Source organism: Martes martes, assembly GCF_963455335.1.
Source record: "Martes martes genome assembly, chromosome: 12".
Classification (NCBI taxonomy): Eukaryota; Metazoa; Chordata; class Mammalia; order Carnivora; family Mustelidae; genus Martes; species Martes martes.
Genome location: NC_137900.1, coordinates 72,955,445 through 73,243,802, shown reverse-complemented (window position 1 = coordinate 73,243,802; position 288,358 = coordinate 72,955,445). Strand labels below are relative to the sequence as shown.

The window sequence follows — 288,358 nt, the reverse complement described above, 5'->3', positions numbered from 1 at the left end:
TGTTCTCTACCCCACACACTTTCCTGGCATAAATGAGGTAATTCTATGGCTGTTACCCTAGTCTCTCCTGAGCTATGCAGATCTTGGCTCTTCTGTCTGTCTCATAGGCCTGGCCCCTCCTGGACCCTGGCCAGCCTGACCACAGAGACAGGACACAAGCTGCCTCAGTGTCACTCCTGAATCAGACCCAGAATCAAACAGGCTACCCTAATAGGGTCCTTATAGTGTTGGGAAGAAGCCCAGGAGTCCAAAAACCTCAAGCAGTTGTCTTCATGAACAGCCTCTTCTCCAGCCACCACCATTTCATGTCATGCTTTCCAGACCCCAGTGGGCCAAGAGTCCTAACTCTTACCCAAAGTCTCATCAACCCTCTTTCTTCAGGAACCAGGACTTTCTCTTACGATTGGACTGCTACATTGGATCAGTATTACTGGATCTTATTACCAGCCTAAACCAAGGCCTAGTTTGCCCTGTAACTGAATGCTGGATATTTGACAACCAGATATCCAGTCCTTCAGCCAAACCAACTCTGCCAGGCTGACTCCCAACAACCTCACCCTTCTTCCCTTTTCCAGCATATCGCTATGATGCCAGAACCACCAATGGCCAAACCAAGGTCTACATTGGCCAACTGATTTTCTAGATGTACAATATGAGGCCACCTGTCTTATTCCCACGCCATTGGTTATGCCTGTCTTTCCAAACCATTTCTGTTTTTCAAAGGTAGAACAGATTTTGACAGGGCAATGTGAATTATTTTGGCTTTCTTGGCTGCCACTAAAAACATGTTCCTTTCCCCTTGCCCTGACTAAAGGCTTTACTCATGACCTAATTTTCTCCTTGGAGGGTGGAAGGGGTCTTTCCAAGTCCCTGTCAGCCTACAGTTGCCAGATTCAGCAGGTAAAATGCAGAATTCCTATTTAAATTTGAATTTCAGATGAACAACATAATTTTTAGTATAAGTATATCTCACACAATTTTGGGGACATACTTATACTAAAAAGTTATTTGTTGTTCATCTGAAATTCAAATGTAACTGGGCATCCTATATGTTACCTAGCAACCCCTATGCTAGTCTAATGAGTGGGATCCAGACAACAGATAGCCAAACTAACCTCATTGGGTCTTGGCATAGAATTTATATGTCCAGTGGGTACCAAATGGCTCACAGAAACCATGAGTTTCTGCTTCGCATGTTTTTGTTCCTCAATAATATTATAAACATAAGACATATTAATGTCTTCTTGGGAATGATGTGATTGACATAGAGGGGAGAGAACTCTGACAAGTGGAGTTATCACAATAAAAACCCTTCCTTTCCCTTTTTACACAAGTCTCACTCCTAAATTACATCATGGAACAATTTGGGCTTACTTAAAATCTTACTTGTGCCTTGGCTGACACAACAATTGCTCACATAGGAAAACACTCAGACAGTTCAGCGATTTCCCAGCTGCAGATGATAAAATGTTCTAGACATTCCAGTCAACCTGGCAGAAAAGTCCAGGCCTAGTGGCATCCGAAAAACACATAGAAATCACATGGGCACCATAGACGTGGTAATAAATAGAAAAAGAGTACATCTGCTTAACAAAGCCGGTTGAAATTGGCATTCTGGGGTGTATTATTCTAAGGCGCATTGGCAGACAAGTGACACAGTGACGTCCTGCTCGAGACACTTCTAACCTTCTGGGCAATGGAACAGAAGAAGTTGAAGAAGAGGTGCACTGTCCTCTAGGAGCTTACATTCCCCGCAGAGCACACCTCTGCTCTGGAGGGGACGGGAGGGCACTGTGACCCACTCTTCATGCGTCCATAGAGGAGAGAGGTCTCCCTCTAGTCTCTCCATGAACACGTAGCTTTGAAGGAATATTTCAAATCCCATCCCCTCCTCACTGCACGGGCTTCTCTGCCTGCCTGCTGAGGTTGAACGGGTCTGGCCTCTTGCTCTCTTTTAGACCTGCTAGAGCTCCATCGGGGCCTGGGCTCTGCTCCTAGCCCCTGTGATAACCATACCTGTATCAGGCCCCATAGTCCAGAAATGCCTCTTCTAAGCTAATATCCCCAAACTCTGAATTTTAGCATAACAAATTTAGTATTACATATTGTTTCTTATGTCTTTTCTCAACCACTGATTCAGAATGGAAGTGAGATTAGAACCCCCAACCCAACTCAATCTTCAACCTCATCAAAAGAAGCTTTCTAAACTCTATGACTCAGAGGTATGACTTAAGGTATGAGTAAAGGTAGAAGAGCTACAACCACGCTGAGGGTTTAAGTACCGCGGTGAGGTGAATTCTTTATCTGGAGATAGCATTAGGAGAGCCTTTCTGAAGGAGATACATTTTTAAACCAAACTAAAAGGGATATAACAGGCATGGGCTGATGAATGGGCATTTCTGAAGAAAACACAAGGCCCAGACAAAAGGCAGGGGCTGGGCTGGGTTACATTTAGAGAAACAGATGGAAAGCAGAGTACCTGCCAGGAAATGGAGGGCTGATGGATAGAAATAGAGTGAGTGAAGCTGTGGGCCTGGGATTGGAGCAGCCATGAGCTTGTTTTAAGGGGAAACTGCCCATTCCCACTTAGCCTCCTTCTCCTGGAACCAAACTTGGCCCTGTGGAGGGAGACATAATTGATAAGTCAACGCCAAGCCACTCGTGTTCTAAGCTGTCATTTTGCCTCCTTACCACCACTCACAGGAGTTTCCCTAAGTCCAAAGACTTCTTTCACTGGACCACAACTGTACATTTCCAAATCCTTTAATTCTTTGTATTCTTATCTGGAAAGCAGACCTATGTCATGAGGTTGATGTAAAGATTAGAACTCACATAAATAAAATATCCTATATAGAACCTGGAATCCAGAAGTTATTAAAAAAATGTCTGTTGCTTTTAATTCCCCCCCCCCTTTTAAAGAGTATACATTAGGGCACTTGGGTGGCTCAGTCAGTTAAGCATCTGCCTTTGGCTCAGGTCATGATCCCAGGGTCCTGGGATCAGAGTCCTGCAACAGGCTCCTTGCTCAAGAGAGAGCCTGCTTCCCCCTCTCCCTCTGCCTCCCACTCGTGTGCGCGCGCTCTCTCTCTCTCTCTCTAGTGCTCTCTCTTTCAAATGAATAAATACAATACTTTTTAAAAGAAGAAGAAGAAAAAGCACACATCAGGGCAACAGCACAGACTTAGAGTCCAGTTAACCTTGGATGCTGTCATAGACGCGTTTCCCCCTGAAGTGGATACCAGGATGGAGATTTGAATGCAGGAAGTTTGTTGAATGCTGTGCAGGAGAGCAAGAATCATAGGGCTGAGGAGAGGAGCTGAACTGCTGTGTAGTCGCCACACATGCAGCCAGTCTTTGGGGAGCTCTAATACTCCAATGGGCCTTTAGAAATGTCCTGCTTCAAGGCAAAGAGGTAGGGTGTTATACACTGTCACCCACCAGACGTTAGCTATGGGCTGCCCCTGGGAGGTGGTGTCTTCAGGTAAGAGCAATTCCTAGAGAGGGACTCATCTGAGAGCTTCCAGCTGCCAACACTCCCAGCACTGGGGGGGTTGGGGGGGGGCAGGAGCCTCCGCCTACCCATGCACCCCAGCATCTATTACAGGTATTCAGAAAATGCTCATAATTGTCCTTGTTAATTATCTTGGTTGGATCAGCTAGTGGCTGATCTTCCTTCAGCTCCCTGTCCTGACCTGGTGGACACATGCAAGATCTACATCTTTGATCATTCTACTCATTGGATGGTTGGGAATAGAGACTCACAAATTCTCAAGCAGAGGAAAATTAGGATGAAATTGACATCAGCACAGCATTTTAATGATGTTAGCGGGTGATCTTAGAATGTGGGAGAAATTAAAGATAAGAAGACCACCCAGGAGGCTCTCGGAGTAGCCCAGACATGGAGTGATGAGAGTTCCTACTCCATAGCAAGAGTGGTATAAATCAAATAGGCCTGAGATTCCAGGCAGAGTAAGAGGAGAGGGGGTGGGGGAATTAGCAGGCAGTCAGTAAATTGAATATAGTAAATTAAGGAATAATAAGAGCACAATACCCACTGAGATGAGCCTGAGGACCTGAGAGATTAGCAATTGGTGGTAATGGTAATATTTGGGGGGAAATGTGGCTAATTTGGCTTTTGACATGAAATATCCCCAGGCAAACAGAGATACGGTAGTGAATAAACAGAGTGGTAATTTGCCTAGCTAATGAAATTTTTTAATTAACAGACTTTCTTTTGAGCTCTTGTATGCTTTCAGAAAAATTGGGCAGAAAGCACAGTTTCCATGCACTCCCTCCTTCACCCATCCCCCAGTTTCCTCTACTAACATCTTGCATTAGTGTAGTGCATTTGTTACAACTGTTACAATTGATGAGCCAATATTGACATATTATTATCAACTAAAGTCCAGAGCTTAAGTTAGGATTCATTCTTCGTCTTACACATCCTATGGGTTTTAACAAATGTATAATGACCTGCACCTGTCATTGCAGCATCACACAGAATAGTTTCTGTCCCTGACAAATCGCCTGTGCTCCCAGGCGATTGTTATTGTCTTCCCCAGTTTTGCCTTTCCCAGCATATCAGAGAGTTGGAATCATACAGTATAGCCTTTTCCGATTGGCTAGCTAAGGAGATTTTGAACGGGATTTTGATTTATTTGGAAATTCATTTGATTTTAAAAATAATCAGACCTTTATATGGTGCTCAATTCACCTTTATTCTTAAATAAACGTATGTTTAAGGCAAACTTTCTATCACGATCAAAGAAAGGATAATAGTAGCACCTGTCATAGCAGAAGGAAACCGAAATATATCATTTAGACAGATTTCAATTTAAGCTGTAAAATGATTACCCATGTGCTATCTGAGAAGAATCCTTTCACCACCTATCAATGCCAACACTTCAGGAAACACTGATTTGAATATTTCCCAGCCCCCTCTTCCCCTCCCCAGCCCTTACTTTCAACTCCAACTCTTTGATCTGCAGTTTAGTGGCTGTGAAGAGAGAAGAGCAAAGGCAAACAGATGTGCTGCCTTCATGTGTCTAAAGAGCTGAGAAGTAGAAGGAAAGGGGGAACATTCAATAAACACCCATGATATGCTAGGCACTGTGATGAGTGGCTAAATATATTATTTGGTCCAAACCCCACCACAGCCCATGTGATTGGGATTCTGATCTTCATTGGAGGGATCAGGAAGCCAAGGTTCTGAGGGATTCTAAACTGCCCAGCTAGCTAAGCGATGAAGCAGGGTCAAATCCAATATCTCTATACATTTGTCCAGACCATGGAGTCCATTATGGAGAACGGGATTTACTCTTTGTTGCTTTAGGATGCAGAACTAGGACCAAAGGTTACATGAGCATATTTCAGCTCAACAGAAGAACTTTCCTTGTGCTATTATGGCCTAGTAGTAGAAATAGGCTCCTTTAGGAAGTGGGGAGCATCCCTCTACTAAAGTGTGCAGAGACCACAGCTGGAGACCACCTAGAGGCAAATCCACAGCAGGTATGTCTCACCATCGCCAAATGGAAGGTAGGCTCAGGAGCTCTAAGCATCTCTGGGGCAAACATTCCGTAACTCCAAGGCTCCTTGGAGTGGCTCCTTGTGCTAACACATAAACTTCCAAAGAAGGTGCTGATTTGTTTGAATGTTGGCAGAGCATTAAATACTACTATGGGACACCTCAGTCTTTCTGCAAGCCATATTCTTTCTGTAGCCTTTATTAGGGGTCACACGAAAGACATAAAGCATCAAAACAACTGTTTCCAGATGGACCTGACTAGCTGAATTATTTGAAAAAACATGTCACTGGAAAGCTGACAAGCTTCTGGAGACCAGGAGAACTTATTCCATTAAGTCTATCAATACCACCTTGGATGGAGATAAAACAGCCTCCCGTGATGAAGTATGCTGACTCGTGACTTGGGCATCAGCTTGCTGTTGAGCAAAAGGCTCTGAGATTAATCTTCTCTTTTGTCAGTAGATATTGGCACGGACTCTGGGACAACACATGGATAATGTTTTAGCTAATCCTTCAGCATCTTTATTTAACTACGCTTCAAGCAATGAATTTCTGCCTAAGAGTCCCTGGGAATGCTGAGGAGGGGCATAAAAACATAAGATATTCTTGTATTACCCCTGCTTCATTGGATGAACAAGTTCATGGTTCCAATGTACATGCATCTGTCACTTCAGAAGGCAGAACTGAGCCCTTTAGAGATGCTTTTTATGTGAATTGCTCACACGTGCAGGGACAGGCACATACCACAGGGAGAGCTCCGTAAATCCCACTCATTTGCAATGTCTTCATTCATAAATATACACACAAGGATAAGAAAAGCCATGATTTTGTTCTCTCTTGCTCTGAAAGAACTGGCAGACCCCAGCCGCGGGATTACCGAATGCCATCTCACTGAGGGCCCTCGCTCCTGTATGAGTCACAGGGGTTTTATAAACCACCCAAATCATCTTACTAATGCATATTAATGTTGTATTTCAACAAGCTCTTCCGTTCAGATTCAGAAAATATGAAATGTCCCTGTGCTTCAGAAGAGCAGACAGACTCCACTCGATAGAAAAGTGTCAATCCATTCTCCTCCAACCCAAGGCTAACATCCACCAAATTTCTTTCTTCCTTTATTTCTCTCTTTCTCCCTTTCTTTCTTTTCCTTCCTTCCTTCCCTTCCCTTCCCCCCTCCTTCCCTCCCTCCCTCTCTCTTTCTTTCTTTCTTTAATGAAAATGAAGTAATTCCTTTCTGCCTGACAAAGGCAACAACATCCAATCATGGTCCTACTGGAATGAAGAACCCTTTTCCCATTTGGACACTGACTGAGATCGAAATTGCTAAAATGCTTGTTAAATTGTTAAAATGCTTGTGTTCGGAGGCCCCTGGGTGACTCAGTTGATTAAATGTCCAACTCTTGATTTCAGCTCAGGTCATGTTCTCAAGGTCGTGGGACTGAGCCCCCGCACATCGGTCTCAGCACTCAGTGGGGAGTCTGCTGGAGATTCTCTTTTTCCCTCTGCCCCTCCCCCCTTGCTCGCTCATTCTCTCTCTCTCAAATAAATAAACAAAATTTTAAAAAATCCAATGCTTGTGTTCATCAAGGAGCTTGTCTTAAGTCAGCTTTGGGCACCCATAGCGTTACATACAAAATAAAGGCACAGAGTAGATTTCCCAAGGTGGCCATGTTGGGGAGACAGTATCTCTCAACCCTATTGGGGAGACAGTATCTCTCAACCCCAGTTCCTGTTTTCTCCCTTGTTTGTCCTCTCTAACAGCCCCAAGGAGCTAAAGGCGAATACCAATGACTGCTGTGTCAAGAGGCCCGCAATATTCCGGAGCTGAAGCAAAGCTGGAGCACAGATCCAAACCACCTTCTTATACCTGCCGTACTGATACATTACCCAGGGTGGGAAGATGAACAGAAATAAACATCCACTGAGAAAGGATGGGACACCAAGTCCTACACATTATCATCCAATCCTAACAGCCATTCAGCAAAAGCAGAGGAATAATAATTCCCAGCAAGTAGTCAATAAATGTCATTTCCCTCCCCATACGCATTTGCAGGTAAGGAAATGATGCTCAAAGTCCTATTGACTGCGACAGTGTTAGAATCCCAGACTTCCTATCTGCTTCCAGAATTCATTCTTTGACCACTGCCCTGTGTTGACTCCCTTTAATTCTTGTGGATTTGGGCTATGTTTTCTCAGTCTCCATCAGAGCGTTGGTGAACAGCTGCACAGTTTGTGTCTGTGCCATGCTCAAAGAAATCTGGCTGAGGGGCAGAAGGGGGCTCACGCCTGCCTGCATTCTGCCCAGGAAGCCACATCCCCTTCCTGGAGTTATGCCTTCATCTCCTAGGGCTGCTGCAACAAATTACTGCAAACCAACAGACTTAACAAGACAGAAATTTATTCTTTCATTGTTCTAGAGGCCAGAAGTCTGAAACCAGGGAATTGGCAGGGTTGGTTCCTTCTGAAGGCTCTAGGGGACAATCCCTCCATGCCTCTCTCCTGGCTGATAGTAGTTGCTGGCAATTCTTGGCATCCCTTGGCTTGTAGCTCTATAGAGACAATCTCTGCCTTTGTCATCTCCCTGTGTCACCCCCATGTTTCTCCTTTTCTTGTAAGGACACTTGTCATTGGAATTAGGGCCCACCTGGTTAATCTATAATGATTTCATTTCACAATCCTTGAGTTAATTATATCATCAAGATCCTCATTCCACATAAGGTCACATTCACAGGTATCCGGGGTTAGGACTTGCATGGATCTTTTTGGGGCCACTTCAATCCATTTCAGGGTGTATCCACTTGGAAGAAGAGCAGCTTTTCCTAATTGTTCCACCTCAAAAGGATGTGATTTTTCTATTTAACACAAAGACCTGTATGGGCTAATGGGTGTCCTGATTCCCTCAATGTGTTCCCTGATTCCTATTGTCCATCAGTCTAGGATTTTAACCCATTCTTTCTCTGCAAGGTTATCAATCTTTAACCCATGGCTGGGCCTCTGGCAGCCTACTCAGCTCATGCTCCCTCTCTGAGAAACAGAGCCTGGTGAAGTCAGCATGTGGTCAGGTCTGGAAGTAGGTCTGGCTACTGGACTTCCTGGTGGGAAGACAGGCCCTGAGGGCACAGGCTTTACCTGGCAAGGGGCTGTGAAGGATAGCATTAATGAAGTCTATGAGTTTAACAACAAGCAGTGGCCAGTGAGCAAGTAGCTTCCAAGAGAGTCACTCACTAGGCTCAATCTCATAGCAGCAAGAATGGAGTGATAGCCATTTTGAGAGAAGGGGCAACTGTCAGTCATCCAGATACTAGGCTGGGCCTTACAGTAGGATTTGGCCACATACTCTCACAGAGTATCACATTCAGGGTCCAAAGTGAGGGACAGACCCAGCCATAAAAAGGCCATGCTGGAGTGCCCCAAAATGTGGGCTGTAGACCCTTCAATCTGTCTTAGGTCAGGATCTGTTTAGGGCCCCAGTAGCCCCAGTGGAGGGAGAGGAGTAGTCTCAGACTAGAGCCAGGCTCAATGTCTACAACGTCCCTATCTCTCCTGACCAACCCTCCCCTGATGCCCTTGCTTTCCAGGTCCATCCTTGGCATGAGATCCTGTCTTCGGCATTCTCTTGCTCAGCCTCTTTGATTCACTTGGTTCATACCATCTGTGGTATTGTGGTGTATATTAAGGAATGCATATTTGGTCTTTGTCCTCATTTCTAGCACAGAGCTCCTAAAACCTTTGGAATTTCCTATGACAATAAAGGTGTCTTTGTTATGTTAATGAAGTGACTTTTGGAAAGCTGTTAGGTAACCTAAGGATGGGGTTGGTGCCAGAAGAACCAACGAAGTGATCAGAAGGCTGGACATTTCAGTCCCACCCAAACTGGGGAGAGGGGCTGGAATTCGAGATCAATTGGCAAGAGTCAATGATTTAAGTAAGCAACCATGCCCATGTAATAAAGCCTCCATAAAAACCCAAAAGGATAGGGTTCAGAGAGCTTCTGATCTGGTGAACACAGGGAGATTTGGGGAGAGTGGTGCACCTATAGAGGGCATGGAAGTTTCTATTCTTCTTCTGGATAGTCCTAAGTTAAATCCTTGTATAATAAATCAATAATCTAGTAAGTAAAAGCCTCTCTGACTTCTGTGAGCTGCTCTAGCAAGTTCATTGAGCCCAGGGAAGGGATCTTAGGAACTTCAGGATTATAGCCAGTCAATGAGAAGTACAGGTACCAACCTGAACTCACAAGGGGAATCTGACATACAAACAAGAGATTCTGGAACCTCCACTTGATACCTGGTTGACTGGAAGGCCAGGTCATAACCTGGGCTTGTGACTAGTGTCTGGCAGGAGGGACAGTCTTGTAGGACTGAGTCCTGAATCTATGGAACGTGACACATCTCAGGGTAGCTTGTGTCAGAATTGAGTTGAATTCTCAAAAACCTTGTTGGTGTCCAGTAGTTGCTTATTGGTGTGGACGAACCCCCACTACACACACACACACACACACACACACACATACATACACACGCTGGAATTGGGTATAGAACCCCAAATGCTATCCCAGACTTTGCCCCAAGTCTAGGCTTCCACTACCCAGTGCTGACTATGGGAGGCAAAGGAGATCTCAAAAAGTACATGAGTTTTCCCTGGAAGATTTCCAGTGCAACTAAAGCAGGAAGCAACAGAACCTCATGATGATTTTATTTTTGGACTTCTTGCCACCAGTATAAATGAGTAAGAATAGATGTTCAAAGACTTTCTAAGAATGCTCGTGTGTGAAAAGGCTTGACTGGATTGATTTCAGAAAGCAAACCTAAATTCCATTCCAGGAATTGTATAGCCTTGTAAGTCCTTGAGCTTCTAAATAAAAATCTCTGGGAATCTAATAATACAGTCCTGATGGTACACATGCCTTTACAGTATTTATATTTAGGGATCATTTTCCACTCCGACATGATTTCCTGCCAAGAACATCACATTCCAATAGATTTTGTCATATGATGTTTGGTGCTTATTTTATTGTTCCCCAAATCATCACTGCCATGGAATTTGGGGCTTATGATGGAGGAGTGAATTCAATATTTTGTCTTTAGTCTGTCTCCAGATTAAGGAGATTTATTGAGGGCCTACTGTCTGCAGTAAATTGAGCCAGACTAAGAAAAAATAGGGCCTGCATTTGTGGCATGTGATGGGCTTGTTTAGAATTACTGAGAGATATAACCAGAAAGGAAGGTGTCAGACGTCAGCGGTTAATGCCTTTCTGAGGTCTGAGCCTCAAGACAATAGGGAGGTATAGACTCTTGTACAGAAGAATCAACAATACTTTAATGAAGAACTTTGGCAATGATGCCCACAACAATTTAAATAAAGAAGAGATAGAGGGAGGAAGAGTAGCAGAGACTTTTGCCCACTAGATGGTGGGTGAGATGTAGCTACAGTGAAAATGGAGAAGTGGCCACAAAGATCTCAAGGAAGGGTCACTGGGCTTGCTCTGGGTTTAAATCCACAAGTTATTCATTCCAATGAGTTTGGTTCCTCATTTGTGCAAGGAAGGCTAATAGTATGTATGTCACGAAGTTATTACGAGGAATGCATGAGATAATGGATGGCACAAAGTAATCAATGAATAAATAAATGCCTACAGTTGAAAGGATGAATCCCAGAGACCCTGTAGGATGAAAATCATCCTGACTTATGAATTATATCAACAGGGTTCCTAGCTGCAAGCAGAGAAACTGATCATGGGAGGAAAAAGAACTGATTAGAAGGATATTAACCCACCCACACAATTGCTGAGAAGGTTGGAGGAACCAGACTTGGAAAACAGGCAGACCAGAAGATGAAGTAGCGTTTAGTCACAGCCAAAATCAAGCCAAAAATCCATCCAGTGAGATCACCCCCGTTGCTGAGCACAGTGACCAGAGTTTTCGTCGCTCCCACTGCCTGGCACGAGACACAGACACCATCCCTGGAAACATGGCTGGCTGTTGGCACTGCTCTCACCCCTATCCAAATGCACTTCCCACTGTCCCTGCTTCTTTGAATCTATCCCTAATGCTGAACTCCAAGTCTGGAGCAGGTTGGCCAAGCCTAGGTTGGATGCCTCCGACCTCTGGCAAGCACCTATCTATTGTTTTCCATTTCTATAATGAGAGATGGCTGATGCACCTGCCAAAACTCATAAACTTGGAAATGGATTTAAATGCTGGGACACCAGAAAAATGACAAACATCTGTTAGTATCACTGTCTGGTAAGTGAGGCCATGTGGAAAGAGAAGGTAAGGGTTGTTTATTGTAGAGTATGAAGCCCAAGGCAAGGGAAGTTGTGGTTCTATTTTCAACAGCTGGAGAAAATCAACTGATTTTTTTACAGCTTTATTAAGATATAATTTAGGAGCTCCAGTGGCGTAATTGGTTAGCGCACGGTACTTATATTGAGATACAATTTACATGTCACGAAGTTCACTCACTTGAAGTGTATAATTCAATGGTTTTTTTTTTTTATCATATATACAGAGTTGTGTAACCATCACCCTAATTTAAATTTAGAATACTTTCATCACTCCAAAAGGAAACCTCATACTCATTAACAGTCACTTCCTGCTATTAGCTCTAGGAAACCACTGCTTCCTGTCTCCCCAGCTCTATGTATTCTGGACAATTTACATAAGTCGGACAATTCAATATGTAGGCTTTTGTGACTTGCTTCTTTCACTTAGCAAAATGTTTTTGAGTTTCATCCTTGTGATAACATGTATCATCCATACACCGTTCTTCTTATGACTGAATAATATTCCATTGTATGGATATCACATTATGTTTACCCAGTCATCAGTTGACGGACATCTTTCTTCACTATTTATGAATAATGCTGCTATAAGCATTAGTGGACAAGTTTTGGTGTGGACATATATTTTCATTTCTCTTGGGTAGATCCTTAGGAGTAGGACTACTGAGTCAGATGGTAACTCCATGTGTAACATTTTGAGGAACTGCCAGGCTGTTTTCCCAAGTGGCTGTACCATTATACATTCCCATCAGTGTAAGTTCTTCACATCCTTGCCAATATTTGTTATTGTCTATATTTCTGATTATAGCCATCTTAATGGGTATTAAGCTTGAGAGTTTGCTATAGATATCCAAGAAAACCTATCGTGATGTTGTTAGCTATCATCATCAACATCACTGAGGAATCAAGTTGGAGGAGTGAAAATATGGAATCAGTTCAGTTTTTCTCGAAATCTGCAATAAACCTTTTCTTGATTATTAATTATATCTTGGACAGATGCCACTGCTTTCCAGACATTTTCTGAAAAGTTATTAAAATTTCAATCTACTCAAACATTTCATTCTTAAATGTGATTTAAATCTCATCTCCTCCCTTTCCTTGTCTCTTGTACCAGTTTGACCCCTCTCTGGAGAAGTCTTAAGTGCAGAGAGAAACATGGTTTGCCCCTTCATTCCTCCCCTTTTCCCCCATTGGGACTGGGAAGGAGGCAGAAACATTGGGGAATTATAAAGATACTGCCATCCTTCTTAATAATGGACTTAATCAGGGGGAACCTGGGAGGCTCAGTCAGTTAAGCGTCTGCCTTCGGCTCAGGTCATGATCCCAGGGTCCTGGAATGGAGCCCTGCATTGGGCTTCCTGCTCAGCGGGGAGTCTGCTTCTCTGCCTCCCTCTGCCTGCTGCTTTGGCTGCTTGTGCTCTCTCTCTCTCCCTAGCAAATAAAAAAATAATGGACTCAGCCCAATGGAGTAGGAGTAGGTACTATTATTACCCCTATTTTACAGATAGGAAACCAAACACACAGGGAGATTAAATATCTCAACTACAGGCATATGAAGTTTTTCAGTGGCAGAGCCAGGATTAAAATCTAAGTAGGCTGGCTCCAAAAACATCTTAGTGCTCTCAACCACTAGGCTATTTTCAGAAGTGGATAAGTATCACCTTAGTTAACTGGGCAGTTCTGCCTCTCCACAGTATGTCATGGGGACGTATCTGGCCCCAGCTGTTGTTGGCTCTTTTCAGAATGTGGGACATCTAGCAATGATTTGTTGCACTGGACATCCAGTGAAAGCTCTCAGAGTGAATGGGTACAAAAGAGAAGATGAAAATCTTAAGAACTGAACCATGAAATATGACACAGGAAGGAGAGAAGCCCAGCAACATGGTAGGAAATGGTGCAAGGCCATTCAAGGGAAGGCAGCATTTCAGGAAGTATGCTCAAGAGTAGCCAAGTTTGCCTGGAGCCCAAAGGAGGTTACAGAGAAGGTGGGGGTAATTATGAGGACAAAGAAACTGGGCCCTCAATAATGGCATCCAAAAATACAGGTCTGCTGGTACATTTTGGGAAAAGGTGATTAAATGGAAATACCGAATGATATGCAGAAAGGAATATCAAATAACTGAAGGAGAATATGCAGGGGGTGCTTCATTTTCCAGGGAAAGGAAGAAAAAGGGGGTTCACTCAGCTGAGGAGAGATTACTCACATTCACAGATGACATTCACAGAGCCCCATCCCAGATACTATCTTTTTAGGCTTACCAGTGTTCAGAGGTTAAGTTCTACTTAGTATCATCTTCGTTTTCCAGGTGCACTTAAGAAATGTGATGAAGGTCCTACAGCTGGTGAGTGCAGAGCTGTTGATGCCCACACCAACATATACAGTCACTCACTCTCAGCAGGTACAAGGAAGGAGGAGTTAAGGAAGAGAAGAATAGTTTAAAAGAGCCGTTTTGTCCTCAGTAAGTGGTTCTGGGGGAAATTGGAGTTAAGGAAGTTAAGGAAGAGAAGAATAGTTTAAAAGAGTCGTTTTGTCCTCCATAAGTGGTTCTGGGGGAAATTGGACTGCTACATATAGAATGAAACTGGACCACTCCCTTACACTATACACAAAGATAAACTCAAAAGGGATGAAAGAACTCAATGTACACAGGAATCCACCAAAATCCTGGAGGAGAACATAGGCAGTGACCTCTTTGACATCGGCCACAGTAACTTCTTTTAAGACATGTCTCCAAAGGCAAGTGAAACAAAAGCAAAAATGAACTTTTGGGACTTCATCAAGATCAAAAGCTTCTGCACAACAAAGGAAACAGTCAACAAAACCAAGAAGCAGCCCATGGAATGGAGAAGATATTTGCACATGACATTACAGATAAAGGGCTAATATCCAAGCTCTATAAAGAACTTTTGAAACTAAACACTCAAAAAAACTAATAACCCAGTCAAAAAATGGGCAGAGAACGTGAACAGACACTTCTCTAAAGAAAACATAAAAATGACTAACAGACACATGAAAAAATGCTCAACATCACTAGCCATCAAGGAAGTACAAATCAAAACCACAATGAGATACCACCTTACACCAGTTAGAATGACAAAAATTAACAAAACAAGAAACAACGATTGTTGGCGAGGATGTGGAGAAAGGGGGACCATCTTACACTGTTGGCGGGAATGCAAGCTGGTGCTGCCACTCTGGAAAACAGTATGGAGTTTCCTCAAGATGTTAAGAATAGAGCTACCCTATGACCCAGCAATTGCGCTACTAGATATTTACCCTGAAGATACAGATGTAGTGAAAAGAAGGGGCACATGCACCCCAATATTCATAACAGCAACGTCCACTATAGCTAAACTATGGAAGGAGCCAAGATGTCCTTCAATGGATGAATGGATAAAGAAGACAAGGTACATATATAAATGGAATATTATTCAGCCATTGGAAACCATGAATACCTACCATTTCCATCAACATGGATAGAACTGGAGGGGATTATGTTAAGTCAAGCAGATAAAGACAATTATCATATGGTTTTATTCACATGTAGATAATAAGCAATGGCACGGAGGGCCATAGGGGAAGGGAGGGAAATCAAAAGAGGGAGAACAGAGAGAGAGATGAACCATGAGAGACTATGGACCCCAGGAAACAATCTGAGGACTTCACTGGGGGAGGGGGTTGGGGGGAGGGGTACAGGGTGATGGATATTGAGGATGGCACATGCTGTGTTGAGCACTGGGTGATATACTTAACTGACGAATCGCTGAACACTACATCAAAAATTAATTATGTACTATACACTGGCTAACTGAACATTAAAAAAAAAAAAAGAGCCCTTTTGGAGACATGCCAAGGAGAAAGGAAGAAAAAACTTGTCAAGCACTGTTAAGAGCCAAGCCGATGTGAATGCCAGCTGATGGGGAGCCAGGTCCTCATGGTTATATGTTGTCTCAGATCCTCTGGGACAATCAGACATGAACGGGGAATATAGACAGTGGCAGAGATGGGTCTGGAGATTGTTACAAGTGTGCAAGGAGACTGTAGGTGAGAGGCCTGAGTGATGGAAAGGGCAGTCCTGAAACAGTGACACAGGTTACCCATTGAATCTGCATGCCTTTAAATTCTATGAGGGCAGAGACTTTTCCATCAGAATCCCCATTCTGCAGTATCCTCTCCTTGAATTTTCTTCTTCTTACATTGAGGTACCAAGAACTACACTTTGCTATCTCTCTCCATCCAATTGGAACACTTGAGTAATTTACACATTTATATGAGTGAAGTCACAGTTGTGGCTCATCTGATTTCAATCATTTACACATCATGCATATGGAGGTTATTCTGAGCCAGGCACTGGCTTAGCTATTGTTTCGTGGGCTAACAAATGGGGACATTTGGAAGAAGGATGGATCTGAGGGCTTCGTGGTCATGGTCTAGAACCTGCCACATCTGAGCACCAGCCCTCTTGTCCAAATAGTGATTCTCCCTGTTAGACTCTTCCCTCATAAGGACATCTGTTCTTCCTTTCAGTCCCTGGGCACTTCCTTCTTCTTCCCTATGCTCCATCTCAGGTTCCCAGAGCCAGGAAACCATCTATCTATTTTCTCAGAGATGGCCTCTCACCAGGATCTCAAGACTGAAGGGCTTCCCAAAGAGACATCCAAGACACAAGGGCGGACTAAGGAGCTTTTCAGAAGGGACCAGTGAGGACCAAAGATGAACAGGTCCTTCCCCAGTGGTCTGGACTACATAAGACCCCTGAATTTTTGTATGACCATCAGTCACGAGGAGTGAAGAGTGTTCACAAAACACACTAAGATTGACTTTCCCCCAGACACGGGTGTAGAGACTCAGAGCAGACTAATAAAATTTTAGGAAATAAAAGAATATGAGTGTTCTGGTATGCAAGCGTTGTGTAGTAAAATTAACACTCTCCATAGATTAATTAACTAAAATATTTTCAAGCTATCAGGTAAAGAATATTTTTAACTCTTCAGCTGCTGGAAAGATCTCTATTATATATCACTCTCTATCATTTATGAATATTAAATTTATGTATCTAGGGTTTCTGTTCCATGAAACACACTATACTGCCTAGCCTTTCAGTGGCATACTATCCTTTTGTTAAGATAATGTTTTGGTTCTTACTTGAATAAATAAGTAAATCATTCCCAGTGAGTCTTAACTAATCATAAAATTCCAAAGAGTACTCATCCAATTCCTACTTTTCTGATATAAAGATCTATTTTGAAATAAGTACCTACCTGTGAACTTTTCCAAAAAACTTCCACTACAAAATACCATTTTGAAGACTTTTAAAGGCCACAATAGAATTATCAGAAAAATATATCACCATGATATATTGGATATGCAATACAATTTTTTAAATAAATGAAATTATTCTATAATCTTATATATTGAAAACTTGGCTAATAAGAAAAATCCCTCTCTTTAGTCACAACACAAACACCCCCCAAAAGAAAACTGCTCCTGACAGATGAAGCCCGAAAAACAATTTTATGAAAAGTTATAGAACGCTGAATAATTTTTACTGGGGATACTGACCTGAATACCTGTAGCACTGCAAAAAGGAACTAAATATATTCATGTGAATTTCTATATTCTGCCAAATGAAAACATTTTATGAAATTATTTTAAAAGTGCCATTAGTGGGGCGCCTGGGTGGCTCAGTGGGTTAAGCCTCTGCCTTCGGCTCAGGTCATGATCTCAGGGTCCTGGGATCGAGCCCCGCATCGGGCTCTCTGCTTGGCGGGGAGCCTGCTTCCCCCTCTCTCTCTGCCTGTCTCTCTGTCTACTTGTGATCTGTCTCTCTCTGTCAAATAAATAAACAAAATCTTTAAAAAAAAAAAAAAAAGTGCCATTAGTACATCCAAGAATTTCTTTTATAGCCTTAAAATGTCAAAGGTTGTTCTTTTGTTTCCAACTATAATTTTTTATATCCAGTCTTATAGTATCTCATAAAATTTAATTTTTTAAGATTTTATGGTGTTAAACTGCATGATTTGAAAACATAAGATGGCAATGGGGAGCAAGAAGGAAATAGGGAAATAATACATCTGCTTTCCTAGATTTTCTTTCTTCTTTGCCTCTAAAGAACTCCAGGCATAATAGAGACATCCAGAAAAAGTGTTCAAATACATATTTGAGGAGGATGAGATATTATAGAATAAATTATCAGAAATAGCTCAGAGTTTTCAGTGAGACACAGGAAGTACAAGAGTGAATATGAAATTATATTCTAGAGGAATTTTGAGAGTTTATGAGACAGTTGTATGTCAAAGGACATTAGGAACTTTTAAAGGTTTGAACAGTCATTTATGAATTATGTATCTCAATAAAGTTGCTCAAAGGAAAAAAATATACACTTGACTATAAATATCTGGGCTGGGTGTTGAATGAGTTGGGTGGGATTCATATCTCTTCCTTCTCATTTGATACAATCTTTTAATATATGCAAAAAGTAACCCTTGTTCACAGTTGAAGTTGGAAAATACAAAGAAAAATTAAAATAGAAATAAGTTCACTCCTTATAGAAATAAGTCACTTACCTAGAGATAACTTACTCCTTTCTGTACGTACGTTACTAATTTATTAGAATTCTTACTGTGCTTTCCTGTTTTCTTCACTTAGTAATAGATCTGAAATATTTTCTCATATCTTTATTCTTTGAAAATATAAATTTTAATGGTGAGATAATATTCCTCCCTATAACCTCCTTAATAAATTTAAACATCTAATTTTGGAACAGATTATTTGCAATTTTTCATGATCACAAATTATGCTACAATAAACATCCTTGTACAAAAATCTTTATTTACATCTCTGATTATTCCCTCAAGATAAAATGCTGAAAAGTGATGTTATAGAGTCAAGTGGCATGAACTGGTTTCAGGTTCTTTATTTATACAATCTAACTGTCCAGTAGAGAGGTACCCAAAAGGAGACACCAATTTGCACCACCAATGGCTGTGTATGAGTCTTTCCAACCACATTCTTATCTCATGAGGTCCTACAACTACAACATTTTGCTAGTTTAGTAGGCAAAAATTATACCTGTTGATTTAATGAGATCATTTCTTGTGAACTGTCTGTTCATGTCTTTTGCCCATTTTTCTGTTGGGCTGTCTGTTTTCTATTATTGATTGTAAAGAACAACCCACCCTTTTTCTGTCTTGTATGCTACCATCAGGCTGTCATCTTCAGCCTTTCAATTTTGCTTGTGCTGTTCCTAGTGCACAGAACTATAAAATTTTATGGTAGTCATATAATACATATATATGTATATAGATAGATAGGTGCATATAGTGTTAAAATTCACACACACACACACACACATACATCTCCCTTTCCTCTGTGCACATTATGAGGACATTGCTTATTGTCTTATTTTCATTTGCTCACTGTATTGCCTCAAAATAAGTCTAAACTCCAGAGGCTAGGTACCATATCTACCACAGTGTGCCCAGACCTTTAGCACAAAATCTACCACATAGTAAGGATTTATGAAATGTTTATTAACATTTACTAACATAATGGAAGAACAAATGGCCACTAGATGCATTCATACCAGCCTTCCTGCCCTATGTCTCCTGTGCCATCGCTGAGTGGGTATGACAAATGTGGCAGAGGTGAGAGGTGGGGAGGGGAGATGATGGGGGGAAGCGTTTTGGAAGAGTACTCTGCCTGCCTCCAAAAGCAGCACCATGCTGTTGAAGAACAAAGGCCAGGTTTTTTATTGTTATACATCGTGGACTCAGGGATGTACAGGGAGAGAGGTATGATATATCTTTCATTCTATTTCAGTTTCAGAGATGCTTTTAATATAGCCATGACCTCTGTTTCATGAGGCAGAGACAACGTGCAGTCTCATATTTCAGGACTGTGCACTGACATTACTTCTTCTGTTTAAGCCCCAAGTCCAGCATGTTTGATCTTTAACATAATGGACAATTCACAGCAGATATGTGTGTATAATTTGTAACCAAAGGCCAAGTATAACTAATAATGGTATGATGTCTGTGTGGCCACAGACATAAAGGAGGCAGGAAATCTACCATAATTAATGCAGCAAAATGAATGGCAATTAAGTTCAAGTTCAGAAAAAGTACACTCATTTAAATGAAGATACTTGCCAATTTGTGACAATTTGGAAAGGGCCAGTTGGAAGTTGCCATGACACTACCTACAAGGAAAGTGTTTACTGTGTAAATTAAGAAAATTACAGAAAGAATCCTTAAGATGCAGATGATTAGATGATTTTTTAAGTGCTCTCCAAGGACTTAAAAAACATATGTTTCCATTTAGAGTACTGACATGCTGATTTTCTTAAATGTGATCTATTCCTGAGGGCAAGAGAAAAGACTTCTGATACCTACATTTTTTAATAGTACTAATGGTTTTTGCTTTAACATTGTTGATGGACTATAACTCAATAGGTAATTTATTTACATGGTGAGATATTAAAAAGGTAGGACAGTATATAGTACCAAGTGCACTCTTCTTACCTTCCATCTCACAGACCCCAGTTAGGCTCCCCTTGGCATCAAAGCAAACAGTATTATCCTTTCTTACTTATACTTACAAGGATATTCCATGCATACTCAAACATATTTGTTAATTGCCTATTCTAACATAAATGGTAGTATATTATACATATTCGCAGTTCGTTTTTTGCACTCTATTTTGGAGATCAGTCCATATCAGTCCATATCAGTCTATAGAGAGCTGTTGCCTCCCCTTTTTTTAATATCTAGGTAGTACTCCATTATATAGAATACTACACTTACTTAGCCAGTCCCCTGTTGATGGATCTCTTAGATCAGATTCTCCAAAAGCAAAGCCCAAGATGGAGATTCTTGCACAAGTTGATTTCTTGAGAAGTGATTTCAAGAGAAACCTATCCAAAAGCCAGGGACGAAAGATAGGGCTGGGGAGGAAGCTAAGGAAAGATGTGGCTTCAGTTGTGTCTAACATCAGCTTGATTCCATGGGGAGCTCTGGAGCGTGCATGGCACACTTTGTGCAGACAATGGCTTTGGCTGCACCCAGGGGTAACCTTTCAGCCATTTCCAAGCGGGAAGGATCCTTGTCAGTAGAGAATAAGTCTCTGGAGAAGGGTGTAACCACTGTAAACCACTGACAGCCAGCACCTATGTGGCTGGAGATAAATGTTCTAGCCCAGGAAAAGGGGTCCAGGCTGAGCACCTCAATGGACATTAGGTCCTTTCCAATTCTGCAGGTACCACCAATGCTTATATCCTTGCAGACACATGCCTCTGTTTACGCGTCAGCACCACTGAAGTAATCAATGCCTGGAAGTGAAATTACTGGGCCAAAAGCTATAAGCATTTAAAATTCTGGTAGAGGGGCATGTGGGTGGCTCAGTCGATAAGCGTCTGCCCTCAGTTCAGATTATAATCCCAGGATCCTGGGATCAAGCCCTGCATCAGGCTCCATGCTCAGTGGGAAACCTGTTTCTCCTTCTCCCACTCCCCCTGCTTGTGTTTCCTCGCTTGCTGTGTGTCTCTCTCTCTGTCAAATAAATAAATAAAACCTTTAAAAATAAACAAATAAAATTAAAAAAAATAAAATTCTGGTAGCTATTGCCAAGTTGCTCTTCAATTTACCCTCTCACCCAAAACATAATGAGACTTCGGTCTTCTTTCACCTTCACTGAAAAAGTTAGTAAATATTTTAGTCTTTGTTAATCTGGTCAGTAGAAAATGACATCTTGTTGCACTTTTAATTCACATTTCTTTTACTATGGGAATTTTTGATATCTTTTAATATGTTTCAAAGTTATTTTTATTTCTTTTTTAGTGAACTTAAAAAAAAAGACTTTATTTTTAAATAATCTCTTAAATCTACGTGGGGCTCTAATCCAACATGGGGCTCAAATCTACAACCTCAAGATCAAGAGTTACATGCTGTACCGACCAACCAGCCAGGCAACCCATTTTTTAATGAACTCTTTATGCCCTTTGCCCATTTTTCTATTTGGTTGTTGGTCTTTTTCTTATTGATTCATAAGTGCTATTTAAATTAATGACAGCAACCCTTTTCTGTGAATATATATATTCTCAACCATATATATATATATGGTTTTTTACTTTGCTTATGGTATATTTACAAGAAAATTTAAAATATTTTTTAAAAGAGTGTATCATTCTTTTTTTTTTTTTTTTAAAGATTTTATGTGTTTGACAGAGACAGAGAGATCACAAGTAGACAGAGAGGCAGGCAGAGAGGCAGGCAGAGAGAGAGGAGGAAGTGGGCTCCCCTCCAAGCAAAGAGCCCGATGCTGGGCTTGATCCCAGGACCCTGAGATCATGACCTGAGCTGAAGGCAGAGGCTTAACCCATTGAGCCACCCAGGCGCCCCAACTGTATCATTCTTTTTAATAACATTTCAATTTTGTATCATGCTTCCCAAGGTTCCAAAATTGTAAAATAATTCTCTGGTGATTTTTTTTTTTTTACTTATGTTTATGGGTTTTTTTTTTACATTTAAATATTTGATCCACCTGAAATTTGTCGTGGTGTAAGAAGTAGGGATCCAACCTTTTAAAATATTTTTTTCCTTTTTTGTGTAGTTTATTTAAATTCCAGTTAGTTAACATACAACGTAATTTTTGTCTCAGTTGTAGATTTAGTTGATTCAACACTTCCATACAATACCCGGTGCTCAGCATAAGTGCCCTCCTTGATCCCCATCACCTATTTAACCCCTCCCCCACCACCGCCCCTCCGGTAACCATCACCTTGTATTCTATAGTTAAGAGTCTGTTTCTCGGTTTGCCTCATTCCCCCCACCCCATATTTGTTTGTTTTGTTTCTTAAATTCCGCATATGAGTGAAGTCATATGGTATTTGTCTTTCTCTGACTTATTTCAATTAGCCTAATACTCTCTCTAGCTCCAACCCATGTTGCTGCAAATGGCAAGATTTCATTCTTTTTGATGGCTGAATAACATTCCATTGTATTAAAAAAATCTAAAAAATTTAGATGGCACCCCCCCTTACCTAAACACCACACACTAATTAATCATTTCCTCACTAAAATGAAATGGAGCCTTTATGACAGAATATGTTTCCACATGTATTACTGTGTCTCTAGACTCCTGTTTTACCTCACTCTTTCCATTGTCTGAGTTTGCCTCAGCACTATACACTTTTAATTAAAGTAGCTTTACAATATATTTTAATATGTAGAGAGCTAGCCACTGGCTATTGGTCTCCATTTTTCAGAATCTTCCTCTCTACTCTGGCAGATTTATTTTTCCTTATACACTTAAGAAATCTTCAGTGCTTCTCTTGGCATTCCTTCAAATTTATAGATTAATTTAGGGAGAGTGGGTGTCTAATAATATTGAGTATTCTTTTCGAAGAGCAGGCATTTATTCACTTCAACTTTTGCATCTCTTTTTTTTTTTTTAAGATTTTATTTATTTATTTGACAGACAAAGATCACAAGCAGGCAGAGAGGCAGGCAGAGAGAGGAAGGGAAGCAGGCTCCCCACTGAGCAGAGAGCCCGATGTGGGGCTCGATCCCAGGACCCTGAGATCATGACCTGAGCTGAAGGCAGAGGCCTAACCCACTGAGCCACCCAGGCGCCCCAACTTTTGCATCTCTTAATCATGTTTTGAAGTTTTCTTCACATATATCTTAAACATTTTTGTTAAGTATACTACTAGATATTTTATTTTTCATGTTGCTGTTGCAGATGGGATCTTTTCCCATTATATTTTCTATCTGGTTTTTGTCTGTGTTTCTCCTTTTTAATTCTATAAATAAAGTAGTTGGGCATTTTCCTGAATTCTGAATTTAAGAAGTATGTATGACTCATAAAAATAATTTAAAAGTAATTTAAGAAAAAATTGTGGATGACACATAAACACTATTTTTATTTGAGGTTAATTATTTTCCAGGAAAATATGTACATGATAGAAGTTTTTGCATTCTTTATTCTAACCAAAAATAAAATGTTTTAAAGTGTTCATCTGAGCACTATGGTCTAGCCTGTGTAAAACTTTTAGTATATAAATTATCTTGGTGTTCTGAAGAAAGTTACATGAAGTCATATATTTGTTTAATCATTCATTCAGCCAATAACTGAGTGCCTATTAAGTGTCGGGCACTGGGAATACTGGAATGAACAAAACAGTGCAACTCCTGCTTTCATGGAACACACATTCCAGGTGTGAGGGAGATAGGGAGAGTGTGCAACTAGAACATAAGTGAAGTAAACAAATCTACAATAAAATATCCTATAAATGTCTTGGAACAAATAAAGGAAGTTGTGACAAAAAAGCAAAATGGGATTGTAATGGAGGAAGGAAGAAGACAATGAAATTCCATCTTAAAGTACTTTAAAGAAAAAAATCAATCTAGAATCCTTTAATTTGAATATGTCTTTTAAATATGAAAGTCAAATGCTTTCCAGACAAACAAAAGCTAAGACCTATACTATAAGAAATGCTAACGGAAGTTCTTAGGATGGAAAGAATATATATTAGAAAGATATTTGGGGGGTACCTGGGTGGCTCAGTGGGTTAAAGCCTCTGCCTTCAGCTCAGGTCGTGATCTCAGGGTCCTGGGATAGAGCCCCACATCGGGCTCTCTGCTCAGCGGGGAGCCCGCTTCCCCTCTATCTCTCTGCCTGCTTCTCTGCCTACTTGTGATCTCTGTCAGTCAAATAAATAAATAAACTCTTAAAAAAAAAAAAAAGGAAGATATTTGGATCTATACACAGCAATGAAGAATGACAGAAATGGGAAATGTAGATAAATGTAATTTTTTCTCATTTTAATCATCTCTTTTAAAAAACAATTGCTTATTTAGAAAAAATAGTAACAATGTATTACGGCATCTAGACAACACACGTAAGTAAAATGAGTGACAGCAGGGCAAAGGTTGGGAAGGGGAAATGGTAATAGAATGTCTGAAGGCATTACATAGTTTGTATAATGTTACAATATTTGAAAGTGGTAAGTTAAAAATAAATACTGCAAACACTAGAGTAACCACACTAACAAAAATTAAAGCAAAACATATAGCCAACAGAAGATAAAATAGGATCATTAAAAATATTAGTTGATCCAAAAGAAAGCAGGAAAATAGGAAAAATGAAGGAAAACATACAGATCAACTAAAAAATAAATATCAAGACAATACACTGACACCAAACCATATAGATAATTACATTAAATGTTAACAACCTAAATACCCCAAGTAAAACATTGAAACTGTCCCATTATTGAAAAAAGGTAAGAACAATTTTGTGCTGTTTACTCAAGTAAAAAAAAGAACTAGTTTAGAGACACAGGTAAAAAAAAAAAAAAATGACAGAAAAGGTGTTACCTGAAAACATTAAGATAAAGGAAGTGGGAATGGCTAATTAATATCAAAGCAGACTTCACAACAGGAACTATAATTAGGGAGAAAAAGGTACATTTCACGGATAAAGGGGGCAAATTCAATGTAAGACATAACAATACCAAAGGAGTTTACACCAAATAATAGAGCTTCAAAGTACATGAACCCAAAACTTATAGAAATAAAAGGAGAAAGAGATGAATTCAAGTTATATTGGTGATTTCAATATTCCTCTCTAATTAATAGAATAACCAAAAAGGAATCAATAAAAATACAGAACAGCTGGATATACTATCAGTCATCTTGACCTAAAGAATATCTAAATTCATACCATTCAACAGTGACTGATATAAATTAAATGTATCCCCTCTCAAATTCATATGTTGAAATCCTAACCACCAAAGTAATGATATTAGGAGGTGGGTCCTTTGGGAGGGCAGAGCCCTTATAAATGAGATTAGGGACCTCTTAAAAGAGGTCTGAGCTCTCCCTTGCTCCTTCTACAATGTGAGAACACAGCAAGAAATCAGAAGTCTGCAACCTAGAAGAGAGCACTCACCAGAGCCTGACCATGCCAGAACCCCGATCTTGGACTTTCAGCCCCCAGAACTACGAGAAATAATTGTCTCTTGTTTATAAGCCACCCGGTGTTTTGTTATAACAACCTGAATGGATTCAGATTCACGTTGTTTTCAAATGCACATTAAACTTTCACCAGAACACTACATTTTGGCCCATAAAACATGACTCAATAAATTTAAGGACTGAAATTTGACCCTAATGGAATTAAATCAGAAATCAATTATTAGGAGAATGTTTTAAGAAGTCCCCAAATACTTAAAAATTGAGCAACACATTTCTAAATAGCCATGAGTCTAAAAAGTAATCACAAAGGAAATAAGAAAATATTTAAAACTGAATGAAAATGAGAGCATAACATATCAAAATTAGCAAAAGGTAGCTAAACCAGTGATCAGATGGATCTTCATGACTCAATGGAGTTCATTCCAGGAAGACAAAGTTTAACATTTTAAAATTAGTTAAGCAATGTAACTTATCATATTAACATATTCTAAGCAGAAAACCATATGTTAATCCTAATAGAGGAAGAAAAACCATTTGACAAAATTCACCACCCAGGGATGCCCGGGTGGCTCAGACGGTTAAGCTGTTGCCTTTGGCTCAGGTCATGATCCCAGGGTCCTGGGATCGAGTCCCGCGTGGGGCTCCTTGCTTGGCAGTGAGCCTGCATCCCACTCCCCCTCTGTCTGCTTCTCTGCCTACTTGTGATCTCTCTATCAAATAAATAAATAAAATCTTTAAAAAAAAATTCAACATCCATTCATTAAATGTTGAAGGAAACTCTACAATTTAATAAAGGGCGTCTATGAAAAACCTACAGCTGTATCAAACCTAATGATGAAAGAAGAATCCTTCCTTCTAAAACTAGGAACAAGTTAAGGATATCTACTCTCACCAATACTATCCACGAGTTTACTGGAAGTTTATTGCGAAGTAAAGAAATAAACAAGAGATAAGAAATGAAGAATTAAAACTGTCTTTTAAAAGATGCCATGATTGTTTATATAGAAAATCCAATACAATTAAAAAACTATTTGAACTAAAAATGAGTTTAGCAAGGTCTCAAGATACAAAATCAAAATACAAAAATCAACTGTATATCTATTATATATCTAGTTATATATAAAAATAATATAAAAATTGAACACTGAAATTTAAAATATCATTTAAGAACTATGAAATGGTGTTTTTTGTACAACTTAGTGAATCTACTAAAAGCCACCAAATTATACAGTTTAAAGGAGTAGATTTTGTGTGAATTATAATCTCAATCTTAAAATCCTATAAATTACCCAGAGACAAATTTAATACATCTGTGCAAAATGTGAGAAAATTATAAAGTATCACTGAGAGAAATTAAAGACTAACAACATAAATGGAGAGATACAACATTGTAAGGGCCTGGAAGACTTAATATTGTCAAGACATTACTTCTCCCTAAAAACGTCATTTCTTGAGATGAGAAAAACTTGGATGTAAGTTAGGAAAAAAAAGGTTTATTGTGATCTGAGAGTCTTCTTCCAACATCTGAAAGAGTGTCATAACAGGAAGGTAGGGAACTCAATTTATTCCCCTTGTTTCCAAAAGACTCAATGAAAATCAAAGGATGGATATTGCAGGGAGAGGAAGGTCAACTCAGATACAAGTGTTTTCTAATGGCTAGCATTGTCTGCAAAGAACATGAATCCCTCGTGCTTTCCGAGCTCTGCATCCCCAGGCCTCTTCAAGGAGAAGTAGGAAGACCAGAATCTGGAATGGTAGGGAGAAAATTCCAAAATTTGGCAGGAGATTGGACTAGATCCATTCTAAGTAAGGTTTCTTCCATCTCCCAGGGTCCATGAGGCTATATGGTGAATAAATAGAAATTATTCAAAGAGGGGAAAAAAATTAAGGGAAGATGGGGAGGAATTTCTTCTCCACTATTCAATCTCATTTTCCCCTCACTATCTCACCTTTCAGTCTGACAGATGACAGTTAACTGCAGAACATATGAAGCTGTGTGTGTGTGTGTGTGTGTGTGTGTGCATGTGTGTTTAAATTCAAAGAAATGCAGCATTCATGCCTCTGAAAGATCTGAGTGCTTTGGGGAACCTTTGTATATTTTATACTGCGGTCATATTTTAATCTCCTCTGATTTTATGCCAATAGCAAATTCTTCCACTACCCCTTCAACTTTCAAGATTTGCCAGGCCCTGCCTGAAGTCACTTAAAAGCCATTTTTACAGCTTTTGTTCAGAAAAATACACATTCATTCCTCATTCTGATTAGTGGTCAGTGTGCCCATGCTGAAATCAGGAGAAATCTCACAGACAGGCAGAACTCCCACTGCAGAACTTATAACATGGAAAACTCAGATCTTGTTTTATCTCACAGTTGTGTAGGACACGATCGTAATTTTGTAATCAGTTCCTGTGTGTTTTGCCTGCACTGGGAGGAAGAGAAGGAAGAGAATCTTCGTAATTTACAAACTTGTAAATTATATTTACTGAGCAAATACGTATTTAATTATTTAAAACATTGTATCCAGGGTCTCTGTACTCTGTGTTAATTTTATCTTTGAATTCGGTTGGGGGGGGGAATCCTAAATGTATATGTGAGAGCAATTTCACTGCATATCTGTTACAAATTGTGAGCATGATGTATTCTTCCTGATTATGCAGTATTAAGCTATAATGACTAAAGGAAAAGAGAAGACCATCTCAAAATTATGAAGGATTTTAAAGTCAACTGGATTCTTCTGAGACTGAGACACATAAATTTAGAGCAGAAATCAGATGGGCCTTTGGAAGAATATGTGAGAGAGAGAGAATTTCAAACCTCCTCTTTTAGCCACCATCCAGAAAAGATTTATTCTCCTAACTTCATAATTATCAAGATATAGTTTATCTACAGCTGTTTTCTTTTAAGATCTTTTGCCAAATACTACATATTTTTAAGCTCATATTTCTAGCTAAATTAAAGATAATATCTTGGACATAAGCCAAGGCAGAATGACATGCTGGTGAGCAGAGGCTGTTAGGTGTGGAGAACAGTCTCGCAAAGATGGGAATGGGAGGGTCCCATTCTCCCTCCAGGGGAAGGCCGCTCCGTGTTGGAGCACAGGCTTAGTAGGTTAAGAAAACAGAAAGCTACTCCCCATTCCTGATGCTCATGCCCATTGGGAAGAAGCTCTATTTCCACGACACTCCGGGCCTCATTTCACCTCTCACTCTCTCTCCTTGGGAATCGCTCAGTTGAGGAGAGCATCTGGTGGCTGGAATCCGACATGCAAAACCCTTCTTCTTTCTCTCTGAAGTGGGCCACTCTACAGGGAGACTGTGGATTTGCTCAGCAGCTCCAGAGACAGGCTTTGTACCCGTGACAGGGTCCAGTGTCGCCTGAAACTAGAAGGGTATGTCTGCCCCTTGTAGGGATTTAGCAGCCTCACGTGGGTCTCACGCTAGCTATGGACTCCATCTTCGCCTCTGCTAGTTGTCACCAAGATGACATTTCTGTGTTCCATTGACTGAGTCTTTTGTCTCATTTCTCAGTTTGTTCAGAACTCAGGCACTGGGGGTACTATTTAGTGTGTCCAATTCAAGAGACAGGTCACTGCCTATCTCATTTCATGACCTCAACAAGGCTTTCAGGAAGGTGTTATTTTTGTCCATTTTACAGATGAGAAATTGAGGATCAGAAGGAATAAGGGACCCAGAGTTATGCACTGAACTCGTTTAGTGTGTTTTATCCCCTCTAATGGGAATGCGATTCTGCAGGCCTTACAACAAGAGACATGAAGCCCTTTATTCACTGATGCTGGGGAAGTAACAGAAGAACTATGAGTCCTTCAGAGAGGATGATAACTCACATATCCAATTATTATGAAAGGATATGTTTGGTGCCACAAATGCTACAATGAAATTTTACTCTCCTTTGAGAGTTTCAACATTTTATCTTCCCTGCATCCCTAAATTCTTGGCAATTTGATGAACTGGGCTATTATGCATTTTTTTAGAAGTAAATATTTATTTGCTTTTCACTCCTTCCATAAAAATTTATTAGCATCTAATATGGTTCCCTTTGGAGATTCTGAGGGATGATCCATTCCATGTCTCTCTCCTGAATTCTGGGGGCTGCTGGCGATCCTTGGCATGCCCCTCATTCCTTGATTTGTATCTGCAGACCTCCATCCTCTGCCTCTGTCTTCACATGGCCTCCTCCCCTGCGTCTCTGCGTCTCAAATCTCCCTCTGCCCCTTCTCTTATAGTGACACCTGACATTGGACTGGGGGGCCCAGCCTAAATCCAGGATGATTCCGTCTTGGTATCCTTAACTTGATGACACCTGCAAAGAACTTTCTTTCCCCTCCCCCCCAAATAGGGTCACATTTATAGGTTCTGGGCTTAGAATATGGGTAAATCTTTTTGAAGGGTCACCATTCAAATGACTACAGGAAGAAAGTTCAGAAATAAAGTCAAGAAGTCAGAGAAAAGGGGAGGCTGCTTCACCAATGACAACACTTATCAATTCAGCATAAAATATCCAATGGTACTTGGTCAGGAGGGCCCAGAAAACTGGCAGAGAGAAAAAGTTCTCCTGCAGCATGAAGCACACCAAACAAATAAAGGATCAAGTGTCCTAAAAACTATTCAAGGTGGAAGCAAATGCACGGGCAGAGTCCTACCCGAGGTCTATTACATGGAACCAAATGATCTTAGGCAAGTCTTTTCTCTCTCCTCTCTCTCTCTTTCTTTCTCTCTCTCTGGGCCTGGAAGTCTTTATTTACAAAATAAGGTAATTGGACTAGAGCATTTTAAGCCTCTTCTATCCAATTATTCCATGATTCTGCACATTCAAAGGCCAAAGATGTTCTTAAACTGGTGATTATATGAGAAACATATTTTCAGTAGAAGATGCGACTGTTTGATTATCTAGTGAACTGTGTACAAAGCAATATTTTTCCTACAGTGAGCAAAGCAACGTGATCCAGAAACATTGAAACAACACACATTTTGAGAAATGGTTCCATTTGTACCATTCTGATAGCTAACGCTCTGGGCATTAGAGTTTACAAATTCTGTTTTGAGCTACATTAAACTGCCGGCTTTCATTATAAATCAGGATGCTTCTCATTTGGCTCAACAGAGGCATGGCATGGATGATGGCTCTCTAATCGCCTGGACTAGTCCAAGAAAATCAAATCAGATCAAATTACTATGTTATTAATCCTCTTAAATTTTTGGTTTGGGAAAACTACTATGAACCACAACAACAGTGTTTAACCAGAGTCTGAGAGCAGAGCGGTGCTTCCGATTAGCATTGTTAGGTTGGTGACAGATGGCATTTAGACGCTCTGTTCCTGTCAAAAAGCCAGGGTCACCTGAACTCTTTAGCAACGCCCTCACTGGGCATGAAGAGAGGGGTGTTGATTAAACCTAAGTGGAAAAACTCGAGATTTATTATGTGTTCTGAGAGGCCCCTCCATAATCATTACGAAACGGGGTGCAAGAGTCCGGAAGAAGACTGAGAACGGACATGCAATTTGAGGGCAGCAGTGGTATTTTTGAACTCTGTAGTCAGTAGACTCACCTCGCTCTGCAATTTAAATCTCGACCTACCTTTCCAGCCTTCGCTTCTGCTACTCCCTTTCCTTGTCTCCTGAAACTTTAGTTCCTCTGAAAAGTCCACCATTCCCAGGAAAAAACAAAACAAAACAAAACCCAAACAGTCCATCTTGTCCCTGGGCCTCCTGCCATGGCAGCCTCTCAGTCTGCTTCTGCTTACCTTGTCTCATGACCAGGCATACACATATCTACCCACCCTCCTGGACTATGAGATGTCTGCAGACAGGGACCATGTCTACATCCCCACTGTCCCACTGTTGCTGCAATGCTCGCCATGGCTTTCTGCATGGAAACGCCCAGCCATACTTGAACTGCATTGTCGAACATGAGTGAGGCACACCTGCGGCTTATTGTAAGCATTAAATGAAATTATATCACATTATATTATATCCTATTATGTTATAACATATCATATTGGGGTTTTTTTTTTTTAAGATTTTATTTCTTTATTTGACAGAGATTTCAAGTAGGCAGAGAGGCAGGCAGGGGTGGGGAAGCAGGCTTGCCGCTGAGCAGGGAGCCCGATGCAGGGCTCGATCCCAGGACCCTGGGATCACGATCGGAGCTGAAGGCAGAGGCTTTACCCCACTGAGCCACCCAGGCGCCCCATATCAGTTTTTTAATTCAACAAACTCAAAGTGTTCATATTGCACTGGTGAAAAAAGACTAATAGATGGACAAATGCAAAGTGATGATTTTGTTAATTTCAACAGATATTTATTGGGAGATGCTGGTATACAAAAAGCTGCACTAACCACCAAACTAAAACCTTTATTGTTAGCGGTTTCAAATGCAATTAACTTTCACGTCACTGCACTCATAAGGAAAGATTTCCATTTTCCCTATACTGATCTTTTCTGCTGTTTTCGTTATCATCTAAACCAAGGGTCCTTCACCTGCGATAGAATTCAGGAGATCCATAAATGGGTATAGGGAAAAAATGACACATGTATTTTCATGAAAGTCCAACTGAAATTCAGTATTTCTTTCCATTACAAGTATAGGTAACCAGCCCCAGTCACGTTAGGGTTTCTGTGACTTTGTCACCCGTAGAAATCATGGGTGTTTTCCCATTCTGTTCTAGCTGTCACAGGTATATTGGAATAACTGTTACAGTCATCATAACTTTGAAATTACTTATTTGATTTGCTCTCAGGCTTAGTATTTAATGTATGAATAAAAAGTATGTGCTGGGACACCTTGTTGGCTCAGTCAGTTAAGCGTCTGTCTTGGGCTGAGGTCATGATCCCAGGGTCCTGGGATCGAGTCCCGTATCGGGCTCCCTCCTCAGTAGGGAGCCTGCTTCTCCCTCTGCCTGCCGCTCCCTCTGCTTATGAGCTCTCTCTCTCTCTCTCTCTAATAAAATCTTTTTTTTTTAAAAAGTACATATATACATGTGTAATATGTATATATTATAAATATAGGTATATTTAATATCACACCACAAATTTGTTTTGGCAAAATATTTTAATGCTATTTCAATATAGTTTATTGGATTCTTTTGAGGACCCCACAGGCTTCACAAAACTGCCAAAGAGATCCACAGCATTCAAGAAAGTTGGAGGACTCTTGATGTATGCCCTGATAGTACTTATTCCTCACACATATCTGAGTTCTTTCTCTGAGGTGATGTCCAAAGCCAGAGCCGAGCTTTGAGGCTTAGTTGTGTGTGGACCATTCATTTGCAGTGGGACAGTGTTTCCAGCCACATGTTGGCAGCCGGGGAGAGAGGACGTGTGTATGTACTCCGAGGTGACTGTCTTGCTCCAATCACCCATGCATGAGTCTAGGCGTGTGTGTGTGTGTGTGTGTGCGCGCGCACGTGCACACGCGCCTGAGTTTCACTAACAGAGAAGGGAGTTTATTTCATTTTTTTAAAAAGACTAGTTATTGTTGTTTTAAGATTTCATTTATCTCTCAGAGAGCACAAGCTGTGTAAGCAGCAGGCAGAGGGAGAAGCAGGCTTCCTGCTGACCGAGGAGCCTGATGGGGGACGGGATCCCAGGACCCCAGGGTCAGGACCTGAGCCGAAGGCAGACACTTCACAGACTGAACCACCCAGGCGTCCCTGAGAAGGGAGTTTAAACAGAATCTGCCATTTGTTGAAAACCAAACTGTACACATCCCCGACAGGAGGAAAGAGACTCAGGTCCAGGTGTAGCCAGAAGCACCCGGGAATCTTGGTGGACCATAAGGCAAATGTGAGTCATCAATGAAGGCTAGTTCGTTCCCAGGGCAAGCATAATGAAATATAAAATAACAACAGCACATAAGAGTTGAAGAGGGGAAAAAGCCTCTTTTTTGGCATGAATTTAGAGAGATGAGATTATTATTCCGTTTTACAGATGATGAACGAATCAGAATAACCAAGGTGACTTTACCAAGTTGCACAGATAGTAAATGAAACCTGTCAAACAGAATTGGAAGATTGTATCCACAATATAGTCTTGCCACTTCAGTAACAATATTTCTTAGAACAAAGAGTATCTTGTTACCTAAGACTAAAGGGAACACTCACAATCAACTGAAGGAATTTCTTTACCCTCGGGGGAGGGGGTGCATTTTTTAAATGTAGGTCCAGTTATGATGGAGAACACTTACCTCTGAACTCACAGACTGGAGATGAGGCTAAGCCAGATCACCTTTGAGCTTTATAATTCTGGGCTTTGAGGTTTCTCTGCATCTCCCAGTGGGGTATGAAAAAGCCAAATATAACTCGTTTAGGTCATACTCAAATGGCACCTGAAGCCCAGAAGTTCAATTGCTTTCCAAAGATCTCATAATAAGTCAGAGTTTTCAGAGGCAAAACTCAATGACAGGGAACACGGGTTTCTTTCCCAAGAAATAAGCAGCAACTCACTTCTCCTCGGTGAAGGACAAGGTCTATATCCATGAAACAGAAGAGAACAGGTCATCTGGCTGATTAAGGAACTAGACCCCATCTCTTCATATGGCTTCTTATATATACATGGTTCCCATCCCCATACCATTAGCCTTTTACCGGAATATCTGTGCTCTTCTCTTTTCTGGACAGCTGTCTCCGAGACTACCTTCCCTCTGATTCTGGTATTGCTACAACATGAAAGCATTTTCTTTTAAGCTAGTGCTCTTGACAGGAAGCCCTCCACGGCCACAGCTCGGCAATATGTAATCTGGAACACTCAACAGAAAGCAGCAAGAGAGAGCCAATGTTGTCGCGGGCACACAGAGGCCTTGTTTCAGTAACAGAGACCCAGCACTTAGAGAGCATGGAGATTTCTAAATGATGCTTCAGAGGTGAAGAGGGGCTTCTGTAATCAGATCTCACAGGGCAGCTCTATCTAAGCCCTAAACTCAAATCTGCCTTTGCCATATTGCATTTCTCAGAGTCGACACCTCAAAAAGCTGTACGTGTTGAAGCTTACACTTAGATAAACTATTTCAAAGAAAGCATGTTATTACTCACTGAAAAAAAAAAAAGGGACTGATTCCCAGCCACCTATGACTTAGCATTTGCTATGCTTATCAAGCCAAACCATCAGCAGTATAATTAAATTTTGGCTCACCTCTAGCCAGAGGAAAAAAGCTCCTATAACATTTGGGCCAACAATGATTTCCTCTTCCTAGAACTTTAATTTCCTCTGTCTATACCTTGTCACTGCTGGATACTAGCAAGGCCCATAGATTATCTCTCCTAGATAAGTATGTGCCCTGAGAAATTGTGTCTATTTGAAAATCTTAATGATTATAAATGAAACCCAACGTTATCAGCTTCCAGTACCACTGCTTTGCTTCTCTTAGACTGAGTGCAAAGCACAGTAAACAATGGAAAAGGGAACGGAGACAGATAATTTTTCAGCCACTCTGAAATGAAATGTGGATCCCATTCATTTCAGAGGATTTAAGGGGAATGAAAATTCAGGGTGCCACACTGGACAGATGTGATCTGAGGAACTACTTCAGTGTAAGTAACAAGACCTATGAAAGTAGTCAGAATCTTTTAAATATTTAGTGCCTGTTAAATGCCCCTGAATAATGCTGCATGCTGTAAAAGTGACACACATAGTTGTTTTGTCCTCCACTTCCAGTGACGGGCATTGCAAGGAAATTCCTATGAAATCTTTTTGTGTATTTATCATGAGAATGGAGAGCATCCATGAGAGAAGCTAGGAAAAACTGTTTTCCCATTAATAAATTTTCTTTCATTTAGATGCTTTGAATCTTATAACTATTTTTTTCCCTTTTTGTTTTTAGACATTGGCAAGCTTAGAGCCAAATTTGCAGCCAATCTTCAGCAACTGATCAGAGCAATGTGATGTGCATTTGCTGTGTACTACTCTTGCTCAGCTTTATTCTGTATTTCCAAACCTAATCTCCCTTTGTCTTGATTTTTCACCCATTTCTTTTTATCCAATTATATTATTAAAATAACAAACAATAAATAAATAATATGTATTAAAATAGGCCATCTCAAAGACTTTTTATTTTCTTAAAGATTGAAAGAGCGAGTGCGCACGTGCACGCGCACCACACACACACACACACACACACACGTCATTGGGAGGAGGGGCAGAAGGAGAGAGAGGAAGGAGAAAAGCAGACCCTATGCTAAGCACAAAGCCCAGGCAGGGCTGGATCCCACAATCCTGAGATCATGACCTGAGCAGAAATTAAGAGTCAGATGTTCAACTGACTGAGCCACCCAGGTGCCCATCAAAGCCTTTTTAGAATGGGTTCCTATTAGGTTTTTCTGCTAATATTATTAATGTTAGTAATTGCATGCTATAGTTAGGGGGCTTCGGGTAGCAAAGACCTCTATGATCCCTACAGCAACATAATTTCACTTAAGAACTAAAAGATCCACAAGTCTCTAACTGGGATCCTGTGAAGCATACAGTAGGTGGTAAGCCAATACATTTCTCTGTTCCTTCATCCATTAGGAACTAGCTTATTCTCTCCCATATCTATCTCAGATCCTTCCTTAGGAATATAAATGTAGGGGCGCCTGGGTGGCTCAGTGGGTTAAAGCCTCTGCCTTCGGCTCAGGTCATGATCCCAGGGTCCTGGGATCAAGCCCCGCATCGGGCTCACTGCTCAGCAGGGAGCCTGCTTCCTCCTCTCTCTCTCTGCCTGCCTCTCTGCCTACTTGTGATCTCTGTCTGTCAAATAAATCAATAAAATCTTAAAAAAAAAAAGAATATAAATGTATTCAAGTCTTTCCCATGAACAAAAGAATCTTCCCTTGATCTTACATAGCCTTTTAGGTACAGCCTAATATTACTTTTTTTTTTTTTTAGATTTTATTTATTTGGTAGAGAGATCACAAGTAGGCAGAGAGGCAGGTAGAGAGAGGAGGAAGCAGGCTCCCCGCTGAGCAGAGAGCCCAATGTGGGGCTTGATCCCAGGACCCTGAGATCATGACCTGAGCCGAAGGCAGAGGCTTTAACCCACTGAGCCACCCGGGTGCCCCCTAATATTACTTTCAAAGTCAAATTTCTATAAGACTTTTCAAAAAGTTGTATCTATTTGAGCAATCTTGACACTCAACATGGGGCGCAAACTCATGACCCAGAGATCGAGAGTCTCACGCTCTTCCGACTGAGCCAGCCAGACACCGCTTTATAAGACTTCTGTAATCGTCACTTGTTCTGTCATTCACTCAACACATGTGAATCTCACTTTCATCCCATCACTCCTATGACATGTCTTTGTCAGTGATAACCAACGGATAACTGGTACCCAATTACAGCATCACTTCTCTGCATTCATTGTAATCTTACATAATACATACATTCAGCTTACATACTTACTTACTTACTTACCTAAATTGCAGCATTTGACACTGTGAACCATTCTCTTTCTTGAAGCACTCAACTCCCTTGGGTTCTGACACCAACCTCTCCTTGACATCTTTCCGTCTCTCCTTCTGTGTCTCCCAAACTTTGCTCATTCCTTTACCTTCGCCTGTACTTAGAATGCTGATGCCCCTTGAGGATTTATCTAGGGCTCTTTTCTCTTCTCGCATCCATATCCTGACTACAACTACTATGTTTTCTAAATCCATATCACTTCTGGTTTAAACTCTAGTCACATGGCCAAGTTCCTACCATTTATGTACCACTTATGTGGTAGTCTTAATGATTATAAATAAAAATCTGAAAGTACCTCAAACTTAATGATTACAATAAAACACCACAGGAGCCTCACACTCAGCATGCATACAACTAAACTCATTATCTTTCATCTAAGTCTGTTCTCCCCTCCTGTATCTCCTAGCTGAAGGAATATACCGACACCCATCCAATTATCATCTCCTTGTCCTGATGTAGATTTCTCATCAGCTACACTCCAAAATTAAGTGGACAAACAATAATTTCTCTCTTTTCTTGGCACAGTGGTCACAGAATATATGTTTTGAAATGAATAGGGAAAAGCTGCCTGATTTTCTAACTAGAACAGCTGATTATGCAAGATGGCGGCAGGTGGGCTCTCTCAACCTTCTTTTGGGTATGTGAGGCTACTACCTTACCAGAGGCCAAGCATGGATAGAAGACCCCTGTCCTTTTCTCAATTCCACTGACTTTAAAATTAATGGAAATTCTTTCCACAGGATAACCATAGGTCATTTGCCTCAATTTTGAGGGTTGAACATTTTTGTCTTTTTAGTCTCTTCTGGATATTTTAGTTAGAAATTTTGCATGGCAAGCTGCCTTAGGACTAATAAGTAGATACGATGATGTGTGAGTCTTTCATCATCATTTCAAAAATCTATAGGCATGGCAAATGTAAAGAGAATCATCTCAGAAAGACAAGACACAGGTAAGAGTGGAAAAGTACAAATGGAGAAGAGGCAGGCAAAACGCCAGATAAGACTTGTGTCCAGATAAGACTGAAAAGAAGGAAGCAAAGTCTCTGACTAAGCAAAGTCTGATGGCAAAATATTCTCATCAGGGAGGTGTGAAAAGCTTTGTTCCTATATTTTATAATTAGAACAATGATGATTGGAATGTGAAAGTTGAACTATCCCTGGGATGATTGAGATGGTTAAAAGCAAACAACTCTGGGGCTCTAATTATAGACAGAATTTGGCTAACAAAATGATGAGGTATTTTGTTAATATGTAGTAAAAAGGAAAAGAGATTTAAAAAATAATGACAAGCACATAAGCCAATATGGCCAAGCAAAGTATGGGAACTCTGCTTATTTAGAGCTTTTGCCAAGGTTAGATTGCTGGATGAGTCTTGAGCCTATCAACGCATAGTCATCAAAATTCATAATTAATTTGATGATGACTATTAGAAAGATATACACACATTTTTCAAAGAAAATCCAAGTATCTTGGTATCTTTTTTTCTCTTGGTGTTTTTAATAGATAATAAGCCTGAGACGTTTAGAAATATTACAAATGGAATATAAAGTACTCAAAAGCACATTGGGTTTACCTTCATCCACTAAATTTAAACATGTCAATTTTTCTATTTTGTGTAAAAGAAATTAGTTGACTTTTAAGATGCAGAAATTCAGCCAATTTTTCCTTTATTTGTATTTTCATAAATATTTCTTTAAAATAGAGGATTAAGACAAAGAAGCAAGCTAGTCTCAGAGCTGAGAAGAATGAGATTGTCAATCTGGCAAGATCTGCCCATAAAATACCCCCCTCAATCTATTGAAATATGTTTTCACCAATTGTCTATATAAAGAAATGTGTTAAAACATTGAACTTCCATTAAAACCCCAGGAGAGCCACATATTAGAAGGGCACCCTAAGCCTAAAGACAACACTGGACTAGAACTCCCTAATAAAACACAAAACTAAATCTCCACAAAGTTAAGGGAGCACATCAGTAATTAATTACCTGGTAGTATCACACTATTTTTTCCACTTTTTTTAAAATTATGTTCAGTTAGCCACTGTATCATCAGTTTTTGATGTAGTGTTCAATGAGTCACTAGTTGTGTATAACACCCAGTGTTCATCACAAAACGTGCCCTCCTTAGTGCCCATCACCCGGTGACCCCATCCCCCCAACCCCCTCTGAAACCTTCAGTTTGTTTCCCAGAGTCCAAGTCTCTCACGGTTCATCTCCCTCTCCAATTTCTCCCCCTTCAGTTTTCCATCCCTTTCAATATGGTTCTCTGCACTATTCCTTATAGTCCACATGTGAGTGAAACCATATGATAATTGACTTTCTCTGCTTGACTTATTTGACTTAGCATAATCCCCTCCAGTTCCACCCATGTCGATACAAATGGTAGGTATTCATTTTTTCTGATGGCTGAGGAATATTCCATTGTACATATGAATCACATCTTTTTTTATCCATTCATCTGTTGAAGGGCCTCTCAGCTCCTTCCACCGCTTGGCTATTGCATGTGCCCCTTCTTCCCACTACACCTGTATCTTAGGGGTAAATACCTAGTAATGCAATTGCTGGGTCATAGAGTAGCTCTCTTTTTAATGTCTTGAGTAACCTCCATCCTGTTTTCCGGAGTGGCTGTACCAGCTTGCATTCCCACCAACAGTGTAAGAGGGCTTCCCTTTCTCCACATCCTCGCCAACACTTGTTGTTTCCTGTCTTGTTAATTTTTGCAATTTTAACTGGTGTGAGGTGATATCTCATTGTGGTTTTGATTTGTATCTTGCCACATTGTTGAAAGGACAGCCTTTCAGTATCCAGGTTCTGGACCAGTATAACACTATTTAAAAGAGTATAACCAAAGAGTATAACCAAATCCAGAATCTCTACAATATATTATCCTTAATGTACATTATATATTTGCCAATTCCTAATATTTGCATATTAAAGGACAATGTGACCCACAGTCACAAAGAGAAAAATAGTTAATTGAAACAGACCCACAGTAGACCCAAATATTAGAATTAGCACATAAAGACTTTTAAAATAACAGTGGTAAGTATATATATATATATACTTTAAAAACCTACAGGAAAATATGGATATTACAAGTGAAAATATAAGAAAACTCACAGAGATAACAAAGAATCAAAATGAAAATAAAACATTTATCGGATAAGATTAATAGCAAACTGTACAATGCAGAAGCAAAATAAATAAATAAATAAATAAAAACCAAACATGGAACATAAAGATGGGTCAAGAGAAATTATTAAAATAGAAGCATGATACAAAGAAAAAAATTAGAAAAAATGAGCATGCCTCAGTGATTAGGGGACAATATCAAGCACTCTAATATATGAATAACTGGGATCCTACAAGGAGAAGATAAAGAATTGGGTGAAAAAAGTTTATATGCTGAGAGCCCAAAACCCTGCAGGAGAAATATGAAGAAAACTACTCTAGGTACATCATGGACAACCTGAGAGAGATCCTAGTGACAAAAGTAGAAACAGTTGAACAAAATAAATAACGTAGTATTGGAAATAATAACCTAAAGTATAAAATAAACATCCCTGAGTTCATGCTGATGTATATATGCACATATGAATTACTAAATAAATAAGTGGTGGAGAAAAATAAGTCTTCCTACAGAATAATTCCAAATAAATGATCCAGAGAGCCCCCTCTCAAGAAGGTAGAGCCTAGCTCCTCCTCCTCAGGAAAGGGAGAAAAGTAACTTCACAAAGTTGTATTTTCCTTTTTAAATACTTGGCTAATACGACCTTGGTCATGTGATCAAGGTTAACATCATCAGAAATAAATCATGTTGTGTTCCCTTGAAATGGTGTGATGAGACTAGCACTTCTTCTCTGCAGTTTCCTTCCAAAAAGCCATAACCCCACTTTAGCTACAAGAAAACATCAGACAAACCCAAATTAACCTTGACCAGCACTCCTCAAAACTGTTAAGGTAATAAAAAACATGGAAAGTCCAAGAAACTGTCACAGATCAGGTAAGGAAGCTAAGGAGGTATGATAATTAACTACACTGTAGTGTTCTAGATGGGATCTTGGAATAGAAAAAGGATATTAGGGAACAACTACTGAAATCTTTATCAAGTGTGGAATTTAGATAACAATATATCAGTGTTCATTCCCGAGTTGCAACAAATGTACACTAGTAATGTAAGATGCAAACAACATAAGAAACAAGGTATGGGGCATATATGAACTCTAACTTGCCTTTGCAACTTTTATATAAATCTAAAAACTATCTTAAATTTAAAAATTATTTAAATTTAAAAAGTACAAAAACATGAGCAGATTCTCAGTGACTTGTTGGATAGCATCAAGCACTCCACTATGTAAATAATTAGAGTTCCAAAAGGAAAGCATAAAGAATGGAGTGGGAAAAGTATTTGAAAAATACATGCTGAGAATCTTCCAGAACCCCAATAGGAAATATTACAAGAAAATTACATCTAGGCACATTATAGTTAAACTGCTGAAAACCAGAGAAAATCCTAAAAACAACCAAAGGAAAAAAGACATATTACATATAGAAGAACAATGATAAAAATTATGACTTACTTAGAAATATTGAAAGTGAAAAACAGAATGATATCTTTAAAGTGCTAAAAGAAAGTGGGGGGGGGAAGCCCTGCAAACGTACAATTCTATATTTAGCAAAAATCTTCTTCGAAAATGAAGGTAAAGTGTGCTTGGGTGGCTCAGTCATTAAGCATCTGCTTTTGGCTCAGATCATGATTCCGGGGTCCTGGGATTGAGCCCCACATCAGGCTCCCCGCTCAGCAGGAAGCCTGCTTCTCCCTCTCCCACAAGTCTGCTTGTGTCCCCTCTCTCGCTGTCTCTCTGTCTCTGTCAAATAAATAAATTAAATCTTCAAAAAAATGAAGGTAAAAATACATTCTCAGATAAACGAAAAGCAGGAGAATTTGTCACCATTATAAACATGTCACATAGAAACCAAGTGGAAAAAATTTCTTAGGGCTGAAGGAAAATGATACTAGATGGTATCTTATGAGTCAAAAAAGGAATTACATAGAAATTAGAAAATAATTGCAAACTAAATGATAATGAAAATACAACAGGGGTGCCTGGTTAGCTCTGTTGGTGGAATGTGACTCTTGATCTGGGGGTCATGAGTTTGAGCCCCACATTGGGCGCAGAGATCACTTAACAAAAAATGTTTTTAAAAGAAGGAAAATACAACAAATCAAAATATGTTGCAAGCAGCTAAAGTGCTTAGGTGGAAATTTATAACTTGAAATATTCATATTAGAAAAGGAGATATTTTTAATGATCTGAGTCCTTATTTGAAGATACTAGAAAAATAATGAAATAAATCTGAGATACTTAGAATACAAGAAATAAAAAGGAAAGGAATGGAAACCAATGAAGTGGAAAGCAAACAATAGAGAACACATTAAATCAAAAGTTGGTACTTTGAAAAGATTAACAAAATTGACAAATCTCTATTCAAACTAATCAAGGGGCACCTGGATGGTTCAGTCAGTTAAGCGTTGGAATCTTTGTTTTGGCTCAGGTCATGATCTCTGGGTCCTGGGATCAAGCCCTGCATCAGGTTCCCTGCTCTTTGGGGGGTCTGCCTGGAGATTCTCTCCCTCTGCCCCTCTCCCCACTTGTTATGTCTCTCAATTTCTCTAAAATAAATAATTTTTAAAAATTTAAAAGAAAACTAATCAAGAAAAAGAGAGAAAACACTAATAACAAATATCAGGAATGATATCAGGGATATCACTATAGATTCCTAGGATATTACAAAGATAACAGCAGAATACTGTGAAAGATTTTATCAATAGATAGAACTTAGACGATATGAACAAATTGCTTGGAAATGTGACTTACTGAAAATAACACACACAAAAAATTAAAATCTGTGTTCCTATATCTATTAAACATATGGAATTTGTCCTTAAAAATCTTTTAATCAAGAAAAATTTAGCCCAGTGAGTTTCACTGGTGAATTCTACCAAATATTTAAGGAAGAATTAATACTACTTCTACATATACTCATCCAGACAATAGGTAAGGAAGACCACCTTCCCAGAGTTTTGTGATGTTAGCATAACACTGATACCAAAGCTTGACAGGGGCATCACAATAAAAGAAAATTACAAGCAATATGTTTCACGAATATAGATGTAAAAACCTCCACAAAATATTAGCAAAGGGAATCCACAGGATTGCCTCATCAGATCTAAAAAAAAGTATCTGACAAATGAAACTGCTGTTCATTTAAAAAACAAACACATTCTCAGCACACCAGGGGAAGAAAGGAACATCCCAATTTTGGTAAAGAACATCTATTAAAAACCTGTAGCTAAGTTAATGGTGGAAAGGCCAAATCTTTCACCCTCCTCAAAAGCAGACCTATTTATAAGCTTATCGTCTAAGTGTAGGTGACTTTTCTTCATCAACTGCAAGCTTAAGCTTCCACTCCAGGAACAGGCAGATTGGAGGCAATGGTATTACCTCTGATCTCTCGTTTCTGCTTTTTCACCCTTCATGTCTCTCTTTTTCTATGAATCAAAATGGTGACAGCTAAAGCTTTGCGACTATCAAGATACTCACACCCCCAGCTGTGGTGCCCTCCTGGAACTCGCATCTTAGTATCACTTGGAAAGCAAAACTATAAGGATATGGCTTAAGACATGACGGAAGACAGGTAAACATATTGGAAGTGGAACACAGCTCCTATTAGGTTCCGGGTTGATGTTGCGAAGACAGTGGTATAGTCCATCCCAAATTCTGTAGGGGACACCCCCCAACAAAGATCAATAGTCAGACAGTTATCCATGAACAAAAATGGATCTGAGAGAGATCAGAAGTCTACTTAAGAAAGTAACACAGTGGAAGAAAAAACCACACAAATAGGGAAGGAAGAACGGCTTCATTTTACCTACAGCATCCTGCCCCCGAGGCTGGCACTGCTCAGTGCCAAGAGGAAACTCTCTAGCTAGAAAGAGTGCCCTTCACTGAGAAAGAGAGCAGGGTGAACGGCCAGCTTCCTTAGCCTTTCAGGACACTACATTCAGGACCCACTTGGGTTTTACCCCATCCAGAAACACGCAAGGCAGGGATGCATAGAGACAAGCTAGAAACAAGGAAGAAAAGCAGGAACTACCCATAACAGCCACGCAACGGGAATGACCACGGCTCCCAGTGACCTGCTGTGCAGAGGAAGCCAGCAGCTTTCCCCACGGAAGAAACCAATAGCCGCCAAGGATCCGATGCAGATTTCACCATTTTTTGCCCTGTAGGTTTTTTGCGTTGACGGCTGTCTGCATTCCTTCCTTCCTGCCCTCTGCCACCCTTTTCCACCCAAGCTCCTCAGTCCTCCACCACCAGCGCCCCCCAAGCCAGATCCCAGGATCTGCACCAGCCTCCAGCCCTGGCTTCTGTGGCTATGGAGGGCAAGATTCAACCCCAAGAGTTGACCAGTCTCCTGAAGCAGGCAAATTTCGGCAGCGGGTGACACGGGCCAAAGCTGTTCCGTCAATCAACCTGGGGATTCTGGTCTCAGGAACACTTTTAAAATTGCCAAGGTAAGGATGAATAGGAGGAAAGTGAAAGTATCGAAATAAAACACAGATATATTGGAAGGCTGGCATTTTAGAACGAAGTCTTGGGGGCGCCTGGGTGCCTCAGTCTGTTAAGCATCTCACTTTTGATATCACACGGTCATGATCTCGGTGTCCAGGGATCAAGCCCCACATGAGGCTCCCCACTGAGCAGGGAGTCTTCTGGTCTCCTTCCACTCCTCTCCCTGCTCGCTCGCTCGCGCTCTCTCTCTCTCTCTCTCACACACACACACACACTCTCTCTCTCTCAAATAAATAAATAAATAAATAACTCTTAAAAAAAAAAAGAGGTCTTAAAAAGTAGAACTTCATACACGCATACACACACACACACACACACACACACCCTAATCTCTGTTTCTCTGGAGCATGACAGTCCTACTCTTCTTGTACAAAAAGTCATACAGGCACCACCCTGATATTAAAAAAAATGTTCCCAATTTCAAGACCTGGGGTGAAACTAACAGGAAGGCACATTGTGTGGCTGACACAGGCTGAAGGAGGACGTATTGAGAGCCTTTAAGAACCGTGCTTTAATTCCCGAAAATGTAATCAGTTGTGGAGAGCCATCGTTTTATGAAGCAACCAAGAATCCTTAACAGAACGTTGCTCTGTACGGTTTAGTTTTCCGATATGGATTGTCCTTGTAATATTTAGTTCCCATAACAAGGAAAGAGTTTGGGAGATATTTCCCATCTCACGTAAATGGAAATATAACTTAGTAACCTATTTGTATTACCCTTCATGAAGTAGGTGGCTCTTTCCTGGCTTCCACTGATAAAGAACCCTAAGTGTGTCAGCCTCGCTCCGAAAATGTAATACCACAAGCAACTTGGTCCTAATAGATCATATTCATGCTCACATGAATATCATCTTTCTAGAATCCTAACTTGACATTTATACCAAGGTATTACTGATTTGCAGACTCCTGAGGCTCCAGATAAGCAGATTCACTATTTTTTTAAAGAAAAATATTAAGGAACTGGCCAAAGAAAAATATTTTTGGATTTTAAATTATTTAGGACCCCAAATATTTTCAAGTTCATATTTTAAAAGATAAGATTACATTTATTTACCTCATAAACACTTTTTTTTGCAACCCCCTCTCCTGTTCTGATTTTCCAGAAAATACCTAGCTATTCCAAGGAACTGCCAAGTTATGCCAACTAAAATGAAGGGCCTTGTTTGGCTCTGTAGATTGGCCTGTTTCACACGCAGACTGCTGAACTCCAGTTCTGTTTTGAGGGATGAAGTGTAAAAGAATGAGGCCCTTACCTCTTGCATTATGTACAGCCCTATGCTGTGTCTTTGCTCTGTGAACATTGCTACTCAAAGTGTGGTCCACAGACCAGCAGCTTGCTGGAAATGTAGACGATCTCCAATTCCTCCCCAAACTTAACAGAATTGGGATCTGCCTTTTAACACTATTTTCAGATGATTCCTGTGCACATTACAGCATGAGTCTCTGAGGAGATGGTATCATTACCTTCAAATCCTGGGTCCCTCCCTCTTGGAAGGTAAGAAGATAAGGAAAGCATTGGAAGGAAGGAGAATTCCCAGTAGTTTCTAGGTCAACTTCTTGAGTGCTTCCCTGGCTAATAGTTTGGCAGATCTTGATACCTTTCAAAACTTAGAGGCTTTTTGGGGTGGCCTGGGTGGATCAGTGGGTTAAAGCCTCTGCCTTCGGCTTGGGTCATGATCCTGGGGTCCTGGGATCAAGCCCCACGTTGGGCTCTCTGCTCAGCAGGGAGCTTGCTTCCCTTCCTCTCTCTCTGCCTGCCTGCCTCTCTACTTGTGATCTCTGTCAAATAAATAAATAAAATCTTTTTTAAAAAAAGAGGCTTTTTATATGATTTCGACAGAGGGCTAAAACAAATCAAGAACTGTGTCTAAAAAAATGTCTAGCAGTGACCTGCAATTCTTTAAAGTGTTTGTGTTTGTTTGTGTGTTCTGACTGCTCTTTGTCCTTTGTTTTGTCTTTATTAGCCATCCCACTTTGCTTCATCATCTGAAAAACTGAGTCTCTGATTCCTCAAGGGGGCAGGCATTCACCATGATACTGATAGCAACATGCTTGGTCCTGGAGGTAGCATTAGCCCAGGTTCATTAGAGCAAACAAAAACATCTGAAGACTGTCAATTATTCAAATAGTCTTAACATTGGACTTGGCTTGGCTAGTGTTTTAGAAAGTGACGTAAGGAGTTCTAAGATGACTAGTCCCAACATTAAAAACAAGGTGTTTTTATGCAAAATTAACCTCAGGGGCTAAGAATTAGGTTTAGATTTTGACCTCGTATAGAATGTTGGAGATTTTAAGATTCATTTAGGCTCCTGTCCTCTCACTATGTCATAGCTTCAGACAGTATCCCACCAAAACTTCTGCCAGCACCACATGTAGCACATTTTATTATAATAACTTGGTCAACTACGTTTGTCCTCATGTGATTGTGGCCTCCATGAAGGCAGGGAATGGCATATTCTTTTTTGTATCACAGGTACCTAGAGCACTGGCTAGCACATAGTAGGTACTTAATAATTATGAGTAAAATGAATAAATTAAATGAAAATAATTGACAGAGAAATGAAAGTACTTAAAGCAGGATAAGCAGTCTAAATAACTCACTTTTTTTCTAAGATTTTATTTATTTATTTGAGAGACAGTGCACACAGGGAGGGGCAGAGGGAAAGGGAGAAACTCAAGCAGACTCCGTGCTGACCATGGAGCCCAATGTGGGGCTTGATCTCATGACCCTGAGATCATGACCTGAGCCGCAATCAAGAGTCAGACACCTAACCAACTGAGCCACCCAGGCACCCCTGAAACTCACTTTCTAAGCATGAAATACTATATAAAAATAGACGGAGTAAAATATATCTAATTTAGATACATTTAGATATATTTACATTTATATAGATTTAGATTTAGATTTAGATTCAGAACTTGTAAAACACAGCTTTTGTCTAGACTCTATTTTATGCTTTTGTGCTATCTGTGAGGATTAAACAAAACAGACTTTATTGATTTGACAGCAACTTAAGAAGTGTCCGTTTAGATATTAATGATAAGTTAAATTACAACTTATACTTAAATAGTAGGTCAAATACTATGAAGTTCTACTCATGAAAACAATAGTTTTCCCTAGTTTTTTTAATAGTAAAGTTCTCTCCGATTACAAGAACACATAAAATTTCATTTCCTTAAATAAAATTCTAATTAAGCCACCTCAAGGCTGAGATTGGTTTTCCCTCTGAGGAATCAAATTTGGGGAATTTTTATTATAAGTTATAAGAAAAACGAAATTTTCAGTGGGAAGCAAGTAAACACTTGAGTAGCTCATAGCATTGGAGCTTCTCTTTCTTAAGTTCATGAGTAAACTCATAAGTTATCAAATAGCTTCTTCATATTTTGGGGCCTTGACCTCCAATGACCAAAATGTGTAAACAAATAAAGAGTTGCCAAGTTTCATCCTGGTAATGTGAAGTGCGTGGGGTTTTTTGTTGTTGTTTTTTTTTTTTAAACCTTCAAACACTTCTTTCCTTTGCACCCTCTGTGAGTTGGGAACCCCGCTGGAGAGAGATGGCATGCTTCACCTGGGTAATTGAAATGCGCTTAATAAAGGGACTACTTTACAAAACCACAGGCAGATTCAGGGAAACCAACAGGGATGGTGAAACACGCCAGGGGCAAACCAAGTGGGGAGATCAGCTGTAGCCTCCCCTGGACTTGAAGGAGCAAGGGGAGGGAATGGCTACCAGAACTAGGAGAGAACCAGAAGCAAAGTTGCAGGAAAGGGCTACAGGCAGAAGCTGTAGCCTTCAGCTGAGGAAAGCAGCCAGTGCCAATACCCTGTTCTACCAGGTGCTCCTAAAGGAAGGGAGACCATAGAGTAAATATGCTGACCTCAGTCTTCTTTCCACCTCTGGGTCTCCTGCTGGTGCCTTGCATTCATCCAACCCAACAGGAAACCAAAGGGCAAGAGAGCGAACTGATGCGGTCCACAGACGTCATCCTCATAGGGCAGTAAGCAGTGGGGGAAGCTAAAGGATGGATTTGAAGGGCAGGACAGAGAATACTGACTAGGCACACCTCCTTCAAAATTCCTGTACTGCAAAGTATTTATAAGATCACTCACAAACTTATTTTGTCATATGCATCGCTAAGAACCAATTGACAAAATGATCTATAATAACAACAAATTTTCCAATAACACCAACATTTGCTAATTTATATTTTCATGTGGATGCAAGATTCACTGATTGTTTCACTTGGAGATATGGTAAAGGCAAATTTCCTATCTCCCTGAAACCTGCTGAAATGAATGAAAAGTTGAAAAAAAAATTATCTACTATGAAACTAGCAGAGTTGAGATTCCCAAATCACAGACTAGAAGAATTATTGGCCCTAAAGAGTAAAAATTTTATTGAAACAGTGGACAACCCTAAAAGGTGATCCATACCTCTAGAGATTCCAATTCCTATTCAAAAATCTCTCTGTAAGTAAAGAGAGAGCTCACAGAGGCCCAATGCCAGAACAGTGAGGAGTGGCACCAACAGGTCATGAAAGACATGGGAAACATCTATGTGGAGGGGCTGGTTCCATACCAGCATGTTCGAACTGATGACACTTCTACCATGATGGCACAGAGAGTGACGCTGATGGTGTGAACTCTCTCCTCTTTATTATCAGTGGAAGCCTGAAGCTTAAAAACTTAATGAAGAGGTCTAGTCTGCATGCATAGAGGATAGTCATAATCTGTCAGTCTAGCCATAGTCTGGAGGTGAGAGAGACAACAGTAAAAAAGGAAAGTAACAAGGACCTTTGTTGATGACTTGCCCCCTCCATTCTGTTTGTAAATGCTAAACTAAGCCAACCACTTGGTGACAAATAAGCACCAAATAGCTATCTGTCCCCCCCACTGAGATATACACATACATGTGCGCGCGCGCGCACACACACACACACACACACAATGTTGTAGATAAGAGAACAAGTAGATTGTTTAATTGAAAGCCATAAAGAAAACGCCTTTACAAAAAAAAAAAAAAGGAAAATAAAAATCTTTAGATCAAAGGACCGTACCATTTTCCAGGAAAAAATTGACACAGTGACTTGCAGTGAGAAATATCACAGAGAAGTTATTAAACTTTCATGTTTAAAAATAATTCTATCAGCACCAAGGCCAAAAAAAAAGAAAGAAAGAAAGGAATTGCAAGAGTGGAAGGGCAAAGAGGTGGCAAGCCAGCTACAAAGAGGAAGTAATCAGGCCACCCTCACACTTTTCCAGAGCAACAGTCCATGCCAGAACACAATGGAACAATGTCTTGTAGAATTTTGAAGGGAGATATACATGAATTTAATTTTATAAGCAGTCAATTTGTTTGTTCATAGAAGAAACAGAAAGGCATTCAGAATATAACACTCTTGGGCCCTGTTTGAAAACAGTACCTCCTCACTAAACACTTTAAGTCATCACAAAATGCTGAAAGAAGATGCAAGTGAGGAAGGGCTGGTGGTGACCTTGACTCTATCCCAATTCAAGACTAACTCTAAGTCCATAAAGCATGGTCTTCCTTCCCCACGGCTCACTTCCCCACTTTGTTCAAGTCTCTCTTCAAACTTTCCCACTCAGAAACTTGTCTCCTGACTACCCTATCATCAATAACCCTTCCTCATCAGCTTCCAGTCTCCTAATGGGTTTTATTTTTAGTCTTGACATTTATCACTTCCTGATGTTAATGTACATACACATTGTATCTCTTCTATGAAATATAAGTTCTGTGAAGGAAGGACATTTTTCAGTTTGGTTCACTGCTCTACTCTCAGTGCTTCCAACAGTGCCCAGTGCATAAAGGGTACTCAGTTAATTGAACTGTGAGAATTTGGTTTACAATTCAAAATTGCTGATGTTAAAAACTTTGAAAATGTAACTAACAATCTAACTAACTAATCTAACTAACTAACAATATAACTGCAACAAATGGTAAATGGGGGACTAAGTGATATACTCTGATTTCCTTAATGATAGGAGTAAGAAATCATTCAATAAAGTCAAAATTTGACAACAAAGCCTACAAAAAATTACTTGATCGCTTCTTAAAGTTAACTAGGTATTTTAAGTTTTCCCTTTGTAAATAATTTTCACCCTCTTCCCGACTCAAGCTTGTTGTTCGTATTTTATGGCTCCCTAGTGCTCTCTGAAAAAAATGACAAGAAGTCCAGTGAGGCAAAAGCGCAGACGGTGACCACTGATAGAATGGTTACATCAAGTCAGATGAGTCAAATGTAAATGTGTTAGTCAGATATAAATATATAAGGTGGCTGGGGTTGTCAAGGATTTGAGGAAACAGGGACTTACACATTACTGGTGGCAATGTAAAGTGATAGAACATTTTGGGATACACTTTGACAATATATAGAAAAATTCATAATATGCATATTCACTCACTCAGCAATTCCATTTCTGGAAAACACTATACAGATTCATTTGCAGGATGCACAAAGATGTTCACTGCAACATTGCATTTAATAGCAAAAAAAAAAAAGCGGCAACAAACCCAAATCTTCATCAAAAGAGACTGATGAACTATATTCCAAAAGTAAATGCTAATCAGCTAATAAAAGCATACATGATAGGTATGTATATATTGATATATAAAAGTATGTGCAATATATTTAGAGGAAAAAGCAAGCTACAGAACAACATATGTGGTATGATTTCATTTATATAAAAGGAAGTATTTAAACTTCTATCAGTATGTGTTTCCAACTCTACTTGCTTTGCATGGAAAATATCTGGAAGGATATCTCCAAACTGTTCACAGTAATGTTCCAAGGACTAAGCCTTGGGGGAAAGAGTAAGGAAAAGGGAGGTTTATTTCATAAACTAAGCCCCCAAACATTTTAATTGTTGTAAAAAGCAAACATTACTTCCAACAACAACAAAAAAAATTTAAAAAGACTTATACATTTTTAAACACATTTTTTCAATGCCTACAAAGTGTTGAAAACATGAAATGACACACTTTGTGTAACAGGAGGGCAGACTTAGCCAAGGAAAATGATTCAAGGTCATAGAGCACCCATAGTCACATTTAGACTAAACAGGAAGTTCCTTGAAGACAGGATCAGGTCACCATTTACTCCCAGTACCTATCACAGTGCTTGGCACATAGAAAATATTTGATAAGGGGCGCCTGGGTGGCTCAGTGGGTTGAAGCTTCTGCCTTCGGCTCAGATCGTGGTCCCAGGGTCCTGGGATCTGGCCCCGCATGGGGCTCTCTGCTCCGCGGGGGGCCTGCTTCCATCCTCCCCCTCTGCCTGCCTCTCTGCCTACTTGTGATCTCTCTGTCTGTCAAATAAATAAAATATTTTTTTTAAAAAAAGAAAATATTCGATAAATGTTTGCTGGATAAATGGATGAATGCATGAGTGAAGACATATATTAAGAACCAGAAGTCAGCTGTGACTCAATATCCTTCCCACTCTTATCCCTTCATGAGCCTTGATTTGATTATGTGAAAGAAGAAACTTTCCTTGAGATACTTGGTGATCTCCTCTGCATGCTTTAAAGTTGTCCTGTGGTATGTCTGTGTGAAAGCAGGCACCTGACATGGGAAGGGAAATGTCATTTCTATACCCCATCAGATCAGTTCTGAGGCTGCCATCCACGTTGTCAGACCCCAAAGTTTGCAGATATGGCAACAATTTAAAGAGTTCCATGTAATATCCTCTGTGCCTTTTAGCTCCCATGCTGTTTGGAAGGCTGTGTTCTAGAGAAGTGTCCAGCAAAACCTATAGGTGTGGTATCAAATTAAATACTGCACATACTAAAGTTTGTCCCCATAGATAACACTGATCTCACACTCAACCCAACAAGGAGAGCAGCCAAGTATAATCAGTTAGGACCCTCTTCTTGCTATCTTTATTTTTCCTATTTCAACTGAGATGCTCTTGTTTTATTAAAACCAATAATGTTCATGAACAAATGACTATTTTGGGGGGGAGGGATAATTTTATTTTTTTAATTTAATTTAGTTTTTTATTTTTTCAGTGTTCCAAGATTCATTGTTTATTTTACTCCATTTCATTTAAAATTAGTGACTTTGGCTTATTCAGAACTATCAGGTACTGATAGTACCTGACAGTACAAACTGTCTGGCTTTCAAAACTGATAATCCCCTTCTCCTGTTGCAGATATCTGCAGTATACTGACGCTTGGCTATGACGCATATTTTCTCTCTTTTTTCCCTCCAAGTTTTTATTTAGTTAACATATAGTGTAGTATTGGCTTCAGAAGTAGAATTGTGATTCGTTACTTACATAAAACACCCTGCACTCATCACAAGTGCCATCCTTAATGTCCATCACTTCTTTCTTTCTTTCCCTCTTTCTTTCTTTCTTTCTTTATTTATGAGAGACAAAGAGAGAGAGGTAGAAGGAGAAGCAGTCTCCATGCAGGGCAGGGAGCCCGATGCAGTACTTGAACCCAGGACCCCGGGTTCACGACCTGAGCGGGAGGCAGACACCCAACCAGCAGAGCCATTCAGGTGTCCCATCACCGATTTATAACCCATCACCCATCCACCTCCCTCCATCAACCCTCAGTTTGTTCTCTATTGTTAATAGTCTCTTATGGTTTGCCTTCTGTGTTTTTATCTTATTTTTCCTTCCTTTCCCCTATTCATCTGTTTTGTTTCTTAAATTCCACATGAGTGAAATCATATGGTATTTGTCTTTCTCCAACTGACTTATTTCACTTAGCAATATATACTCTAGTTCCATCCATGTTATTGCAAATGGCAATATTTCATTCTTTTGATGGTTGAGTAATATTCCATTATATATATAATATTTCCATTAAGTCTATATATTCCATTATGTATATATATATACCATTATGTGTAGATATCCCATTATATATACTCCACTTCAGATACTACACAGACACACACACATACACACACCCCACATCTTTATCCATTCACCAGTCGATGGACATTTAGACATTCTCAATAATTTGGCTACTGTTGATAATGCTGCTATAAACATTGGGGTGCATGTGCACCCTTTGAACTAGTATTTTTGTATTCTTGGGATAAATACCTAGTAGTACAATTGCTGGGTCATAGGGTAGTTCTATTTTTAATGTTTTGAGGAACCTCCATACTGTTTTCCAGAGTGGTTACAACAGTTTGCATTCCCACCAACATTGTAGGAGGGTTCCCCTTTCTCCGCATCCTTGCCGGCATCTGTCATTTCCTGAGTTGTTAATTTTAGCCACTCTGACTGGTGTGAGGTGGTATCTCATTATGGTTTTGATTTGCATTTTCCTGATGGTGAGTGATGTTGCGCATTTTTTCATGTGTCTGTTGGCCATCTGTATGTCTTCTTCAGAAAAATGTCTATTCATGTCTTCTGTCCACTTCTTAACTGGATTATTTATTTTGGGGGTGTTGCGTTTGATAAGTTCTTTATAGATTTTTGATACTATCACTTTATCTTATATGGTGTGACATGTCTTCTATGCCATCCATTTTACATACCTTCAGTAGGAAAGGTAATTTTAGCTTTCTGAAGTTTTAAGCTTAAAAGTTTTAAAAGACAAGTGATTATCTTCATGTCCATTCATAAAGCTTGTTGATGGCTCTGCATTGCACTTAGCCACATCTCTAAACATCTTCCCCTCACTGCCAAAGCTCCAACCATACCATCCTTCTTTCAGTTCTTCCAACCTGCCAAGGATCTCTCCTGCCTCAGGGCCTTAACACATGCTCCTTTCTCAGCCTAGAGGGCTTCTTCCCTCTACTCCTCACCTAGTCAACTCCTACTCATCCTTTACATCTCACATTAGATATCAGCTCCTCAGAGAGGCTTTGTTGACACCTCAATCTAATCTATATCCCCTTCCTGTTATTTTCTCTGTGCATTTCCCTCCATAGCATTTATTATATTTTTGTATTTATATATTCATTTGTGTTTACTACTTTAACATCTACCTTTTCATTAGACTATGAACTTCAGATGGTGAGAATCCTGACTGCTTTGTTGACCAGGACTAATCTCAACAAATATTTGTTAGTTACATGAAAAAATAAAAGGGCGAAGTGAGTTTTATTCCCCCTTTTAATTGTTTCTCATAAACATAAGTTGAACACGGTAAGTAAGAATTGAGCCCCTATCTCACTGATATTTAAAGCAGCCTGTCCTACCTAAGATGAGATTCTGAGAGGGTTTAGATTGAGGGGAACAGGATTTGAGAAATTTTGTTAGACCCAAGACAGGAAGAGGTGGTATTCTGAAAGAAGAGAAAAAGAGTTTAAAAGTTAATTACATTAATGAAGCAAAGAAAGTGGGACAGAGAACAGATAGACAGTTGGAAATGCAGGAGGTTAACTGGAAGGTGAGGACGACTTTGGGATGTCACAAGGGAACAGGAAAACCAGGGCCAGGCTGATCAGGAGAGAAGCGGGCTGGTTGTGGTACCTATGTGGGTCCTGCGAAAGAAGAGGAAGAGTGTGGGAGACCAGCACACCCGGAACAAAAACTTAGCTGGAGGATGGAGAGGAAATGAGGGAGGGTCTGAGGAAGGAAACTTACAAATTCTTTAAGCTGTTTCACAGTTACTGAGCACTCCAGTTTTAATCTGGGAGATAGGCAATATATTAGCATACTAATGTGGGATGGTAGAGGTGAAAGTCACCGCCCTGGCGAACAACCAGGGTATCCCTTAACCGTCCATGGTGCGATGACTAGACCAACATTCGTTCTCTTATTAAGGACAGTCTCCCTGTCTAAACAAACAACGGCAATAAGAATAGAATATGTCAGGAGCACCTGGGTGGCTCAGTGGGTTAAAGCCTCTGCCTTTGACTTGGGTCATGATCCCAGGATCCTGGGATCGAGCCCCGCATTGGGCTCTCTGCTCAGCAGGGAAGCCTGCCTCCCTTCCTCTCTCTCTGCCTGCCTCTCTGCCTACTTGTGATCTCTGTCTGTCAAATAAATAAATAAAATCTTTAAAACAAACAAACAAAAGAATAGAATATTTCCGAGGCCAAGCTGTCCAGCTTCTGCTGTGTACCCAAGTCTGCAATGTCTTTTGGTCGCTTCTCCACACCTACAATGGCATCTTGAGAATTGTGTTACTCTTAGTTGCTCTTGGGGCATTCAGTTTCTTTATAAATTGTCGGGGGGGAGAAAAAAAAAACAAACAGCTTGGTGCCAACCTGAGGCCCCACAAAATGTTAAAGGAGAATGCTGGAGACCACAGTAATAATAGTAGACAATAGATAATATTTTTAGATAATAGAGGACATTTATTGAGATTTCTTTGTGCCAGGCTCTAAGACCATTATATGTATCAATTTGTTTAATCTTCACAAAAATTGCATGAAATAGTTATTATTCCTCTTTCCAGAAATGAGACCCAGAGAGACTGACGTCATTCAGCAAAGTGCACAGGGACTCAAGCCCGGCAAACTGATCGCAAAGACTTAATCATTAACTCCTTAAATCTGTATACACCTTACAATTTACAAAGCCCTTTAGAAGAGATAGAAAGCTTATCTGATCCTCTCAACAATGCTTAAAAAGTACATCAGGAGCATCTTTGTCTCCACTGAACACACGGGGAAACTGAGGCTCAGAGACAGAAGTTACTGGTATAGGAAATCAATAGCACTAATACCAGCCAAGGGGTATTTCAACCAGGGGCTGAAACCTACAACTCCTCACTCCTAAAATGCCACACTGTCTCTTACTTCTGCTTTAGCAGCCTTGTTGGTGAGGATTAAATTGCATCTACACAATCAGATACGCAGAAGGACAAAAGCTGCATCTAGGGTTTATTGGGTTTGACATGAAGGTCCTGCTACCTGAAAACCGGACATTATCCCCAGGCTGAAATATGATTTCATGAAGCCCCAACGTCAGGGAGTCTCCGTGGGAAAAGAAGGAGGCAGAGAAGCTGACCAAGTGAGCAGTATCTAATAGCTGACTCCAGAATTGACCCTTTCGTGGAACCTCTCGCCTGTCACAGTGGCCCTGCTGCAGCAGCAGCCTGGGAGAGGGACCAGCGCAGAGATGCAAAGACTGAGAAAGAAACCCCAGTTCGAACCCACAACTGAAGCCCTTTATTGTGTCTTTTCTGGTTAACGCCCCTCTTGCCTCCCTGCCCTCTCTTCCCCACCCCTCTCTTGCTGTGCCCGCTGTGCCCACAGTGCCAAACGTTGTAACTCAATCCCCAGCTGCTGCTCCTACCTTTTTGTCTCATTTCTCAATTACCCCAGGAACAAATCAATTATTTTGGGTCCTCGATGGTCTCTAGCAGCCAGGGCATTGCCGCTCTGGCTCATATTACCCACGAACTCATCATCCTTCCATGACACGCTTCACACTGAACCACATTTGCTTCCGATCCGCAGTGACCCCCCCCCTTTTTTTTTAACTGCAGTCCAATAATGCTGACATGGTTAGGAATCGGAAGTAATGGCTATTGCAGTCAACTCCCTGAGAAGCGGAAGCTTGGGGCAGGGATGGGAAAGCCTAGAACCTGTCTCCCTCCTTAGTAACACCGTCCCCTCCGGAGGCCCTGCTGGCCGAGAGGCAGCGGCACAAAACCACTCATCCCAGGGCTCCTACCCCTTGGCTCCAGCCCCTGCGGCTGCTGCTATAGAAACACCAGGCGTACACACTGGGCTGAAATTAAACACCCATCCCGGACTGGGACCCGAGCCGGGATCGGCCTGCTGCCGCGGTCGCCATGGCAACATGCCGAGAGCAGGGCAGCGAGCGGTGAGCGCGGCGCGGGGATACTCACTCCATCGCGGGGCTCCGGGCGGCCCGGCGGCGCGTTGCTGCGGGGCTCACCGGCGCTGCTCGCCTCTGCCGGAGCCGGGCGCTCTGGCCGCGCCGCGCGCGCGAGGTGGAGCCGCAAGCTTCACGAGCTTCTCTCCTCCCCGCCCGCACCCCCTCCTCCCCTTGAGGGTTGAAAGTGAACGCTCAGGCTCTCTCAGCTCCCAGCCTGCGAGTAAAACGGGAAGCAATTGGATAATGTTGTTCGCTGGGCGCTAGACAAGCCACTCCACTTAAATGTTTCGGGAGGGAGCGCGCTGGCAGCTGCGCGCCGGGCGGTGTGGCCACCAGCGCGCAGTGCCCCGGCGCCCGAGGCGCCAGGTGCGCCGGTGGCTCCCCTGGGACGGGCGGCGCGGCACTGAGGCGCGGGGCGGGGGGACCGGTGGGAGGAGAGAGGGGCGGCTGCGGCGGCGGCACAGTCCAGAGGGCTCAGGGAAACGATTGAGTCATCCGCAAGGTTGCAGCTCTCGAGGCTTGGAACTTGCGAAAGAAAGAAGCATCTAGCATCTAGCGGCTGCAAATAACAAGTACTGCCCCCAGCGGGCCAGGCAGGAGTTCGGAAACGCCATTGTGCCAGCCTGACGGGCATCGGTCTGAGTTTCCCAAGGAAAACTCCAGCTGCGTGGCGGCGCGTTACTGCGGTGTGTCATCTTCGGCAGTCCCACGCCCTTCCTATCACTCCATATTCTGCGTATTCCTGCCCAGTAGGAAGATACTGTCCAGCGTTACTTTTCCTAGTTCGCTGAGAACAATAGGTTCATTAAATATGTTTTCCCAAATTACCATGGCTCCACCCCAGAGTAATAAGCCTCCCTAGGGCATATATTCCCTCCTTATACTCCCCCGCCAACGATTCCCTACTCCTAACGGTTTCCCAAATGTAAACCTGGCTCCCATCCAGGTGCCCTGCACCTGCTGCAATGAAGACTAGACGGGATAAGCTTTAGACTTTCACCGTGTCTTGCTACCGGTCCCTCTGTGAGTGGGTGTCTGTCAGGCGCTAAGGATGCAGCCCTAACCATAGTCAGCATAGTCCCTGCCCTAGTGGAGCTCACCGGCTAAAGCAGAAAGACAAAGCACAGAGAAAGAGAAAAATAAACATCACCACAGACTGAAAATATTGCTCGAAAAATTAAGAAATAAAATATCAAGATGAATGTTTTAAAATTAAGCTGTGACGATGATGACACAAATTCGTGAGTATACTAAAAAGCCCTGAATTGTACATTCTGGGTGAATTTTTTAAGATATGAACTATATCTTAAAGCAGTTAAAAGAGAAATACTCCAGTGGAGAATAAAAGGGAAGTGGGCCTGCTAAGGTCAGGTGTTCAGGAAAGGACCCCTGAAAACACTGGCCTCAGAGGGGATGGCTCAAAGCAGCCCCAGCTTGCTGGGTGATTCTAGGTGGGAAAGAGCTCTGCACAATCAAGGGGCTGGAAGGAGATGGGTATAAAATGTTCTGGGGGAATGCATTGCTCTTTTCCCTCTGGAGAGTGAGCCACAAAGTCGATCTTAGTGAATATTCACAGGGCTGTTTTGTGGAAAGAGATTCTGGGGTATCACCAGGTCTCCATTCACAGAGAATCTGGTGTGAATTTGGAGATCATAAGACCCTCCCTCAACCCATGTTCCTCCCAGCTACCATCCTATCTTTACTCTTTCCCTTCATAGTCAAGGTTCTTAAAAACATTGCCTATACTCACCATCTCTCCACCCTCACCTCCTATTTGTTCCTGGTAGCTTATAGGATTAAACTCAACTGTGAGTAATTAAGAATCTCAATCAGGAAAGAGATTTGTCTGCCTCTTAAAAGTTCAGTGATAAGCAGTCCTGGACTGGTTTAATATCTCTCAAAGAGCTAAGAGACCCAAGCTTCTCCAAAATGTTGGTCTGTCATCTGTGGTCTCCCTTCCTCATAGTGAGAGCTGGCTGCTCCAGCTCCAGCCATCATGTCTGCATTCCAACCACCACAAAGGTGGAAGAAGCACAGAAGAAAGGGCTAAGGAAGCATGCCAGCTGCCTCTTATGGAAGGCTTCCAGAAACTGCCTCAGGACACTTTCACTTACATCTTTTGGCTAGAATTCAGTCACATGGCCATATTCAGTTTCCAGGGAGACTGGGCAAAACAGTCTTCATTCTACATAGTCATGAGCCTAACCAGAAATTCAGGGCTCCATTCCCATAAATGAAGGAGAAAATGGGTATTGGGGGCAAACCAGCATTATTTTCTTACTCCTTAACCCTTAACAATCTAGCTTCTGCCTTTCCCATACCAACACTGCTCCCGATAGAGTCGCTAATGCTAAATGCAATGGCCATGTCTTGGGCCTTTTCTACTCATGACTTATGAGCAGCATTTGACATTTTGACCACTCCTTTTGTATTTGCTTTTTTCCCCCCTCAAGTTGGTTTTATTGATGCATGATTTATATAAAGAATGCATTCTTTTCAGGTGTACAGGTCTAAGAATTTGGATACATTATACACTCATGTAATCACCACCATAATCAAGATAAGGAACATTACCATCACCCCAAACAGTTCCTCTGAGTCCCTGGATAGTCAGTTCCCTTCTCCCACCTCTAGCTCCTGGCAACCACTGACCTGATTTCTGTCTCTGTGGTTTTGCTTTCCAGAATGTCATATAAACAGTATGTAGCCTTTTATATTTGCCTTCTTTCACTTAGCAAATGCTTCTGGGAGTCAGTGTTGTGTGTAGAGGCAGTTTCTTTTCATTGTTGAGTACACTGTACAGATGGACTTCAATTTATTTACTCATTCATCAGTTGATGAATATTTAGATTGTTTCCAATTTGTGGCAATCACTAATAAACTCACTCAAGTACAGGACTTTGTGTGAACATGTGTTTTCATTTCTTTTGGGTAAATACCTCTGGTCACGCCTTCCATTCTGAAAAACTGTCCTAGATGACGCCACATTGCCATAGCTCTAGCACCTGTTCTCTGATTCTTGTCTTTTAGATGTTAGTGTTCTGCAAGATCTGGTCTTAACTCTCTTTCCTTCTGACCGTACATACCCTCCCTGAGCAATTTTATCTACTTCCGTGGGTTTAATTAGCTGCTTTTTTGATGTTCGTTTCTAAAAGTAAATCTCCAGCCCCCATCATTCTTCTAATCTTCAAAATGGAATAGCCAAAGTCCCTTGTAACATTTTCACAAACACTTCAAATCCAATATGTCCAAAAAGCACTTATCATTTTCACCTGTAAATCTCCTTCTAGTAACCTGTACACTATCCTAACAACAGAGAGGGAAATATCCACACAGAAACCTGGGCACCTTCTTTGATCTGTCTCCATCTTGACCTCCTATATCCAGTCAATCAGAAGTTTTCCAGGCTACCTCCTGAAAAGTCACAGAGCCCATTCATTCCTGTCTATCCCCACTGATGTTGATAAAACAGCCTCCCTTCTGACTTTTTTGTTTCTAGTTACATCTTAATGAGTTCCAACTCATCTAACTGTACAGCCAGAGCAATCTTCCAAAGACACAAGATCTAATCATATCATCCCCTTGCCTAACACCTTTCAACTAGCATCTCTCAACTTTAAGATAAAGGTCGGATTGCATTGTAGGTGCACCTTAAGTTGCTTGAAGTTAGTCTCTTCAGTAGTATAATTTTCAAATGCAGTAGAAAAATAAGAATTAATTCATTTTACAGGGCTGCCCCATATATTTTTAAAAGTCACAAATATATCATCTGCTACATTTAACAGCAGGAAAAAATAACAGACTTTAAAGCCAAACTTTAAACTTTAAGACTCTGGTTAAAATTCCAGCTTGCTCACTTATTAGTTTTGTGATTTGGGACATATTTCTTAATCTAATTCATAGGTTTCTTTATCTATAAGATGAGGACAATAATGCCTATCTTTAAAGGTTGGTTTGAAATTAGATACAGTGTATACAAAATGTCTAGCACAGTGCCTGGTATTTAGTAGCTACTCAATTAACAGTAGAATAATAAACTATTATCACAATTATTACTGTCACCATATCATTATTATTACATTGCATCTTTCCTCTGAAATCCCAAACATTGTGACAGCTATATCTTCACAACATCCCTTCACCCCTGAAGAAGTGAAACTAATACAGGTGTAGACACAGTGAAGATGAACTTGTTTATTCTTTTTGATGGAATGAGAATGTTACACTAGATGATATATTATTTATTCTTTAAAATGACATAGATATATCAATAATATAATATAGTAAAGTAGTATACGTAGCATAAAAAGGAGCAGGGTATGGCTATGTGGATACATCAATACACACATTCTTTGATGGTTTATTCATTTAGTTGAGCTCACCAGATACTATTAGTACACCAAATACACATTAACACCTCTCTGACTTGGAAAGTCAATACCTTAACAACTTTACCCATCTGAAATTTAGTCTAGAACCAGGAAATAAAAGAGTCATATCATAAAGTCCATGTTATAAATTATTATTCTTAACCTCCTTAGGGTTATAACCTCCTTGAGTATCTGGCAAAAACTACAGACCCCTCTCCCAAGAAAAACATAAGGTGGCACAAACTCACATTTTTCTCATAATATCAGGTGGTTTGTAGATGCCCTAAAGCCCACCCATTCTTCATGGACCTCAGGCTAAGTTCTACTTGCCTGGAGTTTGCCACTTGCTCCCATATACATTGTTTTCTATTTATCCTGTGATTGTCTTGTGGGACTTATTATCCCCATTTTGTAGGTGAAGAAACTGAAGCTTACAGTAGTTAAATACTTACTGGGTTCACATGTCAACAAGAGTCAAATTCACAAACAAAACCAAAGTCTTCAACCTCCTGGTCTAAAAAGAGAATACGCTGGCTGAGAGAAAACCCAATATGATTTCTATCTAGGCATAATGCATAAGCTTTAGAATTAGAATTCTTCAATTGGGGACCATGGCTGGGCTTTGGGGATCTGCCTCAAACTACAGGCAGAATTAGGGGCTAGGAGTGGTAGGTCAAGTAGAGAGAAAAGGTCTATGCCTCTCACCGTGTTACCTTAGTGTTCCCTGATTCAAAACAAACAAAATTCTGAATAGGACTACTTCGGATGTAATACTTAGTATATTTGGTTAACTGGTGTCTGGATCACTAGAATTAGAAATACACAATTTGAAGAGGTTGGAGAGGATCAGTAAAACTGTTACTTTGGGAAGTAAGAGCTAAAAAAATGAGGAAGAAACATATGAAAATGGACATAGGACAACAAAACAGAAACAGTGTGGAATCATTCAGTGTAGGAACTGACAGTTGTCTACATCAAAGTAGCTCCCGAGAACATCACAGAATAATCATGTTCAGCACCTGTGTTTAAGACTGAACAGGCTTTCAAATGTTCCCATTCATATTAGGTTGTTAATGTTTATCTTTCAGTGAGGCTAACATTTAGTTATTTGGAAAGTGCATCGGGGTTCATGTTCAGTCTCATTTCTCGTTAATGTTTGGTTAATGGAGATATTACTATAATTTTAAAGGTCTAATGGGGGAGGAAGGGAATAAAAATAGGCACAATCATTTTGCCAAGCTCAAAGCATCATTCAAATACATTAACAAACCCAAAGCAAATCATTAGATTGATCACTAAAATATAAAAACAGGCAGTTTTCTAATTTACCTGACATTACTGGATTTTAACTCTATTCCTAGAAGTAATATGACCTGTGGAGCTTTATGTAGCTTTTATATTTCATAACATACTGCTTTACCTTTTTACGTCCATTGTTACTATTTAGAGATATGTGGGAAAGGAACATCTCTAACAGAAACTGGGTATTTGCTCATCTAGAGCTATACATGTGGGGGGGTGGAGGAGTGTAATTAAATAATTTACTGAGTTTCACTGATCTGTAGATATTCCACTTGGTTTATAGAGCTGGCGTGAACATGGAGGAGGCACTATTAGACCCCATGTCTCACTCTTCTTCCACCATTAATAAGTCCTCTCTAAAAATAAGTCACCTCAAATGGCTTCTTGTAATTCTGATGCTCTATAAAATCAGCCCATAGACTGTGACAGGAAGGATATTGGCAAAATGCAAGGAGTTCTTTTCTTTGGTTAAACACAGGCAAAGGTTCTTCTTTCTTCATGGTCCTTCAATTGACTTCTCTATATATTTACAACTACGCTCAGACAACACACTAATAACACTGACTTCTGGCTCATGGATGGTTCTCAGAATCACAGTCTATTGACAATGGAAGGGATTCTGGGGGTTACCTAGTCCATCAGCCAACACAAACTTCTACAATTGACCTGGAATCATCCTTCTCACTGAAACACATTTGTTGTTTTCTTTTAAAGAGCTGAAAAGGCCTATTTGTTTTTTGTTTTTAGAATCCTCTCACCCACCCACAAAATGACGTATGTGTTCAGAACAGCCCATGATTATGTATGTACAGATGTAGCAAGAACATTTATTTCACCACTGCCAAGTCTGACCTATGATGGAAGATGAACAATGACCTCTCAGAGATAACGCCAGTGACACCATGGACTCATCGAGGGGACTTTGCCAAGGAAAAGCTGCCCCTTGACCACACATTGGAGAGAAACCAGTTCAGTGTCACTCAGCTACACTGCACATTGGGAAAGCTACAAGCCAGAAGACCTTGGTGATTTTTGATATAAGGCCATTAATACTTAATTGAGCAAAATCCTATTAGCCCTATCATTCATCATACTGAATGAAGCTGGAGAAATTATTTGGTTACTTGGTGGTATCTTTAAAGGTTGCTTATCTATACACTCAATGAATATTCTCATATCCTGATACAAATATTAAATGTCAATGTTAAAAGTTACACTACTTAAGAAGAAACTCAACATTTTTTTGGAACCTGTTTTGAGGAAGATCATTAGAAAGTTGAAAACCATTTTTCCCTTCTGAGAATTGGAAACTTGGATTTATTCTTGAGGTAAAATGTTCTTTTGCTCTAGGAAAAGGAAATGTAAGTAGAACATTTTACTTTTGCAAATGCAATCAAGTACCCATTAGAATGTAAGACCTATGGGGACAGAGATTTCTTCTTCTATTTTGTTCACTCATATGTCCCCTAAAGCAGTGCCTAGCACATAGCAGTCTCTGAATAAATATTTGTTAAATAATGAAAAAAATTATCTTATGTAAGACATCAAGAAATTGTACTTTCTTTGATATACCTTTTATAAAATCCAAGTCTTTCCCATAGAAATATTTCTTTCTCTAGGTACACATTGACTGCCCCGTATAATAGTGTTTGATCCTATCTCAGGGATCAGGGACATGACCCATTCACACAAGTACACACACACACACACACACACACACACAAGATAGGCAAGAAAGTGTGCAGATCTATTTCTCTTTGATGCTGGAGAACATTTTGAAAAGGAATGAGATAATGCTGAGGTAGTAAAACTTGGTCTAGATTCTCAGTGTTTCACCTACTGGTATCACTATTCATACTCAATTGGTATTGGCATTTGGTATTAATACTCAGTAAACCTAGACCTTTGGAATATGTGTGGGACCAAGAATTGTGTTTCATGCCATTCAGGGGGTAGGAAAAAAAAACATACTCCAGTAGGTAGGGTGGAGTTTTTCCAGTGAAGGAAGTATATAGTTCCATCCTCATCATCCAGGGAATGGGTCAGGCTTGGGATGGAAAATCTGAACTGTAGAGAGGAATGTTAGCAAGTGGTTAAAGGAAAGATGGTGTCAGGTACTGTGGTTAGAACTGGGACTATAATGGTGCTTGAGACATGGTGTCTGCTCCTAAGTATCTTAGGGTTCTATGGAGGAAAGATGTGTTTCCAATCAAAATTGAAATACAATACTGTGAGTGTGATCACAAAGGTGAGGATGAGTAGGGAAACAGGAAAAGCTTGCTGGAAGTCTGATGCCTGCACTGTGTCTTTAAGGATGAATAACATTTAACCAGAAGTGTGTGTGTGTGTGTGTGTGTGTGTGTGTGTGTGTGTGTGTATACATGTGCCTGTGTCTGTGTCTATGTGTCCAGGAAGATGGGAAAAAGAAAAGATTTTCCAGGAGAAACCAGAAAAATCAAAGTCAAATAAACAAGACTCAGCAGGGTGAGGTCTACATATTTCTGGCATTTACTGGAGTGTAAGGCAAAGGACCACAGTATCCCTCAACTTCAGAGGCACTATTTACATACAACCCAGTGTAACGATACCCGATACCCGGTGGGGTTGTGCAATGAAGGGGTCCTGAAGGAACTGGTTGAAGGTGAGACTAAAAAAGGTCACCAGAGGTAAGCAATTAAGCAGAAGCTTAACTAAGGGACAGGATGACACTGGCAAACGCAATACCTATCCTTACCTCCAAATCACAGAACACCGAGGCAAGAGGCATTTATGGTCTCTCTTAATTTATAATTCTACTTCCTCGAAATGTTCAGGATGCACACAGAACAAATAGAGTCAGTTTCATGATTGACGCAGCTGATTTCATCTGTAATCACAATTGATGTTCTCCATGTTTCAAATAGTTTAGGTTTCCTCCCCTCTGGGACATTGAGAAAGTATACCGTGATGTGGAGGAAGGTATTATCTGGAGGTTGGGCATGAGGACTTCTCCCACTCAGTCTTGTGTTATTGCTTCCGTGTCATGTTGGCAAGGCACTGGCTCTCCATGACCGCTTGGATGATATTTTAGGGTGGACAAGACTGAAGGCTGGAAAGCCAGTTCAAAAGCTGCTGCAATCGTTCAGACAGGAGATGATAAAGTCTTAAATTAGGGCAGCCTGAGTTGGCATGGAAAGGAAAGAGGGTCAAGACACAGGCCAGGGTGCAGAATGTGTGGACGAGAGAAAGGCATCACACCTGATTCTCACTGCTCAAATAACTCACTGACAGATGAGAAGATGAGAAGATGAGAAGATGAGACAGATGAGACAGATGAGAAGACCGAGTGAGCCAGAGCATTCAAGAGGAGTCTGCAGGTACCACCAGAGGATTCTGACCTCAACAAATGAGCAGCTTATCATTTCCCTCTGGACTAAGAACACCTCGTATTTTGTTGTACGGTCTATGAAATACATTGAGCTGCTCACAGCAGAGCTGTGCGGAGAAGTTAGGAGAGGGGAAGCAACATCTGAGAAGAACTGAATTGAATTTTCTACAATATACTGTTCCAGAGGTCTATGAAAGTATAGGGTCAGAGGGCTCAGGGAAAGTAGCTGAAGTAACTGAGTACTCAAAATTGTGCTATTTGGTTATGCGTTAGTCTAGAGAACTAGGTAAGTTACTCCCAATAAGAAATCATTTGATTTTCAGGTAGCAAACGTTCCATCAGTAGAAACACGAATAACTTAGGTCAGGTATCCACTGAAGCCAGTTCCCACTTCTCCCCACTAGACCTCCATTCTCAGATAAAACTTTTATTTTTTTAAGATTTTATTTATTTATTTGACAGAGAGAGACACAGCGAGAGAGGGAACACAAGCAGGGGGAGCAGGAGAGGGAGAAGAAGGCTTCCGGCTGAGCAGGGAGCCCGATGTGGGGCTCCATCCCAGGACCCTGGGATCATGACCTGAGCCGAAGGCAGATGCTTAATGAGCCCCCCTGGTGCCCCTCAGATAAAACTTTCAAATATCTTCCCTTGAACCAAGTAAACCATAACCAGCCATTCCCTCCCGTTACCTTTGCTAGGTACTCACATTCACTGACACTCCCAGAATTCCTCTGTAAGCCAGATACCATCCTCATATCACCAGCTTAAATGCTCGTGAATGTCTTGTGCAAATCCTTTCTTCACAGTTTCTTGACCTCGTCAACCCAGCAACTTAACTTCCATTCCACTCAAGCCACGGACACTCATCAGATTTCACAATGAAATGCCAAATATGAACATGACCTACTTTTAAAGGAAAGATAAGTCCTGTTTTACTTTCTCAAATTTCTAGAATCCATGTTTTTCCACATCCACTTTTCTTCCTTCTATTCCTACAAATTTAGTGCAACTTGAAAATAGCAGGGGGTGGGGAGGGTACTCCTGGGTTGAGGTCCAGATCTTGGGAAAGAGATGGTACAGCAGTGTCTCCACACTCTTCTCGATTCTCCTTCACAAGGGCATACATTTGGGAAACAGAAGCAGAGAGGAGGTATAGGGCAAGGGTATGTTCTCTCCTTGCTTCCCAGAGCTAATATTCTTGGTCCTGGAACCCTCAGAGGGAAAATGGAAGGATACCTTGGCCTCTTTCCAATATTCTTGGGAATATTCCTGCCCACATCCCCAATGTGTCCACTGAGGCTGACACAAATGCAGACCTGGACAGGAAACATCAGTCAGTGAGAAGGTCCAAGTCAGGATCAGGATAAGGTTGTATGGCCTGCAGAGAGTGAACGCTTGCCTCAACTTTTTGAAAGAGGATAATGTTGTTTGTAGAAATCCCTACTTCTTTCCTATTCTCTCTGCACCATTTTCTCTGAACTTATTCCCACAGGTAAAGATGATAGCCAAGGACAGTTTTAGGTGAGTTTTGCAAACTCAGCATACAGAGAACAGGCTCATATTTTAAGTGATAAGATGGGCTGGGTAAGTGATAATAGGGACCTGTGGGGACTGTGACCAATCAAATACATTCTAGAAGCAATAACCTCTACTCAGCCCCAGCCAACTACCACCATGTAGGAATACAAGTCTGGTATGTCCAGATCTTCTGAATTTTCTCAAGAAAAAAAAATTATTTGTGTAAAATCCCCCCCCCCCAAGAAAATGGTGTGTACCTACTAACAATTTGTAAATAACCCTGTGGATCTGAGGGCCATCTTTACAATCTTGGTTTTAAGGAATCAACAGTGATGGGTTTGAATTTCCCAAACCACATGGAAGTCGCATAGCTTCTTGCAGAGTCACATGGTTTACTGCATGGCTATTTAGGGATGGATTGGGGGTGGAAGGTGCTCTGGACTTCTTTAAAAGATGTTGGTTGTTAGGAATGGGGAGAGGTCAGGGCATATACAAGTTTTCTTAGGGGAGTTATAGGTTTCTAGACAAGTCAGAACAAGCTACTCAATGGGCCTGTAAGCAGAGGAGTGATAGGAGGGGAACAGGGGTATTTCTCACAGAACTCAGAGGTGGCAGCAGTCCCTCCAGCTTCTTCTCCTGGAGATCACCGGCTCAAAACCCAGTCAAAAAGATGTTGACTGTAGGGGCGCCTGGGTGGCTCAGAGGGTTAAGCCTCTGCCTTCGGCTCAGGTCATGATCTCAGGGTCTTTGGATCGAGCCCCACATCGGGCTCTCTGCTCAGCAGGGAGCCTTCTTCCCCCTCCCTCTCTGCCTACTTGTGATCTCTCTCTCTGTCAAATAAATAAATAAAATTAAAAAAAAAAAAAGATGTTGACTGTAGGGGTCACATACAAGATGGTGGCCTGAAGCACATATGTCCCATTGTCAGACAGTCTGCCAAGGATGGCCTTTCCGCTTCCCAAGCTGTCCTTGAAGCCTCCCAAACCTACTCCCCCACTCTCCAGGTCCCCTGCCTTCACCCATGGTTTTATTTAACACTACAGATAACTCTTCCCCAGGCACTCTTTTAAATTTGAGCGCTTAAGCAGCTTACCAAGATGAGCTTGACCTGTGTTTGTCTCCAACAATACAAATAACTGTCCCTTTAAATTTTTTCATATTCATAAGCATCATTTGTGCAGCCCTCCAAAACCAAAACATTAGAAAGTGTTTGAAAAGTTTAAACAAAAATAATGGGCAAGGAGAGGCTGGCTCTAAAAAGTGAAATTGATCTCAAGAACCCCAGAACCTCTCCCAGGCTTACAATCCTCCTGTGCTGGTTCAGATTTCCATGGAGGGCAATTAAGGACCAAACATATTTTCACTTTTTTCACATATTTTCTCTTTATCATCCAGTGAGTCTCTGATGTTCAGATTCAGACACTGTGACGGGTCTTGGGAAAAATATTTGGGTACTGGTTAGTCTTTGAAATAATACCAATTTTAAATGAATATTAAAGTTACAGTATAAAGTTGCAAATTGACCAGACTAAACATAACATTGTACAAATGATAGGATTCTCCCATCCAAATAAAATGCTAACAGTCAATGCTTTTTAGAATAGTTCTGACTTTCTTTGCTATAAGGCAAAAATGTTCTAGACTATGTTTTGCTTCTGTGCCATGTGACTATCAACTTCCTTGTGAAAATCGAAGAGGCCTTTGTGTGATTGGTTCTGGTCAATAACCAAAGCCAAGTCTATAGAGAGAAGGGAAGGACACCCGACCCAGGGACAATCTGAGGTCAGAACCGGGAACTCGGGGAAGGGAAAGGTGAGAATACCAAGAAACCCAAGAAATCTCACTAATGACTGAGTCAGTCATTACTTCTCCAAGAAGTAGAGTTTGTTAGATGAAGAGTCAAGCAGGTCTCGTGGGTCCTCCTGCAACCATTTCACAGGTAAGAGCACAGGAAGAGTTTTGGGTGTGGAGTTAGAAGTGCTAAATGCAAAGAGGAAGCTTTTCTGAAAGTTTGGACCATTTCGATTTTTTTTTAAAAGATTTTATTTGTTTGAGAGGGAGAGAGAGCACAAGCACGGGGAGCTGCAGAGGGAGAGGAGAAGCAGGCTCCTCCCAGGACCCTGAGATCATGACGCAAACTGAAAGCAGACACCTAACCGACTGAGTCACCCAGGCACCCCTGGACCATTTTGATTTTAACACACCACAGCTCATTCTACCTTCACAGAATCCTGGAACCAATATGCACCATGGTTACTTGTTAGCATATAGGTCATTTGGGTCATTTTCTTTGGTTTTAATCTTAATAGCTGAGATTTTCTTCACTTCTTGAAGTGCCTCTAAGAAGTCATTACTTTTTTACTTTTTTACACCATGTCAAAAATCACAGCCAATTCTGAAGACATATCCATTACTGGTAGAAATGTTAACTCTTAAACCTCTAGTAGAGTGACTAGCTGAAGAGAATAAGCTAGAGGTAACAATATACATATATACACATGATATATCATTTATATATCCTATATATGACATCATACATATATACACATTGTCGGACACTATCACTTCAGAATTATCATCAGAGTTGAATATCAGTCAAGTCAAAACAAGGATGGTAGCATGGACTGTAGACTGGGCAGGAAGAGCAAACAAATAAGTAAATGCAGAAGGGTAACACGAGCCAGGTTTCTGAGTATCTGAAAAAGGAGCAATAAATACACAAAGAGTGAATATCAGAATGAAACCTGGAATTAGAAACATTGGTGCTAATTCATGGTCTTTAATATACAGATAGGTAGATAAATTAATATAGACACAAATGTGTGCATAATTAATGTGTATATGAAATATAAGCATGCAAACGTATATTCTCTCTCGCTGTGTCCACAAAGAGAGGGCCTGGAACAATAACACCCCAATAAAAGTGATGTGAGGACACCAAATCCCCAGATGTAGGTTTCTGGATACTATTCTCCATTAAAGGCACCAAAGCCCCTTGGAGAAATGACTCATTTCAGAACTGGGACTAAAGAAGTACAAGATGAGCCTGAAACAACTTATGCCAGAAACCAAAGAAGTACTTGAAGAATGAAGAGCACATCAGAAGGACAGAAGAACCAACTTGCACTGATTTGGTCTCAGGGGAACAACTGGGGACAACAGAAATAATGATGGAAACAGACTATAAGCCATCAAATAAAAGAGAAATCCATGAGTCAATAGTAAGGAAGGGAGGGACAGAGGGAGGGAAAGAGAGAGAAAGAACACAGCTAAGTTGGATGACAAATGAGCTATTGCAAAGAGAACTTTGCAGTGGAGAAACCTAGAAGACACCATCTTAAACCAAGTGACTAAAGTGAACATCACCAGTAATGGGACCAAGTGACACACCGTACCACCTGATGGGATGCTGTGAGAAGAACAAGCATCAGTTCTGGGATATTTCTGCTGAAGATGCTTAACCTGTGTTAGTCATGACGAAACATCATACATATGCAAATTGAGGGACACTCTACAAAATAACTGACCTATAACCTTCAAAGATGTCAAGGTCATGAAAGTCAAAGCAAGAGTGAGGAAATGTTCCAGACTAAAGGACACAAAAGAGATGTGACAACTATTCTGAACTAGGTCCTTCTCCCATAAAGGATATTGTTAGAAAGTTTGAATGTGGTCTGAGGATTGTATAGCAATAACATATCGAGGTTAATTCCCCAATTCCAAAGGCTATATTGCAGTTTTAGAGAAAAATGGCTTTGTTCATAAGAAAAATTGTACACATTAGACAGAGTGATAAGGCATTGGGCTGGCAAATTGCTCTCAAATGGCTCAGGAAATAAAAGTTCTTTGCAGTATTTCCAGCTTTTCTATGCTTTGGTAATTGTTTCATCTGTGAAATGTATAAGACTGTATAAACGTATACATATAAATGTATACATATATTTTATACATATGTATAAAATATAAATATATATAAATATACACAATATATAAAGTTTGCCATCTTAATAAGCTGTAAAAATTCCCTTGATAAACAGCTAAAATATCCATTATCTTGTATACGCACATTTATTTTTTTAAAGATTTACTTCTTTGAGAGAGAGAGAGAAAATGGGAGGTGGGGGGCGCCGGGCAGTCTCAAGCAGACTCTGCATGGGCACGGGGCTCCAACCCATGATGCAGAGATCATGACCTGAGCCAAACCACGAGTTAGCCATTTAACCCACTCTGCCACCCAGGCACCCCTCATATTTTTTAATACGTTATACCGTATATCAGCTTTTTCTATTAATTACTACCTTTAACCAAAGCAGCAAACTTTTTTCTCCTGACACAGAAAACCTGAAGCAGAAAAGCAAGAACTAGCTATTTTTGTCTACAAGTAACACATCTCTTTCTATAAAGAAATTACCTTTTAAATTTTAATTTAGTTGAACACACGCTTTTGTAATTTTATCATCTTAAATAAAGATGTTAGTTTACGTAACCAGCTAAACGAGTATTAAGAACTTAGGAAATTCAAATTAATTAGGCTTTTATGAGAAAATATATCCAAGACTGGCATAGAGGAAAGAGATAATATTTTTAAATAAATTTATTAAATCAGTCTAATTTTCAGAGGCATTTTGGTTATAAATATTAAAAGAAGTTATTTTCTATACCTTTATATTACCATATGTTAAAGCATCCAACACGTTTAAAGGCAAATTTTTCCCATTTGATTTTCGAACCTAGTATCCAAGGCTGTTAATGAAACTTACAGTTAAATCTTTTTCTGAGTTACAACTTTAGCATGAAAAACTTCTTATACCGTCAACTTACTTAAATCATACTTAGAATTTTTAGTTTCTCTTACTTGACATTTATATAAGCACTTAATATTTTGAAATTGTAAAAGCTAACTGGAAAAGGCACTTGCCCCATTAGATTTTAAGAAACCTTATAATCTAATTTACAAACTATCTCTATAGGTAGACAAAATATATCCATTTATTTGCTCAGAAACTGATTCATATTTCTAAGCTGGGAACTTGTATCCATTCTTATGCAAGTTAGAGGAGCTAATTGTGATAAGGAGCAGAATTTAAAGTGGAAATGTAGATGCCATATTTGTTAAGGATACTGATCAGCTAAAGAATAGAGGCATGTAATTGATCATCATTTGTTCCTTTTGGGAAGCATCAGTGTTGATGTTGTGAAACGTTGTGATTTTCCTTCTAATTCTACCAAGGTAGCCTCTTTTCCTTTTTATCTAATGCCCCCCATTTTTTTTAAATAGTGACAAATCTTTCTTTGGCCTTATTTTATAAGTCCTGAAGACAGTAATTCTGGAATTATTCAATCATTAAAAGAAACGTAATCTGACCACTGAATGCTCATTTCCGAACTACAACTAAAAAAGTACAAGATGAGCGTGAAACAACTTATGCCAGAAAGCGAAGAGATCCAGTGTCCTTTTAATTCTGGTGCAGCAATTTTCACTTTGCAGATATTGGCACGATTGGGTCCAGAACAAATGCACATGAAAAATTACCAGCGGTTTGAAAGAAAGAAAAAAAGGATCTGATATTTGGAGTCAGAGGAACCCAAACGGACACAAACCAAAATGCATAAATAGAAAGAATGCGATCGATAGCAAGGAAACCCCAAGAACTTTTCAATCTTGCATTCTCTAGTACCAGGCACCATTAGAACCTCCAGGCAAACAACCTACGATGGTCATGGATACCAGATTGCAGATGCCCTTCAGCTACCACTTGAGAGAAGTGATGTCATGGGCAGGCCAGAAAGTAAAACCCAGACTCCACCATTGCTACCAGCAAGGTAGGTTCAATCAACCCTGCTCAAAGCAAAGCAGGAACCAGACGCAGAAATAGATGTGGCCAAGAATCAGAGTCAGCATGTAAGAGGCAGAGAGCACAACTGCCACACAAGATTTATTACAGGAGCCAAGAGATGAGCCAAGGACCCAGTGGGTCCAGGTACAGACAAGACACAGACCAGGTGCACTTTAATCTATCTGTTTCTGGAATGGGCTAGATCACAGCAGAATAATAGTCAAACAGTAACTCAGAGACTTACAGTAAAATTAACATGCTATTTGTACATAAGGAGAAATATTAATAGACTGATTTCCTCTAACGGAGGCAGAAGAAAACGATCAAACAGGACTTTAATATGAGAAAGAGAAGTCGAGGAGGAAAGCAAGTCATTCTGAGAACACAGACTTGGAGTTCCATACTGAAGAGTACAATGCTGATTGGCCGGCAGCCAGCAAAAAGGAAAGGCCAGGGAAGGGATGGGATTCTGTCCCTGGGCAACCAAATGGCTCATCAAAGGATGCCATTTCAGTTGTTTGTTTATTCTCCAGAAGACCTGACGAGGTCAGCTTGGACGCTTGCAAAACAGGCAGTCTCTACGTCCTGCATTAGGTCCTTCAGTGTTTCCTTCCTCTGTCAGTGATTCCAATTCAGTTTAGCTGGGTCTGCACCACGTCCTTATTTGAATTGCTGGGAATTGCTCACCGACCATCAAAAAAGGTAAATGAGAAGAAGCCAAGGCAATCCAGATTCCAAATGAAATTGCAAAAACCGAAAATGCATTTCCACGGTTAAAGGCACAAGAAGTCCTGATGGGGCTTGCTTTCCCACATCAAGACTACTTTTCCACCCACTCCCTCACCTTGTTCTCCAGAGTCTGCAAGCCTGCAATCCTGTTATCTTTCTTCTTCAAGAGGTGTCTTTGCTAGATACTGTTAAGGCAACCAACGTGCTCCTGCTTTCCTGAGGCTTTCCGGTTTAGGCACTTTCCACCTCCTAAGAAACCCCTCGGTCCCAGGCACAGTGGGACAGTTGGGGGCCCCCTGCAATTTCTCTCTGGATTGTAGTCATTAAGTCCACACTGCAAGGGTCATAAGATCCAGGAATGTTATACCTTGAAGAGGTTTCTGGAAGCATCTTGCATTTTCTGTCAAGTTTTCTCAGTAATTCTTTAAATGGTGGTAAAATAAATAACATAAAACGTACCATTTTAATCATTTTAAAGTGTATAGTCCTATGGCATTAAGAACATTCATATCATTGTGCAACCATACACCTCCAGAACTTTTCCATCTTCCCCACCTAACACTCCGTACCTATTAAACACTAACTCTCCACTCTCTCCTCCCCTGAGCCCTTGGCAACCACATTCCACTTTCTGTCTCTATGAATTTGACCGCTCCAAGTACTTCATGTAAGTGGAATCATATAATATTTGTCCTTTCCTGCTTTCAAGAAATTATTAAAGTATAAATTGAATTTTATTGGCTTACAGTTATAGTAGCTAAAATAACCAGCTGTTGACTGGGCACCACTAGCAGAATGAAATCAGTAACAACTTTTCCTTCTTTGGCCTTCCACGCACTTGTAAAAATTCATTCAGTGAATAAATGAATGGTACCCGACCTCTGTCTCAAAACTTGGACAGGCCCTGGGACTTTTGTTAGTAGCTCTTAAAGAGTTAACAGTTGGTCACTTTAATCTCTGTTCTGTTCCAAAATCAGGGCACGTTTGAAGTGTTATCAGAAATCCTGCCATCTTGGGATGCCTGGGTGGCTCAGTTGGTTAAGCGGTTGCCTTCGGCTCAGGTCATGATCCCAGGGTCTTGGGATCGAGTCCCACATTGGGCTTCTTGCTCAGCGGGGAGCCTGCTTCTCCCTCTGCCTGCCTCTCTGTCTGCCTGTGCTCACTCTCTCTGACAAATGAATAAATAAAATCTTAAAAAAAAAAAAAATCCTGCCATCTTATCATTCATTTTGGGGGTGATTTGTGTTCTCGGTGACAGTGAATACCCTCTGTAGCATGAGCCTATTGAGGAAAAAAGAAAGCAGGTGATTGGTCCTCACAAATCTTTAGCAAATCTGACTGACCTAACAAGACAGGGAGCAGAGGCATCTGATAGGAAGTCACTGAAAGGAAGCTACTTTATACCTGCGCTCTTCCTCTAATCTTAACACGCCTGGGACCTGGCACCCACAAGCCAGAATTTCCTTGCACCTAATACACACTGTAATAGTCCACCTTTTTTTTTTTTTTTGATACAAAAAAATATATAAAGGTTCGATGTTAACAAAAATACTAAGATATAAAAAATAAAAGTTAGGGGCGTCTGGGTGGCTCAGTGGGTTAAAGCCTCTGCCTTCAGCTCAGGTCATGATCTCAGGGTCCTGGGATCGAGCCCCATATCGGGCTCTCTGCTCAGCAGGGAGCCTGCTTCCTCCTCTCTCTCTCTGCCTGCTCTCTGCCTACTTGTGATCTCTTTGTGTCAAATAAATAAATAAAATCTTAAAAAAAAAATAAATAAAAGTTAATAATTTCCTACACCTATCTCATCTTCAGTCCCCCAAAGGGGGAAAGACACATTAATAGGATGGAGCTATCTTCTACCTCTTTTTGCCATAAAAATATTTCATGGCAAGATTTCATAAATATCATAAAAATTTTTCATCATAAAAAATACTACAGGGGTGCCTGGGTGGCTCAGTCATTAAGCGTCTGCCTTTGGCTCAGGTCATGATCCCGGGGTCCTGGGATCGAGCCCCACATTGGATTCCCTGCTCAGCGGGAGGCCTGCTTCTCCCTTTCCCACTCCACTGCTCATGTTCCCTCTCTCGTTGTTTTTCTCTGTCAAATAAATAAATAATTTTTAAAAATATATATTACAAATATATACAGATAGATGTTATGTCATAGTTGGTTACATTGTATCATTCATTATCTTATACCTCGCTCCCTTTAGCAAATCACAGCCTTCTCCCTTTGAGTCTGTAATTCCAAAACTTTGAGAACAAGAGAGAACAACAGTAGTGAGTACTCAGGGTGTGATTTAGAGACACAGATATAAAGGAGACATTGTCTGGTTGTCCAAAGCTGGCATTATTTGTCTAGCTGTGAAAGGCTGCTGACTTTCATTCATAAAGCATAGGTGACTATGTTCCTGAATGAAAGAAAAGAGGAAATGAATGAATGCCCTTTAAATAGAGGAGGTAAATGATCAAATTAAGCACTCGGTTAGCTTAATTTCAGCTTTTAGGTTTCCCTCAGCTAATAAACATTGCAATCATTCCCCCCTCTGGTCAAATATAAGAAGTAGATTGCATTGTGTTTGTGATTATACATCTGAAATCCATGAAGGGAAAAACAAATAGTAAATTCACTCCTCAGATTTTTTTTCTTACAGTTTTACATGTGATCTATTTTGCAAAGATCCCACTATTTTCTACATGATGCTTTGTAGACCTTTAGCATCATAATGGTGAAGAATGCTAGGTGCAAATGCAGATTCCTAGGCCATACCTAGACTTCCTCCACCCCAATCAAAATATCTGAGGAGACAAATAATTTGCATTAAAAAAAAAAACTTTCCCCAGGTGATTCTAATGTACACTAACCTGTTTGAGAACTACCTCAAGGCCATCTCACGGGCTCTGAAATTTACCATCCTACCTTTTAAAAGACTCTAACCATCTTTTTTCTAGCCTTCAGACTCCTGACATCTCTCTTATCTCCTCCCCCACTCCATCTGCTACCTCTAAGTAGGTCATGAAAGGAGAAACCTTACATATCCTTGGGTCTGACCCAGTGCAGGCAGGTCTCAATAGCACCTGAGTCCCCACAGAATATGCAGAAGAAGTTCAAGGACGATTGGACTAAACTTAAGTATTGCCCTTGACTCTGTGTTCAGACACAAGGAATATTAGTTCTGAGTCAGCTAGGACCCTAGGAGGCACAGAGATAATACTTTCTTTCTCTAAGAGAGGCCAGAACTGTGAATACTAAGAGGAAATGCCATCAAGAGTGAGGAGAGCAAGGACCAACAGGGGCATTTGTCACTCCCAACACCAGCAGCCATGACCATTCTCGAATGAATAAAGTTTACTCTGTGAATGAGCGATTGACTGAATTAGTATACTACATTTTGGTGACCAAAAAGAACAGCCGCCACAAGAATGTTCTAGTTCCTGAGATCGCTGCCCACTTGAAAAAGATATATAGACCCTTTGTATTTGTCCTTAAAAATGACAAACATAGAAGAAATCGCAGAATTATAAGTTGCAGAATGTCATCTGCAAATTTTAGCAAAGTCTATAAGGGAAATGGCTGGGAACAGATTCAATAGGTTTTAAGATTCTAGAGGATAAAGCATGGAATTCCCTAAAAATGCTTTGTCATGACGACTCCACTTGGAAAGGGCTCTGAAAATGTGTGGGTGTCTGATTCAGGGCCTCATAAACATGAAAGAGAAATAGTGAAACTGAGAAAAGCCAAGGTCAGAAGGATGCCCTGCAGACACAACACTGCCCACCAGCTAATTCTAGGCTATTCTGTCCAACCTCAAGGAATCTGAGCTCTTTCCTGGTTCTACTTTAAACAGACATTTCTTCCATTAGATTATGATGAAAGGGGGTATGAAAGAAAAGAGATTCTTTGGAGACAATGCAAGATAATGTTTTATGGGAAAGATGAGAAAATTAGCTGAAATACAGACATAAATTTGCCACTGGGATATCACAGTTTCTCCAAGGATATACTTTCTCTGCTGAACCTATCCACAAGAATTTCCAAAACTCTGGAACATGCCGCACATTCTTTATAAGAGAATAGCATTGTGATTCCCTCAAGCAGGGACTACATCCTTGTGGTGGGCTGATTCCAGGTGTTTCCCAATGATCCCTACCCCCTGGTATTCACATGTCCTGTGTAGTCCCCTTAGCTTGAGAATGGGGGGGGGGCATTCGAGTACAGGGGAGATGATGGGCTGTCACCTGTAGGATTATTATGATATCTGTCTTGCTAACAGATTCTCCTTGTTTTCTCGGCTTGCAAACTTTGATGAGTCAAGGGGCCATGTTGGAGAGGTCCACATGGCAAAGAACTCGGGGAAGTTTCCAGCCAACAGCCATGAGGAATATAAGGCACTTGATCCAATAGTCCTCTGGGAACTGAATTTTGCCAACAACCTGAAAAAGCTTAGAAGCGGCTCCTTCCCTATATGAGCTTTCACATAAGACCACAGCCCCAGCCGGCAACTGGATTGCAGCCTTGTGAGGAACCCTAAAACAGAGGAATCAGCTAAACTGCGCCCAGACTCTTGACACAGAAACTGAGTTAATAAATGTGCATCATTTTAAGCCACTAAATTTGAAGTAACTTGTTATACACCAACAGATAACTAATGTAATCCTGATCCAAGATGAGATACTGAGGGAAGAATGGCTGGTTTTCACAGTTCTAAACAAGCACTGCCCTTTCCTTTCCTTGAGTCTTTAAAAGAAGACCTACTCTTCCAAGATGGCTATGTCCAGCACATATATGACAACTTTATGGTCACAGGTCTCTGGGATATTGCCAAATGGGGAAGATCAAGCCCATGAAGATACTTACAGATTGGTTAAAATAACAACTGGTGTTGGTTTGTGTTCTAAAGAGCCCTTTAAATCTCAGAAAAGAGGATGATAATTGAGTGCCACATCCTCATTTTCAGTCAGAGGTTTTAGTCACAAATAATTCCATGAGCTGGAACCATTCGCTGTCTGCAAGGAGGCTGCCATATGAAATAAGACTCCAGTTTGCTCGAAGCCAGGACTTATTTTTTTCTTTAAAATGAGATCTATATCAACGCACACATGCATACTCACACACATGCAAACACACACACACACCAGGCTGTTTTTGTGGGAGGATGGATTCATTTTAACTCATTTTTCAATTACATCATCTTTCTAAAAATACAGTGATGAACAGATTCAATTAGATGGAAACCATACTTGTGGCTGGCATATCAAAAGTGTCCTCTTTTGGTCTCCTCTTGTGGCTCAGTGTGGGTTAAACCTCTGCCTTCGGCTCAGGTCATGATCCCAGGGTCATGGGATTGAGCCCCCCATTGGGCTCTCTGCTCAGCGGGGAGCCTGCTTCCCCCCACCCCCGCCTGCCTCTCCGCCTACTTGTGATCTCTGTCAAATGAATAAATAAAATCTTTTTTTTTTAAGTGCCCCTTTCTTCCCACAGATTTCATAATATGCAATGACTAAAGGCATCAACTGCCTTTCTTTGCTGTCTGTCCAGGTCACACCTGTATGCAGCTCTCCCCGAGACACCTGTTAGGGGACAGCAGCATTCTTTGTTCCTTTTTTACTCCTCAGGCCTCTCTGGACTCAGCCGACCAATGGAGTATAAGGCCTTGGTCAGCCAGGGCTTTTCCTTGTGAAGTTTGTACCCCTCCATTATAAAGTTCAGGGGTCCACAGAAGTATCTTCACCTCTGTCATCAGTGGTAAGTTAGAATTAGTTAGAGGTCCCTAAAGTTACAACTTTAAACACTGGAGCTGTTGAAACTTGTTGAGCAAGGACTTACCATGACCAAAACTGTACTTTAAAAGAATTGAACTCAGGGCACCTGGGTGGTTCAGTCCGTTGAGTCCGTTTCAGCTCAGATCTTGATCTCAGGGTTGGGAGATCAGGCCCTACATCAGGCTCTGCACTCAGTGTGAAGTATGCTGGAGATTCTTTCCCCCTCTGTTTCCCTTCCCTTCTGCCTCTCTTGAATGAATGAATGGATGGATGGATGGATGAATGAATGAATGAAATGTTTAAAAAAAAAAAAAAGGAACTGAACCCAGGCAGGATCAGCTTCATGGCTATGCCAACTACACAGTCACACAGGACCCCAAGCATAGAAGGGTCCCAAGTGTGGTATAATATACTGCTGCTGTGTTGAAAGTTCGAGTAATTTTGAATATGAGTCCATGCATTTTCATCTTGCCAGTGACCTTCACATGATATGGCTGGTCAGGACTTAGGATATGGGATTATGGATGATTAAATTGGGGGGGGGGAGAGTCAGAAGGCAAGGAGACCAGATAAGAAACCACAGTAACAGTTCAAGTGAGAACTAATGAGGAAAAGCAGTGGGGTAGCCTTTCTGATCTAAATACATACTGTAAGTATTTAGGGGTAATAAAGCCTTGGGTCACAGACCCAAGGGTATTCTTTGAGTGAGTCCCTCAACCCCAAACTACACAGAATGATTCTTCATTAAATACCGAAGTCAGGAGGAAATCAAAAGACCACGGGAAGACTTGAAAATGTTTAAGCAGAGATACTACATAAGATCATTCAATATTTATTGTACCCCCACTATCTGTCAAGAATAATGATGGAAATAAGAATCTACTGGCAGCAAAAGATTGACAATCTCTGCCATAAATGCTCCCATGGTTAGGAGATTTTTGAAAACAGCTATTAATCAGTTGTGGTCACTACTTTTGATCATTGTATAAAGTGGCAAACTGAAAAAATTTCATAGTTTGTGGGGGGAAGAGAGGAAATAGCATTCTGCTGTTATGAATGCTTTGAAGACCCATCAGTAAGCAACCGGGGTGGTAGGTGAGGATTTGGATCCAAGATGAATTTAAACCCCATGTCAAGCAATGTGCCAGTTCAAAATGCAGTGCTAGCTTCTGGGATTTTAAAATCAAATCAACAAATCTCTAAGAATACAGTAGTCTTTGTGTTATGGGTCAGCTGCAATTTTTTTTTTTTATTTTCTGCAGGCACAATGACAGAAAATGACCAGCTGGGACTGAGCTGGAAATATAATAGAGAATGATTTAGGATCATTCCAATATATACTGGAACTAAGCAAAAGAATAGAACCCTTGCTCACATAATAATTCTGTAGTCTTTCCGTACATTACTAAAAACAACTGCAAATTTTCTTTTTTAGGACCAAATGCTTTACCAATACATTCTTATTGGTTTTTTTCTTTGGCTCTTCTGACTACGTCGAGTCAGAGATCACAGCTGTTGGCTTATATAACGTGGGACAATCTAATGGAATCCATTAGGTTGTCATTGAAGGTAAGCTGGCTAAGTAAGCTCTTGAATTTATATCACCCACTCACGTCCTCTTACCGTGAAAATAGGAGGTTGGCCCGGAAGGCAATGAACAAGGCAAATACAGAGACATGGCTGCTCTCAGACTTTTCATCTCTGCCTCAGAAGGTAAAGTGAATAGACATGGCTATTTGTGCTGTTCGTCTGCTTTATTCCTTCCCATCCTCTTCCCTTACAGGAAGAAAGTCTTTTAGACTTTGATTATCATGCATCAAAATTAAGCCTTTGGGGAATGGGTATTGGCAAGAGAGAGGTGGATTAGTCTGGTAGGTGTCTCATTCTGAGGAATGCAGAGATCCATTGTTATCTTCCCCAAAATGCAGCAATCTTAGAACTAAGGGGCGCACAGTGTCCCAGACTTGCCCAAATGGGGTAGCAGCTGGATGGAACCAAAACCCTAGGGAGTAGAGGGAGAGGCCAGGAGAAGGCAGAGGAGCAGAGAAGGAGGAAGATGTGGGGGAAACCTGAGAAGTGTTCTCTGGGCTCCACCCCAGAGTGTAATGTATGCATTCATTATGTATGCATACATCTGGGATGATGATTGCTTCTGAGGGGGACAGTTCTCCCAGCACAGAGTTAGTCCTGCTTGCCTTCCTAGCTCTGCTAGGCCTCGTGACCCCCAGTGACACAAGTTTCATAATATGAAGTCTTCACAGCCTCTAGGTCTTTCCATATGCCGTCTCTCTCCCCTCAATTCAATTCTGTGTTGATAGCCATTTAAGACTTGATTTTCATTGTCTTCTTTTGGGAGATTTTCCTGACCTCTACAGACGGTTAGGTTCTCCTGTTCTAAGTTGTTTCTGGACATCTTAACATGTTTTAAGTAATCACCACTTGTATAATGGTCTCCTTCAACTCAATTAGGAACTACCCAAAGGCAGACCGGGTCTTATTAATTTTGCATCCATACTAGCTAGATCACTAGCCTAGTGCTTGATAACTTATAGGTGTTTAATTAGTGATTGGTGAATGAAAAAGCCAAGAACAAAGAACGAGCTTTTGTAAGCTACCCACTTGGAGTTGTGTGCCCACTGTAGGCTCTTGGAGGCCTAAAGAGATTACCTTCCATGGTAGCCTGTGAAATCTGGGGTAAATGGAAACTTGTTAACCTACATCTTGTTAACCTAGGTCCTGTTAACCTAAGAAGAGCACACACGCTAAATGCTGCCCTCTGGGGGGCCTCAAAGAACATCATCATGAACTTCCATGAAAAATGGGAATGACATGGAATGAATTCCTCAGACCGCCCATGAAATCTGATCCACTCACAATCTACGGTGTTAGGATTTTGTGTTGTCTTCTCTAATGATCACTCTTCTACCTGTCAACTTATAGAATGCCAGCAAAGGGCAGAAACAATCCTTCTCTATCTGAATAAAAATATTCCTACAAGTGTCTAAAGTCAAAGTGACCCAGGAGGTCAGACCCCCGTGAAAGTAACTATTTTTGCCATGGCCTCTTCTCCCGTGTGTTCTGCAATAACTTTTTGTTACGGTTGTTGTGCATTAATTTTGAATGGTTCTTGACATGTAGAATCACTTGCAGAAAGGGTGCCAGTCTTCAAAATAGGTGTATTTCCTCTTTTTTTTTTTTAAAGATTTTATTTATTTATTTGACAGAGATCACAAGTAGGCAGAGAGGCAGGCAGAGAGAGAGGAGGAAGCAAGCTCCCCGCTGAGCAGAGAGCCCGATGCGGGGCTCGATCCCAGGACCCTGGGATCATGACCTGAGCCGAAGGCAGAGGCTTTAACCCACAGAGCCACCCAGGCGCCCCTATTTCCTCTTAATCTAATGGGTATGAGTTGGAATTATCATTCTACCCAAAAGAGGCATATGGTAATAATAGGAACAATTTTTATCTATAAAGCTTTTTTCACATTTTGGAGTATTTTCATATATAGTATCTCACTGATAAACTCACCAACGATCTTACAAAGGCAGCCAGACCAGAGGCTATAACTACTACAATGTTAAGATAAAGGAATCTGGACTTAGAAGAAGAGAAAGTGACCTATCCAAAAGCACAAAGCCGTAAGTGTCAGATTTAGCCTCAGGATTCCAAAACCCTAATAAAACTTTACACTTACATTTAAAATATAAATGGTGAGGTTTCCAGATAAGATTCGAATACAGCACAGGGATCTTAGTGTTCCAACTATTTCAGGTTCCCTATACAGGCCCATGGTGGGTTTGCACTTCAGTGCCCCTTGAAGTGAGGTGTAACCAAGTGACTCGTTTTGAAAGGTTGAAATCTTTGGGTCTAGTGCAGAAGTTGTCACACTTCTTCCCTCTGCCATACCGACCAGCACCCCGTAGGTGGGGCTGCTCCATCAGCCTGGGTCCCAGAGTAAAGACAATGAGGAGCAGAGCCCCCAGATGACCCACAGTGAACCCAGGCAAGGAATAAACCTTTGTTTTATTGAGATATATTGTTATCACAGCACAACCTGACTTACCCTGCTTGATCCACAATGCCCATGGGCTTACACTGAAGGCCCCTCATTGAAATGATTAGAGAACCATAAAAACAGGGGGAGATGGCATCTCTCTAGGAGCTGAGGAAGAGTACTATCCATAAGCCATGAGGTTTGAGGGATTTCAACAAGATAAAATGAGTTTAAGGAAGGATAACAAATTAACAAATAAATAATATCTTAGAAAATTTAACTTCTTCATGCTAAATAGGGACGTGGTAAGGAGACTTCCTGACACACACACACACACACACACACACACACACACACACAACAATGCTCTCCAAGTTTATATTGGTTTTGGAGAAGGAAGTGCCTTAATAGTTGTTGGTGGGGCATGCTGTGACAAGCACTAGCATTGTTCTAGAACATACTGTTCTGCTCTCCCCACAATAATGCATGATATACGCATACATAAACAACAAATTAGAGCTCACCTCCCAGGTGGAGGTGGTGGTGTGTGGTGACCCGGAAACTGTGTGCTGAATCTGATGGGAGCTTTGAGTGATGGGCACGCTGACCCACCTGTTTCCCAACCAGCGTTCATATGGCCCCTCTATGGACGATTCCACCTCCTGAAGCCAAACTTTTGAAGCGTGAAAGCAGAAACATGTCTGGTGTATTTCTGTTGTCTTTTAAATCACAGAAAATAAAAATAGAAAGAGCATTACCTGAAATGTTATTCACATTTTGGGTAAAAACGAGGTCAGAGGGAAATGGAGCACATTCAGACTGACAGGGTGTGCCCACCACACGGGAAGTAGAGGAGGGACAGGTGGTGGGGAATATCGGGTCACGGAAAGGGCAAACAACCCAGAAGGCAACCCCTGCCTCCCCCATTTAGCAGCTGAGTTGTCTTAGCGAAGATTCTCGTTAAAGCTCAGACTCTTGATCAACGAGGATAAGTAACACCTACAATTGAGCATTGCTGTGAAGGCAAAACAAAATCATGTGTGCACGGAAGTGCTTTGTAAATTGTGAAGTTCTGGGGTAAGTGGTAATTGTCTGTCTTTGGGCAGTTCTGAGCACTGTAAACTCCTTTCTTAAATAGCTTAAAGCTGCCTCCTCTCTCTCTCTCTAAGTCTCCCAGCTCAGTTCCTGACAGTTAGTTGACGTATGTTGGAAGGAAGGAGGAAAGAATGAGGAAGAAAGGAAGGAAAGGAGAGAGGGAGGGATGAAGGAACCCTCATTTTGTCCATTTGGATCATACGGGATTTGTCTAATTCCTCTCCGGATAAACATTTGCTTAAAAATGTGTTCCCCACTTTCTTACAAGAAATGATAGAAGGGAGTTTAGAAGAGTGACTAAAACACAACACAAGGGCACAGATTTTGAATGGCGTAGAAGTAAGAACAATACAAGGAGAGGGACAGGAACGAGCGTGGGGGAGGAGAGGCCCTCAGCCTGGCTACCTAGGGAACTACCAACTGTTCTACGCTTTGCCTTCCACACAAGAAACATCATCATAGACTGGATTCCAACATCCATGAGGCAAAAAACAGACCCAACATTCAAAGGAAGTACAGATTTTTTTTTTTTTTTCAGTAGGGAAGATGAGAATCTTCCCAAGAGAACACTGTGGAAGGAAAGCAGGATATTCTCGGCATTGCTTTTCCACAGAATAAGAAGCTTGCCAGGGCTCAGTCCAGGGGATGCTAATATAGGCTGAAGACAGAAATCCAGAAGCAACTCACTAAACCAAATTGCATGCCACCAGGAGAGTGCCATCCACCTTCCTGGGTCTCTTTGAGCCAGTGTGACTTGAGGGTATGTGGCGGATTATCTGGAGGAAAAGATCATTAGCGCATCCTTTAAGCAGTTGTCCCCAAATGGCATTCAAGTCCCCACAAATGCTTAGCTCTGCCAAAGGGCATGAAAAACAAATCATGGTAAATGATCCCAAACACAATACTATGTGACCAGAACTCTTGGCACAACTCGAGGGGAGAGGATGAAATAGTGAAAACACATCTTGACTTGTTTATCAGAGATAAAATCAAACCTACACGATAGAGTTTCCGGTTGTATGAGAGGGACTGCCTAAGGAGTCCCTTGGAGGCTGATGAGGTTAAGGGCACCTAGTCCAACTTTAATTCTGCCTCAGAGTTTTAGCCACAGTATAGAGACAAAGATACACAGCCTAATATCAGGAATATGCCCAGATAAGTGTGCTGGCAGCAGATTATTTATAAGCATATGCCATGGTAAAATGTTTTCTCGGAAGAGGCGATTACGGGTTTCTTACCTTTTCAGAAGAGCAGTCACACAGGAGTGAACCCAACAGGACCGTGCACCCTGGTTTTTCATGATGTGGCTGGCATCCCACCCGGACAGGCTGGCCCTCTCTCGCACATGCTCCCTGCTTGTATCAAGGCAAGTGCTGTGGGCCAAGGACAGGCATTTCCATAATTTCCTGATCAGAGATAAACCTGAAGCTTGTAAAGATCAGGTCAGCGGTCACTAAATGGGGATCATGAGCGAGAGAGCAAAAGAGAAGCCTCAAGACACCTGGCTAGAGGGAGGAATGAGATCATGAAACTGGCAGGGGATGAACAGGGAGCACCATCTCTCAAAGAAGACACAGTGAGGGGAAGAGAGTAACAGTAAAAACAAAGACTAATAATTTACTGAGCACGTGTTCTACTGCAGACACTGAGCTAACCCCCCTTCTTGCGTGACTTCCATTATTGGCAAAGTTAACTCTAGAAGTAGATACTCTTTTTCTCTCCACTTTATCTAGGCTCTGGTGGCGGATGAGAGGTGTAAAAAATGCTTTCGACAGCTGGGTGAGGGGTGCGAGAAGGCAGATGGACTGGCAGGGTTGTGACGCCCCTTTAGGGAGCATGAAGGCCCCCAGCAGGAAGCGACAAGAAAGTCTCCAACAGAGGATTTGTATTTTCAGCTTTTCAGCTTTTCAGAGAGTTGACATTCCCTTCTCCAGGTAAACTACATTTAGGTTCTTGAGTGCTTTGAGGATCATTTATTCTCTAGTCTATGAATTCTTGATAAAGATGATATCATCCCTAGAGGGGCAAATCTGTGCTGGGTCAAATGGCATCCCCAAAATTCATGTCCACCTGGAACCTCAGAAAACGTCCTTGCCTGGAAAGAGGGTCTTTGCAGGTATAATTCAGGGAAGGCATGAGATCATGCTGGATGGGGTCACTCTCCAATGAGAGTGTCCCGGTATGAGGTAGAAAAAGATGGACAGAAACACAGAGAGGAGAAGGCCAAGTGTGAGGACAGTCGCTGCAGTTAGGCAGCCACAGGCCAAAGAATGGTTGGGGCCACTGGAACCAGAAGCCGTAGAGAAGGGTTCTAGAAGCGCTAGAACCTTCCGGAGGAGCACCACCCTGCCAACACTTTGATTTTGGACTTCGAGTCTTCAGATCCACAAGAGAATAAATTGGTGTTGTTTTAAGCCACCAAGTTTATGACAGTTTGTTATGGCAATCCTAGGAAATTATTATAGGGGGTGAAAATATCTTACTCTTTTCATGTATAAAACACAAATAAATCTACAGTAAGTACATAAACACATATGTGATATTAAACGTTCATGGGAGGAGGAGAGTAGGGAAAAAATGTCTGAAAAAGCTCCTTATTGGACCATAATAAATAAAGGGTGACAAACCTTGCTCTAGAATGTGAAGATCTTGAGGGTGGCTGGAGCGGGAAGGGACAGGGAGATTTGGTCAGAGGCTACTTTCTACAGCTGCTAATGTCATTCCTCTTCTTGGCATTTAAACTCACTATTCTCAATTGTTTCTTCTTCCATTCTGGCCCCGATGCAATTATTACAACTTCTAGAAAGTCTGTTCTGCTATTTGAAATAGGATTTGTCCCCAAATGAAGCAGAGCCATCCCCTGCAATGTCTCTAGGTGACATGTTCTCTTGTTGTCACAGCAGTTAGAAAGCTATGCTGATGTTCTGGACTATGCATTTTTTTTCCTCTGGAATTTCCAGCTTTATCTCACAACTTTGATGCTTTACAGAAAGATTAAAGGGAGTTGGTTATTTCTCCATTAGACTTGCTTTTTCCCTGATATTTCTAGTACGGCTAACAGGAAATTGTATATGGTTGTTTGTTATACTGACCTTCAATGAGAGCCATGGAATTAGATCACAGTCCTAGAAAGATTATTCAGTGAACTGCCTGTTCTGCCTGATATGGGTCTCAGAAAGAGAGAGAGAGAGTCTGGGATGGCCGGGGTAGCTCCAACTGTGCCCAGGGTGGTGACAGAACCACGTGGCCATCAATGCAAAATGGAGCTCTCTAGAGACTTCCCGAAAGATAAGTAACCTGAGTATTTGATGTGTTTAAGTTCCTAAATTCTTCAGAGTGAAACACAGGGAATGTGACCATGTTGGCCCAACAGATTCTGAGACCAGGCATTACCCGCCCACTTCTACTGCAGGAGAATCTTGAGGACTCCTTGTTTTGTTATGTTTTGTTATGTTTTGCACAGAACCGCCTCTGGGTGTGTACAGTGCGAGTTATAGGGTGTTAAGTAGGACTTCTCCTCTCGTTGAAGTTTCAGCTGAGGACAATAGGACAAGACTGGGGTTTCAGCTGAGGACAACTGGACACGTCACTCTCATAGGATGGGCTAGAAAATGGGAGGGAGGGTGTTCCGTCCTTCACTCTTCACATTGGGACAGACTTGAGGATCTGTCACAGACATCGGGACATTTTTTTTAGAAACAGACTTGGTGTGCTGTGGCATTTCTCCTCCCTTCCCCCTGGGAAAAAGAAAGGAAGTGTGAAGTTGTTTTCACCTTAAGCCACATAAGGCAACTGACCTGAGGTGACTTTCAGGTCTCAGAGAGCTTGATAGGTATACCCCAGTGACAGAGACTGGAGCAAGAGCCTGGAGTCCTGGAGTCTGGAGCTGTCCCACACCTGATGCTGTCAACGTATGAAACCAGCTGGCCAGAGGGACCACTGGTGATAAAGAGGGCTTCACTGAAATTGGCCTCCACTTGAAGTCTGTGGAGGGCCCAAAGATGCCTGTTTCTAACATGTGCTTCCCATGTTAGATCTGGATCCCTCAGAGGGAAAGAAGGCTCAGTCCTCTGGAGGAACAAAGGACAGGTCATCAGGAGGGACAGTCCCCCCTCCCACCCCAGAAAGGGTGTGGAAGGATCCACTAAGAGGGACTATCAAGGAAAGTGCCATGTCAAGAAACAGAAGGGCTCCCTCCAGGAAGGAGCCTCTAGAGAGCCTGTCATCTGTCTGCTGGCCCCACCCAGAGGGCACCGATGTGGATGACAGCTTGAGCCCTCAAGGCAGGCAATTTCTGCCTCTTCCCTGCCTCCCTTTCTGGCCCTAACCATGGAGAAGCCAGAGCAATGGAGACAAGGACAAAGAACACAAGGGTGAGGAATAGTAAAGATTTCAACCACACCCCCATGCCCCCCACTGCTAGTCTCCTGCCTGAGAGGCTTTAAACTGGATGAAAGACTGAAGTTGGCTATTCAACAGGACTGGAGTTAACTAAGGGCATGGCTGGAAAATTAGACAATGTGTTAACACCTGAGGATTATGGAAAAGCTGGGGAAACTGCCCAAAGTTTCATCCAGGACAGAGAAAGACAAGGCAACAGAAAGGTTTAGAGAAAAGCTAAAGCCCTTATTTCTTCAATAAGCAGGTCACCTGATGCCTTTGAGAACAAAACTGCTTCTAAAAGCTTTATCAGATGAAGTTAGCCCATAAAATGTATCCGCAAATACTGCATGAATTAACCTCCTTTTGTTATATAGGCAATACTATTCAGCTGCCTCAATAGTTCTAGGATGAAGGCAGAATTTTAGTAAATAAAAATGTTGTTTATATGTGACTTCATAATTGTGCCCATTACGGGGTAGACACTATAAATGACTCAGAAATCCTAAGCGAGGGCACCTGGGTGTCTCAGTGGGTTAAGCCGCTGCCTTTGGCTCAGGTCATGATCTCAAGGTCCTGGGATCGAGTCCTGCATCAGGCTCTTTGCTGAGCAGAGAGCTCTCTGCTTCCCTCTCTCTCTGCCTGCCTCTCTGCCTACTTGTGATCTCTCTCTGTCAAATAAATAAATAAAATCTTAAAAAAAAAAAAAAGAAATCCTAAGCAAACTCAGCATGCAAACACATTTAACATGCCCACAATTACTGATGCTTTATTTCTTAATCCCAGGAGGCATCGAGGCCTTTACATCTGATTTACACCTGTGTGCTGTTTCTTGGAGATACCCAAGAATATTTGGGAGGGGCCCCTATTTCCCTTTTATCCCTGAAATTATTTTCATAACCACACTCCTCCTCTGACCTGGGAGGATCTGCCATTCTCCTCCGGACATGACCACCTTCTGGGAAGCTCTGGTCCAGCTGGGGTTCTGATCTCCACCCTCCCGGCAACATCCTAGTCTTAGGAGCAGGTGAGTGCCGGGAACACTACAAAGGCACAGGGTACAATGGACAACAATAGGCAAACTTTTTGGCCTTTAGTGAACATCTCATTCTGCTACATACCCTTATGCCATCTTATTGTCCCCTGGTCAAAGAGTGCTTTCCATCCCGATTCCATCCTCAAGTAGCTCTTTTGGAATTACAGTTTTCCAAAACCCTGGTAGAGAATATCTGAGCCTTAAGAGTCCAAACACTCTGTGTTATAAATGAACTTAAGCTGCACTGGTCACCCAAGACTCTCAAATTCATTGTCTTATCCACATCAAAAGTTCTGTGTGTAGAGATGAACTGTTTCCCCATAACCTTGCTGCCAAGTTTTTATGAAAGCAGGTCTCAGACTAAATTCTGCCCCACATGTACAGACATGGATTAAACAACCTTTTATTAGTAGCAGGCATTAAAACATCATACAACCCCTTTTGGTTTATAGGTGCTCTGACCCCACCTTGCAAGAAACATTAACCAAAGGCAGACACCACTATGTTCCAGAGGCGGGATTCTGCTGTCCCTACTGTCCACAGAAAGCTACCAGAATCATCCCACTCTGGCTCAACACAGGACTACTTAGGGACCAAACCTCAAGGGCCATCCCCAAAAGGACAGGCTCTAGGACTTGCTAGGGTGGTAATTGTCTCTCAAATATTATAGCTAATTTCTGTATCTCAAGAATATTTAATTTTACTAAGAAAAGCTGATCTCTAACATCCGTTATGCAGATTAGCAAGACATAAAGTTCATCTAGGAAAACCCATTTCTGACATTCATTATTTTAACTAATAGAGCCTCTGGTGCTTATTGAAATAGAGCAGCTTAAATGCTATGGCAGCTGCCTTTGGGGTATGGACTTTCAGATTAAATGCTAGCTGACCAGCCCCAGAGTGGGAATTGTTGTTGAGGGCCACTGACAGCCCTTAGAAAGTAACTCAGATTCATTCTCTCTCTCTCTCTCTTTCTCTCCCACCCCCCACCAAACACATCCCTGCTGAAGTAATTTCAAGCAAATTATGGACATCATAACAACATACAAATAGAAATGATCATCTGCGCAAAGTAACTCTTTTGGTATTGCTATAATTGGCAATCCTAACATTAATCAGAAAAGTCCTTTTGATAATATAAAAGTAATGATATGTGTTGGTTTATTTATCCACCTTTTTATTTTTTAATTTGGGAACACAAAATCATGAATTCAGTTAAAATCAACCACAATCCTATATAGAATTTACATTAACATTTAGTCTTTTTCTACAGGCTCACACAACTTAGACACGATTTTTCTTTTATAAAATTGGGTAGTCCTGAAGATAATACTGGAGCATTTGAATTTGCCATTAAGTGTTTTTTCAAAAACTCAAATTCGGATGCTACATATGATTTTCTCTCATAGCTACACCATAATTGGATAAACTAATCCTCTATACTTGGTGATTATTTTAGGCTGTTGTTGATCTTTTATCACTTCAACAGCTGTCCTACCTCTTGGCAGGACACAGGTGGTACACTTGCATTGGGAAACTCAAGGAGAGTTTAACCAAGGTAATATTTACCCCCAGAAGAAGTACTATTTACAAAGTTAAGGGGAGGATTTAAAAAAAGCAACTGCAGATTGTGCACTGCTTGGTGGCTGGAAAGGCCAGGAAGCTGGTACCCTCCCCGGGCCTGATGGAGAATGAGAGCACACCGGAAACTGGAGAGAGCACGTGGAGAGAGAGTTACGTGTGTAGCCTGCATTAGGGGGAGACAACCAAGCCACCGTGACCCATCAGGGAACGAGTGGCAGGGATAAAATCAGGTCTCCAGCCTGTGCCTCCCATTGGCCAAACCCAGCCAGAAGCCAGAGGGCAAAAAAGCCCTCTGCCAGAGCACACGCGATCTGAGCAGGATAAGGGTTGGAGAGTGAATCAGGAAAGACAAATGTGCTACAACTGCGAGAAATACTTTTTGTTTTCCGGCACAAACTCCTCTAAAACTTACATACTTAAAGAAAGATAAGTATATGATAAATAACTTCAGTATTAAGACATACTATCGATGAGCACAGTGAGGGAGTGGGACGTTCTCTTCAAGGCAGGTTTAAAGGAGTCGGCGGCCTGACCCGCTGATGAAGAAAGCTACAAGGGAATTCTGCTGCAGGACTGAGTGAGCCCAGTCACCATGGGGCTGGCAGAGAGGGAGGGAGGACCTGAGCTGGGCAGGGACTCCTATGTGTCTGGATGGATCAATGAGGTGAAACTCTGTTTCGAGAGGCTTCTTCTAACAGTTGCCATTTTTCTAACCCAAACTTACCTGCCAGGCCCTGTGATAAGTGCCTTGCACACATTATCTCATTTAACGCCACAAGACTCAGAGTGAATATTATTTTCTCAAGTTTTTACAGAGGAGAAACTGAGGCTCAGAGATGTCTGGTGATGGGCTAAGGTCACAGGCCTACTAAGTAGCAGAACCGGGATTTGGAGCTCCATCTACCAGAGCCCAACGCCAGTCCACTTAGCCAGGCTGAAAGCTGCCGTCACCTACCACTATCTATCCCACCTGGAACTGCTTTAGGAAGGAATGAACAATGGAAACTTGGGGAGCAAAGACTGAACCTCTCCAGGGAACATCTTCCAAGAATGAAAGGAACAAGTAAACCATCTGAGGGTGTTGCCCGGGTTATGGGATCATTTAAAAATAATGACAATAGGGGCACCCGGGTAGCTCAGTTACGTGTCCAACTCTGGTCTCAGCTCAGGTCGTGATCTCAGGATGGTGAGATCCAGCCCCATGTCGGGCTCCACGCTCAGCGCAGAATCTGCTTGGGATTTTCTCTCCCTCTCTCTCTGTCCACCCCCTGCTCATGTTCTCTAAATAAATAAATAAAATCTAAAAAATAAATAATAATAATAATAATAATAATAATACACATGGGTCACTTTTGGAGGTTGCTAGTTGGTATCATTAGGATACCAACACACAAGAGGCAACTAGCCAAATCCAGAATAGAGGAATTTCTGCAGGAGAAATGACCATATTTCTTCCACAGATGAATAACATGGCTAAGGTGTGGGGTGAGGTGGGGGAGGGGTACAGGATTGCTATAGATCAAAAAATATTTAAGGGAGCAACTACTCCCAATTTTTCCAATGTATGGCCTTTTGTAACCATTACTTTCCCTACCAAAAAAAAAAAAATTCTCTTTTCCAAGGTGACCACCTTGAAGCAGGACTCAACATTTCGTCTCAGCCTGTGGCCCCCGGTATTTTCCACAATCAAGAATGAGCAACAAAAACAGATTTTATTGATGTGGTAGAGGGAGGATCTCACGCCCCAGGAATCCCCATCCAACACAAGCCTTCTCCCAAGCATCTTTCCCCCCGGCTGCCCTGTAATCCGTCTTCATCTTTCTCCTGGAATCCCAGAACACTAGTGGTTATTTTCCCAAGGATGACTTTGACTTCAGCAAACAGAACAGCATTCAACCACCACCATTCAGTGCGGAAATTATAAATAATGTTTTCCTTTTATAATTTTTCCCGTCGCACAAGCTCATGCCTCCCATTCCTTAGACTACAACACGAACAACATAGAGTCGTCCCCACTTACGTGTGAAGGTTACGTTCCAAGACCCCTGTTGGAAGCCTGAAACAGCAGACGGCACTCCACATGCTCATGTTTCTTCCTCTAGGTCCATGCCGTGATGTAAAGTAGGCACAGTGAAGATGAACAACAATTAACTAATAACAAAATAGAACAATTGTAACAATATACTGTAATAAAAGTTACATGAGTGTGTTCTCGCTCTCTCTCTCTCAAAATACTCTATTTTACTTTACTCACCCTCCTCGGATGATATGAGATGGCAAGATGCCCTCGTGGTGAGTGAGGCCAAGGAGTGGACGATGCAGGTGTTGTGACGTCATGGGACACGCTGCTGCTGTTGACCGCCTGATGATTTGCCAGAAGGAGGAGCCTTCTGGTTTCTTCCTCGCTGTGGTCGACAGGGTCGCGGAAACTGCTGAAAGCCAAACCACAGATAAGGGGAATACTCCTGTAATTTCAAGTTTTCTCACTTTCCTAGACAAACATTTGAAGGGACTCCAGTTTAGTTATATGTACCTTCGTGTGTCGAACATAAAATGACATGTCGATCATGGCCTGAGATTTTAAATATAGGAAAGGACCCTAATCTCTGTCATTCTGGTAATTTTACTTCTACAGATGTGTCTTTGGACACCAAAAACTTCTATAGGGATCACTTTTCACCTGTTACTTTTGCCGAGATGCCTGGCAATAGAAATTCTTTTTCACACATGCTTTCCCTCCAATCCCATTGTTTCCCTGTCCTTATACTCATGGCATTGTTTTCACACTGCAGGGCTGACATCTACAAGTTCTGCCAATTAAATATCATTTTAACAGATTAGTGTATCACTTTGATCTGTCAATTTTTTAGGCACCCCAATTCTATTACCCAGCAATTTTGACATTCCTAACTCCTTTTAATGTCATATCTGAAAATTTGAGGCCTGGGTCAGCTAGGAATTGCTAAGTAAGGCAGAACTGAGGGCAGAGCACGTCATTTGCCCCAGAAACCTCTCTGCAAGTTAACTTGTCCCCATTAATCAGAATTCTCGGTGAGTTCTATAAACCATCATATTATTTTCTGTTCCCAAGTAGGATAGTTGAATGCTCTTCAATTTTTCCAAGGATCATATCATGTTCCTGATCTATAATTTCTGTAATCCACCTTCTTCCTGTCCTGAAAATCAGGGACTGTGCAAGGGGTGCAGGTGATATATTACTTAGACAGAGAGACCCTATACTTGGTAGATATTGTAGATTTGAGTCTTGAATATTATCCAAATTGTTCTGGCAGAAGGCCACGAAGTGTCTTATTCTCTAAAAATTATATTACAATAGTTTTTCGACAGATGGAAGGAAAGTATGTTGAGAAAGAGGTGCCTTTTGCTACATTACACAAAGGCTTCATATGGGCCAGTGGTGGCTTTGCTGAATATTATATTAACTCACACTATAACTGAATGTTTTTGTCCCCCAAAATTCTATATTAAAAACTACTCCCCAGTGGGAGGGTGCTTGAAGGTGAGGCCTTTGGAGGTGCTTGGGTCATGAGGGTGGAGTCCTCATGAATGGGAATAGTGCCCTTGCAAAGGAGACCCCAGGGAGTGCCCATGCCCCTTCCGCCCCCGGAGGACAGAGGGAGAAGGCCATCTGTGAAGAAGGAAGCAGTTCCTCATCAGACATCAAATCTGCCAGCCCCTTAATCTTGGATTCCTTCTTCAGAACTGTGAGAAATAAGTGGTCTCTGTTTATAAGACACCCAGTCTATGGTATGTTGTTACAGTTACAAACAGCCTAAGACAACTCCCATCTGATCTCCTAGACAGCACCAATTTTCTACAATTTCTCATAGATGGCTGACAACAATTTTGTATGGTTCTAGCCCTTTGATCTCCAGAATATGCTTCATCTGGGCACATAGTTTCCACTATTTCCTTAACCATATTTGATTGCAGTTCCCTTTCACACCGCTCTACCCTTTTCAGGTTGAAGACCATACCCTTGAGAGGGAGAGAATGGAAGAAAAGATTGGAATCATTCTCCCTTCTTTGTCCACAGCCTGGGGCCAAGCTGTGACCAGGTCGCTCTCTCCATTATGCCCACTGGGATCCCTTCCTCCCAAGCTTCCTGTCCCCACCTTCCTCCCAAGTGTGCTCCATTGTCCAGGGCGTCCTCTCTGATCCCACTACACTGATAACTGCCATTGATTTCACTTCTGTTCTCCCACCTGTCTTCCTGCTACTTGTTCTTATCAACTTAATGTGATTATCAAGCTTCCTCCCTTCTTGAATCAAAGATCTCTTTTATTGGGTCCACTTTCCTTTCTCCACAACACCTAAGCATACATTTTTTCTGAGTCAGCTTTCTATTCTGAAAAACCTGCTGTTCCGTCCATCGGGTCTGGTCCCCAGTGGGCCTGCGACTTGCCTAGTGAAGCCACCTTCTTCCTGTCACTGTGAAAGCCTCCCCTGAGGCAAAGCTGTCATTACACCCCGCAGACAATGTGCCCTGAGGAACCCACAATTTCTCTCTTCTCAATCTAAAATTCTCATTGATTTTTCTCCAGAGAGACAATAAAGCAATTTCTACCATAAGATCATTAATGCCTTTTTTGTTGTTGTTGTTAAAGTTGCCTTCAATATGTCATTTTCTTGGAGAAATGTTTTCTCTTCAGGCTCCCTCTTTCTAGTTTTGCTGTTCATACTTTCCAGGCATCCCCTCTGTCAAGAACGCCTTTGTTTTTCATTAACACTCTGACCTTTGTGCATGCATGCTTTAATTCCACAGATACGTATCAAGGGTCTACTATATGGCAAACACTGAGACCACGAGTCCTATCTCAAATATAACTAGAGCTCCGTGTGACTCTATTTGGTGCATGGAATTGTAATCAAATAAACTATAGTTTGATAAACAAAGGTAATTAAAAACAATTTGAGTCATTACCAGTGGCAGGCAGAAGACCCTATTCTTAGTTCCCAGCAAAACACTGTAGCATTCCCTTTGCATATTTCTCCCATCCTCTGTCTTTCCAACTGCTGCCAGAACTCTCTGACACTCTGGGTCACCATGAAACATTGACCTGTCATAGAAGCATCTCCCCCTTCTCCCCACCTTAGCTACAACATGTAGAAATGCAAGAAAAAACACACAAGTCTCTCGGAATAAGAACTTTTTCAATACATATATGAATTAGAAAGCAAGAAAGAAAATCCACTGATGCAGGAAGGAGAGAGAGAAGCATAGCTCGACCCAGGGGCAAACCCCAAAGCCACGTGGTTCACAGAAAGATGATAATTGGACCTGACCTCTAGTGGTTCGGGAGGCTCAGGGACAAGTGGCAAAGCCACCTGTTCTTGCAAAACATAGAACGGAGGGGCGCCTGGGTGGCTCAGTGGGTTAAAGCCTCTGCCTTTGGCTCAGGTCATGATCCCAGGATCCTGGGATCGAGCCCCGCATCGGGCTCTCTGCTCAGTGGGGAGCCTGCTTCTCCCTCTCTCTCTACAGGCCCCTCTGTCTATTTGTGATCTCTGTTTGTCAAATACATAAATAAAATCTTAAAAAAAAAAAAAAACAACCATAGAATGGAGCCCATATACCATGCCCTAAGCTAGGAAGTGTTGCCTGGGGCATCAGATGGAGGCCAGAAAATGCTACACTCTGACCTGGAGAAAGGGTCTGTTCCACATCTCAGGCCACTCTCTTCCTGCCCGTCTATCTAGACTCGGACTTTCTCCGTCACATACTCTAAGCCACAAACACACCCTGAGGCCTCCAGACACATCCAGCTTCCCTTCCTGGGAAATCCCACATTCTCCCCTCTAGGTCTAGGCTCTGGACGGTGAACATCGCCCATGGTGTTTAAAAGAAAAATGAAATGAAAATGAAAACAAAAATAAGATGTGGTTTCTGTCTCCTGACAGGAACTTGACTGCTATGTATTAGCAGTGCCATTATAAGGAACCCCGAGCATCCCCTCTGAGTGAGGTCTTCTTGACAGTTGAATGAACAGCAAGTCCCACATTTCATGCAGCCTGGACTTCCTTGTAGACTGAGAAATCTACAGATCCGGACAATTTCTACATTCTTGGCTGAACTTTCCTCGTAACGGAACCATCAGGATTAGCTAAGTTAAGGGCCGGAAATGGTTTTTAACGCGGGAGGAGATCTCATTCAGAGTAGCTCTCTTGCTCCCAACACAGTGCATGAGCTCCTGTTGGCCAGATTCTTTAACTGTGATTTTTGGCTTTGCCAGTCTAACCCACTGCTTTTGCTAGGTTCGCTTCGAGATAGGCCCGTCTGTTCCGGGAGCTCCTTCTCAGCTCACAGGGGAAACACAGCGAAAGTTTTCACTGAGAACACAAGTGACCAGACATATTTGACCATGCAGATGTTTGGACAAGAATTTACTAAGCTGCTACAATGTCTGCGGGTCAGAAGGGCTTGGGGAGTAGTTTGTACTTTATGCCAGGAAAAGCAAATAACTCGTATATTCTCTCTTTTGTGATGAGAAGTGCAGACACCTGATGGAGACAGGTCTACAGTGAAACCGTCACTCTCTGCCATCTCGGCCCTTCTCATCCCTGTGATCATGGGACTCCACAGCCAGGACTCCAGGCCCCAACATGAATGTGTCACCAGCCCATCCCCTGTGTGCTGGCATTGGCCTTGGGGCGATATGTGCGTCTAGCACATATTTTCTCTGTAGTTTTAATGGAAACTAAACATTAGACAAAAGACAGAGTATGGTACACAGTGGGGAGGACTTCTCCTCCCTAGAGCTTGCCAGAAGTGAAGATATCAGGCGTACCCTTAGGGGACTTGCCTTGGACATCAGCATCACACTGTGGGCACTCACAGCCACAGCAAGGGTGAGGAGCCACTTTCTGAAGTCTCAAGGGAAAGGGATCAGGAGACTCCTCTGAAGTCAGGAGAGAAGTTCACGGACAGATTAGAAGTGGCAAAAGAACTGATAGGTCAAGGAGCTCACACGAGACCCACCTTGGGGCACCAGAGGAAGCCTCACCAACCTCCACCTGATGGCCAAGGTGTCAGATTTCACAAGACCCAAGAGGAGTCCTCAAAGAGGACAATGGGAGGAGAAAAGACAGGGTGTCTAGGGAATGAAGTACAATCTTCATAGGGAAGCTGTACCCCCTTAGGCCAAGTGCTCTGCCGCAAGCAAGAAAATGCAAAAAAGAATCGGAATTCCCTATTCCTGCCTTATCTCTGTAGCCCTCCCCATCATCCAGCTTTGGGCATTGACCTGAGCTCTTGCAGGCAAACAAGCAATCAGATCTCCATCAGAGTCAAATGTTTAACCTAAGTCTATGGAATGCAGGCAATGGGCGAGCTTCTCAGAGGCATTACGTGGATTATTAAGCAGAGAGAACTGCCCAGCCAACAACTCTTCAGCCTAAGAGAAACATGGGGCTGATTCCAGGTTCATTACCCACTCAACCCTCCTCCCACAGCCCCCAGCATTCTAGAGATATGCCAGAGAACCCTTGCAAGGCACACAGGTCACTCCCACTTCAAGCCCTGGGTGTGTCCTCTTCGGTACTCCTATTCCTGCCAAAAAATTGGATAAGCCAAGGTTCAATCGATGTTTATTCCAGTATATGCTGCGGGGAAAAGCCAAGATCTCATCAGAGTCCAAACCACCCCTGCCTTCCATGAGAGTGTGCAAAAATGCAGGAAAGCCAGCCCTTCTTGGAAACCTCAGTAATGACTATGGGAACCTGTCGGATGCCAGGAGGCTGGGAAGACAGCTTAATTAAGTGCAACCTCTGACAGTTCTGATTAGGAAATTGAGGACACAGTAACAGGGTACCAGTCAGGCACCAATCTCCTCCTTTTGTTAAGACACAGGGAGGGTCTCTTCTTTTGCCTACAACAAACAGGAGAGCTATAATTACCCAGTGTCAGACTGCAGCTGGGCAGGCTATTTTGGATTTCATATTTTCCTGAAGAGTTTTACAACGAAAAAGATGAAGTGCCTCCCCACTTGAATGGTGGTTGTATTTAAGGTACTTAAGGTCCTCTAACACTCTACAGTCCTAATTCCCCTTCTCATGGTAAAGAGGGGTTCACAAGCCAAAATCTGGTGGTTTGCACTGCACGGAGCTATAGAAGCCTTGGGTATCAGTTTCCTAGGGCTGCCATGGCAAAGCACAACAACTGGGTGGCTTAAACAACAGAAATCTATTGCCCACAGTTCTGAAGGTTTTGACAGGGTTGGTTCCTTCTGAGGGCTATGAGGAAGCATCTTCTCCATGCCTCTTGTCTAGCTCATGGGGGCTTGCTGGCAATCTCTGACATTCCTGTAGATGCAGGAGCCTGATATCTGCCTTTTTCACCTGGTATGCTCCCTATCTGTGTGTGTCTATCTCTGTGTCCAAATTTCCCTTTTATAAAGGTACAGTCCTACTGAATGAAAGCTCACCCTAATGACTCACCCTAACTTGACCACCTGCAAAGACCCTACTTCCAATGAAGGTACACTCACCGTACTGGGAGATGGGACTTCAGCATCTTCTAAAGGGCCAAGATTCAACCCACGCCACTTTGGTTCCAGTGAAATCTCACAAGGATGCCCCCTAAGGGGGGGAGGGGGGAATGGAGCTTCTCTAAGTGACATGAGCGTGCTGAGTTCTCACCACTCCCTCAGCACCACCCTCTTCCTGCAGACTCTAGAAGTCTCTGCAGGGTATAATAACTCTCCCCAGTTTTAGAGCAATTCAACTGAGAGAGAGGAGACCTGCAGGGGTTTTTTCCTTTTGTGTGTTTTTTTTAAATGATCACGTGTCAAAGATTTATTTAATCATAAATGTGAGAACCATGAGGTGTTACAACCAGATCAAAGGAGCATTCAAAGAACACACAGAGGGGTGCAATCCCGAACACAGAAATGAATTTACAAACAAATGCAAACCTGGTCGATATTGCCAGCGCAATAACCAAGTGCATCTCCAGTGGACAAAATTCATTTGCATTTCTATGGGCAAGAATCATTTGCATTACTATCAGTTTTCTACAAATGACAGAGTTACCAAAAAAGCTGCAAAGCAATGAGATATGCAGATAACTAGGAAGGGTGTGCCAGACAAGACATCCAGTAGTATTTTCTGCCCATTTCAAAGTCTTTTACATTTTTTCCTGGCAGAATGTATGCCTCCCAGGTGCTAGGGTCACCTGCTTAAATGTCATCAATCATCTAAGGCATTTACATCCTTGGTGGATGTGGGGGGAGGTGGTCAGTGTCTGCTGATGGGAAGGAAGTGTCCTTCAGGAACCTTTAGGATGGCTCCTTCCCTCCACCTCACCCACTGTTGCTCCCAAGGCCCTGAAGGCAGGGAAATGAATTTCCCAGTGGTTACAGGGCTTCCTCGGCTCCTACTGGGAGACCAGGCTTTCTGGAATTCAGCACCAAGCTTTCCCATCCCATCCTTTGCCCTTTGCCCTCACTACCAAGTCCTTTCATCCTGTGCCCCGGGCCCCACCCATCTTTCTCTCCTGTTCCAGTATACGTTTCAGGGGTCAGCTCAGCCCTGGCCAAGCATTCCACTCGGACCACTTTCCTACACTGGGAAGTCCATCATTCTCAAGATCAACCTTGTTCTGTCCTCTCTGGTATGCTTCCCAACCACTTTGAGACTTTGAGCTAAAAGTCTGAGACCAGAGACGTAAATTTTTCTAGTTCACGTAGTGGCTAAGTGACCTAAGTAACATCATTTCCCTAAGCTCCAATTTCCACCATCCCAAATCTCGGCATTTCTGTTGTATAAATGAATATAGCAAATGCTGTGTGGTCTTCTGTTCAGACCCCCTCCAGGATCTAGAACTGGGGCACCCATTCCCTCAGCTCACAGCACAGCCTCTCCCTGGAAACTGTCCCACGCCAAAGGAAGCTGCCTCACCCAAGGATATGACCTTTCCCCACCTTCCCCCGACCCCCCAGCCCTGCCAAGAGCAGCCCACTTGCAACTCAGTCCAGGCGGGGATGCAAAGCCTCAGTCCTCTTGCCTTAATCTGGAATATCTCCAAAGGGTCACCTCAATTTCAATGCTCCCTGTGGGATCAGCTAGGGTCTCGTGCAACTAAATCACAGTTCAACGTCTCCTTCTGCCCAGTCCTGCCTCCTTTACAGGCGCGTTCCCAAGGGACTATCCAATAAATGTCTAGCATGAAAGCCTCAGAGTTTCAGCGTGTGTTGCCTTGGGAACACGATCCAGCAACAATGAGAGACAGCTGAGCATATGACAGGGGCTCAAATATGCCACTAGCAAGCTACACGACCTACATCCGAGTGACTCCCCTTGTCACAAACACGCGGTTCCACGCTGACGCAGGTATGAGTAGAAAGGTGGGCCAGCTGGGTAACCTGGCTAAGAAGTGGAGTGGGGGCAGGGGTGGGGGGTGGAGGGGGTGCTTGTATTCTGCCAGGCCCAGTGGAAATTCCACATAGCGGGGGTGAGAGCGGGGCCAGGTAAGCCGGCCTGAGATTGTTTCCCTTCCACATCCTGCCAGCCTCCCGACACTGATATCCCTGGGAAAGGCTGACATTTTACAGAGTTATATTCTCCTCAGGTTGGCGTTGTCCTCGGCCAGGCCCCCTGCACCTCAGATAAGGGCTGGGAGCTTGTCAGGCAGCCACACAGCAGCCGCTTCATGGGGGATGAAGTTTCAGTCACTTTTGGGGTCACTGCTTTTCACTCGGCAGAAGTAACTGTCCCACCCTCAATCCCTTGAGGAGGGTAGAGTATGGTCACTGAAACTCACATTTCTCCTTCCTGCTGGAGACTGAGGGGAACTCGGGGACCACAGAGCCCATAAACACAGGTGGAACTGTACCACACACACATACACACACTCACACACACCATCATCTGACTGCCATTCTTGTTACTCCATTCCCAACACACACACACACACACACACACACACACACACACACACAATTCAAGCTCATGTAGGTCTGCTGGATATTTGTGAGACTCTGGACAAGGAAAATGTTCTGAGGCTCAGTTTTTTCATCTCTAAAATAGGGATGAGTTTTCATGTGAAAAGTAAACTCCAAAAATCTCCCTGGCTGACCATAATAAGTGGCGTTCTAAAGGGGTGTCGCGGAGTGGTGGCTGTCCTCCAAGGTGTGATTCAAAAGTCAGATTCCCTCTGGCTTATAGCTCCAGCATCACCACGCTTGTCTTCATGAGATAGAGGAAGAAAAAAGAACATGGAGGGTCCGAGGTATGGGAGGAGAGTGGAGGCCAGGCCTGGGAGTAACACACGACACCTTCACCAACAAACCTTTGACCAAAACTGAACCGTATCACCATCCCTAACTGCAAAGGAGTCTGGGAAATAGAGCTTACCGGTTTAGTGCGCCCACAAGGGGAAGCCAGCCAGTCCCTGTCCCAGGATGATACCCTTACGGAATTATTAACAAAATAAGCATTTCAGGTGCACAGTGAGGGTTTAGTCGATATTACGTGCTGCAGTTACTAACATCCACAAGGACAACTTACAGGCGCTGAGAAGCAGCTGACAATGCTGCAGTGGACATGGGTCTGGGGCTTAGGAGGTTGATTTTTGTCTTGCTTGAGCCAAACACCACCCATGATAGGCTCGCAGTGAAGGACACAAGCTCACCTCTCTGTTGACTTCCCTCGTGGGGAGGAGAGCATGTGGGCTTTAGTTCTGACTTAGGAGGAGGCAGGAAAGAATGGGTGCTTCAACTGCTCCCCACCTACCGTGCTGTGACCAGTTTTCTACCTAAAGTACTAGAAGGCTAACATGACTTGGAACCACAAGAATTCATGACACTTCCAAGGACTCCCAAGCTGTAGGAAGAATGTATGTTCTCCCATGACTTTGACCCTGGACCACTCCTTGAGAAATAATAGCCTTGGTATTATATTTCTGTATATAATATATTTTATTATATTTGCCTTTTTTCTTTCTTATTTTAAAATAAGCCATTTGGGACAGTCTCCATGCTCAAATTTCTTCTCTCTGACTCCAAGTTTCTCTCTTTTTAAAAAAAATTTTTAGGGGCGCCTGGGTGGCTCAGTGGGTTAAAGCCTCTGCCTTCAGCTCAGGTCATGATCTCAGGGTCCTGGGATGGAGCCCCACATCGGGCCCTCTGCTCAGTGGGGAGCCTGCTTCCTCCTCTCTCTCTCTGCCTGCCTCTCTGCCTACTTGTGATCTATCAAATAAATAAATAAAATCTTTTTAAAAAATTTTTTAAAAGATTTTATTTATTTATTTGCCAGAAAGAGGAGACACAGCGAGAGAGGGAACACAAGCAGGGGGAGTGGGAGAGGCAGAAGCGGGTCCTCACTGAGCAAGGAGCCCGATGTGGGACTCGATCCCAGGACCCTAGGATCATGACCCGAGCTGAAGGCAGATGCTTAACAACTAAGCCACCCAGGCTTCCCTTTAAAAAATTTTTTTAAAGATTTTATTTACTTATTTGAGCAAGAAAGAGACAGAGTGAGAGACCATGAGAGGGAAGGTCAGAGGGAGAAGCAGACTCCCCACAGAGCGGGGAGCCTGATGTGGGACTCAATCCCAGGACCCCGGGATCACGACCCGAGCCAAAGGCAGTTGCTCAACCAACTGAGACACCCAGGCGCCCCCCTTTAAATTTTTTTTTAAGATTTTATTTATTTACCGGAAAGAGAGAGAGAGAGAGAGCACAAGCAGGGGGAGCAGCAGGCAGAGGGAGAAGTGGGCTCCCCACTGAGCAAGGAACCCGATGTGGGACTTGATCCTAGGATCCTGGGATCATGATCTGAGCCAAAGGCAGATGCTTAACCAACTGGGCCACCCAGGTGTCCCTCTCTTTTTTGTTTTTAATTTTATTTATTTATTTGAGAGAGAGAGAGAGACAGAGACAGAGAGAGACAGAGAGCGAGAAAGAGCACAAGCAAGGGGAAGTGGCAGTGGGAGAGGGAAAAGCAGACTCCCCACTGATCGGGGGACCCAATGCAGGGCTCAATCCCAGAACCCTGGGATCATGACCTGAGCCAAAAGCAGACACTTAACCAACTGAGCCACCCAGGCGCCCTGGTTCTCTCTTCAGACTAGAACAGAGGAAAGGGGTTTTAATGCCAACATACGGGGAAAACACAAAACACCATCATCTGATACCTCGCGCCTGCTGCATTCCCCACATGCATGCGTGCCCATGCGTGAGTGCACGGGCAGGAGCCACAGCAACAACCCTCAGATGTGCCTGTCATTTTGGTTTGGGGACACAGGAAAGAAGCAGGAAATGGAAAAGAAGGGAAGTGGGGGAAAAGGAAGATGCAGTGTAAGATTTGGGAGAAAAAGGGAAGTAAAACCTCCTTAGAGCTTTGCATGCTGTGAATTGTTGCCCCGTCCCGAAATAACTTTATTTCTAATGATCTAGGTTTCTTACAAGAAAGAAGAACCTTGCAGCAAATAATTTTTTTGGAGTTGAAGATGCAGAAAAACAGAGAATAAAATGATCTTGTCATGAAACACATTGGTCTTTTGGAAAATACTGGCTCACTAGCTTACGCTGGTCTTCTAAATGTTGTTTTATACAGTATCAAAAAATCCCCTGTGTTAGTATTACCACAAGTCTCATTGGAGAATTCTTTAAGAACTGAGGGGCTGCCAAGCTCACTTACAGAAACAAGTTTTCCAAAATTCAAATTTTTGGTTGAAATTTTGTATTTTTATCATTGGTAAAAAAAATACCATCACTTGTTTTCCTTGAAGAAACAGGCTCATTTTGTTAATTTTCAGGAAAATATTCCCCAGATCCCCTTGTCTGAATAATCGCAGTTTGTCTGCCATCATTCTTTCAAGTAAAAATGGTGTTCCATAAAAAAAGGGGGGAGATTAATTGAGATCTCAACTCAAACATACAAGTTTATTTTATTTTTTTTACTTAAGTGTTTTTAATAAAGACAGCCATTGTGCCTCAGAAGGCAGCAAAGCTACTTTATTCATACTTCATTACTCAGGCTATATTTTTTTGAAGATTTTTTATTTTTAAGCACTCTCTACACCCAATTTGGGGCTCGAACTCATAACATCGAGATTAAGAGTCACACACTCCACCGACTGAGCGAGCCAGGCGCCCCCTACTCGGGATATATTTTATAAATGTGTATGCAAGGGGGACACCTGGGTGGCTCCGCTGGCTGAGCGACCAACTCTGGATTTTGGCTCAGGTCCTGATCCCGGGGTCCTGGGATGGAGCCCCAGTCGGGCTCCCTGCTGGGCGGGGAATCTGCTTGAGGATTCTGTCTCTCCCTCTCCCTCTGCCCCTTCCCCCACTCACTCACACTCCCTCTCTAAAATAAATAAATAAATCTTCAAAAAAAATGTGTACACAAGGGCCAGGATTTAATAACATTAATTGTTTTTACCATTTCCTTACGGTCACTCCAAAGTGAAGCTTATTTTTTTTCACTTCAGACAGGTGGCGGTACAGGACGCAAGGACAGCTCCTACGGTTTGGGACCCCCCTACACACTAAGGACCCAGCAGCTCTGCACGTCATTGGTTTACACCATCAGTGCAGATGTCAATACCATGAAAAAGACAAAGAACATCTTCATGTTGTTATGAAAACAGCTTTGATTCTGGGGACCCCTGGAGCAGTCACAGGGACTTTTCGGGATCCTCAGACCACCCTTTCGAGCAGTTGCGACGCATCAAGCGAGGTCCTCCTCAACTCATCTGTCACCAACCCCAATTCCTCCAGCATCGCCACTGCCTTCCAGATGCTGACATACCCACAATTCTAGGGTTGGTATCTACGCCTCATACGGGCTTTTACTAGATGGACTATAGTCGTAGAAGGATGTATAGGTTTTTTGGTTATTTTTACTTTTGGATAAATACGTTCAGTCTGTCAGTTTGCGGTGTGCTATTTTCAGGCCGTGACATATTTTTGAGCTTCCCCCGAACAGACTCCCGTGGACGGAATCTGCTCTTCCCGTTGTACGGTATCCCATACAATGTATTATCTGCTTTATTTAACCATTCCTCTATTCAAAAAGTTGTCTTTCTCTTTTGAAAGGATGAGTCTTCCTTTGTTTACATTTTAAGCAGTGCACTTTGAATCGTACCATGAGATGTTCCGCACACATGAAAAGCTATAAATAACATGCATGCGATACAAAGAATAAAATACGAATGGAGCTCCAAGGACAAGGGTGCCTTCACCCCACTGAAGGGGCCTCATATTTGGCTGGGAATGGTGCAGACTGGCCAGAGTGAGTTGGGTTTGGTTTCTCACTCGACAGTTTTGGCAGGCCTTCAGGTACCCCAGGAAGACATGAAAAGGTACCATTCTTGAAGGCTAAGATGAAACTTGCTATTTTACTCAGGGACAACCCCCCCCCCTTTTCTGGGACTGAAAGATACACAAAGTTTCCTTGTTCCCCGAAAGCGGGGCTCAGGTTGGAAAGACAGGTCATTTTCCACTGTTTGCTCTCCACATGAGAAAGCACAATGATTATTTTTTTTTTTTAATGCCTTTAACATTTCTGAGGTCCCCAGGTTGCACTATGAACACAAGTGATCGTCTTCCTCGGCAATTATGTGAACCTTCAGCATTTTTACTGGAAAACATGATTACGGTGTCAGTAGCTGCTAATTGTTTTCCGACAATTAAAAAGTGGGGCAATGTTCTGAGATTGGAGCTGAGGTTCGGAGGGATGCTCGTGGACTCTGGGCTGGGTCAGGGATGAGTGCAGCTGCCACTCCTTCCCGCTGTGGTTGTGTGATGCTGAGCAGGCCACTTGGAGCCCCTTCACGTCACCTCCTGCAGGGGTCAAGGGAGCACATTCCTTACACCATCACTGCGTCACAATGTGGGCAGGTAGCCAAGATTCAGTACATCCTCAGTTTCAGACGTAGTGTGCAATAAGTGGGTGGCCGTCTGAGTGCGCAGGAAATAACAGCTGTGGATGCCTCTTCATGCGCCCTGAGAATTAGATCACGACTTTCTGATACGTTACTTTAATCATCGGAATGATGGATTTAACTTGAACCTCTGAGTCTGGGAAATTTTATAGCAACAACCTGACTCTTCACTCCTCCTTGGACTGCCGTTCACACTAAGCTTTCTGCCACACGTTTCCAGCCTGCCAATTCACAGAACCTTCCTTTCTGTAGAAGCCGTGAGCTTCACACGGCTGAACCTGGTGGCATGTCTGTGCCTTCATTGTATCTAACCTCTCCACGGCAGCTTCCTGCTTCTTGAGACCCTGTCCTCCTTGGCTTCCGTGAGCGTCAAGTCTCCTGGCTTTCCCTAGCTACCGGGCAACAACGTCCTTTGTGGACACCTAACTCGCAGGGTGCCTCAGACTTGGTCTCCAGCTCTCATCTCCTCTCACTGGTCATTTGTCTTCCTGAGTGATCTCATTTGTTCTCACACACAGATAAGACCCACATCTCCATCTCCAGGCCTGGCCTGGCTCTGAACTTCTGATTCTGTTTTCTGACTCTCATGAACTCCTCCGCATTGCAATCTTTGGGCATCTCAAACCAACGTATCCAAAATTCACCAACCCATCTGCCTTCATCCTGAACTTGTGCTTCCTTCAGAAACCCCGCCTTGGTGAATCCCCCATCACCATCCATGTGGTCATCTAAGTCAAAAACATCAGCATATGCCTAGGAGCATCACCTTAGTTACCAGCTGGATAAATGCTGCTTTCTTTTAAAAATAAAAAAATATATCCATGTTCTGAACTCTCCAGTCAGTTCTCACCTGCATCGTTCAAGCCCTTCTCAGAGACCTTCTCGTCTCTGGCCTAGTGTCTTCCAAATCCATTCTCCAATGTATATCCAAGATGATCTTTCTAAAACACTCACCTGCACCTAGAGTTGACCCACATATTGCCAACTACATGTGGCCATATAATTTATCAGCCAACAGACACTTCCGAAAGGAATAGGATGTGCTATGAATAATTGCACTGGTACGGCAAATAAACCCTAACTCTGCCAGGCACTGTGCTAAGTGCTTTATAAACCCAATGCACTCATCGGGCAATGATTATTATTATCCACTTAAGATGAAGAAATTAAGGCTTGCACAGGTTAGGTGGTTGGCCCATGAACACACAGCTTAAACCCCACAGTTCGAAAGAGTGAGATTCTAACTTGGCACCAGCTGACCTTATAGCCCGTACTCTTTTTTTTTAATTGATGTATAGTTGACACACAATGTTACACTTGTTTCAGGAGTACAATATAGTGATTGCATAAGTCTATACATTATAGAGCTCATCCGCTTAACCACTGCCTCATACTGATCATTATCATCTTCTTATTTAAATTTAAAAAAAAAGTGCTAGGCTCCCCTATCGATTTCACAACAAAGTTTTCATGGTCTGACATGACCCCACCTTCTCTCCGAGCACCCCTTCATAGGAGCCCTTACTGCAGCAGCGCACAACCAAATGACTTTTTCTCACCTCGGTGCACTTCTTCTTCGTTTTTGCCACAATTTCTCTCCCATATCCTTCTACTCAGCTCACATGTCTTCTTCCCAGGTTAGCCGCCTCTCCGGTGGGCTCCCTCGGGGTCCTGTGTATATATAAGTTAGAGCATGAATTCTGTATAACTATAACTTTCCCTCTGAATGCAGTTTTGGTTATGCCTCATGAATTGTGACATATAACAATCCCTTTAACCCAAAGATTTGGCGGGGGAACCTTCCTTCGGTTTTGGTTTGTTCATTATTTGTCAGTTTCCAGGAAATGGAAAATTTTAAATCTTATTCTTGGTTTTTAATTTTATTATATTATGGTCACAGAACATAGTTTGTATTATATTGACGCTTTGGAATAAAGTGGACCTTTTTTCTATGGCCTAAAACGTGGCCGATTCTAATAAACGTACAATGTATGATCAACATGCATATATTCTGAATGCTGGCTACAAAGTGTGAAGTGTACATATTTTTTCAGGCTTGTTAGTTATGCTGTTTAGTTCTTCTATACCTTTGCTTATTTTAAGTCAGCTCTGTAATAAAATGTCTAATTACCCTGTACAAAATCGTATCCCAGTATTTAGTACAGGTACTAGATACAGTATAGTTTATAGTTGAGTAAGTGAAGATACTGCCATTACCTTCTTGACATCTGGGACTCACCTCATTAGAAACAGGTCATTTATTTTTTTTAACGCCTTCATTTATTTATTTGAGAGAGAGAGAGAGAGAGAGAGAGAGCAAAAGCAGAGGAAGGGGTAGAGAAAGAGGGAGAAGGGGAAAAAGACTCCCGCTGAGCAGGGAGCCTGACACAGGGCTCAATCCCAGGACTCCGGGATCATGACCTGAGCCAAAGGCAGGTGCTTAACCAGGAGCCACCCAGGTGCCCCAGAAACAAGACATTTAGAACCCAACTCAACTAATCTTTAGCTCTGACTCAACATGCCCTTGGCCATCCAGTGCCACTCCTAGAGGAGGAGGGTTAGAGAGTGGGCAGAGGCCATGGCCCATGCAAGAGAGGCCGCTGTCCTTAACCTTCATGAACTCTGCGGCAGCTCTTTCCTTTGTGAAAGCTCTTTCTCATGACACAGGTATTTGGTTTTAGCTTTGTGCCACGACCATCAGGTAAGTGAGTCAGATTTGTTTGTTTGATTGATTGATTGATTGACTGATTGATTTTGAGGGGATGGAAGGGGGTATGAGTCAGATTTTATTATCTCAAATCTCCAGCTGAGAATCTGAAGGACTAGATCATACTCCAGGGTCACATAGAGCATTGGCAAGTCTGTGGAGAAAACTGCAGGTGAGAATGTAAAATGGAGCCGCTGTTGTGGGAAATGGTCTACAAGTCCCGCAGAAAGCTCAACAGAGACATCGCACACCACCCAGCAGTTCTACTCCCAGGTGTATGCCCGAGAGAACTGAAAACATATGTTCACACCAAAACGGAGGCATAGGGACACCTGGGTGGCTCAGTCGGTTAAGCTGCTGCCTTCGGCTCGGGTCATGATCCCACAGTTCTGGGATCGAGTCCTGCATCGGACTCCTAGGCTCGGAAAGGAGCCTGCTTCTCTCTCCGTCTCTGCCTGCCACTCTGCCTGCTTGTGGGCTCACACTCTCTCTCTCTCTCTCTGACAAATAAATAAATAAATAAAATCTTAACAACAAACAAACAAACAAACAAACAAAAAATGGAGGCATAAATGTTCCTGACAGCATTATTCGTAATTGCTAAAAACTAGAAACAGCTCGAATGTCCATCCATTGGGGAATGGATAGACAAAATGTAATACATCCGTGTGATGGAATATTGCTGAGACATAAAAAGGAACAAAGGGCTGATATATGCTGCAAGATGGACGAACCCTTGAAAACATGATGCTCAGTGAAAAAAAGTCTGATACAAAAGGCCACCTATTGTATGATTCCATTTACATGAAATGCCTGGAATAGGCAAATCCATAGGGATAGAAAATAAGTTTGTGTTTTTCGGGAGGCAGGAGAGGAGGCGGAAATGAGGAGTGACTGCTAATGAGTGCGGATTTCTCTCTGGAGTAACAAAAATAATCTGAAATTAGGGGCGTCTGCGTGGCTCGGTCAGTTAAGCATCTACCTTTGGCTCAGGTCATGATCCCAAGATCCTGGGATCGAGCCCCTCATCAGTCTCCTCGTTCAGCAGGGGGCCTGCTTCGCTTTCTCCCTGTACCCCTCCCCTTGTTCATACTTCTCTTTCTCAAGCAAACAAATAAAATCTTTAAAAAAATAATCTGGAATGAGACAGTGACAATGGTTGCACAACCTTGTGTTTATACTAAAACCCAGTGAACTGTGCGTTTTAGAAGGGTGTGTTTTATGGCGTATGAATCAGAAATCGATTTTTTAAAAGAGGGTGGCAAATCAAGAATCACGGATTCCTGCTCTAAATCCCAGCAGAAAATGCCTTGGAAGCAGCGTAGCCCACAAGACCATGGACCTTGGAAAAAGATGGAGTGTATTCAAGTCCTATCTTTCCAATCATGACCTCCAGAACTTGGGTATTGCTTTTCAGATTTATTTATTTATTTGAGAGAAAAACAGAGAGTAAGAGTGTGAGTACCCTCGGGGGGAGGAGCAGAGGGAGAGGGAGAAATGGACGCCCCGCTGAGCAGACAGCCCTGTGCAAGGCGGGACTCCGCTGGACCCCAGGACCCTGAGATCATGACCTGATCATGAAGGCAGATGCTTAACAGACTGAGCCACCCAGGCACCCCAGGACTTAGGCATTTTATTTCATTTCTGGAAACATCAGTTTTATTTCCTGTTAACATGAGGGCCTTATGACCTATTTCATGGGATGGTTGTAAGGATTAAAGGAAGTGATCTACCCAAGACAGCTAGGACAATACCACAACATGTAATAAGTGACTGGTACTATTATTATTACTTATATTATTACAATTATTATTTTCATATCTTTTAGATCTTTCGCATCTAATAATTTTTTTAGTACTATTCTTATATGACACTTTCCAGAGCAGAGATACTGAATTGTTCCAATTTCTGTGAGCATAATCTTGGCAAATTCTTTAGACGATAGTGTAAAGGAAAATCTATTTTTAGTCCACTGAGATACGCACTGCGCTTGTTCCATGAAATAAATAATAATTAGCAAAACAGCTGCTGAAAGCATGTCGCATGAATTCATTTAATGTTATAAATAGCAGTAGAAATATTTGCCCATTGCGCCCCCTTGTGAAAGTTTAGGAGAACTACTTTTAGTCTAGAGAGTAGGGAGCTTTGAGCCTTGAAATTCAAAGGGTGGTCTCCTCAGACCAGCAGCATGGGTATCATGTAAAAGCTTGCTAGAAGTGTAGATCTTGCGTCCCTCCCCATTAGAATCTATGTCTTAACACTCTCCCTGGATGATTTAAGTTTGAGAAGTGCTGCCTTGGAGCATATAGTAAACACCTTTATTCAGGAAGTGTTTATTGAATGTCTTACTATCAAATGTTAAATAGTGTACCAGGAACTGGAAATAACAAGATAGATATAGTTTTTCCAAGAGGAACTCTAATTTAAAAAATAAAAAATAAAATTAAAAAAAAAAAACTGTAGGGGCGCTTGAGTGGCTTGGTGGGTTAAAGCCTCTGCCTTCAGCTCAGGTCATGGTCCCGGGGTCCTAGAATCGAGCCCTGTGTTGGGCTCTCTGCTCAGCGGGGAGCCTGCTTCCTCCTCTCTTCCTCTGCCTGCCTCTCAACCTACATGTGATCTCTGTCTGTCAAATGGATAAATAAAATCTTAAAAAAAAAACAAAAACCTGTAATAGTTGAAATTAGTTGTGCACCTTAAAAAGGTAAAATTTATGGTTTGTGAATTATATTCCAAATTAAAAAAAAAAAAAGGTATGGCAAATCAAGCATTTAGATCATGTTCTAAATTCCAATAGAAAAGTTCCAAGGAAGGGACGCCTGGGTGGCTCAGTTGGTTAAGCGGCTGCCTTCGGCTCAGGTCATGATCCCAGCATCCTGGGATAGAGTCCCGCATTGGACTCCTTGCTCCACAGGGAACCTGCTTCTCCCTCTGCCACTCTGTCTGCCTGTGATCTCTCTCTCTCTCTCTCTCTGACAAATAAATAAATAAAATCTTTAAAAAGAAAAGTTCCAAGGAAGAAACATAGCACATGAGAGTGTGGACTTTGGAAACAGATGCATCATATTAAAATCTTACCCTTCCTATCCAATGAACACTGTAGTAGAGTTGTATATAAAATTCAATAGTACACAAAGATGAGAACAACTAACTCTGAGCGGAAGAATAGAAGGAAGGTTCAAAGAAGAGGCTGCATTTGAGATCGAGCTCAGTATGCAGAAATTTACCAGGGGGAGGATGTTGGGCTCAGTATTCCAGTCTGAAGGAAGGCCATGAGGCAAAGCACACACATTCAAAGGCACGTGGTACGTTAGAAGAATGTCACACCCTTGGTAAGTCTTTGGTGGGCAGAGTCTTGGTTAAAAAAAAAAAAAGAAAGAAAGAAAGAAAGAAAGAAAGGCAGGCAGGCAATTACCTTGGGGCACCTGAGTGACTCAGTCAGTTAAGCATCCAACTCTCAATTTCGGCTCAGGTCATGATCTCAGGGTATTGGGATCAAGCCCTCCCCCTATCAGGTGGCATGTTCAGCACAGAGTCTGCTTGAGATTCTCTGTCTCCCTCTCCTTCTTCTCCTTTCCCTGATCACATAGGGTCTCTCTTTCTCTCTCAAATAAATAAATATATACATATGTATATATAATATACATATATATATATATATTTTAAGACAATTACCTCAAGGGGATCAGCTTTTTGGAAATTCTTGCTTTCTAAAATATTTCCATAAATTTGAAAAGTTAATGAAATAAGAAATGTCTAAAATTAATTATCTAAACGTCCATCTCAATGTAGAAAAAGGAAGGCAAATTAAATGCAAAGTAGGTAGAAGGAAGGAAACAATAAAAATAAGAGCAGAAATCAATGATATAGAAGATGGTCAAACAAACAAACAAAAAAAACAAGTAAACCAAAAGCAAATTCCATGAAGAAAATCGTAAAACTGATAAACCCTTAGCCAGACTGCCAAGTTAAAAAAAAGAGAAAACACAATTACCAATATTATAAATGAAAGAGGGTATGTAATGATAGGCAGCAGGGTGACTGTTGTTAATATATTGCATATTTGAAAGTTGCTAAGTGAGTAGATCTGAAAAGACCTCATCACAAGGAAAAAAAATAACTATGTATATTGAGAGATGTTAACTAGTCTCACATGATGATTATTTCACAATATATACACATATCAAAGTGTTATGTTGTACTCCTGAAACTAATAGAATGTTATATGTCAATTATATGTCAGTTTAAAAAAAATTTTTTTTTAAGATTATTTATTTGACAGACAGAGATCACAAGTAGGCAGAGAGGCAGGCAGAGAGAGAGGAGGAAGCAGGCTCCCTGCTGAGCAGAGAGCCCGACGCAGGGCTCCATCCCAGGACCCTGGGATCATGACCTGAGCCGAAGGCAGAGGCTTTAACCCACTGAGCCACCCAGATGCCCCATATGTCAGTTTTTTTTTAAAAAGGGAGAAACACAAATTAGTGATATCATAAATGAAGGAGGGACAGTGCTATCAGGTTTGCAGTCACCAACAAAAAAATTATAAAAAGATTTTTTCCAATAAATTCAACAACTTAGATGAAGTAGACAAATATCTCCCGAGATATAAATTAACAAAACTGACTCAAGAAAAAATTAGGAAATCTGACTATCCCAGTATCTGTTAAAGAAAATAAATTTGCAATTTTAAAACCTTCTGACAAAGAAAACTTCAGACCCAGATATCTTTACTGATGGATTCTATCAAGCACTTAAAGAAGAAATAATACCAATTCTATGCAAACTCTTCCAGGAAATAGAGGAAAAGAGAGCACTTCTCCACCCACTTCATGAGACCAGCACTACATTGTGCCCTAAGCAGGCAAATGCTTTGCAAGAAATGGAAAACTGAGACCAATATCCTTAATAATGCAAATGTAAAAATCTGTAATAGAATTTTGGCAAATCACATCAGCCAATCTGTAAAAAAGGTAACAGATTATGGACCAAGTGTTAACAGATGAAAGGAAAACTCGCACGATTTGTTCAATCGATGCAGAAAAAGCACTTGACAACAATTTCTTGGAAAGTTAAGTATACACAGGACACACAGTTTGCAGTTCTACGCCTAGGTGTTACCCAGGGGAAATTAAAAGTTATGTGTACCCGAAGACTAGCATGCAAATATTCATAGCAGAGTTCATCGTACCGGCCAAAAACCTGAAACAATCCACATGCCCACTAACGGGGGAATGGACACACAAATAGCATATCCATACAATGGAAAGCTACTCAGTGATGATAACGATGACCCAGACACGTGCAGAAACATGGAGGAATCTCAACGTTCTTCTGCCAAGCGACCTGACAGAATGGAGTACATGCTACATGCTTTCATTTACGTGGAACTACAAAAAAGACAGATCTGTCATGACAGAAAGCAGGTCACTGGAAGCCTAAGGACCAGGGAGGGGCGGACGGAAAATTGACTGAGGAAGGGCACAGGGAACATTGTAGGATGATGGAAATGTTCTATAGATTGATTGTGATACTGATTACACAAAGGTATCCATACGTCAAAAGTCACCAAATGTACACCCAGAAGAGGGGCAGTTTCATATGGAAATTATACCTCAGTAAAACTGATATGAGGGGGTGGCGTGGGTGGCTCAGTCTTTAGGCATCTGCCTTTGGCTCAGGTCATGATCCCAGGGTCCTGGGATCAAGCCCTGCATCGGGCTCCCTGCTCAGCTGGAAGCTTGCTTCTCCCTTTCCCACTCCCCCTGCTTGTACTCTCTCTCTCTCTCTCTCTCTCTCTCTCTCTATGTGTCAAATAAATAAATAAATAAAATCTTAAAAAAAAAAAAACAAAACTTTTTTTTCTTTTTAACCAAAGCACATCCACAGGGGTTTACACTGGGAAGAGGCACTGCTCTTACAGGTCTTACAGAAGCAATGAGGTCTGAGTTTGAGCCGGACCACGGAAAGTTCCAGCATCACAAGTGAGGTCAGAGATGCCTGTCTGCTGTGGCTCCCCCGACCGTTTGAATCCTAACACTCATATCGGCACAGTGGGTACAGACAGCGCCGCGGATGCTGCCAACCCAGTGAAAATGTGAAGGTCTCCAAGCACTGGCGGGCCTTGGATTACATTTTTGTACTTGGGTCACTCACGACAGTTCCCAGACAAGCAATATCAGCCTGGCTACATGGGCAAGGGCATCAAGTATCTGGCCACTTTTCCAGGAACCTCGTGGTGCTGGTGCTGGCCCTGTTGTGAAGAGGGGTGAGGAAGGATGGAGAGAGACGCATCCAGAGGTAAGGAGAATATAGCTTTAGGAGCTGAGAGTCCAGTCTGGTGGCACAAAGCCAGCTAGGCAGGTGTGGGTCTTGCCTAGGGAAGAAGTCAGAACCCAGGGTTCATGGCTAGGACGAAGGGCAGAGAGGCACAGGGAAGGCTAGCATCTTTAATGTCCTTTCTAGGGAACCCATATGGCCGGAGAAAGACACACCCTACTAGTCCCAAACCCTACCTTCTCTGAGCTTCCCTCCCAAAGCTGCCTATGCCAGGCCAGCCCCGGGCACACACCTGTTGCCTGAATTACTCTGTTCTAGACCCAGAGCTGCTGCTCCATTGAACCAGGTCCTTTCCTATCCTTTCCCATTTCCAGTACTGCTTGATGATGCCCTGTGATCCTTGGGGTTAGAATGATGGCCTTGGAATCAGTTGTACTCCCCCATATTCTGAGAAGGAAAGACAGACTTGGGGGGTGGGAGTGACATCCCAGTGATGAATCAGAGAACTTTAGATCCAAATGGATATGAGTTTGAGTTCTACTCTTCCATTTATTAACTGGATCAAACTGGACAAACACTTCGAGGTCTTCAAGCCTCCTTCACCTTAACTGTAAAATAGGTACAACAACCCGTGCATCACAGGGTTGTCCCAAGGATGACGCAACACAATGTGAGCCCTGCACTGCAGGCCGTCAGAAGTGGTGTTGGGGGGAGGAGGATGTGTTGTGTCTTACCAGGCAGGCGGCCCTCCTGGTCAGATCTCATTGCCTTCTCTGGCTTCTGCTCCTGATAACTGAACTGCAACGTTCATCTTGGTGACTTACTGCTCATTAGCGTCTTTCCTTCTTCCTTCTTTTCTGCTCTTCTTCTAAGTAGAGGAAACTGAGTTCTCAGTGGTGGTTTTCTGGGCCAACCAATGCCCTTCGCCAGCTTTATAACTGAGGGTGGCGGTGGCGGGGTCAGTGACACCCATAGCCACAGCAGTAACACTGTTGACACCCAATCCCACCTACGCAGGCAGGCTCTGCCCTCTTCAGCAGCAGCAAGGGGCCAGGAAAGCAACAAAGATCAGATTGCCATGGTCCTGGGCAACCTAAGCCACACATAGAAGCCACTGATGCGGTGACGGCCACTGTCTCCCTGTGGAGTGTTCCCCACCATGGCCTGGGCAAGCAGGACAGACAAGGGGGTGAAGTTTATTCTCACAGGTCCTAGCCATGCCTGGAGGAGAAACTGCAGGCAGATGCACATGGCAAGAGGCTTCAAACTCCAGCCCAAGGTGCCTCTTTATGGAGAGCTCACGTTCTTCCCTGTAACCTCTGTAACTGGCACTTCCAACCCCTTCCTCTAGGTGGGGCTCATGAGCCACGGAGTGCTAGGACTGATGTCTAGTTACTCCATCCGCAGGGGGGTTGCGCATCACGACGTCATTCATAAAGAGGCAACTCAAAACTCAGGAAACCAGAAAGAAGACTTACACTTGTCCTTAGCCAAGACCCAGGTCATATTCCGCCAGTGTCCTTGGCTCACTTACCTACTGCGGTCACAAGAAAGTCAAAACTTCACAGCCTTCTACCCAAATACATTCTGTGTGCTTACAACTAAAACCTAATAACTCTATATTCTGATATGACAGATTTATCTTACAGTTGATACTACTCTCCAAATCATATCAGTAATGACCAACACTTAGGGAGCACTATGTCCAAAGAACTGAGTTAAATATTTGAGACACACGATTTTACTTGATCCCTACAACGTTCTATGACGTCGTTACCGTTATTATCCCCACTTCACAAAAAAGGAAACTGAGGCTCTGAGATGTTGCGTCACTTACCCAGCTGGTAAATTATAGAGGAGGTATGTGAACCCAGATCTGTTCTAATTTTTATTCCTATCACCATTCTGTCATCACCGGTTATAAAGCAGAGAACCCTTTCTTAGGCCCTGTGGTATAAATAATATTTTTCTGGTGATTGAGACACATGATCTCCTATTAATACACAGACAAGTGTCCTTCTCTGTGTTGACAATGTGGCCCTACTCTTCAGGTCCAAGAAAGGTTTCAAGAAACAATTTAACCTGGTATTTAATTTCCTGCCAGGAAGAAAGGGAAACTAGTCATTCAGATGAAATTCATTGCCATTTTTCAACCGTTATCTCTGGTATCCTGATGTGTGATGGTAATGATTTGCCAGGTGAGGCATTCACCTGGGTTCAGGGGACTGGAAAGCCACACTGAGGGTCCAGTGAGGCAGAGCAGGGTTCTCAGAGTAACCAGCGTCCACTTTCCTAACTATGCTCTGATGTCTCTGCTTTCTGCTGTAAACCTTGGGGGCTTCCCTGGGATGCTTATAGAGCATGTGGGAGAAAAGTCTTAATCTCTTTCCTGAGCAGAGTCTGCACTCCATCTGCAGGTTCCCTGTGCCCGTCCAAGAGGCCAGATTTGATGGAGCAAGGAGTGGGTAGTAGAGGAGTGGATTTGATTACAGTATGACTAACGAGGTACTTCCTAATCGGAACCAGATATCCCAGTCCTGTTGCAAAGCGTAGGGTCAGAATATAAGTGTTAAGAAAGTACACGGAAGGAGAGTTGATGTGAGCTGGGGCAGTGGAAAAGGCTTCAGAAGCAGAGCTGTAACCAAACTTGCAGGATGTGCTGGATACATAGGAGACAGAGACGCTGGCTGAAAGCAGCTGGGTGTCAGTTCAACTCTGTTCTGACAGGATCTACCTGGAGATACCATCAGATCCCATGAGTAAAGGGTTCAGTCCTACAAGACTGTCCCTCCTCCCACTCCAGACACCTGTGCTTCTCACCAACTGGGTATAGATCAGAAGTTCCAACGACCCCCCTCCTCAGGTTCAATTAATTTGCCAAAGCAGCTCACAGAGCTCAGAGAGACATTTTACTTACTAGATTACCAGTTTATTATAAAAGGATACAATTCAAGAGCAGACAAGTGGACAAGATGCAAGGTATGGAGAAAGGGCTCGGCGCTTCCATGCCCTCTCCAGGCACTGCACTCTCCCCAAATCTCACGTGTTCACCATCCTGGAAGGTCTCTAAACCCCACTCTTTTGGGTTTTTATGAAGGCTTCCTTTCATTGTCATGACTGATTAAATCATTGGCAATTGACAATTGACTCAACCTCCAATCTGTCTGCCCTCCCTGAGGTCAGAGGGTGGGACTGAAAGTTCAAACTCTCTAATCAGAGGGTTGGGTCTCCTGCCAACCGTCCCCCATCCTAAGAGGTCGCCAAAAGACTCATTAACATAACAAAAGACAACTTTACCTCTCTCAGCCCTTAGGAAATTCCAAGGGTTTTAAAAGACCTGCACAGGGGCACCTGGGTGTCTCCGTAGGTTAAAGCCTCTGCATTCAGCTCAGATCATGATCTCAGGGTCCCGGGATCGAGCCCCGCATTGGGCTCTCTGCTCAGAAGGGAGACTGCTTCCTCCCTGCCTCTCTGCCTACTTGTGATCTCTCTCTGTCAAATAAATAAGTAAAATCTTTAAATAAATAAATAAAAGATCTGCACAGGAAAGGAGAATGAAGCTCAAAGATATATTTATTAAACATTACAATATCACAGGAGGCAAGTCCCATCACTGTGTCACCTTGTCATCAAGGCCTAATACAATCCAACACAGCTCCCAGCCCCTTGTAGACACACCGAACAAAGGTCACCTGCCTGCAGTGAGGTTGCAGTTGATTTGCATAATGGAAAAAAAAAACCACCCTCTTTAAAATCTTGTCCCCATACTGCAGCTTTTCTTGATAAAACAGCTGGAAGTTTACTTGACGTTCACAGCCAGGAGAAGGACACTTGACCTGTTGGTCTTCCTAGGTTTTTGCCCTCTCTGTACATACCCACTTCCTAGAGCAGGAGGGGACAGTGCCTTAGGGTGCTTTCCAACCAAAGGCATGTTGCCTGGGGCTCATCTTTCCTTCCTCAGGGGGCCTGGGAAACAAGGACCTTACCCCCACCTGTGCTGTCGCATCTCCTTTCCCGCAAGCAAGATGCACTGGACGTGCATTTCAACACCATTCCACCTTCCGTAGTCCCTTGGGGTCACATTAGAGTTGGTCAGCCTTTCTTGTGTAGTTCAGGACTTGGCCTTGAAGAGACCGCTCAGAAAAGGAGCCTGCTCAGAACTGAGCATCCCGGGGTGCCCGGCTTAGTCAGTGGAGCATGTGAATCTTGATCTCAGGGTTGTAGGTTCAAGCCCCATCTTGGGTATAGAGATGACTTAAAAATTAAAATTAAAATAAAAGAAGCAAGCATCCGAAGATGGTCACCTCCTGGCAAAGCCCACTGGGAACCTCTTCGCCATCTGGGAACCCTCAAACATCAGAGATACAGAAGCCCTTTAACTTCCATCTTTCCAAGCAGGACCCTGTCTCTCAGAAAGAATCCCCTCCCTTCCCACCTCCCCCTGCAAGGGCTTTCTACATTTCCGGACAGTTCCTGGCACCTCCACCTTGACCTACAGGCACGGCTTCTCAGGACTATAACAGTTATTTTAGATGTCTGTTTTGTGTTTGTGAATTTGAACAGATCTATGGGGATAGGAGCCAATGTCTGCTGGGCACCTGTACGTCTAGGCAAGATTGTTTCTACTGCCTCCCCCTGGGTGACATCATTCAGCTCTCCCAGAAAGAAGGCCAGGTTGGTTCCATTAAGTCTGGTTTGGATTAGAGGACCCTGAAACACTGGGCGCTTAAGTTGTTTTTCTGAGTTCACAGGACTAGGAATTGAGGGAGGCGAGCTTCTCTGTCTGACTCTGAAGCCCAAACACCAGACCCCTGTGTTCCGGTGCAGGGCTTGACAATGTGGAATTCACAAGCCAGTGTGGTAGCTGTTTACATTCAAATTTAAATCAATGAAAATTATGGAAAATTAAAAATCCGCTTTCTCGGTAATCACAGGCACATTCCATGTGCTTAATGTGGCTAGCAGCTACCACGGCAGAGACTGCAAGTTCAGGATATGTCCGTCCTCGTGCCAGCTCTCCAGGACACCTTGCAGCGGGAAGCTTCACCATTCGTACACCTGACCATGATGCAAAGTCACCGCCTCGCCTCACTGTCCTCACCGCTACCCGGTCCATTCACTGAAATAGCCCCAAATGCGTCTCTGGAGAAGTGTGACCCTGACTTGCCTTTCTTGTCTCTCTGCCATCTCTCTTCAGTCTCCAGGAGAATGGCAGGGACCCTCAGCGCGGAATCAGAAGGGAGGGATGAGAGCTGATTTCTGAGAAGCCATGTCTGCGCCTCCCCGCACAGGTCTCTCCCTTGTCCGGCCGGAGAGCCGCAGGGATGGAGATCCCCAGCTGAGGCCCCAGGCACAGGGGCAGCCTGGACATCACTGACCTTCCAGAGGGCACTTCCGGTCCCCAAACTTGTTACGTTATGGCCAACCGTCCCTGGCGACAAGGCCTCTACTTGCTTCTGGAAGGGTGAGTATTTTCATTAAGCCTTGGATGCCTCCTGGCTTCTCTACACTCAGAGCTTACATCTGGAAAAGAAACTTCATTCTCTGATCAGCTACCATGCGGTTTCTTTCTACAAATAAACTTTGCTGAAGGAATGTACCGGGCACCTGGCCCGTTGCCCCCACCCCCCAGCAGCCGCTGCCCTTCACCACCCCCAGAGCATCTAGAGCTCCGCATGGATATCCAGTTCCCTCCCTGTGACTCTCCCACTCTCAGGACCCAGCATGGAGGCTGCCCCTGCTCTCCCCATCTCTGCCTGCGCAGCCAGCCCCATTTCGCGTCCTGTTCATTTCTGGTCCTCCTGAACCCTCCTGACACTGTAGTCTTTTCCTGCTGGCTCTGGGTCCTGCTTTGCCTGTTTTTCTGTGACCACCCCCTATGCTAGGGAGGTAAGGAAAGGGGGGTTGGGGGGGAGAGCCCTGCTTTTTGGCTGTGTGCCAGCTGACCCACGATGAAGCAGAGGCCAAAATTCTTCCCAACGGGAGTCCTGAGTGTACATTCCAAGCCTCACGCTACTGTGACCAAGTCAGCTGGGGCACCCGACAGTGATTTTCTCTTTTCCTTCAGAGACCGACTGTGACCTTCCCTCTGGCTTTGCTCCTCCGCATCAGACTCCGGGTCAGACAGGAGGTTGTCCGTGGACCCACCCTCCCTACCGCCAGCGCCTCCCAAAGGGCTTCTTTCCAGGCGACTTTGGCCCCTCCCTCAGCGAGGGACATGCTTTCCCTTCTGGACCTGCAAACAGCAGGCATTAAGGACCCTTTTCCTGTTTAATAACACAGAGAAAGCAGGGGGAAGAAGCAGGATGAGGACAACAGCCCGAAGAAAGGTTCACTGGAAGTAAGTTTTTGCAAAACGTCTGCTAATGAACCACTGTTGTCTATGCTCATAACCGTTCCGCTACTCTATAAACACAGCCCGTAGAAGCTGTAGAATTTTCGCTGAAACCCTTGGAAAAATGGGCAGAATTTATGAAAAGGCGATGCTCACACACATACGTAGATGTGCCCCCAGGATAATGGAAATGTTTAAAATGGAAGATGTTCGATTTTGCTGACCGCCAGGGAAATAAAATGCAAGTAACTATGAGAAGCCAGTTCTCACCCATTAGATGGGCAAAAATTAAAAATAATGATAATTTCCCACGCTGGCAGGATGCTTCGCCAAGAACTGTGAAGGGTGTGGAACGTTATGTCACTTGGATAATTTTTGTACTTTCTGTGTGTGGATACAGTAGAAACATGAGGCGCCTGGATGGGGGAGGGGGGAGTGTTCTTTCCTGATGCAACCAGGTAACAGTTAGAGGGTCCACCCTTGACACCTAGATCAGCCCCTGACACACAGACCTACAGGCAATGCTGTGAGCACCGTAGCAACTCTCCCAGGAGTGGCTGGTTTCACTCCACAGATAAGGGATGGAAGAAAGGATTTCCTCCCTTTGTATACAGGACAGGGGCGGCCATCCCCCTCCTCTCTAGAAAGGAAGAAGTGCCTGGGTGGCTCAGTGGGTTAAAGCCTCTGTCTTCAGCTCAAGGTCATGATCCCAGGGTCCTGGGATCGAGCCCTGCATCAGGCTCTCTGCTCAGTGGGGAGCCTGCTTCCTCCCCTCTCTCTGCCTGCCTCTCTGCCTACTTGTGATTTCTCTCTCTGTGTTAAAATAAATAAATAAAATCTTTAAAAGAAAACAACAACTCATCTTTAAAAAAAAAAAAAGAAAGAAAGAAAGAAAGAAGGAAAGGAAGGAGAAAAACCTTGGCTCTTTGGAAAAGGGATGAGAAGGATTCTGGCTTCTCACTTGACCCTTTGGAACATAAAAACAACTCTCCAAGGACCTCTAAACCCAGAGTCTTGGGCTTTTACCACCAAGAGATGTCTCCAAGGTCTGGGCTTCATTCCTTTTGAAATGCAGATACCTGGCAAGATAGCAGTCCAGTATTCTGGATCCTTTGGAAGTATAACAGAAATCTAGTCCAGGTTATAACCATTGGTCGCTCTTGGAGAGAAAAGAGAAATTTTATTACCCTTTTGGACTAGAGGAATTAACAAAAGCCTGCAGACTCAACTCTCTCAATATTCGAAAAGCAAAATGTGCCTAGGAGAACGGAAGTCAGACATTCCCTGGCTTTATACCACGTACATTGCTCTGTCTCAGGAGGCTAGGGCTTTTTACAGGAATGCTGAGAAATCCAGAGAAGTTTGTGTCCCTACAGGTAGGTTGCAGAGAGAAAAGAGCATTCTTGGGCTTTGCGGATAGGACGTGAATTGTGATTGCTCCTTGGGGAAGTAATCTAGCAAATTCATTCTGACCACACACCTTCATACTCCAGAAATCCCACTTACGGAATGTAACAAATAGAAATGAAGCATGAGGGTCAAAAGAATATACCTCGAAGAATGCGAACTGCAGAATTGATAGACATGGCAGCAGACAGAAAGCAATCAAAATGCCTATCAGTATAAATTGCTGATAAAACTCCAGTACAGTATAAATTGCTGAAGCAGTTATGCCATGAAATAGTATCCTGGGGTTTTTTTTAAATGGCTACTCTATGTCTTGACCTGGAAGAATTTCCATTATGTAAGTGAGAAAGGCAGATGCGAGAGATACGTAAAATATCCATTTTGAAAACCAATGAAAAAACTTACGTGTACACATGTCATATGTACATGATTGTACAACCAGGGAGAAAGATAAGGGAGGATCGACTTTTAATATCAATTGCCTTTGGGAAAGAGGAGATGGGAAAGGAAAGAGGAAGGTAAGTTTCAAATGCCACGAAAAAAAAAGAAATAAGCATGGCCCAATATCAATGGAAAATTTAGGGCATAAACTTCTCTCTGTGATGTAGCTGAAGTATATACAAATCCGTTCTGTTCGTGGGCAAGGACTAGAATAGGATATTAACACCTGAGAATATTTGGGGATTCAGATTTATTTATTCACTCAACAAATGTGTTGAGTGTGTACTCTATGCCAGGCACTCTTCTGGTCCCCGGAGAGACAGTCCTGGACAATATCCTTGAGGTCATGGATTTACTCTCTAGTGGGGAAACTCGACAGTGGTTTATGGTTGGAAATACATGTAACAGAAAATGTCAGGTGGCAGTAAGTGCTACGATGAAAAATTAAACAGAAGGAGCAGCGCGACGGGGCTGCTGTTTTAAATCCTATGGTCAGGGAAGGGTTCTCTCGCCTGGGTAGGGACCTGAACAGAGTCGGGAAGCAGTCACATGGTTTTTCTTACCCAGGTCGAGCATCATCAAGCTCTCATCCCCTGCTTCTGTTACCAGAGCCGGGTTCTTGGACCCAATGAGGACAGAAACGGGGCCAGACCTCTAAGTCAAAGGCACAGGCAAGGCTTTCCGGGGGCAACTGCGCCAGCAGAGGGGAGACTCAGCACCAACAGAGAGCGGCCTGGCATCCCCAACAACCAGGAGGCCCTACTTCTGTGGTGGACGTTCCCACAGACAGTTCCCGCTCAGGTTCTGCTGCGGTCCGCCATGTTAATCAGGGATAGAAAAGTGTGTCATCCTGGCTGGTTGATATTGGCAAGCAACTCACGCAGCTCCTTGGTGGTTTGGGGAGCTGTTTTTCAGGTTTGCAGAGACTGTTGGTTTTTTGTGTGTCCACCGGGTATGGCTGTTGCTAGTGGTTGTTAAGTCTGGCTTGTCCACTGGGCCACATCCTGGTTCTGCTCTGTAAGGGGGGCAATTCAGCCAACAGGACGTACCCCAGGTGCAGAATGTTTTCTACTCAGGGCTTGTTCCCATGGTCTCTGTCTTCCTTTCAAGGTTGATTTCTGGACCCTCTCTTGGAGGACTCCAGTTGGTAGAGCCCAACACCAAACACAGTCCTCTTCTGTGCTACGTGGTTAGCACAGGGTTGAGACAGTGAAGCCATACCTATACTTTTCTCCTGGAAACATACACCATGCTATCCGTAGAATAAAATTGTTCTGTAGGCAGTCAGATGTCATAGTGAAAAGTGTACAATCCAGAGTCAAGCATTCAGGATTCCGTTCCCGGCTCTCTCACTTCCTAGCTGCCCGGTCTTGAGCAAACTGTTTAACCTCTCTGTGACCTGACCGATGCAACGGGGGACAGTAATTCTATCTAGTCCCTTAAAGACAATACATTTTAAGGACTTAAACAATGCCTGGTACATAATAAGAGCGAAAACCAAAAACGAAATAGCTCTTGCCAGAAAACGCAATGGGAGAGTCTCCTCAACAAATGGTGTTGGGAAAACCAGACAACTACGTGAAGAAAAATGAAACTGGAACACTTTCTTACACCACACACAAAAATAAACTCAAAACGCACTAAAGTCCTCCGTGTGAGACCTGAAACCATATAAATCCTAGAAAAAGAGTACAGACAGTAATTTCTCTGACATCAGCCATAGCAACATTTTCTAGGTAGGTCTCCTGAGACAAGGAAAACAAAAACAAGTCATAAACTACTGGGACTACATCAAAATAGAAAACTTCCACACAGCGAAGGAAACAACCAACAAAACTAAAAGACAACCTGCTGAATGGGAGAAGGTATTTGCAAACAATCTATCCAATAAGGAGTTAATATCCAAGATATATAAAGAACCTATAAATATCAACACACACACACACACACACACACACACACACACACACACACACAAAATAAGCTAATTAAAAATTGGGCAGAAGACATGAACAGACATTTCTCCAAAGAAGACATCCAGATGGCCAACGGACACATGAAAAGATGCTCAACATCACTCATCATCAGGGAAATACAAATCAAAATTACAATGACATATCACCCCACACCTATTGGAATGCCTAAAATCAAATGCACAAGGAACAAGTGTCGGCAAGGGTGTGGAGAGAAAGAAACACTTGTGCACTGTTGGTGGGAATGCCAAGTGGTACAACCACTGTGGAAAACAGTATGGAGGTTCCTCAAAAAATTTAAAATAGAACCACCATATAATCTAGCAATTCTTCTAGGTATTTACCTGAAGGAAAAAAAAAAAACACTAATCAGAAAGGATATATGCACCCTTATGTTTATTGCAGCATTATTTACAATAGCCAAATTATGGAAGCAGCCCAAGTTTGCATTGACTGATGAACAGATAGAGAAGATGTGGTGTATATATACACAACAGAATATTATTCAGCTATAAAAAAAAAGAAAGAAATGTCACCATTTGCAACAACATGGATGGATCTAGAGAGTATAGTGCTAAGCAAAATAAGCTAGTCAATGAAAAACAAATGCTCTAGGATTTTACTAATATGTGGAATTTAAGAAACACATGAACAAAGGGGAAAAAAAGAGAGATGAACTGAGAAACGATTCTTAACTATAGAGAAAAAACTGTTGGATACCAGGGGGGAGGTGGGTGGGTGATGAGTGAAACAGGTGAAAGGGAGAAGAGGACATTTACCATCATGAGCACTGAGTCATTTCAGAATTGTTGAATCACTATATTGTATACCAGAAACTAATGTAACACTGTATGTTAATTACACTGGAATTTAAAAAGTAAAAAAAATAAATTAAAAAAAAACCGACACAGAACGAAATATCCTTTAAAAAAATAGTTCTTGTTGTTACTATTACTATTATTATTGCTATGGCTACAACTGAAGGGTCAGCAGTCCTCTTATAAGTTGACTCACGTAGAACTTGTACAATTCTTTAAAACTGACAAACTGTCACTGCTCTTCTCTTAGCACTTACCTCCTGTTGGCAGGAAGGACAGGAGACCGAGGCAAAGCCGGTAATGAGGCACTGCTATTCTGAATCATGTAGTCCAAGCAGGCTTTTCTGAGGAGGTGATATTTGAGTTGAAAGAAGTAGACAGAAAAAATATTTTCATTATTAAGAAAATGAGCTTATATGAAACAGTATATACACAACTTGAAGATAATTTTGGATTTACTCTTAACTGAATCAGTGAAACATGAAAAAATTTTTGACATCTGGAATATTTGTCATAGGATGAATAAAAAAGTAATTTCTTAAAAAAAGATTTTATTTATTTATTTGACAGACAGAGATCACAAGTAGGCAGAGAGGCAGACAGAGAGGAGGAAGCAGGCTCCCTGCCGAGCAGAGAGCCCGATGCGGGGCTCGACCCCCGGACCCTGGGATCATTACCGAACCGAAGGCAGAGGCCTTAACCCACTGAGCCACCCAGGTGCCCCTAAAAAAGTAATTTATTTGTGTTAATGTTCTTTAATCTTTCATTTTAAAATATCAGACAAAAATCATTTTCAAATGTTATTGAAATATATAATCTTATAACACATTGATCCATAATTAACAAACCTTGTATTTTTTATGTCAGGTTTTTTTTTTTTTAAGATTTTATTTATTTATTTGACAGACAAAGATCACAAGCAGGCAGAGAGGCAGGCAGAGAGAGGAGGAAGCAGGCTCCCTGCAGAGCAGAGAGCCCGATGCAGGGCTCGATCCCAGGACGCTGGGATCATGACCTGAGCCAAAGGCAGAGGCTTTAACCCACTGAGCCACCCAGGCGCCCAGGCGCCCCTTTATGTCAGGTTTTTTAAACAGAAAGTCTCTAAAACTTTGGGTATAACCCTATCTTGGAAAAATGATTCCTTGTTTAATATTATGGTCTCTCATCATTTTAAAACAAAGTTCTGAAAAATTATCTTTCAGGTTTTTAAAAAGAATAACATGATTTGGAGACTCTCCTCAAATTCCAAGAAACTGCAATTTTTTGGTTCTGAAATCCCTAAGATAAGTATCTATCAGGAATTTGGAGGCATTGCTTCCAAGTGGAAGGAGTCGCACAATTATATGGAAAATATGAATACATCAGAAAATGTCGAGTGGTGTTAGGAGCTAGGAAGGAAAACAAAGTAGAATAAAGGGTTACAGAGAAATGAGGGTTGCTGTTTTAAATAGAGCGTTCAGCGATGAGGAAAACACACCAACAGAAAAAGACAAAACATGAGAAATCTGAGCCACTCTTTGAGCAATCACAAAGGAGGGAACGATGGACCATGGACCCACAGAGGAGATCCCAATGAGCTTCGACTTGAAAGCTCAACATCCGGGAGTGTTCCCGCAAGGAGAGGAGGAAAGTGCTTCCCAGCGGCCGGGCACTGGGTGCATGGAGTGAGGGGAACTGGACCTGCCTGGGCGCTTTCAGAAATATGAAGGCACTGGGTGTGGCCGAAGCTCAGGAGAGGGACAGGTTGCTGTGTCCGGGAAGGTGTACCCAGGGCAGGGGCAGGATGCCTTGCATACCGTGCTTGGGAGTTCAGCGTCCAGGAAAACCACAATCATATCCTGGATCTGATCCGGTTCATTTTGTGGAAGATGCCTCAGGCAGCAGCATGAAGGTGGACTGAAGACTTCCTTCCCAAAATCCCTACCGGGATCACAGCACAGACCACAGCCGGGCACGTCCTAATGTTCCTGCCTTTGTCTTCCCATTCCCACTTGTACTCCGCGCTGAGATTGTGCTAAGTGTCTGTAAATATAGGAGGACCTGAGCCTCCGTTTTAACCTGAAGGATAGAGAGGTCTTCAGAGGGAGGCAGACAGATAATCAGAACAACACCACACATGGTTAGAGGTGCCTGGACAAACATGTGCGACTCACTCCATGATACTATGAAGCAGTAGTAGGAAGAATGAGGACAGGGTGTGTTAAAAAGGGGTCGGAGTAGAGGTGACACCTGAGCTAGATAGGAAGGACATACTGGCCAGGCCAAGGGTAAATGCAGTGGAGGTGAGAGGTGAAGTCAAAGAGCACCGAGGCCAGGGGCGCCTGGGTGGCTCAGTCGGTTAAGTGTCTGCCTTCGGCTCTGGTCATGACCCCAGAGTCCTGGGATCGAGCCCCACATCGGGCTCTCTGCTCAGCAGGGAGCCTGCTTCCCCCTCCCTCCTCTCTGCCTCTCCGCTACTTGTGATCTCTGTCTCTGTCAAATAAATAAATAAAAATCTTAAAAAAAAAAAAATAGCACCGAGGCCAGACCACCACTGGTCTACAGAGCAAAGTAGAAGGTAGAGATTGATTGCAATCAGATACACCTAATGTTTTAATGCCCAGGTGAACTCCAGAGAGTTCAAAGCTTTGGAATCCAAGGATCTCACCCAAGGTTCATGCTCTGTTACTCCCCATTTACGAGGCCTCAAGGAGCTCATTTAACTACACTGAGCCTTAGTGCCCTCATCTGTAAAATGGGGATAATAACCCACTGCGCACAGTTGTTAGGAAGACTGAATGAAGCAAATTGTGTGAAGACACCTTGTAAACTTCACAGAACCACACAAATGCACACATTTGTTGTTGTTTCGCTCTGAAGGACATTTTTGTCAAAGTATTATTATAATCCAATAAAATTGATAATAATGTTTAATGTCTGTAAAGTAAAACAGGGAATTTGGACATGGCCGGGTTGGTTTGGGTTTTTTTGTGTTTTGTTGTGTGTGTGTGTGTGTGTGTGGTTTTTTTTTTTTTTAAGGTGACAAGATGGACAGGGTGGAGAGGGCTGGGCCTTGAAGTTCAAATAGACCCAGAAGACGGGCTATCACTGACCAATTGTCAAGGACAAGACACAGGACTCCAAACCAGAAGATCAGTTAGAGAGGGCAGGCAGAGGCAGAAGAAAGCATCATGAGCCAAGGTCTATACTAATTCAAGGTCTGTCCTAGACAGGTGCCCATCTAGGCAGCAGAAAGCAGTGATAGGCAGAGAGGCACAGGGCAGAAATCTGAGCCACAGGGTGGATGGCAGGAGAAGAGGAGCCTCCCCTCTGCAAACCCAGGGGTTTGTTCCTTCAACAGACATGTACTTAGTGCCAATTACATTTTAGGGTCTAGGAATACAAAGTTAAATGAGTGAAGGAGCTTACAATCCCATGAGGAAGACAGACACGTGAGATCATGCTAACGCAACCCAATGAGAAAAACAACAGAGAGAAACACAGAGTAATCTTAGAGCACCAGGAGGAGTAGCTAATCCAGGCCAAGTTGTGTCAGGGATGGTTCTGGAGGGCGTGATGACGGAGCGGAATTCCAGAGGATGAATTGGAGTTAGTCAGGGGAGCCAGATCCATGTGGAGGGGGAGGGCGTTCCAGGCATCAGGAACAGCATGAGCAACAGCAGGGAAACAAGATGCAGGAGACACAGGGGGTCGAAGGGGGAGCGGCTGCAGGTGATGAAGGATGGGGAGCGTGTGCGGGTGAGACCCGAGAAGCTGACAAGAAAGCTCCCTGGTCCAGCCTGAGAAAACGGGGTGTCATCCCGAAGGCCATAGGGAGCCACAGAAAGAGGAAGCAGGTGAGTGTTAGTACAGGAAGAACGTTACTGAGATCCAAGCTGCTATGACTGAGGGGACAATGCAAGGGACTTGGGCACAGAGGAGGTGGTGGGCCAGGAAGGCACTGAAGAACAAGGCAGGAAACTGCATTAGACATATATATACACATATACTTTTAAATATGTGTATGTTCTGTTTCTCTGGGGAGCCCTGTCTAATGCAGATATATATATACACACACACACACACACACACACACACATATATATATACACACACACACACATACATACACACACACATACATACACACACATATTATACATACACACATATACATATATATACACACACACATATATATACACATACACATATACACATATATGTAGGAATTTATTATAAGACATTTATTATAGAGGCTGAGAAGTCCCAAGATCTGCAGTTGACTAGCTAGAGACCCAGGAGAGCCAATGGCGTAGTTCCAGTCCAAGTCTGAAGACCTAAGAAACAGGAGAACCAATGGTGTAAATTCCAGTTCAAGTCTAAACCCAAAAGCAAGAGAAAATTGATATCCCAGCTTGAAGGAAGTCAGGCAGAGAGAGCAAAATCTCCCTAACTTCACCCTTTTGTTCTATTGAGGCCTTCAATGGATTAGGAGAGGCCCACCACTGTGGGGAAGGCAATCTGCTCTCCTCAGTCTATGTATTCAAAGGTTAATCTCATCCAGAAACATTCTCACAGACGCACTAAAATAATATTTAACCAAATATCTTGCCAGCCCATGGCCCAAGCAAATAAGTTATGTGACATATAAAATTAAGCATCACAGAAGTCCTACCAGAATCAAGGTCCCACAACGGAGCATCTCCATCTGCCTGATAGACTTGAGTGCCGAGCCCCCAAGCTGATACTTGGAGCGAGACCAAATGGGAAGAGGACAACAACACACGGAGAGGGAGTAAGAAGGAGGGTCAGAAGTGAGCAACAGAGCTATTAGAAATGATGATCAAGGTAGAAATCTATATTTATAGACAGAGAAAGATGTCCACTCCATATTGTCAAGATAAAAAGGATTAGAAGACAGCATTTCACAATGTGTGTGAAACGACCTCATTTCAAAATATGCTGTGTTGGGGAGGTGGAGGGGGGTTGGATGTATGCCCACCTAGAGGAAAGTCTGGAAGGATAAACACACACGGTAAGTGCAGAGTTTCTCTGGGTGTTGGAATTCTAGGCAACTTTTACTTTCTTTGTTATCTCTTTCTGAATTATCTCTATTTCCACAATTGGCATGCATCATGTTTATAAATCAGAAAAATCAATAAAACTATGTCCATCTTGGAAAAAAAAAAAACCCCCCAACATTACAACATGCAAATGAGAATCTTACCAATTCATCCTTTGCTTCCACCCTTGGGTGGTTCCTGGCTGATCAAGTTCCTGGACACAGCCCACAGACTCTTTTTGAGATGTGGCTACTACAATGAGAATATTGGCTCCTGGCCACTGTTCTAACAAACAGCTTCTGACCTCAAACTGTCTCCTCCAGCAACACTGAGCTGGCCCATACTGGACACTCCCTGCTGTTTGACTGAGTCTTTGGCTCCCACTCTCCCCTCTCCCTGCTAATTCTTTTCCTCTCTTTGTAATGAATGATTACTCTCTAGACACTCAGTCCAAGTACCTCTCCCCCCGAAAGCCATTTATTTATGTTCCCTGTCTGCGTTTAGTGGCCCTACCTCGGCCTTGCGTATACGCCTGATGTCCACCTCTTGACCACAGCACCTTCATGCTGAATGGGAGGATGTGAGTGTGTGTCTTTCTCCATCACTGGGTGATGTGTTTCTTTTCTGTTTCTCTCCAGGGTTCTGGTCCACAGCCAGACTTGAAAACTTTGGGTTGACTAAATGAGCTTTTTGAGTTACCTATAAAAAGTGGGATCCAGGTTGTATTTTACGGCAGGTGATGGGGGAGGGGGACCGGGAAGATTTACAAAGGGGAGATGTTAATACTCTAATTCACAATAGTAGTCCCTCTCCTCTCCTTCTTCTGCTGTTTTGTCTCCTGCTCTCCTTTCCTCACCCCTCTCCCATCCCCACACCCACCTTCTTCCTTTTCCTTCTAGAGAAGTTTGTCACAAATTTCGGTGCACACAAGAATTACCTGGGGAGCCTGCTAAATGCAGAGTTGCAGGCCCTGCCCATGGTTCTAATTTCCTAGATCAGGGATGGGGCACAAGCACCTACATTTTAGCAAGGGTACCAGATGATTGAATTCCGACTTTGAAAAACACTCTCTTCGAAAACGTAGGATTCCTCGTTTTCCTTATCTACCACCATTAACTAAGGGAGATGTGAACGTGTTACCTACAACATTACCCATTTGCCGGTCACACTTCCTGATCCTACAAACTCAAATCCATCTCATGGATTCAAACCTCACACAGGTTCTGGGATAGAAAGCAGCTTTTTGTGTGGTTTGAAGTGTGGACTGTGTCTGTGTCTGAGCAACAGCTCCCCAAGCCCTTGGTGCACCTGACTCACAAGTGTGATGACTTCGTCTCCTTACTTATGTAACAACAGTAATTATCTCCCATCATCATACCCAGTGTAACTGCCATTTACTAAGTCCCTACGAGGTGTCAGACACTGTGCAAAGTGCTTTACTAGCATTATCTCACTTCATACTCACAGTAGCTCCATGAGCCAGATACTATTATTATCCCCTCTGTTCCAGTGAGGAAGCTGGAATTAGGGAGGTTATGACCAAGGTCACACACTCGTAACTGGTAGTCACCTGAACCCAGACTGATCTAACTGCATATCCCATGGTCTTCCCACTATCGCTCTTGATTCATTTTCCTACCAAAGATGTCCTATAATAAAAATAACAATAATATTGCAAACTCCCTAACTTCTTACATCAAAATCAATTTCAGAAGGATCAAAGATCTTAAAGTAAAAAGATGAAACTTAGTAAGTTTTAGAAGAACTTCTGGTGGGGTGTCTGGGTGGCTCAGTTGGTTAAGCATCCAACTCTTGATTTTGGCTTGGGTCATGATCTCAGGGTCATGAGATCGAGCCCCGTGTTGGGCAGACAAGATGGATGATGCCTTTTTCTATAACTTCAATTAAATTCTCTCCTGGGCCCTTATTCCTTCTGGTGGCAGAAACCTAGGTTTCTAGGTTTTCTCAGTGATTTCAGGCTCAGTGATTCTGCCCTGCCTTTTGGGGAAAGGAGAGGAAAAAGAAAAGGAGAAAGAGAAAGAGAGGAAAATGAAACAGGAAGGGCTTGAAAATGTTTATTTAAAAAAAGACTGTGCCAGCTCAGTTCAAGAGATTTGGGGGTGGGAAAGAGTTTGGGCTGGGAAAAGGGCCAAGCTGGGTGTGAGAGAGATGAGTCAATGATAGATGATGATGAATGGATGGGTGGATGGATGGATGGATGGACGGACAGATAGACTGATGATAGGTAGATCGATAGATAGATTGGTAGATAATAGATAGGATAAATAAGAAGTGAGGAGGAAGAGAAAATGAAAAAAGAGAAGAAGGAAGAAGGAGGGAATTGGCTCTAAGTAAAGAGCACACACACCCTCGGAGCTTCTTTGAGCATAAACGTTCAGATTATTTCAGGATGCCAGACTGGTGCTTCTCCACGTGCACGGGTACCTACAAGAGGCTAACTGAGTAACCCTGGCTTTATAGGGGCCACAAGGAGAGAACCCCCCTAGCTCTCGCTGAGGTGGAGAAGGCCACTGAAATCATAGGTACAAAATGACAATGGTTTTATCATTAAGCTTCCTTGGTTTTCTGCTTAGTTCAGAACAGTTGCCCAAAGTTGTGAGCACCAAATAGCTGGGATAACAAGGAAATTGTAGGAGTATAGTCCTTGCTTAGGTCTCCGAGAAAGGCACCCGTGGCACCTCACACATGCTTCCAATCAGCCAGCACATTGCACTTCCCTCCTTCCCCTGGGCTAAGGCCAGGGGTGAGGGATATATGCTTGTGCTTAGGGATATTAGGTACAGTCCGGATCAGTTTGGGACATCCTAGAGGAGAAGGGACCTGTGCCTTACACCAGGTGATGCTTGAGGAGATGGGGAAGTAAGTCTCTTCTCCCGCCCCTTCCCTACCTCCCATGCACAGTAGGAGAGGAGGGAGGAGCTTTAGAATAAAAATGACGTATGATGGGCGCCTGGGTGGCTCAGTGGGTTAAGCCTCTGCCTTCAGCTCAGGTCATGATCTCAGGGTCCTGGGATCAAGTCCCGCATCGGGCTCTCTGCTCAGCAGGGAGCCTGCTTCCCTTCCTCTCTCTCTGCCTGACTCTCTGCCTACTTGTGATCTCTGTCTGTCGAATAAATAAAGAAAAATCTTCAAAAAATAAAAAATGACGTATGACAAGGCTAGACCACGAGGGCCTGAGATAACCCTTTGGCATTCCCCCAGATCCTCTGAGTAGCCCGGGAGAGCCACCAAACTTCTTCCACACTTACAAGGAGGACACAGAAGCTAGCTGAAAGAGGGAGAGCCGGCCATTCTACAGATGCTTCAAGATCACGTTTAAACGAACGAACAAAACACCACCTAACAAGGAATGCCAGCATTTTCCAAAGGTCTGAAGACCAGATGGGCCACACATTTCAATAGCAGCCGGGCGGGAAGACTACTGAAGGCTATACTCGTCCTCCATTTCCCCACCACCCCCCACATACCCCTTTCAAGGGCTTGAACTTCTATACAGCCACGGAAAAAAAGGGAGGGGGGAATCGCTGAGCCAGCTCAGAAAACCTAGAATTGACAGGTTTCTGCCACCAGAAGGAATAAGGGCCCAGGAGAGAACTTAATTGAAGTTATAGAAAAAGAAAGCCACTTTTGTTGGGTAGATCTGAATTTTGAGCCCCCAAATTCACACTCATTACAAATGTTTGTTGAATGAATGAATGAACCAGCTGTGTTGGGGAAAGGAAACCGTGCTGCTTGCTGCCCGTTCCTGGTAGACCAGTCCAGGCTGTTCTCCAGGGAAAACAGTAATTACTAAAAAGAGTATCTGCTTTCTAGTTCTTGCTCGGTGCTTCCTATCTGGGGTTCCTTTAGAAGGTTGCAAGGTTGTTAGCGCTCAGTTCTCTTCTCTGTAAAATGGGCGCATTGATTGATATCTGCCCCACCTTCCTTATAATGTTATCACGAGAACAGAAGGAGATAAGGTTTGCAAAGTTGCTTTAGGAGGGTGATCAGTAAGAGCCTGGGGATCAGCTCTGTCTTGTGCTTCACGAAGCAAGAGAAGAGTAAATGAGGTCAAGGGTCAACGGCTGTGGGGTAGCCCTCTCCTCAACCGGAAGGTCTTCAGAGCTGACAGGGAGCAGTGACTAAGTCTTCCCTGCTGCCGCCGTTGTGCAGGTTGGAGGCTCTCATGGTCTGCACTCTGTATCAGCAGGCCCTGCTTCATCGGGAAGAAATTCTCTGGGCACGAAACAGATTTATTTTCATTGTGAAATAGTCCGTCTGCTATACAACAACAAATTAAGCTCTGGGTGACTATTCCCGTAAAACACGTCCTGTGCTTAGCACTGCTATTATGGGGTGGACCGACGTGGTAAAGAATCAATTAAAACTCTGACACATTAAATGGGGCTCGAAGACCTGTTTCACAGGTTTCCCCGGAGGAACATCACCATGTTGCATTTAGACTTTGGAGGCCGATCGAGGCAAGATTTCCGAGACAAGTTCTGGGGTTTACAAGACAGACGTTAGCTTTTCTAAATCACTTTTGAAGGGCTGTTTAAAGAATTAGCGCCTTCACCTCTCCATTCGTCCGGGGGCATCATGGTGGAGCAAGAGGGATTACCGTCACGCGGGCACCCGCCTCCGGAAAACCGTAAGTTCCCTGGAAACAAAGCCTTTAAAGAAATGGTGGAAATACTGCAGTGTTTGTACTCACGCCGATTTTGGAATGAAAGCAAACGTTAAGCAAGAAAAACCAGAGGTGTCATAAAACTGAATGTCCCTTCTATTCTTAGGCTAGGGCTATGCCCCCCAAGGGACGGTCATTGTTTAGAAGGTCTGTTTTAAAAGAAGTTCTAGAATTTCAAGAAGAGCCTCGCAAAAAAGAAAAAAAAAAAGAGAGGGTTAATACTAGAATGTGAATAACGTTTGTGGTTACACTGCTTAAGCTGTGTTTCTATGACAGCCGGTGTTAGAACACCGAGTGTTTGGGGCTCACTCAGACATCTGTTTAAACCATTTTCGGTCTCAGTGCCTGAAGAACTTCTGGGAGAGGAGATGCTGGAGTTCAGGCAGGGTGTGTTCAGAAGTGTGGCCTACAAATGAGATTCATGGAAATAAAGAATCTAATGAGACCAGAGCAAGGCGAGCGTCAACAGTGACCATCGCTGAGGGGACAGGTTACGGCCTGCCGGCGCCATGGGCGTGTCAGGAAACGGCCAGGGGGGACTCAGCGAACACCCGGTTTTGCAGGCTAATTCCAAAGCAAAGAACTAGAGAGAAAAGGCAGCGAGCATGAGGGTACAGTGTAAATGTTACGCTTTCAAGACATTTCCCCAGGAAAGAGAGAGAGACAGAAAGAAAAGGAAACCCAGAGTGTTAGGACAAGACTAAGCTTGCCCGTTGACATGTTTAGCTTTGGTTTGGAACAGGACATTTACAGAGGAAATGCTTTCATGGTGCAGGAATCCGTTCGGTTAGGAAAGTAAAAATGTGTGACAATCCTGTCATGAAGTCAACTGACAATATCTTTACTTTTTGCTTTTTAAGGAAGAGGAGGTGTGAGGGAGGTTGGGTACCCCCCTTTTTAACCAAGTGTACCACTCACTATAATTTTTCATACCAAAAGACCTTTTGTTCTTTTCTTGCTTAAGTGGCTACCTCGATACTTACATTCCCCTTTATTGCCTGGGAAAAAAATATCTTTTACAGAATAATATGTCCTTGGTGTGTTAATGCTTTCCTAATCTTTGTAGAACAGAGGTCTTTGAGAGCTACTGAGGGGAGCTCAGATTGTGCTGGGACCTTGGAATCTTGGGGTCCTGCCAAGGTCCTTGGGGCTGCAGGGATAGAGGGCACCCTGCATTCTGGCCTCCCACTCAACTCTCTCTCCTCAAATGCATACCCTAACCCCATTTGGCTTTCGCCTGTGAGTTCATGGGAAAAACAGTTTCCATTGCCCTAAAGGAAACCAAAAATTTGAATATCACTAAAATATGCCACCTTTTCATTTGACAGAGAGGGGCATCTACTTCCCAGAGAACTAGAATGAATTAGATAAAGGCAAGCCAGCAGCAGAAACCAGGCATACAGATAACTGGTTCTCCTACATGGTGTTCCTTTCCCTTTGTCCAAAGGAGTCGGTCGGCTCTCCTTCACCTCGCTGCCCACCCCCCAATTTCCACTTAGCTCATCACTCAAAGGTATTCGAAGATTTACCACACACACCACATTTTCCTCAAGGATAAAACTGTATATAATCCTTCTAGAGTCAATCCAATTCCTCAAACATTTCATGGAGCCCCTTCTCTGTGAAGCCCTAGACTAGCCTGCTTGTGATGCAGGAATGAGTAAGACACAGTCCCTGCCCTCAGATATGTATGCAGCCTGTTAGGATTAAAGGCATCTTCTAATTGTAATACGATAGAAATTCACTTGCATATGCTGGGCTATTGAAGCACAAGAGAAAGGAGAGGACGGCAGTCCAGCAGTTCTTCAAAACATTAAGTGTAGAATTACCACATGGCCCAGCAATTCTGCTTTCAGGTATATACCCAGAAGAACTGAAAACAGGTACTTAGACAAATACGTATATGCACGCACCATTTGCAATAGCCAAACGATGGAGGCAATCCAAATGTCCATCGACAGATGAATGGATAAACAAAATGTGGTATATCCATTCAATTATTATTCAGCCATTAAAAAGGCATGAATTCCTAACTCTGCCACCACACAGCTGGGCCTCAAAAATACTATATTACATTTTAAAAGCCAGACACAAAGGTCACAGAGTGTATGATTCCATTTATATAAAATATTCAAAATAGAGAAATCCCTGGAGACAGAAAGCAGATCAGTGGTGGCCAGGGACTGGGAGGAGGGACGATGGGGAGTGACTGCTCGACGGGATGAAAATTCTCCAAAACCAGAGAATAGGGATGGTGGCACCACATTGTAAATGTGCTAATGCTACTGAACTGTTCAGTGTAAAACGGTTAATTTTATATTATGTGAGTAAGAAGGGAGCTCTGAAGAAGCTGGGAGGGAGCCAGGAAGCAAGCTTACAGGATCCATCGAGAATGGGCTCCTGCAAGCCTTGGATATCTTGGGACTTCATCCTGGGAGAAGGGGATGGCAGTGAGGAATTTTAAGTCGGTGGATGACTTGTTTTACACTGGACGTTTTGGGGATGCCTGGGTGGCCCAGTTGGTTGAGCAGCCAACTCCTGGTTTCCGCTCAGGTTGTGATATGGCAGTCATGAGATCAAGCCCGGAGTCAGGCTCCTTGCTCAGCCTGGAGTCTGCTTGAGAGTCTCCCCGCCTCTCTCTGCCCCTCCCCACACCTTTCTAAAATAAAAATAAACAAATAAAATCTTGGGGAAAAAAAAAAAGGCTAGACATTTACATTGCATGGCTGATAATAGTAGGGAGGGTCAAGAACCCTGGAAACAGCCGGTGGAGTCTTCTGGCTCAGTGAGAGCTCCCAATGGATGGACCACGATGTTAAACTACTGCCTGGTCATGTTTCAGTGAAGTGATTATAATCCTCTTCCATTAAATTAGAACTCAGAAACAGTGAGAAGACTGTTTCTGGGAAGAAAAGTTGTGGGTGTTATTTTAAGGAACTAAAGCCCCTCCTTTTGCACATCCTACCACCTTTGGCATTCAACAGATTTGAACGTAAAATTAACGTGCTTCCTCTTTCTCTAAAGATTACTCCTAGAGACTTGTCTTTGAGCAAATACTTCACCAAGGAAGAGAGGCTGGTTTTGATGAGAGCAAAGTGTAGTCTGAAAATAGGTTTAGAAAAGGAGGTAGGATCCAAAATTAATACACTTATTTTCCCAGTCTCAGTTTCAGCCAATTTCCCATGTCAAGAAACACTGCATGGTGTAACTTTTTAGAAGTAGTCAATGGGGTTGCTGCGTACAGAGAATGAAAATTTGAATGAAGCCAGAAGGAAAATCTTATCCACTCCATACTCACCTAAGTACTAAATTCAATGTGACCTATGAGAACCAGACAGACAGAACCTATCTAACCCAACTTCAGAGGGAATTTGAAAGGCCTCGAGCTTGTCGTTGGTGTATCTGCCAGTCAGGTTCCCCTTGCTTTTTTAGAGTGACCAACTGATCTGAAGGAAGCCCCAGGACAGAGGGGTTTCCCAGACCCCAGACTTCCAGTGCTAAAGCCAGAACATTTGGGTACCTGGCTTTCACCTCCACCAAAACATCTTCCAAAGTTTTAACTTCTCTGCAGGATCGTTTTCATTTGGAAAGTAAAAACAAACAAAAACAAAAACAAAATGGCAGCAGTGAAGAAGGGAAAGGAAATGTTGGGCATCGTTTAGCATCCATAATGTGGAAAGAAGTACATTCAAAGAGCAAGAATGTAGGCAATCAGCAGGGTGCAGTGGTCAAGGCTACAGAGCTTTCCACAGGAGCCCTCAGACTCAGCGTCCCCCCTGTGTGCAAGGACAACCATGTGACTTTCAGGCAGGGTGCAAAGGAATGTTTTTTCTCCTTCCAAATCACTCACTGAGCAAATGCCTATTGAGGTCCTGACTTACCAGGGACCAGGCTCGGGATCCGGTGTTGGCATCCAGCTTCCAAGAGCCAGACATTTATATAGATTATCTGTCATTCTCACAAGTACACATTATCCCCCATTTTAAAGATAAAAAATTACATAAAAACTGAAACTCAGATTGATGGAACTTGCTCAGGGCCCCCCAGTTAGCCATGGCAGAGGCAAGGCTGTAATCCAAGATTTTGAGCAAGGCTCCCTTGATTCTCCAAAGTTCTGCCCATTCTACTATTCCCAGGTCCCTTTCAATATGACTAAGGTTAAGATCAAGGTCATTCCGATTTCTGGCCTTACTCCAGCCTGTCTTAGCCTTTCATCAGAGAGCAGGTGTATCTATACTTTAAATTGATAGCGAAAGTGCTGGGTTTTAAATATCCATACTAATGACAGAGGCAGGGTAGAGGTAGGAAAAAGCTATATATTTATGCTTAACTAGCAGATAATTGGAAACCATTATTAGAGGTTGGGTCAAGATGGCATACAGAGAAGAAAACATGAGGCTTCACTGCTATCAGAATCAGCTCTGATTTTCTTGGATAAGACACAAAAGTCACGAGCGACAAAAGAATAAACAGACCAATTGGACTTCATCAAAATGAAAAACTTTTGTGCATCAAAGGATATTATCCACAAACTGACAAAGTAGCTTATAGAATGAGGGAAAATGTTTGAAAATTATCTCTGATAAGGCATTGATATCCAGAATATATAAAGAATGCCAGAAACACAAAGAACCAGATTCAGATAAAGCACTAGAATCAACATTTCTCCAAGGAAGATATACAGTTGATTAATAAGCACAAGAAAAGGGTGGCTCAGTGGGTTAAGCCTCTGCCTTCGGCTCAGGTCATGATGTCGGGGTCCTGGGATCGAGTCCCGCATCGGGCTCTCTGCTCAGCAGGGAGCCTGCTTCCTCCTCTCTGTCTCTCTCTCTCTGCCTGCCTCTCTGCCTACTTGTGATCTCTCTCTCTCTCTCTCTGTCAAATACATAAATAAAATCTTTTTAAAAAATAAGCACATGAAAAGATGCTCGACATCACTAATCATTAGGGAAATGAAAATCAGAACTTTAATGGGATACCACTTGGTATCCGTTAAGATGACTATTATCAAAAACAACACAAAACTAAGAAAATAACAAATGTTGGCAAGGATGTGGAGAAATCTGAACGCTTGTGCACAGTTGTAAAACTGTGGCAGCTGCTGTAGGGAACAGTATGGCTGTCCCTCAGAAAACTAAAAATAGCTATTCCACTTCTGGCTATCTACCCAAAAGAATGACAAGAACTGGAAGCAGGGACATGAGGAGATACTGGTACACCCATGTTCACAGCAGGATTATTTACAATAGCCAAAAAGGGGAAGAAACCCAAGCATCCTTGATAAACAGAATGTGGCACATACCTACAATAGAATATTAGTCAGTCTTTAAAAAGAAGGAAATTCCAGCACATGAGATGACTTGGATAAAACCTGAAGACAACATGCTAAGTGAAATAAACCAGTCACAAAAGGGACAGATACTGTACTGTTCCACTCCTGTGATGTACTTAAGGCCATCAAACTCATAGAGACCGGAAGTAGAAGGGTGGTTGCCAGGCACTGGTGGGGAGAAAGGAATGGAACCTGGTGTTCAATGGGTACAAACTTCCAGTCTGGGAAGAAGAGAAAGTTCTGGAGATGGACGGTGGTGCTAGTTGCCCAGCATAATACACTTCATGCCCTTGAACTATAAGACCTAAAAATAGTCAAAATGGTAAATTTTAGGTAATGTATATTTAACCACAATTTTAAAAAGATGGCATTCAAAGGACATGCAGCTACGGACTAAAATTCCACCCCAAATTCTATTTAATGACAGAAAAAAATACTTTAAGAAATCCATTACAAGGCGATTTGTTGCTGAAAGGGTGTAGAGTTTCAGTTTTGCAAGATAAAAAGTTCTAGGGCTACATGGCGATGAGGACTGCATAACAGTGTGAATGTACCCAACATTACTCAACTCCACAGTCAGAAATTGTCAAGGTAAGAGCCTTTACGTTCTATAAATGTTACCACAATTAAAAATTAAAATTGGGGCACCTGGGTAGCTCCGTCGGTTAAGCATCCAATTCTTAATCTCAGCCCAGGTCTCGAAATCAGGGTCATTGAGCACTGGACTCTACACTGAGTGTGGAGTGAGTGAGTGAGTGAATGAATGAATAATAAATACACACATACATAAATACATAAATAAATACTAGAACACTGGAAATCAAGAATGGGGGCTATCGCCCATCAGAAACTGTAAGGAATTTCTGAACGATAGAAAGCAGTTGGGATTGGACAGAAGGAGAAACAGGATGGAAGACATCTAGCTTGAAATACTTGCAAAGGTCCCCACAGTGAAAACAGGTCAAGGATGAGGAAGAGTGATGGTCTAGGAAATTAACCGAGGTACTTTATAATAGACAGCGGTCGTCAAACCTGAGAGGGCATTGCTATCGCCTGGAGCGCAGGTCCAGGCATAGATGGCCGCACCCCACCCCTGAGTTTCTGGTTCAGTTTGTCTGGGGATGAGACCTGAGAATTTGCCTTTCTTATAAGTTCCCGGGTGATGCTAATGGTCCTGGTTTAGAGATGGAGATTTGAGAACCACTTTGAGAAAAACTTAACCGGTCAGCCCTTCCCCCTTCTCCACCTCTAATGAGGGACAGACAGCAGCATCTCTCCCTGATGGAGGCACTGAGTATAGACTCCGAAGCCCCAGATTCATAGAAAACTCAAAGGGTGGGTCCAAGAATCTTCATCCTGGAGGACAAACACCAGCACACATCCTGTTTCCCCCACAGTGATGGCAGGCAGCCACCGGCACCATATGGAGAGTCAACATGTGCTTACCAGGGACTTCTAACGTCCAAGGAGGGTGGGCAGCCAGGAATATCTGAGGAAAGCCAACCCTGGGGGAAGAAGAACAACACTGTCAAGAAAGAGAATGAATGTACAAGGAAGTAGGAGTCATCAAACAAAGAGACACTAAAACATGCATAATATGGTCAGACAGACTCTAGAGACATATATACACACACACAAGAAAGAAGGGAGAGGAGGAGAAGATAAAGGGGGAAGGGAAGAAGAGACTGTTAGACCCACACAGATATATACATATAATATATGATATATATATTAGATAACATATAATATATAGAAAAGTGCATCAATATTAATAGAACAGTGAATTTTTACACCTATATATACCCTTGAAATGACCACTCAGATCAAAATAAACATCCAGCCCTCCAGAAGGCTCCCTACCCCCAAAGGTAATCACCCTTCTGCCTTCATCACCACAGATTTGTTTTGCCTGCTTCTGCACCTCATACGAATGGAATCAGAGATTATGTGCTTTCTTACAACTGCCTTCTTTTCACTCAACTTTATGTCTTTGGGAGCCATGCTTTTAACTGTGTGTAGCAGTTTGTCCTTTTTCACTGATACATAGTTTCCCATATAAATATATCATATATATATATATCATATATATATATATAAATATATTTATTTTTTATTCTACAATTAATGGATATTGGAGTTTGTTTCCATTTGACTGCTAAGAATATCCATATACATGTCTTTTGATGAACACAGCAATGTGCTTGTCTTTAGTATACACAGAGTAGCAAGTGTGGACATAAGATTTACTTGTGTTTAACTTTAGTAAATACTGTCAGTTTTTCAAAATGGTTGTAGCAACAAGAATTCTAGTTGCTCTATATCTTTGTTAACATGAGCCTTATTAGTACTTTTAATTATATCAAGTGATGGGGCAGGGGAGGATGGGGGATTATGTGGGGGTTTTATTCCTGGTTTTACTGAGAAATAGTTGACATGCATCACTGTAAAAGTTTTGGGGGTTTTCTGTTTGTTTGGTTGGTTGGTTGGTTTGGTGGTGGTGGTGTTTTTGTTGTTGTTGTTGTTGGAAGAGGGAGAGAGAGAAGGCTGGGGGAGGGTCAGAGGGAGAGAGAGAATCTTAGGCAGGCTCCACACCCAGCACAGAGCTGATGTGGGGCTCGATCTCACGACCCTGAGATCATGACCTGAGCTGAAATCAAGAGTCAGACACTTAACCCAGGTACCCCATCACTGTATAAGTCTAAGGCATACAGCATGATGGTTTGATGTACATATGGTGTGAAATGATTACTACAATGGGTTCAGCTAACATACATCTTTTCATACTGATACAATTTTTAAAAAGAAAAAAGGAAGAAAAAAAGACAAAAAAAATCTTGTCCTTGTGATAAGAACACTTAGGATCTATGGTCTTAACATCTTTCCTGTATATCCTACAGCAGTGTCAGCTATAGTCATCATGTTGTACACTACATCCCTAATATTAATTTATCTTATTACTGGCAGTTTGTTCCTTCTGATCCCCCTTCCTCCAACTCCGCCTCCTCCCACCATCCACTGCTGGTAATAAGTTTGTTGTTATTGTTGTTGTTCCTGGTCAATAATTTTTTTAATTAATAGATTTTTTCTTGAGCAGTTATAGTTACAGCATTGCCGTATGCCCCTTCAGAAGATCACAGAGGTTTTAATTTGCATTAGCCAAATAAATAAGAATATTGAGTACCTACTCATAAGTAATTGACATTTAGATATCCTCCTCTGTGAAACAATCATTGCTGTCTATTTTTAAAATTAGATTGTATGTCTTTTGCTTATTGATTTGTAAGAGTTCTTTATATAGCTGGGTATGAGTCTTTTGTCAGATATATGTGTATTGTTAATATTCTCTACTAGTCTGTGGTTTGCCTTCTCTGCCAATGGTGCTTATGATGAATAGGAGTTATTCATATTAATGAAATCCAATTTATCAAGCTTTTCTCTTATGGTTTATACATTTTTGTATCCTATTCTAAAAATCTTTGCATACCCCAAGATCATGAAGATATTCTGCAATGTTTCCTTTTAGAAAATTATTTCATCTTTCACATTTATATCTATGGTCCATCATGAATGTTTGTATGTGGTGTGAAGGGTCCAGTTTCTTCTTTTTCTTTTCTTTCTTTTTTTTTTTCTTTACTGAAAAGTTGATGCTTTCTTCATTGGCTTCCTATAGGACATTTGGCATAAATCATATGTCATATATGGATGGGAGTCCATAGATATGGACTCTATTTTATTTCATTGGCCCATTTGTTTATCTGTGTATCACACTGTCTTAATTTCTGTAGCTTTATAATACATTTATGCCTGGTAGTGGAAGTCCTCAGCTTTGTTAATCTTTTTCAATATTGCCTTGGCTATTCTGTGTCTTTGGCTTCCATATAAATTTTAAAATAAACTTGCCAATATCCACTTTAAAAAAAACTTCCTGGAATTTTGTTGAGTTTGCAGTAAGTCTGGAGGTCCACGTAAGGGAAATTCATATCTTATTCATATTGTATCTTCCAATTCATGAACATGGTTTATCCCTCACTTTATTTCATTCTTCTTTGATTTCTCTCAAGAATGTTTTATGGGGGCACCTGGGTGGCTCAGCAGGTTAAGCCTCTGCCTTCGGCTCAGGTCAGGATCCCAGAGTCCTGGGATCGAGCCCTGCATCGGGCTCTCTGCTCAGCGGGGAGCCTGCTTCTCCCTCTCTATCTGCCTGCCTCTTTGCCTACTTGTGATTTCTCTCTCTGTCAAATAAATAAATAAAACTTATTTAAAAAAAGGATGTTTTATGGTTGGCAGTATACTGGTCTTCAAAACCTTTCATTCAAGTCATTCCTAGATATTTTGTGTTTTCTGTTATTATAAATTATATTTTTAAATTTTTATTTTCTACTTGTTTATTGCTAGTATGTAGAAGTACAAATGTGTTTTATACATTGACCTTGTATTCAGTTCTCTTGCCAATTTACTTATTTGATACTTTATATTAGATTTCTTCATATTCAAACATACAATCTGTGAATAATACATTTATTTCTTCCTTTCCAATACTTACATCTTTTTTAAAAAATTGTTTAATAAAGTGTAATTTACAATAAAAAAAATTCACCAATTTTCAGTTTACAATTTAATGAGTTTTGGCAAATGTATACAATCATGTATCCAACACTACCATCAAGATATAGAATATTTCCATCAGCCAAAAAGTCCTCTCAGTGCCTCTTTGCAAAAAGGATTAGAAAAAAGTCATACGGGGGAGCCTGCGTGGCTCAGTCAGTTAAGCGTCTGCCTTCAGCTCAGGTCATGATCCCAGGGTCGTGGGATCAAGCCCCCTATCGGGTTCCTTGCTCGGTGGAGAGTCTGCTTCTCCCTTTCCCTCTGCCACCCCCGCCCCCCGCTTGTGCGTGCTCTGTTTCTCTCTCTAATAAGTAAAATCTTAAAAAAAAAAAAAAGAAAAATGAAGTCATACTGTTAGCCCCTTCCTGAGCACAGAGGGAAAAGCTTAAGTTAAGTAGCATGGGGGTTACAGAACACAAAGCAGCTAGATTCTCCGGGAAGAGGAGGAGCAGGAGGTGAAGCTTCTCCACGAAGCTCTTCTTCAATTCTCCTTGCACGCTAAAGTCAGCTTTAAAAATACCGCTGCCTGGATCCAACCCCAAGCAGGCCTAATTTACTTCCTCTGTGACAGAGCCCAGGCACTGAGTATCTTTTCCAGTAGACCCTCAAGGTGATTCTCCTGCGCAACCAATGCTAAGAACTTATTAGCTAAAGGCAGTAATTTTTGCAGGTGGAGGACAACTTCTGTAAAAATTGTAAAAACCATGTAGTGGCTGTCACTAAAGGAAATGTCTTAGGAGAAAAAGCACACATAATCCTATCATTCTTGCAGAGCAAATATTCTCCAGATGCGGACATCCTTTTGCACAACTGTACTTACTACGATGAAGCAATTTTACTTCTTTACCATTTGTTGTGAACTTCTTGTTTATATCCCTTCATAAGGAAGCAGTGTAGGGTAGTGGTTCTGAGTGTGGGCTTTGGAGTTAGACAAACCTGGGTTAAAATCTAAGTTTTTTTCTCTTGCAAGCTGAGGATCCTCCAGCAAACCACTTCACATACTTGAACCGGACAGACTCTAGCTGAGAGGTAGAAATAATGGTATCTACCTCATAGGTTCATTCTGAAGATGGATGTTTCTAAGAAAACAACGGCAGAACACTGGGCTTTCGGTTGCTGGTAGCTGTTATTACCATTGAAGCAAGTGAGGTTATCCACTGAATGGAAGGCTATTCTAGGCCAGTAAATGCAAACAGACCAGCTTTGGGAGATAAAGGAAGGGAGTTTGTTTACCCTCAGCAACAAAGGTTTAGGCACCATGGGAGTGACTTGTGAAAGTGGCTGGGCTGTGTGTGTGTGTGTGTGTGTGTACTAAAGACCTGGGAGTACTGGCCTATGTGGGGTTGAATTCCCATGGTTGAGCATAATTCTTGGGGAAGGAGAGTTCAAGAGGGCCCCTGGACCACTTGTTTCAATGGCAACACCAGCCATCAACAAAAGCCAGAAAGAATGGAAGGTACAGGCCACTTGAGCAAATTCTCTTGTTTTCTCTCCTTGAGGCTGGGAGAACCAGACTGACTCCAAGGAGGACGGAGGAAACATCCCTCCCTGGGGTCTTGGAGGTCAGGTCCTGAGGAGGGAAGAAAAGCATTCTTATGTCAGGCAGATGGGGTGCAAATATCAGGCCATTTAATTTGACTGCCAAAAATAATAATAATAATATAGGGACGCCTGGGGTGGCTCAGTTAGTTGAGCGTCCCACTAGTGATTTCTGCTGAGGCCATGATCTCAGGGCTGTGAGATCGAGCCCCGCTTCCCATTCCATCAGGCTCCACACTCAGTGAGGAGTCCACTTGAGGATTCGCTCTCCCTCTCCTTCTGCACCTCCCCCAACTCGTGCAACCACATGTGTGGGTGTGTGCTCTCTCTCCCTCTCTCATAAACAAACAAACCTTAAAAATCATAATAGTATCAATTTATAGGGAGGACTATTCCAGGCACTTCAATCGACTCAATTAAATTAGGCATTTATTTCTCACTACAGTCCTGTGAAGTAGGTATTGTCAGTAACCCCATCTTCCAGATGAGGAAACCGAGGTATAGAGCAGTTGAGTAAACTTGCCCAAGGTTACACAGCAAGTGGTAAAGTCAGAACCGAAAACCCAGACACGGTGCTCTTAACTACCTATGTACCCCAAGCAGATTAACTGAGGCATATTAGTTACACTACAATTAATTGTGAATGGTCTTTGGAAAGATACCACATCATAATTTGCTCAGGCAATTTCCTTTTCATTTCATAGGCTCCACTTTCCGCAGCAGGAAGCATCTCCTGCGTATAGCTTTTCCCTTCCGTCCGACTGTCTCTCTTAGGATCACTTCCCATGGATGGCATTACTTGGTCCAACGGGACAAACTGTGTTTGACTGTTGCTACCTACTGTTGTCGTGTTTACCACACGGGCTGCACCAGGGGACGATGTCACCAGCAGGCTATGAGATCTCACCACCAAATCAAGAGGCACAGTTGGAATTATTTGTATAAATGAATATACATTTGAAAATATATATATTTTTTTAAAGTTGAGAACCACAAAAGCTGGAAATGTGCAGCAAAGGCTTGCTGGTCAGCTGTGCTTCTGAGAGTTTCCCTTTACTCAAGGTCCCTTTACTCACCTCACCTGGACTTGAACCATGGACCGCCCTGAGGTCAGGTCCTGGACTTCCAAACTATTTGGAACTTTGGAAGGTGAGGGGGCACGTACATCTGAACTTTCATCTCCTGCATGCACTGGATGCCACAATATTTTGGCTAGTTTTCCTTTGCCACTTCACAAGCTGGCTTTCCCACACAAACTGAGATGACTTTTAAGCCAGGCTAGGTGTCCCCTTGGTCACTAAATCAGTACTTCTCAGACTTTATGTGTCTACAAAACACCTGAGATCTTGTTAAAAAAAAAAAAAAAAAAAAAAAAGGGAGGGGCGCCTGGGTGGCTCAGTGGGTTAAAGCCTCTGCCTTCAGCTCAGGTCATGATCTCTGGTTCCTGGGATCGAGCCCCGCATCGGGCTCTCTGCTCAGCTGGGAGCTTGCTTCCTCGTCTCTCTCTGCCTGCCTCTCTGCCAACTTGTGATCTCTGTCTGTCAAATAAATAAATAAAATCTTAAAAAAAAAAAAAAATGAAGATTCCGATTCCGCGTGTCTACGGCAGGGCCTGAGAGCCCAATGAATCCGACGCGCTAGTAACGCTGCTGGTCCTAAGAGCTTAGACTCCCTCACTCCTTACAGAAACCAGCCAGCAGAGAAAGCCCAGACCATCCGGATCAGAACCCTTGAACTCCAGCCCTGCCTCGGACAGGCCTCTCTGAGCCTCAAGTTTCCCATCTGCACAATGAAAGGATGAGACGAGACACTCTTGAAGTTCCTTCTATGATTTTCATTTCGATCGTGGATTTCTTTAGCCCATTCATGTTGGTTTTCATGTAATACTTACTTAACGAAACAATATTCAAGCTCCGAGGATGAGTACAGGCACCTTTTTAACTAGCAGCATAAGGATGAATAAAATAAATGCAGTCCCTGCCCTCATGGGAATGCAAGTCTGGTGAGGAAGACAAGCAAATTAGAGTTGGAAATAGTTTGGTAAGTGTGTCGGGAGGAAAAAGCTCAGGGCACTGTGGGAGCAAAGAGAAAAGCAGACCTCACTCAGGCCAAGGGCAATCAGAGGGGAGTTCCCAAAGGAAATCATTACCGAGCTGATCCCAGAGGGTGTGATCCAGGTGGAACGGGGTACTGTGTTCCAGGCAGAGGGGAGGGCATGGTAAAGGCTGGGTATTCACTAGTCCCAAACTCAGAACGCCCCCAGCTCATGCTCCTCCCTACCCCAAACTTTCTGCAGAGGGCTCTCTCTCTTGTTGGTTCATTCATTCTTCTCACCATTTGTCATCCATTCAGCAAGCCTGAGGTCTTTGTGTCACACACTCTTCTAGGGGGCAGGAAGAGAATATAAAAGTAACACTAGGCATTGTACTTAAAAAGACCAACATGATAAAGAAGATGTGGTCCATATATACAATGGAATATTACTCCGCCATCAGAAAGGATGAATACCCAATTTTCGTATCAGTATGGACGGGAATGGAAGAGATTATGCTGAGTGAAATAAGTCAAGCAGACGAAGTCAATTATCATATGATTTCACTTACTTGTGGAGCATAAGGAATAACACGGAGGACATTAGGAGAAGGAAAGGAAAAGTGAAGAAGGGGAAATCAGAGGGGGAGACGAACCATGAGAGACTATGGACTCTGAGAAACAAAAGGAGGGTTTTAGAGGGGAGGGGGTGGGGGATGGGTGAGCCTGGTGGTGGGTATTAAGGAGGGTGTATTGCATGGAGTGCTGGGTGTTACACGTAAACAATGAATCTTGGAACACTGCATCAAAAACTAATGATGTATTTTGTATAGTGACTAACATAACGCAATTAAAAAAAAAAAGACCAACATGTGAACAAGTTACTACCACACAATGTGAGGATTGTAATAATCCAGGTGGCATTGGGGGAGGGGGAGACTTCAGGAAACAATTGAGATTGTGTGGGCAGGACTTTTAAGTCTTTGAAGGGATGGAACAGGATTGGCCTTTGCTTCAGTTCATGGGTTTCTGCCGGAGGGTGGGGGGGCGGGGGAAGGCGGGGGGGTGGGGGGGAAGGCGGGGGGGTGGGGGGGAAGGCGGGGGGGGGGGAGGAGGTGGAGGGAGGGGGGGTGTTTGGCTCCAGAGGGCTTAGTTCAGACCAAGACTGCCTCTGCTTTCAAACCACGCTGCTGGCAGTGCCACAATTGGACAGTAGAGGGCACTAAAAGACTGCACTTGATACAAACTGCCTGGTACTTGGCGATCCAAAAGGGAACGCTTTCCTGAAGACTTACTTAGGCGGGTGAGAAAAGACAAAATCCAGAGAGGGGAAGTGATGTGCCCAGAATGACACAGCTACTCAGTAGCAGAACGAGCACATTCCACCAGGCCCAGGCAATTTCCTCTGCAATGCTCTACATGTTCTAAAACTCTCAATTTGTCTTATTCAGGATATTTCTAGAAACATTATTCTTTTTCTTTTCCCTTTTTCTTTTAAAGATTATTTGAGAGAGGGTAAGTGAGCACAAGAGAGGGAAAGCACAAGCAGTGGGGAGGGGCAGAGGCCGAGAGAGAAGCAGACTCCCTGCTGAGCAGAGAGCCAGACGTGGGGCTTTATCCTAGGACCCTGGGTTCATGACCTAAGCCGAAGGCAGATGCTTAACCGACTGAGCCACCCAGGTGCCCTTCTTTTTCCTTTTTTTAACCCCCACTGTCATGTAAAGGCATACCTTGGTTTATAAACCTCTTACAAATACAATATATAGAGGGGCGCCTGGGTGGCTCAGTAGGTTAAGTGCCCAAATCTTGATTTTGGCTCCGGTCATGATCTCAGGGTTATGAGATGGAGCTCCATGTCTGGCTCTGCACGGGGGTGTGGAACCTGCTTAAGATTCTCCCTCTCTCTCTCCCTCTGCCCCCTCAAAAACCAGCAACAATAACGACAATACAATATATACATAAGTGCTTTCTCTTTTTTCCTAAACCTGAAACTGGGGTCACCTTCCCCGGGGAAAGTGCAGTGGTTCAGAGCATAGGCTCTGAAACAAGTCTGAGTTTGAATGCAAGCTCTATCTCTTCTTGGTATGACCTGGGCGCATTTCTTAACCGCTTCTCTGGATCCTAATCTTTGGAATCACGCAGTGATCACACACATACCTCCCGAAGCTGTTGTCAGGGTTAAGTGAGTTGATGGAAATGAAGCGCTCTGACGGTTCCTGGTCTGGAGCACTCTGTCAACACGCGCTCTTATTTTCAATCTCCTGGCTGGGCAGCACTGGGCAGCCATCGCACACGCTATGTCTGTGTGGGTGAAGAGCCCACCCAGGTCTACTCCAGCCCTTGTGATCAACAGGCTTGTTTGGGTTCAGGTCCCAGTTCCATCCTGTCATTTATGGGCTGTACCATCGCGGTGAGCAAGACCTTTCGTGGCCCTGGGGCACAGTTCCTCATTCCTCACATAGGGCTGATAATATCACCATTATTATTACCACTTCTGCTAATGCAGCAAGAATTCCTTTTAGTTCTGTTCAGCAAATATTTTCTCATGCCCTGTGATGCCCTAGGCTCCATGCTGGGTCCCAGAAAGAAAGAGACAAATAGGTCAAAGCCATGCGTGTGAGGATGTAGTAGTCGAGGGGAGCTGGATCGGCCAGTGATCGTACGAATGACCAAAGCCTTTGATGAGTACAAGGAAGGAGCACTAGTGAGGGAGCTCCAAGAAGTCTTCCTGGAGAGGGTGAAATCTCAGTTGGCTTTTGAAGGATGAATAAGAGTTTTCCAGGCTCATCTCCATTCAAAGACAACGAAGATAGTTTGTGGAATCAGGAGTCCCAAATGGGAAGTCTGTTTTGTGTAACAGTCAGAGCTTTTCTTTCATCTTAACCTCATAGACCGCCACACGCATTACCCATGCAACCTCCCTCTTTTCTCCTGGACGACCCTTGGAGGGCAGGCTGGTGAATTAGACCAGCGTTAGAAGGAGAGGAGTCCAGATCAAGGCAGGTCAGAAAGAATGGGAGGTCCCCAGCCCACAGAGAACACCTGGAGGCTGGGAGACCCTGACTAGCACCTGTTCCAGGGGAACATCCCACATTTCAAGACTCTGAGGCCTCCCGAGGCCTCCCAGCGGAGTGGGCACAAAGATCCTAGCTTCGGTTCCTCCTCCAGGAAGTCAGAGCAGACCCTGCCATTCACATCATGACTCTGTCTCTGCCTAAACATCCTATTTCATTCTTTTCTGGCCCACACAAATTCTACATGCCCCCTTTTCTGGGAAGCCTTCATTGCCTGCCGCTCCTGACATAGTGGTCCCCCTTGTACTTCCAGTGTTACCCTGACTTGCCGCATCATCACCCTGTCTTCTGGGGTCTACCCTCCCGTGAAGCTGTGAACCCTCTATAGGCAGGTACTGTGTCTGAGTCACTCTCTGGATCCCCAGCTTCTGGCCCAGAGCCCGGCCCCGAGGACCTCGCTCAGTAAATGTTTGCTGAATTGAATTGAACTGAACTGAACTGGGCCCAGAACTCCTGACTCTTTCCAGTCAGTGTTTTTGTTTTCCTGTCTCGGCAGGAAGCAGAGGGCACGCTCTAAGGGGTAATTGAAGAGCATGTAATAAACAAATTATTTAGACGTCTGGATGGAGTTAGAGGAAATAAAGACAGCAAAGCACCCGCAGAGGAGCTGCGGGGAGAAGCTGCTACCACCCCAGGCCTGCGGGGGCACGGGAAGGGAGCTGGGACAAGACTGGGGGAGAGCTACAGCCGGCAGAGGGGCTGCCCGTCAGCGGCTGCGGGTGAAGCCACTGCGAAAAAACAGCTTGGCCGGAGGGCCTGGGACATCAGCGTCCACCCTGGTGCGGGCCACAGAAGGCAACCTGACTGGGCACAGACTCCAGTGAGTAAAAGCCAAGTGCAGGTCTGCATGGAGAAATGGGGAGTATCCAACACAAGTGGCTTTTCTCAAAATACGGCCCACATCGCATCAGCATCGAGAACCCTTTGGGAGCTTGTTTCAAAAGCAGATTCCTAAGCTCCAGCCCAGACCTACCAAATCAACATATCTATCCGTAGGGCCCCAGGATCTGTACTTTCAGAAAACTCCTCAAGGTGACTGCAGAATTCACCTGGGGATCTCTGGAAGGTATGGAATTATGAGAAACCTCAGTGTCATTAATTCATAACTTGAACCTACAGAATCAGGTTGTGGTATGCGGTCTGACGAGGCTGGTTTTCTCCATCCACCACTTGCAAAGCACCAGAGGACTTCATTCATTCATTCATTCATTCATTCATTCATCTGCATTACTGAGCATGTGCTAACATCTGGGCCCTATAGAGGGTTCTGGCTGCACAAAGGTGGAAAAGGATGGCCCCCACGTGAATATCCTAGGATAACCTCTCACATCCCATGTAGGGATTCTTCTAGGACCTCAAAAGTCACTCCTACCATGCGCAGATGACTCTTCAGCGTGTCTGCGAGCACCAGCCCTGGGCAGGCAAAGTGACGAGCCAAACTCTTGCTTTCAACCACCAACACACTTTATGACACCCAAATAAATACTTACTTCTTCTGAGTGTGGGTGCTCAGCTGCCTGTGAGACTTACATTTAGAGGCTCCTGAGGCTCCCCCGCCAATCTACGTGACCTCAAGGGGACTCATCGTCCATCCGCCGCCCCCGTCCACCCAAGGCTCCCAACTCCAAGGAGTGGTATCATCATCCAGCCTGCGTTTAAGCAGCAACCTGGGAGCCGTCTCAACACCGCTCTCTCCACGGATCAGATACCAGTCACCTGGTCCGTCCACTCAACCTCCTAACTCTCCCATTCTCTCACTTCTCTAGGTTTCTAGCAACACTTCAGGTCATCTAAATTTTCCCCCTGTATTACTGTAATGACCTAACAAGCTCCCTTGTACCTTCCCAAGCCACTGTGGTCAGAGGGATCTTTTAAAAATGCAAAATCCAAACATATCGCTCCCCTGTTTAAAATCTTCAGCGCTCCCCAGTGTCCTCAGGGCCTCACTGTAGCACACAAGGCTCTTCACACCTGGACAGGTCTGAGTTTCTGCCTCATTTCCTACCACTTCTCACGCCCTCCCCACCCCCCCACCCCCGCACCCTCGTCATAGATGTTCAGTTCATGCCCTTGCTCACCTTCTTCCCAGAATGTTCTCCCCCTTCCCTACCTGGTCAATGCCTCCTCGTCCATCAAAACTCCAGGACAGGATAAGATGACACATCTTATCCTCCAAGCTGGATCAGTCCGCCCTCCTTTAGTATCTTGTTCTCGTTTCTCTGGTAGATTTTATATCTCACCACCTTGGAATAGTCTATTAATCTCTTCTATTAATCTGTGAGCTCTACAAGGACAAAGTCAGCCATGCTTGATTTGCCCCCTCTATTTTACGGCCTAACAGAATGTCTTCCTTTCACCAATAGCAGGGGTGGAGGGGGCGAAAGAGACAGGTAAACTAATTGACAATAGCCTCTCGCATGGAAAAAGATCTCCCGAGAGAGGATCGAGGGCAGACTGCTTCATTAAATTCACTCATTTTGCCCAGAGTTTCATCTGGTTTCACAACTCGTGGAGGACACCGAGCACTACACCGGGTTCTGGGCCAATATCTCCTGCCTCAGGGACCTGTGATAGGAGAGGAGACATCGCCTTCATTAGGCTCATTCAGGTTGCAAGGAAAAGACATATCCCATCTCTTAGGTGCTGATGTAAATGGCTAGATTAAAAAAAATTCCTTACATGGAAGGGTTTCTTGTACAGAAGGAAGTAAGTATGAGAGTCCCCCCAAGTAGCAGCCCAGTTTCTCTGGAGCAGCACCCCCAACGCAGGGACATCAGGAAGATCTCATGGAGGATAGAATCAATCAGCTGTTGCCCCACTAGTGCTATTTAACAAACTACCTCCAAACCCCGGCATCTTCAAGCAATCACCATTCCTTCACAGTTTGGTTCTACTTCGTATCTTTCTCCTTCTTCTGGGACCAGCAATCTACCCAGGGCAGCCTTTTCATGGCAGAAGCAAAAGTGCAAGGACAAGCTTAACCACACAAACACATTTCAGGCCTCTAATCGTGTAACATCTACTAACGTCCCATTGGCCAAAGTAAGTAGCACCGCCAAGCCCGGTGTTGAGCAGGAAGAAGTCCATCTACTTGTCCTGTAAGGAACTTCACCGCCACATGGCAAAGAGCACGGACGCAGAGGACAGAAGAATTGAGGCCAATGCAATCTACACAATCTTGTTTTTCAGACCAGAGGTCATCTGAAAAGCAGACACCAGTGACTCCATTTTTTGGTCCCTCCGCATACAAGCTCCATAAAACCAAAGACTTCACACTGTCCCCAGAACCTAGAACAGAGCATGGCATATAGCTGGGGCTGATCGATATTTGATGAACAAATGAATGCTTCTCGCTGTCTTCTCCTTACATTCTCCCCTCCCAGGAGATGCCATCTGATCAGACAGATTTGTTACCATCAAATACCCTGCAGACTAAGGAGTTGAGACTTTTCCAGTAGGTAGGCCGTGGAGAAACGTTGTATATTTTCAAGCAGAGGAGTACTTGTTCAAATCTGTGCTTTAGCAAGATGAAGCTGTTTTCAGTATTCCAAGAAAAAAGTGAGAGGAAGCTGGGAGACCAATTGGGAGACTATTTGCAAGAGAGATAAGGATTTCCCGCGGCAGAAAGCAAAGCTTGGGAAGGATGTGAGAAATATTGTGGGGGTAGAATAGAGAGAACAACTCATTTTCTTGAATAGCAACAGAGAGCAAGTGCTTGGAGCTTGGAGCCCAGGCAACTGGGCAGATGGTGAATGGACAGGAGTGGGCTTGTGGGCTGGAGCTGATTTGTTAGTTTGGAACTTGGATGTGAGATGCTTCTAGGACATCCAGCTGGATGGTAGCTAATAGACACCAACAATTCAGAACTGGCCTTCAGAAGAGATTTGTCATTAACACTTTAATTTTTCATGTATGTAAAATATTACATTTATGTATAATATCCACTTAGGCAAACTCTCCTAAGCCTCCTGGATACCCAACACCCGTTAAAGGCCCTGCAAGCGGCTTGTTGCAAGTTGTGTGGTTCTCATAAGTCTCTGCACCGAGGCACGGGGAGCAAAGGAAATCAGGAGTCTGAGAGAGACAAGTGGCCGTAGCCAGGCAGGAGCACTTTTCTTTCCCTAGAATTAAGACCCCACCAAGGACAGGCCTGGACGTTCATGTAACCACAACAATTTATTAGTCCCTTTTCTGTGCCAGGCACTGTGCTCAGGGCCAGAGACACAGGGATGAGTAAAGAAAAGTCTCTGCCTTCAAGGTGGAGGGAGAGGGTGGCGTGATCTAGGTAAATGCAGCCAAGTGATACAGGGTCTTGGACAAATGTTCAGTGGGGGCTGGAGACAGAAGCTGGTCGATTCTGACTAGAGGATGGAAGACAGTAACAGACACCAAAGGTTCAGGAAAGGTTCAGGTGGATGGACATGGACAATAACAAAGAACATTCCAGAAGCAGGGCCCGGCGTGAGCCAGGGCTTGGGACAGAGGTGAGCTAGTGTGCTGCATTAGTGTTTCAGAAGGGCTTCCACATGGGGGCAGGAGGGTGTGGAGGAGAGGAGTCAGGAGAGACCAAGATGATGCAGGGTTCAGATGACACATAGCTTTGAACACCACGTGAAGGAATTAGAAATGCAACCAGGGTTTCCTGTCCCTGGAACACTCCACATCGGGATCCCACAGGCCTGGCTCTCCCTTCGCTCGGAAAACAAGATAACTCATAATGAATCTGATTGCTTATCTAAAAGTCGACAAGAATACTTTAATCCCCCGCATGACACGTTTATGATTAAAGGCTTACAAATCACGTGTGTGGTGTGCTCAATTTCAAAGTGCCATCACCTACCTCACCTTGTTTTAGTCCTCACGACACTTGAAAGACAGGTGTTACCAGCATCTGATTTATAGATGAGACATTTAGGCTTAGAGAGAGTCCCTAACAAATACTTCTCACAGTAGTTATGAAAACATTTTTTTTTAAAGCCCTAAAGATTAATGTGAGAATATCTAAAACTGAGGGGTTGTGTGTTCTCTGTTCTCAGGAGTGAGAGAAGTGTGTTCAGTGGCCAAATGACTTTCAGAGAATTGTGATGGTTGGGCCAATGGTTTCCCAATGCCCTTAAGCTTGTGGACCAGCTGCATCACACTGACCCAGGAGTTTCTTTCTTTCTTTCTTTCTTTTTTTTTAAGATTTTATTTATTTATTTGACAGAGAGAGATCACAAGTAGGCAGAGAGGCAGGCAGAGTGAGAGGGAGAAGCAGGCTCCCTGCCAAGCAGAGAGCCCGATGTGGGGCTTGATCCCAGGACCCTGAGATCATGACCTGAGCTGAAGGCAGAGGCTTAACCCACTGAGCCATCCAGGCACCCCATGGAGTTTCTTAATAACACATTATAGGTTTTCACTTTCAGCGATTTTCAGATTTGGTAGGTCAGGAATGAGGACCAGGAACTAATAGCATGAACAATTCCCCTGATGCACAGACAGCTAGAAAGTTGATTAGTTGGCTTCTTTTGGTTGCAGATAACTTGAGGCCCTGACGATGAAAATGGGTCCTATAGGCCGCATGCCTCGGTTTCACTCAAGTAGCTTAATAATGATGCAGTCTCCAGGAACCAACCCAGACCGACCAAATCAGAGTCTCCAGAGGTGGGGCCCTGGAATCTATATTTATTTTATTTTATTTTATTTTATTTTATTTTATTTTATTTTATGGAGAGCTGGGGAGGAGAGAGCAAAGGGAAAGGGAGAGAGAGAATCTTAAGCAGGTTCTATGCCCAGTGTGGAGCCCCATGTAGGGCTTGATCTGACAACCCTGAGATCATGACCTCATCAAGAGTCAGATGCCTAACCGACTGCACCACCCAGGCACCCCTGGAATCTATATTTTAAACAAGCTCCCAAGATCTGCTTGTTCATTTACTTAATGCATATCTCCTAAGGTCTTGCTATGTGTGTCCTGTGGAGGTGTCATGTGAACAAGACCCATAGCTCCCCTCTCCTAAAGACACTCGTATTTTGGCTCAGCTCTTTGGATGCTGGGGTTTGACAACACCTACTTTAAAATAATGCAGGTTGGGACGCCTGGGTGGCTCAGTTGGTTAAGCAGCTGCCTTTAGCTCAGGTCATGATCCCAGCGTCCTGGGATAGAGTCCCACATCGGGCTCCTTGCTTGGCGGGGAGCCTGCTTCTCCCTCTGCCTCTGTCTGCCAGTGCTCACTCTCTCTCTCTCTGACAAATAAATAAATAAATAAATAAATCTTAAAAAAATAAAATAAAATAATGCAGGTTGCTGCAAGACTATTGGGATCAATAGAGAAGATGGAAATCTCAAAGAACGCCGGAACAGACACTCCACTGCGCCCAGGCGGGCCAGGAGGAAACGCAGTTTGGAAATGGAAGGATGCAATGTGGAGTCCTCCGTAACAGGACTTCCTGTAGTGGCTGTCCCAGTCATCCACTGCTGGTCACAAACCAGTCCCAAGACAGTGGCTCAAAATGACAATTTTTTTTTTTTTTAAAATATCTCATCAATCAGTGTGTTGGCTAAATGGTTCTTTTACTGGTCTTCTCTGGATTCAGCTGAGACAAGCCTGCCATGGCTGGGCTTCTCCCCTCTCTCCTCTCCCACCCGGGCTTCTAAAAGTCACGGCGGTGGTCTCAGGGTTCCAAGAGGGCCGGTCCTTGTGTGCAAGTGACTGGTAAACATCACCTTGTGTCCTGTTCACTGATGTCCCATTGGCCAAATCAAGTTGTCCCTTTGGCTGTGCCTCAGTGTGGGAGGGGACTGCGTGGGGGATGGACATCAGGAAGTCAGTTTTGTGCACGTCGTTTGTGTAACTTTCAACCACAGCTACTCTGGCTGTCGCTTGATCTTGGGTTTCCTTTGTGTGCCTTCACATTTTTTCCTGCTGTGTCCTCCAGTTGAAATTCCTACATGAAGGAATCTGGTTGATCTTACTAAGCACTTCCATGGCTCATGGACTTCCTAATCCATGGGGATTCTAGGACTCAGAAGGACTCCCTGCAGGGCTGGTATAAAGGAGATGAGGTGACCATGGGTATCATAGGTACCACAGTTAAGCCTCCCACGGAGGACTCGTGAAATTCCTGTGGTCACTGCTACAGTCACCCGGATAGAAAAGTATCTTCTTCCCATGCGATTATCTGGGAGCAGAAGTTTTGTGTTTGTACTGGTTACATAGATTTTTTTTTTTTAATTATTTCCTTATTTTTGAAATGCTGTCCATCTGTTGCGGAAGATTTGAAAAATATGAAGAAAATCACCAGTTGTTATAAACTGAATGTGTCCCCCAAAATGTCTGTGTTGGAACCTAGTCCCTAAGGCATTTGGAGGTGAGGCCTCGGCAAGTGATTAGCTTATGAGCGTGGCGCCCTCACCAGTGGGATCGGGGGCCTCATAAAAGAGATCCCGGGGAGGGGAGTTCCCTCATCCCATTCCATCATGTGAGAACCAGGTGAGATGACAGCTGTCTACAAACCTTGGCTCGCCTCACACTGAATCTACCAACACCTTGATCTTGGAATTCCCAGCCTCCAGAACTGTAAGAAATAAATGTTTGCCGTTTACAGGCCACCCAGTGTATGGTCTTTTGTTGTAACAGTCTGAACAAACTAAGACACCGGTCATATCATTATCAAGAAATAATTACTCTTAACATTTTACTATACTTTCAGGATTTTTAAGTTCATAAAGGTGTTTTTCTTTACAAAGTCATGCTATGAATGCAGCTTGTCTCTTATACTCTTTATCTAAACTATATTACTAGCACTTTCCCAGGTCATTACAAACTCTTTGTAAAGTAATTTTAAGAATCACATAATAATCGGTGGGACATAGGGTTATATATTCATTCAGTCCCTTATTTCCTCTTTTTTAGCAATTATCAACAGGGCTAAAATCATCCATATCTGCTCATAAACCTTTATCTGCATTTGGATTTTTCCTTTGAATAGATCAGGTCCGTATTTTTTCCTTATATGGCACACTTTTCAATATTACTTCAGTGTTTCTTAATAAATAGCAAAAGATATATTTTTCCTCCTGAATGGAATGGACACTCTCCTCTGCTCCATATGCCAAGGCCGACTTTGCAGAACTGGTCCACTTCCTCTGGCTCTACAGTCCTTGTCTATCCTCATTTCCGTGTGGGTGCGCAGGATAGCCAGGCTGGGTTGGCTTTTCAATGACTTCACCAGAACCAGAGACAGAGCTGTACATGTTCCCACGGTCACCTCTTTATTCAAACCATGGAAAGCTGACTATTTTTTTTCCTAACTGGCACGGGCTGTGTTTGGGTCAGGAACCCAACATTAACTACAAAGACTGACCTCAACCCAGGGAACATGAGAAGAAACTAGATAACACTGTTGGAAAATTGTTCTCTCATGTGAATTGGCATTTGAAATATGTACTAGTATTATGTACATTTTCTATGCCAATGGAACCAAGTGTAATGGAAAATAATATGCTGGCCTTAGTAAGTCAAGGGACTTGGGCTGACTGAAATATATCAGTAAGACAATCCAGTTTCAACTAATTTTCTCACTCATCACACTCTTCTTAGGTGCCAGATTCTGCCTAGGTCCCCAGCATAAAAAGAAGTGATGGGAATTCACAGTTGGGGCAGCTGGCTTTCTTGTTGTATATGATGTGTTAGTGTACATCTAGTGGAATCTAATTGCAGAAGGAGGGGCTCCTGGGTCTGCCTGTGCAGTCGGAGAAAGAGCGTCCTCAGATTATATAAGAGTGAGAGAGAAGTGAAGACTGCCCTCGATGCTTTGGACCTTACGATGTAGGGATAGAATATTGTCGTGGGTGCTGACAAAATTGGGGCAGCTTCCCAAGGTTAATACTGTACATGATTTTAGATTACAATGAAACTGAACCCACAAGACACCAAGAAGGTTTTAGCCCCCCTCTATTCCCTGGGAATTTCTATGATGGATTTTGTTCACCCTGCTGTTTCTGGTCCTCCGGCCTAAAGATGAAGGTCAGGGGCCCCAAAGCTGGTTTGGAATTAGCTCACTCAGCAACACAGGCAGACAACAAAGGGTGTGTCCTTGACCTATAGACCTTCTGCCCGCACAACGAGGTGACTCCCAGGTGTGGAGAGGCAGGGGCGATGTCTTATTCCTTTAATTGTTTCATGTAGAAATTGAGAGTACATAGTGACATCTGATGACAGATTAATTATACCTTATTTGGGACACCACCGCTCATGTTTCTGCCTTAGCTTATCTCATATACCTCATATACAGATGGAGATACCTGTGTATCTCCATCTGTCTGTATCTCTTCTCTGTCTATTGGTCAATTAATTATTAAACTCGCAAGGAGAATTCCAGAAAGAACTCCAGAAGGACTTCGGATACAAAATAGCTTCTTGCTCACTAGAGAAAGGCAGGCGATTTTTTGAGAAGAGGCTCATGGCCCTTTGCATACCCTGCTCAGAAATAACAGTCACAGCCTGCGAGGCGTCACGGCATCCCGGCCCCATTCGGGGGATTTGTCCAAGAGCCTTCCAAAAAGGGGCATGCACATTAATAACTACACGGGAGTCAGCATGCAACGAGAAGCACGAAAGAACAGACCAAATCCACAGGGGTGTGGGGATTAGACTGCTCATGACCAGTTGGGATAATCTAGGAAGAGGTAGCTTGTCTGATGGGCTTTAAAGGATGGGTAGGATTTCAAAGGCAGTGATGGCTGAATGATCTGTTTTAGGAGGGTGACATCGGTCACCTTCATTCTTCAAGAGGAAGCAAGGAAGAGATTTGTGCCGGTGGTTGGGCTGCATGACCGAGGATGGGCAAGATGGTGGCAACGAGGACCATACTGAGAGAAGCTCAAGAAGACAAAGAAATGGACAGAGGGTAATGTTTTCTGATATGATAGCTGGAGAACTTCACCCTGCAACAGGGAGTGTTGGATGAAGAACAGTATCTGGGTAGGTCTTGGTGGCTGCCACATGAAGTTAGTCCTTGATCACACTGCTCAGGTGTGTTGGCAGAAAATCATATGACTCTTGTCAACCCATACCCTGTATGTGGAGATGGCCTGCCTTTGGAAGTCTGACATCCCTGGCCAAACACGGATTCCTTAAACTTCACATGTGACTCCTGTTTATGGAGGCATCACTGGACAGTCTGTTCGGACTTCAATGCAGCGACTGTGTGTACTATGGAAAAAATGAGAGCCACATCCTAGCAGGACGCCAGAGCGCAGTTGAGGAAATCCTGTGGTGTGTCATCCATGCAATACTAGAAGGTCACCAGAGCACTGGGCAGGCTGAACAGTGCCCCCCTGCTCTTGAAATGTCACCAAGGATTGGAAGCATGGTTTTCTTCTGGGACCAGATCAGGTTTCCAGTGTCTCAGGGATGGAATGGGCAGCCAAGCTAGAACAGATTTCCGATGATCATCTTTCCATGGGGCAGTGACTTCCAGTCAAGGCGTGGGTAGCTGAAGGTCTCCATATGACTTCCTGGCCATTTTCTTACTAGCTATGTCAGGAAAGCATCATTCTTGATCTCAAGATCACTGAAGTGATTTTTCTTAACTCCTTTATCCTCATCTGAAGCTTTCTGTTCCAACACTTAGCCACATGCATTGCCAGTATGAGAAAGAGCCTGTGACCTAGGGCTGTTTCTTTTGAGCAAGCTACACTGTGTGCCCTGGTCATAGTTACAGCCTTGAGCTGTCAAGTAACCCAGGCTTTGTACTTGGTCAGTAAAATTGAGAGGGAGCCAAGATGTAAAACAAAATTAAAAAAAAACCCAAAAAACAAAAAACAACCATCGTGCATACATCATTATACTTCCCCCACCCCAGAGAATGTAATTTTAAATAGGTTATACATCACATGGTACATAAGTCAGAAGGTACAAAAGGGGTTTATGGCAAAAGGTAAACACTCATCCCTCCCCCCGCCCCCACTTGTCCAATTCCTCTTCAGGAGGTAATGACCTTCTCAGTTTCAGTTTTGTGTGTACTCTACACACTCCAATGTGTTTATTTTAGCGTCTATTCCTCTTAGCAAACATCACCACCACGGTGACTATCCCCATGACCACCTCCTCTCCAGTCACATGGTTAGCTTCCTCCTGGCCCCAGGAGAGCATGGTCAGGTAGATGGAGTCAGAGATCCAAGGTCAAGAACAGAAAGCAGAAAGCCTGGTAGCTCTCTACTAGGGGTCCCTATTCACCTGCAGGGGATGGACTCTCTCCATTTCCTGTCCCCTCCCCTCTTACCCCTTTAGATGGCTAAGACTCTGATGCTGTGGTCCTTCACCCCATCCATCTAAGCATCAGTGATACCTACAGGACCATGATTATCTCTTAGTAAAATTTCCCATCCTCTTAGTTTATCAGACTAGGTTCTTAAAGTACATATATTGGAGCTACAGGACAGAAGTTATAAAACTTAAGTGTGCATAAGATTCTTTTTTTTTTTTTAAGATTCTATTTCTTTATTGCAGAGAGAGAGAGAGATCAAGTGCATGCATGGGGGGAGGGGCAAAGGGAGAGAGGGAAAAGCAGACTTCCCAGCTAAGCAGGGAAGTGGGCTGGATCCCAGCACCCTGGGATCATGACCTGAGCAGAAGGCAGATGCTTAACCAACTGAGCCACCCAGGCGCCCCTTTACAGTTAATTATAAAATGCAGGTTCTTGGGGTCCACAAGCAGAAACAGAAGGTCTGAGTTGAAGCCAGAAGTCTGCATTTACACAAGAACTTCTTCTCTCAAGGTGATCTTGATACGTGGTTCCTGGATCCAAGTTCTAAAAATCCCACTTTCGGTATTTTCCCTGACTCTTCACCCTAGAATCTTCTGTTAGGGTATTCCTTGAATGTGTCCTTCATGGCTGCTGATTTTCTGAAGCTATGACCTCTGTATGACTATTCTACATTGCCTGGGTATTTTTCTCTCTCCTTCTATTGTTGGATATATGAACCTTAAAGGTGTGGCTGGGAGACTTGACAAATCCATTCTCCCTGGGTTTTGTAAGATGACACCACCCATTGCTTAAACACCATCAGCCACAGTTCAGGATACCAACTCTCATTTCCTGCATTTCCCATATTTCTCTTTGTTTCTAAAGCCACAACTTTCTGCTGAGTTTCCAGAGCAGGATCTCAAAATCCCTAGACCTACCTTTGCAAAGGTGTAGCAGCAAATTCATGTGGTGGTCTGGGGGCCTATAACAGTCCTTCCGGTCCTCTGGCACATGTACAATGTGTACACCAGGAAATTATTTTTCTAACTCAGGTCTGTGTATCTCTAAGGGTTCACTCAAGTGTTCCAGAAGGTCTGAAAACCCTCTGAGATCACTGGTTATGTTATTTTTGCATTTACATGGTAACACTAAAAATGTATGCATACCCTCGATCCTATGGCTGATTCTCTTATAACAGAGGCCTGCTACAAGACTTCAGTTCCCTTATTCAGATCTGTGTTTACCGTCAGGTTGCATCTAGTAACCATCTACAGGGACAGTGTTTAACTTTGGAGTGTGTTGAGAAGCTCACTTGCAGCTGTTACATTGGCTTGCCTTCTGTCTAGCTCACACTGAAAGGCTGAGCGGAAAATGTTGTTTCTTTTGTGCACTTATGTCTCCCAAGCACTTAGAGCAATGCCGGACACACAATAGGTACTCAATAAATATGTGATGAATGAATGAATGAATGAATGAATCCACAACACCGCTCTTATTCCCATGCTGACTTTGTTCATCAGTTTTACAGACAAAATTCTTTTGGCAGTGACAACTGGCAAGGGAAAAACATTTTTCAATCGATAACACTTTAGGCTAAAAATTTGTGTTGCTGCGAGTGAGATCCATGAAGTCCAAGAGACCTAAGAACACAGGCTGAGGGGATGAACAGGGTTCCAAGTCAGACAAACAGCCCCCTACAGGCTCGTGACCAGACCCCTGATCAGTTCCTCCTCTTCCTTCCCTCCTGGGCCAGGAACAGACACTCTGTCATCCTCTGCCCATGCTGGACAGGGCACCGTGGGCTTCATGCTCCGTGAAAGGAAACTCTCCCATCTGTGTGTGATTCCAGAGTAGCTGTTTTCCCTCCGTACATCATTTTGTTTGGCTTGCCAACTCTTAAAGTTGGTTTCACTTTTCCTGATAATGAAGGAAACACGCCATAAGAATAAGATTTGGGGAACTGTCAAGACATAGCAAAGAAATAAATGCCCAAAGCCTTGAGGTTCTCCAGGTTTATAAAAGATACCTTCTATATCTTGTTTCTCTGCTTGTAAATGCAAGGTTCGGAGAGTCGCCATTAATATCTCGGGGCGGTTCTTTCTCGTCTTTTTTTCTGTGTGTATGTATTCGGTTGAAATACAGAAAGTTGCCAATGTTCAACCATTACGGACCCACTAAATGACCGTTTTATATGGTTTAACTCAGTAATTCAGAGTGGAAGCCACACTATGTTATATAATTTTATCCTGTATTCTTCTCCCTTGTCATTGTAACAGCACCATTTGCTGGTGTATTTGCTGAGGCTTGGGCCCTTCAGGAGCTCGCATTAACATACAAATAATTGATGAGCATTAGCATCTCAGCTGGGAGCCCTGCTCTGAAACAGTCCACATGGTGCCCAGACTTCCTGAGTCTTGATATGAATGACTATCCTCACTGATCCTTCCAGGAAACTCTTCCTGTAAATGCCCCCAGCCAATTGCCTGTGTCTGGGGTTGGGCACCAGATTTTCTTCTGAACCCAGCAGCTTCTGGGAATACACTAATAACTGTGTCCAGTTGGGCATCTCGCATTCCTTTTGCCTGAATCTGGCCCATTACCAGTGATGCTATTGGATTTGTGGCATACCTTCCTCTCCAACGAAATGACCCTCTTTGGTTTTGTGTGTGTGTTTCTTTTTTTTTCTTTTTTAAGATTTTATTTATTTATTTGACACAAGTAAGAGATCACAAGTAGGCAGAGAGGCAGGCAGAGAGAGGGGAAGGGAAGCAGGCTCCCCACTGAGGGGCTCGATCCCAGGACCCTGGGATCACGACCTGAGCAGAAAGCAGAGGCTTTAACCCACTGAGCCACCCAGGCGCCCCTGTCTGCATGTTTCTTGTTGTTTAGTGATTTCTGGGCCAGGAACAGTTGACCAGCACTACTAAAAGAGCGAGCTGGGGTTTTTTGGGTGTTTTTCTTTGTTGTTTTTTTCTGGTTCTGGTTATCAACAGGAGAGCTGCTCTTAGGGCTCTGGATTTCTCTTGGCAAACATCATCAGGACTATCGGCCCTGTATTTTTTCATTGCAACAAAGTTCTGAGGAGTCCATGGACCAGGTAGTTCCATTATGTTGTGATTCTGACTCCAAAATGATTATGCAGGGAGAATCATCTATGTCTGGACTGGCCTCCTCATCTGAGACTTGGGATAGCCTTACCCTCTGATGAAGCCTCTACTTGCTCTCGATTTGGCTGGGTTCAACCACACAGACTAAGAAGGTTATGTGTCCATCCAAAAGCTTCATTTCCATAAAGTCTGGGAGCTTATGACAGAAGATCAATTGTCACCACTGATAATAACATCATGTCACTCCAGGTGCAACAGCGGAAAAGAATGGACTTTAACATTTTGGCTCCAACAATAAAATAGTAACAGGAGACCAGAACATTTAAAAGCAATCTGCAGCCTACAAAAACATCAAAGGGTAGAGAAAATAAGGCAAAAAAGGACACAAAATGAAATGATAGGTGGTTTCTCTTCTGATCAATACATGGTAAACTACCACACAGAGAGGCAGTATTATAAAACCTAACACCCTGCTTTTGAGGTCAGACCAACCGTATTCAGTCCTGACTCTGCATCTTACTAGTTTTGAATGGCTCCTAGATTATTTCCTCTTCTGTAAAACTGAGCCAGAAACAAGCATTCTAGGTAGTGACTGTAAGGATTAAAGACACAATATCAAGCACACTTGAGCTTAATAATAGTAATTATTGTTATTAGTATGATTAGACTTTCACAAAACTTCACAAATTTTTAATTTGGCCTTTTAATGTTTATTATTGCAAACACAACAGTGTGACAGTTAATAGATCAACTTTGTTTTTTGGGTTATTTTTTTAAAGTAATAAACTTAAAAAGAGGAACCAACCACACTACCCTCCAAAATTGAACCATTTACATTTTCCCATATTTCCTTCTAGCCTGGGTGAATGCAGAGGCATAATTTTTATGCAGCGTATTTGTGTTTTCGTCTCCACCCCGTCCCTCCCCACCCCCGCAACATTGTATTTTAAGTTTCCCCCTGTTGCATTATGGTCTAGCTTAGTATAAACTAGTTATTATTTCAACAAACATACCATAACCTAACTAATCATTCCACTATTTGGGAGCGTTCATTTGTTTCCAGTTTGGGGACTACTCTCTCCTTTTATTCCTGCTTCTGTTATGGTGATGGAAATGCACGGTTTTTAAAAGATTTAGGTCTTTTTTCCCCTTAGATGTGCAGGTATTTTTGAGTTCGAACTTAGAACACTGTTTAAGCTCACGACTGTTGCATGTGTGGAAAGAAAAGATAGTCTCAGCCTAGCTTGTGGTGGAAAGCAAATTGAGACAACTCTAAGAATTCCCACGTCCATTAACTTACGTTTCCTCATATTAGCACTTGGCAAACTGGTTTGCAGATGACAGATAACTGAGGTAGGCACTCACAAAATGGACCTTTAAAGTGGATTAAACATGTTCACGTGTTTTATTTCATTCAGTCCCCACATTTTGCCGAGATCCAAGTGATGGGTATTCGTGTTATTGGAAGCACAGAGAGGGTATGGTGCTTGGCCCAGATCACACAGCGGAGGAGGCAGAGAATGCCCTTCGAAGACTCCGAATCCCCAGCCTTCTTACTAAGCTTTGAAAAAAAGGGCCCTCAGACCCTCCAGAAAGCGTCGGGAACAAAGCGGCGGCAGAGCGTCCGGCCGGGCTCCGCCGGGCTCCGCCGGGCTCTGCGGGGGCGTCGCCCGCCGCACCGGGAGACTCCTCCTCCGGGCCACTCGGGCCCCGCCCGGCTCCGAGCATGCCCAGTGAACTCCCCGTCCGTCTCAGTGGGGCTCTGGACCTACGCGGCGGCTCCAGGTTTTGCGAGCGACCAAAGGGCCGGGCAGGGCTCGGGGCGGGTCCTGTTCCTGGGACTCCTTGACTCCGTCGGAATTCCCCCCGACGCGACGCTCAGGCGGCGCCTGCTTAGCATTGGCGCTCCCCGGGGACAAGGACGTAGATGAGGTGCCAGGTGCTGCGGGCGGCCGCCAAATGGCCCTGGGCAGACCGGCCACCTGGACCTCGGGCACCTTAGTCCGGACCGGACGGTTCCAAACATCAGTCCATCCCTCCATTCACATATCCATCCAACAAACAGTTTTTGAGCTAAACTTACTGCGTGCCACGTGCGGGCGTGCAGGAGCTGGAACACTGCAGGGAGGACAGGCAGGGCTGTACAGCTCCAGCCGTTCCCTGGAGGAATATACAAGAAGTAAGCAAATGAGAGGAAAAGTCACTTGCCGACCTCATCTCCTACTACTCTGTCCTTGCCAAAGCCTAACTAGTATTGTACCTTAGTGTCTTTGCAAAAGCTCTTCCCTCCGTGGGGCTGAAACCTTCTCAGTGTACTCTCACCGGCTGATCAGTCCACCTCATTGAAAACCGTACTCCCTAGACTTTCGTCTCCTTACCTTGTCCTTTTTCCCTTTAAGGATTTATAATCTTCTCATATACTATATAGCTTGCTTATTTACATGTTTATTGTCTGTTGCTTGCCCCCTTTTCCCTAAATTCCACCAGGGGACGGGATTTTTGCCTATTTGTAAACCATGCCTGAAGAACCGAAGTAGGCGATCGATAATTACTTGTTAAATGAATTAATGGATAGTGATAAATGTGAAGGAAATAAAACGAGGACATGGAGAATGTCCAGGAACAGGGTGTTAATGTAGTCAGGTGCTGACGCAAGCCTCTCAGACAAGGACATAGGTACAACGAGAAGGTGCCAGCCACTTGAAAAACTGGGCAGAGAAGCCCTCCACAGCAGGAGGGGAAAGGCGTGTGCAAATGTCTTGAGGGTGGCCAAGTACTGAGAGTTTGGTGGACATAAAGGTGCTCATGGGGCTGCAGGAAGGCCGCAGTCGGACGAGGGGAAGAAGACAGCAAGAGCACAGATGGGAGGAGGAGGGTAAGGGCGGGTAAGAAATTTGGGGAAGACCGTTTAAGCCGGTAAACTTACTAGTGGGACGGGATGAGCACTGGCTTGAAAGGACCCCAGCTGGGCAGGACTCGTCCTCGTTTTAAAGATGTGTTGAACGTGGTCTGTTTGACATTCCTCAGCATAAAATCACTGAGGGCTCGGCACACAGTAGGTACCCAATAAATGGTTATGGAACGAATGCCTGCGTGTCTGCGTGCCTGCGCGAAGGGACTGGGGCTGCCAGGAGCTGGGCAGCAGAGCCCCAGTGGCCCTGGGCCGCGCGTCCGAGCGCGCCAGGCCGGGGCGGAGCAGGGGCGCCCCGCAGGGCAGCCCCGGCGCCCGCCCCCCGCCCCGCGCGCGGGCCCGTCGCGGCCAGCCCGGCCGGCGGGAGCCGCCCGCGGGCGGCACTGGGCATGCTCAGACGGCGGCCAGGTCGCGCCGCGAGCGAGCTTCCGCGCCGCCCGCTCGCGCGACCTACCTGGGCGCCCCGCGCCCCCGGATGCTGCAGGTACGGGCGGGCGCGACCCCAGCGGGCCGAGGCGGGGCGCGGGACTACTGGGGGTTGGGGGCGCGCTCGGCGCCGCCCCGCCCCCACCCGTCCCCGAGCGCGCGGGGAGCGCGCGGGCCGGCTGGTGGACGCCGCGGCCCCGGGGTCCCGACGCCACGTCGGGGCGGGGAGGGGGCTCCCGGGGCGCGCTCACCTGGCGGGGCCGTGCCGGGAGGGAGCAAGCGGGGCGGGGTGGGGCTCAGTCCCGGGCGGGCGGCCGGGACGCGGCGGCGGCGGGGCGTGGGCGTGCGCTCCGACCCGGGCTGGGGTGGACGTGGCCGGCGACCCTGGAGGGCCCGGCAACGCGACGACCCCAGCCCGGGGCGCCGAGGGGGCGCACCGCCCGCGGGGAGCCAGCCAAGCGCGGCGGCCAGACCTTCTCGGCTCCCAGGGCGAATCCGCCTCTCGGCTTTCAAAGATGGCATTTCCTGGGCCTGGCACGAACTCCAGCGCCAATAAATCCTCCCCGTTCCGCGGGCGATATGGAATGATTTATCAGGTACCTGCGGTGAGACAGCTGCAGTGGGGGAGTAGATGTGAGAACGCCCAGCCCCCCGGAAATTCCCATTTTCAGCAACCTAAACTTACTGAGAAGTTGCGGTTGCCTTAAAAATTCATGGGAAGTTGAGACAACTTGACACCTGGGTTTTCCGAGCTGGTGGAAAGAGCTTGTGACTTGGAAACTGGAGACCTCCTTTCAAGTTGGGCTCCCCCTGCCCAGCTGGTGACCTTGGGCGAGTTGTTTAACCTCTCTGATCTTCAGTTTCCTCCCCTGCAAACAGCCGGTAATAATGCCCACCTCACTCGGTGGTTGGGTGGATTAAGTGGGATAAATTATGTGGAGGTGTTTGGCTCCGTGCCCGGCACAAAGCAAGGGAGCAGTTGGCGTGATGTGAATTTAATTCGTTTAGAGACCCTCGTGGCTCCCATTTGACCAGGAAATTAGAATTACGAAAGCATCTTCGGGGGCCCAGTGGCAGAGTGACAGACCCTGTCTTTGTGCCCTGGAGAACTGCAGAAGTCAAGGGTTTTGGAAAAACAATTTAGCCGAATTGTAATCTGAGAGCATCTTAGTTAAAAGCAGTTTTATACATTCAGAAACTCCAGAAGTTGGCAGTTCAGCTTCACTTACAAAAGAGCTGTTTTGCAAGATGATCCATCTTGCAAATGTTTAAAGAGATGATGGGAGGAAGTACAGCCTGGTTAGAAGGATTTCTGTTGGAAAAAGCTTTCCTGATTATTTAGATCAGGGTTTCTTAACCTCAGCACTGTTAACATTTGGGGTTGGATCGGTTTTTGTTGTGGGGCATGTCCAATGCATTGCAAAATGTTTAGCAGCATCTCTGGTCTTACCTGGTAGATTCCAGTAGCAATCCTTCTCCCTCAGTTGTGCCAACCAAAAATGTCCCATCGCCCCCCCCCCCCGCCAAGTGTCCCTTGGAGGGCAGAATATCTCCTCTCGCCCTTTAGAACCACCTGCTTTCTGTCATTAGCCTACCTGAGTAGGCTGTTGTTCCAGAATTTCATCTTGTGTTTGACTAACCTTCACATAGCCTTATGGAACTGTGCAGAGTGCATCCAGATGGATGGAACTCACTTAATTTTTACAACTCTCCCGCGAGACCAGTGTTATTCCCATTTTACAAATGAGGAAACTGAGACCTTGAACAACCTATCATACAGTATTGGCCCAGGTGGGATAGATCTCAGGTCTCTGCTTCCTTGGGCAGGTCTTTTTCTTCTGCATCAAGCTGCCCTTTATTGTACGGAGACTTTCAAACAAATGACTTTCCTGGCGATTAAATCGACACGTAAAGCAGACTGGAAGCTGGAAACCTTTCTGAGATTGACTAGTTGAAAATTAACAGCGGTAAGCTATTATATGACAGAGTAGGTCGTTCTAGTTAAATATTCTAGTTTATAGTGAGCTCCCATAAACTCCACGTACACTTAATGGAATACCGATTTGGAGAATTAGAGTAGAATAAAACGTGCCTAATACTCTGTATTGATCCTGAGTTGTCTCTGGAGAATTGCCATCTCCTAAAACTGGGCTCTTATATGCAAATTAGGCATTAGCTGAGGAATGTAAAAGGTCAAGTTACTGAAGGCATTTTCCGAGTGGCTTTTGGTTCAGCAAGCATTTATTGAGCTGCTTCTGTATATCCGGTGCAGCTCTGGGTGGGGATGCTGAGTAGGCCAGTGGATCCTAGCAAACCCAGGATGCCTGGGGGAACTTCCCTGCCAGGTGGGGGCAGGTCCTTAGGGACAGCTGGGAGCAGAACAAAGAACCTAAGTTAACACAGAGTCAAATTCAGGATATCTCACTGCTTCACCACTCCTGTTTTGGACCTCTTCTTTCACATTTTTTCATAGAGAAGAATTCTGGTAGCTGTTATCCTCAGGCAAGTGGCAGGAACCTGGTCAGAGATAAATCTTACCCCTGAAAGAGTTGGGGTTCCCAGCTGGTAACTGGCCTTAGGGAATTGGGACCAACTACTTGATTGTTGACTGTGAAACTGGGAGGGTTCGCATATATTGGTTTAATTAAACTGGTTTAATATCACTGCTGTTCTCTCCCACTCTTGCAGAAACTGAGCTAGCAAAGGTAGTCTGGGAAGAGGGACTAACTGTGACCCTCTGAACCCTCAGTCCAGGCCCAGAAGAATTCTGTCTTCCAGGATGCACATAACCCACCCACAGAGCTTAGCTTTGGGGATTGGAAGGAGCAAGAAGGCCTGGCTCCCTACCTCCCCACTGAACTCTCAGGGCTTGTGGTAGGTTGGGAGGGGGCCTGCGACTTTGACCGTGATCCCAGTGCTCAGCTTCCTTCCACCAGACAGCAGTGGTTCCTGGAAAGCAAGGCCAATCCCCTTTCGTCTGTTCCCAGTCTGTTGCAGGGGCTGGAATGCCTAAGGCACACTGCACTTGCCCTGGCCTTGGTGGGCTGTTGGAGACAGGGCATCCTGCCGGTGTTGCTTCCCAGGCGTAGGCTCTTCTTACCAACTCTATTAGAGATGGGCCACGATCAGGTTAGCGTCCACCCTGCTCCGGTCTCACAGGTGTCTCCTTTCATCTCCCGCAAGAGGGGTGAGAGGGAATGCTTTGGCAGGCCTCTGGCTAAAATCTGATTTAGTTATGGGTTCCCAGACCCCGAGATCTTGCAACTAGTAGCTTCTGCTTATGTGTGCCCCTGAAGCTACTTTTGGCCCCACCAGGTGAAACCCAGCCGAGAACACAGATTTCACAGCAAATTCAGACAGTTACTGAGCCGTGTATCAGGCCCTAGGAGATGGAAGTCAGACCCATATCTTGGAAGGATGCATGGTGGAATTGGGCAGACAATGATGTGTGTGGACGTGTTTGAGGCTCTGTAGCTACTTCTCTGTCTCACAGTTACTTTAAAAGAGGGTAAAGCCAGATGCAAGAGAGACCAGTGGAGGCAACCATTCATTCTGATGGGGGTCAAGGAACACTATAAAGAGTAGTTGGCATTTGAATTCAGCCTTGAAGGGAGAAAAGATGGTATTTGGGGAGTGGACAGAACAGCAGGCACTAAGGCCCAGAGACCATGTATATATCAGGAGTGGTTACTCTTTCCCACGTCCGGCCTCCTGTAGTCAGCATACTCTCCCCCGTGTCCCCCAACTCCAGGCGGGGGTGAGTGGCCATTCTCCTTGTTCTCCCCAGATAGAAGTGATGCCAGTGGGTTGTCTTTGAGGCATGAGCACCTTCTGCCAGGGATGCCTTTGGATTTCGTTATGAAACACTGTTATGGCACTTGCTGGCTCCAGGCACTGTTCTGAGTGCTTTCTAAATATTAACTCATTTACCTACAATCTTGGAGCAACCCTCTGGCTGTGCTTCCTACCTAGGTGCTGTCAGCTTGCTGGGTAGGTGGGGGCAGAGCTCATCTCACCAGTCTGTGTCCCTCTGTGGGCGATGCTCGGATCACAGGATGGCCTCTTCTACCACCGCGTGCCGGGAAGCAGCCGAGTTGGAGCTGGGATGGAGCACTGGCTGCCCTGACCCTCTTTCCATCAGGGGGCCAGCAAGGTTCCGCTGACTACATTTTCTGAACCGAAGACTGGGATCTGTTGTTGGAGAAAGAATGTTTGTGCTGCTTCTTCGTGTAAGAGGAGGGCCTGGGAGGTGTCGTTTGGATACTGAGAGAGCGGAATTTTTGAGACAGTTTGATGCTTTATGTGGAAACTTAGGACAGAGGATTTGAAATGGGGATAGTCCTGGAAAATTCAGGTCCCATGGTTTACTGTTAGGATACACAAGGTTTTAGTAAATATTTAAGCGATGTGTAGTTTGGAGTGAATTTTCTGTACTGAGCCCCTTGGTGCCTCAAAGAGGGATAAATAGTACTGTCTAGTCCCAGAATCTTGTTAATTCCTACCAGTCCCACATTACTGATAAGATGAAAAAAAAAACCCGAGGCTCAGAGAGATGGCGTGACCACCCAAAAGGCACGTTGTTCATGAGCAGGAGAGTCAAGATGTGAACCCAAGTCTTTTTCCCAGACAAGTCATTTAACTGTAAAATGATAATAATGGAACCTGTTTCCTTTAAATGGACCTTTTTAAAGGAGCTAATGAATGAAAACCCACCAGGACAGAACTTGGCACAGCAAAGGGTCCCCCAACCCCAGCTTGTGGTCAGGTCCCTGACCCTCCAGACAGATGCTTTGTTTAGTGTTCAGTGCCAAGAGTCACCGAGGGTGAGTAATGGCCCACTACCAGGACAGGGCTGTGGGGCCCAGCTCTCAGAGCTAAAGGGATATTCCAAGGGGCAGGATCCAGGACCAGAAAGGGGCCGTGGCCAGCTGGATGCTGTGTGATGAAGGTACTGGGCTGACTTTGGGAGTGGAGTGTAAAGACCTGACCCCTAGCACTTTGCTTCCCTAAGGTGGAGGCAGCCTCAGTCTAGACCCCGGGTGCTTGTAAGTGAAGCAGCAACCAGCTCCATCAGCCATCCCTTGACCCTGACCACTAGCAGGCCTGAAGATAGGATGTGATAGTCAGAGCCCGCTTTCCTCCCACCAGCTCCCTCCTCCGGGCTGGTTATCAAATTTATACATGCCTGCTGTAGAAAATTAGAGTGTCAGGGAGCAGAAGAAACTTCAGTGATGCTCCTGCTGGAGGCTACACTCACCTCCACCACTGTGGTGGACCCTACACACCTTCTCACCTGCCTGTCCTCTGCAGCAGGGATGTCTTCCAGAAATACCTGTTGCTTGGAGAAGAGAAGGATAGACTGATGTTGGCGTCTCCCGCTGGGCCCGGGTGAGCAGGCTTTGGTCCCGGCTCACCTTACCTGCCACAGGGGCTGTGAGAGCCTGGAACCTTGTCCCCCTCCCCCTGCCCACAAGGTAATTCCTGCTTTGGTTGTTAGCCCATGATTGCACGTGATTTAGGTAAAACGGCCTATTGTAAACGCTCATGCCTCCGGATCTCTCTCCTTTCACAGTGCTTTCACAGTTGCAGTTTTGCAGTTAATTAGTGTAATTATTTGTATTAGTACCTATCTCCCCAGCAACACGGGTTGCTCTCTGAAGTCAGGGTTGATCTGGCTTTCTTTTCAAAAAAAAAGAAAAAAAGGAAAAAAAAAAAACCTTTCTCTGAGGCTTATTTTTTTCTTCCAACTTTTTATTTTGACCTAATTCAGACTTACAGCAAGGTTCTCAGAATAGAACAAAGAACTCTCATATACCCTTCACCCAGATTCTGCAAATGTTACCATTTTATCACATTTATTTTATTCTGCTCTTTATGTATATATATTTTTTCTCTTGAGTCATTTGAGGGTTATTTTTAGATTCTCCCTTTCCCTCAAAATACTTCAGTGTATTTCCTAAAGGCAATGACATTCTTCTATATGAGTACAGCACAATTTTTAGAATCAAGAAGTCATTACTGAAACAATACAATTATCTAATCTATAGATCTTACTCAGGTGCTTGCCCGTTGTCTGGATAGTGTCCTTTGTAGCAAAGAAACCCCCAGATCATGCATTTCATAAGGTCATCCTTTCGCTTTAATGTCCTTTAAACTGGAACCCTTACTTAGCCTTTCTTTGTCCTTTATGACCTTGACATTTTTGGAAAGCACAGGCCCATTATTGTATAGAAATGCCCTTCAACTTGAGTCTGTTTTAACTCACCATTGTGTCCCCAGTTCCACTGGAACATCAGATGCACTCAGTAAATATTTATTGAATGGAGAGACCATAAGATGGAAGGAGGTGGAAGGGAAAAGCAGGTTTTCTAGTTTCCCCCACTGCTACTCCTTTCCTTGCTGAAGGATCTTGTTAGTACCGTCATACTGTCTATAGGTTTGAATCATGCTATTTTTTTTTAAAAAAGATTTTATTATTTGACAGAGACACAGCGAGAGAGGGAACACAAGCAGGGGGAGTGGGAGAGGGAGAAGCAGGCTTCCCGCTGAGCAGGGAGCCCGATGGAGGGCTCGATCCCAGGACCCTGGGATCATGACCTGAGCAGAAGGCAGATGCTTAAGGACTGAGCCACCCAGGTGCCCCTGAATCATGCTATTTTTATAGCACAGCTTTCCCCCAGAGAAGAGGCTTCATCAGGGGCTAGCGAGCCTGCTGTCCCTGAAGGTGTACAAGCAGACCCCGGTGATGGATTGGCAGGGTGCTGGAGAGGAGAATGGAGCATTTGAGGAGGGGCGAGACTCAGCCTGGAGGTCTCTCCCTCCTAGTGCTCAGCACCGTTCTCTGTCTGCAACTCCTACTTTTCAGGCTTAGGGCCCCAAGAATAAAGCAGTGAAAATTCATCACTTAAACCAGAACATTTTGAGATAAAAGTGGGGCTATTAATAATTACATCTCATGAACTAGCCTCAACTGGGACTGCCCTAGGCAAGTCAGGCGGTGTGGTCACCCTACCCAGATGTGACTCTGAGTTGGAGATCAGCCTGGAAAATTCTAGCACTGGGGATCCTCTGCCTGGATAGAGAGGGGACTAACCTTGGCACTGCCTGTCCCACCCCCGTTCAAGGCTCTAATACCTGTGGTCTGTCGCACCTCCCTTGCTCCCACTGAAATTTGCTCCTGCTACACCATCCTTATTTTGGCCCTCCCCTCCCCTGCACCTTCTGCCAGAGGGGCTACTAGGAGAGACTGGAAGGTCATTTACATACCGGGGCTGGATGGAGAAGCAGAGGGACTGGGTCTGTGATAGATGCACAAGGGGGCCCAACAAGCCAGCTGTGTTTCCCACTGGTAAATTCCAGTGGAATTTAAGAGCCAGGGTGTGTAATCGAGGTGGGACAGGAGACTAGTGGCTCCCTAGACCTTATCTTTTGTCCCCTCGTGCTCACACTTCCACTCTCCTTCCTGCACAAACACCCACGTCCCTCTCACCACCCTCGTTCTGAGATCAGAACCAAGTGACTGGCCTCTGGCAGAGGCAGGGAAGCAGGTGGCATTGGGGACCCAGGCACAAAAGGATGAGCATTGGATGACCAGGAGGTGTAGACAGGGAGTTGGATGCAGAGAAGCCAGGCAGGAAACCAGCGTCTAGGGATTCCGGTAACAAGGTCAACACAAGGCCATTTATCGGGAAGCCTAGACTTGCAATGCCGTGTCCCCAGATACTTGGGTCAGAGGGGGCAGGCCTGGGGGGCTGTACAGTACAGTTCTTTTAACTCATTTTCTGCCTAGCAAAAAAATAACAAACCCCACCTTCCTGGATTAAAAAGTATCATAGGATAAAAACATGAAGGTTTGGCGATGTTTTCTGGGCCGTCCCAGTCATGTGGACTTCATGAACACAGGCCAGGACAGTACAGTATTTTTATAGCTCTAGGCATTGGTCGCTTTAATGGCAAAGCCATTTTGTGAGGAAGTGTTCTCGTTCTTCGAATGCAACATAGTAGCACTTACTGAACTTGGGAAAGGTTTTCCAGTTAATTGGGATATGATGTCTTACCAGTTAGACATTCTTTCTCCCCTGCCGAGGCATGGCTACGCGAAAGCACCTAGTCTGAGGTCACGTTTCCTGGAGGACAGAAGGAATCCCATGGTGTCAGAACTGGAAGAGACCTCAGAAGCGGTGTTCCCAGCTCCCTGGTTTATAGATGGGTAAACTGAGTCCCTGAAAGGCCTGTGGCGGGCTCCACGGCTCACATAACAGGTTGGAGGGTGTGGACTAGTCCCCACATTTCCACCCCGGATCTTAGGTGTGTCTTCTAGATCTCATCTGAGGAAGTGGGTGAGACGGACAGCCTCTTGGTCTTGTGAACAGAAAGTTTGTTCGCTGCAGTAAGCAGTTGTATTGGCGTTGAAGCCCGTTCTGCATTTCTGGCCCTTTTATGTGGAAGTTGCTAGGCTGATTTTCTGTTTCTGTTTTCACATGGAAAATGGTTTGTGTCTTCCACTGAATTTCTGTAGTATATGCTAGGGTGTATCTGATTTTATCACATCAGAATCACCTGTTCAAACATGGGCTGCTGCGCCCCACCCCCAGAGTTTCTGATTCCGTGGGTCTGAATCAGACTCAGGTGGGGCCTGCAAACCTGCATTTCTAACAAGGCCCCAGGGGCTGCCGCTGCTCCCGAGACCTGGGACCCTCCTTTGAGGACCGCTACCTCCGGCTCCATGGTCGTTTCAGACAAGTGCCCTGTGCTTTGCAACCAGCTTGTCTCCCCCGGCCTCCTCCCCTCCCCTGCCACCCCCACCGGCCTGCCAGCCAGCCCGCCAGCCAGCCCTGCAGCGAGCTCTCCCCTTCTACTCCCACGCCAGCCAACCTGACCATCCCACTCTCTCCAGGTCTCCTACCTATCGTCCTCACCTTGGCTCTCCAGAGGGCCCGTGGCCCCGAGATCCTGAAGCGCCATCCCCTTCCCTGCGCTGTCCTTTACATTCTGGCTCCTCTCCTCTTTCTTCCTCTCCTCCTGTCTGAGAAAATGAGTGTTCTCTGGCTCAGGCTCGCCTCTCCACTTAGAGCCGAAGGCTGTCCTCCCATCACCTGGGGAAAAAGCCTTCTCCGAGCCCAGCCTCACCTTTAGGTCACTACCCAGTTGCTCCCTTCCCAGTTCCACTGCCAGGCCGGCCGGAGGAGTCCTCTATGGCCGCTGAGAAAGGTTTGCTCTCACCTCTGAACAGAGACCTCCTGCTCGGTTCTGGGAGTTCAGATTTTCTCTGCCTATAATGAAAGCCATAATTGTGCTTAATTGCAGTAAAATGGACATAAGTGTCCAGCTCAGTGGCCTTAGGTACGGTCACGCTGGTGGGGCACCATCACCCCCCATGCACTGCAGAACTCTTCATCTTACAAAACCAGAGCTCTGTACCCATCGAACACTAACTTCTCAGCCCCCCGCAACCACCCTCTGACTTTGTCTCTGTGTGTTAGAGGATTCGTGACCTCACATACATGGACTCATATAAGATCTGTCATCTCATGACCGGTTTATTTTGCTTAGCATGATGTCCCGTCCCCAAGTTCAGCCGTGTTGGAGCAGGTGTGGGAATATCTTTCCTTTTCAGGGAGGAGTCATGTTCCGTTGAAGGTGTACACACCACATTTCGTTTATCGTGCACCTGTCAGTGGACACTTAAATTGCTTCCACCTTTTGCCTCTTACAAGTAATGCTGCTGTGAACATGCGTGTACAGAAAGACATCACTTTGACTGATTGGGACTTGCCACCGCAGGCAGGGTGTTTAAGCTACCCCAGCATGCCCCACCAACACTGACCCCTTGACCAACACTGCCCTCACTGCGATGATCAGAAACTGCTTGCTTGTCAAGACCAGGGGCGGGTTCTGCTATCTCAGCCCACTGGGTCTCTGTGCTGCGGACTGATTGCCCCCCCCCCATACCAGGGCTTCTATGATGTGGTTCCACAATTGACCCCCACCCCTGCCATGGCTCATTCTTTTTCCTTTATCCTCTGTTATTATCATTCTGCACGCTTTCCTGGGTAGACTCCCCTGATGCCATTTTCAGGGGCTCACAGGGCCTGATCATCTCTGGGCAATTTGGGTCATATGTTTATCACATCTGAACATCCCCACAAGTGTCCCTGGGTCCCTCCTTTTTTTTTTTTTAAAGATTTTATTTATTCCATTTGAGAGATAGAGACAGAGGGAGCACAAGCAGGGGGAGCAGCAGACAGAGGTAGAAGGAGAAGCAGGCTCCCTGCTGAGCTGGGAGCCCGACATGGGGCTCGATCCTAGGACCTGGAGATCATGACCTGAGCCGAAGGCAGATGCTTAACTATCTGAGCCACCCAGGTGCCCCCCCCCCACAGGTCCCTCCTTCCTTAAAAACGCCCTCTTTGTAAGTGACAAGTCTTCCAGCATAGAAACCCAGGGTCACCCTTCACTCCCCTGCACCCCTGCACTAGACAGATCCTGCCCCATCACACCTCAGACCTTCCTCCTCCAGCCTGCCCTTCCTTTCCACCCCCTCCCCCACTCCTGCTAAAACTGGGTTTGTCCCTGTGCTTGTCCCATTTGCCTCTGCTTTTGCTTCCTATCCCCGCCCCCTCCAGTGGCCCCTAACACCTATACCTCCTTCATATTCCTGCCGAAAAGCATTCCATACGAAAGCACCTAAGATCACCCTGTTCCCCACGGATTCCATCTGGCCTTGCTTCCCCCTGTCTCTAACCCCAACCCCACAAGCCATATGCTCTAAGCCAGGGCTTCCCAAGCCTTCGTGTTCTTCTAGGGTGTCTGGGGTGGGCCTGCAGTCTGCAAGCTCCCGGGTGGTGTTGAGACACTGAGAAGCCAGACTCTAGAACAGATCTGTGTCTCACAAAAAGAAGTTCTACCGATGTATTTCCAATCTATAAATAATGCAAGAAATTTTTAATGTGTGGGATAGTTTTACTGTTTTGTACACAGTTAATCTGAACTTTTTTCAATCAAAAAGGCTGACTCACTGTTGCAGGGATGACTCGCCACTTAAAGACATTTTAGAAGACTAAGAAAGGCTACTCTTTTTAAGAATCACCAAACAGGTCAAGTGCGTGAATGTACAGAGGTCACAAAAATGTTTTCCCCATAAAGAGGCACGTACTGAGGATCAGGGCTCTCTCCTAGGAGCTTCTGCAGGGCAGAGACTGTTTTTTTTGTGTTTTTTTTTTTAAGATTTTATTTATTTATTTGACAGAGAGAGATCACAAGTAGGCAGAGAGGCAGACACAGAGAGAGGAGGAAGCAGGCTCCCTGCTGAGCAGAGAGCCCGATGTGGGGCTCGATCCCAGGAACCTGGGATCATGACCTGAGCCGAAGGCAGAGGCTTTAACCCACTGAGCCACCCAGGCGCCCCCAGAGACTGGTTCTTAATCAGCTCCATCCCCAGGGCCGGGCCTGGCTCCCCTTAGAATGCTGGCTGAAGGGGAGGAGTCTGGGTCTTCCTCTAAGAGGAGCTGATTGTGGAAACATTGTTAGATGGTTGGATGTGCCACACCCAGGTTGGAAGGGGAGCCCATGCCCCCGGCTGTCCCGGGGAAGGTGCTGTCCATCGTAGAAAGAGAGAATGGATTCCTGGCAGCTGGCCCTTGTTCCTGACAGCCGACTGGCAGAAACATGCTGGTGGAGGTTTCCCAGGAGCTGGGCTTCAGCCTGGGAGGGGAGGGAGGAGGTTGTAGAGGGCTGAGGGCAAGCAGGCAGGAAGATGCAGCCAGGGTAGCTGGGAGAGTCTGGCTGTGTTTGCCATACCAGGAGGGTCAGGGAAGCAAGTACCCCAAGGCAAAGGATCAGGTTCATGGGGGCTTGGGTAGTGGAAGGATGTAGGCATTTTTGGCCAGCCTGCTCCAAAATGTCGTTACCTTCCTTTCACCCAGGAAGTCTAAGCTCCGTAGTCTGTCAACGAAGGGTTTCGTGACCTGGCCTCCACCTGCCTCTCCCACTTGTTCTCCTACTTTTCCTCCTTTCTAGGTCCTGGCCCAGTGCAAATGGGCTGCCTCAGTTGTAAGTCCCCTTCCAGAGTTTTCTCTTCAAGCCTGCGGGGCTCCTTGTTACTTCTTGGTGCAAGTTGTAAGCTTGGGTCCTCTCTGCACCCCACTCCCACTAACCCCGTGCCCTTGTTGAGCTGCTCAGGTTTCCTCATCTCCATACTGGGAATGACAAGTTCCTCCAGCCCACTAGGTCCGGGGCAGTGCTTGTCCTGGTGGCCCGTAATGAATACTTAGGAGCAGCCGGACTGGCTGGCGGCCGTCCTCAGTAAGCTGACAGAATGACCATGGGGACATCCTCCCACAGGTGGAGCCAGAGGTCTCAGCTGGAGAGACCTGTGCCGTGTGGGCTCGTCGCCCTGGGCAAGGTGAGGCTGAGGGGGTGCCGCCTTGGGGGTGGACGTGGAGGTCTCTGCGGCTGAGAAGGCAGACGCTGTGGGGGTTGGGTGTGCGCTCATTGCGTGGACGTTAAAGATGGCAGCTGGGCGCTGTGACAAGGAGGACGCTGAAGACCAGGGGGAGGTTGGACTGCGGTGGAAAGTGGGGTCCCTCAGACTTCAACGTGCATAGGAGAAGATTCAGGTCCTATAGGTCTGGGGTGGGGCCTGAGGGTCCGCATTTCTGACAAGCACTCAGGTGATGCTGATGCCAGCCGCCTGGAAACCGCACTCAAGTGGCATTGGCCTGGAACGTGACCTCGGTAGGGAGGCGGCTGGTGGAGAAGAGCATGTAGAGAGAGAAGATACGCACAGCCGCAGCTCTTTCTGTTCAGCTGCGTGGAGCCACCTGGGAGTGGCAGGTGCACTCAGGTGTCTGCAGACTGGCAGCTTGGTTAGAATCAGGTTGTGGGTGATGGTGGAGGAGGGGCAGTGGGGGAGCCTGAGAGCTCTGGGATAAGCACTGAGTGGTTTGATCTTCTTGTTTGGTAGATCATCCTTCAAGGTCTGGCTTTGCCATAAGAATCCCCTCAGAGGCTGTTTTTGACCCAGGCTGAGCTCTGGTCACAGCGTGGACAAGGCCCCAGCAGCCAGGGGGCACACAGCTGTTTTCAGGGCACTCACCACAGCAAAAGGTGGTTATTTGGTTATTCATGCGTTTCTGTCTCCGACCAGCCTACGAGTTCCAGAGAGCCGGGGGGAGCTGAGACAGCCTCTTACTCACCTGAACCCCAGCACCCGCTGTGGAGCGTGGCCACAGGTGGGGCTCATTAAATGCCTCCGGGATTAGAGAGGGATGAATGCAGAATGTTCACGAAGAAAGAATTCGTGAACCCCAGAGACTGAAAGAAGCAAACACTGAGCTGAGACGATGGGATAATGTTGCTGTGGACAAGGGAAGACGAGGACTTGAGGAGTCCTCAAGACCTTAACTAAAATGCCGGGAATGTCTTCTGAAGATAGATGCGGCCTCGCGAGGGGCAGCTGCTGGGGATTGGGGCATCAGCTCTGAGAGTGGGACTGTGTGGGAGCCGAGGCTTCTGCCGCGGGGAATAGGAATTTCAGCCAAGCAACCACTGTGTTGATCTGTTGTTGCTTTTCTTCTCCCTTCGGGAGAGGACAGGTGCCCAGACCCAGGCAGAGAGAAGGTAAAGAACTTCAGCGTCAGGAGCCTGGGTAGGAGCTGCAGACTGAGACTCAACACACGGCAGGGCTAGAGCAAACTCGCAGCACGTTGGCCCTCCCCACAGAAGGGCCCTGTGGGGCGGGGGCCCTACCAGGTGGACATCCTTCAGCTCCCTGGACCTTCAGAGGCCCCCGTGAGTTGGGGCCAGCCTCATTTTCTTGAGCCGGAAGTGGTGTCTCAGGCTCAGTAACGGGCTCAAAGCCCCCAGTGCTGGGAAGTAGAGGAGCGAGCCTGGGGTCGGTGAGCCAGGGGAGTGTTGGGTGGGGAGGCTCGGGCTTGGAACGGGATTTCTGGGGGAGGAGTGGTTGCTGGTGTGGCTGACAAGTGGGGGGGTGTTGGGAGGGCAGTTGGGGGCAGGCCAGAGGAAGAGGAAGAAGCAGGGTGGGGTGAATACGGAAAGGAGGAGGAGGAGGAGGTGGCCAGACGGAGGTTAAGTAGTTACACACCCTGGGGTCCAGTGAAATATCAGTTGACCGCTTTTTTTTTTTTTTTTTTTTTTAAAGTTCTATCAGTTGGATTTTCTTCAGACTCGTCATGGCTCACTATAACTTAGGAAATACAGAAAGTCTGAAAGAATGGGAGAAACTAGCGATTATATTTATGGTCTCGAGTGCCTTTACAATTAAATAGTTGTGTTCACTGTAGATACAGTTTTACAACCAGCCCTTTTTGCTTAATAGTCTTACATTTCCCACCACGTCAGTGTGTCATTGTGAAGTCTTCATGGGCTCGGGGGGCCTATTTTGTGACTTATTTAACGAGCCCTCTACAGCTGGAAATCAGCTTTTTGGGTTTGTAATTGTCCACGTGAAGCGTGGTTGGGAGGAAAATCTCTGCCGCTGACGTGGGTTCATGTTTGGATGTGTCCTAACAGTAGGTTCCTGGGAGTGGAGTTCGTCAGACCACCTCCCAGCTTTGTTGGGGTGATCTTCTCTTACCGCTGACACAAGCCTCCTGGAAGCACGGGCGTGAGCCCTGTGGACATTAGTTGTTTGTTCATTCATTGCTGTGTGCATTTCACAAGCATTTCTTTTTTTTTTTTTTTAAGATTTTATTTATTTATTTGACAGAGAGAGATCACAAGTAGGCAGAGAGGCAGGCAGTGGGGGGAGGAAGCAGGCTACCTACCGAGCAGAGAGCCTGATATTCGGGGCTCCATCCCAGGATCCTGAAATCATAGGCCGAAGGCAGAGGCTTAACCCACTGAGCCACCCAGGCGCCCCTCCCAAGTGTTTCTTGAGCGCCTGTGGGGCAAGTCTCCATTTCCTGTGCCCAGGTCAGCAGAGGAGCCGCTGCCGGCCTCTCCGGCTTGACCGAGACGTGTGGGAGTGTTTGATCACACACGGCATCTCTGCCCTGCCCGCCCCGCTAAGCAGGGACGGGCCGTGGGTCCAGATGTAAGCTTGCAGGCCCGCGTGGCTACAGGGTCCGGTCATGCTCACCCCAAGTGTGGAGGTACCTGCCTTTCCTTCTGCGATGCTTAGTGGCATCTTACCTTCTATTCATGCCTTCCACAGACTCCTGTTGAGTGCCTCATGTGTGCTAGGTTCTACTCCAGGGGTGAGGGGTCACCGTGAATTAACGAAGCCCCTGACTTTTAAGGAACCACCATTCTTGTAGGAGGTGAGGATGGGAGGATGTGGGAATCGGGAGGAGACAATAAATACTTAACACGTCCAGCAGTGATAAGTGGTAAGGAGAAATCTAGATTGAGGGAGAAGAGTGGTGGGAAGACCTCACTGACAGGTAACATTTAAGCAGACACATGGAGAGAGCGCGGGTGGAGGATGTCTGAGGGAAGGCGCTTAACCTGGGAATGGGCAGGCAGGGGGTTGGAGTGAGAGCAGTGAGGTGTGCTGCACTAGGAGGGCAGGAGATGGGCCTTGTTGCTTAATGAGATCTAGGACCCAGGGTTCTTTTTTTTTTTTTTCCATTGGGAGGCTTGGGAGCCAGACAGCCATTCCTGACATTTGAAGCAATTCAGACTAACCTCATAACTTTTTGTTGCTTATTTGCAGTGGGAGATCCTAAGGCTTATATTTGGTGGGGAAAAGCCCTGGGCGTTGAAACTCAGACTTTGGGAAGTCTTAGCTTTCGTTGGCCCTTTGGGTCTCCCCTTCTGTGCAATGAGGGACTTGAGCTAGGAGCTTGGTAAGGAAATGAGGAGCTTTCCAGGGCTAGGACTCAATTAAGTGCCATTAGTTCAGTGCACTAGTTAAATCTTGGTCATTTTAAGTGATTGGAGTGTGTAAATGAAATTGTTGATAGGTACTTAGTTCTTTCTAAGATAGCGCACAAGTGTGCAAGCACAAGTGGGGGGAGGGGCAGAGGGAGAGAATGTTGAGGCAGACTCATCGCTGAGCACGGAGCCCAACACGTGGGCTTGATCCCACAACCCATGAGATCATGACCTGAGCCAAAACCGAGAATTGGATGCCCATCCAAGTGAGCCACCCAGGTGCCCCAGTACATATTTAGTTCTTATTAAGTATAGCCTTTCAGATTTATTTGTTACAAACAGGAATTGCTCAGCCAGCTGTGGGTGCTTGCAGTAATGGTAGGCAGACGGGGATGGAGCATGCCCCCCACCCCGGCCCCCACCCCAGTAGCTTATCCATTCAACCATCCATCCATCTGGCAGTTATCAACCACCTAATGATACCAGGCCCTGGGCTGCCTGCACCACACTGGTGATTTTTAAGAGACCCAGATTCTGCCATGAAGTTCACCGTGTAGTGCAGCAATGCTAGTCCTGCCAGAGGATTATGGTGGGGAGGGAGCCTGGTCAGAAAGGCCAGGGCAACCCCTACCTCACACCATATACAAAAATTAACTCAGAATGGATCAGTGACCTAATATATGAGCCAAAGTCATAAAACTTGTAGGGATTACAAGAAGTATAACTTCATGACCTTGAGGTTCACAGTGGATTCTTAGATAGAAGAAAGCATGAGTAAAAGAAAAGTAGATAAATTGTACTTCATCAAAATTAAAAACTTTTGCACATCAATGGAAATTATCAAGAAAGAAAAGACAACCTACAGATTAGGAGAAAATACTTGCAAATCCTCTATCTGGTAAAGGTTTATTCAGGGTATATTAAAGAACTTCTTTAACTCAACCTAAATTAAGATAACCCGATTAAAACTATGGGCGGAGGACTTGGAATAGACATGTCTCTGAAGATCTACACGTGGCCAGTAAGCACATGAAAAGATGCTCGACTTTAGTCATCAGGGAAATGCGAATCAGAGCCACGATGAGCTGTCACTTCCCACCTGCTGGGATGGCTGTCATCAAAAGGAGTAGAAAGTATGGGTGCAGATGTAGAGTGAGTAGAACCCTCTTCCCGTGCTGATGGGAATGTGAAATGGTGCGGCCTCCATAGAAAAGTCTGGTTTCGTCAAGAAGCTACAGACCTAGAATTACCACGTCTCAGCAATTCCACTCCTAGGCATATACCCCAAATAGTTGAAACCAAGCTCAAATAAATGCTTGTACAGAGATGGTAATTGCAACACTGCTCATAGTAGCTACATGGGAAACCCAGTGTCCCGCAGACAAACAGCTGAACAAAATGTGGTGTCTCTGTACGATGGTATATTATCACCCAGCCCTAAAAAGGAATGGGATTTTGATACCTGCTCCAGCATGGAGGAACCTTGAAGATACTGTGCTGAGTGAAGGAAACCAGACACGAAAGGACAAGTGTTGTCTAATTCTACATATATGAAATATCTAGAAGAGGTAAATTCATAGAGACAAGGTCGAGGTTGCCAGAGATTGGGGGAGGAAAGGAATGACGAGTTATTGCTTAATGGGTACAGAGTTTCTGTTTGGAGTGAACAGAAAAGTTCTGGAAATAGTGGTTGGTTGCACAACATTGTGAATGTAATTAATGCCCCTGAATTGTATGCTTTAAAATGGTTAAAATGGCAGATTCTGGGTTCTGTTTGTTTTGGCGCAAGAAAGACGCAGGGAAGCTGGGTGAGGTGGTGAGGTTCGGGAACACAACCGCCAGGAGCCACTCTGTTGGATTCCCTCCGATTTCCCTCCACTTCGGGTCCCCTCCGGCTTGGTTCGGGCCGCCTTTAGCCTGGTTGTCTTTTGACGTGGATATCAAACGAGGGGACAGGTGTGCAGTGTGGGTCGTGGGAGATGCCTTCCCGTGCCCTTAAATTCTATCTTTCCCAAGTGTAAAAAGATTGTTCTGTCTGGTGGAAAATATGGAAAATAGTAAATCTGGTGGTTTTGTGCAAATCCTCATCAATTACCTGCTTGTCTGTTTTGCCGCTTTCCTGCAGAGTGGGGGTGGGTGTCTAGCCCCTTCCTGTCACCTGGCTGCCAGGTATCTTTGGTGCTTTTGCCCTAAAGCAGGGCTCCACTGGGCCCCACTTCCCTGACCTTTGTGGCCGCCAGTGGTCACATGCTCCTCCTTCCCTTTCACACACACCAGGAGTTCTTTTGGAAGCTGGAGTCCCACAAACTGGAGGTCACTCAGACCCTGAGCTGTGGTTATGACCGCACCAGGGCGAATATCGTCAACTGCAACTAAGAAATACCAGTGATGCGTCTGAAATACCTGGATGGATGTTTGACAGTGGGATAATGGGAACAAGGACAACTTAAAAAAAAAAAAAAAAAGTGCCCGCTCAGACAACACTATCAGCTGCTTGTTTTCTCTGATGTGAGTGGATCTGAGCCTGCCCTGCGGGGCAGCTCCTCGGCATTACCGGCCTCTCCTTCCCCTCCCAGGTGAGCCAGCTGTGGGCGATGGGGGCCAGCTTGTCCTTCACAGCCGTGGCGCTGGATCCTGCACGGCCTGCGTACCTCCCCCAGCTCGCTCGAACAGCAAGGTTTCAGTGTTGGGGACCCAGGCCCCTGGCACACCTCGGATGTCCCATGGCTGTCCTCATGAGATCCTGGGCTTAGGGCCCCACCGTGCAAGGGAAGGGGGAAGAGTCTAGTTGGACTCAAGTTGCTTTAGAAGCCCTGCTGTCCAAGGGCTGCAGTGAACCTGGGCGTCCATCAGGAGTCCTCCGAGTTCGGGGCTCCCTGGAGGCAGGTGCGTGGGAAGGGAAATGGAGGGGAGCTGGGTTTGGGACTGGCCTGTCGCTCTCAGGATCTCCGTGGAAGGAGAGCTGTTGGTCACAGTTTGGAGAGGCCCAGGCCATACTGAGGGCCTGCCCTCCAGAAATGAGGTGACCTACTCCTGTTCTCCCACTGCTAATGATTAACCAGGAGCCAGGAGCTGGAAGGGCCTGTGGACGTCTCGCCCTCGAACTCCGGCCCACACCTTTTGCACAAAGGAAAGGAAGTCCTTTACTATGCTTCCTCAGACCTGAGAGACGTGTACCACATTTTAACTCCCTCTCTCATCAGCACGCCCTTGGCGGTCTGAGGGTACTTTGTACTTTTTCTTTAATTTTTTTCTTTTGAAACACCTGTTCAATCAGTTGTGTCATCTTAGTGGGAATAGGGTAATAAATACCCAAGTCATTACTCAGGTTTCTGATGTTGCAGAATTAGGGGGAAGAGGTCTTCTGGACCATTTCCTCCTTAAGAGGAAATCTACGTACATGTGAGCTGTGGGGAGTGTTTACAAAGATTATCTCAAAAGGTAAGAACATACCTTTAGTCAGTAAATTACAGAGACCGCAGGGCTTACATGGGGCCTTCTCCCTCCCCTGCCACCGTGAATCACCTGTAACTCATCTTCCTTCCCCGTCGTGTGGGCCCGTGGACTCAGCGCGCAGGCGTGTGACGCCTCGCATGAGCTTGGGATCGTCCCCTTTGGAGGCTGACTGTGTGACCTGGGCATGGCTCCTGGCATTGAGTCTACGAATCTGTAGAGTGGGAAACAGGGGGACTGCCCGCCAGGCCCCATCAGAGTGAATGGGGGCAGAAGTATTTAGAAAAGTCTGAAGCCCTGTGGGACCCTTGGCGATTCCTCAGGACGAGAAGCCTGGGGATGGCAGCGGCGGGGGGGACTAGGAATGAGGTGGTTGAAGCATCAGTACTCCTAGCAGCCACCGGTGTCTGCTGGGGGCCAGGCAGGAGAGCCTTGGTCCTCAGGATTACTTACGTATGAGCAAACAGACTTTACGCCGTTCTTCTCACCAAGGTCCTGTCATCTCAGGAGTGGCCAAGCAGAGACTGGAACTCGCTCTGGTCAGGCTTACTCCTTCTGGCCTCCAATGGCCCTGGCCACCGGGACAGTGGTGTTACTCTCCCCCTATCCCTGAGACTGTTGACATCAAAGAACTGTCTTTCTGTATTCCCAGCTCCCAGCACGTGGAAGACCGCAAACAAATAAATGTAACAATGACAGCAACAAGATACAGCATTTGCATTCAAATGTTCCTAAACCCTGTTACTCTGATTAGCGTTCTGGCATGCCTTTGTAAAGGTTTTTTAGAGGCTGGGCAGTTTCCTTTCATTAATCTTCGACTCCATCTCACCAAGTCCTAAAGCCCTGGCTGACTAGCCTCCGTAAAAATACGTTGTATCTTGGTGTCTAGAGACTCGGGGCTACTGTATCTAGTATAACCCAGGAATGGCCCCTCGGCTTAAAATTTTTTCAGGCAGAGGATTTTGAAGCTGGAAGGAGCCTTTGGAGGGCTCTGAGCTGGGAAACTGTGAAAGAAAACCAGGGAAAACTGAAGAATGGAATAGCAGCTTCCCAGGTCACTCACCTGGTTTAGGGACAAATGGGATAATGCTTTTTGGGGTGGGGTGGGGGGATGGCTGGAGGGTATTTTTCTGAGCTTCCTTGAGATAAAATTATGGTGAGGGCTGCTGGTGGTGAGGATTGGGTTTCTCTGGCCGGGCTGCCCCTGGCTGCAGACTCCTTGGCAGGAACGAAGCTGGCAGGTCCCGTTGGGAGAGGCTGGCTTCTTGGCCGGGATGAGTTGCGATTAGCACATCTCCAAACTTTCAAAGTGACTTTAGCTGTTTTCTTTTCTGAAGGCTTCTGCTACTTTTGGCTGTAAAGGGGTGGGGGCTGGAGCCCAGGATGGAAATGTCAGGGACAGACACCCAGATGGGCGTGTCTGTGCCCTGAGGGCAAATACTAGCACAGTATTTTTGTAAAGTTTATGCAACTTGATTTATGTCCCTGTAGAGTAAATTTATTCCATCCTGTTTTCCAGTCCGTTTGGGGCCTCGTGGAACTATCTAGAGGGAGAATGGTAAGAGATTGGTAGCTTAGTTTTAGGTGGAAACAGCTCAAGATAAAACATTCTACCGTCTGTGTTTTGAGCTTTAGGTATTGTTTTTTGTCCGTTCATCTTCTTTTATCCCCTGTTTCAGTGTTGGGTCATTCTGGTTGTTTTCAAGAATGAGGTATCCATTTAGAATTCTTTCCCATGAGAGGTCTGTGTAAGGAATCCAGCTTTGTTTTTATTTTTGTTTTTAAGATTTTATTTGTTTATTTGGCAGAGAGAAGGAGAGAACCCAAGCAGGGGGAGCGGCAGGCACAGGGAGAGGAGGGAGAAGCAGGCTTCCCCACTGAGCAGAGAGCCTAATGCAGGACTCGATTCCAGGGTCCTGGGATCATGACCTGAGCTGAAAGCAGACTCTTAACCGACTGAGCCACCCAGGCTCCCCAGGAATCCATTTTTAAGGTGCTGCTTTGAGTGGGCTCACATGTACAGAACCTTAACCTTGGCACTGTTGAAACTGAAGTCATAATAGAACCTTGGCCTTGAAAGCTCAGAGTGCACTCATCCCGCCGCCTTCAGTGCCAGCCTGCCCTCTGCAACCTTCTCACCAGAGGTCTTACCCAGCTTTAGTGATAGGGATCTCCCTCTCTCCTGACACAGTCCCTTCCATATTTGTGCAGCCTCGACTGTTCAAAAGCTCTTCCTTCTGTTGAAGGGAAATCTGTTTCTTTCATCTTCTACCCATGAAACCCTTGGGGTTTAAATAAACCAGGCTAAAGTTAGCAGTAATAAGTACCACTGATTGGACCCAGCTAGGTGCCAGTTAATTTGCACATATATTCAGTGCTTAAAACCTTGGAAAGCAAAGAACGTTTCCCCCTTTTACAGGTAGGGAAACTGGTGAGTGATTTCTAAGTTCATGCAGCTACTAAGTGGTTGAGCTGGGGTTCTAGCCCAAGTCTGATTCCACTGTCGCTGACCTTCCCACCGCCTCACACCATATCCTGTGTGACAGCCACTTGGATTTTTGAACCTCATCTTCCCTCCCTGAGATTTCTCTGGGATACCACTTACTCCTTAGACACTCCTGCTAAAATCTCTTTCTTTGCAGTTCTTAAAATATGCTTCCCTTCCTGGCTTTTACAAATGCACTGTGGTGGTGCGAGCCGTTCTACCTAGTAGACTGTCTTAATCCTGCAAGATTCCCCATGAGACCTTGGTGAGCTGGTCCCACCGCCCACCACACTCAGGTTGGGAACCTTCCTCCCATTCCTCTCGTGTCCTGGGTGTTCATCTGCCTTAGAAGCTGAAACTCCAGGCGCCTCCATCTCCCCACCTCACCCCTCCAACCCGGCCTGACACAGAGCTGGTGCCCAGTAAATGAATATTGAGAAATGGTCCAGAACTCCTTGGCCAAAGTAGTAATAAAGGCTAAAAGTAGTTAGAAACAAGATCAAGGGTCTGTGAAGTTCTAGTCCTAGTCCAGTGTGGGACTTCAACCAGCTGTTGGAAGGATGTAAGGACACCTTATCTGGTGGGGTGTCCTAGAAGTCCTTTTCCTCAGTATGGTTTGGGTCAGTCCCTCTAAGGGCCGGCGTGTGTCCCCCTCTTTCTTCCGTGAGGCAGGCTTGCTGGCTTCTGAAGTTTCTGGGTTCTCCAAGGTGGCATCTTCATGGGAGAAGTTCACCAGACTCTGTTCAGAGCCTCCCTTGGGGGGCGACCACATCCCGGCCTTCTCATTTCTCCGCAGCCCACACTGGGTAGGCACCAGACACATCCACACGCGTGCTGAAAACAACCCTGGGAGGGCTGAGTCCTGGGAACTTGGGGATGGGGATGCGCTTTAACACTGCACCATGATAACCTTCCCTAAACATTAAAACAAAACAAAACCCTAAAAATCTCACTTAAAAAAAAAAAAACCTCATGAAGGGACACATGTCTGGCTTGGTCCATAGAACGTGCCGCTCTTGATCTCAGGGTCGTGAGTTCGAGCCCTGTGCTGGGAGTAGAGTATACTTTTAGAAAATCTCACAAAGATGGTGTTAAAAGCCAGAAGAGTAGTCACCGCTAGGGGAAGTCATGTTTGGAAGAGGGCATTGGGGGGGGGGGGGCGGGCATGCCAGGCTTCTTGAGAGCTGTGCAGTTAGGATTTGTGTGTTTGTCCCCCACCTCTGTGATCCTTCAAGAGGCAGAGGGAGGCTGTCATGACTTCATTGAGTAGGCTCACACGCCTAACAAGAGCTTTCTCATCGTTTGGGAACAGACTGTGTTGAGCTCCTTAGCGTCTCGGCGCTACCCTGGAAACTTCGCCCCGTGGAACAGAAGAGGTTGGCTTCTCTTGACAGCATTACCTCTTTCCCGAAGCTGCCTGCAGCTCCCACGGAGCTCTTTATCTTGCCCTTCAGGGAGCTTAAAAGTACTCCCTTGTTATCCTCCCAGTATCAAGTATAACCCTCTTATTTTGTTAGTTTTGCAAGTGTCATGGTGTTGAACCTATAAATAAACCCCGACGCCATAGTAAGAAAACTATTTGGCATTTTGAAGTTGTAGGAGAAGGAGGGTGCTAATTACCGGTCTCTGTTTGAATACAACTAATCCTGCAAATTACTCCACCCTGGTTCCCGGGGGCTCCTGTTGGGAGATCCAGTCCCCAGACATATTACAGGGTCTACAGAACAAATGATTTGATCCATGGACTGTACTTCTGGAGTGTGAGGATTAATAGTCGCAAGATAATTTGAGTATCGAGCTGTGCTATTGAAGGGATTAGATGAGCATTTTTTCCCATGTGGTGGCAGATAATGTGAAATGTGAGAGTTAAGAACTTTCATAAATGTGTTCACAGAAGCATTTTCTTAAAAAATTTTATTTATTTATTTGACAGAGAGAGAGATCACAAGTAGGCAGAAGAGAGAGAGGGAAGCAGGCTCCCCGCTGAGCAGAGAGCCTGATTCGGGGCTCGATCCCAGGACCCTGAGATCATGACCTGAGCGGAAGGTAGAGGCTCAACCCACTGAGCCAGGCACCCCGAAGCATTTTTTTAAATAAATATGATATTACTCATATATGCATGCGCAAAATTAAAAATAAGTCTTGTGCACCAATACTTTCCATTGTCAGCTGTGATTATTATTTTCATTAACAGGCTTTAAGCTTTAAAATGCTATTGAAAAGTTAATTTGTCCTGAGCCTCTATGCTGAAGAATTATTGTATCGGCTGTAACATTGAATTAGCAATGTGAAAATGCCATCCTTAATAGATTTTTGTTCTAATTTAGTTTTAGTGATATTCATAGTGATTGTTTACATTATAAACTAGTTTTTATTTTTATTTTATTTATTTATTTATTTGACAGAGATCACAAGTAGGCAGAGAGGCAGGCAGAGAGAGAGGAGGAAGCAGGCTCCCTGTGGAGCAGAGAGCCTGATGTGGGGCTCGATCCCAGGACCCTGAGATCATGACCTGAGCCGAAGGCAGAGGCTTTAACCCATTGAGCCACCTAGGCGCCCCATAAACTAGTTTTTAAAAGAAGTCTGTGTATTTATCTTCTTATTGTTACGGAGTGTTATACTTTGGATATTTAAAAAGCCAAGTAAGGGGGTGGGCGGGGAGGTAATTGCCAGAAAGCAGTGTTGATAAATTTATGGGAATTAGCCATGAGGAAAATTAAGTTTCGTGTACCAGCTATAATTTTACCAACTGCACATAATTTAAAATTAATAAAGTGAGGAACACCTGGGTGGCTCAGTTGGTTAAATGTCCCACTCTTGCTTTCTTCGGCTCAAGTCATGATTTCAGGGTCCTGAGATCAAGCCCCACATTGGACTCCATGCTGGGCATGAAGATGGGGGTATTGGATCCAAATACCTGCTTCAGCTCCTCCCTCTCTCTCTGCCCCCGCCCCTTACACGCAAGTACATTCTCTAAAAAAAAAAAAAAAAGTGAAATAGTATATATGGCAGTGTTTTTTTAAGGTATATGGGTATTTTCAAAAGGAACTAAAATCACTAATGGGTGGGGCTGAGTTTCATTAACAACATTCGCAAAACCTAATAAATCACAAAATGCGTGCATCTCGTTTCCCTTTGTTTCTTTCCTTCCTTCCCACAATAGTGGACTGTCCCTGTTTTCTGAGGAAGTGCATTACAGAAGACACTGCTGTCTTTTTTATAACTTGGCTGTGAGGAATTGTTAAGAGTTACTGTCTGGGAAAGATGTGAACTAATTTGAGCAAAGAAGCCAAGACATCTGGTTACATAATATCAACTGATAGAATCCTTTTTGAACTAACATTATTTATGTGTTGCTTTCTTCCTCTGTCTGACAACAGTGCTAATCCCAGCACTGACGTATAGGCTGAAAAGTCTGTGTTACTTCAGCCACAGTGTCTTGCAAAGGGCTTCCCCAGACTGAGTAAGGGGACAGCTGCTAAGCTGCAGAAACTCCTTTTAGCTCTGGGAAGTGATTTGTAATGTAGAAAAACTAACCTAGGGTACTGACCTAACCAGGCTCCTGGCTGTGGACACAGATGGTCAAACCAAAAGGATCCCTGGGTTGATCTGGTTGAGTATTTTCCACTGCATGGTGCTCAGACCTGCTGAATTTAGGTCCCCAGGGGATGCTTACTAAAAATGCAACTTCTGTCTGAGCACTCAAGCAAGACAAGGTCCTGGTTTAGATCCTGAATCAGGAGGAAAGACATAAAGGACATCATTAGAATAATTTGCATATCTTTAATATGGGCTGTGTATTACGTAAGTGCTTTATCAATGTTAAATTGTCTCAGTGCAATCATTGTACTGTGGTTAGCAAGGTCCCTGTTCTTGAGAGACATGCTAAAATATTCAGAGGTAAAGGGGCATGATATCTGCACTTTCCAAGTGTTCAGTAAAAAGCATGGGGAGTGCGTGTGTGTGCTCAGGAGAGAAAGCATATGTGGCAAAATGCCAATTAAATCCAGGCCGGTGAGGGTGCATGGGAGTTCTCTTTTTCTTGCAGTTTTCCTATAAGTTGGAAAAAATTAACTTTTAAAATGCAGTTTCCTCCGTCCTTACCAAACCATAATTTCTGTAGGTGGTGCCCAAGAATCTATTTTAACAAGTTCCCCAGATGATTAAATCAAGCACATTAAAGTTTTATTTAAGTCTTTGGTTTAAAAAGTCTCATTTTATTCACTATTTCTTTCTTAGCAGCTTAATTACTAAGCATACATTCTTACAGTTTGAGCTGATCTTAATCTAGTGCTTAATATACAAATCCCCGTCCAGATGTTTATAAATCTTTAGAAGGGAACACGCCACTCAGAGGAGTTTAAGGAACACTTAAGCCTAGCCATGAAACAGACCAGAGCTAGAAGTTACCCTATGTGAGACGCAGTCAGCAATCGGACTTTCTCCTATCTGTATGCAGTGAAGTTGCGAGTGATGCGTGTTTGCCCCCTGGAGACTTGGTTAAACCATAAATGCAGCCCGACTACTGCGGTATTTACAGTGAAAAGGAGGAGAAAGCAATATTGGTATTTGATGAGTCATCTCTCTAGCCTGGCTGATTATACATGAGTGTTTATTACTTTTCCATGCTAGGGACGTTCCTCTCTAGCTGATCAGACATCTGTTGGGGCTTATAAATATCCTCCCCACGCCCCAGAAGAACCTCTCCTGAGTTCACTAGGGAAGAAGAATTGGAGGAAAAGAAGAGCGTTGGAAGGCCTTCTAATATCGTGAGAGATTTTTTTGAAGTTGAACTGGGATGAGAAGAAGGGAGGGTGGCTGTGCTGTTGCCCTCCCGGAAAGAAGTAGGGGGTGATAGGGTGGGAGGTGGTGTGTTTTCCTCTGGTGGCCACTAGGTGGTAGCATCGGCCTAGGTCAGCCTGATGATTGTTCAGGTTGATTCCTGTTCTGAGCCTGCTGTGGTTCATTTTTAGGGTTTATTAGGTGTTGATAAACCAGGATTGCTTTTTTTTTTTTTTTAAGATTTTTATTTATTTATTTGACAGACAGAGATCACAGGTAGGCAGAGACAGGCAGGCAGAGAGAGAGATGGGGAAGCAGGCTCCCTGGCGAGCAGAGAGCCCGATGCGGGGCTCGATCCCAGGTCCCTGGGATCATGACCTGACCCGAAGGCAGAGGCTTTAACCCACTGAGCCCCCCAGGTGCCCCATGCTTTTTTTTTTTTTTTTTTAACTGAAACTTGTGCTCTTGAGTTAGAGGTCTAAATTGTTATTTTTGGGAAAAGGGTATAAAATAACCTTAACACTTTCTTTTAAAATGACCAAAGTGGAATTGAGTTGCTTTTTTACTTTGTGTAATGGAGAAGAGTATAGTGCTCTCCTTCCTTTCTGTCTGTGGTTCATGGGCTTGTGAAAGAACAGAGTTCCCCAGGTCTGCATGTAGACTCTTAGGAAATAAAGCATCACCTCTGCTCCTGTCCCAAGCTCCAGGGCAGATGGGGAGGCCGGAAGGGATAGTGGTTGAAGCCTTGTTACCCAGCCCTACGCATGAGGGCTTTGCTGTCCCATGTGCCCTCGATGGCCACACCCCAGGCAGTGTGCTCCTGCTCCCAGGACCCGAGTTTGTAGAGCAGCTCATAGATATATCACACATCTATTGTACCTTTTATTCTTACAAGCTATCTTTATTAAAAATTGAAGAAACAATATTTATATATCTATAAGGTATTTGAAATCAAGATTACCTAAAAAATCCAGAATCTAGTGGGCCCCTGGTGGATTAGAAGCTTAACGTTATTAATAAAATGCCTTTTTTTTTTTTTAAAGATTTTATTTATTTATTTGACAGACAGAGATCACAAGTAGGCAGAGAGGCAGGCAGGGAGAGAGGAGGAAGCAGGCTCCCTGCTGAGCAGAGAGCCCCATGCTGATGCAGGGTGAAGGCAGAGGCTTTAACCCACTGAACCACCCAGGAACCCCTGATAAAATGCCTTTAACTGAGTACCTGCTACGTGTCTCACATTGTGTACACACTTCACATGTGCTAACCCTAGTTGTCGTGGTACGCACTGGGCCCCTACTGGACACCAAGTGAAATGTGGCCTCTTTATGTCTGGCAAGGACAGGCTGGTAAGAACTAAGTCATAGTCCAACCTCTGTTGTGCAGATTAGATAGTGGAGTCATTAACTGATTGATTTTGTTTTGAAAATGAAGAACAAGCTTGGCTTCCATGTTATGAAATGCATCAGTTGCAGCCATAATCACTTGTGGTTGGAGAGGCTGATGTGTTCCTGGTTTGGTTGTAGCTTTGTTTAGAATGAAGAGGCTTGTTAAGGAAGCCCTAGAAAGCCTGAGTTCCCTAGTTGCTGGGGTTCAGGAAAGGGGGCAGTCAGTCAGCATCCATTGTCCTGACCCGATTGTTCAAGATAGAATTTCAAGACAATCAGAAAACACATGGTTCAATGACATGGTTATTCAGTGTGAGGCTTGCTCTGATCAAGGCTTGCTTCAGGAGCTACCGTAGGAAGAACAGTTCTGCAACTTTCATGAAATTCCTCTTTATGACATTGTCGTTAGGTTTCAAACCCTTTCATATAGCAGAGATGCATGTGCAGAGGAAAACGGGTCTCTTTGTCAGCTGGCTGCATGACGGTGCTGGGAGGCCCCATTAATCACGGTCAAGTTAATAAGTCCCACCGCTACCCATGCTTGGGCCGGCTGCGCAGAGCTGCTCAGGCAAGGGACCGTGTGCAGATCAGCCTGCGATGAGCACTTTAGTTCACGGTCCTTTCTTGTGGCAACTCTTGTCTGAAATCACCTTTGGCTTTTTCTATCCAGAGTCATGGCATGATAAGCTCTTAGTTTTGGCGGTTCTGAGGGACAGCCCTATTCCACAGGTGCGGCCTCAGTGACAGGCTTGGGTTCCGTGGGACCTATATTCTGAGTGTGACATGCAGAGCACATCCTGAGGTTCCCTGAGAACCCATCCTCTGGCCACTGAAAGCCTGGCCCTTCCTTTGCCGGCTTCCCGAAGGGAAAGTCGTTCTGTGCCGCACCCCAGGACGCTGACTCACCATCTACGGGTGTGGCTAGGACAGGCCTGCACCTCCCACTAAGAGCCACACAGACTGATTCTGTTGTATCTTAAAAAAAAAAAAAAATTATGGCCCACCTGAAATTCTTAGACAAAGATTAAACAGTAAGTCTGACATTTTAAACGCAAAGTGGTTTAAGTACTAAGGAACACGTTTGTTGTCTTTTGATAACTTTTGGCATTACTCAGAAAACGCATCCCTGCCTCTGATGACATTTTTGTTGGAAAGGGCAAGGTGGAGGCGGTGAGGTGGGTGGGGTTGTGTAAGGGACAGAATGAGTTTTCTTCCGCTGCTGCCGGTCCCAGGGATTTGTGGTGTTAATATTTGTGATTTCCCGGCCCCTGACTGCAGGAGGCTAGAGGTGTGTCTGGAGCTCCCGCAGGAGGATGAGGGGCCAAGTGCACCCTTGCATCCCGGAGCCTCCCCCTCCTTTGTGGTTGAGCTGCCTGCTGCTGGGCTGTGCCTGTCTGGTTCCCTGAGGCTTGATTCTCAGGCTCCAGTCCGCTCTGTCCTCACCCCTTCCTTGCTGCAAATTCCCAAATATGGATCTCTGGCCCTGTCTGACATGGAGTGCTGCTTTTCCAGTTATCTGTGACTTGTTCCTCACCGTGTGGACCCCGGGTCAGAGGCTCCGTCCCATGCAGACTGCAGGGCCTCGCTCAGCCCTGCTGGAATCCTGGTTTGCCTCTGATCCAGGTCCCCAAGGGGTCTCGCGTGTCCACGTTACAGTGCAAGGAGCCCTGGTCTACAGGATGTCCCTACCCTCGTTCCCTCCTCCTTCCTGCCGCCACCAACCCAAGTTAGGCTGTTAGGTAGCACTGGTTTTTTGGTGTTTTTGTTTGGTTGTGGTTTTTTTTATTTTTTATTTTTTATTTTATTTTTTTTATTTGTCAGAGAAAGAGCACAAGCAGGGGGAGCAGCAGAGGCAGACAGAGAAACAGGCTCCCCGCTGAGCAGGGAGCCCGATGCGGTACTCGATCCCAGGATCCAGGCAAACACTTAACTGACTGAGGTAGCACTGTGTTTTCTGGTGCTTCATTTTTCATTTTTCTTCCTTGTACTCACTGATTTGTTCAGCTGTGTATTGACTGCCTCCCAGAGCTGGGTGTTGGGAGTTGCAGTGAGCAAAACCAGATGTGGTTCCTAGCCCTGTGAAGCTTAGCTTGTAGCAGGAGCCGATATTAGCTACGTCATCAGCTGTAACTGTGGAATTACAATGAGCATCGTACGGGACAGCTTGTAAGGCAAATGTAGAGTAGTTAAGGACACCAGGGAAGGCTTTGCTGAGGAAGTGACTCCTGTGCTGGGTCCTGAGTCCTGAATAGGAGCAGAGAACTTCCTGGGCAGAAGGAATAGCATGTGCAAAGGCCCAGCGCATCACAGAAAGTTTACAGAGAATTAATCAAAAAGAACATTAAATCGCACCCGAGTCGTTCGTCTTTATCTGTTCTTCCATCCAGCCTCATCAGCCTCATCCAATTTATACCTTGTCCATTCCGGAGGCCGAGGAGCTGGCACAGACCCTGGACATTTCTGCCTGCACGCCGCGACCCTGGGCTCGGCTGCACATTTGCTCTCTTTTGGTCTACTGTTCCACAAGTACGGTCGCTAGGAAAACCTCTTTCCTCACTGTTCCCCGAACACACCGTGGTCAGATCTTAAACCAACTCCCTCCTTATACCTGTGTTATTTTAAGTGAACTTGATATTGAAATACATAGAAAAGTACACAGGTTAAGTACAGAGCTTGACGAAGCTTCACCAAGTAAATACACTGGTATCAGCATTACCCAGATCGATAGATAGAGTGTTATAAGCATCCTGGAAGACTCCTGTCTCTGTCTCTGTCTCTCTCTCACACACATGTACACACATACACACCATCACAGCAGCAGTAACCACGCTTCTGTCCTCTATCAGCACTGATCCATTTTGTCTGTTTCTGAACTTTATGTAAACGGATTCGTGCTATCGGTCATCTGTTGTATCTGGCTGCTTTTGCTGAACACAACGTTAGAAGAATTCATTCTTGTTTTGCCTAATGGTAGTTCATTTATTTCCTTTGCTGTGTAGTCAGTGTGGTGGGACTCTACCATAATTTCCCCATTCCACTGATGGGCGCTGGAGTCTTTTCCAGTTTGGGGCTGTTATAAAAAATTCTCTCCATGTCTTTTAGTGGATAAGTCTACATGTTTCTGTTGGGAATATGCCTAAGAGTGGAATTGTGTCACAGAGTATACATTTGTTCATTTCTAGTAAATACTGCCAAAGAGTTTTCCAAAACAGTTCTGCTAATATTTATTCGTACCATTAGTGCCTGAAAGTTCCAGGTGCTGTACATTGTGGCCAACACTTGGTTTTGTCAGGTTTCCCTGTGGCCACTCTGGGGGGTCTGTGGTACTATTACCTTGTGGTTTTAATTTTCATTTCTTTGACAACTAATGCAGTTCCCATTTTCTACCAGATGGCTTGTTTTTTTTTCTCATATTGATTTGTAGGAGCCCTTTATGTGTCTTTTTTTTTTCTTTTATGTGTCTTTTATAAACACATATTGCAAGTATCTCCATGGGTTGTCTTTACTTTTATTTTTTTTTTTTTTTTTTTTTAAAGATTTATTTATTTATTTATTTGTCAGAGAGAGAGAGAGAGAGAGAGAGGGCGCGCACAGGCAGACAGAATGGCAGGCAGAATGGCAGGCAGAGGCAGAGGGAGAAGCAGGCTCCCTGCTGAGCAAGGAGCCCGATGTGGGACTCGATCCCAGGACGCTGGGATCATGACCTGAGCCGAAGGCAGCTGCTTAACCAACTGAGCCACCCAGGCGTCCCGGTTGTCTTTACTTTTAAATTGTGTCTTTTAATGAATATAAGTTACTTAATGTACCTTCTTTTACCAATACGCATCTTCATATTTTAGATCATTTTTATACCACATTTAGTTCCGTGAAAAAATGAAAAAAAGGAGTAGAGTACACAAATATATATTTGTTAAAAAACGTAAAAAATTAAAAGCCTGGGAAATATAAATTATTTAGGCCAGGGAGATAAGACACACAAATAACCCCCTATCATTCTATTAACGTGTTACAATTGAGCAATAAATTTTGCTTAGAGACACTTAGAAGTAGAAACTCAAATGGAAGCATGGTGTGTTATCTGGTCCTCATTTCTGTGAATTCTTCAGTGTGTGAGGGTTAAAGCAGACGAGAGATGGGTGGACTGTGAGGAGGTCCCACGTAAGGGGTAATTTGCACATCGCAGAGCTGACAGGCATAACTTCTGTTACAGGTTATTCAGCGATAGTTATGACCTCCCGGTTACGTGCGTTGGGTGGAAGAATTAATAATATACGCACCTCGGAGTTACCCAAAGAGAAAACTCGGTCCGAAGTCGTCTGCAGTATCCGCTTTCTTGATGGCTTGGTACAGACCTTCAAAGCTAACGTAAGTTCTCCGAATTTAATTTTTTCTGAATTCATGCCCCTGAGAAAGAATTTTTCTTTGTTTTATAAACCAAGAGATGAAAACTATTTTAAAATGAAAGCTTGCGGGGTGCCTGGGTGGCTCAGTGGGTTAAGCGTCCAACTCTTGGTTTTTGGCTCAGGTCATGATCTCAAGGTCCTGGGCTCGAGCCCCGGGATGGACTCCGCACTCAGCACAGAGTCTGTTTGTCCCTGTCTCTCTGCTCCTCCCTCAGCTCATGTTCTCTCTCTCTCTCTCTCATAAATAAATGAAATCTTCAAAAAGTAAAATAAAATGAAAGCATGAGATCTCAGATCTTCTGTGTTGAGATTGGGCTGGAAATAACCCTAAAAACTCTGCCCATGTTCTTGTTCACCTGGAGCGTCTTTCCCCCTCTTCTTGGTGACCTGAGCTGAGAGACTCTTTGATGTTACTTCTTCCGTGACATCTTCATCAGCTTCCTGAATTAATTCTCCCGTGATGGTGCCCTGTAGGCTTTATTAGAGCCCATGCCACATTGCATGGATTGTAGTTATAATTCCTAGGTTATATGTTCTTTAATGAGGCCCATGGCCGGCGCTTGTGACATGTGTGAGGGGATGGGTCCAGTCTGGAGGGTGTTGAGACGGTTCCGCTCATAGATGGCAGGGCTCAGGGAGGGCCTGGCTTCTCCCGCCTCAAGCCCAAGACAGAGGCAGGACTAGAAACGCGGCCTCCATCTTGGGCCTACAGTGAGATGCCTGACCTGGAACAGTCCATGCTGCCCTGCCCTACCCCAGCCTCCCCCAGTCACTGTTTAGGCCAGTGCCCTCTGCCTGTCTCTCCCATCCTCTGGGTCGGCTGCCGGCCTCTGCCTCAGCCTGGAAAGTTCGGTGTGCAAGGAAAGAGAGGAGACTGGGTACAGGAAACAACTAGGGGTAATAGAAGGCCACAGGACTGGAAAGGGTGACACTAACTGGCCTCTGGGTCTTCCACCCCACCCCTAAGTCTGCCTCCCGCTGACCCCAGCTCACTATGGACCTTGACGGCCAAGAAGACAGGAGGAAAGGGTGGTTTGCATGATGTCACAGCATGGTGGGTGCTCGGAAAAGGCCGCAGGTGTCTCCTCCAGAGACTGTAAATTACAGTGTGTGTCTGGCTCTCTTGTCAATTTGGGGGCTGTTTCTTTGCTGTTTATCTTCTTCCTGACAAGAACATGAATGTTTCCCCTGCAGATGTTTACTGAGCACCTACTATGTGCCAGGCTTCATGCTGGGTGTAATGAATATAGCAGTGAACAAAATAGCAAGCCTTTCAAGGCTTGTATACTGGTGTGAAGAAATGGACCATAAAGAAATGTATACTTTGTCAGGTGGTATGTGCTTAGAAGAAAAATAAAGTAGGAAGGGGAGGGTAGAGTGGGCTAGAGCAGGACAGGGGCGGGGTTGTCATTCCTACAGAAGTGATCAGGGAAGATCTCATCTAAAGGAAGTGAGAGAGGGGTGCCTGGGTGGCTCAGTCAGTTAAGCGCTGCCTTCGGCTCAGGTCGTGATCTGAGTCCTGGGATTGAGCCCCACATTGGGCTCCCTGCTCAGCGGGAAGCCTGCTTCTCCCTCTTCCTTCGCCTACTGCTCTGCCCACTTGTGCTCTCTATCTCTCTGTCAAATAAATAAATAAAAATCTTAAAAAAAATAAAGGAAGTGAGAGAAAGAACCATGTGATTCTCTGGAGGGGAAGCACATTCCAGGTAAAAAATAGCAGTGCAAAGGTCCTGAGGCAGGCTCCCACTCAGTGTGGTTGCAGGACAGTATGGATACTAGTATGTCTGGAGTAGGATGAGCAAGGGGGAGAGTAGCAAGAGCAGTCAGAGGTCATTGGTATCAGGGTGATCAGAGGGACTGTGGAGAGCCTGTGGGTCATCCTGAGGGCACTGAATGCTGCCTTTATTCTGAGAGAGGCAGAGAGCTTTGGTAGGTCTGGGCAGAGACCTTATATGCTCTGACTCAAGTATCTGGATGCTCTGTCAGTAGTAGACTGTGGAGGGCAAGGGATAAGAGACTATTCGAACAGTCCAGAGGAGAAGAGGAGGTTGGACAGTGTGGTAGTATGTGAAGGTAGCTAAGAGTAAACCAAATCTGAAATTGTTTTTGAAGGCGGAGCCTGTGAGGTTTGCTGATCGGTGGAATTTGGGATGAGATAGAGGCCGAACAGTGGCTCTCGAGGTTGTCAGCTGGGGCAGCTGGCAAGATGGAGTTGCGGTGGGTAGAGACGGGAGAGGCTGGAAGCAGGGCAGGTCTGGGGTTTTGTCAGGGACACACTGAGTTTGAGGTGCCTGGTGCTCATCCACATAGAGTTGGCGATCGCTGTACAGATGAGGAGGTTCAGGGAAGGGTTGGGGCCGGGATACAGGTGGGGGGCTTACTAGGGTGGAGGTGGTATTTTAAGCGACAAAACTGGGTGACATCACCTGAGAAGCGAGGCCACAGAAGGTCCGAACATGGTTCCCTATTAAAAGGTCTGAGAGAGCAGGAACAGGCGCTCCAGGAGATGGGGACGGACTCTTCCGGGAGGGAGGAGAATCCCAGGTAAGAACTTCTTGAAGGGGGAGGGATGAGCCCTGTAAACGGCGATAAGGAAAGTGCCTGCCCAGAATGATGATCCTAGAGCACAGCCTGGCGTTCAGTGGGTGGCCTGTCATTCCTGGTCACGAACACCATTGTTCATGTGTTGCTTCCCCAAGCCTCCAGCAGTTGGGTCAAAGCTGACTCATGAACTTGAATCTGAGGGTCTGGTGGCAGCTTAAGTCCCATTCACTTTAGAGTTTCTACTTGGAGGGGTCACTGGCACCACCACCTCGTGGGCTGGAGCGGGCCTCATCAGGAAGCTGGCCTGGACATCAGCTGTTCTTAGCCTGGCCTAGGGAGCAAGCCGGTCAGGGACAGTGACCTGGTGCAGCCAAGATGACCTCCCATCAGGTGGGGAACTGGGCTGGGAGGCTGTGTCCTTTAGTTTATTTCTGTTCCTTTTGGGAACTGGTAAAATTGAGCAGAATATACTAGAATGGGTAAATTACACACCCTACAGGGGAGACACAGTGCACTGGGGACGTGCAGGCTGTGGCAGCCAGTAGCCTGGAGTCAGGCAGGCGGGCAGGCAGACCATCCATCATCAGCTGACAGCATGTGGCGCGTAGAGCTCCCAGGGCCTCCGCTCGCTGGTGGCCAAGGGGATGCCGGTAAGGACCTCGCAAGCAGCCACAGGGATTAGAGAGCATACGTAAATGTGCACATCGTATCGCATCTGGCTTGGTGTGGATGTTCAGTAGTCACTTACCTTTTAAGTATCAAATCCTGTAGAAATTTTAATAAGGAGAACTGGTTGTTCTTTGCTGTACCAGGAGAGTATCTCCCAACTTGGAATATGCGGACCGGGCCATCTTGTCCACACTGTAAGGTTCCCCTGAGAAGGAAGCTGTCCTGGGTAGAGGAAGCAGCAGGTGCAGGGCCCTAGGGCAGGCAGGGGGGTGTGTTCGGGAAGTGGGCGTGTTTCCTGTTCCCACACTTAGGACCAAATAATACGAGATCCCACCAAAGAGGAGGCTGCAGGAGGAGGCCTGACAGCTCCCTAATTCTCTTCTTTCTGGTCCGTGTGGCCTATTTCCAGGTACATTATCTGCTCTCAAGCACTCAAAAAAGGAGCTGTCTTTTGCTTGTTCTGTATAGTCTATTTCTGAGTCTTATTGTCCTTAAGTCAAATGGTTTGCTTCAAAGGATGCCTGAGAAGTCAGCCTGATAAAGGAGAATTTGCGAGTTCCAGGAGGCACCATGCTGTCTCTCTCCTTTGTGTCTTGGTGCCAGGCCATCTGCTTAAAATGCCTTTTCTTAATTTCACCGGGAGGGGAGCAGTGACACTCAGCCCTGATGCCCTCCCAGACCAGGTCGGGAGCTTCTTCCACTTGTCCCCAGGTTGAATTACCACCTGTGTCGTCCTCCGTGCGTTTATCATGCCTTGAGTGTCCCAGCATTTGACACACCACGTTCCGGCCACTGTTTCCATGCCTGGCCTCCCTGGGCCACATCCTGTGGTTCTGTCCCCATGCCCAGCACTGTGCCTGCTCTGTAAAGCCTGGTGATGGTGGCTGAGTCCCGCTCTGGACGTGAAGTGTGGTTGAATGTCTCCACTGGCTTCTCACTCCAGGTGGCGGGGAGCAGAGAGACAGCTAATCCCCCTGGGTGTCACATACCCAGTCACTTTGAGGGTGTTTAGGATGGCATTTTCGTGTTCTTAGCCATCTTCCTTCACGCTGTTAGCATTTTGTTCCCTGTACACACTTCCGTGGCTCCCAAGGAGCCAAGAAACTGATGCGGGATTAGCATTTTGCTGTGGATAATCCATGGGTAGGTCATGGAGAGTTTACTCTCATGGTGATGTCTCCGTTTTCCAATTCAGATATCACTTGGGAATTCCAGCTAAGGGGAAGGAAGAAGTCTTAGAAAATTAACCTATGCCATCTTAAGGCATATGTATATGGTTTTTCTTCGCCCTCCTTCCCATATGTACCATGTGACAACATGTCATGTTGATATGACATTTATTAAAGCATTTCTTACCGTGAGGTCAGAGTGTACATAAAATCTCTAAATGTTTTAACTCCTTTTTTGCCCACAATGAAGACTTCTTTTTAAAGATTTATTTACTGGGCACCTGGGTGGCTCAGTGGGTTAAGCCTCTGCCTTCAGCTCAGGTCATGATCCCAGGGTCCTGGGATCGAGCCCCGCATCGGGCTCTCTGCTCAGCAGGGAGCCTGCTTCCTCCTCTCTCTCTCTGCCTGCCTCTCTGCCTGCTTGTGATCTCTGTTTGTCAAATAAATAAATAAAATCTTTTTAAAAAATAAAGATTTATTTACTTATTAGAGCATGCGCACGTGTGGGCGGGAGAGGGAGAGGCAGAGGATCACCAAGCAGACTTCCCACTGAGTGTGGAGCCTGACGCGGGGCTCCGTCCCAGGACCCTGAGATCAAACCCAAGCCGAAAACACGAGTTGGCTGCCTAACCGACTGAGCCACCCAGGCACCCCTGCAATAAAGACGTTTAACCATCCATTCTTGATTCATTTTAAAAATTTGCCCACTAGACACTTTTTTTTCTCCTTCCCTAGAAACAAGATACCGGTCAAGTTCTTCTGGATATGGCATACAACCACCTGGGTGTGACTGAAAAGGAGTATTTTGGTTTGCAGCATGGCGATGACTCCATAGACTCTCTTGTGAGTGCCGTCCCTTTAAGACTTGCTGGACTCCTGCATGGTTTGGTTTTATAGCATATGTTTTCTTACCCGACAGAGATGGCTGGAATCAAGCAAACCCATCAGGAAGCAGTTAAAAGGTGAGTGTGACCGTCCCATTTCGGTTGAACGTGGGGTGTTAGTGTATCACAGCCCATTTCTCTCCTCCAAGCCTCAGCATGCTTGTAACATCTGGGACCTGGATTCCCGGGGGTCCAGGCGATGTGAGTGAGCCCACTTCTCCCTGTCTGACTTCTCCCTGAGCACAGCTTCCACATCAGCCCTCACAGCTGGGAGCAGGAAAGGGAAAGGTCAAAGAAGGCAGCCAAGAGCCCAGGAACCTACTTTCTTCTTACAAGGGAAGGAGGATGGCCTTGCTTTGCCCAGTGAGAGAGCCAGGCTGGGAAAGACACACGTGCACGCACGCGCGCGCGCGCACACACACACACACACACACACACACACACTCTCACACGCTCACACACCCTCCCCCTGGAGCCCAAGACCTAGGTAGGTAATATCACAGATGGAGCATACTACTCCCCAGCCACGAGTGGGCCCCAGTGCCATCCTGTAACTCCCAGTTAGGAGGAGCTTCACAGCATGCCGCCCCCGCCCCCAGGTCTGTTCCCAGCCTGGTTTTCTAGCATCACACTCTGTTCCCCTTTATGCACCTTCTGCCCCAGACAAACCTGACTGACCTGCAAGGCTGTACACATTCCTCTGTGCCCTTCCTCTGTCTGTTCCTTCTGTTTGGAATGCTTTTCCCTCTTCCTTATATCCAAATCTTGCTGTTCTTCTAAGCCACTCAGACTCTTGTCTCTGCTATTAGAAGCCATGCCTCCCCCAACCCTCCCTGACACTTGTCGTAACTCCTTCATCTCATGGTTGCCAGCCTTAATCTTCCTTGGAGAGTGTAGGCAACTTCGGGGAATGGTGCTTGCCACATTTTCTCTGCATTCCCCACCATGCACCCCGTCCATGGGGGGTGACCAGCAAAGGGTAAGCAGCAGGTAGATTTCACGCAAGCGGACACACACATGTGCCACCTCCCCACACCTGCCCCAGCACCCCAGTGGGAAGGAGTAGAGACGAGGAACCATGGCCGTGATCCCACTGATGCTCTCACCTGGCCTCCAAGCCCTTACCTCCCTCAGCATTCAGAACTACCTACCCGTGGGGAGCCGCTGAACCACTGTGCAGATGACTACTGGCCCCCATTTGAATTCTCAGAGCATTGAGTCCATAGGCACATGAAGAGGTGTTGTTATTCATTCTCTCACTAACTCCCTCATTCAGGAGATGTGTCCTGAGCTCAGATTTTGGCAGCGCACTGAGCTGGGCTTTGGGAATCTGGTCCCAGTGAGATTTAGACCCTGCCCTCAAGGAGTGGACAGCCAAGGGTAGAGTTGCAGGCAAGGAGAGTGACGGTTCTAGGATAGTTCTGAGCACTGGATAGGATGCTCTGGGCGCACAAAGGCATCCTGAGACACACACTGACAAGGTACGGTGAGGAGGGGAGCTGAAGGCAGTGGGAAGAGTGAGCTATCCCCTGAAGTGCAGGTGGTCAGACTGTACCACGTTACAGCGCCACCCACTGGTACCCAGGCCTATGCACAGAGGCACACTCACAGGTGCACACACACCATTCCTACCTTTGACCCAAGCCACAGAGATACTGACAGAAGGTACCAAAGAGAGGCAAGGTGAGGTGGGCAGATCCGTGGCAGATCAGTGGGAGGAGCAGGGTGGAGAAGGCTCGAGTTTCAGAAGCAGCATAGTGCTGAGCACATCGACGGGGCCAGCAAAGGTTTACTGAGTAACGGAGAGGGGAGAGGCTGACCTGAAGAGGAGCACGAAATCTTAGCCACACAACCTGATCTTCTCCTGTTGCCATATCCAGCGAAAGAAATGGGCTAATTTGATCTCTACAAGCAAATTGACTCTTGGTATCGTTGCATAAAGCCATATTTGAGTATGTTAATTGTGTAATATTTGCTAATATGTTCATCACTTTGGGAATTCACTTTGCATTAAAAGCATGAACTGTTATCAAAATGATTGCTTTGTGGCATAGCAGGGATCAAAACCCTCAGTGCTTGAGTTGTGGTTTTCTCATCTGCTCCGTGGCCGAAGGCAAGACTCTGTGCCTGTTGGCTTATCTGTAAAACAGTGCCACCGAGAACAGCCTGACCTACTCAGAGTCACGGCGATGTTTAAGTTCAAGAACACATATGAAAATGTTATGGCAGTGTTTAAATTCAAGAACGTACATGAAAATGGAAAAAGTATAAAATGGCTATCTGTGTGAGATTATTTCTTTATGAATATTGTATGATCTGTTGATTTAAGGATTTTTAAAAATTCCTAATACCTGTAACGGAGTGCATTGTTTGAACACAGCCCTAAGTTAAACCTATAGTAGGGAGGGGATAGAGTACCTCATTCTATGCTCGTGTTGCAAAATATTTGACTATTTGTGACTTGGGAGATTTCTAAACGATTATCTTGTGCACTCCTTTTTTGAAATTAGTCCTTTAATTGATGAAAAAAGCTGTGGTCTAGTGGGGTAAAAAATGCATCACTAATGGGAGAGTAGCCTCTTACCTGCATTGACTTTTTTAAAGGGAAAACTTAAATTTGTTTTTGAAAAATGTTGTAGGAGGTTTCCCCTGTACTCTGCATTTTCGAGTAAGATTTTTTATACCTGATCCCAACACACTACAGGAAGAACAAACCAGGTAATAACATTTTTTTTTAAGTTTCCTTTGTAGTATATAAAAATGAGTAACCACTAAAAATATACTCTTTATCTTATCACTGTGGCCGTACATTTCCTTTGGGTATAACCACACCAGTGGTTATGAAACAAGTAAAAATCAGAGGGGTACAGATTGAAATTTTCATCAGGTAATTAGTTCTCTGTCTGGGAACTCCTTACTTCCTTATTTGGTGCCATTTGGAGTCCACTGCCTTCGACCTCCTCCCACTCCTCCCACCTCCCCAACCCCTCCTGCCCATGGAGCCTGCAGGCGCCCAGAGAAAGCACTCATTCATTTGCTAAAGCGCGTTGGGGGTGGGGGCGTGAGGGGGGGTTTGGAAGACCAGTTTGCTGAGACGGTCCTCAGTCGTCTACACATCAAATAACACGGTATCTCTGTGAGGCTAGAACGGAGGCTCTTCGGGATAAAAAGAAGGTTCTGAACTGAGCATTCTCTACCAAATCCCCGGTTGGTCGAAATAGAAAGGAATGCAAGCTGGGGCAGCATCTCTCCTGGGTGAATCAGTCTGTAGAGGCCAAATGTGAGCCAGATAAGGGAAAGAGAGCCAAGATAGGACTGTTTACCCCTCAGGGCTTGGCGAGGGGCCTGACCCTTGTTTTGTACTAGCACGTGGGTTTTCTGGGTGGGGAACAGGGTTTGGAATGGAAGAGACCTGCGCAGGAGGGTTGTTGCTGTTTGAATAGTGACCCTGCCTCCACTTCCACTACCCCATAGCAACGTTGAGCCCTTTTATTAATAATATGTTTATTTTTCATAGGGAGGGAAACTTGCAGAGGTTTTTGTCTCTACCAGAAAAAAAAAAAAACAAAAACAAAACTTAATGGATGTTCGGGAATATTGACTCCTATTCTGTGTTCGTTGTACCCAGAGACCCTCACCAAGAAGGTGACATTAACTCAGGCATTGAGTATTATTTTTTGTTTTGTTTTGTTTTGTTTTTTAAGGTAATCACATGATGATGTTTCAACTTTTCGGATGTTTGAAGACTAAATATTAGTCTGTTACTCTGTTTTGCTTTCTTTGTGTACCTCTTCCCTCCACAATAACACATCGGAGAGTTGACTGTGTTTACTGTTCAGTTGAATTTTAAGCCAGAGTAAGAGATGTCTGTCGGGGCTCATTGGGTCACCGTGGGAAGTTCATGTGGTGCTTTGAGTTTTCCCCGTAATGGTTCCTCATGCTGATGGACTGAGGGGTTAGCGCAACAGCTCAGCTCCTGAGCCAGGGGACACAGAGGGGCGACATAGCCATAGGAACAGGTGTTTGAGATCACCCTACCACGGTTCCCCCAGGCCATTATCAAATACCAAGTTCTGTTGAAGGGATGCTTTGAAAATGTTATGATGGGTTATAAGAGTGTGTGTTTACACATATGTGGTTTTAACCCTTGGATTTTAAAATCACAACCACAGAGCAAAAATGCGTTTTGCTTCACGGGGCAGTCGGGAGGGACATCAGGGAAGCAAATGTTTAATAAACCAAGAGCAAGGGCAGACCCCTCTCAAGCTCTCTGTTCTCTTAAAATGCCAGTCATTATCCATTAAACATATGAGCAACTGATAGGTTCCAACACCAAGTGTGAACTGCCCTGCCTGAGCTAGTAATTGTCACCTGTGGTTCTGTCTGCCCCTTGTGATGCTGGAGCTCCAGGGGTATGGTGGCCAGCGGGCATGGTGGAGTGCAGGGATTGCCGGGGCTGGCCTACCCCAAGAGTCCCTCTCCAGGTCATCAGGCATCCACTTCCATACCCCACCAGAGAGAAGCTCACCCTCTCTGGATGCCGACAGAATCCCTTTGCTTAGCCTCCCTGTCATTTGAGGGACATCTGAGGAAATGTAGGACGTCGGGGACGGAGGGAGGACTAGGAAGAAAACAGGCTGCCTTGAGATCTGTAAGTGCTGTCACAGTTAAGGGGAATTAGACATACTTGGTGGTAGAATCATGGCCAGTGGGTGGAGGATGCCAGGAGGCAGATTTGGGCACAAGATGAGTAATTGATGAATTTTTGTTCTTCCCTAAGTCCAAGATAAAACTCAGTTTGTTTGTATCCCTGCTAGAAGCCACTGAAACGTGACCCTGCCACCACCCCACCTCCCAACTTAAGATGAGTGGTATCCCCAGGGTTGGAGTAGAATGTGGCTGTCACCTCCTAGGATTTGGGGCACCAGATTTCAATGTAACGGGAGCCATAACAGCAGCCACCCACACGGCTCCGATGGAGCTGGTGGGCAGCCAGAAGTGCCAGATCTTTTTCCTATGCTGAGCTCGACTTCCACCATTAATTCACATGTCCTTTTTTTTTTTTTTTAACTTTTTAAAAAACTTTTTAAAAACTTTTTAAAAAGTTTTGCCTATATTCCTGACACACAGTATCCTATTAAGCCCCAGTTCTGTAGCCTACCCAAAAGTAAGTTCCTCTTAAAGAAATGTAGCTCTCGAGTGTCAGAGAAAGTGGTATTTATTGTTTTCTAAAATCCTAGGGAGGCATTCGTTGCCTTTTTTGTGTGAAGTTGAGTTCACAGATGGGGTACACTCTAAGAGTGACCTTTACATTTCTGAAGTCAGGTGTGCTGACACCTTCTCTGTTTGATTTTTCTTTTATTCTGATCGTTAGACGTCTCCTTGACTGAGAGCCTCCACAACGGCTGTTCCTGATAAGATTGGACATGTCATTGTGTCATTGGACACATTTTCATTTACTGGCAGTCTCAAAGGGAAGCTCCTTCAGGATTCCCGGGAGATGCCCTACATTTGGGCCTCCTTCCCCTATTACAACCTCTTGGTGTGATGTCATGAAGTTGACTCAGACAAGGTAGCCTCTGATGAATGGTAATGTCCAGGTTCCCCTTCGCATTTCTGTCCCAAGGAAGATACACGGATTAGCCCGGCTCGTCACTGGAGGGCCAGGTTTACCATCGGATTATCTAGCATTCTCTCCCTTCTCTGCTTTCCCCCAGTAGCATTGTAGGAGGAGAGAACACTTAATTCTGGTCGAATGTCAGCTTGGATAAACATAGGAACAAACTATAAAGGACTGGTGATGTTCTCCTGGGTGAAAAAGATAGTCTCCAATACAGAGTAAGCGTGAGTCAGCAACCGTAGGCTACATGGTGTCTCAGGGCTGGTCTTCAACATGTTAAGGGTAGTTGATGATGACAACAGGCTATGTAAAAATATCAAAGTTAGAACATTGACCCCAAGCCTGAAGTCGTTAGATCCATAAGAAATTTGTAGCATAGTCAGGTTTTTTCATAGCATGGGTGTCCAGGTTAAAATAAGATCTAATTGACCCCATGTAACCTATCTGAATGTCTGTTTCCTAAAAAAAAAAAAAAAAAAAAAAAAAAAGGAGGTGGTGGTACCTACTTCAGAGCGGGCAGGAGGCTGAAATGAATTCCCTGCACCTAGCCCAGATTTGTGCACAGAGGAGGTAATGCCAAGTGAAGCATTCATGTCTCGGGACACCAGCACCTTGACCTTTGAACGTATGAACTTGAAGGACCAAGGAGACCCCATGTGTTTCAAATTGCCAAAATGATCACTGTCCTGCCCCAGAATACTTCTGCTGCATCTATATCGTATTTCAAGAAGTTTCCCTTTTGTCCCCTTGGCCAGACACTGGAATGTCTGTCCCATTTGAATCTGGGCTTTAAAAAAGAGTGGGAGCTAGCAGCCAACTGGGTGTATGTCGCATCCCTAAATATAAAGCTTTCCTTGGTGCTTGGTGGTCGGCGCAGGACTCTTGCTGCTGTCTCTTACCCGTCCCTAGACTTGGGGGAGACTCACAGGGTGCAAGCCCTGGGATGGGTTCCCGAGCACTGCCCACAAATCAGGTCCTGGGTTTTGACATTGCTGGTAGCTCTCGGGCAAATGCTGAATTTGCTCAGAGGTCCTGGCAGCTGGTAGCTGACTGATGTTTATGCTTTTGCTCGAGTACCCACAGTTCCCGGGACATGGGAAACAACTCAGCTGGGTGTTTGCACCCAGCCAAGGAAGTGTCCTCACAGACCCAGCTCCTGTCTGCCGCTTCACGCAGAGAGAATGTGGGTGTGCGCTGCACCACCGCCCCCCTAGCACCTGGGGGCTCCCTGTGCGTGACGCCCGCCCATGGGGCCTGGTGCTCTCGGAGGCCCCGAGTTTGATGGGGAATGTCCAGGGTGGGGGAGCCCACTGGCAACAGCTCTGGCTGATTGTTGGCGGGCTTAGCCATCCTTGGGACGGCATGTGCTGGCGTGAGGCTGGGTGGAAACCAGCAGCCACACGGAACCATTGTTACCGAAGGAGCAGCTTTGCAATGTACAAAAAGCAACCCCAAGACTTCAGATGCAAATGCGTATTTGTGTATTTTGTTTTCCAAATGTACAGATCTTGTCCTTGACTTACCACCTTTTTCTTGTATTTCCAGTATTATGAATTAATAAAAACAATTGTTTTGTAGGCATTTGTATTTCTTACAACTGAAGATGGATATTTGTGACGGAAGGTAATGAGAATTTCACGTTCTTCTTTCCCTGTCAGTTGCCAGACACTAAAATTCCTGGTTTCAATCTAATGAGCATGTATTTCTGGAAACAGTATTAAATCTAAACAAAGGATGGTTGTTGAAAGTAGCACCCTGCATGACACTCTGCTCTGGACATCTGTTTTTAACTCAGTCTTGATTGGGAGAAGCTGAGGTTGAAGAAACTTCATTTCATGTTTTGATTTTATTAGCAAAGGTACAGTTATCTTTCTGGTAAAGACCTGAGAAATGTTACAGGGAGAATGTGAGACACGCTTCATTCAGGAAGGCAGCTCGGGCCTAATTTAGGTCCACTTCCAAGCCCCTTAGTACCTACAGATGATTCATTTTCTCTCTGGGAGGCTTTGTGCTAGAAGACAGGGGCGTCTGCCTGTGAGTCAGCACGTCTTGTGTGGCAGGACCATCTCAGTGGCTGGAAGGATCTGAAATGGCTCGGGAAGGGAGGAGATATGCCAAGCCACTTGTCCCTGAGCTACCTCCTCCAAATCCCGACTTTTCTGTGACTTAGGGGAGAACCTGCAGCCAATGAACTGGTAGAAACAGTCACAACTTATTCCCGTTCTCCTAATCCCCTCTTTCCTCCTAGCAGCTCCCCCAAGGAGGGTCTTCAGAAGCCTCTGTGAGGGGGCCCCCCCATGTGGTTGGGGGCAGTGAGACAGGAGCCCATGAGACGATGGGGACCCGTATGGGCTGCGCAGACCCCAGTTGCCACTGAGGTTTTAGAAGGAGGGAGGAGTGCAGGCCCTGCCCTACCCACTTGGTCCCAGTTGAAAAACACGTGTTGGAGGCTTAGAGCAGAATAAGGGGAGGAGGGGGGCTGTCTTCCTGTCAAAGCCAGCCAGACAGGCAGAGAGCTGTTGGAGGTTTTCAAGTAGAAGGCATGTGGCTCGAGCAGCATCTGCAAAGACAGTACCAGTGCAAGGACAGGAAGGCTGGAAGAGGCTAGGGTTCTTCGTCTGGATGGAAGGGAGATTTGTGAGCACGGCGGTGAAGATCCTGGGGATAGAAGAACATTTAGAAACAAGACACATGTTGAAATCTGGACTGCCCGAACCTGTTGAAAACCTGTTCAGGGCTCCTAGAATTGGAGAAGTTTTGTAATTTAGCTCCTTCTCTTACTCGGAGGAGGAAGGAGCCCCTTCTCTAGCCCAGCTGCAGGCCTTGCTTAAGCACCCCCAGAAATGAGCTCCCCATGTTGTGAGACAGCCTTCTCACATGGGGGGGTGATGCTAGAGTGACATTACCCGCCCGTCTCCCAGGTCCAGGCTGCCCTCTGCAGCAGCGGAAACTTGTCTCTCGCCCCTGAGCACTAATCTCTTTTCCCAACAAGTATTTCTCAAGCATCTGTTAGGCGATGGGCTCTGTGCTGGTCAAAAAAGGCAAGGCCCTCTCCCCCCAGGAGCTCTCAGTCCAGTGCTCTCCACAGTAGGAATTGGCTGTCTTCATTGTTTTCTTCTCCCAACACGATACCCCCTGTTAGTTTTGGGTGAAATCGGTTGAGGGGCACAACCTGCCTTAAATCCCTGGCATTCTCATCAGGCCTGCTGGTGGCCTTCCCCACCTCTCTCAGGAGAGGGTCTCCTACTACCGGACACTTCTGGGTGCGTCAGGGTGGGTCTGGCCATTAGTAGCTGTGGATCTTTTGACAGACTGGATGGATCCGGTTAGCCTTCTTCCTAGGTGTCCTGACTGAAACCATCAGTGGTGGGCGGTTCCCAAGGCATGCCCTCCTTCCCACTGAGCTAGGTGACATTGGCCATCAGATGGAGACCCTAAAGCCTAGAGGGAAAGAAAGGGGTCTCTCTAGGGGCCACACTGAATAGTCATGCAGGCTTTCAGCATTCTTTTTTCATTTGTATTTACACTATTCTTTGGAAATGTTCTTTTTTGACGTATTCATGAGATTGTTCCATCCGTGTGGATGGAACCTCCTTAGCCTATCTCCTCAGGTGTTCCCCGAGTCCCATTCACCTGCTCTGCCTCTAGTGGGGACCCTAAATCAGGTTTCCTTGAAGCCCATCTTGGTAGGAGAGCAAGTGGCTGGTGTCTCCTCTCCCCACGGGCTCTCTGGGCCTCCAGATGAACAAACAGATGGTGAGTATTGCTGGACGTATCTCCAGACTCGGAGTGATCGTTGAGAAGTTCTAGCAGGGAATACCTAGTAACTTCAGGAAAGTTGGGGGGCCCCTCACATAGGGAAGGCTACCTTCTTGGGCAGCTTCAGGACGGAGCATAGCATAGCACAGCAGACAGGAAGGGGAACCCTGCGCTGGCCAACCTGATTAGTCAGAGACATGGGGGTGACTCACATCTTGGGAATTTCATGAGCTACCATGGAAACAGCACTTTTTCTCCACTTCCCCTGGGGCTGCCAAGGAAGAATGCTCTTAAAATCTGTGTCTCCCCACTCTGCAAGCCTTCATTCGTGCTGCTTGTAGTTGGCCCCTCTGCAGTGTGTTTCTCCACCTGGCAGGGATCCCTGGCCCAGGTCTGGTGGCCAGGCTCCTAGGCAGATGGGAGAGTTCATGGTTGAACAGAGAGAAGGGAGCGGCCAGAGGATTTGCAGTATAACTAAGCTAGAGATGGTGTCTTTGGTAGAAACAGGGTGTTTGGAGGGCAGTGAGCCTAAGGGGAAGGGAACTCAAGTCTAACGTCCAGTCCATGGGTTTCTAGCAGGTGTCAGGCACACTGGGAGGCAGACAGATCATTCCCTATACATCAGAAGCTTCAGGAAGGTAAACAGATTTAGGAATCTTAAAAAGTGACTGTTACTAAGTAATTTAGAACTCACAAGAGTTTTAAAATTTTAAGAATCCTTTTCTGTTTTCCCCACCTTTCTAGTCAGGGATTTAGTTAAAAAGCTCTCCGAAAGGTCTCACGTCTTTACTAGAAAGATACGGAGGATGCCCGTGGATCTAAGAATATAATTTTTCTCATGTTTCCTCTTAGTGATATGAGCCTGACCTTTCTTGACCAGCCAAAACCTTGGCCAACATTAGACCTCTAGCTTCATGGTATTTGTATTAATGTGTATTATTTTAAACATGACAAAGTTCTCTTTTAATTGTGAATCTACAGTGGTACATTTATCTTTACTATTTGAGTTACATCCTAAAATTATCTTTATTATGATTCATGATGTCTTTTTAATGGCTAATCTAAGAAAGAAGACAGGTGTTCCCCATCTTGGCTGTTTCAGGCTGTCCTTGGCTCTTGTGACTTTGCTGATATGTTTTTCTCTTGACAGGTTAACCTGCCCTCTTAACTCGGCAGTGGTTCTAGCATCCTATGCAGTACAATGTAAGTCACCAAGGGAGCGTTTCATGGGACAGACTGTTCTGAGCGATGTATTAAGAAAGTCACTGGCCTTTCCCGTTTGACCAGGTCACTTCCCCTCTTCCCAGGAATCCTGTTGGGCAAGCTTCTCTCTGGTTGTCGGGATACTCCCACTTTTCCCCCTGACTGACACACACTCTGCTGGCACTGGGATGTTGGTTAGGGAAGGTGTGGATGAGTCCATTCGACAGAAGTCACCTATCATACAACGCATTAAGCAGACCCTTGCCCACATATCAGATCTCATCACAAACCCCAGTGGGGCAAATATTTCTACCGTTCGCCTTTTACAGACATGGAAAACGAGTCCTGTGGTTAAGGATCTGCTGGAGGCCACTCATGCTACTTTCTTAGGATCTAAGGAATTTATTTTTGGAGTTTATTTTGGACCCAGAGTTCCTGGGTCGCTCGTCGGTCTGTAGCATCATTGTACTATAGAAACATAATGTGAACCACATGTGTCCTTTTAAGTGTCTAGTACCCAGGGGCGCCTGGGTGGCTCAGTGGGTTAAAGCCTCTGCCTTTGGCTCAAGTCATGGTCCCAGGGTCCTGGGATCGAGCCCCGCATCAGGCCCTCTGCTTCTCTTCCTCTCTCTCTGCCTGCCTCTCTGCCTACCTGTGATCTCTGTTCTGTCAAATTAAGTGTCTAGTACCCAGTATTAAAAAGGAAAACTAAATAGGTGAGATTAGCTTTAATATTTTAACTACTCCAGTCTGTCCCACATATTATCATTTCCATATATAAGCAATGTAAAAATTAACAAGTTATTTTACATTTTGTTTTCCTATGAAGTCTTTGAAAACCAGCACATCTCAGTTTAGACCAGCCATGTTTCAAGGGCTCAGTGGCCATATATTGCCAGTGGCTGCCACGTTGGGTAGAAAACCCATATGGAATTTCCCATCAAGGCTTGCTTAAGCTTAAGAATCACTCATTCAGCAAAACTTTGCTGAGAATATATACCCCGTCAGGCACCATGGTAGATGCTGGCTGTGCACAGTGGAGAGAGTACCTAGCCAGAAGGAAGGCAAAGTATTGCTTCCCAGTTAGCCGCATGGTGTCAGGCAGACTTCCATGGGGGCCCAGGACTTAGGAAGGCCCCCTCCCTTTCTGTGCGCTGCGCACCGTCTTGGCCCGTTAGCCCTCTTGGCTGACTGTGTGGTAGGGAACGAAAAGGACAAGACAGGTCTCAGAGCAGGTGCTGGCTGAATGACTCACTCTACTTTGGTCTCAGAGGCAAAGTAGCAAGAGAAGGCCTTTAAGTCTGTCCGCACCCCTGGGTTCAAGGAACAGGTATAGGAGAGGTGAAGAGCGAGGTGGCTGGGCCTGCACTGTCTGCCCTCCTGCGTGATACCAGGAAGTGGAAGATGGACTTTTTTAACAGTGACCCCCCTCACTAGTGAGGGGAGACCTAGTATCGGTCTCCCCAGAGAGCCTGCATCTCCTCCCCGGTGGAAAACTGAGAAGTGGCATGATGGTGGGTCTGGGTAGTTTGGAAAGTTCCCCTCTCCCTCCAGTGCAGCTGGAAGTGACCCAGCCACAGCCGACCTGTCTCCCTGCTGGTCTCTAGACCTCATGGCCTCCATCTCTGCCAGGATGGTCGGCTGAACAAACCAGCTTTGCCACATCCCAGAGGGAGTCTGGTGTCCGTGGCTACGGCTTCCGCTTTGAGGGCTGGGAACACTTTTGGAAAGGACGTAGCTTTGCATGCAGCCAGACTCGATCTAAAACCTGGCTTCTCCACTTGCCACTTAATGTGGAAATGGAGCAATTCCTTGAATTTCCATTTGTTCATCTGTAAAACAGAGGTGAGGACAGTGACTACGATAACTCAGAATTGGCTGTGTGAGTCAAACCACACGTGTGAGGCAGTCTCCCAACTGGAAACTCCGCAGTTGGACCCTTGCTGGTAACTGAGTCGACCAGAGCACACCTGACCATGTTATCTGGGTTTTGGCTCTTTGCCTCATACGTGCAGGACCCTGAGCCTCCCTAGGCCTCAGCTTCTTCATCGGTCAAGTGGGGATAACACTGTTTACTTCATGGGGTCACAGGGAGGAGGGGATGCGTTATTATGTGGAAAGCTCTCAGAATCGTGCCAGGTGTAAGGCGAGCGTTAACTCTCACTCTGTTTTCATGTGGGCGCAGAAACAAGCTTTCTAAAGAACGGCCTGTTGTAAACAATCAACTCTACTTAGAGTGAAATGTAAGACCCGAATGAGAAGATCCTACTCTAAGCTTCAGTGGTCAGGTTCCCCTCTGCAAACGAATGCCAGACCGGGGACTCAAAGAATTTACGAGCACCCAAAAATTACAAACTAGTGTCCGTGGGAGCCCTGGCCTCACTAGCGTGGTCATAAAAAGACGGGTTGTCAGGCAAGCATTTTTAAGTATAAGCCCTTTATTCCTCTGCTCTCAGGAAGTACCTACGTATTTTCCCCCATACTTCTGTGCTCGCGTTCCTGTAAGGTGAATTCTTGGAGAGGATACTGTGGGATATCTGAATTGTATCCACTACATCTCACCAGATCGTCCCCACCGTGTGGCTGAGGGAGATAGGAGCAAACCAAGAGCGCACTTTCTTACTTGATGAAAAGAAATGTAGGCACATAACCTGCAAAGACTGTAGGTTGCCGGTGGCTTCAAGTATCGATGAGGCTCGAAGAATGAAATTTTTAAAAATCTGTATTTACTCTGTAATGTCCATTGACCTCTGTCACACCCAGGTTCTGCACCCGCCTCAGGGTGAATGGACCGACAAAGCACGGTCTCTCTGCAGGGCAAGGGTCTCCTGCCCGGTGGGGAGACACGGTGGGCCAGCCGATGCTGACAGTGAGGGCGGGCACAGGGGGTGCCCTCCATCCTGCGTGGGGGAGGAGTGAGTGAATCCAGAAAAGCTTCTTAGTCGTGACCCCTGAGAGAAACCTCCAAGGTCAAATGGGAGATGGATAAATAACATGCAAGGGGTTTATGTAAGGGACTTGCCGAACAGAACAGTTTAGCAGCTTGAAATGCTGCACGTTTGAGTGCCTAGAATATACTCTCTTTCCTGCACAATATAAAACATTAGCCAGAAGAATGCATGGAACTTAAGACAATGTATTTCCCACATAAACACTCATTTCCTTTTCTTCCTGCTATAATTAGCTTTTGCGTGTGGTGCTTCTCCACAAATAGGAAAGTGTATTACTCTGGAGGTTAGGGTATGTGGTATAGTAAGTAGAGGAAGAGTATGGACCGTGGTCAGGGTGTAGGCTCTAAGTTACCAGCTGAGCAAAGCGGGCAGGTCCCTTCTTTGAGTCTCCCTTCCCTTAACTATTTCATGGGGATGAATGCAATGTCTGTCACTGGGTGGTCATGAGCATCTAATGGGTCCATGGCTTTGAAACCATCATGGGACGCTCCCTATGCGCTCCCAGTGTTTGCAGATGACTGTTTGACTCTGTTTCCCTCTAGTGGTTAGCATAGCACTTTGCGCAGAGCAGCGGACTCCTGTTTCTAGGGAAAACCACCCTACTGGGAGGTTCCTTCGTTCCTTTGTTCAGATGTTTTTCAGTGACTTGACTGAAGACAGTCTTGCTATTCATGTTCGCATAAGGGCCCAGGGGTTGGAACTTGTCAGCTAATATGGATGACCCACTCAAGATCCAGGAGAATCTCTATGAGCTAATGAAACCAACCGAGTAAAATTCAGTAGGACTCTTCTGGGAGGCAAAGGAAAGTCTCTTGCAGAATCTGGCTGCCTTCTGGGGACATGACCACTGTCCTCAGCAGATGACTGGCCAGCACTAGCTTGATCCTGGCAGGCAGGCTGGTGGAGATGGTGAGAGCACTAGCTGGGGCACGGATCACCTGGGTTCTGGTCTTGACTGCCGAGAGTAGCTTCTGTGAAGTGAGAGAAGTTCCTTCTCTCAACCAGTTTCTTTCCTTTATCTGTTTGTGTGTTTCTTCCCTTTTAAAATGAATTTACACAAGGTAATTTTAAGGCTTTCTCAAGCTGTCTTCATTGGGGCTATGTCAGGGCATCCAAATTATTTCCTATAAACACACATACATACTTCACCACGTACAGACTTGCCTGTAAGCCACGCTTGTGCTTCCAAAGTCCAGCCTCAACATTTCTGTCCATAGCTTAGCTGCATTTGGCCGGCCTTAACAGCCTGTGGTCTCCCCTTGGCCGAGTCTGCCTGCATAGATCATTTGGCTTTCTGCCCTCTTCCCCTTCCAAAACTGAACTTTGTAGTAGCTTTTGTTTGGGTTAGTTCCAAGCACTGCATCTGTGAGCACCTGCTGTGTGCCATCCATAGATGCCAGGCCCCGCAGATGAGTCTGCCTCACTCCCAACCCCCAGGGAAGACTGTAAGGAGGAAACGGCCCCTCATTACAGTGTGGATCTCATAGGGCACCTGTTAACGTGTGATGGCAACTGAGGGGGAGCAGAGCCACACGGATGTAAAGAAAGACATGCTTGTGTCTCTCCTCTCATCTTTGTGATGAAATCCACCTGGGCAGCTCCCCAGCTCCTCTCCTTCCCTTCTGAGATTGGCCATGAAGCATCACTGCAGCTTCTCCCAGTCCCCATCCTTGTGACACAGAAGGAGCTGTGTGATTTAGAAATCTGTGTCGACTGGGTGCCATGAGACGTCAGTCCTCAGGAGCCCCCTGGCACTGAAGCCAGCTGCAGGAAGAATTCTTCGAAACCTTTGGAAAGATCAAGGTTAATATTTTTAAGAAAAAGATGAAAGCGTCTCCTTAAGAATAGGAAATACTGGGTAATTTGCCCGTCAGAACTAGAACTTGTTTTTCTCGTATTTTTATAAAGCAGGAAAACCTGAATCTTGGCGAAGGGAAGCAGGTGTCCTTGGGTCCCGCAGCCAGATCCTTGGCTGTTCCACCCAGGGTCTTTTTCCCAGTCTCAACAGTCCAGACACTCAGGTGGTTTGAATCCTCAGGGAAGCCATGCACACTTGTACAGGTTGGCGACTGAACCACTCTCAGGAATACCAGCGACACCATAAACATCAGCGAGTCGTGTTTGTAGAATGGCAGTTAAGGATCTTGAGGAGAGGTGTTGTTTGGACCAGGGATGCATCTGATAATCCCTCTAGAAGGCCCTCTTCCTCTTCCCTTTGCTGTTGCAGGTTCCCTGTGTTTCCCTGACTCCCCTAAGAAGGTTTCCTTCTTCCCAAGAGCTCTGCCTTCGGCCTTGCTGAGGCCCAGACCCATCAGCCCCACCCACGCCCATCCCTCATGCCATCCCCCACTCTCCCACTGTGCTTCCCAGCACATCCTGGTTCCATCTCTTCTACACTTTTCCAAATTCCAGGGAGCCGGTCAGGGTGCAGGGAGTAATCAGGTCAGCATGCCCTCTCTTCTGCCCACACCCATTGTTCTAGGGCAGGTTGGTCCAGTGTCGTCATCGCCCTGGGGTATTAGAGAGTCCGTCTGCCTAGTGTCTGGTGGAGGGAGTGGTATTTTTGAGTGGGCTCCCTTCTGTATAAATGTCCCGGCTAGGGTACAAACTGCTGTGCTTGCCAGTCTGTGGGTTTAGAACAGCACCTAGCTTACACTGTTGGAACGTCTGGCCTCAGGGAGAGAGCACTCAGCGGAAGCATGCGCGGTGGTCCCGAGCCCATCTAGGGTTCTGTTAAAAATGTGGAATCTGGAGCAAATGAGAAGCTCTATCGCACGTGATGGTAGAACCTCTCGGAAGAATGCTTCCAGGGCCTTTTTTGTGATGCTGCCAATGCTTGTGAAGACAGACCAAACTGAGAAGGTGATTTCCTCCTTATTCTCTCTTCATAGCTCATTTTGGAGACTATAATTCTTCCATCCATCATCCGGGCTATCTTTCCGATAGTCAGTTTATCCCAGATCAGAATGAGGACTTTTTAACGAAGGTGGAATCCCTCCATGAGCAGCACAGGTGAGAGGAGGGGTGGGGCGGCCTCCTTTGGGAACCCCAGTAGGGCATTTCAGACCCCGTGTTCCGGTAGGTTGGATGTGTTCACTTCCGTTTGCTTACGAGACCTCTTCTAAGCTGTCAGGGGGTTGTGAACCTTTGCGCTGTTACAATAGCAGATATATTTGGCATAACTAGCGTTTCTGTAAAGTGCAAAATCCAGTAAGAGTTTAGGGGGATTTACAGCGTTCCTTTTTTAGGATGTCGTCAAAATCCGTTAATTCCTAGGGGGAATGCCCTTTTTAAACCTGACTGCCCCACAAATTGACCTACCAGGCAAACCTTTGAACAGTTGACCGCACTTAATAAAACAGACGGCTCCTTCAGGCCCCACAGAACAGACAGGCAGATGGACGAATGCCACCAGGCTGTGTGAATCCCACGTCCTTTCTGGGTTCAGGTCACGAAAAGGCCTTCATTCCAGAAGGGAGCGCCCGTCTTCCGCGGCTGCCTCGGGCCAAGCCTGTGCTCCAGCAGTCGTGCGCCCTTCTGGCCCCCTCGTCCTTTGCCTCATTTTTTTCAAAGTTGCGGTGGCATCCGTTCAGTCCAGCTCAGATAAGGGCCCTCCTGACCGGGAAGGCCAGGTCTCGGGGGCCCTGCCATTCTTGGGAAGGCTGGAAGAACAAAGGCCAAACAACCAGCGTCCCTTCTAAAAGGTGCTGCCAATCCTCCCTCCCAGAATTGTTTCCCAGGCAGAAGCCAGCATCCTAAAATAGGACCGTGACGTTTGAGGGTTTGAGGCTGCCGGGAGGGTAGATCAAGGTGGAAAGACCTGAAGAGCGCCTATCAAGGAAGCAGCTCGGAACAAGGAAGGTGGGAATTTTAAAAGGTGGCTGTCTTCTGTATCTGAGGACTGAGAGCCTACTGAGAAAGAGGTACTTAGGAAAGGACTGAGCAGACTAGATGAAGTCGCCTTCAACGGACAAGAAAAAGACCTGTTTTAGGGTCAGACTGTTTAATAACATAAGGTATTTAATGACCTGACAGAAATGTTACCAACTTGGAGGGGATTTTTATTTTAAAAACTGGAGTTCTGTGCTCTACTGATTGGCAAACTCTGTATCTTCTCTCCTCTCCTGTAGTGGGCTAAAGCAGTCAGAGGCTGAATCTTGCTTTATCAACATAGCACGGACCCTCGACTTTTATGGCGTGGAGCTGCACAGTGGTAGGGTAGGTACCCTTGACCCAGTCTGGTTCAAAAACTAACTGGATTCCAGAAGTTTGAAAACTTCTTGAAACGGCCTTTTCCAGTATTTAAAAAAAAAAAAAAAAACACCACAGTCTTTTTCAACAATATTTGGAAAGTTTATAAAGTAATGTTGAGTTCGGTTGGTTATTTATCCGGTTGCTTTTTTCATGTTTCCTGTTTCCAGGGGATGGGGGGGTCATGGGGTTTAGAAGTGAGTAGTTTTTGTAAGATGATTTCATGTTATGGTTAAAGAAGCAGAAAGTGTGTATATCCATTTTCCAGGTGATACTTTAGTGAACCAAGGTTTTTACTGTTTCATCTCAGTGCTGCTCAGAATATCACGAACTGCTCAAATATGACAGTTTTTAAAAATCATAGTGGTATGATCATGCAAACCAGTAAATATTTTAAATTGATTGTGACCTTTTAAATAAAACTGACTGATATCCTTCATCTATTGAGCACTTTCTATCTGCCAGACACTGTGGCTTGCTTATTTCCCATAGTAATGCCATGAGGTGAGTATTATTACCCCCATTTTACAGATGGAGAAACTGATACTCAAGGACATCTCAAAGGTCACATAGCACAGAAGTAACAGCTTCCGTACGTGACCCCAGCACTGTCCAATTGGCATCTGACCTTTATATTTTTACCAGTAATTGGCCCCCATCATATCCAAAAGGAAGCAAATATTGGTTGAACACCTAATAGGTACTAGTCATTGCTCAAGATGCTTTTCATGAGACCCCAAGTTCTCATTTAAAGACTATAGCAACCTTGTGAAGTTGATATGCTAATCATCCCATTTTACAGTGAGAAAATGGAAGTTCAGAGAAGTTGAGTAAATGACCAAACTTTCATCTGTAGAATATTTTTGCAATTCATAGACACACTTTCATCTCTTTTGTATCCCTTCAATCCTGTAACTGTGTGATAGGCAAGTTATGACCTAAGTAAAAAAAGTAGGAAAAATATATGAGATCAACTTTGGGACTTGGCGGTTAATTTTTATTACATTTGCAAATAATAACTTCTCATAGAATGTTGTGGAGAACTTTCTGCCGTGGTGAAGTAGGCTTCCTGTGTGTCTGAGTTGAGTGCTCTCCCCACCACCTGTGTCCCGTGAGACACCTCAGGCCAGATGATTACCTGCCTGGCTGACACCTCCCAGGGGATCGGAGGGAGTTGGGTTATCTTTGGCTATGCTGGATCTTCCGAAAACCCCTAAATATCAATAACCTAATAACCATAAAGTTCGTTCTGCAGTAGTTCAAAAGCTGCTGTGGGTCCCAGAGACCCTCCAGGGGCCTTCCTCCTTACAGAGACTCGGCCACCAGGCTGCTTCCGTCCTGTGGCTTCACCAGCTCCACACGTGGCCTCATGCTTGTGACACATGAAGAGGAAGCTGGAAAATTGCACAGCACCTCTTAAATGGTTCAGCCCAGAAGAGACCCATCACTTCTCCTAAAACACTGACCACAACTAGTCATACGACCCTGCCTTCTACACGTACAGCTGAGGAATGGAGGGACAACGTGGGAATTTAGTGAACAGGGACTGTCTCGAGATGAGCTGCGTGTGACTTCGGTTGGGTGCCCAGTAGTGAATGTTCTCTGGACTTTTGCCTGTATCAGCACTGTTTTCTTTGGCTAGTTTCTCTGATTCCCTGTGTTCGCATCCCTGTTCACAAGTGATTTGTCCCGCCCCATGTTGGGAGGCAAAAGGGAATGAAAGTTTATTACGCCTGCCGTGTGTTCTGTAATTTCAGCCCGAAAAAACCCTTGGAGAGGTGGCTTTGATAATCCTTATTGTACAAAGGAAAAAAATGAGGCTCAGGAGCCCAAAATAACACAGTTAGTAAGCGGCGAACCTAACGTTCACACTCAGTGATAAGTAAGTCAGACTGTGCCCCACTCCTTTTTTAATATAATTACAAGTATCTGATTGGGTATGTTGGGATAGAGATGACTCAGGGGAAGGAACCGTTTTATTTTTAAATTTTACTGTACTCACCTTGTTCTGAAATGAATTTGAACACCTTATAGTTGCTCTGTCTTCCGTATTTTCATTGTCTATGGCAATGTGTAGCCATTTTTTTTTTTAAAGATTTGATTTATTTGACAGAGAGAGAGATCACAAGTAGGCAGAGAGGCAGGCAGAGAGAGAGGGGGAAGCAGGCTCCCTGCTGAGCAGAGAGCCTGATGCGGGGCTCAATCCCAGGACCCTGAGATCATGACCTGAGCCGAAGGCAGTGGCTTAACCCACTGAGCCACCCAGGCGCCCCTAGCACACAGGCTCTTAATGAAGGTTGAGTGTATTGGATTTACAGGCAATATTTCTTTGTTCATTGGGTTTAAAGTCAGCATTCCTATGCTTCACAACAACAGATAGCTAATGCCTTTCCAGTGATGGGAGTGGAGATTGGTGGAAAGCTGTGCAGAGGGCGAGGCCTTCCTGATGCTAGCATAGCATCTAAATGTTGCAAACTTATGATTATTGGATGCTCACGGCAGGATTCTGTGGCATGATGAGTGGGCCTGCCTGGTAACTCTGAACCGGCGGGACCCAGCTGTTGCTCTCAGGTGGCGCGTGTTCACTTTAGATGAGTCTGATGCTGAGTACTTGGATCTGAAGTGTCCCGTGCCTGTTTTCCATAAGATTTTCCCTTTGGAGCGTATATATCCTGCTGTTCATGAAAGCATGGGTGCTTGACTGATCAGAGGGCATCAGCATGACTGCAACATGCCGTGAATCTGAGCTCTTCCCTTTTCCAGGATCTGCACAATTTAGAACTAATGATTGGGATTGCTTCTGCGGGCATTGCCGTGTACCGAAAATACATTTGCACAAGTTTCTATCCTTGGTAAGTGCGAACCGCTTCTAATTATTTTCTGAATCATGCCTTAAAAATATGCTGAACAAAAGAAATGTTGTCTCTAATTTTAATTTTTTATTTCTGAAGGCAGGATGGAGACTTTACCCCCTAGGTTTTTCCTTCCAACCTGGGGGGTTGACCCAGATTCAGTACTTGGGCAAAGTAAGCTGGGTTTTCCCCGACATCCCCTTCCCCTAGTCACTTTGTGGTTTGGGATACTGTGTGGAAACATGGATGAAACGGTGCAAGGCAGGTTTTGGAGTGAAGGAGTCCTGGGCAGCACACTGGCCAGAAGTCTGAGGACTTCCTCTGTGCAGGAACTGTATTGTCAGTGTGGTTCCTTAGTTATCAGTTGGACTTTCACCAAGTGTTCAGACTTGAATCCTCACAAGACCACTCTGGAAAAGGCAGTGCTTTCCAAGGCCTTTGTAGCGCGGGACTTGAGGGCCCAGGCTCAGATCCACACATTCCTAGTTGGATGATCCTGAGCACTTCGGTGAGGTCACTGAGCCTCCGTTTTGCCATCTGAAAACTGGGTATAATCCTACATTTCAGGACTGTTGGAAGGCCTAGTTGAGGGACTGCTAGCAAAGCTTTTAGTAGGGGACCTGGCATATAAAAATGCTGTCCATCAGGGCTATCATCGTGTTCTCATGCAAACAATAGAGATGCCGCTTGACACATGGCCAGTAAGTACCAGAGCTGGGATGCGGACCCAAGTCTGTCTGGCTGCTGTCCGTCCTCCTCCTGCTCCGCACTGCCCTCAGCCGTCCCGGCCGGGCACACACCAGCCCAGGCAGAGCTGCAGCCTCACCAAAGCAGCTGACCGCAGAGAGAGCACATGGCCCGTGGTTCTTGTTATTTAAAAGTTACATCATAATCCAGCGGCCCCTGTGTGATACTCTGCTTCAGTCAGCTCCTTGGCATCTGGCTGAGGCGACAGGCTGCCGTCACTCCTACCCTGAGGTAAACTCGGGAAGCCACGACCCCACGCTCCTCGTGATCACAGAGCGGAAGACACACGTCGAGAGATGTCTGCTGCTGCCCGGCTCTCCCTCGGTGCATTCTGTGTGCTTTATTTCTTGCAGGGTGAACATTCTAAAAATTTCTTTCAAAAGGAAAAAGTTCTTTATACATCAGCGACAGAAACAGGTGAGTTACGTCTGCACTTGCTTTGTTTCTTGTGTTTGTAGCCACTTTAGCCGTTAGTTCTGCGGCGGGAGGTGGCAGCTGGCTGTGTGGGTGACTGGGGAGAAAGCACTTGGTGTGTGCTGTGCAGAAAACGAAAGTCGGAGTCCTCAGTTCCCTCTAGAATTCATGGCTTATCAGGTTGGAGATGTAACTTGCTTGGGAGTCCGTGACAATGGGTTTGGATCTTCAATGCTCCACCTCCACTGATCAGCTAGGCAGGCTCCTTAATGTCTCCTAGCCCAAGCGACCTTGTTCTGTCAATGCAGTAGTGCTTGCCTCTCGGGGGATCCTGAAGATTAAATAAAAGAGCACGGGTCAGAACACTTGGCATGAGCCCACGCAGGGTGGCAATAAATGTCAGCAAGATGAGGTTTCTTCCCTTAATGTGTTTCTGGTGCACAGTAAGGGGACCTGGGTGGCTCAGTCGGTTGAGTGTCTGATGGCAGCTCAGGCCACGATCTTGGGGTCCTGGGATCAAGCTCTATGGCAGGCTCTGTGCTCTCTCTCTCCCTCTCTCTCCAATAAATAAAATCTTTTAAAAAATAAAATAAAATAAAATAAAATGCACAGTAACCTTTGCATGTGTCTCCAAAGAGGAGACCACTGCTCTCCAGATGACTGCGGTTGAAGAAGAGAACTTGAAGGTATGGAAGCTTAGGCTCCCACAGCTACCCAGGGAGGAGCTAGAATTCCAATCGGAGATGCCTGCTCTTTCCACGACCCCACACTCTCTCCTGTTGTGCTCTGTATTTTTCACTTACTGTCCTTATGTTCATTTCCCAGGGTTTCAGAGATAATATGTTCTTAAAATGGCTTCACCTAGCATGGAATGAGGACACAAAAGGACACATGGAAATGAGGACAGTAAAGCTCAGAGCAAACTAGGACTAGAATCTGGGTCTCCTGACCCCCCCGCATTGCAAGATTGAAGGTAGCCCCAAAATGTACGAGGTGGTAATTTAGCATGAAAACAGATAACTTAAGTAGAATGAAGGTCAAGGAAATAATTAAAGTGAGGATATGTGAGCACTTGATTTAGCTCCGTGCTTGGGGGACAAAGGGAGAAATCCGGAGGCTTATAAAGTCCCAAGTTTCAGGTAAATGGAAGAGTATTTCTTCAGGAGAGATCTTCCCAGAGCTAATTTTTGAAAGAAATGTATCACACAGCCTTTTTCTGGTTGTTCCAAATATATCCAACCCAGGAATGTAAGTACATTTGAAATCAGAGTCTTCACAGAGGATCACAAGTGATGGTGAAGAGTAGAGCCAGGGGACGCCTGGGTGGCTCAGTCCTTAGGCGTCTGCCTTCGGCTCCTGGGTTTGAGCCCCGCATCGGGCTCCCTGCTCAGCGGGAAGCCTGCTTCTCCCTCTCCCACTTGTATTCCCTCTCTTGCTGTCACTCTCTCTTTAAAAAAAAAAGAAAGAAAGAAAAGCTGAAAAAAAAAAAAAGAGTAAAGTCATCTTTACCGCGTTAATAAGCTGGCTAACAGAGTCTGTTCCCGACCGTTCCTGTCACAGTGGTTTGTGGCCTCGGGCATTTCGAAGCTGGTTTTCCGCTCTCTGTTGCATCTTAGCCAAAGACCACTGATGTGGGCTTAGAATCCCTGCGAGCCTTTGCTCCTTTGTCTGTGCAGGTGAAACCTCTACTGTGTTTTTCCTTCCAGACTGAATCCAGGGAACATATCGTGGCCTTCAACATGTTAAATTACCGATCTTGCAAAAACTTATGGAAATCCTGTGTCGAGCATCATACATTCTTTCAGGCAAAGAAGCTACTACCTCAGGAAAAGAATGTTCTGGCTCAGTACTGGACTATGGGCTCTAGGAACCCCAAAAAGTGAGTATTCTTGAGGGATGGTATCCACGGTAGACTGAGATGTAACTATGTCCCCGTCACCGCCGGGCAGGGGACATCCTCGGGGGAAGGGGATGACAGCTCTCCAAGGGGAGCTGCGTGGCTCCAAGTATCTCCAGGGGCAGCAGTGTCTCCTTCCACGCACACTCAGCTGCTGCTCAGTGGTTCCCATCCCTCCTTTCTGCCTCCGCAGCTCGGCTGCCCTGGGAGTGTCCAAGCAGCCCAAATTACAACCAGTCCCACAGCGTGTCGCAATGAGGGAAGCAAGCCCGTGTCCGTGACTCTGAGGGTCGTCGTGCTCCTAAGAACAGCTTCTCCCACAGAATGTTAATTCCATACAGTGCTCCTGAATAATGAATGAGCAGAAATCAGGCTTCCCAGAGTCAAGTGACGTTGGGATATACTACATATCACAATCACAAAATAACAGTAATCATGAAAACTGGCAATTGAGTGTTTACTTTGTACCGTGTACATACTTAATTATATTTAAATTACATTTAAATCCTACGTGTACTGATATCTACAGGAATGATAATCAGAATATTTAATGAGTAGTGCAGTGGAAGAAATTCCTCTTCTAAAATTTTAACTTTAGAGTGTATTTCCTAAACTAATCCTACAGTTTATGTTTTTGTGTATTTATTCTAAGACTGCCATCTAAGTATAAGATCTAGCAGAAATGATCAAGCTACTGTAAATTGTTGGTTGGTTTGAAAAAATTGTTTTCATAATTTTGTTGTTGATGTGGCTGTTACTAATGAAACAGGGGCCCCTGTCTAAGCCATTATCTGATACATGGGACTGTATCAGACTATTCTAGTGACATTCCTATTACGTTGATAATCATTAGGTAGCTTTTTATAGATCGAGGAAGCAGTGAATTTCTGTTAGTATCAGTGGTAGTATTTATGGTGCTAAGTGTTCTCTCTCAGCTTCTGATGAACCAAGACCAAATATATTTTCAAAGTTTCCAGCTCATATAATATTATCTAGTATTTTATACATTCAGTGGCTCTTACTGAACATGTCACAGACTCAACTTTGTGGGAATTTGCTGTTCACTTTAGCTGGACCTAAGCCTTTGGGCCAGCTGACAGGACTGGATAGTGAGCAGTTGAAAGCCTGGACTTTGCTGAGAAGACTGAGTTCAGATCCTGCCTGTGTCGCTTTTAATTTGAATTTACTGTTCGAATTTCCTCATTTCTGTCAAATACAGCCAACACAGAGTTGGGGTGAGGTGGGCAGGTTCTGTGAGAGAATAAACAATCCCTATTTTGGTATAGTAAAACAACCAACCATCTTGGGGTGCCTGGGTGGCTCAGTCAGTTAGGTGTCCAGCCCTTGATTTCAGCTCATGTCATGATCTCAGGGTCGTGAAATCATGTTCCACGTGGGGCTCCACGCTCAATAAGGAGTCTGCTTGTCCTTCTCCCTCTGCTTCTCCCCCATGTGCACGTTCTCTCTCTCTCTCTCTCTCAAATAAATAAAATGTTTAAAACAACAACAACAACAATAACAAACAACCATTTTTCTGTTCTGTCTTGAGATTTTGTGGATCGAGAATTTGGGAGGGGCTCAGCCAGCCACCTCCCCTGCTCCATGTGGTATAGACTGGGATTTCTCAGCGATAGGCAGCAGGCGGCCGGGCAGATCCAAGAAGACTGGGCTCCCATGCCTGATGGAATGATTGGAAGTCTGGAACCCCCTGGACCCCTTACTTCACTCTGTTCTCAGGGCGTCTTCATGTGTGCTCTCCAGCAGGGTAGTTGGATGTCTTATGCAGAAGTTCAGGGCTCCGAGGGCAGAAGCACCCAGTCATCTTCAAGGCCAGGCCCAGAATTGGCACAGCTCCTCTCGGTCAGAGCCGTTCCAGGCCAGCCCACATTCAAGAGTCCAAGAACTTGAGCCATTTTTAATCTGCCACTGGGGATCAGTGATTTGGGGGCACAGGTCAGCAGTTCTTCACTGCGAAGACCAACTCCATTGTATTGCAGATTTTAGCCCTCACTGTGTCCATTTTATAGATGAGAAAATTGAGGTTCGCTTCCATGATTTGCCAATCCTAGAGCTACACCTACATATTTGCATATGGGGCCTCCTGATAGAAGTTCCACATAAAAGGAACTGGTTCAGTATTTTGCAAGCATAAGGGATAATGAAACCCTAAAGAGTATCTATTAATAACCTGTGACACATACCCTGGGGAACTACGACATTAAACTTTTAAATCCTCTTTCTCCCTTGTTCTGAGGCAAGGTTCTCAATCAATGCTGATTTGCTTTCTGATGTAGATTCTCCTGGTGATGCTGCTATGAACGTTTTGATCAGGGTGACAGTGACATTTCTTACTGTAATTGAGTACCTTGATATTCTCAGGAGAGTTTCATGTTCTTCTGGGGTTTTTGTCCCACTCTTTTTATTTGTTTGTTTGACTTGTTGGTTTTAAGCTGCAAGGAAATGCATGGAATGTTTTGATAAGACATTAAAACATTTGTTTAAAATATAGGAATGGCATGGGGCACGTGGGTAACTCAGTCATTGGGCATCTGCCTTCGGCTCAGTTCACGATCCCAGGGTCCTGGAATCGAGCCCCACATCTGGCTCTCTTTTTGGCTGGAAGCCTGCTTCTCTCTCTCCCACTCCCCCTGCTTGTATTCTGTCCCTTGGTATCTCTCCCTCTCTCTTTGTGTCAAATAAACAGGTAAAATCTCTTAAAAAAAAATAAAATGTAGGAATGACAGAACTGAATTTCCTTTAAAGTGACTTCAAACCCCATCCCTCAAAGAATTCATTCCTTGGGGGTCTAGATGGCTAAGATTTAAACTCTCTAGGTATATATAGAACATGGACGTTAGCTCCGGGGAAGCCTGTTCATACAGCACTGGGCATGGAGGGCTACCACCGGAGCATATTCTCGGGCGTTCTTTCACAGAGTTCTCTGTGATTTATAGCTAATGACTTCTACCAGCTCAGATGACAAAAAGCACCTTCCTGGAAGGATGGTTAATGTTTGTGTTCATGCCATTGTGAGTGACGTGAAAAATTCCTTGAAGTTATTTGAACTGTTTTCGTGTTATCCTGAAAATGTCTTCTCATCTCCTGGTAAAGTTTGGTTCTCTTCTGAGCACCAGTTTGTTGTTTACAGTAGTAGGGCCCAAGAAAAGACTTTCACCAGAAGCAGAGAAACAAAAGGGAAAGGCCAGAGCAGAAGGGAACCACTTTGGACCTCGTACCTCCACTCCTTGTAACCTTGACTGGCGTCTGTCATCCAGGAGCTAACCAGCCCTCCGCCAGGGAGGGAGCGTGCATGGATAGACTGTTTCTTTTATGGTGTAATTTCTTGTTGAACATGTCCGTCCGCGTAGAAAGTGAACCTTGCTTCTGGTTTTTCAGGTCTGTAAATAACCAGTATTGCAAAAAGGTGATTGGAGGAATGGTGTGGAACCCAGCCATGCAGAGATCATTATCAGTGGAGCACTTAGAAACCAAGAGCCTGCCTTCTCGCTCCCCTCCCATCACTCCCAACTGGTACGTCCTCCTTTGTTTTTTGTTTTTTTTTTTTTTTTGTACTACCCACCAGTAAAAACTTTATCTCTCTTAAAAACTCAACTTCCTAAGTCTTCCCAAGATAGGTGACCCACAATCAATGTTTGTGTTGCTCGCTTGGCTCTTGTGGAATGAACGGTTTACTGTTTTCATGACACACGCAGGCCTCGCTAAACATTTTTCTCAGTGTGTGGTGCTGGGATGTTCTTGTTTTTAAGAAGTTATTTGGTCTGAATTGGAGAACTACAGCCTACTGAAAAGCCCCCTCTTGGAATTAGAGTACACACTGGCATATATTTCTGGGAAATCCTGTGATAAGGAAGCACACTGAGCTTAACATCGTCTGTGTTCCGTTAGCATCACACAAAATAAACTTGGGGAAAACCTAGTAAGGGTCGCCGGGTAGGGTGTGTGGCCCTCAGCGGCAGCAGCAGATGCCCATGGGGAAGTAGCGTGCCAGTGTTTAAGAGAATGGCTTTAAAGGAAGAAAGTGGCAGTTGACAAAGTGGGAAGGACAGCATGTAGCCGCTTCACCTGGCCTCAGATGTGAGCTCTTTTGTTAACTCACAAGTTTCTTTACCGCTCTGGTCTCAGTCTTCCCATCTGTCAAAGGGTTCAAAAATCACCCAAATGATTGAAAAGGGCACAAGTGCTTTGTAAGTGGAAAAAAGAAATCAGGTGGAATTCTTATTGTATTAGAATGTTCCTCAGAGACATCAAGCCAGTTTTGTGAATCCGTCCAGAATGGCCGGGCGTCATCCACAGGAGGGGAAACCAAGCCAGAAACATTGCCCCAGCATCCTGCTGGACTGGAGAGCATGGCTTTGTATTCATGCCATAAAAGATGCGGGTGGCCCTGTAAATGACCAAGGAGAGACCTACTAGAACTAAGGGAGATTCCAACAGGCACAAAATGGGGCTGCTGTGCAGGGCCGCTAGCTGGGGACCTCCCCTGCTCCCCACCCTCAGGGCCGAATGCTGTAGACAGAGATGCCGGTAGTATGTGGTGTTAGAGATTCTGGCATGACTGAGTAGATTTGTCTCTTGGTTTCCCAAGATTTAGGCCCCTCGTCCTAAAGTGGTAAGTTTATGCTGTAATGTAGCAGCTTAATTTGTCTGGAAGCCTCTGGGGGCAGCGATGCCAGGGCCCCGGAGCGGAGGCTCAGGACGGCATCCAGGAGAACAGCGGGGTTTGATGTCGCCACACCCGTGGCCGGGAGCTCTGACTGCTATTTATAGGTCCCCTCCTGAGGAGTCACGAGCCTTTCTTCCCTGCTCCGGACACGGTATTATTGATTATCTGGGCCCCGGGGGAATGGGAATAGCAGAGGCCCTGACAGTGTCCAGGAGACATGGCTAAGGAAGAAGAAGGCGGAAAAACGGAGACAAAGTAGAAGGCTCAGCAGCCCGGAGTCACCCACTGCAGGAGCCGATGCCCAGGGCCGCGCTGGTGGTCCAGAGAACACGGCTTCATTTGGTTCATTCTCAGGAGCAGGTGGGTAGAGCTGAGGCACAGAGAGGTCGTGTGAGTTGCTTAAAGCCACACAGCAACTGCTGCTGTCGGAGAGTCAGGGTGGTGGTGCCGTGCCCGTCTAATAGGGCATACAGGCTGTATTTTTAAAAAGCAAACATTTCGGGGCGCCTGGGTGGCTCAGTCGGTGAGTCCTCTGCTTTGGGCTCAGGTCATGGTCTCCGGGTCCTGGGATCGAGCTCTGCATCGGGCTTCCTCTCCCTCTGCTGCTCCCCCTGCTCGTGTTCTCTCATTCTCTTTCTCTGTCCAATGAATAAAAATCTTTAAAAAAATTCCCTCTTGGATTAAGTGAAATTCCATGTAGGGATGTAGTTGAAGTAAGGTTTTGGTTTTGCCAAAAGCTGTGTTTTGGCCTCTTCTTCTTCTTCTTCTTCTTTTATTTATTTATTTATTTATTTATTTATTTATTGGTAAGATTTTATTTATTTGTTTGACAGAGAAAGAGCACAAGCAGGAGGAGCAGCAGACAGAGGGAGAGGGAGAAACAGGCTAGCCATCGAGCGGGGAGCCCAGTGCAGGGGTCGATCCCAGGACCCTGAGATCATGAACCAAGCGGAAGGCAGACACTTACCCTCCTGAGCCATCCAGGCACCCTGTATCTTGGCTTCTAAACCCGTTACTTAATACTGGTGTTCGAATGAATCCGAAGAATTGACCGGTAGTCAGTACAGTCTGTTATTTGTGCACTGAGAGCTTGAGTCTTCTAGGAGGATAACTTACTCTAAATCAACCTCGCCACTTCCCAAAGGACATAAATTAATCTCATCAGCCTGTTTTTATAGCCGAGGCTACCGTGCTGGGGGCTACGGCACGGGGGGCTGAGAGTCTCCAGGACTGGTGTGGCCCGGGGCGGATCCCGGTGTGGCAATGAGTTAACCGGTTCTTAATTTCCAACAGTGCGAGCCAAGGCATCCTTAGAAAGGTCAGGGCACAAAGTTAGATCCCTGATGCCTGGTAAAGTTTTTAAGTGGAATTTGCTTTCAACACTTCACACTCGACCTTGCCCCCACGCAGGCGAAGTCCTCGGCTCCGGCACGAAATCCGAAAGCCTCGGCACTCTTCTGCAGATAACCTCGCGAACGAGATGACCTACATTACGGAAACCGAAGATGTGTTTTACACGTACAAGGGCTCCCTGTCCCCCAAAGACAGTGAATCGGAGGTGTCTCAGAACCGAAGCCCGCACCGAGAGTAAGAAACATGTTCTCTTCTTTGTATCTGTGCATTTTGGCTGTGGAGGGATTTGCTCAGGCCCAGAGATGGCCATTTAAATCAAGGGCGGGAGCCTGCAGCCAGCTCGTCGGCTGCCCTCTGCCTGCATCAGAGTGTCCTTCCGCCACGGGGGGGACATACTGTACGCCTGGGGTCTCAGGCTTGCACTTTTTCTTGTATGCACTCCACAGACGTGTTAGCTCTCTTGAACCGTCTCTATTTCATGAGCAAAGCCCTGTTTTAATTAGTTCATGTTCCAGAGCGATAGCTAGGTTAACCTTAATAGCAGTATTTCTCTAGATTGCCAAAGTTTCAACCGCTGCAAGATTTCTAGGTCGCTGGAGATAGGCTTACTTAGACCGGGACACAGAAAGCCTTCTCAGACCCACAGTGTGCCCTCGGGGTTTTATGGGGAGAGGGGCTTGTCTTTAATGAATCATTAGTGTAAAGCAAAAACATGCAAAGACCATCTCCTACATTTTTGTTAAATTTTTGTCGACAGTTGGGGTTAAATTCTTTTATGTCCCCACTTTCCCTTTGAAGGGAGTGACAGACTCCCTTCACATCTCAAGGCCAGGGAAAAAGTGTCTTTCCAAAAGTTCTGGGTTGAGTGCTTTTATGATTCAGTAAGCTGTATTGAATTCACTCATTCCCTTCTGTCTTGATGAGCAGGGAACCCAGAGCTCCCCGGTTGGCTCAGTTGCGTGGGCTTCCCTCCCTCCAGCTTCTGACAGAGCCCCCGCTCTTCTTTGCCTTTTTCATGGGTCTTACTTTTTTCTCTTAATGAATTCACGGTCCTATCCGATCTATACATTTTAGAGTAAGCGATCTCAAAATCAAGTTTTTGCAGTGGACAAGACCTAATCACAGATAAAATGACAAGTATGAGAAGACCGGGTCAACCATTAGGAAGCCAACCATAGGCATGGAATATTGATGCTGTTTAAGTGCCATACTCTACCTGAAATCTGGGAACATAATGCCTCCCCTAATGGCACAGGATTAGCAAGAAGGCACTTTAGTTAATCTGTAAATTTTTACCACTCTAGCTGCTAGGCTTAAGGCACTCAGCACACCCTGACTGTATTCTGGACGTGGCAGGTGAATTGCAAATCTGGCTTCCCCCTTACATGGGAGGTTGTTACCTCTCTATTGTCTCTGACCGCAGCAAATGTGGTTTCTAGCTTATCTGTGCTCTTAACACCTCTGGTTAAATAATTCTCTGGTCACTGTTTCCTTGCGACCTGAGCTCGGATGATGGTTTTGTTGAAATGATCTCTATCTCTCGCTCCAACTTGCAGGCCTGTTGAAGTGACAATGTGGAAGGGTGTGAGTTCCTTTGTGTGACACCATGGCTTTGCCAATCTAGATAGACAAGGCAAGAAGGCAGGCCTGCATGGTTTGAGCCAGTATGAGTCGGCCACGGGGTTGTGTAGCTTTGGGGAAAGAGGAGAGAGGGTTTGGGAAATGGATCGAAGGCTCTGGGAAGCTCAGTCTCACACCCTCCATGTTACCCCTTCCTCTTGTGGTTTGCAGCCCCGTCATAGAATTGGGGACCATCCAGACTCCTGTGGTCCAGGGCAGCAGATTTAAGTTTCTTAACATTGAAATCCCATTCCTCAGTCATCCGAGCCTCATTTCAAGTGCTCAGGAGCCACATGTGGGTAACGACTACCATACTGGATGGAACAGAGAGAGTACCTTTCCATCATCACAGCAAGTGCTGTTGGCCGTACTGATCTGTGCCACATGGAGAGAGATGGATGCCGTCTGGTGGGGTGTGGGTGTTTTTCAAGGCTCCGTGTGGTGCTGAGCACAGCAGCGTGCCGTAGGTACCCTTTGCTGCTCACGGAGGGAGCATCAAGGAGAATTAGACAAGTCTTTGCCTTACGGGGCCTCCAGTCCAGCTGGACAAACAGCATATTGTCAGCCTTCACCACTGTGTCTTCTACCACTTTGGGAAAAGGAAAGGGTTTGGGGAACAGTCTGAGGGTCCTGAGAAACCCGATTACGTGTCCCACATCAGATTTTCCTGCCGTGGCCTGCTACCCACATCATGGTGTCACGTGGCAGCTAGACCTTCACAGCCCAGCACAGAAGCCGCTAGCCACATAGGGCTATTTAACTTTACATTCAGGGGCACCTGGGTGGCTCAGTCAGTTAAGCAGTTGGCTCTTGCTCTCAGCTCAGGTCTTGATCTCAGGGTCATGAGTTCAAGTGCCACGTTGGGCTCCACACTAGGCGGGGAGCCTACTTAAAAAAAATAATACGTTCATTAAAATTAGATTCAAAACTCACTTCCTTGAGTCCTGTCTAATTCAAGTAATTTCAGGCCCTGCACACCCCGACACGTGGCCCATCAATTCTTTCTGTAACTCCCCCGTGAGACCTTGTAAGATGTGTCATCCCGGGGCACTTTCTGTCTTGCAGCTTAATGTTCAAAGTAGCAAATAATGGTGATTCCAACGCAGCCTTCCTTGTCGCGGCTCTGCTAGGTGTGACAGGAGACATCTCACGGAGTCCCCTCGGTGGCCGTGCGTGGCATGTGGGGCAAGCAGGTGAAACATGGCAGGCCCTACCACCTCAGGTGGGGACCCCTCCCTGCTGGCGGGAAGCTGCCGCCCACTGGGTCTTCAGAGGCAGCTGCCCCACGCCCCCCCCCCCCCAGAGTCCGGGGGTCGGGGGTCCCTCTGCTGCCTAAGGCAAGCAGGCAAGGTTGTTCTGTGCTTGGTGAAAAAAAAACAAACAAACTAGGGGTGGTTACTCGAGGGAGTATTTATTTGCAAGGCCTTTAAGAAACGTCTGGCATGTTTTAGACGGCCCATTTGTGCTAAGAGGCAAAAAGAACTATTCTGTCAGAGAATAATATCGCAGTCTGGAGGGTTCCCTGTAGAAAGGAGAATGAAGTGTACCGTTCTGTACCCATGTAAACAAGAAGACAGAGAAAGGAGGGAAAGGAGCAGAGAGATTGGGGCTCTCGACCCAGAGTGGCGCGGCTCAGGCTCTCTGAACGTTATCTGAGCGGGTGAGTCACCGTCCGGGCTGTTCCATATTTATAGCAGCGCCACGAAGTTTATGATTATCGTTCCGAATCCTTGGCAGTTCGCTTTGTGCCCGAGTCAGCTGTGCTCTTTTGTTACTCCCAAGGTTCTCTCAGCCCTTCCGTGTTCCTTCGCTGGCTTCAGAGCAAAGTCCGGACTCTGCAGGAAAGGCAGTTTCCTTCATAGGGGAAAAAAAATTTTTTTTTAAACCGACCACTCCCCACGACCCAGAAAACGGAGGAGGGGAGGTTCCCTGAAGGAAAAGTGACTTTTCGGAGCAGAGCCTGGCAGAAAACCCACTGGGGCGCGGTGGAGGGTCGTATTGGAAGGACTTTTTCGTTGTTGGTTTTTCACGGTTGCCCTGATGGGTCCTCAGAGGGAGCGTGGCTCTGTGTGGTGATGCCTCGGGATTTGCTGGCCTCTCTCTTCAGAGCCTGCCTTGTTCCGGGGGACACAGGGCGGCTGTCACTTTTTATCTCAAAACTCTGTGCAGACAACCATGTGAGCGCACTTAACGCTACTGAACCGTACACTCGAGAAAGGCTAGAATGGTCCGTTTTGTAGTGTGTGTGTTTACCCTCCGCTGTTAAACACTTCTGAAAAGAACTTCTGCTCATTGAGAGGGACTCTGGGAACCCCCTCTGGAGCCACATCGGCTGTGCGGGAGCACGCCCAGCCCAGCCACCCAGTCTCCCCGCCGGCCGTGGGGCAGCCTGTCCTGGTGGTGGGCAGCCCCGTCGTCCAGCCTGTGCAGGAAGCCTTGTCCTGGACGCTGGCCCAGCACGAGCCCTGCGGTCCGCAGATCCCTGCCTCGAGCTCCTGGAACGACACAGGTGGCGTCCCTTTCTCATTCTCCCTGACAGCCCCATCTCCCCTCCTTTACATTACTTCCCATTCCGTCGGCCACTGTCCACCCTTCAGCCTGCTGGTCACTGTTCCCTGCACGTCAGTCCTGGACTAGAGGGTGACACCCGGATTGGGACGTGGTGACAGGATCGGTGTACATCCGAGGGTTTCTGTCGGAGGAGGCCGGCCCGCCATGGGGCTGCCTTAGCAGTTCTGTGTTCGTTTTCTCTGCACCTCGCCTGTCCTCCACCAGGACATCCCACCACTTGCATATGGACGCGTGACCGATGCCTTAAACCCCAGGAACCCCAGTCTCCACTCACCGTCTCCCTGACCCACCTGTGGCTCCTCCTGGGTCTTGGCGAGTAAGGACCACATTTCACATTTCATTTTCCTTGTTTGCACCTGTTGGAAACCTCAGTCATCCTAGACTCCTTTTCTTCTGCCTTCCTCTGCGAGGCCCTCACCTCGGTAATCTTCTTCCCAGACCGCTCTTGAATTGGAACACCGTGCCACTGCACATCCCGCGGTCACCCACCGTGGTTGGTCACAGGCACGGTCGCGATCGTGTCCTTAACCTTGGGTCTCTTCTCCTCCCAAGCCATCCCTCACAAGCCAACAGGCTTCTCTTTGGGAAATCTGTGCCCCAGCATATCACTTTTTCAGAGTTTCATGCTTCTGCATATGCTGCTGTTTTGTCTTTTTTGTTATTAGTATTTTTCCTAGTCCGTCTTCTCCTTCTTTCTCAGCTACCTGTTCAGACCCCTGCTAATTCATCTCCCAAACTCCAGGTCCAGTGCTCCCTGCTCTGTGAAGGCTCTCCTGGCATGCCACTGTACACTCAGACATCTGAGCCTCTCCGTTGCAACAAGATATTATTTAATTATTTTTATACTTTTAATTCTTCTCTCTCTTTTTTTAAATTCTTCTCTGAAACTAGACCATGAGCTCTCTGAGGGCAGGGATAGTGCCCTGTGTACTTTTCTTCCCCCAGACCTGGCATGGCGCGTGGCACTTAGTACATATTCAGTGAGTACTTGCATGGTTGGACAGACAGATGGACAGATGGACAGATGGTTACAAGACAAACTTCTGCACTTTCCCAGTGGGATGCCCCCTCTGCCACCTCCATGGTAGGTACCCATATCCTGTGAACAGCATCGCACAGGATTTATATGCACACAAAGAAATCAAACAGACCTCCTTTGGCAAGTTTAGGTTAACCATCATTTGTGAGCAGAGCCGTGTGGTAGGTCTGTGGCAGGTCATATGGCAGGAAACTCTCCTCAGAGAGCTAAAGCATGAAGTGACTGAAATGGAAGGGCTTTCTTGCTGTTGTGATGTCTTCATGTCTGAGGGGGCAGCTGGGGGTGTGGGATGGATGCACAACCCATGATTCCATTAGTGCAGAAATAATAGAGCCCAGAAAGCAGCCCATCTGCACCGTACTCCCTAGCCACTTCCGAAGTTTTGATCTTGGGCCGTTGGCATTTACGACAGATTTCAGAGTATCTTCAGAGTATCGTGTGCAGAATGTCTCCATGTCCTAAAAACCCACACTTGAAAACAGTATTCTGTTTGTCATTCAGCGACCCTGATGTGAAGGTAAGGTCCGTATGAAAAATTTCTCCACAAATCTCATTCACAAGAAGCATGGCACTAGCGGGGAGCTGGTACCCTTTCTTGTAGCCCCTCACACTCCTGCTTCAGCCACAGCTCAGGAACATCAGCATCTCCTGAGAGCTTGCTGGAAATGTGAGCCTCAGGCCCACCCCAGGCCTGCTGAATCAGAGTCTGCATTTTAACAAGATCCTCAGGGGACCTGTATGAACGTGATGCTCTCAGAAGCTCTGAGCTCACAGAAGCTGGGAACTACCTAGCCCACCTTTTCTCCTCCACCTCCAGGTGACTGAGTGAATTCTGTGCTCTTCCAGAGTAACTCAGCCAAGCCCAGGTACTTCAGGAAGGTGGTTTTCTTCTTCATTCACTCAGCACCTTGCTTGAGCTCTCGCTGCGTGCCTGGCTGGGTGTCTTGTGCGCTAGGATAGGAGAGAAAGAGAAAGAGGACAAAGGTCTCTCCCGACATGGAGAAGCTCATAGACTCGAGAAAGAAATGACAGCAAATGGCCCCTGTTCTGTCACACCACACAGCAAACACCTCCTCACCAGGCACCCAGTTAGAGCCGGGACGCCCTCCGTGGAGCACGGCTTTGCTCCCTCGAACAGGCTTGAGGGTGCAGGTCATTGTCCTTTCGCAGGGTTTAGGGAGGTGTGACATCAAAGCATCACGATGCGGGAGTTTTCTTTCGTGGGCAGTCGTACAGTTTGCAATTTCCTTAGCTTTGCTTCTCTTCTGAGAGATGAATTCTGGCGTGACTTTGGCTTCTCACACCTGTAGTCGGTGGCACTTAGAGTGCTGAAGCATCTGTTTCCTGCAGGTGAATGCGCTTTGGTCTGCCTGTCAGTCTGTCCTTGCCCCTGTCTCCCCAGCAAGCTGGAGGTGGGCAGTCCCTCCCTGGCTGCTCTGGCTCCCAGACAGCAGTGACAGTCCCTCCCCACCCACCGTGTCCCCCCTCCTCTGACAAGTGCCCCTTTCCTGCCTCAGGGACAGACCCTCTTCCCAGTTACTGGCTTTGTCAGCCCACACTGACGTCTTGCTTCAGCTCGTCCTACCCCCTTTCTTCACTCCTTTCCTTAGAACCCGAGTACCCCTGGCGGCTCCCCTCGAACCTCCTCGCCCACCAGGCTCCCCCTCAGTAGCACGAAGCATCCTGCCCCAAGGAGGGAAGAAGCCTGCTTGGTTTGGCATCTTGGCTCCTGGCATCCGTGTGCTGTATCCAGATGCCACGTTCTTGTTGCTTCTCGTTGATGTCCTCCTCACCATCTGTCTGTCCATCCTCCACGCTGAGCAGAACGCTCCTGCAGCCTACAGGGAACGTCTGTACATAGTTGATCAGCCAAAAAAAATCGTCATATGTTTAATAAATTGCTCTCTAAAAGTAACCTCTCCATCCCTACTTAGAAAATAGGATTGGGCACATAATGACTTGGAATATATTATTTTTAGCACTGTGGGCTGTGTTAGATCGACCGTTACATTTTATACTGAAAAAGAAAAATACTTTAAAACTTTATATGATGTAAGCCACGCATCCAAAATGTAGAAATTAAACATAATGGACATAAAATTAGACTTTTCCTGAAATCAGTCCTCTTCTGCTTTGTTGCTTTGCTCTTCTGCTTTTTTGTTTATATGCCCTTCACCCTTTCTGTCGCTGTCACCCTCCAGAGTCTTCCAAACATTTGAAGCATGTTTGCTATTTGCAACTTCACATTAAGGGTTCAGCTCCACCTCTAGAACTGGAAATAGTGTTTCCTAAACCGGGTTTGGCTTGATTTTTGTCTGGCAGCTGCCAAGCAGTTGCCCCTCCTGCCACTAGGGGGTGCTCTTTTCTGCATGAAACAGGCCAAGTTACCCTATTAGGGGGTAATTTTTTTAAAGCTTTAAGTGAATTAAAGATTCACTCATTTTCACTCTGAAAACTTACCACTGGTATACAGCTTCACTTCCAAAATATCCTGTCTCTGAAACCCTTTCCCATCCATAGCACCCTTCCGTCACCCAGCAGCTCGAAGGCCATAAGGCCACACTCTTGTCTTGCGTATCGCTGTTATTTCTACACTGGTCTGTCACTGAATTTTTATATTCACATAAATTGAGATTGTGAATTATTGTGTGAACATGATACAGATTTTATGTTTAGAGTAAGATAATTTGAATTTTCTAGGAAACAGAAGCCCCAATTTCATGAAAAATCCACGGATAAGGGTTTGAGATAAAAATTTAATGAGGCAGCAGCACCATCATTTGTCTATTATGTGTCACTGAATGCCTTGTCTACTCTCCTCTGTCATCTTTTAAGTCCATTTGAGGTTAGAATGTGGTAGAGTCTGTAGTAGGTAAAGAAAACCCTATAGCCTGTAGGCATTTTAAGGCATCTTTTGCTAGGCCTGTGGCTCTGGAGGGAGGATAGTGGGGGGGTGTGTGATGCAGAGAAGTCGAGTGTCCTACACAGTGACAGCTGAGATGGTTAATCCCTGTGACCCTCTGTGGTGGGGGGTGGGGAGCAAGTCTTAGGAACAGACTTGGTGTGGCCTGGAGAAGAAAGAGAAGCCTGGGGACCCAAGTCCATCAGATTCTGTATGTTGAGTGAGCGGAAAGCTGAGTGCCTTTGGGCAAGTCCCTCAGCCTCTCTAGACCATAGTTTCTTCATCTGTGAAATGGGCGTTAGACCAGAGGATTTCAGAGGGACTGTTCTCATAGTCTGTAATTCTCTAAGACAGAATTTCCTGTACTGACGGAAATGTCCTGTTGGCTCAGGCTGTTAAGCGTCGGCCTTACACTTAGGTCATGATCCTAGAGTCCTGGGATAGAGCCCTGTGACAGGCTGCCTGCTCAGCCAGGAATCTGCTTCTCCCTGTGCCCCTCCGCCCTGCTCATGCTCTCCCATTCTCTTGCTCTCTCTTTCTCTCAAATAAATAAAATCTTGGGGCATCTCGGTGGCTCAGTCAGTTAAGCATCTGCCTTCAGTTCAGGTGATCATCTCAGGGTCCTGGGATAGAGCCCTGCATCGGCTTTCTGCCCAGCAGGGAGTCTGCTTCTCCCTCTCACTGTCCCTTTGTGCTCTTTCTCTCTCAAATAAATAAATAAAATCTTACAACAATAATAATTAACAAATAGATTAAAAAAAATAAATGACATCTTTTAAAAAGAAAATTCTGTAACTGTGCCATCCAGAACTGTGCCATCCAAAACTTGTGTGGCTCCTGAGCATTTTTGAGATGTGACCGATAAAACCAAGGAACTTCTGATCTTCATTAAATGTAACGGGGCACGGCAGGACATATATTAGAGGGGGAAATGTATAATCTCATTGTACACAATTGATGGAGATCACAGGCAAATACTGCAAACAAGGATTAATGTAAATGTCTTAGAAATGGAACTTCAGCCACATTTGGGGGAGGCTGGGTAGCCAAGAGTCCTACTGACACAGAGCTAACAGCAGGAATGAGATGAAAGGGAAAAGCTTTCAGAAGGGATATGGAGGCGTGCATCTGAGTGAGCTTTGCTAATTAAGCCACCAGAGTAGCTGGGCACATTTCCCTGTCACCTTCAGAGGACCTGGGAAGGGAGCTGAGTTTTCAGCAGCTCCTGGATCCTCCCTGCCTTCCTGCCCCTTTTCCCCAAAACTAAAGGTGGTGATATTCAGGCCGGACAAGGGAAGGGGCAGCCCGTGGGCCCCGGGTGTCCCAGAGCCTCGGGACTGACCTTTGGAGCTCTCCTAAGGTTGCAGGAATTCATGACAGCCCTGGGATGCCAGGCCCCGACCGTCAATGATGCTTGCTCTGCTAACATGTTAATCCAGTGAGTAAGATATCTCCTCCTTCCCCATAATGAAGGAGTATATCCGAGAACAATCCAGCACAAAGCTGCCTGACCCAGAAGTCATCCAGTTCTGTGTCTTCATCTTCAAATGCTCCAGGCTCCTGCTCACCAGATGGCGTCGATCAGCAGTTCTTAGAGGATTTCCACAGGGTGACCAAAGGGGGCTCCGCCGAGGACTGCAGCCAGTACTACTGTGACAAGGTGGGTGAGCTCGGGTCGCATGGCTGCCCAGCAGCCCGGCCGGCAACCACCCAGGCTTCCCTGGGCTGAGGCGCCCTGGGGCAATTCAAGTAATGAGGACCAAGGGGAAACACCTCCTCACCGCCCCCGGGAGGGAGAAGTAACATAATTAACCATTTCTGCAACGTTTTCCAGAATGATCATGGCGATGGCTACTTAGTTTTGATCCGCATCACGCCAGATGAAGATGGAAAATTTGGATTTAATCTCAAGGTATGTTGTGTGTCTTCATAGGGATGCCGTCTTTAGATGGCTCTTCGGTTCCCCTTAGGAGAGTGCTGCTTGCCGAAGTCTCCATTAGGAAACTGGCTCAGGCCTCAGAACTGGGGAGTTTCTGACGTGGCCATAGCGCTGCCTCAGCCCAGGGGCCTACGCTGTGCTCAGTGCTCTCCGTGCACTTCTTTATATCACCCCACTGAGGGTTTATAATCGGTGAAGTGGGTATTTTTAAACCCGATTTATAAACGTGTACTGAGGCTCAGAGTGATGACGCACCGTTGGCCAAGTCGATCTACCTCCAGAAGAGGGGTTTTCGAGGGAACCATGAGCATCACTAAAGCTGATGGGGTTTCAAGGGAACCATGAGCATCACTAAAGCCGACGAGAGAGAAGAGCAGTGCAAGTTACAAGGCCATGTAACTTGCCTCGGCCACCTCTGCCTGCTTTGGCCCACAAGTCATGTGCCATCTTTTTCTGCAAATAAAGTTTTATTCGCATGTGGCCACACCCGTTCATTTACAAATGGGTTAACGGCTACCTTGATACTGGCGGCAGAGTTGAGCAGTTAGAACAGAGCCCTCTCTCCCATACCTACTTACCCTCGGGCCCTTTACAGAGTGGATGAAGCCCTGCTCTAGAGCAGAGCGAAGGTGGGTGGTCTCCACTGCCCACCCCAACGCTGCCACTGCAGACTCCCCTTCCTGTACCCCAGCACCCCGCTGAGGACTTGCCCTCACAGGATGTGACTTTTTCTACAGCTTCTCTCTCCGATGCTGAAAACTCCCCTTTCCAGCAGCACTTCTAGGCTGTGCTTTTGGAGTCCTTGGGGGATGTTTGCATTTTTAAAAAGGAGCATAACCCTCTGAGCACATCTTTAGTTCATGCAATATGGGAACGGCAGTGAGAGACTTCTGAGCAGTCCTCTGTTACCCCGCTAGATCCCATGGGGTCACGAATCTTGTAATCCTGAAAGGATGCCAACCCCTGGGATGAGAATAGGTTAAAGTGAAGTCTGAGCCCTCCCCGTGTCAGCAGTATCTGTGTGTCTTTGTTGCTATGAGCTATTCAAGTGTTTTGTTTTTTAATTTAACATGTTTATAGGGAGGAGTGGATCAAAAGATGCCTCTTGTGGTATCAAGGATAAACCCAGAGTCACCTGTAAGTGAACACATTTCATTCTTTCCTACGTTTGTTTTCTGCTAAATCTAACATTTCTCTTTCCGTGTGCTGTTCCTTTACCAGCAACAAAGAGTGTGTGTCAGTGCATGCATAGAGATGGAAAGAAGGAATGGAATCCATGTTTTTTTCCAGAATTTTGCTGGTCAATGTAGCACCAGCATCACCTGAGAACTCATTAGAAATGCAGAATCTCAGGCCCCACCCCATACCTCCTAAACCAGAATTTGCATTTTTCACAAGATTCCCGGGAGATTGGGGTGCCCGTTAAAATTTAGAAGTCCTCTCAAGGAAGGGAAACAGAGGCAAGGAGTTTGTTGCTCTGCTCACTCTGCACATGGACCCACTATCCCAGCACCAGCACCCTGCCCCCCCTGCCCTCCGTCTTGGCCTCCTCCGGAGAGGGTTTGCTTTTCTAGAACAGTGAGATGCAGCCCCACTGCATCTCCTTAGAAGGAACCGGGTTGGGGCTTTTACTCGTCAGTGGTCCTTAAGCCCGTAGTTTCCTTTTTCTTACTGCCTGTGATCTCTTCAAATTACAAGGCTTCTGTTGCACACTGTTCGGTGCTTTGCCTCTCTCCATGCTGGTTTCCGCCTTTGGTGTTAACGCTGACAAAGGCTTTCTCCATTGCAAGAGAGACAAACACTCACGTTTGGCTGACAAATCATTTTCTCTTTTTTTTTATTTTTAAGATTTTATTTATTTATTTATTTGACGGACAGAGACCACAAGTAGAGAGGCAGGCAGAGAGAGAGGGGGGAAGCAGGCTCCCTGCTGAGCAGAGAGCCCGATGCGGGGCTCGATCCCAGGACCCTGAGATCATGACCTGAGCCGAAGGCAGAGGCTTTAACCCACTGAGCCACCCAGGCACCCCTGACGAATCATTTTCTAACAGCACATCAAGAAAACAGCAGCTCAGAAGCCTCACGGTTACTACAGTAATAAGTGGAGGTTGGCTATCGTAGAGGAAAAGGCTGCAGTAAGTCTCGTAGCTTTATTCTGAAACGCTGCATGACTCACGTCGGGACCGTTGACAGTCCCACAACCCGCGACCATGTCAGCATAGCAGTGGATAGAAAAATAATGGCGCGGTCGTGCCCAAGGGAGAAGAGAATGTGAACGTGGTCTCAAGTGTCTGGGCTCCGAGGACGTCTGCGTCCTGCCCTTGAGGATTGTGTTATGGTAACCGAAGAAACTCGCTTTTCCTCTCCACCCAGGCGGACACCTGCATTCCTAAGCTGAACGAAGGGGATCAAATCGTGTTAATCAATGGCCGGGACATCTCAGAACACACCCATGACCAAGTGGTGATGTTCATCAAAGCCAGCCGGGAGTCCCACACGCGGGAGCTGGCCCTGGTGATCAGGAGGAAAGGTAAGAGCGGCCACGGGGAGGAGCCATGGGGCCTTAGCGAGGTGGGGCCCTATCTGGCCCGTTCCGTGGTTTTGAAAATGTTGAGCTTGTAGCGAACATTGGAAAATCCAAGAACTTTCGCCTCCCAACCAGGATGTGGGACTTCTCACTTGAAAAACGTGAAGATCTGCCCATGCAGGGCCCAGCCCCTCGTGGCCAGCCCTCTGGAGGTAGGCAGCACCCACCCAGCCCCTTGATACGGAGCATGAGCCCTGTTCTCTCCCCGGCTGGCTCGCCTGCACCGTGCCCCTCTCTCAGCTGCCTGGCCCTGCAGATGTTTGCATTTTCGGCCCCTTCACGAAGGGTCGGGTTCTGTTGAAGTCAGTAGAGCAGAGGGTCCCGGGGTGATCCTCCCTCCATGGCTACTGGATGGAGGGGCCTCGAGCAAGTGTCGTGCCCAGTTCGTGCTCCTGTTCACTCTGATGTAGAGTAAGGGTACGATAACCACCCCGTCACGGGGTTCTTGTGAAGACAGACCGATGCTTACTTAGACTTGGAAAGCACCTAGAATGTTTCCTGATACCTGGCAGGCGTTTGAAGGACGGCTTCCCTTAAGTACCATGACTAGTGTTGCTGCTGCTATTGTAAAATAAGCCAAGCCCTTGAATCCTTCTGCCCAGATTTAAAATAAGAGCAATGAAGTGTGCGACTTGAGGCCTGGCCACGCACCTGTGTTCTGGCCGCACAGTGTCTATACGCCCAGCCCCCAGACCCCCACACACCTGCTTTCCCTCTGTCCCCATACATCTCCACCAGAGCTGGCCTGCATCCCTGAGGCCTCCCTGGATCTCTCCAGATCCCTCCAGATCCCCAGTGCCCCACCCCCCATCGACTGCCAGTGCCACACCCAGCAAGGCGGGTGTTCCGAGGCCATAGTTGCTGATGTCAGCGCAGCCCTGGGCAACTGGCCTTGCGCTGTGCTTATTGCTTTACATAACGCTCTTAGAAGGTCAGCACGGTATCCCTAACCCGGAGGGAGGGAATGAGGAAACCAAGTCACAGGCTGGCTAAGTTGTCCTGCTGCCGTGAAGCCAAAAACAGAGGAATCCAGTGATGGGGAGTAGGACCCCTCACAGGCTGCGCCCCGGGGCATGTGAGCCATCCTGGGGCCAGGAATAGAGTCCTCGGGCCTCCCTGGGAGGGGAGTCCTCCACCAGCCCATAGCAAGGGGCTGGCACTGGTTTGAGAGGGAAAAAATGGATGTTTGTAAACTATTAGAGCTAAAGGGCAGTGCCACGGACTGTCTAGAACTAATGATCATTTCATTTTTAAAATAAACATTTAAGTAAAAACGAATTGACTGAAAGAAAAAGAAGTCAACAGCACAGGGAGTAGCAGACATAACAGAAATCATATTATCTTCATAAAACAGCAGAAGAAATGTGCTTCCAGTGTCTGTGGAAGAATGTGACCTTTTGGATCAGAGACCCGTGGACTGCCTGGACTCCTGTGTGTCCCCGCCCCCCCGAAAGTCTGGGTCATTTCGGAACTTTAGACAACTTCTTCACCCCGATAGTCCATTTCCCCATCTGTAAAATGGGGACAGTTCAGGATTCAGTTCAACTATGTGGGGAAAATGCCATGGTGGTGATTTTCCTTCTCCTTTGTGGTTTTCCTAAAAGGCAATGAGGAGCCATTGAAGGCTTTTTCTTTTTCTTTTTTTTTTTTTTTAAGATTTTATTTATTTATTTGACAGACAGAGATCACAAGCAGGCAGAGAGGCAGGCAGAGAGAGAGAGGAGGAAGCAGGCTCCCCGATGAGCAGAGAGCCCGATGTGGGGCTTGATCCCAGGACCATGGGATTATGACTTGAGCCAAAGGCAGAGGCTTTAACCCACTGAGCCACCCGGGTGCCCCCCATTGAAGGCTTTTGAGTAAGAGAGTGGGTAGAAGGGGAAATTTCAGAGATGATCCCAAAGTTTCCAGTTTGGGAGATGGGAGAAGAAAGCGGCAGTGGACAGAAAGTGGCATGTGAGACTGGGGAGGAAGTTAGTGCAGGGCAGGGATGGGGGAGATCCCAAGTTTGTCTTTACCCAGGGAGTCTGACGGGAAGGCAGAATCCATACTGACGAAGTAGGACTGAACCCAGAGGAGGTGTTAGGACTTGATACATATACTTGGGAACCTCCCACCTAAAGATGGCCTTGAGGGAGAGGCTGACCGGGCTCTGGGGGACAATGCGGTCATAGAGTGCCCATGAAAAATACTTGTTTTAAGGGAGCAAATGAAAGGGACCTGAGAGGGGCGCCTGGGTGGCTCAGTTGGTTGGGCGGCTGCCTTTGGCTCAGGTCATGGTCCCAGAGTCCCAGGATCGAGTCCCGCATCAGGCTCCTGGCTCCGCGGGGAGTCTGCTTCTCCCTCTGACCCTCTCCTTGCTCATGCTCTCTCTCACTGTCTCTCTCTCAAATAAATAAATAAAATCTTTAAAAAAAAAAAAGAGAGAGAGAGAGAAAGAAAGGGACCTGAGAGAGAAGTAGGGGAGGGGAGACAGTTGGGTAGAAAAATAACCAGGTCAGAGAGAACAAAGTTGGAGGAAGTTAGGTTTCCTTAAAAACATTTTTTCGCTCTCTCCCACCTTTGTCAAAAGACTCTGAGTACAAAACACCGTCATTTAAAACTAACCAGAAAGATTAGTATGTCATTTTGTATAATTAGCACTTACTGAATCATTCAAGAAGTAGTGTCTTTGGTGAAAGTGATTACCATGAGCTTAATCGTTTAATAAGCTGTTTTAAACCATCTGCATGCAGGTGCCGTGTAAGTACAGGGTTTTTTTTTTTTGGTGTTTTTTTTTTTTTTTTTTTTTGAGGAAACAGATCAACCAGAACATTCCTGCCCCTGCCAGACACACTCTTTTTCTTGTTCACTCCAGCAGTGCACTCGTTCACGGACATCAAATCCGAAGATGAACTGAACCAGCTTTTCCCTGAGGCCATTTTCCCCATTTGTCCAGAGGGTGGGGACACCTTGGAGGGATCCATGGAACAGCTAAAGAAGGGCCTTGAAAGCGGGACAGTGCTGATCCAGTTTGAGGTAAGAGACCTTGAGGGCCACATCCTCGGCCTGTGGGGAAGCCACAGCGGCCTCAGTGGGCTGCTCAGTGGCTGCCGCGTGACCCCAGTGACCAGGGAGCCCATGCTCATCGTGGGAACACGACAGCCTGTGCTGAACTCTGCCTCACCCTCTTACCTAGTAATGCTCGGTAGTCATGGAGAAACATATCACATCAAGGAGGAGGGACTCTGAGCGTATTTAGCTGCCAACACAATAGCTCAAATCACTCAGCAGTAGAAGGTGCTGGAAAGGCAGTGTGGGTGAGCCCAGAGGGTGGTGGAGGAGCTGGTGCCTGACCCCACCAGGCACCGTCTGTAGTTTGGAGCGGGTCACGTTATCCTGTGAGGGCAGAGCGGCTGGCCTGCCCAGGTCCCCTGGAACCGTGTGACCAGGAGTAGAATCCAGAGTCGGACCCTGTCTTCCTTCCTTAGGAGGGGCCTCTGACCACAGAACTGAGACTGTGACAGAGGCACAGGCAGGGCCCTCGCAGAAGGAAGCAGGAACAAAGGAGGTTCGGTTTTTAAGTCCATTGTATTAATCACAAACCGTGAATGGAGTGAGTGTTTATGTTCCAAATGTTTTCAAGGTAGAAGAAGTGTAGTTGATACAATAAAAGATAACAGAAGAGCTCAAAGGAGCCTAACGTAAACTGTTAGAATAGATTGTGATTAACAACAGCATACGCAGTCCGGATTCGTTAAGTCTGGAAGGAGTCCGGATTTGATTCAGAAGCACAAGTCAGCTATGCCATTTTTCACTGGAAAGCTATAGAAAGACAAAAGTCATAGAAGCAAAACTAAGAAGTTTGTCAAATACACGTGGTCACATATTGATTCAGAAAAGTATGAATGATGCGAATATTAAATAGGAAACACTATAAAGCAAAGAATCTTAAGTGAAAGAAAGATTTATAATGGCATCAGGAATAGAATGAAAATAATAATATTAGAGCAATGCATATCTGAACAACAGTAGAAGGTATAAAAACCCACAAGTAAAAGGTGAAGGGAATTAACCCCACCCCCAAAAAACAAAAAAATAACTTCATAACTTGCAGAAATGAAATCAGGGCAAGATGGGAGGAATAATATGATTACTTGGTAGGATTAATAGACATATACTGAATATCTACGAAGAGAAATAGCCCTTTTTTCCAGTGTCCTGCAGGAGGCTGTGTTGACTTAAGATTTTGAAGGAAGAAAACGAAAGGGTTGTGTTTTCTGGCCTTGCAGTGCAAAAAGTTCAAAATTAAAATATACATTTTAAACACTGTAAAGCTCAACATTTTTAAACACTCTCCAGAGTAATTGAAACAAGGAGAGGGTAAGAGGGAGTTACGGAATATGACTAAGTGTTTGGCATTGGAGGGGATGGGAAAGGCAGGGAGGCACTGTAGAGACACCAGTTCAGTAGTGTGTATTGGGTATTTACCATGTGCTGAGCACTGGGTCAGGAACATATGGAGGGAAAGAGAGGATTTCTGGCCCCAACCAGCTAACGGTCTAATATTGGTATATTTGGGGGATTTATCATGAGACCCAGAAAGAGCTAAAGACCAAAGTAGGGGGGCGCCTGGGTGGCTCCATCAGTTAAGTGTCTGCCTTTGGCTCAGGTCAGGGTCCCAGGGTCCTGGGATCAAGCCAAGCATGGGCTCTCTGCTCAGCAGGGAGCCTGCTACTCCCTTTCCTCTGCCTGCTGCTCTGCCTACTTGTGTGCTCACACTTGCGCGCGCTCTCTCTCTCTCTCTCTCTCTCTCTCTGGCGGTGTCAAATAAAGAAATAATCTTTAAAAGAATAAATAAATTTAAAAGACCAAGGTAGGGCAAGATTTCCTTGCGTGGTAGTGGTATGTTCCACAGGAAATGGAGGTGGGGGGTTGCAGGAGGTCGTCTGGGGTGAGATGTATTAACAAGATGGGTGGGATTAAGTGCAGAGGGAAGGTCGTTCCAGGAAGGTCACAGTCCGAATGCAGACTAAGCCCCTTAGGTGTCAGGTAGCAAGGGGAAACACGCCTACCTGGGTTGAGCAATGCCCCAAGGAGTCCTGGGAGAGCCTCCAGGTGTTGGGAGTCCTTCGGTCGCACACTGTTTGTCCTTGATCACATTGTCCACAAGGAGGCACTGTGGGCTCTCGAAGAGGGAAAGAGCTTGACTGTGGCCTTACACGGTGCTCCCGAAAACCCCCTCCACTCAGCCGGCTCCACTTCCGTTTCCCATGTGGGAATCCCACGTAAGATTTTCCTTGAACACTGTCCACTGAACTTCACCAAGAAGCTTAAAAATACTTGAGAGAGGAGCGCCCACTATCCCCTGTGGTTCTGAGTAGTGTCTCTCAGAGGGTGGCCACCTGTGTGGATAGGAGCCTGTGAAACAGGGCACAGCCCACAGCTGCTGGGTGAGCCACCCTGGGACGGGCCTGGCTGTGGGCCCGCCTCACAGGATGGGCGGGAGGTTCTGATCCAGGGCACCGCAGCATAGGGAATAGAGAACACAGAAATGCTAGCGTTAAATTTTAGTATGTGCACATTTCGTTTGGTCTGTACATTTCCCAGAGATGGAGTAGGAAAACCCTCTTATTAACTACGATAGTTTGCAGAAGAGACAACAGCAGAGCCGCTCTGTGCTGGAGCGAGAGGGGCACCTGGAGCTCTGCCTCCTCAGGGCCCGCATAGGCCCCAAGGAGCCCAAGAGTGTGGAACGTAATGTAACCACCCCTGCTACAGAATGGGGAGGATGTCCCCCTCACCCCCGCTGCTAGAGGGGACCGGTGCTCAGGGAAGCCAGTCAGACAGGAGACTCGCACAAAGGGAAACCCCGAATTTAGCACGTAGTCTGAGTCCAGTGCTTCATGGGCACCGCCTCACAGAACTGTTGTCCCCGCTGTATGGAGGACGATCAGAGTCCCAGAGAGCTTGTTGCACTGTAAATGGTCCCGCCCGATTGGAACCAGACAGGCTAACTCAGAAGCTTGCTCTCTTAACAAGTGTACAATTTCTGGAAACAACCAAGTGCTGTTTACGTGTGGGAGTTGTTGTTGGAATAGTGCAGCATCAGAACTAGAAAAGATCTGAGAAGCAATCTCACCACACAGAGCCAGGCTTTAAGTCCTGACTCTGTCCCTCGCTTCCTGTGTGACCCCAGGCAGCCTGTCCCTTTCACCTCTCTGTACCCTCCACTTCCCCGTCTATAAATTGGGTATCTCATGGGTCAGTTGTAAGGGTTAGATGAGATAAATACTCAGTGTGCTGTTTAGCATATGATAAGAATGCCATAAAGAGTAACAACTATAATTACTTATTTTAAAAAAAAACAGGCTGTCTCCACACAAGAAGTGGTCATGTCTGCTGGGTTTGGAACCCTGAGCTGTCCAACTCCAGAATCTTGGCTGTTCTGGTTTTCCACCTGCCCCGCAGTGCCATTCGCAGATGACAGAGTATCTGACGGGGGCTGTGCTCTGGACAGGAGCAGAAAGAGGGAGCTGGCCCCTAACAGGTGCCCATGCCACCCACTCCCCAGCGCCAAGGGCCCACCTTGGGGTGGCTGTGCCGTAGATGGAATCCTCCTGTGATGGCTAGCTGGTTTTCAGCAAAGCCTGTTTTGAAGCATTTTTTTCACCAGGGGAATTCCCTGTCCCTCCCGTGGCTTTTGGTAAACAATTACTAATGTATTCCAGAAAGCGTTTGGTCCCAGCTGTAATAAGAGCACGCTTAATAATTATTAGCATTTCGGTAGCACTTTGGAATCTGCCAAGTATGTTTCACATATGTTGTCTCTGTTGATTCTTGCAACTTGAGGAGGGTGCCTTTTTAGGTGGAGAGAATGAGGCTGGGGGTTGGGGACTTGCCTCGTGTTTAGTCTCTGGTCGGATCGAGGTCAGATCTGAATCTGTGTGGAAGTCTAGTCAGTGTTAGAACTCACCGTTGCCGAGTGCCCCCCCAGCTCCTCACCAGCCTCCAGCCTGAGCCCCTCCCTCCCAGAGCTGCCCTGCTGAGCAGATTGGCATCAAACTGCCCGAGTACACTGCCTGGTTCAGCCGAGGTTGGGCATCTCTCTGTCTCACGTCAAGGAGAAGATTTGGGGTTTGCATGGCTCCAAGTCTTACCATCTCCAGGATGCTCTTTTGTTAAGGAACTCATTAAGTCTGCCCCAGGTTCATTCCTTCCTAAAGGAAACCTGTGGCTCACTTCATGCCTTCCCTGAGTTGACCTTTTCTATTTAAGCAAGGGAAGGGATGTCCTTTGAGAACCAGCTTTCCCAGCAAAGGACCTTTGTGCCTGTCTCCATCCAGTGACCAGGTGGCTTGCAACTTCCCTGCCTCCTTGTCCAGTGAAGATGTCTGCAGAGACTTTCGGAGTGGGATCGAGAGGAAATGCACTGCTCTCCTCCCTCCTCTCTGCACGGATATGAGCAGAGGCTGTAGGACTCCACCAGAGACCACGTCCTGCTCAGAAACCCCCACCCATCCCACTTCAGCGTCTTCCTCCTTTACAAAACCAGAAGCCTTGCCTTTTTCTCTCTTCTGACCCATTTTCCCTAAAGTCCCTCCTACATCACCCTTGTAGGAAACATCCATCGGTGTCAAAACAAGTGACTCACTGGCTCCCGTGATTACTATGAAGGTTGATCTGGAAGGACTGAGATAGCTGAAGACTTAATGAGAGGCTTAAATTGACACACGTAGAAATTAGTGAAGGCGATTATACCTTCAAGCTTAGAATTCATACCTTAAAAAAAAAAAAAGCATTTAAGAATCTTCCCAGATTTTTTTTTTTTCTTCAAGGAAAATATCCTGTATGTAATGTGTGGGATCCCAGGAGCAAGTGTGAGGGCTTGACATTTCAAGTTCTGGAAGCCCATTTTAAAGGCGGGGCCACCCCGGCTCACTGTCTTGTATTTACATGTGAAACAGACTTGCAAGCGTACTTAATCCTAGCCGTGGGATCTGCTTCAAGTAGCACTTTTGAAGGTCCCCAAATTACTAGCAATAGTGTTTATTTCAGCAAACCTTCATGGAAATGTAGGGGGAAACTCCAGAGGGCCTCCAGACAGGAACCCTGGCCCTCTGGTGAGTCAGGTATAAGGGAAGGGGGGAGTCCCTAGTGTAGACAAACGGCCCCTGAGTGGTGAATTATGTCCACCAAGTACTACAAGGCAAAATAGCCTCTTAAGGTCTTCATGAAAAAGGAGTTTCACTCAGCTTAGGTGTGGGGCTCTTGTCTTGCTTTTCTCAGTGGTGTTCAAAGCTGCACACCCCGCTACACCTTTTGATTAAGGGCGTTCTAGAGTGCTGGCCTGGGGCTGATGGTGAGAGCCAGGCAGACAAGATGCCCGGCTTCATGAAGATCGCTATTGGGTGCTTGACACTCTTCTGTTTGAAAAAACCATTGTCCTGCAGTAGATCCGGTCGTTGCTGAGGGTGTGAAAGGGAGTCTTTCTGCTGTTTGATCTCTCCTTGTTCATTGCCCCTTCAGTGACCCCTCCTTTTTTTTGTTTGTTTGGGGTTTTTTTTGTTTTGTTTTCTCTCTCTCTCTCTCTCTCTTTTTTTTTTTTTTTTTTTGATTTCTCCCTTTTCCTCCCTACTGCTCCCGGCCTCCTTGGGCTCTCAGCCTTCGGGAATTCTCCCTTTCACTGGTCATAGAATTGACAGGAAGTTCGATTCCTCTGTGTGAGGCATTGCCAGCATCCACTAGTCAGAGCCCCTGAGGTGTCAGAAGCTTTCATCTGAGGATGGTCACCAGAGTTCACACCTTCACTGGGGCCAGAGGTCTGATGAGATCACAGTCCTCTCCTGAAACCCTCTCTCTAATATTAGAGGGACTTTTTGGAGAAGAAATGTTTGGTCTGGAAAACCACATCGTCTTACCCATCCCGGTGGTCCTGCGTGAGAGAGGTCTAGCTTCCACTCCTCAGCTTTCTGTCTTTGGAAGCCAGAGCCCAAGATATTGGCGTTAATTTAAATAGGATTGTTCTGGATGCCTGGGTGGCTCAGCCAGTTAAGCGACTGCCTTCAGCTCAGGTCATGACCCTGGAGTCCCAGGATCAAGTCCTGTGTTGGTCTCCCTGCTGAGTGGGGAGTCTGCTCTTCCCTCTGACCTTAACCCTTCTTGTATACTCTCTCTCAAATAAAATCTTTTTTTTTAAATTTTTTATCTTTTTTAAAAAATATTTTATTTATTTATTTGAGAGGGATAGAGAGAGAATGAGAGGAGATAGGTCAATGGGAGAAGCAGACTCCCTGCTGAGCAGGGAGCCGGATGTGGGACTCAATCCCGGGATTCCAGGATCATGAGCTGAGCTGAAGGCCGGTCGCTTAACCAACTGAGCCACCCAGACACCCTAAATAAAATCGTTAAAAAAAAAAAAAAAAAAAGCCCAACCCAACCCCCCCCCTAAATAAATAAATAAATGTGGCTGTTCTGTTGCAAACCATTCTCAGCTGATCTTTTTATAATTTACCCTTAGCTTCACAGCTTCTTAGAACTACACTCCAATAAGAGGCAAACAAAGCACTTGGAGATTTAAAAATTAACAGCTTTTAACAAAACTGTTAAATAAAACTTCTAACCCACTGCCCCTGGGACTCCCTTGCCAGGCTCCTGGTTGCTCTCATTTCAGGGCAGAATGGAGGGGATCTGTGACTGACAGCTCCTTCCTGGGCTCACACACCCTTAGCCTGGGAATAACCCCAACCAAGTGTCCTTTTACAATGAGGAGTTCTTGAAAGACCTTCCTCTGGATTCTGGCTGATGGTCTTTAATTCCTTTCTCTCCATCCCTGACCCTTCTGGAAAGACTTACCTGGGTTTCCAACACCTCACTTTCCACCTTGAATCACCCTTCTCAGAGGAGTGTTTTCATAGCCTGCTGAGCAGCTCACGGGGTCTGGAGAAAAAGTCAGTAAATTAAAGGACGTTGAAAACCAACTCGTAACACCTTCAGAAGCTAAGTGGATGACTAGGACTTGAAGCATTTCAGCAGAAATAGGGCTCAGTGTTCACCTTGGCAAGGCAGACACGAATATGAGCTTGTGGTCCTACTCTCTGAAGGCCCCCCAAATCATCTTCCTGCTCACCCAGCTTTTTTAGAATTTTGAAATTTTGTATATAGATTTATCCTAGGTTCTTTTTTTTCCTCATTCAGTCATTTGAATTTAAGAAATAATTTGGCTAGGGCTCCTGGGTGGCTCAGTCAGTTGGGCATCTGACTCTTGGTTTTGGCTCAGGTCATGATTCTCAGGGTGGTAGGATGGAACCCTGTGTTGGGCTCCGTGCTCAGCAGGGAGTCTGCTTGGAGTCTCCCTGATCGCTCACATGGTCTTTCTCTCTCAAATACAGAAATCTTAAAAAAAAAAAAAAGAAAGAAAAGAAAACAATTTGGCTGGAGGGGAGGTGGGCAGGGGATGGAGTAAATGAGTGATGGACGTTAAAGTGGGACACTTCCGACAAGCTGTGGGTGTTGTATGGAAGTGATGAATTCTCCACCTGAAATCAGTATTGTACGATATGTTAACTAAAAGTTAAGTAAAAGCTTAAAAAAAAAAAAAAGAAAGAATTTGCATTGTAATAATTCAAGTAATTCAAAAATAGCCAAAGTAGAATTGTCTCCTGACTCCCATCTTCTTTTAGCTTCTTTCTCTTTGTTACACATTTACAAATAACAACTTGGTGCCTGTCCTTCCACACTTGTTCTGGTGCTCATGCAAATGTATTTTTTGGTCTTTTTTAAAAATTATTTTTATTAACATAAAATGTATTATTTGCCCCAGGGGTACAGGTCCGTGAATCGCCAGGTTTACCCACTTCACAGCACTCACCATATCACATACCTCCCCCAGTGTCCATAACCCAACCACACTCTCCATCCCGCTCAGTTTGTTTAGTGAGATTAAGAGTCTCTTATGGCTTGTCTCCCTCCAATCCCATCTTGTTTCATTTTTTCCTTCCCTACGCCCCAAACTCCCCATCCTGCCTCTCAAATTCCTCATATCAGAGAGATCATATGATAATTGTCTTTCTCTGACTTATTTCACTTAGCATGATACCCTCTAGTTCTATCCACATTGTTGCAAATGGCAAGATTTGGGGGAGTTTTGATGACTGCATAGCATTCCATTGTATATATACATCACATCTTCTTTATCCATTCATCTGTCGATGGACATCTAGGTTCTTTCCATAGTTTGGCTGTTGTGGACATTGCTGCTATAAACATTTGGGTGCACATACCCCTTCGGATCACTGCATTTGTATCTTTAGGGTAAATACCCAGTAGTGGCAAATGTGCTGTTATATATAAAAGGGATCACACTTTATTCTGTAACTTGCATTCTTCGCTTAGAAAGAGATGAATGAATATCCTTCCAAATCTGTACTTTAGTCTTCTTCTCTTCATTGCACATAATTCTGTGGTATGACTGTACCATAATTTAAGGCAACACTTCTCCCTACTGGGAAATTTTCAGGCTATTTCCAGTATTCATAAAAAAAAAATACTTTGCCGTGGGGAAATTTCTTTGATATGAATCTTTATGCATTCCTGTCAGATAAAGCCCAGGGTGTGCACATTTTAAAATGTTTAAACACTGCTATTTTATTTTTTAGTTTAGAACCTTAATAATCTTATCAACAGATGGTTACTGTTGAGATATATTTATATATTTACTGTAATTTTTTGTTAAATTATGTTATGTTGTAATTAAAGCCTTTTGTTAGATCTGTGCTTTTCTGCTAGACCATGTCAAGTTGATTACATTTATGACTTTATTTGGGGGGGGGGAAATCTTGGAATTTGAACCTCCGGCTTAGCTTTACTGATTATATTCACTTAATTGGATTTTACCTCCATGCAGTTAGTCAGTTAGAACCAAAAGGTCATTTGGGGAAATACGACTCAGATAGTCTCCTTACAGTATCAAACCAAACCTCCCCATAAATCATGAATTTATTTCTAGAATGGTCTCCATCCGTGAGAGGTGGCAGACATTTAAGAAGTTGTTCCATGGCTGCTTGATTGTTATGAACTGAAATTGTGAAGTTCAGTAGCTGAGCTGGGGGAGAGATTGCAAATTCTGAACATCTGGTAAATGTATAAGACATGACACGATTATTGTTGCCAAAAATCTCAGTGCTAATTCTCTCCTGGTGATTTCTGTGCAGCTTGTTTATTTAATGAAAAAAGAACTAATAAGAGAAACAGACTCACAGAGGTCAGTTTACAAAACAAGAAATACAATTTGCAAAAATTCTGGCAGAAAATACTGCTCAGCCTTCTTATTAAAATTGCAAACACATTGATGATTTTGGCCACAATTTGATGGAATAACAATTTGTTCTCATACACCCCGGTAGGGCAACTTAGTTATATGTATCACAGTCCCTAAAAGTATGTTTTGATGCAATAATTCTCCTGGAGATTTATAAGAGTAAAAACATTGAAAACAGCCTAATCAAAAGATAGAGTACAAGTTAAATTATGTGAAACTATAAATTAATCCAATAAAAATCATTTTATGTAGAGAACATTAGAAGATTTAATGGCACAGGGAACTAGGCTTTAGTAAGCAGGAAAAAACAGGCTTCAAAATTACGATAGTATTTCCCAGAATACTTCTTATGAGATGTGAGATCTTCCATGGCCTCCAAATGATCTTGAGAAACCCTTAGCTAATCATAGAACATAAGATGACTTGTATTTTCCAAATTTCTTTGACTTGAAACTTTCTAAGGAATACCTATTAGCGCCTTTCAAAACAGTTGGGTAGGGGTGCCTGGATGAGTATCTGCCTTCAGCTCAGGTCATGATCCCAGGGTCCTGGGATCGAGCTCCGCTTTGAGCCCCACATCGGGCTCCCTGCTCAGGTGGGGAGCCTGCTTCTCCCTCTGCCTCCACTCCCCCTGCTGTGCTTTCCTGTTCTCTCTCTATCAAATAAATAAATAAAAGTCTTAAGAAACAAAATCCCTTGGGTTCCATAGAACGTAGTATAAGAAGTGCTGATATGGAGGTGAGTCTCATTTTTTATTTTTAAAAATGTATGTCTCGGTCTTCTGTGTATACATGTGTACTTAGGTTTATTTGTATACATGTATGCATGGAAAACTAGAGAAAACCTATGAAAAGGCTCATCATGGGGATTATGAAATTACTAGTATTTTTTTTTTATCCTAGTCTGAATTTCCCAGATTTCCTAGGGGAAGAAAAGACTACCTTCCATATTGAAAAAAAGTTGTATTGTTTTTAAACTTTCATAAAGTTTAATTTAGAAAAAGCACTGGTGAGGGATGTCTGGGTAGTCAGTTGGTTGAGCGCCCAATTCTGGGTTTCAACTCAGGTCATGATCTCAGGGTCATGAGAGGCTCCCAACTTGGTGGGGAGTCAGATTCTCCCTCCCTCTTGGCCCCTCCCCCACTCATGTGCACACGCACGCTCTCTCTCAAATAAATCGATAAAATCTTTAAAAAAAAAGAAAGAAAGAAAGAAAGAAAACACTCAAGGGCTAGAGAAAACTGGGAAGGAACAAATGTGTCTGCGGCCCTTGTGGTGTACCTTTCTCCCCAGACTTGGTAAGTTATATACGTGAAATATGTACTTCTTACATGACAATCATACCTCCACAGTGTGGTTTCAGAGAAAAAGAAAGCTCAAGCATTGAGTCAGATCTGAATTCAGCCTCTCCTTCGTGATTGTGAGCGAGATAGACAGTCTCTGCTTCTTACTTGCAAAATAAGGGCCCTCTTAGTCCCTCCCACAGACCTGTTGTCATAATCATACTAGGTACCACATAAATGTGTCCAGTAGGTGCTTATAGATGGGCAAAGATGGTTTTAATTGCATTTTTTCCTAGTTGTTTCATGCACACGGAAATACTTCTTTAAACGAAGCTTTTACTCTTTTTACTGTGGAAACAAGACTTCTGAAATGATGAATGAGTTGCTCTTGTACTTTAGTAAAGAACCGGGCTCTCTCCGTTGAACTGGAAGGAAATATTTCTAGACTAATGTAAATGGTTTCCATTGTAACTTGGAGTCAGGATCCTTTTCTTTCTCTACTTGCTTCTAGCGTCTGTCAAGTAACTGTCATAAGGACGAGGTTTTACTTACCATATTCCATTATCTGGTGATTCAGAACCCTGCCTATGACTTCCTTTCTCCCAAAGATCCTCATGTTAAGAAAAAAGAAAAAGTGAATGTAGTCAGTTTCTCATAGGAGTGTAAAATTTCTTATTAGGAAGAGTTTTCTTTTAAAATATAGCACCCAGGGGTGCCTGGGTGTCTCAGTTGGTTGTGCATCTGCCTCATGGTTTTGGCTCGGGTCATGATGTCAGGGTCATGAGATTAAGCCCCACTTCGGGCTCTGCACTGGGTGGGGAGTCTGTTTAAGATTCTCTCTCTTTCTCTCTCTCTCTCTCCCTCTGCCCCTCCCTGCTTGCTCGCTCTTACAAAAAATAAATGATATAGCCCCTAAGTGCCAGGCGTGGTTGACTATTGTTAAAGTGTGTTTCCACATTCCCTTCATAGCTGTTTTTTGCAATGCTGGTTTTTTGGTTTTTTTTCCCTTGCTTCTGTATTCGTTATATAGCAACTCTACAGAAAGAAGCCCGGTCTGGCCATCACCTTTGCAAAGCTGCCTCAAAATTTGGACAAAAACCGATACAAAGATGTGCTGCCTTGTGAGTATCGGGGGGGGGGGGGGGGGGTGAATGCCTCCCTCCCCTGCCCGCCCTCCCCCAACTCGCTGAGATAATGTTTCTCTTTTTAAAACAGATTGTCTGGTATTCTGGAACGATTTTCAGTGTGTCTGTAAACACCACCGTCTTTATTGCCGCCATGTCAGACTGGGAACAGTTGGGGAATAGTGTTTATGCTAATGAGGCGAGAGCTGCAGATAGGCTTGGGGACTGAACTCTTTCCTTGGCATGATCCAAATAACGCTCCGGATAATCGGTAAATTTTTTTCTCCCTGCAGACGACACCACCCGGGTCTTATTGCAGGGAAATGAAGATTATATTAATGCGAGTTATGTGAACGTAAGTCAAGAATCTGGATACTAAGAGCACATTGATCACTGTCCCAAGCATGATCGTGGCATGGGTGGTGCTTTGCGGTGGACAGAGTGCTTCCCCGTTCGCCCCCTCATTTCAGCACCTCAGCAGCCCCTGAGGGAAGGCACAATAGTCTCACAGAACTAAGGTTCAGAGAGATTAAATAATTTGAAAAGTCACAAAGCTAACAGAAGGTGAGACCAAAACTCAGACTCCGTGTCTCTGACTCCCATCGTCCACATGCCTTCTGTCCTCAACTGCTGACATTTTTGTGGGTTGTTTTTTTTTTTTTTTTTGGTTGTTTTGATTTTTTTTTCTTGCCAGTGGTATGCTTGTAACTTTCTGTGTGCCCCCCTACTGCATGTTATTACTGTACGTCCCACCTAAAAATAAGGGGAAGAAAACCACTTGTGCATATAACCCAGAGAGAAAAGATAACAGATTTCACATATTGTGGGAAGAGCATGCACTTCACTCTGCAGATGCATCTTGGACAACTTACTTGGCCTCTCTGAACCTCATTTTCATCATTTAAACCAGGGGTTAGCATGCTTTTTCTGTAGAGGGCCAGGTGATAAACATTTCGATCTTTGTAGGCTGAGGCAAAATGGAGGATATTACTTAGGTACTTACACAACCATTTAAAATGCAACCATGTAGGGACACCTGGGTGGCTCAGTTGGTTAAGTGGCTGCCTTCGGCTCAGGTCATGATCCCAGCGTCCTGGGATCATGTCCCACATCAGGCTCCTTGCTCGGCAGGGAGCCTGGTTCTCCCTCTGCCTCAGCCTGCCACTCTGCCTGTGCTCGCTCTCGCGCGCTCTCTCTCTCTCTCTCTGACAAATAAATAAAATCTTTAAAAAATATATAAATAAAATAAAATGCGACCATGTAAAAATAGTTTTAAAACACTCTTAGCTTGCAGATTACCTGCATGGCTCAGTCCATTCAGCATCTGTTTCTCAATTACAGATCAGGTCCTGAGCCTCAGGGTCATGCCACTGAGCCCCGACTCGGGCTCCGCACCCGAGTGGGGTCTGCTTGAGATTCTCTGGCCCTCTCCCTCTGCTCCCTCCCCCTGCTCATGCTCTCTAAATAAGCAAAATCTTTAAAAAAAAAAAAAAAATCATGGGGTGCCTGGGTGGTTCGGTCAGTCGAGTGTCTGCCTTCAGCTCAGGTCAGGATCCCAGGGTCCTAGGATCAAGCCCTGCCTTGGGCTCCCTACTCAGCGGGGAGTCTGCGTCTCCCCCTACCCCTGCTGCTCCCCCTACTTGTGTTCTCTCGTGCATGCTCTTTCTCAAATAAACAAACAAAATCTTAAAAAACAAAACAAAACACTGTTAGCTTGCAAAGTGGCTATCAGATTTGGCCCTCTGGCCACAGTTTGCCAACCCCTGATCTAAAGGAACAGATGATTTCTCAAGTTTTCAAGTTATAGCAAAATATCAAGAACTGCCTAATAAAAATGGGTCGTGTCAGTGATTCCATTTATTCCAAAACGTCTGTGGAACTCATTGCCCCTCACTTCACCATTCCTTGTGTCTTAAGAGCAGAACATCAGAATTGGTGGGGTCAGCAAAGTCACGCCATCCGGTCTCCTTGACTGTGAGGATACGAGGGAACTCAGACTGGGGTTGGAGAAGCCATTAACCCAAGCATCAACCAAACCGTGAATTAGGCGCTTCTCTTTGCCTTCCCCATCTAAGAATGAGTGAATCCCAGGGTCACCTCAGAGCTCATCAGGTTCTGAATGTTTTTCATAGAAATGACTCCGTTCAGAGGGAAGAAGTGCCAGCAGGGCAGGGTGGGGGAGGGCCACTGAGGACAGCTGAGAACATTTTGGCGTTTAACATTAATGAACTCAAGTGGTAACTGTGCAAAGTGATGGATGTGTTCATGAACTTGACTGTGGTGATCATTCCTCAACATATGCATGTGTCACACCATCCTGTTGTACACCTTAAATACATGCAATTTTTATTTGCTGATTATACATCGTAAGGCTGGGTGGGGGAAAGGATTGGTCAGCTCAATGACACGACATTGGCAACCCTGCAGAAAGCAAAGCGTAGCATTTGTGGGGGGATAAGCCATGTGGTCTGTGCATCAGAGAACAGTCCATGGATCTTGATAGAAAGCCTTGCGTGGGGAAAGATTCGGGCACGAGGACTGGTATGTGTTGCTGAAGACACAGATGGCCAGCATTGATTATATTTAGGATCTGGCAGTAAAAGTCATTGAGACTCTCCTGCCATCTTGTAGGTACGTTTCTGATTATCGCTTACTGCATGTCGTACGGCTTTACCCTACGTAGTTAATAAGAGTGGCATTGTCAAGTGTGTTTCAAGGATTTTTTAAAGTAGCTTTTTCTTTGATTTTCCTTGTTGGCTATAAATTGGCGGGATATTCTGGTGTGATGTCAGGCACCAACTAGAAGAGTTTAAGATCCAGTTCCGCGTCCACCTTTTCACGGCGACAGGTACTAACGCCTGAACCATCTCTTGCCAGATGGAAATTCCTGCTGCTAACCTTGTGAACAAGTACATTGCTGCTCAGGGTCCCCTGCCACACACCTGTGCACAATTTTGGCAAGTCGTCTGGGATCAGAAGTTATCACTCATTGTCATGTTGACGACTCTCACCGAGCGAGGGCGGGTAAGTGGCTTGATTTCCAATTCACACGCGGGCATGTCACGCCGTGCTCTGTGGAACATGAATCTCAGACTGGAAAGGATCTTTAACGCCCCCTGGTCCAGCCCCGGTGTGACCCATAGGTCTCCTTTTGAGAGCTACTGATAGACACCTTGACTGATGGGCGGCTCAGCACTCCTGCCCACTCCCCCGCCTTCCCGGAACTAAGGAGGATCAGACAGCCCCTCCCGCCCCTGTCTTCGATCCATTATAACCAGCAGAAGGCCCTTCCCCTTGCCTCTCCTCACCCGCCCCAGAACCCCCGTGTTGACGGTAGCCTCAGCCACACAGGACAAGCGCTGGAACTGAGCAGAGTGGTGGGTGTGCCACAGTGACCATAATAAGTAGAAAAATTACAGCCTCTGTCTGCCTTGCTTGTGATGCAGCAAAACCCGATGCAAAAAGGGGAAGAAGGGCTTGATTAGGAGAGTGACAGGCAGCACACTGGGCTTAGTGGGGTGCATTTTCCAGAGGAGCATATCACTAGTTATAGAACAGAAGTCACTGGGCAAGGGATACCTGTGTTGTGCATTCTCTAACTTGTGCATACGACAAGATACCTTCATTAGGAAGCATTTATGCAGAAACCCATTCCAGAATCCGATATAAATTAACTTTGAGCCACCTGCTTTGAATGATTTGTGTGCTGCTCCCTCCCAGGCCTCCCTCCCTGGTCAGAATACCAAATTGATCCACGCTGAAAATCAGAATGTGCAGATTAGAATGAATAGTATGTTTGAGAACAGTCTACACTCTCACCTGAAACAGCAAAATGAGAATCCCTAACTAATTCTGCGAGCCCAGTGGGTTGCAAACGACTTCTGTGTGTTCTCCGAAGTAGCGGGCTCCCCACTTCTGCAAAAACACCTCCAGGGTCCATCCCATGGGTGTTTAGCTCCAGTTTAAAAAAAAAGAAAAATTCCTCCTTACCACTCGCTGAAATCCGCAGCCTTTGAACCTCCACCCCACCTGCTTCTCCCACCAGGAAGACACAGAATAAGTTACCCCTCTCTCCTAGGCACTGGGCTTTTAGGTATCTGAAAATAACCTCAGACTTTGTAAAAGGTTATAAGCTCGGCTTCCAGCAATCCTGTGACCAGCAGAAAGCGTCTGGTCTCTGTCTTGGTGTCACTCTCAGGCCAGTTGCCCCGTTCTGTACTCTGTGCTTGACTCTTGAAAGCTACACCACAGAATGTCGCAGGTCCTGGAGCCAGACAATCTGGAGTCACAGCGTGATTCCCCCTGAGCAAGTTACTTCATCTCTCTGCCCTCAGCTTCTCCATATATGAAGTGGAGGCGATCGTCGTGCCCATCTTGGACGGGTTGTAAAGACGGAGATGGTGTATGTAAAAAGCTTAGAGAACTGCATGTGGCAAGTGTCCAGCAGATGTTAGCATTGTTTTATGTGTCATCGTCACGGGCTGGATTTGGCCATAGATCTGGCCTGTCATATGCTCCCTGCGGCTTTTTGGGCTTCCCTTGTATTGTTCTTTGTGTCGGCTGTCACTCTTAGCTTCTTGTCACTCACAGTTTTGATCAGAATCTTTTTTTTTTTTTAAAGATTTATTTATTTATTTATTTGACAGAGAGAGAGATCACAAATAGGCAGAGAGGCAGTCAGAGAGAGAGGGGGAAGCAGGCTCCCTGCTGAGCAAAGAGCCCGATGCGGGGCTCGATCCCAGGACCCTGAGATCATGACCTGAGCCGAAGGCAGAGGCTTTAACCCACTGAGCCACCCAGGCGCCCCCAGAATCTTTTCTTGTCATGTAAGTCACTGTTGGAAATTGGAAAGCTACAAAACCTCTGGTAGAATGGAATAATAATAGTGCCTGTCTTGTGGGATTGTCGGGGGTTAATATCGGTGGGTTTCTTGGAAGGGTGCTTGGCAAACAATATGACGTAAACGTCAGCTGGCAGTGGTAGCTGGGGACCACCTTAACAATTATTGCTGGGACTAGACTGATTTTATTTTACTACAGTATTATTTTTTCTTTAAATTGACTTGTCTTTTTTTTCCTTTAATAAATTTATTTTAAGAGAATACCTTAAATGGAAATCAAATATCACATGCCATAAAGAGAAGGTATGCATGAAAAAACAAAGACCACGGGGCGCCTGGTGGCTTAGTTGATTAAACATCTGACTCTTGATCTCAGCTCAGGTCTTGATCTCAGGGTTTTGAGTTCAAGCCCTATGTTGGACTCCACTCTCGGCATGGACCCTACATATATTCATATATGTGTACGCGCCATAGAACAGTGTTATTAACATATAAGTAAGTACTCTTGCCTCACCTTGTAGCCTCTGGACTCAAAACCTGGCGCATGTGAATGTGTGCACACACATTCTTTCTCTGTCTCTCATGAAAAGGGAGTTAATGTATTAAGGGAGGGTTGTAAAGCCATCCTCAACCCAATTTAGACTGTCCTTGGCACATATGAAAAAATTTGCCTGGGACGCCTGGGTGGCTCCGTCAGTTAAAGTATCCAACTCTTGGTTTCAGCTCAGGTCGTGATCTCAGGGTCATGAGATCAAGCCCCATGTCAGGCTCTACGGTGAGAATGGAGCCTATTTAAGATTCTTTCTCCCTCTCCCATTGCCCCGCCCCACGGCTCAAGTGGGTGCTCGCTCTAAGAATACATAAATAAATATTTTTTTTTTAAATGCATTTCCATGTTATTGAATCCCCCCGTTGTACCAGCAGCTCCCACACTCTGCAGGCCCTGCTCTGGGCCATTTCTGCTATTTTGTAGGTGACTAACCTACAAACCTATTTGTTACCTTCTCTTTTCCACAGCCTGCCAGGCTCCCCATTTGGAACCTGTGCTATGCTTGCCTCTATTCTGTGACTTCTGGGTGCCTGGAAGTTTCTTTCAGAGTATTCATGGAGGTGCCACTCTCCCATGTCACAAGGTCTTTCGGGGGCAGCTGGACACGGTGACCTCCCTGGGTTGGGCTTCTCTTTCCCCTGTAAAGTTGGCTCTGCCCTTCCCAGCCCTGAGGTCATTCTCGAGCTGCAGCAGGCGTGGCAAGTGACAAACGATCTGCCCTGGAAAGCAGCCCCTCTTCCCTCGTCCCATTCATTCCAGCCCAGACAGAAAGGCCCTTTCTTCCATCCCATAGGCCCTGCTTCCTCCGCTCACTCTTACGGGCCCCGCCCCTCCTGCTCTGTCCTGATGACATCCCACCTCCCCGCCTTTTGTTGGCATCTGCTCAGAACCTGAGCTCCTCTGAGGTCTCCCTGTGACCCACGGGCCTTCTTTGTTTCCCAGCATCTTCCTGACGGAGCCCATCCCAGCCGGCCCCTTCTCCGGAGTCGGTATCGCCTTCGCTATCTCCGGCCCTGGGGACTTACCCTCCTGTGCATCCATTGTTGAAAACCTGTTCTTCTAAAAATCCAGGCCACATGTTTCCTCCCTCTCCTGTTAGGAGCTCTCAGCTGACCGGCTTTATCCCAGGTCCCTTATCCGCTCTTCACCCCGCCCACGGGTTGTCTCCAAGCCAGCAGTTTCTCCCCTTCCCTATTCTGAGAGTTGAGCTCCTCAGCGCGCCCCATTTGCTTTCTCCCGTACTGTGCATCTAGCAGGGTGGGCCTCCCCGCAGACAGCGTCTGGCCAGAGTCCCTGATCACAGCTGTGCCCAGCAGGCGCGTCCACGAGTGCGGGGTCTCCTCGAGCACCTCTTCCGGCCTGTGAGGTGCTCCCGCGGCAGCATCACTTTGATTCCTCCCTCGTTTCCCCTAAAATGTTTCTCGAAATAGTCTCCCTTCAGGTTCACGGGCTTCCTCACAGAGGAGAAAGACCTATAGGGGGGGTACCACTTTTCTATTGAAAAAGCATTCTCCCGCACCTTCCATCAGGGATGCTTTCTCTGAGTGAAAAATTATTTTTCACGTCTATGTATGTGCCACTTCTGCTACGTGTGATCTGCAGTAGATTCACGCTCAAAAACCTCAGTGTATTCATATGCAAAATAGAGAGCCGGTAATACCTCCCTCACAGGGTTTTTTTGAGGCCAAGCTAATGTCCATAAAAAGTACCATTTCGTGCTGGGCATACCCTGAGCAGTAGCTACTAGGCTTTAGTGGTTAGTGTCCTCACCCCCACAGCCGGCAGGAATGTGGACACCGAGACTCGAGAAGTCTAGTAACTCTCCCAGGATCACACACCGTTGGTTAGTGGAACTTCCTATTAACTAGGATTAAAACTCGGTTTTCACAGACTCCTTGCTCTTTCTGCTACATCCTCACTGCTTTGTGATCCAAACAGACCTAAAACCTAAATTCGATCAAGGCGCAGAGTCCAGTTCTGGTCAGCTTTCCTGGGAGTCTCTGGTAATAGGTATGTGCGGCTGTGCCTTGTGTGGGCCGATCGCTTCAGATACCCTTTGCGTCCGCCGTCCTGTGGGCAGGACGCCTGGGCGTCTGTAGCGGAGAGCCCTCCCGGGAGCTGCCCGGCTGGGATCTGAAGCCAGGCAGGAGTCCTGGGTCCACGCGCAGGATGCAGGGGGCAGGGAGAAACTGAAGAAAGACGCAGACCACGGCGGCTTGGTGGGTGACAGTTTCAGTAAGCCAAGGCAGCTTACAAGGCTTGTCTTGGGTAGCAGCAAGACAAGTGGATCCTTGCACCTTCCCGTCAAATCTTCAAAGTTCATAGAGACCCTAACTGGGCTCAGTTAGGATAGGTGTTTCCAGCAGCACGTTACTGCCTTTAGGCTGTGTCCTCCAAGCAGCCCCTGGGAGCAGGAAAGGCAAGCGGAACCCACATTCCGAGGACAGGGAGCGGCTGAGGTGCCTCTGAGTGCCCAGTCGGGCTCACGGTCCGTGTGTGCTCACGTCTTCTTGAGATGTTCCCTGACACGCTGAGACAATGAGGCAGGTGTAGACCAGAGGGGGTTGACTCTGCCCTGGGTTCTGGGGACGGCGGCCCCTTCCTATATGAGGGAAGTTGGGAAATGGCCACTAACCCAAACACCCACGTTTAAGGTTTACAAGTAAATTCTTAACTCCAACTTTCCGACCGCATACTTTAATTTCAAATACCCGCTGTGACGTTTGAAAATAAGAATAGAAAAGCTGTTCTAGACAAATCACGTGCATCTGTCGGCTTATAGCCCCTTTTAGCTGTACACAAATATAAGTTTTATGTAAGATGTTGTAACTATAGGCTTGGAGAGGAAAAAAAAAATTGAATGAGTCAGAATTTGATGGCACTGTGATGGGATGGACAGCTTGGCCCTGAGTTTTGCTTTGAAGCTGGAGGCAGGATCTAAGACAGCTGTGGCCCAGCATCAGGATTTGAAAGGGAGGATCAAAAACAGGGAGAGGCCGTGGGCTCTCGGTGAGCTTAAGGGGAACCACAGCGGCTCTATGACCTTGGGCAAGTCGCTTAATGCCTCTGAGGCCGGGGTTCTCCATTGGCCATCTGGGGAGTGTGTCAGCTCTGTGAGTCATGGACAAAAGCCTCTAAGGGACTAGGGGATTCCACTTGAATGTACAGGGATGTTCGTCTCAGCTTGGGGCCTTCTTTCACTGGGATTTCTGTGGAATTTCTGATCACCCTTACTGAAGTTGATGAGGTTGCTCATAGCAACCATGGTAACCTGACCCCCCCCACAGTGAGCCTGGCACTGTCCACCATTGCCTCCAGCCTCTGTCACCATCGGGGAAGCAGGTGCTGCCCCAGTCTATCCGGTGAAGATGGTGATAAACCCAAGAGGTTGAGAGGCAGGTTCAAAGTCATAAGGCTAACAGGTACAGGAGAAAATGAGTCCAGTAGACTTCTGACTTCCCACTGTGTGCTCTTAACCGCTGTGCCTTGAGGCCTTCTACTTGAGTGGGTAGAGGATGGATGGTGAAGGAGGGTGAGGTGGATGGGGGTATGGAGAGCAGACAAGGGGCCCGAGGCCCTGGAGTGGGCTTGATGTGGGGGTTGGGGGAGGATGAGGAAGAGAGGTTGTTCCTGTGTCAAGGCACCGTGCCTGAGGCCTCTCCTGTTCTTCCAGCAAGCGGACCCTGGTGATGAGGAGGCTGGGCTCTGTACTCATCCTCTGGGCTGCAGCCCCAGGCTGCTTGGAGAGCTGTGGCCTGGTCCCTGGCAGGCCCACTCCTATCCTACTCTCAGGGAACAGACACAGAGCTGATGGGCTCTGCCTGAGGCTGCCTGCTACCGGCCGCTCTCAGAGTACCTGGTGGGAGTATGCGGGCTCTGGCCGGATGCTCCCCCGTCCGTCCAGGTGACTGGTCCTGAGCACCAGCCCCGTAGCGGAGGTTAGCTCACACCCGGTGGTTCCCTTGCAGACCAAGTGTCACCAGTACTGGCCTGATCCTCCCGATGTCATGGAACACGGCAACTTTCACATCCGATGTCAGTCAGAGGACTGCACCATTGCTTACGTGTTCCGGGAAATGCTGGTCACCAACACCGAGGTAAGCCGTGCCCCTGCAGGGAATGGGGTGGCGGGGAGGACACAGCTTAGAGGCAGGTTCTATAGCAGCATCCACCACGGTCCTGGGCAGGCTGGTGCCTCAGGTCTCTTCTCCATTTTTCCCTGGTGAGCCTCTCAGCCAGTGTACAGGCCAACTTGTGAAAGAACCAGCACCCTCGTTCACAGCACCACTGCTCACCACAGCCCGCAGGTGGGAACGTCCAAGTGTCCGTTGACAGATAAATGGAGAAACAAGATATGGTCCATTTATACAGTGGAAATACTAGTCAGCCTTTCAAAGCCTTTCAAACATGCTGATGCGTGTTATAGCAAGGATGACCCTTGAAGACGTTCTACTAGGTCAGATCAGCCAGTCACGAGAGGAAAGTACTGTGCATCTGTACGGAGTAGTGTGGGAGTCCAAATCTGAGAGACAGGGAGTGGAAGGGTGCTTGGCTGGGGTGTGTGGGCACGAAGAGTTAGTGCTTCCTGTGTCCGGAGCTGCAGCTCGGGAAGATGAACAACTTCTGCAAATGTCTAGTGGTGATGGTTGCACCACACCGGGAAGCAGGTAATCCCACTGAACTGTACACCTAATGCTTAAAGTGGTAAGCTCATGGTACATGTATTTTGCTCCCCTGAAAAAAAGAAAAAGCCCATGTGTGTGGCCCTAATGGTGAGGACCATCTGAGTGAAAGGGAAGGAATTGTGGAGGGCAGAAGTGGGAAGGAACCCATCCTGGGGGGAGGGGTTCGGGGGGGCGGGTGGCCTGAGCCGTGTCCCCGAGGATGGATGTGGGGGAGGGTAGCCCTGGTGAGTGGGGCTTTCCGGCGGCCTCGGCAGGGCTGTGCACAGCAGGCGGAGGGGCAGCCAGAGACAGGACCACCATAGCTGAGGCTGGGGTTCCTTTGCCCACCTTCTGGATGGACTCACCAAGGCCACCCCTGCCTCTTCCACAGACCGGGGAGGAGCACACTGTGACACACCTCCAGTATGTTGCATGGCCCGACCACGGTGTTCCCGATGACTCCTCAGACTTTCTGGAGTTTGTAAACTCTGTGAGGTCCCTGCGCGTGGACGGCGAACCTGTGTTAGTTCACTGCAGGTATGGTGGCCCTCCGGTGTTGTTTGTGTTCACATGCATACCCCAGAGGGAAAGACCTGGAGAAAGTTGGCAAAGAGCACCCTAAATCCCACGAGACCGGACGCCTTTACAAGACGCCTCTGCTTTATTTCTGCGCTGTTTCAAAAGATTTGGAATTTTATGAATAAGGTCCTGAATGTAGACCAGAAAAAGAAAGCTGCACCCTCGGCTTTCCGTCTGTCCTTGAGTCTCTGACCTTCACCATAGACGTGAATGAGAGTGGGGAGCAGCTTGCACTTAAAGCTGGGTTTCTCCTAACGAGTGTTGAAGCCTCTGGCCTCAAATATACGAGGAGAGGCCTGCTCAGCCCGTTCCAGAGCACGCCTTGAATGTGCATTTTGTATTCCTGAAGGTCAGGGGAGGAAGGCTCTGTCTAAGTAAACTTGGGAACTGGCTGGGAGTGAAGCTGGGCCTTGCAGAAACACTGGGTGAGCAAATCCCAAGTCTCTGCTTCTGTCCCCCAGTGCTGGAATAGGGCGCACGGGTGTGCTGGTCACCATGGAAACAGCCATGTGCCTCATTGAGAGAAACCTGCCTGTTTACCCACTGGATATTGTCCGGAAAATGCGAGACCAGCGTGCCATGATGGTGCAGACATCAGTGAGTAGAAATCCATTGATAAAAGTGGTAACGGTGGCCAACACTTTCTGGCTGCTTGCCCTAGGCCAGGCCTGCGCGAAGGGCTTGGCATGTTCAGAGACCAAGGCTCAGGGCTCTGCATCCCTTGCCCAAGGTCGCAGAGCTTGTCAGGGGCTGAGCGACTACAAAACCCACCTGTGTGACCTCTGTCTTTTGCTACCCTTCCCCTTTACTGTCTCCTTCACGTGGTTCCTGCCAGCCACGTGGCCTGGGAGCAGCCCTGGTTGTGTTCTACATGCTCGAGCCCCTGGCCCATCATTTATCCATCAGAAGTAAGCAAAGTCCCCCGAGGGTTTTACTGCACCTGCCCGTCTGTGGGTGAGCCTTTTGGCTCAATGGATGTTTCACACAGCCCTACTCTCTCCTCCTCGGGCTGTCTCCCATGTGCATTACAGCTGGGCCATTTACACTGCAAGTGTCTCCCAAAGGAAATCTTGTGGGTTTCCCCTAGAACTTCAAGAGAGGCGGGTGGGGGGATATAGAAAAAAGCACATGATTCAGGCTACCCCACCTACTGGGTGAGCTTTGGCTAGTCCCTTAACCTCTCTCCAAGCCTCAGTTTCCCCAGCTGTAAAATGGGGACCATCCCACATTCATTTAGAAAATGGCACATGCCGGAGAGACCCAAGCTTGTATGTGGTGGGAAAACTGGATCAGTCAGTTGAAAACCTCAACAGTAATGAAGTCTAAGGAGAGTCAAGGAACTCAGTGGAAGAGTATCAAAAGCAGGCTTTGGAAAGTCAAGGAAGGCTTTCTGGAGGAGGAGGTGGAGTAAGCAAAGAAAGGAGTGGGACTGCCATGTTGCAGCCAGCTCTGTGCCCTCACAAGTTCATGGACAGAGTTTCTAAGATTTCTCTAATGATCATGAGCTCTTGTTTTATATTATACTTGGGAAATACAATTAAGAGGAAAAGATCAAGTTATTAAGACTCTCATTCTCTGCCCTGGTTCATGTTACGGAAGCCCTCACTGCCAGTTTACCATGGGTTTTGTTTGTTTTTTTTAAAAGATTTTATTTATTTATTTGACAGACAGAGATCACAAGTAGGCAGAGGGGGAGGCAGGCTCCCTGCTGAGCAGAGAGCCCAATGCGGGGCTCAATCCCAGGACCCTGGGATCAAGACCTGAGCTGAAGGCAGAGGCTTAACCCACTGAGCCACCCAGGTGCCCAGGCACCCCTGGTTTACCATGTTTACAGTGCATCTTCTGGGTGGATTTTCCCCGCTGGTAAAGCACCGTCTCAACGCTTTCTTTCACCCCATACACTTCACTAAATAAGTTCCGTAGATGTCAGTTGATATAAAGAACCACATCCTGCAGAGCGGCGTTCAGTGGCCCTGCCTAAGACAGAGTCCAGGCTCCTTACTGTGGCTGTGGGCCTGGCCGCCAGCGCAGCCTCTCCTTCCGGCCCAGGTGTTCCCGGCCGGGGCTCTGAGCCCTGACTCTGCCACACGGAACGGGCTGCTTCCTCCCTGGGCAGGGGCTTCTGCCTGTCGCTCTCTGGGAGCCCCCAGCCCTCATGATGCAGGAATAACGGCTACACGGGGGTGTCTGCCCCGCCGTGCGTCCCCGGCAGGGACTCGGTCTGGCCTGGCCCAGAGCTGGAGCTCAGAGCACTCACGAGCGGTGTGAAAGACCGAGCGTGGATGGGTTACGAGGCCGTGTTTCCAGAGCCGCGGGTGGGCTGACAGGTTTCTTTTCTTTTCTTTTCCAGAGCCAGTACAAGTTTGTATGTGAAGCGATCCTTCGTGTTTATGAAGAGGGCTTAGTCCAAATGCTGGATCCCAGTTAAGACAACTGTGAAAACGTTCATTCCTCTTTCCCAAGGGCATCCTCCGTCAGGACAGACCTTCTCTCTGGAAGCAGCAAGAGGAAATCTGTAGGCCATGGGGAAGGAATGAGCATATTTGAACCCAGGCACTTTAAAGTTCTCTAGAAGAGGTATCATGTACAGAGGAACCGTGTAGATACGCATGCAGTTATAGCAACACTTAGGCCCGCTCATCCTCGAAATAAGCAAAAGGGGATCTCAGTTTGGGGCCTGTCCTATTGCAATCTTCCTCCCTAGACCTCACCATGTTCCTGTAAACCATCCTTGGGCAGTTGGGAGGGGAGGCCAGCAACGCTGTTGACCTCCCAGAAACAAGAGGGTGTGGCTACTTCGAGTTGCTAGGGCGTTCGTGTGTATGTGTTTATAGGACTCTAAGGGCTGAGCTTTCTGTGCTTCGAGGCAGAGCTGGAACCGTTGGCATTCACCCGCCGCTGCTAGGGGAACCCTGATGAATGTACTCAGAGGCAGGCTGGCGGGATTGCAGGCTGAGCGGCAGGCGCCACCTTTTCTGCCCCGCCTTCCTCTGCCCCATCTCCCCGCCACTTCCCGTGTTTCGTGTTTCGTGTTTCTGAGAATCATGTCCAAAATGCCCCGCTTGCTCCCTGCATTAGTGACCCTCTCCAGGGGCTCACACTGTGCCTGGACCGGGTTAGTCATGTGAGTTCAGGCAAGCTTTCAGTTGAGACTCTGAGAAGGAAGTCTCCCGGTGCGTCCTGTCCGTCCTCAGGAGTGGGGTCCTTCTCGCCTCTGCTCGCCCCTTTGCCGTACCTGCAGAACCCAAGACTGGAATTCTCGACTACTGAACCTACAACGTGGATTGCTGCTACTTCAAGCTATTAAACTTGAAACATTAACGATTTTCCTGAGGGGAGATGGGATATCATCTAAATATTCAGAATCTTTGGCCCTTCTGAGGAAAGATCTAGTCGTGGAACCATGGGAACCCCAGCTTCTAGAGGGTTGTCCGTGGATGTGTGTGGATGTGTGTGTGTGCCCATGGTAAGTGTTTCTCAGGATTCCGAACTTGATTCAAATTACAGTTGAGTTTCTATAAAGAATGAGTCTCTGTATAGAAGAACAAATGTGTGCATTCACCCTCGGTTAGAATGGTCTCCATTTCATTTCAAAGGAGAGGATCAGGCTATCTGAATATGAACACAATTTGATGTTAATTTATTCTAAGTGCACCCCGATTTTGATTGTTCTAAAGAATTATGCCTTTTTTCATACTGTGTTAAATTTTTTAAAAATTTGTGACAGGATTGTAGCAAAATTATTATTTAAGGAAAATAAATTACATAAAATTTTTAACGTGGTATTTTTAAATAGCGGCTTTTATGTATCCCGAAGGGAGAGGAAGCTCAGCCAGTTTCTTAGTGGGATTTTTAGGAAAAGGATGCTTTTATATCATAGCATACAGAAGTGAAACCATTTTGATGGTTCGCAAACTCTAGACCATTTGAGTCGTTTCCTGGTTGCAAGCTGGATACAGACCTAGATGATGGGAGCCGGGTTCTTTATCTCCAAACTTAGCTCATTTAGTTGCATACTTCCCACCTGTCCCCCACCAGTATTTTACTGCTAAATGGCAAGGGTGGGAGGGAAGTGTCACGCCGTGTCATAGCCCACTACTCTGAGACAGGAAACCATCGAAGTTCCCCATCTTTATTGGATTCCAGAATGAACCCGGGATGGTTGCAATTACGCAGTTGGAGATTTGGTTCCTGGTCCCACTCGTCAGTAACTGTCTCTTGGCCTGGTCACTTTGGAGCAGTACATCTCTTTCTTCTATTTCCTGTAAAACAGGAGAAATAATTCTGAGGCTATGGGTTGAATATGAGGGCGGAAGAAAATGCTCTCAGCGGGAGTTTTCATCAGCTGGTAGCTATCTGACACTGCTTACAGGTGCATTACTTGGAAAAGTTAATTTACCAGCCATTAGCCCAAAACCAGAAGCCCAAAACCAAAACCAGGATCTTTCCACAAAAGAAAATGTCTTTTGCTGAGAACAAAAGGACAAAGGAATATCCTACTACCAATGCCTTTCTTCAGTCTGGACTCAAAAAACATTCTACCAGTGAAGTCCCAAAAAAGAGGGGAAGACAGAAAGCTGACCTCCACGTAAATGCCATCAGGATGTCTAGCAAGACGTTGCTGTTTGATAAAAATGCACCAGCACCCTGTGTGCAAGAAGCTTGAGAAGACTAAATGTGTTCGGAGAGTTGCGGTTTATTTTTTTTTTCTTAAAAAAATTAATCAGTATAGTTGCAGAAATGCTGTCATTATTGTATGTAAATTTCTAAAAAACTTACCAAGATTGCAGCTCGCCTTTTTCTGCCACGGTTCAGGCCAGGGGTCCAGACCCAGCAGATGTTACTAGCAACAAAATTCATGAAATACTGGGGAAGGACAGGACAAGACAGTTATCTAAAGGGGCAAAATACACGAGTAAATATTACTACAGGCACAGCTGATTAAATTCTGTGCCACCACATTCCTGCTTCAGTGCTTCCTACATTTAAGCAATTATACTTGAGACTTTTGGAGTCCTAAGTGAAAAACTTCAAAACGGAATATTTTGCCTGGAAAATTTGGCTGGATGTAAACAGGAAAGACATTTTACATCTGCATATTGTTCTCTGGAAGATCTGATCAGACCCACCGATGTGCTGACTTAAGAAGGGACGTCCCTCCCTATGTCCCTGTAGAACCTGCACTTGGTATTTTGACTTCACAGAAAAAAAAAGATAAACTCAGATTGGCTGGGGGAGGTCAGAATAAGGGGTGTTATATCACAAACATGCTGGTCTATAATTCCTACCACAGTAATTTATACATAAAAAGGTTTGTTTTTTTTTTTTACTTAAAAAGGTTTTTAATTAAGCTTTTTATTTTAATTCCAGACAGTTAACATTAAAACATTAAAAATGCTTTTAGATTAGTGTAGGCGCTCTTGGTCCTCTATTGCTACCTGATACTTTTGTTTTTGTTGTTCCTCAGAAATTATCATTTTAGTGAAAGCAACAGGCCGCTTCATCCCTCAGAGGCAGCAAAGAGGCAGCATCAATAGGAAATGCTCATAGACGCTCAGACAAGGGAAAGCTCACCAGGGTCTAGACCTAGACTTGGGTGAAATGTGTCACCCTCTGGCTTCAATCTCCTTATGTGTGAAAAGGAGAAGGTTGGGCCGGACTAGATGAGTTATTGGGTTCTTTCAACGTTTACCATTCTGGGAGTCAGTGTTCCAGAGAATTGAAATTAACCCCCATTCAAAGCCATATAATGCTACTGGAAAGAGATGTAGCACATTTCCAAGACTTGTCTCCGAGATACTGTCCCTCAAACCTTAGCAGGGTTGAATGCCGAGACAAGGATTGGCACCCTCTGGTTCTTGCCATTCTGTGCTGAGAACAAAACCCGTAAAGACTGCAAAGACTCTGACCTCGGCCTAACTCTGAGGAACCGAACATGTGGGAATCTGATGGCCGACTGTCCACCATCTTTATAACCCACATTCTGTTTGGAGCAACGAAAAGATTGGTATTACATCGTTTTGGAAAGTATCTTAATAAGCAATATTTTTTCTCTAAATTTGGGATGTTTTTCATTCTGAACCGTCCATGACTCTACTGAAAAAGTTTGATCGATACAAAAACACACAAGTTATGCAACATTTTTTGTTGCGTGCTGACATTTTTATTCTAATAATTGTCTTGATTTCTGAAATCAATTTCTCACTCTGTTTGCTTTTTTTTTTTTTTTCCCCCTCTAAGTAAATATTAACTGTCTTGGAGGAGAGTGCTCTCTGCCCATCCCTGCCTTCCCTCTGGTCAGGAGCATGACGACGCTCCGTACCTATTTCTGTCTTGACCTGGTATGGCAAATTCTAGATCTGAATTAGGTTCAGCTGTCATGACAACAATAACTGACGTAAAGAAGTTTCAGTACTTTATATATCACACAGGGCTGCCAGGGTGGCTCCAAGAGCCGAAGTGTCCCAGCTTCCTTCTGACCTGGTGCTCTGCCATCCCCAGGATGCTGCTTCAATGCTGAGGTCCGTGATGATGGCTCCAGCCAGCCTGATGGAGGAAGGGGGAAGGAGCAAGCAAAACCCCCTCCCTTAGGGTCTATCATCTCGATGTTGGACATCTCCATTGATCAGAACTTAGTGGCAGCATTATACCTTCGCAAGGCAGTCGGAAAGGTTTTTATTCCCAGAAACTACGTGTCTTACAAATTCAAGAGTTCTATTTCTGAGAAGGAAAGAATGGGTTTGAGGGACAATTAATAATCTCTACCATAGTTCAATCCTTTGGTTCTGCCGTTCCTCCTCTCTCCAAGGTAGACAACTCAAGCCCCAGCCACTTATGGCTTAAAGCTAAAGCTAAGATCACCTTTGGATGATCTGTGGTCTTCTCCATCAGCTCTGGGTGACTTCTTGTCTAATGACCTCTAAACTCAAGACAGGTCATCTCCCAACACAGCCATAAACAGCAGGGAAGTAGAAACAGAAAAACAACCACTGAAAACTCTTTCATAAGAGGAAAGAACAGGAAACACTGTCCAAGCAGTTATCCAAGCCCACTGCACAGGAAGAACAAAGATACTTCTAGAAGGCCAGTAAGTCCCTCAGCTGCCTGACAGCCAAGTCCTGCTCTCTGGGAGGACTTCCTTGTCCATGGGCCTCCATGGCCACATCCAAGGTGGGAATGCAGTGGTGGGCAGCCTTCTTGGGAACAGAACAGCTTTTGTCACCTGTTTGCTTCTGGAGCAGTTTTGGAGGGTCCCCAGAGTTGTGGTTTCTGAATTCCAGAAAGTACCCACAGCTGAAGGTCTGGCCTAGAATGACATTCTGTGCTCTGCTCATACCTCTTTAGAGTGGCTATCTTGAGGCCACCAGAAAGAGAAGCCTTGGGTGGGAAGGGAAGACCCTTCATCTGACCTTTGGAGCTACCTAGTTATTTTCTGGCTGAGAGTCTTGAAGATGCCTTTCTGCCCCCAGCCTTATCTCCTGCTAAGGCTGCCACTTCACGGCCACTGCCTCGAATAGCTGCAGTTTGAGGAACAGCAGCAGTTGGCATTTTCTGTACTTGAAGACCTTCATCCATTTTGAGCACAGGCTACAAACTGCCTCCCTTAGCCACGCCAGGCTCCCTTCCAACTCTGCTGCAGCCCACTGGGCTCAAGCCCCAGCCAATCTCACTTTTATGGGACTTTGTGAAAAGCAACAAGGAGCAACAGTCATACTTATTGTACCCTCCCACCATTTTCTCTATTATCTGGCCTTGGTCAGCATGTGGTTCCTCCTCCAAAGTACTGCAGATGACACTTCCATCAAAGTGACACCTTAGTCACTGTATAAAAGGCAATGTCTGTCTTTGCCATCTGCTGGCCTGCCAGTTCCACTAAGCCAATGCCATATTTTAGTTGTTATTTGCAACATCCTACTTTCGAGGATCAAATTCTGAATCCCAAAACCAAAGTAAAGTTGGCTGGAGCAAAATAGAAATTTATTTCTCTCTCAGATAAACACAGGAGTCCAGAGCTGGTAAAGGGCCTAAATGGTTACCATGACCTGTGCCCCTCCAATCTCATTGCTCCATTAGCCCCAGCCTACATCTTCATCTTCTACCTCACAGTCCAAGATGGCTGCTCCAGCGGCAGTCATCACATCTGCATTCCTGCTGAAAAGAAAAAGGGAAATGGTGGCAAAAATTGCCTTTTGCCTTTAAGGATAATTCCTAAAAGTTGCATAGACTTTTTTTGCACTGACTTACAAACAGTTGGCCAGAACTTAATCATATGAGTACACCTAGCTGCAAGTAAGGTTGGGAAGTGAAGTCTTTATTCTGGATGGCACACTACCCAGCCAAAAGTCTGGAGTTTTCTTATTGAAGATGGGGAAATGATGGTTTGGGCACCTTAGCAGCTCCCCTGCAGATTCCTTGACTTCAGACCTACTGAAGGGCTGACTTAGGAGGAGCTACTCTGCTCAAGACCTAGCGCACAGGGAGGATGCAATGAAGTCATTCAGGTGAGACTGATCGACCGTCTGGAAGTACAGCACTCACCAGCTGACAAGGTCAGCACCAATCCCTTACATGCCAACACAATTGGAATAAGAATAGACTGATAACACAGACTTCTTTTCTAGAAACCCCAGAGCCCCACCCATTCCCCACCCCCAAATTACATAAGTTAGTCTCCCCATGGCCACCCTTGTATCCAATACTCTCGGTCCCTAAACCTCCGGGTTCCTCTTGTGGTCAAAGAAGGCTCCGGGATTTCTCCTGAGGCTGCCCCTGGGACTTCCAACATCATCATCCAAACCAGAGGAAAATCCAGGGAAGACCTGTTGGAACCTGCGGTGGCAGAGGTCCAGGGGAGAGACGGTGGCAGTGAGGACGCGGTAAGTGGTCACAGCCCCAACATAACGTAAGAGGAAGAAGAGAGGACTCATAACTGGCAGGTGTGCAGAGAGAGGAGCTGAGGGCGGGCCAGTTTCTAGGTTGGGCAACGGAGTGCGTGTGTGTGGCTGCTGCAAGCCGGGAGGACCAGGTGTGGGGAGGAGGAGGAGATTGCTGTTTGGGGCTGACGTCCGACAACAGGGACACATAGAGCCAGTCTGAGGAGTCTCACACAGCCACATCTGAACACAAAATTTCATTCTTAAAAATGATGTAGATACTCCTGGGTCCCGAACACCCCAGTCAGCCACTGTGGTTGCCTTTTCTTTTGTGCTCTTTGTGCTTAAATTTTAATCCATTCCAAAGCTCTCAGTAATTAAGTGCAGTTATTAAAATAGTCTGAGGGTGAATACGCAGTTGTCATAGTCTTGTCAGGCTGCAATAACGGAAGAGTACAGACAGGGTGTCCCACAGTGAAGGAAGGAGAGAGGAGAGAAGAAAAATGAGGTAAAATATCTTAAAATATTCATGATGCCTCAAGGAAAAAGTGCAACAGAACCGCCTGGCGTGGAGGGGCATTGCCTAGGAGAGGCGTGCGTGTGATGAGTGTGAGGTCACTGTGATCTCGGCCTCTGGGGCTCCCACGAGGAACCGCGCGCTCACATGTCACCCAGACCAGGCGCACGGCTTCGGTTGCAGTGAGAGACCTACCTGGCAACGGCCGGAGGTGTGGAAAGGAGAGCAGGCCTGATCGTATCGAGGCCAGTGAGTCAAGTGTGGAAACAGAAGACGTGCTATTTATAAACCAACCATAAAAACTCACCAAATTGAAAGAGAAACAACTGAGAAATGCCTAGACACATTCTACGATACATGTTCGAGTCGGAGCCCTTCAGGGGCCTCTCATTTCTTGTTTTAAATCTGCGTTGTCCTGGGTAACACAGAGCTTGGAGGCATTCTGTTCTTGTGTTTGGTACGCACCGTCCGGGCGTGCGGGAGCCCAGCAGGCCTAGGAGCTGCTCCCTTCCCTGCAGACGGGGCCCAGCAGCCTCCTGTGTGTCTCCCTCCATCAGCAAACCGGCCTCAGGCAAGCCCTCCCCCACAGATCCTTGATTGTTATCTTTCTGCCTCACTCATCCCAGGTCAAGCTCTCCTGTCCTTTCTTCCTACCACCCAGAACCCAAAAAGATGTTCATAGCAGCCTCCTTCACAATGGACAAAATGTGGAAACCAGCCAAACGTCCGTCAGCGGATGACTAGAGAGACAAGACATGGTCCGTCCACACAGCGGAACGTTATCTGGCCAGGAGTAGGAACGCAGGGCTGACACACGCTACAACATGGGTGAACTTTGAAAACACGCTAAGTGAGCGAAGCCAGACACGAAAGGTCAGGTGTCGTATGACTCTGCTTATAGGAGTGGTCCCGAGAAGGCAGATTCATAGAGACAGAAAGTAGATGGGAAGTTGATCCCAGCCAGGAGCTGGGAGGAAGAGGGGTGGGGAGAGGCAGCTGATGAGTGCAGGGTTCCTTTTGTGTGGCCCTCTGATGGCTGGGAAGACACCGCCTCTCTTGTGTGTAGAATCCGTGGTTATGCTCACCTTATCTCCCTGCTGGAGCGATCACAGCACAGAGAGAAGCAGGTGTCGGTAAACGTCCTTGGAATGAACACC

At 45.2% G+C, this 288,358-nt stretch overlaps 1 protein-coding gene and 1 long non-coding RNA gene across 5 annotated transcripts; one reads left to right on the top strand and one right to left on the bottom strand.

Annotated features, from left to right (window-relative positions):
- Positions 1 to 170,522: 170,522 nt before the first annotated feature.
- On the bottom strand, positions 170,523 to 172,206 carry LOC308352999. The gene is made up of 2 exons (XR_013967720.1): positions 172,067 to 172,206; positions 170,523 to 171,300 (listed from the first exon to the last, which is right to left on the bottom strand). It is a non-coding gene; the product is annotated as an uncharacterized lncRNA (long non-coding RNA).
- On the top strand, positions 172,079 to 281,589 carry PTPN3 (protein tyrosine phosphatase non-receptor type 3). 4 transcript variants are annotated; one of them, XM_080819539.1, is made up of 26 exons: positions 172,079 to 172,535; positions 204,630 to 204,784; positions 209,940 to 210,047; positions 210,124 to 210,166; positions 212,728 to 212,806; positions 217,287 to 217,331; positions 220,618 to 220,670; positions 226,513 to 226,633; positions 227,752 to 227,839; positions 230,636 to 230,724; positions 231,825 to 231,888; positions 233,592 to 233,764; positions 237,179 to 237,313; positions 239,877 to 240,053; positions 249,425 to 249,611; positions 249,786 to 249,863; positions 250,971 to 251,027; positions 252,264 to 252,420; positions 255,335 to 255,492; positions 267,085 to 267,175; positions 267,472 to 267,533; positions 270,056 to 270,202; positions 276,537 to 276,665; positions 277,624 to 277,769; positions 278,273 to 278,408; positions 280,162 to 281,589. In XM_080819539.1, exons 1-26 carry the CDS (start codon positions 172,211 to 172,213, stop codon positions 280,237 to 280,239), a joined length of 3,081 nt encoding a protein of 1,026 aa, XP_080675665.1. In that variant the 5' UTR covers positions 172,079 to 172,210; the 3' UTR covers positions 280,240 to 281,589. The 4 variants fall into 4 exon arrangements, with proteins under 4 accessions (XP_080675665.1, XP_080675664.1, XP_080675666.1 ...); XM_080819538.1 differs by having other exon boundaries at positions 255,332 to 255,492; XM_080819540.1 differs by lacking the exon at positions 172,079 to 172,535 and adding an exon at positions 190,780 to 190,890 and having other exon boundaries at positions 255,332 to 255,492.
- Positions 281,590 to 288,358: the final 6,769 nt, after the last annotated feature.

What these genes read in the sequence shown, in the direction of transcription:
- PTPN3 (XM_080819538.1), top strand. Translation starts at nt 172,211, where the DNA reads ATGGTTATGGAACGAATGCCTGCGTGTCTGCGTGCCTGCGCGAAGGGA. An exon ending in AACCGAAGCCCGCACCGAGA is followed by an intron (nt 240,054 to 249,424) that starts GTAAGAAACATG and finishes CCCATAATGAAG; the next exon opens with GAGTATATCCGAGAACAATC. An exon ending in CTCTCACCGAGCGAGGGCGG is followed by an intron (nt 270,203 to 276,536) that starts GTAAGTGGCTTG and finishes GTTCCCTTGCAG; the next exon opens with ACCAAGTGTCACCAGTACTG.